At 35.3% G+C, this 286,152-nt stretch overlaps 6 protein-coding genes across 9 annotated transcripts in view; 3 read left to right on the plus strand and 3 right to left on the minus strand.

The window, feature by feature from the left end:
- Positions 1-23,777: 23,777 nt before the first annotated feature.
- Positions 23,778-55,007, minus strand: LOC148956407 (RNA-binding protein 48). The gene is made up of 5 exons (XM_089095219.1): positions 54,817-55,007; positions 31,380-31,576; positions 27,079-27,269; positions 24,562-24,793; positions 23,778-24,288 (listed from the first exon to the last, which is right to left on the minus strand). Exons 2-5 carry the CDS (start codon positions 31,470-31,472, stop codon positions 24,211-24,213), a joined length of 594 nt encoding a protein of 197 aa, XP_088951345.1. The 5' UTR covers positions 31,473-31,576; positions 54,817-55,007; the 3' UTR covers positions 23,778-24,210.
- Positions 55,008-55,114: 107 nt separating this feature from the next.
- Positions 55,115-72,715, plus strand: LOC148956408 (gamma-aminobutyric acid receptor-associated protein). Its single transcript, XM_089095231.1, has 3 exons — positions 55,115-55,278; positions 58,938-59,135; positions 72,462-72,715. Exons 1-3 carry the CDS (start codon positions 55,189-55,191, stop codon positions 72,525-72,527), a joined length of 354 nt encoding a protein of 117 aa, XP_088951357.1. The 5' UTR covers positions 55,115-55,188; the 3' UTR covers positions 72,528-72,715.
- Positions 72,716-90,769: 18,054 nt separating this feature from the next.
- On the minus strand, positions 90,770-121,368 carry LOC148956409 (mitochondrial translation release factor in rescue). Of its 2 annotated transcripts, none has more exons than XM_089095252.1 (3): positions 121,228-121,368; positions 93,171-93,355; positions 90,770-91,032 (listed from the first exon to the last, which is right to left on the minus strand). In XM_089095252.1, the coding sequence occupies exons 2-3, from the start codon at positions 93,313-93,315 to the stop codon at positions 90,815-90,817; spliced, it is 363 nt and encodes a 120-aa protein (XP_088951378.1). In that variant the 5' UTR covers positions 93,316-93,355; positions 121,228-121,368; the 3' UTR covers positions 90,770-90,814. The 2 variants fall into 2 exon arrangements, with proteins under 2 accessions (XP_088951378.1, XP_088951369.1); XM_089095243.1 differs by having other exon boundaries at positions 93,114-93,355.
- A 4,400-nt stretch (positions 121,369-125,768) lies between these two features.
- Pitslre (cyclin dependent kinase 11B pitslre) lies at positions 125,769-206,907 on the minus strand. 2 transcript variants are annotated; one of them, XM_089095266.1, is made up of 16 exons: positions 206,769-206,907; positions 173,570-173,755; positions 170,436-170,565; positions 167,892-168,011; positions 165,137-165,278; positions 161,736-161,903; positions 160,638-160,805; positions 155,553-155,739; positions 153,273-153,587; positions 146,011-146,155; positions 143,528-143,672; positions 137,844-138,073; positions 133,885-134,001; positions 131,191-131,339; positions 128,736-128,925; positions 125,769-125,921 (listed from the first exon to the last, which is right to left on the minus strand). In XM_089095266.1, the coding sequence occupies exons 1-16, from the start codon at positions 206,801-206,803 to the stop codon at positions 125,820-125,822; spliced, it is 2,529 nt and encodes an 842-aa protein (XP_088951392.1). In that variant the 5' UTR covers positions 206,804-206,907; the 3' UTR covers positions 125,769-125,819. The 2 variants fall into 2 exon arrangements, with proteins under 2 accessions (XP_088951392.1, XP_088951401.1); XM_089095275.1 differs by lacking the exon at positions 167,892-168,011.
- A 10,517-nt stretch (positions 206,908-217,424) lies between these two features.
- Positions 217,425-274,520, plus strand: LOC148956411 (ATP-binding cassette sub-family F member 2). Its single transcript, XM_089108007.1, has 11 exons — positions 217,425-217,534; positions 227,836-228,004; positions 229,465-229,671; positions 240,678-240,866; positions 244,987-245,357; positions 251,323-251,418; positions 264,346-264,525; positions 267,139-267,279; positions 269,636-269,827; positions 271,244-271,447; positions 274,270-274,520. Exons 2-11 carry the CDS (start codon positions 227,845-227,847, stop codon positions 274,393-274,395), a joined length of 1,866 nt encoding a protein of 621 aa, XP_088964133.1. The 5' UTR covers positions 217,425-217,534; positions 227,836-227,844; the 3' UTR covers positions 274,396-274,520.
- A 5,001-nt stretch (positions 274,521-279,521) lies between these two features.
- The window catches only part of Mic26-27 (MICOS complex subunit 26/27), a 44,696-nt gene continuing 38,065 nt past the window's right edge, over positions 279,522-286,152 (plus strand). For both annotated transcript variants that reach the window (XM_089095287.1, XM_089095296.1), the window contains exons 1-2: positions 279,522-279,614; positions 286,135-286,152. The exon at positions 286,135-286,152 is cut by the window's right edge and continues 128 nt beyond it. In XM_089095287.1, the coding sequence (XP_088951413.1) occupies positions 279,559-279,614; positions 286,135-286,152 (74 nt within the window). In that variant the 5' untranslated portion in view covers positions 279,522-279,558. The remainder of the gene's footprint in view (positions 279,615-286,134) is intronic.

A 286,152-nucleotide genomic window follows, 5' to 3' on the forward strand; every position in this document is an offset into this window, starting at 1 on the left:
TAAATTTAGTTCCTCCTTCCTGTTTATCCTTGACACAATCACCCACATTAAACTAAAATGTCCCTTTATTCAATTGTAGTTTTTCCTTGTTTTTAAACCACAAATTTCGTTGTACAACATTTTCGTTTGTAATTCAATGTGATTTTTCTTTTCTTGTTTCATGCCATTGTCTTTACCTAAAATAATGACCTGAACAACATAAATTCACAATAGGTGAAAGTGAACAACCTGGACCATCAAATGAGACTAGACCAATACGGGCAGCTAGACCAAAGGGCATTGACAAGTTATCTGGTATAATGAAAATCCAAAATGAAGAGGAAAGCTATATCGTATTTCGAAATGATAGCGATGATGATGGGGTTTGAATTTTTACATGGAAGAGTTCATCAATGCTTAGCCTGCCTTTTTAAAAACACAAAAGTTCGGCAATATGTATTTCATCAAACACTTCGTGGTAAAGAACTCTAAGTAAGGAGCGATGCGGCTCAATAGTAACCAAAACTCTAAAAAACGAATTTGTCTTGCTTTTTCTTTATCGACTCAATTTTATATGTCAAGTTATTTAGGGAAATTATCCGGGGGAAATATTTACCCGGGTTTAAATTGTCCAGATTATCTTGCCGTAGGTGGGGGGATTTTCCACGGGAGAAAATCTCCATGGGGGTGTTTTTCACATGATAAAGTCTCCAAAGGGAATTTTCTGCGGGAGCACCTTTCTACTAGGGGGCAAGGGGGGAGGGGTATTTGTGGGAAGTATTTCCCACGGAGGGGTATTTCCAGCATGATTTTAAAAACCATCAGAAATACAAATCTTTTTCAAATGAAGGTGGGCGAAGAAGAAATTTTCAGCCGAAATCGCCCGCAAAAAATTTTCCGCGGGTGATTTTAAGCTAGAATTGAATTGTCTGGGGGGAAATTTCCTGGTGGGAGGGGGGGTATTTTCTGTTTGAAGAAAAGTTACATGGAGAGATTTACCGTTGGGAAGGAATTTTCCATAGAGGGGGAAACCGGATTTCCCGGCATTATTTAAAAAAGACCAGAAATTAAACTAAGAAATTCAACCGAGCGTGAGAAGTAACATCAAAACATAAAAAGAACAGAAATAATTACGTATATGAGAGGTTTACCTCCTCCTCAATACGTCACTCTTTAAGCTGCTTAATGAAATTGTTAACTAATCATTTTCTTTTAATTTGTGAAGTGGGAAAATGGCTCTAGAATTGCAGTAACGACATTTTCTGAAACTATTTAATAGACGTGCGATTATTTAAACATCTGTTTAGTTAATACCATTTGCTACTACAGTATTGAACAAAATGCAGTTTTTCGTAAGAAATTGATTTTATTTTTTAAATTATTTTTCATAATTACAAAAAGTTTTTAAATGCATCGATTTCCTTTAAAATGAGCTATTAAACAGCTCTCTAGGATATTTCAGTGCCCAGCTAGCCGCGGAGGAAAAGAAAAAAACAGATATCGTCGATTCAGAATATCGTAGTTCCAGCCACTTATTTTGTTGTTCAAGCCAATGGATTTTTCTCGTCATTCAAGCCAAGGAGCTGTAAATTTCCTTCATACGGGTTTAGGACAAGGTGATTTTAATAGTATACTTTGTGTTTCGATCTGACTCCATTTCTAGGAGTTATCGACAACTGTATTTCTTAGTATGGGACGTGGTCATCTCTTACTAGGTTGCTAGCTACCACTGCAACCCGGATTCCATTTTCTCAAGGTTGAAAACCCCTGGGGTGTTCAGAAATAAATATCTAAAAAAAACATTGGGTGAAAGCGTGATATTTTTGTATTAAATAAAAAAAAAAGTTTTTTCCAACTGAAAGTAAAAAGCAATTTTAAAACTTAAAATGAACAGAGGTAATTACGTATATGAGGGCGGTTGCCCCCTCCTCAATAACTCGCTCCTTACGCTAAAGTTTGATTTATTGTTCCAATTATTTAAGAATGATTCCTGAAACACAAGGGTCGCTTAATTAAAATGATAAGCTTTTTTAAGAAATTAAAAAAACTTTTAGCATAAAGAGCGAGGTATTTAGCAGAGAACAACCACCCTCATATACATAATTGTTTCTGTTCGTTTAAAGTTTTAATGTTGCTCTTTACTTACGAAATTTTAATGTTGCTCATTAGGCCAGAATTTATTATTTGCTGATTTGCCATCCTAAGACTTAAAACTAAAGGATGACGCAATAATTATGTTAATGGACAATTTAGACATTTCAGAGGGTATATGCAATGGAACATACTATTGAATTACATAACAACGTAATTAAAGCTAAAATAATTACCTGGGAAAAACTGGAAAAGAAGTTTTTGAGATATCTATGACATCATGCGAAATTATACAAGATGATGAACGAATCCGAACAGCTAAAACAAAAGGCAGGGGAAAACGTCAGAGGTAATGATGAACGAAAATGAAGCACAACAAAATTTGCGGTTAGAAGACATGCGTCAATAAGCGCGTTACAGTTTGTAGCTGCAACCTAGTATTTAACGAACCATGGCCCATAGTAACCAAAAATTAAAAACGCGTTTCAATAAAAGCTGGCTAGTGAGAAAAATTTTGTTAAGATTGATCATATTTTACGATATTAGTGGCGATAGGCAAGGATGAAAAGGAAATTTCTATTTAATTCTCAGTTTTCTGCTACCACAAAAACTTAAGATACAAGCTAAAAAGGGCAACAGTTAAATTTCAAAGGAGATACTACTTATCTTCACATTTCTCTTAGCTAGAAAATTTAAGTCACAGATCCAAAAAAATATCAGTTAAATATTCAAAGATAACTTTCTACTTAACTGAGCTATTATTGGCGAGAAAATTTTGGGAGACACAAATGAAAAAGAACTGAATCCATTTGGATTGATAATTCACAAAAGGTTACATATACGATTCATGACGCATAATCCAAAATGTATTTAAAAAAAATATTAAAACGACTTTCTTCAATGCCTGAACACATCCTTTCTTCCCCTTTCTATTCCTCCGTTCAAGTCATCCTTTCTAGCCCGAAGGGTCTCTCTAGAAAAAAAAACAAAAAAAACAGTGACTTAAAAATTCGAACTTGTATCGTTTTGGACCCCCTCCAAGGAAAAACCGTCCTAAAACCCCTTCACCCTTAAAGGATTGGAACAATGTAGGTGTTTTCTTTCTTAGTAATTAAGAAATGTTCATGCCAAACTCTTTGACTCCAAAGCTATCCGATTTACAGCAGCTCTGACACGACGGCAATAAAAAAGCGATAAAAACATTTATTATAATTTTCAGTGTATTTTGACCTAGCAAGAATTTGAATTAGAAGTTATTTAGATTCATAACACTATCTCTCAGAAAATTTATTGAGCTTAGGAAATCGTCTTTATTATAACCTAACTTTCAATTTAATCCCCTAAATAATGGTTACGCCGTTTCCACTGGCTTATCATTCCCCAAGAAAAGACATGACGGAAAAATTATAGGATTTATAGGACTTTAGAAGATTAGATTCAATTTCCCAAGGGATTTTGTTTCTCCAAGACCGGAAAAGTGAATGGTCCTAACGGTTATGCATACATAAACAGGAAAATTTACAAGCTAGGAGTAAAAACTAAAACAAGAAAAAAGAACACTCCCTCGACATTTGTCTCTGAAAATAATATCTTCATGGTAAATTTTTGGCAGTTCATATTATTGACTTAGGAATAAAGTGAACATACCACTCGATGACTTTTTTTTATGCTCTTTACGAATATAATAATCGCCTCTATCGGAAATTCAAATTTACCCACCCCCAGCCCCCTAATGTGCAAATATATAGGAAAAACCTGAATTGTAACCACACAAAGAAGTTATCAACACTAGTTAAGTTATTGAAAAGTGGTTAAAAACATACAACTACTTTATAAATAAGTTGTTCAAGAGGAACATATTCCAAAAATACTTATTTATAACATTTCAAACCTAATTTATTAGGCAACTCAAATATAAAATGTTGTCCTACCGTTTCAAGTTTTTCGAATTCCCTCGACAAAATTAGCGCTGAATTTTGCGATTCGAAGCTTTACCGTCAACAATTCATGGTATATATTTGCACATTAGGGGGGGGGGGGTGGCTAAATCTAAATTTCCGTAAATTTAAATTATAGAAGCGATTATTATATTCGTAAAGAGCATAAAAAAGATATCGAGTGGTATATTCACTTCATTCCTAAGTCAATAATATGAACTGCCCAAAATTTACCATCTTTTTTTTTGTAAAAGTTGATACAGTATAATTTTCTATAACTTAATAAATCCGATTTTGTTTTGTGGAATTGTCCAGATATGGATACGATATCTGGGTTGAACAGTTTTAAGGTAACGATGCAATTCAACTTAGGCTTTGAGTCAAGGACGGGCACTAACTTTTCGCCTGAATTAGCATCCTTGTTGTGCAAAGGAAGCAAGTACTTTTTCTCACCAGAGGAAATACTGACCTAAGTAATCCGTTAAGAATGTATTATTTCCCTGATTTTTCTTTTTTCTTATAGAGGGGTGTGTGTGTGTATAGACATTAAGAGTAGCCTCCACTCCCCATCATAGATAAAAAAAACTTTTCCCTCATATTTATTGCGAGCTTTTCAAAATTTATTGCAGTGAACATAAAAGAATCCAGTTGTAAAGTATAGAAATAAACTAAATAAAATAATAAATTATCCTGAGAAATGAAGCATTTTCCCTACCTTGCTGCTCTCTGTATGAGTATGTATTTCCTTGTGGTCTCATAGCACACAGTATTAACTAAAGAGGATATGCTACACATTTTGATCTTGATTTACACACTGAAACCGGTAGTTTTACTCATTTGGTATTCCACACGAACGTATTGCTTCATAACTTAACAAAACGTTTTTTTCATATATCCTACATAAGTTTAACCATAAAAAGGAATCTTGGAGAATATAGATTTCCTTTTTAGCAAGAAAAAAAAGAAGATGATGCACGTTCTAGATACTTTTGGGGTATTTCGCACGAACACATTGCTTCGTAACTTAACAAAATGTTTTTTCATATATCCTACATAAATTTTACCCTATAAAAGGAATCTTGGAGAATATAGATTTCCTTTTTAGCAAGAAAGAAAGTAGATGATGCACCTTATAGATACCCTTGGGGTATCTTCTAATACCCACAAGGGTGTCTATTAAATAAAAAGGACATAAACTAAATTAAAAAAAATATGGACCTCCACTGGATCAGAAACTAATCACCATACTAAAATCGAACACAAATTATCTTATATAAATGGGAGGCACCTAAAAATAAATATTTAGAAAACCTTGTTTTTATAATTTAATTAACCATAAACAACAAACACTACCCTGTAGACAGAGGTATAATTTACAGATCCCCATGTCACAGCCTGGGGTGGCCTTCTAGCAACTTGGGTTCTATATTTGTACTTTACAAACTCTCTATAAATGTTCAATTTATTGCTCTTCAGTTTGCACCTAACAATTCAAGTAAAGAACGGGACAATTCATGCAGAATAATTTTGGAACCGTGTAAATCAGGCTAAAAAACGGAAACTTTAAAGCAAAAATAAAACAAAGTCGAACCAGAAAATCCGAAATGTGACCAAATGTTAGCAACAGTACAAGCATTAAAGGCCAGAGCTGCCAAACGTAGCAATCAAAGAGAGGTGTTTTCAAGCTACGAACGCAAGGGCCGTAGGACCCAAAGAGCAGAAAAGGGAAAGATGGGGGGATTCTTGTCGGTAGGACACGTAACAGCAGACATTGTTGTACATCAACAAAACTTATTTCTTGTCAAGAAATTTTAGACCGCTGATTTTTAAAGTTCAGGCACAAGTGGGCTTTAAAGTTTCAGTGTCTGGGGGTTTCTCTCTACATAGGAACACAACTTGTTATTAAAAATCGTAAACCGTTTTAATTTTCAGGATTGGGTGCTATATACGTTTGCAAACTGGTCTACGTTTTATTCGTTCGTAGAACATTTTAGGGTAGGAAAATTTACCTGTATGCAAGTGGTTACGCAACGTTTATAAATAATAATACAACGCAATGAATTAGTATCGCAAGTGTTTTTGAAGCTCTTATTTGGCAATCAGTCGGTAGACATAGATTAACTGTTTTTACAATCAAATACATTGAAAAAAAAATTATGTTTCTATACAAATTAACGTAGCTTTAGCTTGTAAATGTTGCAATGTTAGCAGTAACAACATAGATTGGCTTAGGTTCTATGTTTTGGCGCGGAGTAATACAGCATTATCTTGAATACATAGTGCATTTTAAAATTAGCAAAATTGATTGGGTGTTATGAAATAGGGAATGAAGTTAGTTTTAAGAAGAAACGGCACCTCTCGAGACAACCTTCAAGGAGCGTGTAGTCGTTTTTTGGTGGGGGAGGAGGATTGTCACTACTTGCTCTGAATGCCTCGCCATTTTCAGAGTTCTGAGGGGCTGAATATTAAAACTTCTGGTCGATGGCAAATATACACAACCAAAGCGCTACTTCCGCAACCCTTTGGTTGACGAAGTTGCCCAAAGGCTGTTGCGACTATTAACGTTGCCAATGGGATCTGCCTTTAGCTTAACTTTGTTTATTCGAACCAAATTTTGTCATCAACATTTTCTCCACTTCTTGTGGTTTGGCTGAACTGATGGGTTGAATATAACCCATCCATTCCGTGAGTAATTTCTATAGAAATAACTCACGGAAGGGATGGAGCAATAGTGGTTTTGGTGCCGACTTCGTATGCATGTATTTAATGAGCTGAATTTAAATATGACATTAGTTTTTGGCAAGGAATTTAAATTTCTAAGGTATAGAAATATGATGTAACATTAGACATACTGTTTTAGATGAAAACTAAGTATCATGTGGAAAAAACGGGATCAATTTTAAACCATATTTTTATTTTTGAAGACAATAAACGAAGCGAAAAACTATAGAAGTCATTGTATAAACTGAACTAGATGTACAATCGCATGCTAATTCCAAAAAGATAATAACAAAACTCAAGCTTTCATCTTTTCTGTGATGAGATGAGGCAGCTTTCTTTCTATATATGCAAAGTATTATTCATTCTCATCTACATCCTTTACAAACTGCTTCATTAGACTCAGTTTAATATGCAGAGGAGTGATGATGATTTTCTCTCATGCGACTAAAGGCTCACTAATAATTTTAGCTTGCTCAAGACCTATATTTGCTTCCTGAGGCCACTCCTTTTTCAATCAGTGGTTTTTCTTGTCTCTGCTGTCCCAAAGACAGAAGAGACAAGGAAATTTCACGTAGTCTCTTTTCCGCCCAAGCAAACACAAATCACGTGGCTTTGTAATCAAACAGTTCGTGGTAACAAACTGTAAGTGAGGAGCGATGCGGCTCAATAGTAACTGAAAGTCTAAAAAACGAAATTTCGACAACAATAAGCATATCAAAAGAATTGGCTTATTATACTGATTCCAAATATATGATATTCATTAAATTTAGTGCTACTCATCAAAAGTTACGAGCTAGAGAAAATTCGACTGATTTTCGAAAAAGGGGGAAGCACCCCCTAAAATTCCAGAAATATTAATGAAACGCACCATCAAATTCAGCGTATCCGAGAACCCTGTTGTAGAAGTTTTGAGCTCCCATCTCCAATAATGTGGAATTTTGTATTTTTTGCCTGAAGTAAGATCACGGATGCGTGTTCATTTTTTTTTCAGCGGTGACCGCATTGAAGCAATAATTCTAGAACATCGGGAAAGCGGTCATTTGAACGGAAATTGAAGCAATTCGGATGTAGGCCTACAGATACTTTTCAGGGGTGAGCGTGTTACATGGGAGGATCTTACCACGGAGGGGTGTTTCGTGGGAGTAGGGATTTTTCATGGAGCTGGATTTCCAGACATTATCTAAAAACGATCAGAAATTAATTAAAAAACAACAAGTTTTTTTTCAACTGAAAGTAAGGAGCAACATTAAAACTTAAAACGAACAGAAATCATTACGAATATGAGGGAGGGGGGAAATTTAAGCTGAAGTTTATCTGAACTTTAAAAAAGCTTATTATTCTAATTAAACGGCCTTTGTGTTTCATGAGTCATTCTTAAATAACGGGAACAAAAGTCAAACTTAGCATAGAGAGCGAGGTATTGAGGAGGAGGCAAACACCCTCATATTCGTAATAATTGCCGTTTGTTTTAAGTTGTAATGTTGCTCCTTACTTTCGGTTGAAAAAAAATGTTTTTTTTATTTAATTTCTGATAGATTTTTAAATAATACCGAAAAATCCAGCTCCCCCTCCATGAAAAATACCTATATAATATCCCAAATAGACTCACGCAATGAGACTAATTGAAACTGATACTTATGACTGTGACGCAAGATGGAGAATCACGCTTACATAGTGGATTGGTTCTATATTGCCGGAAGAATATTACAATGAAAATACGGAATGATCGACGTGTGAAAAGAGATAGTCTTTGAGCCGATGGTGGTTGTACTGTGTGCAGTAGGTAAGTTGTCAGGTTCAAATCGCTCAGGCTTTGCTGGTGGAGACTTTAAGTCTTGATGTATTTTCAGTAGATCAAGACTTGCGAACATCAGCGATTTCCATGGGCGCCCATAAAGGGGGGCAAGGGGGCGCCAGCCCCCCTGGCTGAATATCGGTGTCATATATTTGTATTAATTAAAAAAAAACTTTTCCACTGAATAAGTTTTCAAAGAAAAGCAAAGAGCTCTATTAAGCCAAAAATGGGCAGAAATAAAGTCAAATAATCTTACAAGCATAAAACTACAACAAATTACTATCAACAATTAGCCTAAATTAAACTCAAAACAAACAGGAATTACAATAAATAGCATAGTCAAACTCAAAACGAGCAAAAATTAACATTACTAGGGCTGACAACCTCCATGCCTTCTCAAGACCAGAACATAACTTAGGCTTTACTGAAAAGAAAACCCAAAAACAAAAAAATGACCATGGATTGTCACTTTAATATACCTAAACTGATATTTATTCCTTAAAATTCAAAAAGGGTAAACAAAAGTGAGTAAAAAAAGTTTTTTACTTATTTAAATAAAAAAATGAAAACATTTAAACATATTTTGTTTTCAGTAAAACGCAAATTATGTTCTGGTCTTGAGAAGGCATGGGGATTATCAGCCCTACTAATGTTAGTTTTGCTCGTTTTGAGTTTGACTCGGCTATTTATTCTAATTAATTAAAAAAACTTTTTCCACAAATTAAGTTTTTCAAAGAAAAGTAAAGAACTCCATTAAACAAAAAATGAACAAAACTAAAATCAAATAATCTACCAAGTGTGAAACTACCATAAATCAGCATTGATAAATAAATGAAACCGAAAACGAACTGAAATTACAATAAATAACCACGTCCAACTCAAAACGAACAGAAATTAACACAAGTTGGGCACAAAATCCCTACCGTATTCCTTCCCAAGGCCAGAACAAAATTTGCACTTTACTGAAAAATATAAATGTTTTTACTTTTATAACTTTAATAAATCAAATAATATTAACATTTTGGTTACTAAATATCAGTACATGTATATTAAACTGACAATACACTTTATATTAAACTGACAATGACAAATTTTCGTTTAATTGGAACGCCCCCTAAACACTTCCTAGAAATTTCACCTTAATACTCTTGGTGTCAATAGTTACAGTAACTGTAGTTGTAGTACTAAAATTATACACATAGTGCCTTCTGGCTAGTTCAAAACCCCCACAACTTACTCTTGAAGATCTAACTTAATAATATAAGTTCTTCTTGAGATATTACTTTGTTACCTTTTTGAAAGTCCACATGCTCATAGCTTGTTTTAATTTAGTTCAATGTCCACCTAAATATTTCTTATATTTGTTTACTGAAGACATTGTTATATTCTGTTTGGACTATTGGCTACAAAATGGCTATCTCACAATTTCGATCAAATAGTATATCAGAGGGGGGGGCTTTTTTCTCTCTATCAAGCTTGACTCTTAAAATGGAACTATAACTATGCATTTCAAATCAAACGAGCCTCCTCTAAAGTTCACAAGACCACCTCTTCCTAAAAACCTTACATCCCCCCGGAGCATAACTTAAAACGCTTATCCCCACACTCTGGGGGTTTGTGTCAACCCCAAAGACCATGTTATGAGATCTTTGGACTATTTTTTAACAAATGGCTATCTCAAAAGCTCTATCGGATGCATTTGGGGAAAATATGACGTAGGGCTGGGGTATAACTGCCCTCCGATAAATTTAATTCTTAAAATTGACTCTTCAACTTCCGATTTCCAATCCAATGAGCCCCCTCCGAAGTTTATATGACCACCGTTTTCATAAAAACCTTAAAAGCCCTCGGGGCATACCTTACAACCCTTGCCCTGAGGACTTTGAGGGGGTTCTTATCCTCAAAGACATAATTCCTGGACTTTTAAACTACGTTAAACAAAATAACTATTTCGAAATTTTGACTGGAAGTGTTGGGGAAATGATGGGCGTGGGAAGGGGGGATGGTTGCCCTCCAATCACTTTTGACTATTAAAGGGGGCACTAGCCCTCTCAATTACCACCCGACTGAGCCCTTTTCGAAGTTTCTACGACAAAAAATGGCCATCTTAAAATTTCTATCAGATGCGTTTCAGGAAAATGCAACGCGTGTGTGTGTCTGGGGGGGGGGGTATTTCCCTTCTGATCACTTTGACTCTTAAAAAAACACTATAACTAACATTATAACTGGTTGCCCTCCATGAGCTCTTTTTGAAGTTCCTCTGACATCTCTTTCTATAAGAAGTGCCCTGGTCTAAAAAAAAAACAAAAACAATATATTAGGCCCACATCGCTCTTTACTTAGGCAGCGCTATCGCACTGCTCATGATATTTTGTCTTGAGATTTCAATTATACAGTTCTGAAAGTGCCAATTAGACCAGGTAAGTCCCCCCCTAAAATTTAGCCTATGGGTGCCCGTGGCTATTTCATGTGTTAGCAGCAAGGTTGCGAAAAATGTTGGGGTCATGAGAACACTGAAACACTTTTTTCCAAAAAGATATTATAAGATTGCTTTATTTTTCTTTTGTTCACCCACATCTTCTATACCAGTTGTCTTGCGTGGTCAAGTACGTTTTTAACTCACTTTCGTCCCCTTAGAAGTACACAAAATAATGCTCAACGTGTTTTGACTGGAGATAACTTTGATATGCCTGTTTGACGTAGATTTGAGCAGACGTAGCAATAGTAGTAGCATCGAAAGTTTCCACTCAATACCCCCAGTCATTCTCAATATGTTGCTGAGGTGTCTTATTGGCAAATATAAAGACAATACCTTTTGATATAGTTTTAAAGCAACTTCTAGTTTCAAAATATAATGGGCCAATTGCATAATCGTGGGGGGGGGGGGTTGACATGCCCAATACTCCTAAGGACATAGTTGCTGGACCGTTCTATGCTGAACAAAATGGTTTCCTGAAAAATTTGACTGGGTGTGTTTGGAAAATAAATGGGCTTGAGGGAAGGGCTGCTTGCCCTCCAATCTCATTGTACTCTTAAAAAGGACACTAGAACTTTTAATTTTGAATCTAATTAGCTCCTTTAAATGTTCCAGTGAATTTTATAGCTAATATAGAGTGGTGCTGCCACTACGATATGGTATTGCTTATCGTTTAATTGAAACTCCCCCTAAGCGTTCCCTTAAGTTTCATCTTAAATACCCTTAGCGTCATTAGTTACAGTAACTGTAGTAATAGTATTAAAATTATACATATAGTGCCTCCTGGCTAGTTCAAAATCCCCCACAACTTACCCTTAAAGGTCTAAATTAATAATATAAGTTGTTCTTGAGATATTGTTTTGTCAGCTTCTTGAAAGTCCACAAGTTCATAGTTTGTTTTGATTTAGTTCAACATCCGCCTAAATATTACTTAAAAGCTTCATCTTAATAACTTTAGCTTGCGTAGTAGCAATAGTTTCAGCAGGATTAGTTCTAGTATCCGCATAGCACATTTTTCTTCAACATCCCCTTTAATACACGCTGAAAGTTTCAGCTTAATGCCAACAACAGTTCCTGAAGTATTTCTGATACGTCCGCTTGACAATCTGTGTGGGCATAGTGTGTTTCGATTTATTTCCATACAGTTTCTATATATCCCAAAATTTTTCGCCTTAATACCCTTAGTTTTAATAGTCGTAGTAGGAGCAGTAGCAGTAGTAGCCTAAGCTTTAGTGGCAGTAGTAGTAACAGAAGTACTAAGTAGAAGCAATAGCATTACGATGCAAATATTTTCTTTTGGTTAGTTCAACATTGCTCACAACAAACCCCGTTAGTTTCAATTTTACAGACCAAACTCTTCCTAAGATATTGTTGTTACACCCTTTTGACAGCCTGCATACAGACGGCGTGTTTTGATTAATTTAACCTCCCTCCCCCCCCCCCTCAAAATTCTTTGGAAACTTCACAATTATACCTTTAGGTATAGTTGCAATAGTAGTATTGGTATTACTAGTAATAGTATTGATAGCAATAGCAATAGTACTAGAAGGAGCAGTAGTATTAACATATTGCCTTTTGGGTCAGTAGAACATCCCTCTCATCAAGTCTTGGAAGTTTCAATCTAATACAATTAGCCATTGCTATGGAATTGCTGATATGTCCTTTTGATAACGTGTATGTTCATCTACTTCTTGAAATTTTCATCTCAATGCTCTTAGCCTTACAAGTAGTTGCAACAGAAGTAGTAGTAGTAACAGTAGTATTAGCAGAAGTGTACACATATTGCCTTTTGGTCAGATGATCTTCCCCTTTAAGCATTCTCTGCAAGTTCCAGCTTAATACCTAAATCAATTCTTGAGATACACTCTTTTGACAATGTGCATGCACATAGCGTGTTATGATTTAGTTCAAAGTTCCTCTCAATATTGTAGATGGAGTAGTGTGGTAGTAGTTGTAGTAATATTGGTCGCATTCAAATATTGCCTTTTTGATGATCTCCCTTATCATTTCCCAAATTAATACAGTCAGTCGTTCCTGAGTTACGCCCTTTTGACAATCTGTACTATATAAATAACGTCTTTTGATATACTCGCAGTTCAACACCCCCGTTAACATTCTCTGAAAGGCTGACCTGAATACCCTTCGTTTTCTTCGAAATTAAAGTTCAAACATGCAAACCTTTCTAAATAACATATATTATATGTAAACAATGAAAGAAATGCCTAACTTACAGCCCTTGTCCTGAGGACTGTGTGGAGGCTGACATCCCAAAAGACCTAATTGCTGGACCTTTCAACAATGCTGAACAAAATAGTTCTCTTAAAATTTCAATCGGATGTGTTTTGGGGAATTATAGGCTTGGGGGGGGGGGGCTGATTTCTCTCCATTCACTTTTGACTCTAAAAAAGGGCAATAAAACTTACCGACTTCAAATCAAATGAGCTCCATCCCATCCAAAGTTTATATGACCAACCGCTCCATAAAAACCTTATATGTCCCGGGCACAACTTACAACCCTTGTCCATGGGCTCTGAAGGGTTGTGTCCACCCTAAAGACATTGTTATATGGCTTTTGGACTATTGGTAACAAAATGGCTATCTCGCTATTTCAATTGAATGCTTTTCGGGAAAAGAGGATGCCAGGGAGTAGGGGGGGGGGTAGTTGTTCTCCATCACATTTGACTCTTAAAAGAGAACTAGAGCTATACATTTCCAATGAAATGAGCCTTTTCCAAAGTTGACACGACCATCCCTTCCACAAAAACCTCATATGTACCTATGGCATTACTTACAATCTTTACCCCCCCCCCCCAGACTCCTGGGGATTGTGTCAACCCTAAAGGTCTTGCTATATGATCTTTGGACGTTTTTGAACAAATAGCTATCTCGAAATTTCTATCGGATGTAGTTGGGGAAAATACAACGAAGGGGGGGGGGTGGCTGCCCTCCGATCATTTTAATTCTTAATAAGGGCATTAGAACTTCTGATTTCCAATCCGATCAGCCCCCTCCAAAGTTTATATGACCACCCCTTCCATAAAAACCTTACATGCCCTCGGAGCATAACTTACAACCCTTGCACTGAGGGCTGTGGGGGGTTGTCATCATCAAAGACAGTTTCCAGACCTTTCAACTATGCTGAACAAAATGGCTATCTCAAAATTTTATTGGATGTGTTTGGGGAAATGATAGAAGTAGGAGGGGGTTGGTTCCCATTTCAACTATTAAAAAGGGCACTAGCCCTCTTAATTTCCAATCGAATGAGCCCCTTTTGAAGTTTTTACGACAACTCCTTCTATGCGAAGTGCCGTGGTCTAAAAATAAATAAATAAATAGATAGATAAATAATGCATTGTGCCCACATCGCTCTTTACTTAGGCAGCGCTGCCTATGATATGTTTACCCTCAGGCGTGGGAAGCATTACCTCAGGCTGTTTCGACAGTTGATGAGCTTTATGAATTTCGAAGTTAACTAAAAGGTCACTGTTTCTCTACATATAAACTTTAATCCCTGCTGGGTGAATTTTTTCTCTGATGATTGTGATGTCTTTTTTTCAGGAGGGGGACGAGGAGATAGAGATGATGAATGATTTTTTATTGATGCAGTTAGGTCGTTAATATTTATTAGAACTTAAAATTCAATTTATTTATTTTTATTTATTTTATTATTATTTTTGGGAGGAGGAGGTAAGGATGGCTGGCAGTGATTGTGTATGTAGGGTTTTGTAAAGGTTAATGTCTGCCCAAACAAGGTTATAAACTTAGGATTTGTTGTCAATGGTTTTATTTTTTTTAATAAAACCCATTTTTCTTTTTCTTCATCAGTCATTAGGAGAATATTTCAGAATACCCATTTTTTCTAGAAAGCCTTTTATATCATCACAGAATACAAGACTATGTTCTTCATTGAAAAGGGGTAAGAAATCCTCTTCTTTTTTGACGGTATAGTCGGATTTTGCTCCAGTAAATTTTTGTCGTGTAATCTGGAGGCAAACAATTCTAAAGCCTCTTTTGATAGACTGAGGTATCTCACGAGGTCATTCAACTTGTTCTGGCTAAAACGTCGAGGAAACTCCCTAATAACCAGAGTCACCACTGTCACTGATATCAGAAGGCGCATCAAAGAAGCTGTGTTCTTCCTCACTGAGCTCTGGTAGCTTAGAAAATGTTGGTATTGGTAGCTCATCATCGTGAGCAACTGCTCGTCCTGCAGAGGATAAATCAGCACAATACCACTACCTGGGGTTGCTTCAATTTATTCCATTAATATTCACGACGGAAATAACAGTCATTAAAATGGTTTATCGGTTCACTCGAAACCATCAGCACACCAACGTTTGGTGTAAATTTAAAATCAACTGGCGACATATTACACATTAGGAGGAACATTAGTTAATCATTAGTAACCCTGGAATACCAGCACCGGTGAAAAGTAATTACCATTTGTAAAGCAAGCACTAATCGGGTTTCGACTAAAGATTTTCGTGTTTCAATATACACCACATGATAAACAGGCTTAGAACTCCTTGGATTCAGGATTCAATCTACAATAGAAATCCAAAGCCACTATAAAAACGTATATTACGTACTGTATTTTGTTTTAGGACCTTATCTTGTATTTTTTTTACACTTGTAATCAACGAAATCCATTACCCTTAATCAAACCCCAAGTGCGAAATACCTGCTTATCACCTATTGGTTTAGAATATTTTCTGGGCTCACTTACAACCATCCCTGAGTTATCCTCGTGGAAATAATCAAATGAAAGTGGTTCAATATGCTCAAAACCATGAAAATGAGAGACGGATGGGAGACTCAACTCCAGGTCTTTTCTTTTAGGACCTCCAATCATATTATCTAAATGCCCTTATTTTGTCCCCGTGCCGCCTCAACACCCCAGTGCCACTACTGATGGTACTAAGGTATGGTTCAGCGTTCAAAACGAGCCACGATCTCTCATGGACTATTCTGCCACCAATACTCGTAATCTAATGGGCAGCCAGGGTCAGTCCTGAATCCACTAGTGTAAGTCCTCTGGCACCACAATCATCTCTGACAGGCCATGGATCCAATGAGTTCTGCCCTAGCTGATTTCCGACAACCAGTAGAGATACGACAAGTGTACTTTCCGTGGTTTGTATGTGCCCCACTATTTGGCCCAAGGTGTCACTGTAAGGCCCCAGTCATAAAGCCCAAAATTCTTCTTCTAAAACTCTTACGTTCCCTCAGGAAGGATATCTTCAATAATACAGGACGCTTTCCCTCTACCAATACTCTAGTCCAGTGGTTCTCAAACTATAGTACGAGTACCATTTGAGGGTACGAAAAATTTTTAAGGGGTACGCGGTCAGCCAAAAAAAAAAAAAAAAAAAAAAAAAAAAACCTTTAACTTCAGGATTGGCAATTTCATTTATATTTTGGCTACAGTTTACTAAGTATCAGTAACTGGGAAGGGGTACCTAAAATGTTTTGTGGGTAAAAAGGGGTACAGTGTCTAAATAAGTTTGAGAACCACTGCTCTAGTCAATCAAATAATCTATCTGAAACTCTAAAGTAAGAAAAAGAAGTCAAATGTAGAAAGAATAAGGTTACTTATTTTCAACTAAAATCTCACAAATGGACTGTAATCAAATTCGCTTCCAAAGAGTCAAAATTAAAACCACAACGAGCCACAGTTCATGGAGACTGACCAATCCTAACCCTCAAAGGGTGCGACGTGAGGTCATGCGCACCCAGAATGTATGAATTAACCTTCCCTCTTACCCCAAACGAATTTCAGACGTAAACACGTCAGTCGTTTAAAAACTTATTTTTGTTCGGGATGACTCTATATTATATATTAAGCGTAAACGGAAAGCCAGAGATTACAAGTAAATAGAAAAGGGAGGGGGGAGGTGGGAAACAGAGAGACGCAAAATAGGAATAATTGTAACTTGACAAAGGAAACAACAAAAAAAGATATTTATGTGGTAATCAGGGCCAAGGGTCCTAACACCTCCCTCCTAAGATAAATAGCCACTAAACCGGTAGATTGGCTGGAACTTCACGAGCCATGCCAACAAAATAAATCACAACTCTTTATCTCTATTTCCTTGGTCCCCTTCTGTTTCTTTTTGATCTTCCTTCTCCTCAGCGATCCCAGGGCGTGGGTGTCTTTGCCTTTCACAGTAGTGCGGGGTGCAAAAAATTCCGTATCTTCTTTAAACAACCCCACTTCCTCCTTTGTCAGGAATAGCTTCATCGAAGCTACAAAGAAGTACGCCGTTGTCAGTTTCTTTCTGACAGTCGACGAACATGTCGAGGAGAACCTCGTCTGTCAGTTTATATGCAGGAACAAAGGAGGTTGGTGCAGGAAGTAGGGGTTTTACTGGTTCCGCCAGATAGCGTATATCGGTGGCGGGATACCAGATGTCTGCACTGCCGGTATATGGTTGGCTGAGGATTTCTGGATTGTGGCACGCCTTTTTGGAGTGAATTTTGGGGTTTGGATATTTTCTTTTCTCGAAGGTTGTCCTCGTTTTTGAACAGCTCCAGGGGTGGCTAGAGGTTGATTCGGGATATGGTGGGGGCATTTCATAGGATGGTTTGGTGCAAGAGATGGATGGATGTTACGGTGCGGAGGAGAACGACGAGGTGTGAAGTAGGGGCGACCAGGATAAGCTGCCGACCATTGGGGCATCTGGATGAAGTTGCTGTCATGGATAGAGAGGCTTGGATTCTACTAGGGGGATTTTTTTAAGGTTTGGGCCCTGGCTGTACCTTTGCCTCTATGGTGGGATGGCAGTTGGCGTTTTCGAAGGGCTTCTTTCTTCCATACCGAACAGTTGCACCCCTCCACTGACTTTTTTGACCTGATGCATACCTGGTGCACGAACTAAGTCTTTTACCCGACGAAACATTTTATTCACCGCAAGATGGTCACGGTTTCGGTTGAGGTACTCTAGTAGTTAAAATAGCCTCCCCTCCGGTTGTATAATTTTTCAGCAAGCTCCCCCCTGGAATACCGTATATCCCATAATGAGTCCCTCCATCACTATTCGGTCAGGCATTGCCACCGGCCGCTTTTGATGTTCAGTGACCAGTGGAATATGTTCTGGTTTACTCCAGTATTTTATTGAGTGGATGTCCAGAATAGTGATACCTAATAAATGGAATAAAAATATTATTCGTATTTTTTTTCCAGTCGTCCCATTACCCCCTTATTTTCTATAATCGGGACATGCCATCTGCATTACCATTTTCTCTACCTGGTCTAGTTTTTATTTCTAAGTCGTATTCTTGGAGGCAAAAGGCCCACCTTGCCCGGCGTCGGTTATCACGTTTCATTACGTTAAGCCACAGTAATGGGTTATGATATGTTACGATTGTAAACTTTCTTCCATACAGATAATAGTCACGTTTTTAACCGCGTATGCGATTGCCAGATATTCTTTGTCAAGTGTACTGTAATCTACTTTTAGTTTTTTGGAGATAAATATGATTCGATTTTCCCCTTCATTAAATTCCTGGGATAACACTACCACCAGTCCATAATCCGAGCTATCTATTTGTAGAACAAACAGTAACGAGAATTTCGTGTTCCGTAATATTTTATCACTACAGAGGGCGTTTTGTAATGAATCAAACGTCTGTTGTTTATTTCTATCCAGTCTTATAGGGTCTAAGAGTCCCTTTTTCGTTACATCTGTTAGTGGTTTAGCTATTGTTGCAAAGTCCGATTTGATTTTTTGATAATAACCGAGGCCTAAGGCCTCGACCGAGTCCGTTGATTTTGAATTGAAGTTATCAAGTATTTTGCAGTAGGTTGCATAGTTGCATCAAGACATGGCTAATTGTAGACAGAGAAAAGCCAAGACAGATAGTCCAAGTAATTGAGAGGCAAATGTTTAAATGGTCAATATTATATAATTCGCCAGCCCCTGGAATGACCGAACTATTTTCTTCGTAGTAGGGGCCAGCACGTTTTTAATTGCTTCCGTTTACTTTTTTAGTGGTCTAACGGTTTCATTCCCAATTTCGTGACCGATGTAATATGTTTGCGTTTGTACCAATTTACATTTCTCTACATTTAGCGTTAACCCTGCATTCCTAAGCCTTGTTCTAGGTGCAGAGTATGTTCATCAAATGATTTTGCAAAGACTATTATATCATGTAAATATGCTCTCGTTTACGGTAATGGGCTTAAAATATAATCTACTGATAAGTTGTTGGTGCCCCTTTTAGTCGAAAAGGCACATATTTAAATTGATAGAATCCAAATGGTGTGACGTACGCCGTTTTTTCTGTCTTTTAAGGTGTTTTTTACCTGCCAGTAACCTCGTCTTAAATCTAAAATTGATACTAATTTTGAGGTACCTATCGATGCGGTCCCGCCAGAAAGAATAAGCTTACTTCTTTTCAACTAAAATTTCACAAAAGGACTGAAATCAAATTTGCTTCCAAAGGGCCAAAAAAAAAGCCACAGCGAGGCACAGCTCATGGAGACCAACCAATCCTAACCTTCGAAGGCTGCGACGTAAGCCCACGCATCATCCAGAATGTATGAATTAATCCTCCCTTTTACCACAGTCGGATTTCAGACGAGTTTAGTCGTTTAAAAATACATTTCGATTCGGAACGACTCATCCTAACTACGCAGTTTCTATTCAAAGCTAATTAGCCAGCCGACGAGAAATTACCCAAAATATTACGAAAAAAGGGAAAGCTAAGGATTACAAGTAAATAGAAAAAACGGGGGGGTGGGAGTCACAAAAATGGGAATAATTTTAACTTAACATGAGAAACAACATAAAAAGGACATTTATCTGGTAATCAGGGCCAAGGGCCCTAATAATTCCTGAGCTGTTTTGAGTCGATAGAGGTGCAGTACGCAGTGTGTACTTCAACAGTTAAGGGAAACAGAGAGAGAGAGAGAGAGAGAGAGAGAGAGAGAGAGAGAGAGAGAGAGAGAGGGAGGGGGGGAAATAAAAGACCAAAATTCGAAATCTAGCCCTATGTCTGTAATTCGAAACTTCAAAATCCTAAAAACAACAGTCAATTTGTTTGTGATTGAGTGAGCCCTCCCTCGGATTTTCTGCCACCACCAAGTCAGCACTACTGAGTTGACTATGACTTAAAATACACGATTTTTCTAACAGATATGATTTAAAATTTTTACGTTCCAAGGTCTTGCAGCAACGCTTTTAGATATACCGCGATCCATTCCCCTTTTTTTGGTACCTGTCTGCAGCAGGTGCAGTTGTAACCCTCGTTTTGTACTAGTTATTCCGCTGAAATCAACATGATTTTTAAAAATCGTGTTAAATTAGGCGAAAAAAAAAAAAAAATCGCGGTGCCAAAGTTTTTTTAAGCTGATTCACATCATCTCTGGGATTTTGAATCCAAATATGAGATTAATCTTTCTGATTCAGCTATACTTTTTGAAATATTGGACCATCCCAACGATTAAGTTTAATTTTATACAAATCAATATATTAAAGATACAAAATGAAATAACAACTAATCCTGTAATTGTATTTATTTGTAACATGTTTTGGAACAAATTATAAACTAATTCCAATAAAATAATTGACTTAAAAAATGCAGCATAATTGTGTTACTGCGTTAAACATGTAACTAACATAACATGAAATTTTCGTATCTCAGTAATGCAATTACAGCATAAACCCAACAATAATGCCTGTTTCTAACTAGTGCTACGAACTAAAGGTGTCTCTTGCAGCTCAGTCTAGTTAGTTTCAGACAGATCCATTAAGAGGGATAGCCTGGATCTGCCTGGCGGGTAACGGAGTGATACTGTCAGTTATTCGGAGAGTTATTACAGTTTCATTTGATCAAAGCTAACGTAAAGCATGTTTCAAGAACAAGTACCATTTGACTGTACACACAGTATAATATGACGGATGGTAGACAACAGGAGACAAAACCGCTTCGGTCCTTTTTTGGCCCCCTTTTCAGAGGGGCTTCAAAAATGAAATTTTTGTGAACGTTAGATTCCACTTGACCAAGGAACTTACGGCTTCAAATTTCCATTTGTTGAGATAATTATCTGAATATTTGGCCCTTTGAGAACACATTTTTGGCCGTGGGGAATCAATATTTGTGTATTGGAGTCCTCTTGGCCAAAGGATTTGACGATATCAATTTTTAACTAATCAAAAAAAAGAACCATAGGCTGGTTCCGGGTCCCAGTTTTAGGGGACCCTACCCCTCAGCCAATTTTTTATACAGTAAACTCCACTTGAGCCGCAGACTTACGGTTGCAAGCTTCAAACTAATCAGGGATTACAATTTTTTTGAAACATTACCAAGCACCCTAACTTCCCTCCAATAAACGGAAATTTATAGTCCCCTTACCCCTATCAATGATCCTTGAAAGCTTTAAGGCAATTGAAAAAATTGGCCCTTTATTGGCCCAATTTTGAGGATGGCCTTGCCCCAAGACTAAGCTAAACTGTGGGCTAAATTAGGGTCCACTTGACCAGGAATTTAGGTTTTAAGTTTCAAGTAGTTCAAACAAAGTTTGTTGGGCCATTTTGAGGCCCAATTTTCATACGAACCTTTTTTTTTTTTTTGAATGAGGGTTCGATTTGCCTAGGAGGTTACGGATGTAACTTCCAACTTTTTTTGGTGAGAATAATTTTTTTTTCGCTCTAAAAAAAAGAAGATTTTTGACTCAAATTTTAGGAGGGACCTATCCCTAACTACTTTTTTACAATATTTTCCCCATGGTCGAGGGATTTGCAGTTGTACTTTTAAAACTGACCTGATGCAAAAAGTTTCAAATAGATGAAAAAAGAAATTTTAACCATTCTTGGGCCCCATATTTGAGGAGCCCATGCCCCAACTAAAAAAGGATTACTGCCCCACCTTTTTAGCCCCATGTTAAGAGGAGCTAAATTTTCTTTTTAATCTTTCTTATACATTCGGGTCCCCATGGCCCAAGAATTTGAAGACACAAGTTTCAAGTCAAAGAAGAAAACATTTACCCTTTTTGGGGGACCCATATCCCCAGCCTAAAATAACTTTTGTACACTAGGACCCCCTTGGCCAATAGAACTCAAGTTCTAATTTTTTTCTACTTGATCAGAAAAAAAATTTATTGGCTCTTTCTCAGCCCCGTTTTCTAGCGAACCTTTTTTTTTCTTCTATCTTTCGGTCCCTTCAGTCCAAGAAGCTGTGAATTTCATACTGATTAGGGACAAAAATTTGTTGGTCCACTTCCAGCCCCCCGCCCTGTCAACAAAAATATGTGTTATTTGCCCAAGGAACGATTTTTCGAGCCAATTTGAAACTCAAAATCCCGAGGTTCGTTGCCATTTAATTCTTAAAAAAACACTACAACTTTTGATTTCTAGTCGAGTGCAAGGCACCTGGCTCTTTATTTAGGTACTGATGAGCGTAGCCTCTCACTGGGAAAATTGTGGAATCACTACTTCCCCTGAGTTCCCCGAAAATAATATTGGATTAGCTTTCAAAATTCTTCTGTAGGCTGGAGGTGCAGTCTATCAGTAGGCTGGAGACGCAAGGGAGCACTCTATGACAAGAGGGATAAGCTATGTGGCTGTAATGTCAACAGATAATTGCCAGAAAAACTTAAAATATTAAATCATTATAAAATATTAAATCTTCTGTAGGCTGGAGATGAAGGGGAACACTGTACCACACGAGAGATAGGCTCTGTGGTTGCAGTGTCAACAGCTAATTGTCAGAAAAATGTAAAATATTAAATCAGTAGATTGGTAAATATAAACGAATTCTAACATGGTAAAAATTATAAATAGAAATAGTTCTATACGAATTGAATTAACAGTAAAAGTGGACAGTATGGGGTACAAAATATATGAAGATCGTAATATGTATAAGGCCAATACTACCAAGAGCAAAGGTCCATCCACAGTCCCCCTCTCAATACCAAATGGTTTATTTTTCTATCTTGCAAAGTTGCCACAGCTAATTCTTTCTGCCCTATTTTCTCCATCACAAGTTACGTAAAAAAAAAAAAAAAAAAAAAAAAAAAAAAAATTCTTAGCAAAATACGCCAAATTCTTAATTTGACCTTGCTTCGACTACTCTTCATCCACCCATCCTCTTTTAGTGTACCCTGTCCTGAATTTTCAAAAATAATACAAGATTACCAGACAGTTCAAATATTTTAATACAAAATTTTTCGGCTGAGAGGATTTTTGAGAGGAACGATTGTGCTACTAAACAGTTGTGCAAGTTTCTTCGTGTAGGGATTAAACATTGGAAATTAATATTTGGGGGATAGTTTGTTAAGGTTTTTAGGAGTTGAATTTTATTATGGATGGGACTTCTTGGTTAAAAATGTTGACCTTGTTCTGTTTTTTTATTGGTTTGTACTATTTCAAGTTGTATTTTGCTCTCGGGCTTTGTTTGTAGTTGTATTTCGTATGTTGCTATGGTCCGTGGGCGTTTGCAGTAAAATCTTATCTTATAAGATTTATCATAGATTAATTGGAATTTAACCTAATTTACAAGCCGAATTAACTAAAGAAAAGAAAAGTTAAATAAAAAATCGCCGAATTCCAAGCTGAAAATATTATCTTTAGTTGGCTGCCCTGGTAATTCCTTGTGTAAGTAGTATTTTTAGCCTTGTTCAGTTATCTCATATGACACTCACACTATAAAACATTTGCCTGACCTAAAACTCCATTGTTTCAAGGCAGTCGTTTAGATTTTGAAGACTTACTTTATTATAATTTTAGCTTTTATATGAAAAAAAATTCCATATAAATTCCTTATATAGGGAAAAAAATTGAAAAGAAAAGATATATTGCAAAAGTTAATACGACTTAAAGCAACTCCAGTACTTTCACAGAACGCGTAACGAAATTATGTAAATTAAGCACAAGAAGAAAAGTGTAATCACAAATAATGCAATACAACCGTACATAAAGCCAAGCCTCAAGATCGCAAGAAGCATTCAATGAGTCATTTTTACGACATGAGATAGATGACTGAAAGAAGCACTTGGCAAGCGATAAAGCTTTCAGTTTTAAGAATGGGCTATGTCTATTCTGAATCAACAGAAAAACTGTCAAATCGATTTAGGTTGTTCTACTAAGTAAAAAAAAGAAATTCTATCCATGTCAGTTTTGTAGCTTATATCCCTTTTCTCTTACTGCTTCTTCTTTAAGCTTTCTTCTTTACATCCATATGATATGCTTTTGGCAGTGGTTCTTTCCCAGTCAATTCAATGGTTGATTTTCATTATAGCCAATGGGAGCTACAGTTGTCGAGTCTGACAAAATAACACCATGTGGAATCTGAAATAGACGACAATCAGTTGAATGCAATTAATCTTGAAACAAACGTACATGTCACACAAAATAAACAAATCGTAAGTGTGTCCAAACGAATGAAGAAACCTCGAAACATAATCTTTTTTTTTTCTTTTTTTTAAATCTAAAATTTATGACCGCGTTCATAATGTACACATTGCTTAGAAACAAGCTCTGACCTTAAACATTCCTTAGTCCCACAAAGATCCAGAGAAAGAGTAAAAATAAAATAAATAAATAAATAAATAAAAGATAAACCTGCGGTCCAATCAAAGTTGAGCACTCTCCAAGTACTTTCCCATCTTCTTTACTTTTTTCGTTTTGCAAAGAGCTTTCTCCAGGTGATTGTATTGGTTGATAATTTGTCAAAAATTCCATTCTTGTTTGTATTTTTAGTCTTGTTTCTTCAGCTGATTCGAGTTCAGGAGCGTAGCACACGTGCAGTATTCCACCCATAAAATTGAAGTCATCCAGCTTTCTCTTTGCCGTCCTATGAAGAAAAAAAAGGGCTCAAATTGGAACATTTTCCTGAACACAGTAGTTAAGAGCTTTACCTTAGCAGTCACTATCAAAATATAATTTGGGCATGGGAGCCTTACGGATGTATTCACAGACCTTATTTTTGTCATTTCCATTTACATTTCAGTGTCACAGAGGGATTCGCAGATTTAATTAAACACATGCATTTTAGATGATTATTTGCTTTACTAATTTAGTTAGGTGCGGCCATTTTACGTACAAAGAAAAATTATTCATGACCTCGAGGTTGAGATAGAGAATAATAGATAAAATATTCCCTTTTTCAAAATCTCGTTCTTCATTTGAGTAATTTAGGATTTGATGACAGTTTCGCATTAAGGGGGATTTGAGGGGAGTGGCAAATCTACTCTTATTTGAGGTAAGTTATTTTTGTCTTAATCTTGACTTCATTATCATAGCGCAACTCCATAGACGGTTTCAGGTATTACCAATCGATGTTTCAGAAAGCTTTATTAAGCAAATGTAATTATTATACATTTTAAAGGAACGAATCTAAAAGGAAAAAACGCTGAGGATAATAACGGATGTTTTGACATATTAAAACTAAAACTATTGCAATATGAAAATGTATATCGGTATATTTTTTGTCCATAAAATTTGACTAATTTGAGTAAAATTTAACATTTTTTTAATAAAAAAGAAATCTATTCAAAATATATTATGTTTCCAATAAAGTGTAAATATTGCTCTAACCTTTAGAAGAGTTTAAGGGGGGAAGGGGGGACAGCAAAACAAAAATTATAAATGATAATATGTGATCGATTCCAGTTTGTCATCATTGTTCCTCATGATTGCTGGGTTTTTTTTTAAGTTCAGTATCTTTTCTAAACTAATTTATGTAATCAACAGTTCCTAAACTGTTGACTGTAATATTTATACTGTTACAGTCAACAGACTAATTTAAGACCATCGCTTATAATTAATACAATGTGTCTTATTGCGTCTATTTTGCGATATGGGTCTCATATCTGTAATTAACATTCCAACTGGGGACATACTGTGTTTTAAAAGGAATATTAGTTAACCATTAGTAACTTCTAAGCCCTTAAATACCAGCGTTGGTGAAAAAAAAATTTTCATTTGTAAAACAAGCAATTATCGGTTTTGATTTAAAATTTTTCATGTTTCAATATACACCACATAACAAACAAGCTCAGGATCAATCTATGGAAGGAATCGAAAGTCATTATAAAAATGTATACTACATACTCTATTTTGTTTTATGACACTTAACTTGTAACTTGAGATCCTACTTTTGGAGCTCAAATTATACCATCTAAATAATCCCAGAGCTATTTGGCATCAAGAGGCGCAACATGTATGCTCTTAAACAGCCGGTGGAAGGAGTGGGGTTCGAGCCACAACGCCTTGGTTTAGGTACTCCAGTTTCACAGACCAAAGAACTCTTCAGTCTTTTTATTGAGACAAATGGTCGAATTAGATGTGTAAAATATGTATTTTTAGTGTTTGTTCATTATATTACAGTCAACAGACTATTTAAGACCATCCCAAAATGATCCCTTGTAATTTCGAGTCCAAAATGGCGCATTGAAACAACATTTATGAATTTTGAGGGGGATGTGGAAGGAGATTAGACGGCAAGGCCTTGCCATGTTGTTGACCAAAATATGTGCGCAATTCTTATTTCAACAGGGAATAGTTGCGGTGCCTACCGTTCAAGTAAACATTATCTAAAAAATGTAGCTTTAAAAAAAGTCAATTTAGATATTTCTGGTACCATGGAAATACAAACAACTGAAATCTTAAAAAAATCTTATGTTTGTAATTAGCGACTACAAACCCTAAAACGGACAATCAATGTGCTTGTAATTAAGGGAGGTCTCCCTCAATTTTCTACTACGTTCGTTCTCTACAAGCAAAAAAAAAAAAATGCGCATTAGACATTTCGGTCTTTATCGAGACAGCACCATTAAGTGAGCTATTCTTGATATACATATTTGTTTTTACGTTATCTGACGTAATATTTCGACGTTGCAACATCCTGCAGCAATGCCTTAAAATTATGACTATCCCTTTTCTTCTTTTTTTGGCACTAGACACCGGACAGAGTATTTACCAATCCGTTCCCAAATTTTCCCAGGTCTGTAACTTCATTCAAGACTAGTTTTTTGCCTAAATATAGCTCCTTTTTAAATCAGACTAAACCATAGGAATAACTCACAGAAGGGATAATTTTTATGCAGCGAAGAGGCAAAAAAAAGAGCATGAAATTACCTTGAATGCCATATATTCACATACACGACCCTAAAGCATTTAGTGAACTTTTCACTCGGGTAGTTTTTCAGTTCATGGAGGTCAGTGACGTTACCAAATCGACGACAAAGCCTTTTCATATCCTCACGAGAAACCACTATAGGACAGTTGATTATCAGCAAATTCGTGGATTCACTGGCTATTGTGTATACCTGGGGAAAAAGAAAAAAAACTTATAATTCCTCATCTTTCCCTGCTAGATTTTATCATAAAATTTGACACCTTCCATTATATTAAGCCAGCACTGAAATAAACTTTTAAAACATGCTTCTCAAAATGCATGCATCTCAAAATGCATTAAAAAGAAAAATTTCTATTCATTTCCCTGGGAAATGAATCGAAATTTTCCGATTTGCGGAAAATTTTCCCGCTAATCGGAAAATGTTTCTAAGGGTAAAAATGAACATTTGGGGCGTTGATGACGTGTTCTAATTTATCCGAGTATTTTAGATCACAGTATCGTCCAAAATGAACAAAGATAATATCCCAGTGAATATAACGAGTCTCTATATTATGAGTGTCTCACGTTGCATTTGCTAGAGGTCGTGGGCCCAATATCGTGTATTGTCATGGGATCAAAACGTATACAAAATTTGAGTTAAACCAGACAAAAGGAAAAGGATGAAATAGTGGTCAAACAGTTCGCGGTAACGAACTGCAAGTAAATAATGACTCGGCCCAATAGCAGCCAAAACCCTAACAAAAAAAGAAGATAACAATTAATACACCGAAAGAATTGCCTTTTTCTACAGATTCCAAACATATGAAGTTCATTAAGTTTAATGCTACCTATCATAAGCTATGAGATCAAGAAAATATTCTTGATTCCAGGAAGATGTTGAAATTTTCATCCTAGTTCGTCACTTTTAATCCAAGCAAAATGTTAGGACACTTAGTATCAGTTATTGAGTTTAAGCTTTGATTTCCAAATGCTCACAAGAATTACCAAATTTAAGAAAGTCGCAACAATAAGTCACCTGTGGTCAAATGCCCAAAGACTCCTCTTTGATCCCCGCCCAGACTCAAAGCTTCTGCCAAGGTCATTTCTATGGAAATCTCCAAAGAGTTTCTTTTTAAAATAGCTTTCAAGGGTAGTTATCATTTGTGGGATGATCGAATTTTCTAAACCACTGTAGATACGTAAGAACGTTGCAACATCTTGTACCCTGAGGTCATAAGACTGTCAAAGACTCCTCCTTGAACCTCCCAAATTGAAAGCTTTTATTATGACCTGGCCTTTTAATATAACTTGGGCACTGGACCAAGGGCGCCATTGTTACTCGAGCGCAACGTTAGGTGGGGATGTCGATATCGCTTTCGTCACACCAATTCGTTTTAGTGTGAATCTACCTGGTACATATGAATGAATGTTTTCAAAGTAAACCCGTTTCATCAATAGGAAAAAAACGGATTGGACGCATATGTCCGTTTCCCTTTGGACGATAAAACCATGCAAGTGCTGTATCAAGTATAACTCACGAAAATCTTGTTAATTTTGTCAACTTTTTAGCATCCCTGCTTTCAATACAAAAAAATCAGGTACTATCACTTAAATATAATAACTCCCTATGCCCCCCCTCTGGATACCATCTTGATAGGATACCGTCTGTGCTTTAAATAAAAAAAAAATAATTAACTTATTGGCACCCCTGCTTTAAAAAAAATCGAGATATCATTTAAATATTATCATATTTAATACCCCTCTCCCCCCTCTGGATACCACCTAGATAGGATGCCGTCTCTGCTTTAAAAAAAAAAAAAAAATCAACTTTTTGGGATCCCTGCTTTCAATAAATAAAACTTCGAGCTATTATCATTTAAATATAATACCTCTCTACCCCCCCCTCTGGATCCCACCTTGATAAGATACCGTCTCAGTTTTCACTAGAAAAATAATTTACTTAATAATTAACTAGGTCACTATACGGTTCAAACAGCTTAGTGTTCCTTGAAAAAAAATTGAGGGCATGAGTAAAGGGGTACAAAGACAACAACAAAAATGTCGAAATTAATTAGACGTACCTAAAATTTTTCGAAAATTGAGTAATGAACATGCCGTGGTATTCTTTAAGATCCAAGTAATCTTATTAAAAGAGAGCGTACACATAAGCCAAATTACGCCAATAGCCTATGAGACATCACAAAATATCCAAGACAATGAACAAATCCTTATGGGGGGCCCTGGGTCTATCAAAATATTTCATTCCGGTTCAATCTTTAATTCCCCAACCTAGTACATAGCTTAGTCTATAGCTAAATTTTGTCTCAGCCGAAGGTTGTTTTTTTTTTTTTTGTGGTTGTTGTTTTTTGGGGGGGGGGGGGGGGGTAAAAATGTTTCAGAAAGAAGATTGTATTTTCTATCAGGCGTTCAATAATTGAGTACTAAACATTAAGAAAATCTTATCTAAAAACAGCAAAACAAAAATGTGCAAACTTACAATTCAGCTGTAGAAACAATCTGTCGGCTATCAATTTCAAAATCCAACAAAAGGCTGAAGCTGTATAGTAGTGAATGCGTTCTATAATTCTATTCAACTTGAAAATAAAATTCTTGAATACGAATGATGTAAGAAATAGCGAATGGGAAACTGCATTCGAAATGATTTAAACTCATTTCATCAAAACGATACTTTTTTGTCAGCATATGAAGAACTGTGTATATTGCAATATTTGCAATAGCATATTGCATCTGTCTGGTTTCTATGCAAAGTCACAAAAGAGAGGAAAATTAATTAACAAGAGAGCAGTGAAGAATAATGGTATGCAAAGTAATATTTGGCAGGGAAAGTCAATGGTGATAAATTGCTAGGTGTGGCATCATGATTTCTTGATTTTCGGGGATTCGGGGAACCAAATTTTTTCGGGGTACCGCATAGATTTCCGAGAAATACCCAAAAATTCTGAGATAGTGCAAGTTCTGCTTGATTTCTAATCAGGAAAATGGAAATACTAAGCCAAATGATAAAGAAAAGCTCCGACTTTGCGGTTGACGCAATAAAGAATTGCCGCAAAAATAATTTAAAGTCGACCAACCGCCGCCGCCTCTGGCGGCGGCGGCGTGCCTGCGGTGCGCCGGCGGCGTTACGAAACTTCGGCGGCGTTCGACCGGGTCTCTCGTCGGCGGCGTTCGGTCGATCCGCCGGCGCGGCGCCGGGGTCTAAATGAAACGTTGCAAAACGGATAAGAGTCAATGTGTAATATCAACATAAAATTATATTAAGCCTTAGACACAGTTGACAACTACAGAAAAATGGCGACACTCAAAATAACATTAAGACTTCTGGTTATATAGCGGCACAATATGATAAGAACTAAGACGTGGTATCAATACGACACGATATTCAATCTGCGATATAGTCGACAATAACAACAACAAGGAATGGCGGATAAACACAATAACTCACCTCTAGCGATATCGCTCTTTGCAACACAAATGAGCACAGACTATAGGAGGGAAAAGCACACGAAGAAACTTACTAGCAAACAATAGCTATAAGCTCCCATAACATCAGTTGGACTACACTCCGCACAGGGCAAACTACCCTACTGCCCAAAATCTAGTATTTTTACCTCTGATATTAGTTCTTGAAACATTCACTAACTTGGCAGTATCACTAACATATCACTAACTTGGAACAACGTAGTCTCTAACTTGGCAGATTACACAAACCTGGCGAGTTACTGTACTGCCGAAAACCTTATCTTCATCCCTCAGATATTAGCTACAAAATCATAGCAAATTCCATTAGCTTACTTAAAGCGTGTTCTCCAACCCTGAAAAGATTTTTTGAAAATTCTGAGTAGAATGGCCATCCCAAAATTTTGATCAGATATCTTGGGGGCCTACGCGCAGGGGGGGATAGCAAAAAAGGACACGAGAGGGAGCTGATTACCCTCCACTTCTTTTTGACTCTTAAAAGGTGCTTTAGAGCTTTCAGTTTCCAATGGATATAGTTCCCAACCAAGTTTTAACGATCATCACTTCAGTTCAAAGTGGCGGAAAGAAACACAGAGAAGGGACAAAGCACTTTACTTAGGCTGCGCTGCAGTATTGTCTTTAATCAATATCCTCGAGGCATCATCATAATTTTATTTCTACATCAGTAACAGACCACTACTTCAGAAATAGGTTGAAGAGAAAAATAAGTAAGGGCTCAGCCACATCAGGATGTATTTGAGATCAAATGAATGAAATGTAAAAAAAAAATGAATGAAATGTCAGATATAGATAGAAAGAAGAGAATTTAAGAAAAAACATCAACCTTAACAGCTGTAAATTTTTTCCCTTGTCTATAAGGTAGGCGTGTCATACACAATTTCTTTCGCAGATGGTGAGGGTAAGCAGGAATGTCCATATCTGCTGCTGAAATCTTTCAAAAGCTTGTCGCTACACCTTAGACCAAATGTTTATTCCCAGCTTCTGAATTGGCAAGAGTGAGCACTAGGTGATTAAGAGTACCTGGAATAGATTGTTATCGATTAATCACATATGAAAGAAGAGGGCAATCTAATCCTTTCAGATTGGTCTACTTCTTCTTCTTCTATTTAACAGCAGGCGGGCTTTTCAGTAAAACTATTTAGCCCTTTTCCTTCTGCTTCACTCTGTGGGCTACAGAGCTACTGGCTTGATTGCCTCATATTTATTAGATATATTCAGATATCTTTCAGCAGATCTTTCGACTCTAGGAGTTCAAATATAAGATGATAGATGTCGATTTCTATGCTCTGTGTGCAGGTATAGTTGGCTAGGCTCTTGACTGATAGTGGGATTTTGTGGTGTTTGAAGTATTTTAACAGTTTAGAAAGCAAGGTATGTTGTGCAGACGTCAGCATATTACATTCAAATAGGCAATGGTCAATTGTTTCATTATTCATATTACAATGCCTGCAAAGAGGGGACAGGGGAATTGAACCACTTGAATTAGAAATCTTATATGAGAATGCAAGGAAATTTAGTCCATTTGTTCCAGAACAAATTCTATGATAAATTTTAGACAGATACTTATTGGGAAAGGTGGAAAGGATAGGATTAATCTTATTAAAATTAATATCTGATAGCCTCCATCGGTAAATATCTCTAATTTGGATTGGTCTCCCACTTGGCTGGTCAATATTTATAGCATTTTTTGCTATTTCATCAACCTGATGATTACCACTTATGCCAGAGTGGCTTGGAATGTACTGGAAGTAAGTGTTTATACCACTTGAAGCAAGATTATCAATAATACTGAGACAATGATAAGTGTCAATGTCCAACTTATATTGAGGAGCTGAGGCCAGCAACTCAAGGCTTGATAAAGAGTCGGAATAGATGATAATATTATTCAATTTTTCAATCAAAGATTGGTTTTGCTTAAGGTGTTCTAATGCCATGATTATGGCATTTAACTCAGGAGACATTATAGATAAATTATTAAATAATCTCTCGCCCATTGCAATTTTCAGGTGAGGAAGGAAAACACCACTTGCAACCCTCTCATTCACTCCTGACCCATCAACAAATACTTGGAAGTGATTTTTATAGGTAATTGTATTAAGTTCTGCAAATTTTTTTTGAACAAAAGCAATGGGGGTTAAATCTTTATTCCATTTTGAAAAGTCAGTCTTTATTATGGGAACTCACCAAGTCCATGGAGGGGCTGGGGGGACAGTAGGTGCAATAGACTGTGCTGGTACAGGGACCTTCTTTTGAATAGTGGCATACTCATCTGCAATACCTCTATACATGGCTGGATTTCTTAACCAATTATGTAATGTGTGTGAGCTATTTGATTCAATTTTTGTAAGATGTTTTATCAAGAGAAAGCTACGTCTATCTTTTATTGTTGTTAATCCACTCTCCATAAGCAGAAACTTGGTGCTTGTGGGTTTCCTAAGACAAAATATGAGACGTATTATATCATTTTGTGTTGTTTCAATTTTTTGCATCTGGGTCTTTGTCTACAAATACCACTTGTTGCTTTTCCATCGTCTTCTTCTTAAAAGTATTTTATCTATTGAACAATGGCGTCAATTAACCAAAATTTAAGGGGGAGGGGGAGTAGGTATATTTTTAAAATCTTACAAATGTATATTTTTCAGCTTTTTTAATAGAAATACCAAAAAAGGTATTTCTCAATGAAATATCAAATGCCAGAAATCCCAAAAAAGGTATTTTTCGATGAAAATACCCAGTTTAGGGATTTTACAAAATCTAGAAGGGGCACATGCCCCCCGCCTCCAAATTGACCCCGCCGGTATTGCATCTAAAATAATTTAAGTTAAGAAGCATATGACTCACAATAATAAAGACTCTCACTAATACGAAAAATAAAATCACTAACAGGGATAAATCAAAACCCAACATGATTTTTACCCTTATCAAATCTTACCATTGAACAGAGAAAAAAACTGGAAACGATTTCGAACAACCTCCGGATTAACAAAGGAATTTTTACGTAACAGAAAATTCTCTGCTTTTCAGATATGTAGAACATTGTGTTGTATATAACGACACTGGATGTACCTGAGCGTTGGTATCCAAGTTATTAGTGTTTTGTATTACTAGAAGTGTTCAAAAAGTCTTCCACACCACAACTGAACCGTATTGATAACTAATCTTACGTGTCAAAGATAAATTAAGCATTGACACAACTGTGAACTTATGTTCGGAAATGTGAAGTTGAAAAAATTAATCAACAACTAAATTCCAAAAAATCCCATAGGCCTCATTGGTCACAATTGAATAGCATCACATGCAACTAGGTCTAACGGGTAAAGAATTGTACTTTCCACTTCACCTTTGCCTGGGAATTAGACAACTCCAGAAACAAATTAGGTGCACACGAAGAAAAAAGAATTCACTGAAGACTACTTTGTACAAATTTCTGCAACCAAGAAGTTTATAGTATGATTACCCATGAAAAGGTCCTATGCGATATACCAGGGTTACAGATTGCCCGCAAAACAGTCAATTTATTATCATAAACAGCGCAATAGCGCTGCCCAAGTAAAGAGCAGCGGTACTAGTAGGAGCAGTTGTAGGAGTAGTAGTATGCACATGTTGCCTTTTGGTCAGTAGAATATTCCCCTTACGATGGACTAGGAGGTTTTAGCTTGATACGGTAAGGTGTTCCAAAGATATCGCTGATACACCCTTTAAACAATCTGTATAGAGATTTAGTTCAACATTCCCCTCAACATTTTCTATAATTTTCACTTCTATATCCTTAGCCTTGGTAGTACTCGCTACAGAAGTAGTAGTTGTAGTGGCTGTAGTGGTAGCAGTAGTACTAGTGGAAGTAGAAGTCGTATTAGTTGTAGTAGTAGCTGTATTAGTAGTAGTAGCATGCAAATATTACCATTTTGGTCAATTGATCATCCCCTCATCCTTTACTGAAAGTTCCAAATTAATACATTCAATCATCCCTGAGTTACGCCTTTTTGACAACCCGTGTGCACATAACGTGTTCTGGTTTAGTTCAATAGTCCCCTCAACATTCTCTGTAAGGTTGACCTGAATGCCCTTCATCTTTTTGGACAATAAAGGTCAAACATGCCCATTTTTCACAAAAATAAGTATGTAAACAATGGCTGAATTGCATACCACCCTCGGCCTCATTTTGAGGCAAATATTTATGACAATTCAGTCCATTTAAGCCTTTACTTACAAGAACACTCATTTTAGGTTCACCATATATGCAAACAAAGAAGACAAAGGGTGAGCGTCACAGGAACTTTGTGCTGAAGTATCTGACTAACAATAGATATTAGTCATATACTTCAAATTGAGCCACCAAGAAAAGGACTATTTTGAGGCAAATACTTATGACAATTCATTGCATTTAAGGCTTTACTTACAAGAACACTTTTTTTGGCTCACCATATTTATCAACAAAGAAGACCAAGGGTGAGCGTCAAAGGAACTTTGTGTTGAAGTTTCTGACTAACAATACATATTAGTCCCATACTTAAAAATTTAGCCACAAAGAAGAAAAGGATCAATTTGCGGTAAGTATATTTGATAATTCAGTTTATTTAAGCCTTTTCATGTAAGAAAAACTTTTTTTCTAGGCTTACCAAATATACCATTAAAGAAGAAAAAAGGATCAGCATCAAAGGAAGTTTGTTATTAAGCATCTGACTATTAATAAATATTATCCATATACTTCAAAATTGAGCCGCTAAGAAGAAAAGGATCAATTTGAGGTAAACATATTTGATAATACAGTTCATTTAAGCCTTTACTTACAATTTTTTTTCTAGGCTCATCATACATGCCAACAAAGAAGACAAAGGGTGAGCGTCAAAGGAACTTTAAGCTGAAGTATCTGACTAATAATACATATTAGACATAAGCTTCAAAGGAACTTTGTGTTGAAGTACCAGACTAATAATAGATATTAGTCATATACTCAAAATTGAGCAAAAAAAGAAGAAAAGGATCAATTTGAGCTAAGTATATTTGATACAAAGTTCACTTAAGCCTTTAATTACAATAGAATCGTTTTATTCTAGGCTCACCCTATTTGCTGACAAAGAAAACAAAGAAGCTTTGTGTTGAAGTATCTGACTAATAGTATACTTTTGCCATGGACTTCAAAATTGAGCCAGAAAGAAGTAAAAAATTGATTTGAGGTAAATATTTTTGATAATACAGTTCATTTAAGCCTTTACTTAGAAGATTTTTTTCCTAGGCTCACCAGATATGTTGACAAAGAAGACAAAGGATAAGCATCAAAAAACTTTTTGTTGAAGTATCTGACTGATAATACATATTAGTCATATACTTCAAAATTGAGCCAACAAGAAAAGGACCATTTTGAGGCAATTATTTATGACAATTCAGTCCATTTAAGCCTTTACTCACAAGAACACTTTTTTTAGGCTCACTATATATGCCAACAAAGAAGAGAAAGGGTAAAAGTCAAAGAAACTGTGTTGAACTATCTGACCAATAATACATATTAGAAATATACTTCAAAATTGAGCCACCAAGAAAAAGACCATTTTGAGTCAAATATTTATGACAATTCAGTCCATTTAAGGCTTTACTTAAAAGAAAACGTGTTTTAATGCTAACTATATATACCAACAAAGAAGAAAAAGGGTGACTGTCAAAGGAACTTTACGTTGAAGTTTCTGACTAACAATACATATTAGTCCCATACTTAAAAATTTAGCCACAAAGAAGAAAAGGATCAATTTGCGGTAAGTATATTTGATAATTCAGTTTACTTATGCCTTTTCAAGTAAGAAAAGGCTCAATTTTGAAGTATATGACTAATATGTATGATTAATCAGAGGCTCACACGATATGCTAACAAAGAAGACAAAGGATGAGCATCAAAGTATCTTTTAGTTGAAGTATCTGACTAATAATACATATTAGTCATTTTCTTCAAAATTGAGCCACCAAGAGAAGGACCATTTTGAGGCAAATATTTATGACAATTCAGACAATTTAAGCCTTTACTTACAAGAACAATTATTTTAGGCTCACCATATATGCAAAAAAAGAAGACAAAGGGTGAGTATCAAATGAACTTTGTGTTGAAATATCTGTCTAGTAACAGAGATTAATAAAATGCTTAAACTTCAGCAAAAAAGAAGAAAACGATCAATTTGAGGTACATATATTTGATAAAAAAGTTCATTTAAGACTTTACTTACAAGAGAATCGCTTTTTTCTAGGCTCAACCTAGAAGACAAAGGAGGAGTATCAAGGAAGCTTTGTGTTGAAGTATCTGGGTAATAATACATATTTGTTACATACTTCAAAATTAATCCCCAAAGATTAAAGGATCAATTTCAGGTAAGTATCTTTGATAATTAAGTCTATTTAAGCCTTTACTTAGAAAAACTTCTTTTTCTAGATTCACCATATATGCTACCAAAGAAGAAAAGGGATGAGCATCAAAGGAATTTTTTGTTGAAGCATCTGACTAGTAGTACATAAAAATCAAATACTTCAAAATTTATCCTCTAAGATTAAAAGGATCAATTTGAGGTAAACGCGTTTGATAATTAAGTCCATTTAAGCCTTTACTTACAAGAAAACTTTTTTTATAGGCTCACCATATATGCGAAAAAAAGTGACGAAGCATGAACATCAAAGGAACTTCATGTTGAAGTATCTGATTAATAATACATAGTAGTCATATATTTCAAAATTCTGCCACAAAAAAAAGGATAAATTTCAGATGAATATATTTGATAATATAGCTAATTTAAGCCTTTCCTTAAAAGAAAATTATTATTTTTCTAGGTCCACCACATATGCCAACAAAGAAGAGAAAGGATGAACATCAAAGGAACTTTGTGTTAAAGTATCTGATCAATAATATATATTACTCATAGACTTGAAAGTCGAGCCACAAAATACACAGGGATCAATTTGAGTTAAATATGTTTGATAATACAGTTCATTTAAGCCTTTACTTACAAAAAACTTTCTTTCTAGGCTCACTATATATCCTGACAAACAAGACAAAGATTGAGTTACAAAGGAACTTTCGGTTGTAGTATCTGTTTCCTGTCTGAGATAGAAAGAAGAATTCGAAAACTGAAAAAAAAAGTCTTTGTCCTTTGAATATCCCGTTTCCTCTTATCATTGCCTTCAGCGACTTCCTTTCTAAGCCCTTGTCTGTCCTGTTTAACGAGATTGCAGAGTCTCGGCGAATTCCAACAATTGGGAAACAGGGTTTCATAACCCCTTTGTAAAATAAAAACGGAAAGCCTGGTTTTGAAGGCGTTTGTCCGATAGCTCTTACTCCTATTTTCTCAGCACTTTGTAAAGGAATCCTTGCAGATTGGCTAAAGGAAAAAATCCTACCTCTTACTGACTCACCCTATCTAGGCTCACCCCATTTGCTGACAAAGAAAACAAAGAAGCTTTGTGTTGAAGTATCTGACTAATAGTATACTTTAGCCATGGACTTCAAAATTGAGCCAGAAAGAAGTAAAAAATTGATTTGAGGTAAATATTTTTGATAATACAGTTCATTTAAGCCTTTACTTAGAAGATTTTTTCTCTAGGTTCACCAGATATGCTGACAAAGAAGATATAGGATGAGCATCAAAACAACTTTTTGTTGATGCATCAGACTAATGATAAATATTATTCATATACTTCAAAATTGAGCCACCAAGAAAAGGACCATTTTGAGGCAATTATTTATGACAATTCAGTCCATTTAAGCCTTTACTCACAAGAACACTTTTTTTAGGCTCACCATATATGCCAACAAAGAAGAGAAAGGGCAAGAGTCAAAGAAACTGTGTTGAAGTATCTGACCAATAATACATATTAGTCATATACTTCAAAATTGAGCCACCAAGAAAAAGACCATTTTGAGGCAAAAATTTATGACAATTCAGTCCATTTAAGCCTTTACTTAAAAGAAAAGTTTTTTAATGCTAACTATAAATACCAACAAAGAAGAAAAAGGGTGACTGTCAAATTAACTTTACGTTGAAGTATCTGACTTAAAATACATATTAGTCACGTACTTAAAAATTTAGCCACAAAGAAGAAAAGGATCGGATTGCGGTAAGTATATTTGATAATTCAGTTCACTTAAGCCTTTTCATGTGGGGAAACTTTTGTCTAGGCTTACCATATATACCGACAAAGAAGACAAAAGGATGAGCGTCAAAGCACGTTTGTGTTGAAGTATCTGATTAATCATACATATTAGTTATATACTTCAAAATTGAGCCACAAAAAAGAAAAGGATCAATTTGAGGCAAATACTTATGAAAATTCAGGTAAATATTTTTGATAATGCAGTTCATTTAAGTCTTTACTTAGAAGAATGTTTTCTAGGCTCACACGATATGCTAACAAAGAAGACAAATGATGAGCATCAAAGGTACTTTGTGTTGAAATATCTGACTAATAATACATATTAGTCATTTTCTTCAAAATTGAGCCACCAAGAGAAGGACCATTTTGAGGCAAATATTTATGACAATTCAGACAATTTAAGCCTTTACTTACAAGAAAACTTATTTTAGGCTCACCATATATGCAAACAAAGAAGACAAAGGGTGAGTGTCAAAGGAACTTTGTGCTGAAGTATCTGACTAATAATATATATTAGTCATATACTTAAAATTGAGCAAAAAAGAAGAAAAGGATCAACTTGAGGTACATATATTTGATAAAAAAGTTCACTTAAGCCTTTACTTACAAGAGAATCGCTTTTTTCTAGGCTCAACCTATTTGCTGACAAAGAAGACATAGATGCTTTGTGTTGAAGTATCTGACTAACAGTATAGATTTGCCATATACTTCAAATTGAGCCAAAAAGAAGTAAAGGATTGATTTGATGCAAATATTTTTGATAATACAGTTTTTTAAGAAGCCTTTACTTAGAAGAATTTTTTCCTAGGCTCACCAGATATGTTGACAAAGAAGACGAAGGATAAGCATCAAAGGGACTTTGTGTTTATGCCTATGATTATTAATAAATATTAGTCATATACTTCAAAATTGAGCCAGAAAGAAAATGATCAATTTGAGGCAAATATATTTGACAATTCAATCCATTTAAGCATTTATTTACAATAAAAGTTTTTTTAGGCTCCCCATACATGCCGACGAAGAAGACAAAGAGTGAACGTAAAAGGAACTTTGTGTTGAAGTATCTGACTAACAATACATATTAGTCATATACTTGAAATTGAGCCACAAAGAAGAAAAGGATCAATTTGAGGTAAGCATTTTTGATAATACAGTTCATTTCAGCCTTTACTTAAAAAAATTTTCTAGGCTCACACGGTATGCTGACAAAGGAGACAAAGCATGAGCATCAAAGGAACTTTGTGCTACAATATCTGACTAATGAATACATAATAGTCATATACTTCAAAATTGAGCCAAAAAACGTTTTTAAGGCTCGCCATGTATGCCAACAAAGAATACAAAGGGCAAACATAGTGTTCAAGCACCTGACTAACAATGCATACTAGTCATATACTTGAAATCGAGCCACAAAGAAAAACAGGATCAGTTTGAGGCAAATATATTTGATAATACAGTTTATTTAAGCCTTTACTTACAAGAAAATCGAATTTTCTTGTCTCACCATTTGTGCTGACAAATAAGACAAAGGATGATCTCTCAAATGAGCTTTGTTTTGAAGTTTCTGACTAATAGTACATATTAATTATATATACCAAAATTTAGCCTAAAAATGAAAAAGATCAATTTTTGGGAAGTAAATTTGATAATTCAGTCTATTTAAGATTTTACTTACAAGAAAAACTTTTTCTAGGCTCACCATATATGCCAACACAGAAGGCAAAGGCATCAATGGAACTTTGTGTTGAAGTATCTGACTAATAATACATAGTAGTCACACACTTCAAAATTTACCCACTAAGATTAAAGGATCAGTTTGATGACAGTATATTTGATATTAGAGTTCATGTAAGCCTGTACTTACATGAAAGACTTTTTTTTACTAGGTTCACCATATATTTCATCAAAGTGAAAAGAGATGAGCATCAAAGGAATTTTTTGTTAAAGTATCTGACTAGTAGTATATATTAATCATTTACATCAAAATTTAGCACCAAAGATGAAAAAGATCAATTTGAGGTAAGTATATTTAATAATTCAGTCCATTTAAGCCTTTACTTACAAATTTTTTTTTTCTAGGCCTATCAAATACGCCAACACAGAAGACAAAGCAGGAGTATCAAAGAAGCTTTGTGTTGAAGTATCTGAGCAATAATAAATATTTTTTACATACTTCAAAATTAATCTCCAAAGATTAAAGGATCAATTTCAGGTAAGTATCTTTGATAACTAAGTCTATTTAATCCTTTACTTAGAAAAACTTCTTTTCTAGATTTACCATATATGCTACCAAAGAAGAAAAGGGATGAGCGTCAAAGGAATTTTTTGTTGAAGCATCTGACTAGTAGTACATAATAATCAAATACTTCAAAATTTATCCCCTAAGATTAAAAGGATCAATTTTGAGGTAAACGCGTTTGATAATTAAGTCCATTTAAGCCTTTACTTACAAGAAAACTTTTTTTATAGGCTCACCATATATGCGAAAAATAAGTGACAAAGCATGAACATCAAAGGAACTTCATGCTGAAGTATCTGATTAATAATACATAGTAGTCATATATTTCAAAATTCTGCCACAAAGAAAAGGATAAATTTGAGATGAACATATTTGATAATATAGCTAATTTCAGCCTTTCCTTAAAAGAAAATTATTTTTTTCTAGGTCCACCACATATGCCAACAAAGAACACAAAGGATGAACATCAAAGGAACTTTGTGTTAAAGTATCTGATCAATAATATATATTACTCATAGACTTGAAAGTCGAGCCACAAAATACACAGGGATCAATTTGAGGTAAATATGTTTGATAATACAGTTCATTTAAGCCTTTACTTACAAAAAACTTTCTTTCTAGGCTCACTATATATCCTGACAAACAAGACAAAGATTGAGTTACAAAGGAACTTTCGGTTGTAGTATCTGTTTCCTGTCTGAGATAGAAAGAAGAATTCGAAAACTAAAAAAAACAAGGGTTTGTCCTATGAATATTCCGTTTCCTCTTATCATTGCCTTCAGCGACTTCCTTTCTAAGCCCTTGTCTGTCCTGTTTAACGAGATTACCGAGTCTCGGCGAATTCCAACAATTGGGAAACAGGGTTTCATAACCCCTTTGTAAAAGAAAAACGGAAAGCCTGGTTTTGAAGGCGTTTGTCCGATAGCACTTACTCCTATTTTCTCAGCACTTTGTAATGGAATCCTTGCAGATTGACTAAAGGAAAAAATCCTACCACTTACTGACCTGAGGCAATTCGGGAACCTAAAAACCCACTTCTACTTCCCACTAACTTGCTTCTCTTATCGACCACATCCGGAAAATCCTCGAAAAACCTAATTCCTGGCCAAGTTTGATTTCCTTCGACCCTTAACAAAGCATTTGACCTTATTAATCACGATATTTCAACTGAAAAAGTTGTCAGGAAATTCAATACTAATCCTTTAGTGGTAAAATCGCCTACCACCTTCTTAAAAAACAGGTCATTAGTTGTCAAAACCAAAACTGTTGCTCATATCCTCTTCCTGTCCACCATGGCATACTCAAAGTTGCTCTTCTAGGTCCGCCCCTTTTTCCAGTCAGGATTAACAGCCTCGCGAAGGAATTTCCTGACCGATGGAAATGTTTTGATGACCTAACAGTTTTAGAAACTTGCTTCAGAAATTTAATAAGCGACCCCATGACTATCCTCAATGAAATTGGAGGTGAGACCTCGAACTTAGACATGACATTAAACTCCCTTAAGTCAATGAAAATGCCGATTTGTTTTCTCAAATCCTCGCCCTGTTTTCAGAATCCTATCCCTCCGAAATTTCTGTGTCCTCCCTTAAATTATTTGCCGACACAGTTTCTTCAAATTCAAGGTGGGATATCCATCTTAAAGACATTATCCATAGAGATTATGTGTCTATCGCCCTCCTTAAGCTCCAAAATATTTTTGAAATACCCATTACCCATTGAAATTTTGACAAAACAACATTTTACCTTAATTTTCAGTTATCAGTTTCTTTTTGTCTGGCTTTAGTTCTAAAAACGCAATTTCAGTTATTTGAGCAGAATTTTAAGCCATATCAATGTTACAAGTTATGTCATGGGAAGATGTTTTTGAAATACCCATTACCCATTGAAATTTTGACAAAACAACATTTTACCTTAATTTTCAGTTATCAATTTCTTTTTCTCTGGCTTTTGCTCTGAAAATGCAATTTCAGTTATTTGAGCAGAATTTTAAGCCATATCAATGTTTTATTTCTAGAATTTAGGAAATGTATTTGCATATATTTAAAACCTTACAAGTTGGGATTGAGCAAAGTTTTGAAGCTGAAAACTATTTTGTTGTACTTCATTTAAACAGAAGATCTATTTTGCAAGGTTCCATTGCTATAACTCACAGATTTTTAAAGACCATTCAAAGTTTTGGAATCCCTCTTACCACTCACCCCATTCCCCCTTCATACTCTAAAATCTGGCTGTTAATATGAAATTCGAAGGCTTATTTTCCACAGGTGTATTTTTTGTGGGGGGAAAGGGAGGATTTTCCGTGAGGGTGTTTCCCGTGGGGGGGGGGGGTATTTTTCGGGGGGATTTTCGGGCGGGTATTCGCCAAGAACCACAAATTTGATGGTATGAGTTTTATTAAAATCTTTGACTTTTAGGGGTTGTTTCCCCCTTTTACGAAACTCTGACAAATTTTTTAGACAGGCAAATTATCAACCAGATTTTAGAGTATGATTCCGGTGCAACACCTTGCAACGAAATGGTCAGCTTAGATTAGTATAAGCAGGGGCACCACGAGCAGGTTGCTGACCACCGCCCTGCCCTCCCCCTCCCCCTGCTATCAAATCCCCTTGCAGCTAACCTTTCCACCCTCGAAAGAAATTTTTATATAAGTTCCAACATTTTCTACATATTTTAAATCACAGATGTAAAAAAGAAAAGCAGCATTTCTCAACATTATAGGATTAAGCTATTTGAATATGTTTTATGTGGTTACCCAACTCAAAATGTTAAGGGGTTTCCAAAAAAATGATCAAAACGAATATAGATTATTCGGTACTTGTGTATTATAAATAACCCACTGCTATTGACTGTACAAGGAAACCAGACGAACAGGTATTTGTTGGATAAATGGATCGCAAAGCATGATTTCTTATTGCGTTTACAATATTTAAACTGTTGTTTTTTGGGGTTTAGGGAGGGAAAAAGGTACCTAGGTTACGTATTTAATATATGCTATGGTTTACCCCCCACCCCCTAATGTGCAAATATATAGCCCAAACTTGTTTCTAAACTATTATGTTTTCATCCTATTTTGTTTTATTTCATTAGCATTAACCAAACTGTGGGATATTTATATCCCACACACAAGTACCGATTATTCTATAGTTAAATATTTACTTCCGCCCCCTCTCTCCCCCTCCCTATTTACACTTCAATAACGTCTCGTAGCTTCAATAATGAAGATTGCTACACTAAACTATTTGGAAAAAAACATTTGAATCACTTTAAGAACAAATGGGGTTAGATACCGTAAATTGCCAAATTTTCTGTTACAACGTTTTAAAAATTAATTAGTAAATAATAACAATAAAAAACAAGTTAGTTGGGGTTATAAAGCTCCGATATATGTTTCATGAAATGGCGCAATCTCGAGGAGATTGAATATTTTTTTTTGAAATAGTGCTCTGCCAGATATCCTTCCATATGTTCTTCTGCCATATTTGGGTATATTGTCTCAAACTTCACGCCAGTGTCTTTTGATGTTTTGTGTTTGAGCACCTGTTGCAGGGTCTACAAAATTTATGCTGTGGTTGACACATAAATGCTGATAGCCCTGGCTAGCCAGGCAATTGTAGGCCCTCCAACAGTCACTGATAATTGTTGTCCCTGGCAGGATTCGGTTTCGGATGATTCCCAACATGGCACTACTTCTATCCGGCACAGAAACCATGAATGAATTACCGGTTCCTTGCTCTATTCCACCAAATACCCAAGCACCCGCGACAATCCGACCACGATTATATTTACGCTTCCCAAATTTAGCTTCATCTATCTCAACAATGACTCCTTCTCCTCCCATAGGAGCGGAGTTTGAATGACATATGTACATACAAACCTCTCTGGAGAACTGGCTCCAATCCACAGTTTTTTTTACAACAAGTAACATTGTTGATCATGAAATCCTCCCTTAGAGGCGGTATTTGAAGCCAAATCATCAAAAAACGTAAATTTTCTAGCAGAGAAAGGTGTGAACCAGCCATCCAAGTTTTGTCATAGATCCATTTTGAAAATTTACACTTTACCTGAGAATATTCGCGACCACCTCGGATAGGTATAAGCCTAGACTTCTGGCAACGGAACGAATTTCTATATTTTATGCAAATATAGCCACAGTTATCACAATTCCTACTTCTCAATAACATGCCATGGCTATAATACAACTCTAAGACTGCCTCAACAGTAGAAAATTGAATGGTACCACCACAGAAAATTTTTTCACAAAGAATGCATGACATATTCCAATAATTGTCATTTACAGACTAAAGTTATAACTCATACCCTCAGTTACAGATTTCATAATTGTTTCATGATTAAACGGCGGGACTATTTGTATAAAGATAAAAGTGAACTGGGTTATAAATATATTAGAAAGGTAGGTCAATTTAGTATGCGTTTTTACTGCATCTGAAAGAGTCCCTTCTTAACAGATGCAAATTTCCTAGAGTTGAGCCTACATGGTTGACCCAACGATTTGGCTTGTTTAGTCCCAGGTTGCATAAATTTAACTTTGGCAGAAACCGTAATGTTACTGGGTCGGGACTGATGTTTGTTCAAAAAAAACTTAAATGAAAGATTACATTTACTTTATACAAGGATTTTTTTTTTTTTTTAGTTGACAACATTTCCAGATACCTCGCTATTCTTCTGTAATTTTTTAGTGGCCCTGATACCTAGAAATAATTATTTTCTGACTTCAAACTGTCCAAATACTTTACCCCCCGGGAAAATACCCCCCCCATAGAAAAAAGGCTAGAATTTTAAAAAATTTTGAGTTTGGGGCGAAGGGGGATTTCAATAACATCTTCCAATAACATACTTTGGCCTATAAAGTCGATTCTGATGTTTGTAGCACGCTATCGATTAGTGCTTTAGAAATATTTAAAAAGCTTCTAGAGTAGAATTTTAGAAAATTTTAAGTTTGGGGGGAAGAGGGATTTCAAAACATCTTCCCATGATGTAACTTGTCCTCTGAAGTTGATTCTGATGTTTGTAGCGCTCTATGTCTTAGCGCTTTACAAATGTTTAAAAAAGCTTCTAAAGTAAAATTTTCGAAAATTTTGAGTTTGGAGGGAAGGGGGATTTAAAGAACATCGTCACATCATATAATTTGTCCTCTGAATTCCATTCTGATATTTGTAGCGCTCTATGAATTAGTGCTTTAGAAATATTTAAAAAGCTTCTAAAGTAGAATTTTGGAAAATTTAGAGTTTCAAAAACATCTTCCCATGATATAAATTGTCCTGAATTGATGTTTGTAGCATTCTATGTCTTAACGCTTTACAAATATTTAAAAAAGCTTCTAAAGTGGAATTTTGGAAAATTTTGATTTTGGGGCGAAGGGGGATTTAAAAAAAAATTTGAGTTTGGGGGGAAGGGGGAATTATTGTAGAATTAATTTGGCCTATAAAGTCGATTCTGATGTTAGTAGCGCGCTATCTATTAGTGCTTTAGAAATATTTTAAAAGCTTCTAGAGTAGAATTTTGAAAAGTTTGAGTTTGGGGGGAAGGAGGATTTCAAAAACAACTTCCCATGACACTAATTGTCCTCTAAAGTCGATTCTGATGTTTGTAGCGCTGTATCTATTAGTGCTTTAGAAATATTTAAAAAGCTTCTAAAGTAGAACTTTGGAAAATTTTAGGTTTGGGGTAAAGGAGGATTTCAAAAACATCTTCCCATGACATAAATTGTCCTCTAAAGTCGATTCTGATGTTTTTAGCGCTCTATGTCTTAGAGCTTTAGAAATATTTAAAAACGCTTCTAAATTAAAATTTTGGAAAATTGTGATTTTGGGGGGGAGGAGGGTTTCAAGAATATCTTCCCATAACATAACTTTTCCTCTAAAGTTGATTCTGATGTTTTTAGCACTCTATGTCTTAGTGCTTTAGAAATATTTAAAAAAGCTTCTAAAGTAGAATTTTGAGTTTCGGGGGAAGGAGGATTTCAAAAACATTTTTCCATAATATAATTTGTCCTCTGAAGTTGATTCTGATATTTGTAGCGCTCTATCTATTAGTGCTATAGAAATATTTAAAAAGCTTCTAAAGTAAAATTTTGGAAAATTTTGAGATTTCAAAAACATCTTCCCATGATATAAATTGTCCTGAATTGATGTTTGTACCGCTCTATGTCTTAACGCTTTACAAATATTCAAAAAAGCTTCTAAAGTGGAATTTTGGAAAATTTTGAGTTTGGGGCGAAGGGGGATTTCAATAACATCTTCCCATAACATAATTTGGCCTATAAAGTCGATTCTGATGTTTGTAGCGCGCTATCTATTAGTGCTTTAGAAATATTTAAAGAGATTCTACAGTAGAATTTTAGAAATTTTAAGTTTGGGGGGAAGAGGGATTTCAAAACATCTTCCCATGATGTAACTTGTCCTCTGAAGTTGATTCTGATGTTTGTAGCGCTCTGTCTTAGAGCTTAACAAATATTTAAAAAAGCTTCTATAGTATAATTTTTGAAAATTTTGAGTTTCGGGGGAAGGGGGATTTAAAAAACATCTTCCCATAATATAATTTGTCCTCTGAAGTCGATTCTGATATTTGTAGCGCTCTATGAATTAGTGCTATAGAAATATTTAAAAAGCTTCTAAAGTAGAATTTTGGAAAATTTAGAGTTTCAAAAACATCTTCCCATGATATAAATTGTCCTGAATTGATGTTTGTAGCGCTCTATGTCTTAACACTTTACAAATATTTAAAAAAGCTTCTAAAGTGGAATTTTGGAAAATTTTGATTTTGGGGCGAAGGGGGATTTCAAAAAAAAATTTGAGTTTGGGGGGAAGAAGGAATTATTATAGAATTAATTTGGCCTATAAAGTCGATTCTGATGTTAGTAGCGCGCTATCTATTAGTGCTTTAGAAATATTTTAAAAGCTTCTAGAGTATAATTTTGAAAAGTTTGAGTTTGGGGGGAAGGAGGATTTCAAAAACAACTTCCCATGACACTAATTGTCCTCTAAAGTCGATTCTGATGTTTGTAGCGCTGTATCTATTAGTGCTTTAGAAATATTTTAAAAGCTTCTAAAGTAGAATTTTGGAAATTTTTGAGTTTGGGGCAAAGGGGGATTTCAAAAACCTCTTCCCTTGACACAAATTTTCCTCTAAAGTCGATTCTGATGTTTGTAGTGCTCTACGTCTTAGTGATTTACAAATATTTAAAAAAGTCTCTAGAGAAAAATTTTGGAAAATTTTGCGTATGGGGGGAAGGGGGATTTCAACAACATATTCCCATAAAATAATTTGTCATCTAAAGTTGATTCTGATGTTTGTAGCGCTCTATGTCTTAGCGCTTTAGAAATATTTAAAAAATCTTCCAAAGTAAAATTTTGAGTTTCGGGGGAAGGGGGATTTCAAAAACATTTTTCCATAGTGCTATAGAAATATTTAAAAAGCTTCTAAAGTAAAATTTTGAGATTTCAAAAACATCTTCCCATGATATAAATTGTCCTGAATTGATGTTTGTACTGCTCTATGTCTTAACGCTTTACAAATATTCAAAAAAGCTTCTAAAGTGGAATTTTGGAAAATTTTGAGTTTGGGGCGAAGGGGGATTTAAAAAAAATTTTGAGTTTGGGGGGAAGGGGGAATTATTGTACAATTAATTTGGCCTATAAAGTCGATTCTGATGTTAGTAGCGCGCTATCTATTAGTGCTTTAGAAATATTTTAAAAGCTTCTAGAGTAGAATTTTGAAAATTTTGAGTTTGGGGCAAAGGGGGATTTCAAAAACATCTTCCCATAACATAAATTGTCCTCTAAAGTCGATTCTGATGTTTGTAGCGCTGTATCTATTAGTGCTTTATAAATATTTAAAAAGCTTCTAAAGTAGAATTTTGGAAAATTTTGAGTTTGGGGCAAAGGGGGATTTCAAAAACATCTTCCCATAACATAATTTGTCCTCTAAAGTTGATTCTGATGTTTGTAGCGCTCTATGTCTTAGCGCTTTAGAAATATTTAAAAAAGCTTCTAAAGTAAAATTTTGAGTTTGGGGGGAAGCGGGATTTCAATAACATCTTCCCATAATATAATTTGTCCTCTAAATTCGATTCTGATGTTTGTAGCGCTCTATGTCTTAGCGCTTTAGAAATATTTAAAAAAGCTTCAAAAGTAAAATTTTGAGTTTGGGGGGAAGGGGGATTTTAAAAACATCTTACCATGGTATAAATTGTCCCCTAAAGTTGATTCTAAAATTTTCAGCACTCTATGTCTTAGAGCTTTACATATATATAAAAAAAATTCAAAAGTATAATTTTAGAAAATTTTTGGTTTAGGGGGAAGGGGATTTCAAGATCATCTTCCCATAACATAATTTGTCCTCTAAAGTTGATTCTGATGTTTGTAGCGCTCTATGTCTTAGCGCTTTAGAGATATTTAAAAAAGCTTCTAAAGTAAAATTGTGGAAAATTTTGAGTTTGGGGGGAAGGGGGATTTCAAAAACATCTTCCCATGACATAAATTGTCCTCTAAAGTTGATTCTAAAGTTTGTAGCACTCTATGTCTTAGCGCTTTACAAATATTTAAAAAAGCTTCTAAAGTAGAATTTTGAGTTTGGGGGGAAGGGGGATTTCAAAAACATATTCCCATAACATAAATTGTCCTCTGAAGTCAATTCTGATATTTGTAGCGCTCTATCTATTAGTGCTTTAGAAATATTTAAAAAGCTTCTAAAGTAGAAATTTGGACAATTTTGAGTTTGGGGGGAAGGGGGATTTCAAAAACATCTTACCATGACAAACATTGTCCTCTAAAGGCGATTCTGATGTTTGTAGCGCTGTATCTATTAGTGCTTTAGAAATATTTAAAAAGCTTCTAAAGTAGAATTTAGGAAAATTTTGAGTTTGGGGTCAAAAACATCTTCCCATGACATAAATTGTCCTCTAAAGTTGATTCTGATGTTTGTAACCCTCTATGTCTTAGCGCTTTAGAAATAATTAAAAAAGCTTCTAAAGTAAAATTTTGAGTTTGGGAGGAAGGGGGATTTCATGAACATCTTCCCATAACATAATTTGTCCTGTAAAGTCGATTCTGATGTCTGTAGCGCTCTATGTCTTAGCGCTTTACAAATATTTAAAAAAGCTTCTAAAGTAGAATTTTGGAAAATTTTGAGTTTGGGGGGGGGGAGGATTGCAAGATCAGCGTCCCATTACATAAATTTTCCTCTGAAAGTTGACTCTAATGTTTGTAGTGCTCTATGTCTTAGCCCTTTATAAATATTTAAAAAAGCTTTTAAAGTAAAATTTTGAGTTTGGGGGGAAGGGGGATTTCAAAAACATCCTCCCATGACATAAATTGTCCTCTAAAGTCTATTCTGATATTTGTAGCTCTCTATGTCTTAGAGCTTTACATATATTTAAAAAAGCTTCCAAAGTAGAATTTTGAGTTTGGGGGGAAAGGGGATTTCAAAAACATCTTCCCATAACATAATTAGTCCTCTCAAGTCAATTCTGATTTTTGTAGCGATCTATCTATAATTGATTTGGAAAAATTTTAAAAGCTTTTAAATTAAAAGGTTAAACTATTTTAGAGTTTGGGGGGAAGGGGGATTTAAATAAGATCTAACCATAGTAAAAAATGTCATCTAATGTTTAGTCAGATGTATGTAGTGCTTAAACTCTTAGAGCTTTTCAAATATTTAAAAAAGCTTCTACAGTAGAATTTTGGAAAATTTTGAGTTTGGGGGGAAGGGAGATTTCGAGAACATCTTCACTTGCCATTATTTGTCCTCTAAAGTTGATTCTGATGTTTGTAGCGCTCTATGTCTTAGCGCTTTAGAAATATTTAAAAAAGCTTCTACAGTAAAATTTTGAGTTTGGGGGGAAGGGGGATTTCAAAAACATCTTCCCATAACATAGATTATCCTCTAAAGTTGATTCTGATGTTTGTAGCGCTCTATGTCTTAGCGTTTCAGAAATATTTAAAAAAGCTTCTAAAGTAGAATTTTGGAAAACTTTTAGTTTGGGGGAAGGAGGATTGCAAAAACATCTTTCCATGACATAAATTGTCCTCTAAAGTCGATTCTGATGTTTGTAGCGCTCTATCTATTAGTGTTTTAGAAATATTTAAAAAGCTTATAAAGTAGAATTTTGGAAATTTTTGAGTTTGGGGGGAAGGGAGATTTCAAAAACCTCTTCCCGTGATATAACGTGTCCTCTGAAGTCAATTCTGATGTTTTTAGCGCTCTATCTTTTAGTGCTTTAGAAATATTTTAAAAGCTTCTAAAGTAGAATGTTTGAAAATTTTGAGTTTGGGGCAAAGGGGGATTTCAAAAACATCTTCCCATGACATAACTTGTCCTCTAAAGTCGATTCTGATGTTTGTAGCACTCTTTGTCTTACCTAGACCCCAGCACCATGCCGGCGCATCAACCAAACGCCGCCAACGAGAGGCTCAGTTGACTGCTGCTGAAGTGTCACAACATTGCTGGCATGCCACCGGAAGAGGCAGCAGTGTTTGGTTGACTTTGAATTACTTTTGCAGCAATTCTTTATTGCGTCAACCACAAAGTCAAAGCTTTTCTTTTCTCGTGTGGTTTAAGTATTTCGATTTTCCTAATTAGAAATCAAGCAGGTATTGCACTATTCCCAAATTTTCGGGGATTTCCCCAAAAATCTATGTGCCACCCCAAAAAAAAAATTGTTTCCCCAAATCCACGAAAATCATCCAATCATGGTGCCACCCCTAGTGAATTATCACTAGTGACTATCCCTGCCAAATATTACTTTGTATACCATAATTTTTCACTACTCTCTTGTAGGTTAATTTTCATTTCTTGTGTTACTTTGCATACAAACCAGACAGATATAATTGCAATATACATGGTTCTTCATAGGCTGACAAAAGTATTGTCTTTATGAGATTAAGTAATAAAAACAAGTTTTTTTTTTAACTGAAAGTAAGGAGCGACATTAAAACTTAAAACAAAAAGCAATTATACCATATTTGAAAGGGACTGTCCCCGCCTCCACACCTTGCTCGGTACATTACTTTAGCGTAAAGAGCTAGGGATTGAGGAGGGGACAGCTCCTTTCATATACAGAATAATTATTGTTCATTTTAAGTTTTAATGTTGCTCCTTACTTTCAGTTAATAAAACTTGTTTTTTATTTAATTTCTGAACATTTTTCAACTAATGCTGGTTTGATTTTGGCTCACAGTGCATGAAAAATTAAAACACAATTGACATATTAGTTTTGGCAGATTTATTCCGGTTATGAAGGGTCGCCCCTCCTCAATACCTTGCTCTTTATGCTAAAGCTGTTAGCACTTTTAAAAAAGCCTCCTATTCTAATTAAAAAGCCCCTGTTTTTCAATTTTAGTAAACAGTCTAACTTTAGCACAAATAATAAGGTATTGAGGAGGGGCAACCCTTGATATATGGCATAATTTATGTTTTTTTTTTGAATAATGCTGCTAAATCTGGCTCACCCTCTATGAATTATACCTCTTGCCCTCACGGAACTCCTCCATGGAAATTTTATCCAAAGTAAAGTGCACCTCCCTTGTCAAATTCCCTCCAGACAATTCTTTCCTTGCTGAGAATCCCCCCTCTCTGTAAAATTGCTAGGGGACAATTCACCCTGAAAAATTCTCCTTAGCATTTTCTCATTGGAATAAGACTTTAATCTATATATTAGTTTCTTGGTCACTCCAGAAATATCCCCTTCTGTGGAAATTATTCCCAGAAAACAAAACGCACAGAAAAAAGCCCCTGGAACATCTCCATATAAAAAATTTGGCAAAGAGAATGTAAAACAATTAAAAAGAATTTCATATAGTAATTCTGTTAATACCCCCCCAGTGTAACATTTCCCCTAGAATATTCACTCATCTGAAATTTCCCTCCCAAAGGAAAATTCTCCCCTTAGAAATCCACCCCAAGCACAACTTCCCCCCTGGCTAAGGTGCATCTTGCACTTTTAAATGTTTTATGGAGAGTCTGTAACTACACAAAGTCTATCCTAGTGTTTCAATAAACTCAACAGAAACTTTATGAGCGTGTGGACCTATAAAAATAAAAACATCTTCTTATAACATAATTTGTCCTCTAAAAACAATTTGGATTTTCTTACTGGTCTATCTCTTGTCAAATCCTTTCCCTAATTAATAAAGTTTAAACAGCTTATCAACACAGAGTTGTCTTCTACTCCATGGCACCTACATGCTACCCTTAAAGGGGTTATGATAAGCAAAGTTGTGACATCACAAATGGGTTCCATAAGCAGGTCAGCTAGATAGTAAACAAGTTTAAAAGGATGAATGTTAAATGAAAATAGGATTTTGGAATATATTTTAATGAACAAGGTTAAAAGCTGAAGTTGTGTAAGGTAAGCAGTGATTTATAATTATGATAGTAATATAGGATGAAATGTGAGCTAAAACAACTAGTAATGTGCAGTAATTTACCATTATATAGAGGGGGGGAGGAGTGGATAAGAAAGGAAAAAGGAGTGCAACACTCCTTACCCCCCCCCCCCCTCCAAAAAAAGTTACATAGTGTCAGAAAGCCAGGGCTAGACAAAATAAACATCACACACACAGGAGGAAAATGCAAAAAAATAAATAAACAGTCAAACAATTTGAAAAAAAATGTTGCCAAAAAAATTATTACTACTTATTTAGGTAGTAAAAGAGTAATATTTTTGAGGTAGATATGGTGCTTAGGTAGGATTCTTTTTATTACTACTTATTTAGGTAGTAAAAGAGTAATATTTTTGAGGTAGATATGGTGCTTAGGTAGGATTCTTTTTAAGAACTTGATGCAAAGTCAAATGATTATGATCTATTCATACAGTCAGAGCAAGATAAATTTGGATTTTATTTGAATTCAAAGATTTGAAGAGACAAAAGGTGAAGTACATCTAAGTGCCCTAGGAAGAGCTATGTTCCTTGTGGAGCTCAATAAAATTGAAAAAGATGCTCATGAAAAAATACAGAGTAATTTAAGGTCAAACAAGGGGTTTTTTGCTGAAGAATTTGTTTCTATTATTGATTGTAACTGATAAAGATGCTGATAAGGAACATGTCAATACAGTATAGTCAAAATGAAACTATATTCTTTTAGGTGATTCAAAGTAGGTACTTCAAAGTACCTTCCCGGGACATACCTTGGTAAATATATACCAAATCATATTATTGAGTTAGGAATAAAGTGAATACATCATTTGATGCCTTTTTTATGCTCTTTACAAATATAATAATCATTTCTAACAGAAATGAATTTCAGCCCCCTGCCCCTATGTATGCCAATTCAGGGTATATATTTCTACATTAGGGGAGGGGGGCAAATTTTGTTTCTGATGTAAATAGGAGGTAAGTTTAAACTTTACCCCCCCCCTAATGTAGAAATATCTACCCTTAATTGTCATATAGAGGGGAGGGGGGCTAAAAACCTTCTGCGCTTGAAATGATAATTAGGCCCTACATTCGTAATCAATCTAAAAAAAGGCATAGAATGGTGTATTAAATTTAGTTATGAAGTAATTGTATTATTTGGTAGATATTTACCCATACCTTGGCATGTAGATCCATCCCTGAAAGTTTCATTTTCCTAACCCAACCCCTTTCCAAGATAGCCAAAAGTAACTAAAGTAGAATTTTACCCAAAGCTTTACAACAAAGTCTGTCTTCTGTGGTTGTGGGATAGGCTACTTTAGAAGCAACTCTCTGCTTTTTGTTTTCTTCTTCTCTTCTCTCCATGCCAACCAGGGTTGTCCACACCCCTTAGTTACTCAAGCAGTTGGTAATATCTAAACATATCCACCTCAATAATATTGATAGCCTATAGCCTATTAATAAGGGAAATGTATCCTGACTCAAAAGTTACTGCCAGATAAAAAATAAGACAGACTAACCCAATTGCAATAGTGAAGGTGGTCATAGGGCCTTATTGGCTCAATAAGCAAGTACAATAACTCAAAAGTATCCCACAGATAAGACCACCACAAACTTATTGGGCATTATAATTCACTTCAAGAATCCTAATGATGATGCAGAAGAAAAATTTCTGGATTTAGTTTTTCTTGGAATAGAGTATGGCAGAAAAGCCACGTTTCACCGTTTATTTAAAATTTGAGGGTTTGACTTTGATACTTCACGCGCGGAGTGCCATCTCAAAGATATAATAACACGTTTGTTTAGGAAGAATTAAGGTACGACGCATCAAAGGATACTGTTTGATAGGATTTACATTGCATCAAATTTTGCAGACATTATTATCTATTGAAATGAGGTGGCAATATAAGGAAGAACACCCCTTCGAAAAAAGAAGACAAGAAGGAGAGAAAATCCGTCGCAAGTATCCAGATAGAGTACCTGTAAGCCATAGGCTATTTGTTTTGTGTTGCCTTTGCTAGGTTATCAAAATTGAGTGGACTAATAGGTAGTCTATAGAGCAGAAATCAGTTAGCCTAAGAAAGAACTTTTAGATTCTCCATTTAATGTTCAGTCCCAATGTAATAATCACAATCTGATTCCAGCTTCCCCTTCTCTCCCCTGGTGGTAGGCCTATCAGTTCACTAAAATGTAAAAGAAGATGGGGGGACAATTGGTGCGTTTTCTGTGGAAAACCTAATATAGTAGTCTAGTTTAATAATGTAAGGAAATAGGGCAGTATCCCCAGTGCTTGGACAGAGTGTAACCTCAAATGCTTGGACTGGAATGTATCTTCTCTGAACATGGAGTTTAGGTCCCCCTTAGATTTTGACAAATATCCTTTTTGGTAGGGTGAGATACCTAGTATTTTGGGTCAATATATATCAAATCATATAATTGAGTTTCAAATAAAGTGAATACACCATTTGATGCCTTTTTTTATGCTGATCACGAATATAATAAGCATTTCTATCGGAAATGTATTTCCGATAGCCTCCCCCCTAGATAGGATTTACCTCACACACCCCTGACTGTGCCTGTTTGGGGTGGGAGACGGGAATACATTTCTAAGTTAATTGCCTATTATATTTGAAAACATAATAAAAAAAAGGCATCGAAAGCTGTATTAACTATATTCATAGATAAAAAAAATTATCTGGTGGATATTGACCGTATTTTGGAAGCTAACAGCAATGTTGAGCAGTTCACGTAAATGACATATGTATATGGTAATTGATTCACTTGCAAGTTCAATTTTAAGCCCTTTACAGACCCTCAAAGATGAGGTAAATTTGCATATGACACAATAATTTAGCTAGGATGAAAGTGAAAATGTCATTTGATGCCTTTTTTATGCTCTTTCATTATACAATAATTGCTTCTGTTGCAAATTGCATCTTGATCCCTTAAAGGGGCCCCAAAGGTATTTTATATTAATTATGAAAGAGCATAAAAAACACATCAAATGATGTTTTGCTTTCATCCTAACTAAATTATATGGCCCACTGCTAATTTAGCTTGAACTAACCCCAGTCCACTGTAACACCATGTGCTACAGTACAAGCTTTGTGAAATATTGCAATGATCTCTAGTGTTTGTATTGTTTTATTTTATCCTGACAAAGTTTTATCAGACAATTTTATTCTCATTCTCAAGTGTTTTTTATCCTTTAGGTTATTTATCCTAACAAAGTTTTGTCAGACAACTTTATTTTGCCAATTATGACTAAGAGACATCATATTTGGGCTTTGCCCACAAGAGCTATGTCTTGTTTTTGAATTAAATGAATTTGAACTTTACACCCCCATAATATGCAAATATATACCCTGAATTGGAAGTTACCCAGAATTGTTGACAGCAAAGTTTCAAATTGCAAAATTCAGCTTTATTTTTGTCAATGGCATTTGAAAAACTTGAAACAGTAGGAAAATGGTTTGAATTGAGTTGCCTAATAAATGAAGTTTGAATTGCAATAAATAAGTATTTTTGGATTATATTACTCTTGAACAACTTATTTATAAAGTACTGATATGTTTCAATAATCACTTTTCAATAACTTAACTAGTGTTGATAACTTCTTTGTGTGGTCACAAAATGAAATACCTTTAGGGCCCCTTTAAGGGCTCAAGATGCAAATTTGCAACAGAAGCAATTATTGTATTATGAAAGAGCATAAAAAAGGCATCAAATGGTCAACAAGAGATGTAACAACACCTCTTTTAACTTGTGGGGGGTGATTGGATTTAAAATGTAGATATCTGTTATTTTGTGTGGGTTTTGATATTGATAAACTGGATTTTACAATCTACAGAAAACCCACACAAAATAATAGATATCTACATTTAAATCCAATCACCCCACACAAGTTAAAAGAGGTGTTGTTACATCTCTTGTTGATCATGCCCTAAACATTTGCTCTGAATCTCACATCACAGATGAACTAAGTTTTATTAGAGACATATTTTTGGAAAGGGTTATCCTGTTGGCTTTATTAACAATACAATTAGCCAAAGATTGGCAAGACACTCCCATAAAATTAAGGGTCTTTTGCAATGTGAAGTTTCTGTCAAGCTCTCAAATATAATTTACCTTCCATATATTCCAAAAGTCACTACAAGTTTAAAAAAAGTTTGTCCACAAAATAATTTTTATGTTGTATTTACAAATGATTTTAAAATCATGAGTTTCTTAAATTCTGGTAAAGATATAACCCCAGTTACTCGCCAAAGAGGGGTTTATCAAATACCATGTGTCTGTGGCCATTTTTATGTTGGTAGAACCCATCAAAATTTAGAAAAACACCTACAACAACACAAAGATGACATAACTAAAGCTTTAAATTCTAATAGTCAAATATTTCCTTTGATTCTGCTTTAAGCAGTCACATATATGATAACCCTAGTCATAAAATGCTTTTTGATGAAACTTGCCTTATTAGCAATGATTTTGGCATAAAACAGGTTGTTCGAGAGGCAATTGAAATTAAAATCATAACAAATAGTAATATTTCTTTAAATAGAGATTTGGGGGAATATTCACTTAATGCCCTAGACACAAATTTAATTAAAAATGATTTAACTAATTATATTAAAAAAGCAGTAAATAACTCCACTCAACCTGTTACGAATAGACCATCTAGGCTGGCTGCCAAGAAGGCGAGATTAGCTTTAAAAGCTTGTCTGTAAGTATTTTAATTCCATTTGAATGAATTGTTCTCTGTCCACTTTGTTTGGAGTACCAGTCCTGGTTGAACTTCCTTGAAGTAATGATATTAGGGCTTTTTTAAAACATTCTCAAAAAAATCTTTCAGTTTTAACGACCGAATTTTAATTTAAGTTTCTTTTATATTGTTTTTACTCTCTTCGTTTGTTTTGCTGATGACAGCCCTTGGATATAGGGTCAAAATATTCATTTAAAGTTGCGTTCCACTGTCTTGTATAAAAATTTCCCTGTTGTTCTACTTATTGTTTATCAAACTTATCAAAAATATATAAGTGAACTGGCAATAGTCCCCACAAGGCTCCATGGATGGCAAATTCAGGGGTGGATAAGAAAGGAAAAAGGAGTGCAACACTCCTTACCCCCCCCTCCAAAAAAAGTTACATAGTGTCAGAAAGCCAGGGCTAGACAAAATAAACATCACACACACAGGAGGAAAATGCAAAAAAATAAATAAACAGTCAAACAATTTGAAAAAAAATGTTGCCAAAAAAATTATTACTACTTATTTAGGTAGTAAAAGAGTAATATTTTTGAGGTAGATATGGTGCTTAGGTAGGATTCTTTTTAAGAACTTGATGCAAAGTCAAATGATTATGATCTATTCATACAGTCAGAGCAAGATAAATTTGGATTTTATTTGAATTCAAAGATTTGAAGAGACAAAAGGTGAAGTACATCTAAGTGCCCTAGGAAGAGCTATGTTCCTTGTGGAGCTCAATAAAATTGAAAAAGATGCTCATGAAAAAATACAGAGTAATTTAAGGTCAAACAAGGGGTTTTTTGCTGAAGAATTTGTTTCTATTATTGATTGTAACTGATAAAGATGCTGATAAGGAACATGTCAATACAGTATAGTCAAAATGAAACTATATTCTTTTAGGTGATTGTTGAAAAGGCACCAAAGGCTAGGATTGGTGATTTGGACAAGAAAAAGTATCTTGTTCCTTCTGACCTGACAATTGGACAATTCTACTTTTTGATTAGGAAGCGTATTCATCTAAGACCAGAAGATGCTTTGTTCTTTTTTGTCAACAATGTGATTCCTCCTACTAGTGCTACCATGGGAGCTCTTTACCAGGTACAATAAATTTGCCAGCTTCTTTGATGCAGTAGAATATTTTGAAAGTTACTATAAACTGCTGCATTAATTCTTCCACTAATTATAATTCCTTAAATTACAGTTTTTTACGAATTTTCTCAAATCATAGTTGATTATCTGTTTAGAATGTTCCATACATTATGTATTGTCTATTGTTTCTTTACCCACCACCTTGATGTAGTTGTGTTGAATATAACAAAAGATTTTTTCTAGAATATCTTAATGCAGCTGTAGGTCTTAAGAGTTCACTTACACATTTCTTCTTAATCTATGTCCACATTTGAGCTTAGAGTTACTAGTTAACAGGCCCATGCATAGATGTGCATATGCATATAATTCTTTGGAAGATAGATGGGGATTTAAAAATTTGTGCTTTGGGGGAAGAACAAAATAAATGTATTGTTTAGACCATTATTCTTCAAGTTTCCTTTGGGGGGGGGGCCTTTGGACCACTTTAAATTTGTCTTGAAAGAGAACCTTAAAGCGTTTTCAGGGGGGGGTATTGGTCCTGTTGATCCCCTACCAGGAGGACTGTTCTGAAAATTAATTTCTGGTTTGAAAACCTACCTCCTGCTGTTTGTCTCGCCTCTTTAACTAGAAAAAATGTTGTTATCTTGCTTTTCTTCCCTCAGCATTGATTTTCATACATCTAGCTTATTTTTAAGTGGACACTGGCAAATGTACTTAAAAACACATACTGTTGGTTTGACATACCAGGTGCATAAAGATAAAACCAGAATTTTTGCATAGGAAATATTTGTCTATTGTATGGACAAAATAAAAATGTTTAAAGCAAATATGAATAAATAAGCCTCTCCATTCTTGAGCCATCTTGTCCTTTTTAGAGTATTTTTTTTAAGTATTCGTGGGAAAAAAGGATGCATGGTTAGCAAAACCTGCACAAAATTTAGAGCTGGATTTTTGTTCTTAAAGCTGTCACTCTTCTTTCTAACCAGAAATTAGCTGTTCTGATTGGTTCTGCAGAAAAGCTAAAGGAGTGACTAAGCTCCATTTGTCCAAACTTCTATGCCCACCACCTCACTCCTAATGAACCATTCCTCATTTGGCAAGTTCAGGGCATTTTTCTACAGTCTTAATTTGTCCATCCTTCTGTGTCCCCCACCCCTCACCTAATGAAGTGTGCCCCATTCAGCAAGTTCAGGGCATTTTCTTGCACTTTCTCACTGTAGATACACAGTTAGTGAGAACAATTGAAAACATTGCGAGCTTCTTTAACTTGTATTTATCCCTTGCCCCTCATGAAGCAGTACTGGTTGAAGAAGTTACATTTTTTTTCATAATGGGAGTACACACTTAGAAAAGAAAAACTGCTCCACAGATCAGAGCAATTTCCAAGCAACCACAAATAACAGACAAAATTCAGCCCAGAAGACTGCAATACTGTGACCAAATAGGTTCCATGAGACAATGATAATTTCCCTACAATGTTTGGTATTGGACTCCTCCAGGTCTTAGGAGGAGTGGCAGACAACCAAATGCGCTAGGTCGTCTTGAAAAGGAAGCAAGAGTCTTGCAGCCAGCCCTCGGTGAGCTATGGAGATTGGGCCAAGATTGTCCAACATGAAAGTCAACCATAGCTGCATTATATGCCTCCATGCGTGGGATGAATTAATTCTAAGTCGTGCACAAAACATTCCAACCAGTCCAATAGGCTTGTAGAAGCTGCTGAAGCAGAGAGAACTAAAGAATGGCTGGTATATCCAACAATAAAAAGAGTGGAGACTTCAGCCCTGAAAAGGGCAACAAGCCCCAGATAGTCTCTTAAATTGACTGATTCTGCCATACTCTATTCCAAGAAAAACTAAATCCAGAAATTTTTCTTTTACATCATCATTAGGATTCTTGAAGTGGATTATAATGCACAATAACTTTGTGGTTGTCTTATCTGTGGGATACTTTTGAGTTATTGTACTTGCTTATTGGAAAAAATGCACAATAACTTTGTGGTTGTCTTATCTGTGGGATACTTTTGAGTTATTGTACTTGCTTATTGAGCCCATAAGGCCCTATGACCACCTTCACTATTGCACTTGGGTTGGTCTGTCTTATTTTTAATCTGGCTGGAGTAACTAGGGGGTGTGGACAGCCCTGTTTGGCATGGAGAGAAGAGAAGAAGAAAATAAAAAGAGCAGAGAGTTGCTTCTAAAGTCTATAACAACCACAGAAAATCGAGCTCTGATTTGTGAAGAGCAGAATCCTCAAGCTTTCCTTGTCAAGCTTTCTTGCAACAAATATCCACTGAGAAATCAAAACCACTTGTTTATCCCAGAACAACTCCAGAGCTCAAAGTTGAAGGAAACGAAGAGAAATTGAATCCTGAGGACCTGAAGGATGGTGGACACTGCCCCATAAAAATCTCATGAGTGATTACTGCAACTAGGTAAAGAGTGAACCATGGCCCATAGTAACTGGAAGTTTCAAAACGCGTTTTGGAAAAAATTGTAAATTGAAGCTAATTCAGGAATGGTAACTTTTATTTCAGTTAAAAGCTTATTGTGAAAACTAATTTATGGGAATTTCAAAAGAACCAAAAATCCATCAAAAAATGTGCCAGTTCAAAGTGGAAGTTGCACCATTAGAGCCAATATGGTCAAAATCCTGTATAAGGGAATTAAAATTACCTACTGTAGTGCTAGATGTCTGTCCTTTGATTTATTTATTTTTTTTCAAGGGTGATGGTACCATGCCAGTGGTTGTAAAATATTGGGAGGGGGTTCATTTGAAAGGAGATCACTATATATAGTGCCCTTTTAAAGCTCCCCTAAATGGGGGCTCTTTGTGTAGAAGAATGTGTCTTCCTTATTTTTTTCCAGGCAAATTCTCATGAAATAGGTGGTTGTAGAAACTTAGAAAAGTGCTTTGTCAATAAAAAAATAGAATTCTTGTAGTCCTTTTCTAAAAGTTGAAAGTGATTGGATCAAAATAAGAACCATTTTTTCTACTTAGGTTGACAAACTTTGTTTTGCTGTCCATAGAGTACAAACTAACTGACAAAATCTATTTTGAGGTTGTTATTGAATAATTTGCTCCCCCCCCCCCCTAAAAGCTAGGAAAATGAAGTTTTAGACTATTTAAAGCTGAATATCAATCTAGTTTTAAATAAACAGTTTACTTATTTGCATAATTATGTTTTCAAATTAATAGTATGAACTCCAGGTTTGGGACTCACTGTATGTGGGACCGCAGTTTCAGGGTGTACTCTCCATAATTAGCCTTATTTACTGCTAAGATATTGAGGCTTTTGTGTTGGTAAGCCAAATACATTGGAAGAATTTGAAATTTACAAACACCTAACCGCAGTTCCCAAGTGCATACTTAACAAGCACCTACACTTCAAATCCCACAGTTTTTTTTTTTTTTTTTTGATAGATTAATTCATACCAATTCACTTAGCCCATCCCCCCGCCCTGCAACTAAACTGAACTGAAAATAATAGCCTTCCCTTGTCCAAAACACTGTTCAAATGTTGATCCCTCCATGCCAAGCCACGCCAAATCGACCATGCCAAATCGACCCCTCCAATTGCAACTGTCAAGAGAGAAGAAGACGCTAGTAGCTGACGATGGAGAACATGTCTCTGAAACCATGGTCCCACAAACTGTGTATTGTGTAAATAATTGTTCCATTCTGTTTTATCATGTTTGGAAAAACAAACCTATAGTTGAATAGTGTTAATGTTGTCCCCATCATTTTCTAAAATAGGCTGCTTCAAGGTATGGAAAGGGGTGGGTATTCATTAGACTTGGAAAGCAAGTGGCACTTATAGTCTGCCCTGAGCGGCAACCATCCTAGTTAACCCATTGCTACCAACACATCTGTTTTCACTTCAGCTAGAGCAAACCTATGAGCTAACTTTAACTTGCTACTTAGTTCTGCATTTCATTCTGGTATTTACTCAATCTACACCTGTTCCCCTGTTCTTCCATCAGTTTTAATGTGCTTCTTTGTTGTAACATAGTCTTTGAAATTGTTAGTTTTCTCCTTTAATGTCCACAAACAAAAATTGCAGTGGGACTTCAGAGGATAATTATTGGTCTCACTACAAATCACGGATCTCTGGATCACTTCCCCTTTGCTGAGAACTTGTTTTCCATTTTCCGGGTGAGGTAGGTTCTTATCCTTAGAACCATTTGGTGAGCTTTGACTGTCATTATTTTTCCCAACTGGATAGCATTTTAGGCCCCTTTTTTCTTGAAAAGATGAGAAAAAACATTGCGTTCCAACATCCTCTCTCAGAATTGCTGGTGGGTGCTTCCAATATAAAAACAGGCACAAGAACAAGTGATCCTATAGACACCACTACTCAGAATGGGGCTGGTTTTATCTTTGCCACAGTTGAAAAAAGTCTGTATTCTATTTGGATTTTTGGATATAATGTTCAGGTTATATCTTTTAAAAAAAAATCTTTGCCTAAAAATGGAATGCTTTCAATTGGAGATTTTGTGTGATTGTTTCTACAGTTTGTTTTATTTTTCTACTTTTGCACTGGGGATGACCTAGTAGATGTCTCGGCCAAATTATATGTGCACTGTTTTTTTTTTTTTTTTTTTTTTTTTTTTCACTGACTGCAACATTCTTATTTTTTATTTTTTTCTTCTTCCCTACAGATATATTCTCTTATCTTGTTATCCTTAGCCATTGTGGTCTCAGAAATCATTTACTGTTTCTCTTGGTCACTGTCGTCTCAGTTCTATCATATGAAATACACAATCGCAAATAATCATTCTCCTCAGAATTCATACGTAAACATGAGCCATCTTTAATTCTTCTCACTTTTGGTTTTTCAGCATTTTGAGCTATAGTTTCTTCAATAGAATTATCTGGACTTTTTTGTCTTCATGCAACTTGCAGTATCTTCGTTTTCAGGACATGAATTTCTGTTATGTTTTTTCTTTTTGTCTTAATAGCTGATTTTAGCTTTCTTGAAAAACTTATAGTATGGTGCTAGCTCAACACCTTTTGTTCACTGTCGACCAGTTTTAAAGTAAAAGATTCAAGATAGATTTAAGAACTCAACAAGAACAATATTGGGCTATACACTGCTGATGTTCTTTATTGTCTTAAACTCTTAACAGCCCGAAGTATTTTGTTGTAGGCTTATGGGATGTGATTTCGTATCTTTTTCTGTTAGATTCTGTAGCATAGGTTTTACAAGAGAAACTACAAGAATTAAAATGAAACTACACATAAAGATTACACATTGATTTGGAAATCCTGTCAAATGATTACAGCAAAAACATTAAATTATTAGGCTTATGCCTACAAAAACAAGTTGCTGTGATTACCTCCCTCCAGATTTTTTATTGTCTTCAATACAAAGCAGACAAATATGGGTTTGTAAGAGCCAGCAAATAAGCTTTGCTGCGTTATGCAACAATTCTAATCATAGGCAGCGCAATAGCGCTGCCTAAGTAAAGAACAATGTTGGTACAGTGTATAATTTTTTTTTTTTTGGTTTTAGACCAGGGTTCACTCGATTGGAAATTGGAGGAGCTAGTGCCCTTTTTAATAGTCGAAAGTGATTGGAGGGCAACTAGCCCCCCCCCTCCCCCCCCCCACTCGTCCATCGTTCCCCAAAACATATCCAATCAAAATTTAGATACAGCCATTTTGTTCAGCGTAGTTGATTTCCAGATAGAAAATATGTTTTTGAGGAGGTCACTCTCCCAATCCCATCAGGGCAAGGGTTTTAAGTTATGCCCTGGGGGTATATAAGAACGATGTTGGCACAATGTATTATTTATTTTTTTTTTTCTTTAGAGCAGGGCACTTCGTATCGAAGAATTTGCCGTAGAAACTTCGAAAAGGGCTCATTCAATTAGAAATTTGGGTGGTTTGTGCCCTTTTTAATAGTCAAAAGTGATTGGAAGGCAACTAACACCCGTTCCACGCCCACCATTTCCCGAAAAACATCCAATCACAACTTTGAGATAGCCATTTTGTTCAGCATAGTTGATTTCCAGATAGAAATTATATTTTGAGCAGGACACTCCCCCACAGCCCTCAGGGTATGGGTTGTAAGTTATGCCCTGGGGCATATAAGGTTTTTATAGAAAGCATTGGCGTAAACACTTCAAAAAAGGCTTATTCGATTGGAAGATGAAATAACTAGTGCCAGTTTTAATAGTTGAAAGTTATTGGAGGGCAACTAACCCCCCTCTCATGTACACTCTTTCCCCTAAAACGTCCAATCAAATTTTTGAGATAGCCATTTTGTTCAATATAGTTGAAAGGTCTGAAAATTAGGTCTTTGAGGGTGACACCCCCCCCTCCCACAGCCCTCAGGGCAAGCGGTGTAAGTTATGCCCTAAGGGCATATAAGGTTTTTGTAGAAAGCGTTGTCGCAGAAATTTTAAAAAAGGCTCATTCGAATTGACATTCAAAGATCTACTGCCCTTTTTAGTAGTCGAAATGGTTTAGAAGGCAACGGACCCCACTCTCACGTCTACTTTTTCGCCCAAACCATCCAGTAAAAATTTTGAGATAGATATTTTATTCTATGTAGTTGTAAATTCTGGAAATTAGGGTCTTTAATGGTGACAACCCCCATAACCCTCAGGACAAAGGTTGTAAGTTATGCCCCGGGAGCGTATACGGTTTTTTATAGAACACTTTGCGGTCATAGAAACTTCAAAAAGGGCTCATTCGATTGGAAACTGAAATGGCTAGTTCCCCTTTTAATAGGTGAAAGTGATTGGAAGGCAACTAACACCCTTTTTACGCCCACAATTTCCCAAACAATATCCAATCAAAATTTTGAGATAGCCATTTTGTTCCATGCAGTTTAAAGTTCAGGAAATTATACTTTTGGTTAGAACATTCCCATCACAGTCTTCAGTGCAAGGGTTATAAGTTACGCCCTGGGGGCATATAAGTTTTTTGTCGTAAAAACTTGAAAAAGGGCTCATTCGATAGGAAATTCAAAGGGCTAGTGCCCTTTTTAATAGTCTAGAAAGTCATTTGAGGGCAACTAACCCCCCCTCTCACGCCCAACTTTTCCCCCAACACATCTAATCAAAATTTTTAGATAACCATTTCAACCTATTTGAAAGTTTTGGAAATTAGGTCTTTAAGGATGACAACCCCTCCACCCCCACAGTTCTCAGGGCAAGGCTCGTAAGTTATGCCCCGGGGGCATATAAGGTTTTTTATAGAAAGCGATGTTGTAGAAACTTCAAAAAGGGCTCATTCAATTGGAAATTGAATGGGCGAGTGCCCTTTGAATAGTCGAAAGTGATTGAAGGGCAACTAACCCCCTTCTCACGCCCACCATTTCCCCAAACACATTCAATAAAAATTTTGAGATGTCCATTTTGTTCAACGTAGTGGAAAGGTCTGGAAAATAGGTCTTTTAGGATAATAAACTCATCAGAGCCCTCAGTGCAAGGGTTGTAAGTTATGCCCTGGGGGCATATATGGTTTATATTGAAAGTTGTTGTAGAAATTTCAAAAGAGGCTCATTTGATTGGAAATTATCATTTCCCCTTCAGATAATTTTCAATAATATAACAAGAACAGGATATTTTCCAAAGAATGGAAGAAAAGGTTTATTACCCCCATTCCAAAGAAAGGAGCAGCTAATGATTTCTCTGGTGTCCGGCCGATCACAGTTTCATCAGTTTTTAGCAGAATATACGAAAGCTTTGTTGCCGCATGGCTGAAAAAATATCTTTTGAAAGTAACTGATCGAATGCAATTTGGTAACATCCCTAAGTGTTCGACAGTTCATTACCTCGTTGATTTAATTGATTCTATTTTAAAACACCTGGATGAACCTGGAAAATGGATAAATTTAATTGCAATTGATTTCAGAAAAGCATTTGACCTTGTTGATCACAAAATCCTTTTAGAAAAAATGGCGGAAAAAATATACCCAGCTTTATTATTAAAATCATCAAGAGCTTCTTAACAAATAGAGAGCAAACTGTGAAGTATAAAGACCAATTTTCCACTTCTCAGCCAGTTTTTTGTGGAATTCCACAAGGAACTGTGATCAGGCTGCTGGGCTTCCTCCTCATGATAAATGAAATTGCTGTTGAGCTGGAGGACAGATGGAAACATGTTGACGACTTGTCCTTAACGGAAATCGTATCTAAGGATTTGAAGAGCAATGCTGCTGGTTTCATCGACCAAGTTACCTCAGAGGCGGCTGAACTAAACATGGTCGTGAATAAAGACAAATGCACGGTCACTTAAAATTTTACCAAATCAAAATAGCGTAAGTGTATCCAAGCTATCAAAGAAAGTAAACAGATTTTTTTGCGAATGGTATAAAATTTTCCATTTCAGGTCAACTAGAGGAGGTATGAAATTAAATTAAACACTACTATTTGTGTCCAGATTTTTAAAAGGGTGTATGTTGTTAAAAATTGCTGAAAATTTTTCTCCAGCATACAATTAGCAGGCCAAACTATAAATTCTTAAAAAACGAAAAAATTTAAAGTAATATTTTTTATCCTCTGAAAAGACTAGGGGAGAAACCGTACATTTTGAGGATTTTGACCCCTAAAAAGCGTATTTCTAAAGATATAAACTTCCTTTTTACATAAATAGATAGCTCAATTACTCACTTTTCTTGGTGATTTTTTTTCAATGACATCCATCAAGTTGTTTCTTGGTGAGACCCAAAAATGTGTGACCTCTTCAAGTGTCCAAAGTCACCCCAACCAGGGGGTGACTTCGGACACACATGGGACATTTCCGTACATTCATTAATTAATGATTGTAATTATTGATTCAGATACTATTAACATTTAATTCAGATAATATGGAAGTTAAATGTAACATTTAAATTTATTTTATGGGAAATTGGGCCAAATCACAGTCAAATACAAGAGCTTTGGCTGTTCGCCCAGTTCCTCCTACTGATACCGGTGCGGGAAGCTTCATAATAATGTCTTGAAAGTCAGTTTCTGCACAATCTCTACATTCAGGGAAGATGAACTTCCTACCAGAGTTGCGCAGGTAGTTTATTTTAGCTACTCTGCCACTTATTTCTTCAATTTCACCAACATAGTAAACAGCAGAGTTTTGCTTCTTTCCAACCATAAACCTCACAAGCACAAAATTTCCACAAGATCTGTCTCAAACTCACTGATACTTTCACAATGTACAGACTCGTCATCTGACTCGTCATTGAGCTGTATATCTATGTTTGAAATGCTGTCTCTAGTTTTGTCAGCAATGAGTGAAACCTTTGACTTTTTTAGCGACTTTTTCTTTTTATTAGTAAGCCTTAGCTCAGTCTCGGCTTCTAGTGCTCTCTTTTCTGGCGTTTCTGTCAGAATTCTACTTCTGCCTTTTTTACGGTTTTTGCGCGGACCCACTTGCATTTTTGCCTGTTGATATGGTCTGATGCTTCCAGGAGTTACTGCCGTAGGGAAGTTTGACTGCTGTTGACCCATCATGACAGGAGATGAATCACAAAATAAATCAGGGTGAGGATCATCCATATTCGAAGTTTCTGGGGCATTCTGTTCAGCTGGATCTGGGCGGTTTATCACCTCAGCTGGCAGAAAATCGACTTCTGTGAACACATTTGGATTTAAAGGCCAAATTCCTGCCTTCTCAAAACCAACTGTGATGTTTTGAGGATTTAGCTTTTCCAGAAAGGGATACACGCACAATTTCGCTATTTCATGTATTGAAATTCTCTGACCAGGGTTTAATTGCATCCAATTGTCAAATGAATCCCTGATTGCATGCTTCAATGGTGCATACACTGAAACATCAAGGGGTTGGAGACGATGGGAGCATTGGGGAGGAAAAGTTAGGAGGTGGATGTCGTTATCTTTACACAAGGAAACTAATTCTACTGAAATATGGCTTTCATGATTGTCAAACAGAGTCTTTTTTGCTGGGTTTGACCTCTTTTAGAAAGTGTTCGATGGAACAAAGGAAATTGTCCAAAGTCATCAATCCACTGCGATGGGCTAAGCCAATGCGTCCTGGTTGTCCATCTTGATACATCCTTTTTGGAGCTCTGACTCTTGGAAAAACAAACACTTGTGGAATTGTCTGACCAATTGCAGATACAAAGCATAGCATTGTGGTATTTTCCCCTCTTTCTGCTGACACAGTCTGTGCCACCTGTTTTACTCCCCTTTTAGCAATCACCTTTGGGGCCTAAACAACTGTGGGTACTCCTGTTTTATCACAGTTCCAAATTTGACCAGGAGGAAAATGATACTTGCAATATAACGCCTGAAGATTTCTAAAGAAGACACCAATTACAACGGCGTTAAAGCCTGCAGCACGACCCTGGCCTGTATTTTTGGGTTTTCTGATGGACAAACTGGCGTTCCGCTTGATGAAACCTCTTAGCCAATCCACTCCTGCTCTCTCTTTCAGTTTGCAGCTTGATAGGAATTTTATCTTCAATGTTATTGTCTATTGGCAGGCTAACTTTCTTGTTGCATAGGGAGTCAGCCCATGGTAAAGCAGTGAGCATTTTTCGAGGTATGCAGCAAGCTCTTTTTTTTGGAAGTAAAAACAAACTTAGTGCTCTTCTGAACAATGTCATTGTCAAAATTGCTACCAATAGCACCACTCTGCTCGAGATGTTGCATTTTTGCCTTGTATCGTTTCATGGCATCCGCAAGGGTACTCTTCATCAGGGAAAATTCTTCTGCGGTTGCTCGGAAAGACAACTTCCCATGTATAAATTGAATAACAGCACGCCTGACTAATTCTGGATCAGGAGGACCACTCCCTTTTCGAATGTAGTTGCGAACCATCTGTAAAATAAAATTATAATCGTCAGAACCTCAAGAGAACAACATGGAAATTAACACAGGACACGCCATGCTTTAAGGTGTGCTTTGAGGCATAGAATGGAAAGATGCCTGCAGGCAGTGTAATGTTTAGTCTAACATTATAATACAAAACATTAAACAAAAAAACTTTAAAAAACCACATCAAACATTTGTTTATGTTCATTTTTGTTACGTCTCTATAAGTCGGACAAATATTTCGGGGGTTTCAAACCCTCTACCCTCTTGGATACAGCCTTAGACTCTACTGTTTATCTTTCTGATATAAGTAGGCATTATATAAATGTTTATTATTCAACATAATAGTAAATCATTTAATAATAAGTATTATTTTTAAATATGATGGGTGAAAATGAATTGAACTGATCTACATAGCTGTGAAGGTGGACTGTAAATCTAAGCTTATATAAATGTCACATGACTCCTTTTGTATTATCACTGTCTATTTATAAGTTCAAATCACATATATTATAAAAACTAAACATTATAATATATAAGACAATAATCCATTGAATGTATAAAATTCAGAGTATGTATTTTAAACAAGGAGGGGTGGGGGGGGGGGTAAGGTTTATTGGTAAACCAGTTAGAAAGTATGGAAGAATATTCGATTAAGATTAGCTTGAATATTTTTGCCATAAACAGTGACATGCCGAGACTATTTTAAACGTATATACAGTCAAAAGTACACCTTAATTTCAGACAGAAATTAAAGGTTAAGCTTAGCCAAATCATAGAAAATGCTGTCCAATCTTGGACACAGGGTCTTAAAGTTGGAACAAAGTATCTAAATAACAGGCAGACTTAATTTTGGACAACTTTGATTCAAGACAAAGATTGTTACACAGAGTAGTTGCGTTTCAATAGGCTAGGCTGTAAGGCAAGGGGTTACTTTTGTCTAAGTGTAAATGTTGAAAACAAAGTTTGATAGTCAAAACAAATCACTTTAGTTTCTCTATAAGACAACAGGAATACGGTCAATTTTACCAATATTCTGCTTCCAGCCACATATAGTTCCATTTTCCAACTTATGAAAGACTTCCGTCAGTACGGGGCGAAACCGGACACCACGAAAAGTGTCCGGAATCGCCCCCCAAAAAGTGTCTGGAGTTACCCCATGTTGACGCCATTTTGAAAAAAAAAATTCGTAGATAACGGCCTGATATTTACTGATGAAAATTACCATGCAAATAGCAGGGGTATACCTTGTCTGATCCTGCTAACTCACGGCTCAAGAGCTGCGAGAAAATATTTCACAAAGACTACATGTGTCAGGATTTCCAGCAACCATATAAAAACTTCCTTACCTCTTTTCTCGGTTGTCTCTTTTCTCCAAAATTTAAAACGTGCGCCAAATGTGCGTTACATGAAGAGCATCTAGCGGGAATTTTTTGAAAGGATTAGCTCAAAAACTTTAGACGACAGGTCAAACGTACGGAGTCGCCCCCGTACGGTATCGCCCCTCTCCCCTATGACAATATAAAATGAACAGAAATTAATTAAAAAAAACTTTTCCCACAAAATAAGTTTTTCAAAGAAAAGTAAAGAATTCCATTAAACAAAAAATGAGCAAAAATAAAATCAAAAAATCTACCAAGCGTGAAACTACCACAAATCAGCCTCGATAAATAAATGAAACCCAAAACGAACAGAAATTACAATAAATAACCGAGTCAAACTCAAAACCAGCAGCAATTAACATAAGTTGGGCTCAAAACCCCTATGCCTTCCCAAGGCCAGAACATAATTTGCACTTTACTGAATAAAATACAAATGAATGTGCATTGTCAGTTTAATATGCATATACTGATATTTAGTAATCAAAATGTTAATATTATTTGATTTATTAAAGTTATGAAAGTAAAAACATTTATATTTTTACATTAGATTATTTTTAACATTAGATTATTTTATTTTATTTTTGCTAATTTTTGTTTAATGGAGTTCTTTACTTTTCTTTGAAAACTTATTTTGTGGAAAAAGTTTTTTTTAATTAATTTAACAAATATTTGCGTGGCAAAACAGGCTTCCGAGAGAAAAAGAAGAAGAAAATACACTTTTTAGGAATAGATCTTGCCTATCAAAGGTCACACAAGTTCAATTTTCAATCGCTTGACAGGTTATCCTAAACTTCTTCATCTACTCTAAGTATGAAATCTATTAAACTTGATGGAAACTAACAGTTTTTTTTTTTTTTAACTTTCGTCGTTAAAAATTCGCTCAGCCTATGAATCAATTTATTTTTTAAAAACCTTACTGCATTTTAGCACACTAAACTTTTTTAAAATCCATGTTATAGTTACAACAAACAAATAAAGTTTAAATTGTGTGTGTCAAGGCTGGGCCAATCGTTGCCTTTAGAAAATGATTCAGGTTTACAGACTTTCACAAAACATACATATTCATTTGTGCCCTTTCTTCACTCACTCTCCTTTTCTTTTCTTCTACCCTATCTTTCTCTGTCTCTTTAGTTTTTTCTATGCTTGTAGTGTAACATTCTGTTCTGTTCCAGGATTATCATGAAGAGGACTTCTTCTTGTACATTGCCTACAGTGATGAGAGTGTTTATGGTCAGTAAATGTAATGGTTATTTCTTTTCTTTCTTTTATTTTTATCCGTTTTGAAATGAGTGAGAATGTCTTACAGGTAAAAGTGAAATATACTTATATATATATACATATACATCAGACTTGTGTACGGTTTTATTTTCGTTTTTCTTTTTTTGTTAATAGCGTTTGAGAATAAATGTGCATTTAGCGGCTTGAAGATTTATTCCTTTTTTGTTGGTTTCACTCTTTTATTGATTTTCTTAATACTAAAGAAAGTGCAAGAAAAGAGACTATTTTACTACCGTATCAGATTGTTTTGTGAGAATATTCTCAATATAATTTTAAATTTCCTTTTTCTTGGTTTTAGCAGCTTTTCTCCCAAATATGTACTGTAACTTAGTTTAGTAAGTACGCATTTTTTTTTTTATTTGTTACCATTTTTCGTCTATAGTAACCATGGGAAACTGCTCAATTCCACGGAACGAATATTCTAAATAATTCGTTATTAAGAAATTACAACAACAGACAAAGCATAATTGCAGGGGTGTTTCATGTATTCTAGTCAACACGGAAAAACTGAAAGTAGAGACGCTGGGAACATACTAGGATCTAGCAAAATACATAACTCTATATAAAGAATATAAAGTGATTGTAGTGCAACCAGCCATGCTTCCACGCCCTTTTAGCTGTTCTCCCCCCAAATACATCCAATAAAACTTTTGAGGTAGTCATTTTGTTCAAAATAGAAGAGGCTCAGTAACTGCCTCCTGGGATGAAATGACCCCCCCCCCCCACATCACTTGGGGCAAGGGCTGTAACTTATCCAAGCTGCCCGCTGTTTGCATATAAGTTCTATTACTGGGAGAGGAAGAATTTTTGATCCTGGGTCTCCAAAAAGGCTAAAGATATTATATTAGAAATTTCAGAGCGTTGAACTAAATCAAAGCAGACTTTTTGCATATAAGCTGTACAAATGGTATATCAGCATAAATGGCTGAGGGTATTGAGTTGACATTTTCAAGAAAAGCTTAGGATAATGTTGAACTAACCAAAAGACACTATGAAAATCCAGGTTATCAAAAGAGCATATCTACAATGCCTCAGGAATGATTATGAGCATTAAGCTGAAAGTTTCAGCTTAATACCTTTCATAGAAAGACAGTGTGGTCTGGCAAAAGGATACCTAGTTTAAGGTATTATGTCTTTCAGGGACATTTTGAGGGGGGTGTAAAACTAAATCAAACGACACTCTGGCCATCCAAGTTGTTAAATAGGACTTATTTGCAATATCTTAGGACCGGCCGAGGGCATTGAGTTGAAACTTCTTGGGAATGCTGAAGGGAATATTGAACTAAATCAAAAGACAATAGGCGCATCCAGGGTGCACCTACAATATCTAAGGAATTCCCAAGGCTACTAAACAGCAACTTTCAATTCGTATTAAAGGGCTTGTTTAGCTAAAGGACAAGGCACTGTATGCATAATGTTTCCAAAATGGCGCATATGCAGTATAACAGAAACAGCTAAGGGCATTAGGTAGAAACTTTCAGGGGATGTTGAATTAAATCAAAGGACACTTTGTGCATCCAGATTGGCAAAAGAGCATTACCGCAATATCTCAGACACACCTAAAGTTATTAAGTTGAAACTTTCAGGGATGTTGAACTAAATCAGAGACACTTTGCACATCCAGATTGTCAAAAAGATGTATCTGCAGTATCTCAGGATTCGCTAAGGATATTAAGTTGAAACCTTAGGTGAATACCGTGAAGGGTATTGAATTGAATATAAAGATACTATGTGAATCCAGGGGATCGAAAGGACGTATCTGCAACATTCCAAAAACAAGTAAGGGTATTAAATGGAATTTTCAGGGTATGTTGAGGTGGGACGCTGAGCTACATCAAAAAACAGTATGTGTATCCGGGTTATCAAAAGGGCGTATATGGAATATTTCAGAAATTGTTGAGGATATCAATAAATATCTTCCAGAGAACGTTCGTCTATGGTGTTAAGTTGAAACTTCTGGCAAGTGTTGAAGGTGTTGTTGAACTAAATCAGTATGTGTATTCAGGTTGTCAAAATGGCTTATCTGCAATACCTCAGGTATGGCTAATGGTGTAAATTGACGGCTTGGGGAACCCAGCGGAATATTGGAAGGGGAGATCAAGCAGATTCTAAATTTTGATTTGGGGGACCTCATCAAGGATAAAAATATCTGAAAAGCGTGTTTCTAGTGATTTCTAGTGTGAAATTTTCTTTTTCATTTTGACATACATGAAGTTTCAGGTCAAGAAGACACCTCAATTCAAGTTTCAGAAGAAAGTGAACCTCAAATGGAAACAAATGTGGTGGCATTGATTATTGGAGGGGGGCATCCCCAGAGACATAGTTACTGAACCTTTCAACTATGCTGAACAAATTGGCTATCTCAAATTTTGATTGGATGTGTTACGGGAGGGTGCTGCTTGGCCTGCAATCCATTTTGACTCCTAAAAAGGGCACTAGAACTTTTATTTTGCAATCGAATTAGCTTCTTTAAAAGTTTCTATGATAGCGCTGTGCTGCCTATTAATATTGCTCATATGCCGTTTTCAAAACCTGCATACATGTTGTTTTGTTTTTTTTAAATTGAAACTCCCCCAAAACATTCCCTGAAGGTCTCGCCTTAATACTTAGCCTCATTAGTTACATCAATCGTGGTAGTCGTATTAGTAGTATACACATAGTAGCCTTAGCTTTAGTAGTAGTAGTATTCAAACATTGCCTTTTGGTTAGTTCAACATCCCCCACAACAAGCCCTGTAAGAAAAAAAACTTCTTTTTTAATTCAATTATCTAGTAGATGACAAGGATCCGTGTATTTGCACTGAGTTTTGATTAATGGTTAATTCTCCCTGGTTTGGTTTGTTTTTGTAGCTTTTTTGGACCGAAAAACCTCTTCCTAGCTAAGTTATTGTATTTTGGACTGCCTCTCTATAGTAGCATGATATTTGTTGGTATGAATATTTAACGAATCGGAGGTAATTGGCTTGACACTTCTTCTGCAGGATTTCAACTCTTGTTGATAGAAGAGCATCGCCCAGCGTAGAAAATCAAGTTGTGACCAAAATGGGCCCAGGATTTCACAAAGCCGCGATTCCTATTGGAGGTCTGGGGGACTTCTTGTTGTCCGCGTCTAAACCGGCTTATATGCATGGTCTAGACTTTAGATTCCTATCCTACGCTGGTTCTGGGACCGGTTTGTTTTTGTAGCTTTTTTGGACCGAAAAACCTCTTCCTAGCTAAGTTATTGTATTTTGGACTGCCTCTCTATAGTAACATGATATTTGTTGGTATGAATATTTAACGAATCGGAGGTAATTGGCTTGACACTTCTTCTGCAGGATTTCAACTCTTGTTGATAGAAGAGCATCGCCCAGCGTAGAAAATCAAGTTGTGACCAAAATGGGCCCAGGATTTCACAAAGCCGCCATTCCTATTGGAGGTCTGGGGGACTTCTTGTTGTCCGCGTCTAAACCGGATTATATGCATGGTCTAGACTTTAGATTCCTATCCTACGCTGGTTCTGGGACCATTACTTTCCCTGAGACCATAATAATTTTAGTGATTTAAAGAAAATGAAAATTGGAACTTGGAATATTGCAATGTAAAAAAAAAAAAAAATCATATTTATATTTTGACTGACAAATTCAGACACTTTGAACTGGACTTGTTGTGAGTTTGATAAACTTATATCCCAAGGATAGGTAACATGAAATTAGGTGGTACAGAATTTATTTACCCAGACAGGAAGGATGGGGTGCATAGGCAGAGAGTAGGCCTCATGATGAATAAGGAAATTGCTAAGTCCTGTTTAGGTTGGGAAGGTATTAATAATAGAATGCTAGTTGCTCATTTTATGACTGTAAAGTGCAAGACATCAGTAATAATAGTATATTACCCTGCAGAACCCACTGATGGAGATAGTAGTGACACGGATAAATTTTGCTTACGGCTACAGGAACAAAGGCAGGGTCCAAGGTGGAAATATGGTATTTTTACAAGGGGATTTTAATGCCCAGATTGGTAGAAATATGGATAGATGATATCCTATTCTAGGTAAATTTGGTGTAGGAAAAGAAACAGTAACGGTTACAGACTGCTGCAATTTTGTAGGTAGCACAATCTAGTTATAACCAATAGAGTATTTGGTCATAAAATGGCCCATAAGTTAACAATATATTCACATAATGGTAAGACGCTTAACCTTATTGCTTATGTTCTGGTAAACCGAAGACTTACAGGATCGATGCAAGATAGTAGGATACATAGGAGTGCTGTTATTGATGTTAAAAGTAAAGGTCACCATCTAGTAGTGTCTCTTTTTGACTATATCCAGTTAAAATTCTTTGACCCAGTTTCTCTCAGAGGTCAATATGTTAAGATGTCCTGAGTGTCGAATAAAATTTACAGAAAATTCAGTACAATGCAGTAGTTACAAGTGCCACTTTCATGCTGGACGTGACAAACTTGCAGGCATCTAGATATTAGAGTGAAAAAGTGTCTGGCTATGCTTCGATTACATTTCAAAACAAGAACCATCTGTAAGTAGTCTCAGTCTTTCCTCACCTTCTACTTTGGTATTGTCACCACAACTTACTCCAAGATCTAGAAGACGGATGTCAACTGATGCTTTATAGACATATTGAAAGACAATAGGCTTACCCCTAAATCCATACAGTCAGTTGTCAGTCGCCAGTCCAAGTCCGATACTGCTTGTTAAACTGATTATTTAGCTCTATTAGCTTCTCCTAGAAGTAAAGCTGAAATTGAAGCCCCAAATATGCGTCAGACAACCCCCCCCCCCTCCAGTTCATACTAAAGATGCTTTTTGCCAGTCAGACCTTACAAACACTGAAGCGGAATTCAGTAAACCAAGTGCCACAACACAGACAGACTGTGACTCCAGCCCACCCTGCTGCAGGGTTGCCAAAACTTTTAGGGACAAAAGTGTCCAAATCAGACTCAAAAAAGGACACTTTTAGTGTCCTTCATACTGCTCGGTCTGTTACCTGCATGAGATCTGCAGGTATTTCCAGCTTTGACATTAACACTACCTATAAATTAAGTTTAGTGCTAGTTCAATTTGAAGAGATGGCAGAAAAAAATTCGTCATGAGAATGTCAACAGAGTGAAATGTTATATCGATTATCGATACCGCTACCTATCTTAGTCGAAAAGGAAAGAACCAACCATAGAGATTTATTTTCACTTCGGGATTTTCATAAGTTATGCGAAAAAGATACAAGTCTTTGATCTTCGGTAGCTATTAAGAAACTTTGTGTGCGACAAGGTACGAACGGATGTAGCAACGAAATTTCTATTTTGACCTATATGGTTTTAAAGTTAAACTAAAGACGTCAATCACCTTAACCACTCAGCCAACTGGTTGTTCAAGTGGTTAAAATCGTTTAACAGCTCCTCTATCTTGCCGTTTTCTGAGCATTTAGAAGCAGGGTTGCCATCGTCAGTAGGATTTTACTAGATCTAGTAAAATAAAAAAACTAAATTAGTAAATCTAAATTTACTAAATTAGTAAATCTAAAAGATCTAGTAAATTTCCCGAAATCTAGCAAAAAGTCATGATTTGTAGGAAACAAAACTTTTTTTATTTTCCATGAATTCAGTAAAACAATTAGGCTCCATTCATTACAAAATCTGATTTCGATTATATTAGATATTATGGCGACTATTGCTCTCATTTTGCGATTTCGCGTCAACCCTAGCGCCTAAAAACCTTTACCTTTTTCTAGGCTTCTTATTGACACTCGCTTTGAAAGGCAAACTACTTAAAATCAGGACTGGTATGCCGGCGTAATTTGTTTTCAGAAAATTTTCCCCGACTATCATAATAGCTGTGACGTTTGTTAGTTAGCTTTGTCCCTTTAAAGACGCTGTTGCAAACCAACTTCTTCCTTACTTGCCTAAATTCTTTCTGACTCTCTGTAGCTTTCCCTATTCAATTGTTGGAGCAAAGAGACAGTTCTTAATTTTATCTGTTATCAAAACCAAAAGCCTGAATAGGTTAAATGTCTCGAGTGTTTCGTCTCTGATGAAAGCAAAGCAACTTGTTCTTAGGTCGTCAAGTGGAGTACATGACTGGGTAATCCCCAGCGATTTGACTTGGGCTATCAAGAAATGGAAACAAGTAGACCCCTTCAGTCAGAATTCAACACTAGTGGATACTTTAAATTCGGATGAGGCCGAGTACGATTAAAGCCTTTTAAGGGCGACTTTTTTTTAATTGTGACTACATGTTTTCCTTCTTACTTTTCAATTTGTATGATTTGTCTGATATGAAGACTATTGACACAGTGATATTTTTCTAAACTAATTATTGTATGTTATATAAGTTTTCTTGGCAACCCTAGTCCAATTTGAGGCGTACTTTTTAATTTAAATAATTCTACAACTAAACCGGTAGCCTATTACGTCATTTCCATTTTGAAATGATATAGATTTTTTTTGTTTTTGATTTCCTTGAATACGAACGAGAGAGGACCCAGAAAAATTCAGTTAAAAAAAAATCCAAAATTAGTTTCTTTAAAATGTGCCAGAAATCTTTGTAAGCAGCTTATCCCTTATTTAAAGACCAGCCCAATTAGTGTTTTAAAACTGGCAAATTTCCTCTTAAAAATGCAAAATTGAAGGGTTTTGATTTCAAACCTAAAAACAGAAACTGGAGGACCAATTTCAAAAGTCGTCACTTTCAAACACACCTCAGAAACTCGTCTGAATTGCTTTGTGAATATGAGTTGTAGCTGTTTTTCTTCGTTGATTGTTTTTCAATTTTTTAAATATACCTACAATTATTTCAATATAACTGAATTTTATGACCTGAAGACCATTGACAAATTAAAGCCGGGCTTCATCAGCTGGATTTCCAGAATCCGAGATTCCCGACTATTTTTTGACGTCTTGGATACACCACATCTGGAATATGACGCCTATCCAGTTGTACATCCAAATAATAATAATAAAAAAGGATTTTTGAACTTATAGGTTTCCGGAATTTTCAACCATACTAAGAAAACGAAGGAAAAAAGGAAAAGAGAAAAAGAACAAGAAAAAGGAAAAAAAGATTATGTAAATCCTATCGATTATCCCCTTATAGTAAAAATCGATGCTTGATGGTACGCGTGCGGCGGTAGTCGCGCGCGGAAAATTTTTTTTTTAATATTTAGTAAAAACAGATACGATATAGTAATTTTTTCCTCTGAGATTTAGTAAATTCTCGCAGGCCAGGGTGGCGACCCTGTTTAGAAGTAGCCCTGAGTAAAATGAGGTTTTCGAGAACTAAAAAGTGAGAAGCCGATTGAAATAAATTCGCTTGATTTATACTCGATAGAAACTGGCGACCAGCGTTTGACAAAAAATCACAGCTGAAAGTATAGAATATAAAACAGAAACATTCGCTAGTGGTTATAAATTGATCCGCAACACAGCTTTTCTGCGAAACTCCTTTCTTTCTATGACAACAGTGTATTAATAGCCATGTGCACACGGCTACACGCCACAGGGATTCACGCGAAACACGCCAGCAGGGAATGGCCATTCACTTCTTCTTCCCAGGCTTCTCAGCGGTTTTGGTGACTTTACCACCAGCAGTAAGTGGGTTCTAGAAGTTGACCATCTTGATGACAAACGTTAACCATAGTACAGAAGAAAAAGAGGGATTTGATAGTTCTAGCATAACATATTGTTTAAGACTTTTGGTCCTATTCCTCTTTAGTTGATAAATAATCTTCGCACCGCACCCAAAAGCATCGAAGAAAAATCCCCAAAACGTTGCTAAAGCGTAAAAGTAAAGTACATATTAAAAACAGTCGTATTTATAAAAAAAAATGAAGAAAATAAAGACATTTGGTTTTTGATTTGGAAAAATGTCCTTTTTCTCAAAAAGCTGCCTTTTTTGACCCAATAGTGTCCCTCAGAGTGAAAAAGTGCCCAAAAGGCACTAAAAGTGTCCATGTGTCATCCCACCCTGTTGCTTTCCCCGTACCTCCCTCCCATTGTTCAGTACCACATTTCAGTCTAACATCATTAAAAAAATAAATGGAGAGTATTATTATCGAAATATATAACTATTGTGCTTCAAATTGTTTCCAAATTTATGATACTGAGAAATTCAACAAGACTACAATATACGTTGATCTAGAGACAAATTTTGCAATGAATAAATCTGACAAATTAATTAGTGATACAAACAAAAATCTAAATGATATTCATGGAGTCATTATTAAGGAATCAAGGAAGTGCAACGAACAAAATTTCAATGAGACACGTTTTGATAAGAGTGGGTCCCTAGAAACCAAAAGACAAAGCTATGTATTTAAAGGATTATATTTTTCCGGTCACGCAACTGGAAATGCAGCCATTGACCCAATTTATAATAAAAGTGAAGTAAAGGCAAACATTAAACCGATGGAGAAAATGATTAGTGTTAATAGCTGTGTTTACAAATATTCCAGTAATTTTGGCGACGTTAGCGACAATTCCGAAGCAAGGAATGTTGCTTGTAAATTTCATCTGAATAATAAGTGTAATAGAAGCTTTTTTGCAGGTTTGTCCATTCGTGTATACATTTTTTAAATTCAGGTTCCTGTCAAAACCCGAACTGTAATCTTCCCCACCTTAGACCCTGCTAAAAATGTAACAGTGGAGTGTGTTTTAGTCTTAAGTATTCATTCTTACACATCCGTAAATCTCCCTCGCATCAGAGGCCCCGTTTTTTAGCCCCGATTTCTCCCCAAAAATACCGAAAAAAAAACACCACTTTTTTCTCTACCAACGCCGAATTCTCCATGCCAAACTATAGTTCCTCCCTTCAAAGACTTTCGACGTCAGTCACTAACCTATGTTTCATCCCTCGCAAACAAAGACCACTCTTTAGGTCAAGCCTCCTCCCATGCACAGCCTCTGTCAACAAATCAAACCCACCCTTTCAAACATATCCCTTCCCTCTCTATGTCCCCCCTAGTCACCCCTCCCCACTTTATCCCCAAGGAACACACTACTCCCCCATATACCTCCCGACCCTCATCACCAAGGGCGGATCCAGGATTTTTTTTCGGGGGAGGTTTTACTAATTTTTGACTTTTTCGGGGGGGGGGGTTACTAATTTTTGACTCAGTTTTCGACTAATTTTATTGATTTTTACCTAGGTTTTACTAATTTTCGACTTATTTTCGACTCGGTCAAAAATTTTTTTTTGTGGGGGGGGGGGCTACAAACCGGGGAACACCCCACCCTCCCGTGGATACGGCCTTGCTCATCACACAAGAATTACCCAGGTGTGAATTATTTGGAAGCAAATACAAATTGTCATAGTGTTCCACTTTTCCCACCCCCCAAAACTGTCCCACCCTTACAGAAAACAACAATCCAGACTCCACTACCCACAACAACCCACCTTCAAAATAATAAATATAGATCATATGAAAAATATTGCGACGCTTCACGATATAATTTCCCAAAAATTTATCTAAGTAATGCCGAAAACTTGAATTTCGACAAGCTTAAGGAAGTAAGCGTAGCTGCAGGACTATTGGATCTAGACGTTATTTCCATCATGGAGGTGCATAACCAAAATCCATCTTTACTAAATTCAAATGGCTACCATAAATTTATCAAATTAAGGCCCCATGACCATCCTCTGGGAAAAAAGGGGGCGGTGTTCTGCTGTTCATTCGAGAATATTTATGCCCGAGACCAATTCCTACACCAGATTTTAACGAGTTTGAAGAAATTATTTGAATATGTATTAGACCAAAGGTTTTGCCCCGTCCATTAAATATTATTCTGGTTGGACTTTTCTATTTCGCTCCCAATCAAAACAGAATTTCAAAGAAAAACTAAATGGCAGCATTGATCAAAATCAACTAAAATATCCTTATACCGGAATCTTTTTATTAGGGGACAAAAATGATTTATCATTAGACTAAACTTGCCGTAATTTTAATCTCAAGCAAATGGTAGATTTCCCAAAGACGAAGGGAGGCACCCAACTAGATCTTATTTACACTAATATAAAACAATACTATAAAAAACCAACTCTGCTTCCTGCACTTGGTCTTAGCTACCATTATTCAATTAAAATTATCCCAAATTTTGAGGCCAAACTCAATTATAAGATTGCCGAAATTTGCTCCAGACCAGTAACAGATAAAGGGTTATTAGAATTTGGAAATTGGATAACAAGCGACACTTGGACTGAAATTTTAAATGTATATGATGTTACTGACAAAGTCTTACAGCTTCACGGACTCCTAACTAAACACTACATTGGATCTTTCCCGGAAAAAAAAACCAAAAATTGTTCCACCGACAAACCGTTCTTCAATCATAACCTTAAAAATAATTCTGGAAAAAATTAAATGCCTTAAAGAAGGAAAAATTCTAGAGGCCAACAAATTAAGGAAAAATTTAAAAAAGCAACTTCGTAGGGCTGCATCAAATTTCTACAAGAACAAAATAAATCACTTACGCAGTACCAATCCAAAAAAAATAGTGTGAGGAAATAAAACTTATTTGTGGCAAAGAACCTAAACAACTAAACTTTAACCTAAATGAGCCTCCTATAAAAACCGCGAACGACTTAAACCGCCACCCTGATTTGACTTTCCAACGTTATGTACCGCTGAATCCGGAAAGAATTCCTTCCCAAACCTCTTAAAATAATTTACCAATAATCACAAAATCTGAGATTACAAAAAAAATAAAAAAAAAAAAAAACAGTATCTGCCCTGTAGATATTCTAATCGCAATTGTAAAAGCTTTATCCAATGAAATCTCAGAGCCACTGGTAGATATTTTAAAAAAGGTAACAAAAACAGGCGAATTCCTGGTACTTTGGAAACAAGGCTATGTAACTCCAGTTCCAAAAAAAGGTGCCGTGGTTGATTTTGACTAAATTAGACCAATAACATTAACACCACTTTTTTCAAAGCTGTATGAATCATTTTTATCTGACTGGCTCAGGGTCTCAATTGCAGAACGTATTGAAATCCGACAATTTGGAAACGTCCCACTATCTAATACATATGTATGAAACAATACTGAAAAACCTAGAGACATCAAATACCTAGGCTAAGCTCATCTCAGTTGACCTAGAAAAGGCTTTCGATTATGTTGACCATAATGTTTTAGTTGATAAACTTTCCCACGAATTCCAAATCGACCCCTCTCTGGTAAAAATCATCTCATCATTTTTAAGCCAACGATCTCAAGTGGTCAAATACATGAATGCTTATTCAGAACCTCTACCCGTCTATAAGGGAATACTTCAAGGTAGTATAACTGGACCCATCTTTTTCAGCGTTATGGTAAACAATTTGGCAGAAGATATCCCCTTACGATGAAAATTTTGGATGATATGACTCTACTAGATGTCACCAAGATAAATATAAAAAGTAGTCCACTAAAAATCCTTGAATATGTTGTAACGGCTGACCTCAAAAATAAAATGCATGTAACCCATTGAAATATACAATCTTAACAATCAATTTTCTAAGCACAACCCCTTCATTTACATCTATTATTCCAAGTGAACTTATGACACAAAAAATAAAACTTCTAGGGGTAACTTTAACTTCCAATCTTAAATGGGAAGCCCATATTTCAAACATAACCAAGTAAGCCAATATTTCCATAGCTTTCCTTAAGCAATTGGCAAAATATCAATGCCTGACTTCTCATATTTTGAAATTTTACATATATTTCGTTCGCCCAACCCTCAAATACGCTTGCCCTCCATAGCACTTCTCAATAAGTAAAAATAAAAGCATAAGGTTGTACTCCGCTCAGAAAAGAGCTTTAAAAATAATCGCACGGGAACGGAAGTTGCCTTACTCCTACTTCTTACAAATGCTTAAAATCAAAACCCTGGAGAATAGACGACATAATCTGTGCCTCCGTTTTGATGATAATGCGAAAACCAACATCCAAAATGAAGACATTTTCCCGGTATCCCATAATCCAGAACGGAAGCCTCTCCGGAGAGAGGCAAAAAATCCCATCTCTATTCTAGAACCTGTAAAAACTAAAAAAAAAAGATATTTAGACAGCTTTATACCAACCTTCACTAAAATCCTTAACACCTCCAATACCTCTTAATGAATCCTTTATTTTAACTCTTTTGACACTCTTTTTTTATAACTTTTTTTATTGTATGCCATTATATGACAAAATTTTTACCTTTAATGTAAGACCTGTTTGATATGACATTATTGTAGTCACTTTAATATTTCCCTTAATTGTTTAATTTCTATTTGTTTATATGTTGTCTGTTTATATTTCTTAATGTTTTGTTGTCCCTTAGCCTAATCTCATTGAAGTGCTTGTGATGGTTATTGTTTACTTCATTTTTTTTACACGAACTTATATTCGGCGATATATCGCTTGTGAAAAGTTTTAAAATAAAGCATTATTCTATTCTACTTTCCAGGAACAGTTGAATACTAATCTGGATTGTCTAGAATCTGACAATGCAGAAGATTGACGTAATAATTTTAGGAAACTAGTTTGTGAAGTCGCTGATGGTGCCTTAGGGAGGAAAGTTAGAAACGCATTTAGGAATGTTAGTGAAAATAATTTGTGTTTAGTAGAGAGGAGGAGTTGGTACAAGATTATTTGAGATTATTAACATAAGTTGGGCTCAAAACCCTTATGCCTGCCCAAGGCCAGAACAAAATATGCACTTTACTGAAAAAAATATAAATGTTTTTACTTTTATAACTTTAATAAATCAAATAATATTAACATTTTGGTTACGAAATATCAATATATGTATATTAAACTGACAATACAAATATCATTTCTATTTTTTTCAGTAAAGTGCAAATTATGTTCTGGCTTTGGGAAAGCATAAGGGTTTTGAGCCCAATTTATGCTAATTTCTGCTCGTTTTGAGTTTGACTCGGTTATTTATTGTAATTTCTGTTCGTTTTGGGTTTTATTTATTTATCAATGCTGATTTGTGGAAGTTTCACGCTTGGTAGATTATTTGATTTTATTTTTGCTCATTTTTTGTTTAATGGAGTTCTTTAATTTTTTCTGAATAACTTATTTTGTGGAAAAAGTTTTTTTAATTAATTTCTGTTCGTTTTATATTGACAGTCTTTTCAGGGAAAAAGAAAATAATACTTTAAATCTTTTCATTTTTTTAAGACTTTATACTTTGGCCTGCTATTTATATGCTGGAGAAAAATTTTCAGCAATTTTTAACAACATACACCCCTTTAAAAATCTGGATACAAAAAGCAGTGTTCAATTTACTTTCATAACTCCTCTAGATGACCTGAAATGGAAAACTTGACACCATTTGCAAAAAAATCTGTTTACTTTCTGTGATAGCTTGGATACACTTTCGCTATTTTGATTTGGTTAAATTTTAGGAGCAGAAGTAGCCCCAAAAGTTTGGACATAATACCCTCAGTCGTTCTTGGGATACTGCTGAGATGCCTTATTGGGAAATAGCATTAACACACTGCATTTTGATTTAATCTCAAGGTAACATTTAGTTTTTAAACATAATGGGCAAATGGGAGGGTGGGCGTGGGAGGGGGATTAGTTGCCCTCCAATCACTTTCAACTATAAAAAGGGCATTAGCCCTTTCTGTTTTCAATCAAATGAACCCTTTTCGAAGTTCCTATGACAACTCCTTCGATACGAAGTGATACATTGTACCCACATCGATCTTTACTATAAAAATGTCAAGCCTTCCAATCACTTTCGACTATTAAAAAGGGCACTAGGCCTTTCGATTTCCAATCGAATGAGCCCTTTTTGAAACGACAGCGCTTTATAAACACCTTATATGCCCCCAGGGCATAAATTACAACCCTTACCCTAAGGGTTGTTAGGGTGGTTGTCATCCTCTAAGACCTAATTTCCAGAACATAAGGGTTGTTAGGGTGGTTGTCATCCTCTAAGACCTAATTTCCAGAACTTTCAACTACGTTAAACAAAATGGCTATCTCAAAATTTTGATTGGAAGTGTTTGGGGAAATGGTGGGCGTGAAGGGGCCTTAGTCACTCTCCAATCACTTTCAACCTATTAAAATGGCACTAGCCCTTTCAATTTCCAATCAAATGAGCCCTTTTGAAGTTTCTACGACAACGCTTTCAATAAAAACCTTATATACCCCCAGGGCATAACTTACAGCCCTTTCCCTGAGGGCTATGGGACCCTTGTCATTCTTTAAGACCTAATTTCCAAAACTTTCAACTACGTCGAATAGAATGGCTATCTAAATATTTTGATTGGATGTTTTTGGCGAAAAAGTGGGCCTGAGAGGGTGGTTAGTTGCCTTCATATCACTTTCGACTATTAAAAAGGGCACTAGCACTTTGAATTTTCAATCGAATGAGCCCTTTTTCAAGTTTCTACGACAAAGATTTCAATAAAAACCTTATATGCCCCCAGGGCATAACTTATACCCCTTGCCCTGAGGGCTATGGGACCCTTGTCGTCTTTAAAGACCTAATTTCCAAAACTTTCAACTACGTTGAATAACATGGCTGTCTAAATATTTTGATTGGATGTTTTTGGCGAAAAAGTGGGCCTGAGAGGGTGGTTAGTTGCCCTCATATCACTTTTGACTATTAAAAAGGACACTAGCCCTTTGAATTTTCAATCGAATGAGCCCTTTTTCAAGTTTCTACGACAACGCTTTCTTTAAAAACCTTATATGCACCCAAGGCATAACCTGTAACCCTTGCCCTGAAGATTGTGTGGGGAGTTTCCTGCTCAAAGATGTAATTGCCTGAATTTTCAACTGCGTTTAGCAAATTGGCTATCTCAAAATTTTGGTTGTATGTGTTTGGGGAACTGGTGGGTGTGGAAGGGGTGTTAGTTGCCCTCCAATCATTTTCGACTATTAAAAAGGGCACTATCTATTTCAATTTTCGATTGAATGAGCGCTTTTTGAAGTTTTTCCGACAACGATTTCTTTAAGAATCTTACATGCCCCCCGGGTATAGCTTTCCACCCTTGCCCGGAGGGCTTGGGGGGGGGGGTTGTCATCCTGAAAGACCTAATTTCCAGAACTTAAAACTACGTTGAATAGAATGGCTATTTAAACATTTTTATTGGATGTCTCTTGGGAAAAGGTGGGCGTGATAGGGGGGTTAGTTGCCATCCAATCACTTTTGACTATTAAAAAGGGCACCAGCCCTTTGAATTTCCGATTGAATGATTCTTTTTTGAAGTTTCTACGATAAAGCCTTCTATAAAAACCGTACATGTCCCCAGGGTATAACTTACGACCCCTGCCCTGATGGGTGTGGGGAAGTGTCTTCCTCAACACCATATTTCTCTCTGGAAATTGACTACGTTGACTTACATGGCTGTTTCAAAATTTTAATTGGATGTGCTTAGGGAAAAGATGCGCGTAATAGGGGGGGTTAGTTTACCTCAAATCACTTTTGACTTTTATAAAGGGCATTAGCCCTTTGAATTTCCAATTGAATGAGCCCTTTTTCAAGTTTATACGACAAAGATTTCAATTTCTTATATACCCCCAGGGCATAACTTATAATCCTTGCCCTGAAGACTGTGGGGGGTGTCCTGCTCAAAGGTATAATTTCCTGAACTTTAAACTGCGTGGAACAAAACGGCTATCAAAAATTTTTACTGGATATGTTTTGAGAAATGGTTGCCGAAAAAGGGGTGTTAGTCGCCTTTCTCTCCCCTGCGGCAGTTAAACAGGAAATTGGCGCCTTAAGCTTCCGACTAAACGTGTTCTTTTTAACCTCTTTAAAGCGACACGTTCTATGAAAACCTCAAATGCCCCCTGAACGTAGCGTTCCATCCGTGCTCTTAGGGATGTGGGGGGGTTGTCATTCCCAAAAACGCAATTTCCAGATCTTAAAACTACGTCTAATAAAATGGCTATCTCAAAATTTGTATTCGATGTGTTTTGGGAAAAGGTGGGCGTGAGAGGGGGGTTAGTTGCCCTCCAATCACTTTCGACTATTAAATAGGGCACTAGCCCTTTGAATTTTCGGTTGAATGAGCCTTTTTTGAAGTTTTTACGACAACGCTTTCAATAAAAACCGTATATGCCCCCAGGGCATAACTCACAACCCTTGCCCTGAGGGCTGTGGGGGAGTGCCCTCCTCAAAAACATATTTTCTATCTGGAAATCAACTACGCTGAACAAAATGGTTATCTCAAAATTTTGATTGAATGTGTTTCGGGAAATGGTGGGCGTGGAAGGGGTGTTAGTTGCCTTCCAGTCACTTTCGACTATTAAAAAGTGAGTGTGGTAATTATAGAAGCATTAGCTTGGTTTCTGTAGGAAACAAATTACTTAGTATGATTATACTTTCCAGACTTGAGATGCTTCAGATAGTTTTAAGAGAGGAACAGTGTGGTTTTCGGAAGGGGAGAGAATGTGTCAACCAAATTTTCACTCTTAAATTAATAATTGAGATGTCTCTGAGTCATCGAACCCCTTTATTCATCAGTTTTATAGATTGTGATATGAACGATCGAATTAATACAGACGAGCAAAAACAAGTTTTGAAACAGCAGGTTTCTGTTAGGCCAGTCCTTTCGGAAATCATGTGACCACTGAGAGACCCACCAGGGTAGTGAAACCTGTTTTAGTTTATACAACTCTTTGACCAGGAGTAGGCACTACACTGAAACTGTCTAGCGCCAAAATGTGCCATTTTACTACTGGGAAGTTTTAAAACCTTAAAAATGAGCACCAATAACCTGGGCGAGTTTAAAAAAAACGACTGGTGTGACTTAAGTAAAGGCAGAGATGTGTATCCCCCCCTTTCGGGCCACCCCGACATTTCAAAATTTAAAAGGCTGAGAAGCCTTAAAAGGGTACAAATTATGATCACCATGGTTGAAAATCCGTAACTGGAAATTTGCAACTCCCTGCCTTGTAATATCACCCCCCATACCTCTTAGTAAGTGGACAATTAAAAACACGCCTTGAAAAGCAAATTACCCCCCCCCCCCCCAAAAAAAAAATCATTAGAGTTGTTTATGCAATAACAACGGTCGTCTATGTTTGTCTTAACAGTAATAGTTAATCATGAAAAACAATTTTTCGGGGATTCTGAAAAATAGCTTGACACGCTGATACCTCTTTTTTGTTCTTTTTATTTCTCCAGCAATAGTGGAGCGTTGAAAAATTGTGGAAAGTTGTCTAAGAGCTCATTTGGAAGCCAATGCGTTCATGTATATGCTGAGCTTAAATTTTTCTTGACAACGCTTAAATTTTTCTTGACAGCGCTTAAATTTTTCGCGAAACATATTGTGAATTGCTAATACTGGATATCCAAAATTCAACAATGTAATATACAATGGATGAGAAGCCTTTGAGGGAATGTGAATCATAACTTAAGCCGAAATAATTCTTGACGAACGGAAAAGACTCATATAATTGCGGACCACTGAACTTAATTAGCTAATATTGCCAAGCAGAAAACTTTAATAGAAACCCCTCAAAATATTAATCATATGCAAAAATTCTTTAGTTAAAGAAATATAATGAAGGCCATGAAGTAACATATCTTGGTGCAGACTCAATTGATGATGCAAATGGTAAACATAGCCAACATTCCCTTCTTACATTTCTAAATGAACAAGCTACTTCACAATGCCACTACATATGCTATATTTAAAAATAGATTGTTTTAAGTACAAAGACCGTTGAAATAAAAGCATTTTTTTTCCGTGGCATATAGATTTGGCATATGCAATAACCAATAGATTTGGCTATTGCTCAATTTGGAACAGGTAAGGGGAAAAAGAAATTGTGTTCCTAAAATAGATTTAGGCCCAATTAATACAGAGCTACCCATTATTCTCAGATGAAGACAGTTTCTAGTTAAACTGACTTTGCAATGACAATTAACAAGTCATGATGTTGGGATTGTTTTATTGATTGTTAGTTTCTCTTTTTTCTCCCAAGTTCAATTTTATACTTAGTTTACTCATTTAAAATGCTGTAGACGGCTGTTACATATATAGCCGAAATACTCATTCGACAATTTACTGATTTTAAAACTTCATCATTGGATGATACTCTTTATGTTTTTATATGGTTGGTATATATTTTCCAGACCCAGTTTTAGCATTCGAGAGCTAAATCTGGCTATTTCTTGACTAAGTCGTGCTTGAAGTGGTGTCAAAATCAAAATTTTTGGTCGATAGATCAAGCTCAGTTGATACAAAGATCCTGATGTGCTTTTTGTTTTCTGAAGACTGAATTTGACGTTTATTCTACAAGGATACAATAGCTTAGGTCTGTCATGACTCTTCTCTTTCTTTCCACTGTTTTTTCAAGTCCCTTAGCTTTTCGTTCTTTCGTTTTACTTCGTTTGACTTTTTCCTTAAGATTTTTTCCTTCTGCGACTCCACACTCAATTCGCCGTTCATTACATTATCTAATTTCGTCAGTAGTAATTCCCGGGCAGTTTGTCGATTCTTCTCAAGTGAACGCGTTTGATGGCACTTCACAATCAAACCTAAAGAAAATAAGAATGTAATCCAATACAGCAAAATAGTTCATTGCGTCATATAAATTCACCTCTACAGAGAATGTTTAAGAGCAAGGTCTTTAACATAGATACGGAGAAACAAGGTGGATGTGAACCATGACGGACCCGGGGAAACACATTTCTTGTCCATCTTAACCAGAGATAGCCTTTTTTCGTGCTTAAGTTGCACACTCAACCCAGGAAATCGAATGCCCTGAAGACACCTGTGGCTATTATATTTTCATAGTATGCTATGCCAAGAGATTAATGATTATTGGCAGTCAGCTATAGAGTTAGTAACAAAATAATTTTTAATTGACACATGTCTGACCACTTAGAAGCTAAATGAGTACGAGTACAAATGATTATGAGCACCAGGACAGGATAATGTCACACATCGAAATATTTCATAATCCATCAAATTTTTATTGAGGCCTTGGGATATCTTAAAAATCCTTTTGCGAGTCTCAGCGTTGGCTGACCGTCTCAAAGACTGTCTTCGTTAATTACCGAATTCTCCCAGGGGACTAGCTATCATTGAAGGCTGCCGAGGCAATGGATGCAACTTTTTCTCAATGAGAAGTGTACCATCAATTCCTAGAATTTCGCAACTTTTAATTTTAAAATATCCCTCCGCTTTACTAGGTTGCAGCTACTGTTTTGCCCGTACTGTTTAAGCCGTCAGACCTTTTTGAAGTTGTGTTCCGTTAATCACCATCTGGGAAGAGAGGGTGAATGCATCTCTATCTTAGTCTTTAATAATGTTCCCCCCTTACCACTTGTGAAGAAAGCAGGGTCATTTGGATTCAAGTTGGAGAAAAAGTTTTTCCAAGACTTCAATAAAATGAATTCAATTATCAAGCTTGCAACACTGACTTTTTGTCCAATGTTTTCTCTTTCAAATTCTTTACATTTCCATGTATAATATTCCTGTTTCAGATTTTGGCATTCATTTGTGCTGTTGATTGTTTGTTGACATTTTTCGCACAGTAAACAATCTACCTATTTACATATAAAGCTAACGATTCATCACTAAAAGAAAACAACCATTTAATCTTATTATTTACGATCTAACGAAAGTGCTTCCTGAATTTCTACAATCTTTTATTTAATATGACAAGTTAGGAAAAAAACAAGGGACAAAAATAAATGGGAAGAAAGATTTCTGATGAAATACTGCTGCACATATCCTTTACATTAGGTAATAGCATGAGACCATTTTTATATTTCTTTTTTATGATTATCATTAGAAACTGAAGCATCCTTATTTTCTTTTATATATAGTATTTATGGATGGTTCAATTAGAAAAGAAGCATCTTTATATGTTTTCTTCTTTAGAACCTTTATTAAAAAAAATTGACATAATTAAATCATCACAGCCTTTATTTTAGCCTGGTGAAATTTAGAAATGGTGATTGGGCAGTAATGGAGGGGGATGTAGGGGTTGTAAAAGTTTGTGGAGTAGGAATTTATACTCCTAGGTAGGATTCACAGTCTAAATACTTGAGAGATCTAACTTTATCAAATGCTTATGACCTCCACCTACTTTTCGTTTCCAAAATGGAGTTTTGTTTCGTTTCCAAAATGGAGTCTTTTCGAAAAACTTGCGTGTAATTGCAAGTGAAAATGGCATAAATGCAAATCAAATCTGGGACGGAGAATCCTCTATCTTTCAAAATCTGCCACTGCCTAGTGACGTTTCTTGCTACTAGAATTCAAAATATAAATTCCTATTTTTGACCCAATCATGGTTTACTACTCCAATTGCTCATAAATAAATGAGCAAGTTATTCTCTCTTCACCCCTGAATGATTGTTCACTCCTGAGATATTGAATAAGCTTGAAACCCCTGCAATTTTCTTTAATATATAAATAGCAGATAGATCTAGGTAAGATGTACTATATATGGCAACAAAGGGCGAAGATTTTAAGCCAGTTAGAAATGTGGGAAAAATTCATATCAACAATTGAATCTAGAAAGAAAATTCCAGTTATGAACAAACACAAAATCTAAATTGCATTGAAACCTCAAAAGATAATTTTGAAAATTAAAGGACACCATTTTTACCACTGGGAACATGTTTGACAATGCAACAATTGGAAGTCTTATTCACAGCTTGCCCACCTGGACCGTTGCCTCTCACAAATCGCTCTTCAAGATCTTTCTCGTCTATTTCTGGAACACGAGTGTAGTCAATCAAGGATTTCCAATGAACTTCTCTTCTTACTAAGCTACTTCTTATGTACAATAGGTTTATGAAGGAAATCATTTCAGACAAAACTCTTGTTCTCAAGAAGTTTTACGCCTTTCTGAAAAAAAATAATACATTGAATATGTAAGCAATGAAAACAAACAGCTTTGTCTTGAGTTAAATATTTGGAATGGCTTCCCACCAAATGCCGTTTATTGATCTTTCTGTAATTTATTCAACAAGTATATTTGTCCTTGAACTGGTGGCATATTCTAAATTCCAAAGCATATTTCCACAGGTGAGGACAGAGAGGGATCAAAAACAGAGAGGGGAAGTGCAATATATTGGCAAATATTTTAAATTTTTCCATAAAGTGTCCTTGAGTAATCCAGGGATAGTATCCCCTTCCCTTCCTCTGTGTGTAGGTACATCAATAGCAATAGGCTACTCATGTTCTCATGAAAATTTAATGTTTCTAGCTTTAAAAGTTCAGCTGTTTATACATTTACACATTACAGGCTATATTGTATAAAACTTTCTGTTGAACCAGAGAAAAGTGTCTTTCTGGACAGGACAGCATAAGTAGGAAAAAACACCAAGTCATGGGATGGATGGGCTAGAATGGCCATACAACTGACATTCAATATTGCACAGCCCATAGTCTAGATATACCTAAAATTACACAATTGAAGACGGAGATACAGGGCTAAAACTATAGCAAACATAAACTGGAATTTGCTGACCTATTATGGGTTTTTGCATCACAAGATTATAATCAACAAAGAAATATATTATTTAGGGCTGTATGGGACTGTTGATGGCGTGTGTGTGTGCATTGTTGGGGCAACGACTATTATATTCAAAGTGAGCGTAAAATGGGAACCTAACAGCAATACTTTTATTTCATTTGCATGTTTTCTTCAGAAGAGCCACTAAACTGCAATTATATCCTAAAAAGTAGTGCGTGTATTTATAGTGGTAGTCCGGGAGCCACTAAAGCGTATCTCGTTTATTTCTGAGTTGAGGTGGTCAGAAAGACACAGTCAGTTTGACAATAGTTTCCGACTATATTGACCACGCTGAATCCGAATATGGATGGAGGCAAAGTTGTAGATCACGGCTTGACCTTGTAAAAGCAAAAAAAAAAACACCCTTTTTAGGGTTATAAAACGTGTACAGATTCTTTATTTTTTTTCTAAGGTTGTACCACTACGATTTAGTGGTGCCACATCTCAATTTGGTCCTAATATGGTCTTCTCATAGAATATGTTAAATTTTTTCCGATATCTTGTATAGCCCAGGAGCTATAGGCTAATATTTATCAATTTTCCCTGAAAATCTCAAAATTTAAAGGTTCATTTTCAAGTAAACCATGTATCTTGGCCCTTTGTATAATTTTTTTGTTTTTCATTCTTTTCCAGAATTTACCTTTTGTATTTAGGTTCACATTGCCGTAAAGTTCAAAGCTTAAATTGTTCGGTGAAGCCGTGTAGAATTTTTTGAAAAATTACAGGCCAAAAAATATATACAAAAATACCTTTTTCCAAAATGATGATGTGACACATCTTTTATGCTAGAATTTAATACCCAATCCGAATATGAACTTTACTTTTCAACCAAATATCAACTCTTTTTTTTTGTCTGAATTCAAAATGTATTTACAATGATGACTGATTTTCAGTTTATCTGCTGATAAGACTTCGCAGCCCAATCTTAACTTCGTTTTTTATAGGCTAATTACTTATTTGTAGGCCTAATAAATTTTTTTGATTAATGTTATTGCAGGACATGTTTTTATGTTAAATTTTGACGCCGAGTCCAACGGTAGTGTTAACTTGGGCATCGTGTTTCAACTTTAGTTGCTATCTGCTATTTAATTTGCTAAAATTCGGATTTTCTTGCAAATATAGTTGTAAATCTAGATTATAATGAACCTACAAAGCTTTGCAAAGTAGTAAACGGACACGGAAGAACCATGCTCGACAGAAGCTGAAAGCTTAAATCTGTAACATGATTAAAGAGTGTTTATTGTTTTAAGTACTGTAAGTAAAGCTACTGGTAAAGCCTGTCAAAATACAATTCCCGCACATCCCAACGGTTTTCCTCAAACATACAAAAAAAAATCCAGCTAATCCTCCTCCGAATCGTCGCTGTCGGCACTACATCGCCCGCCACATGCGCAAAGAATGTCGCATGGCTTTATCCCCAAACAAGGGCACTTTTTACCACACAGTTTTAGAGTAACAAAAGATTGAAGCCTTGTTGACAGATGGAGGCCAGGGGGTCAGCGCTGAAGTCACTGGGCTGACTCCTAAAATGTCGTGATGGGTCCAGCCAAACTCAAGTGGGCTGAAGATATAGGGCTTAGGAATCACAGCCTGAAGAATAATGCTCCACTGAACGTGACATACGAAAGAACCATCTGCTGCGGGTAAGCTGTTCAAGTTCTTTTTTCTGTGAAATAAATGAATTCGGAGGTCATTGAGAGAATCAAATTCGGACTGTTTTTTGCTATATACCGATACAGTCCATTTCCTACAGATACGCACGATTTCGGGCTCGTACATAATGATTTTTTTTATATCACTCCTCACTTTATGTGTAAGATCAGCAATTGATTGAATGGGCTGTGATTTAACAGCAGATGTAGCAAATGATTTTTTGCCATTCGAGAAGAAAAAACTGACCGCATCACATCCACCAATGCAATGTAGCAGCCCTATTGACTCTACAACAGCCCACGATGTTCTATTCACAATTTTATGGATCGGAAAGACTTTGTCACGGAACTGAACGTAGAGCTCGGGTTCATAGTCTGGGTCACACCTACAGAGGAGTATTTTGCGATAGTTCTGTAATAACAGGACAACAATGTCAGTGGCATTTGCTTCAATAATTACTTGGGTACATCCATTTCTGTAGCATTCGGCAACATGGAGAGCAACTTGCGTGTCTGCTTCTTCATGTGTGCTGCACAAGTTCGCTTCGTAGTCCGAGTTCGGATCTATAGTCATTTTGGATGGGACCAGTTTTAGCACCTTAATTCTATCACTGAATCCACCAGAGAGGTAAATGGTAAATCTTGATTCAGAAAGAGAGACATGGCTCCACAATTCAAAAATACATTCGATAAGTCTTGCCTTACTCTCTGACTGCATAAGCAAAATATCCCTGTATTCTAGCACCATGCTCTTCGTAATGATAAAACTCTTCGTCACTGTATTTCCTCTCCGCTCATGACATCCACTACTGTCTTTTAGAACAATAGGATTCCCGAAAATGTTTACAAGGCCGAAAACTCCGCCATACAGATCAGCTACAATATGCAGCTCGGTTGTAGATTTTGGGAGTCGATTTAAGAGCCTTGCAACGATTCGTATCGAAAATACCTCAACGGTTTCGGTTTTGTCTGGCACTTGCGACCGGATTAACGGCATGAAAACCACCACCACACCTGTTCCCGTGACCGTGTTAATCGGAACTTCGCTAGGCCAACTTTCTGAACTTGCAGAGGTGCGAATGAACTCGAGAAAACTTGACTTCGTACCCGATCGAAGTTTAATACGTTCACTAGCTACTGCTTTAAATATTGCTGGGGCGTAGGGAAAAGTTCGTGTGGCAAAAGTTACTTAGCATCTCAAGCGTAGATCCTTGGCTAGTGCCAACAGTAACCAAAATCATTTTAACAGCTTCCAACTCAGCATAAACGCTGCTACCGGTCTTGGTCGTTGAACGTTTGGCCTGTTTTGTATCGCAATCCATAGTCTTTACTTGAACCTTGGAAAAAAGGTTGGGTTTTCCATCGAAGTATGCTTCTAATGCTTTTAAACCACTAGCACGTGCACTCAGGAGGCTCTTTGAAACTGCTTCATCAGCGACTTGATTTGAAATGATATTCACCAATGATTCCTCATCACATGTAAAGGGATCAATGGGGTCTTCGACAACAGAGACCACATTACCGGCAAGGTTTTCTTGGCGCTTCTCACAGGTTCCATTTCTGCTTCCTTCACCATCAAATTCACTCATGCTTTCCATTCCAGCAAGTCAATAAAGGGCAGAGGAAACCTCAGCAAAGAATGGTGTGGTGATAGTCCACTTGGAAACTGCCATTGACTTCAGTGTGATTCCCTTTATTCCTCCCTTTTGTTTTGATTCAAGGTTGAGTGTGGATTCCAGTGCATGATCCGGGGAAACACAATTCATCTTGCAATTTTTCCGCTTCACGTTGAATAGTCCTTAGAAAAAGATATCATGCAAGCTAGGTGGTAAGGTTTTCATGTCATTCAAATACTGGAGTAGGCATGTAGTATACTTATAATGCCCCGCAGCTGTCAAATACGGCAACATGAGGGTTAAACCAACAATATGACCTTCCCAGTATCCCGCACGCTCTGCAATCAGGAAATGGAGAAGAGTCAGCACAAGAGTCATATGCTCCATCCACAGCTTCGTTGTAAGGTTTTTGTCACGCGACTTGTTGAACTGGTTCATCAAAGGCTTCATAGATTCCAGGTGTTTGTCTAGGTTGTCAAAGGAGCCTCCGCAATTCATGAACGCAGACATTAAATCTGACAGCTCATTAAAAGTACTTGCTTCTTTGTCTGATGTAATACTGTTCAAGAGCATTCCAATATACTCAACACAAGGCCTCTACTACGATGATGTGAGCCTCCATACACCTGTAATACGGTTTTCCAGTCATAGCTTTTTTAGCAGTTCCAGAGAGTAAGATGCCAGCCTTACTAAAGATCCTCAAGCCCTGAGCCTTTCATGAGGTACCCAATCACACCAAGGAAGTTCATACACAGATGCAATCCACCCATTCTTGATATAACTCTTGAACAGTATTACATTGAATCAGACAAAGAAGCAAGTTACAGACAAAGTAAGCAAGAAGCTACAGGCTTTACCTGTAGCTTTACTTACAGTACTTAAAATAATTAACACTCTTTAATCATGTTACAGGTTTAAGCTTACAGCTTCTGTCGAGCATGGTTCTTCCGTGTCTGTTTGCTACCTTGCAAAGCTTCGTAGGTTGATTGTAATCTGGATTTACAACTATATTTATAAGAAAATCAGAGTTGATAGCCAATCAAATAGCATATAGCAACTAAAGTTTAAACACAATGACCAAGTTAACACAACCGTTGGACTCGGCGTCAAAATTTGGCATAAAAACATGTCCTGCAATACCATTAATAAAAAAAAATTAGGTCTACAAATAAGTAATTAGCCTATAACAAACGAAGTTAAGATTGGGCTACGAAGTCTTATCAGCAGATAAACTGAAAATCAGTCCGCATTGTAAATACATTTTTAATTAAACAAAAAAAAAGTTGATATTTGGTTGAAAAGTAAAGTTCATATTCGGATTGGGCGTTAAATGCTAGTATAAAAGATGTGTCACATCATCATTTTGGAAAAATGAATTTTTGCATATATTTTTTGGCCTATACTTTTTCAAAAAATTCTACACGGCTTAACAGAACAGTTTAAGCTTTGAACTTTACGCAATATGAACCTAAATACGAAAGGTAAATTCTGGAAAAGAATGAAAAACACAAAAATTATAGAAAGGTCCGAGATACGTGGTTTAGTTGAACATGAACATTTGAATTTTGAGATTTTCGGGGAAAATTAATAAATATTAGCCTAAAGCTCCTGGGCTATACAAGATATCGGAAAAAATTTAACATATTCTATGAGAAGACCATATTAGGACTAAATTGCGATGTCGCACCACTAAATCGTAGTGGTACAACATTAGAAAAAAAAATAAAGAGTCTGTACACGTTTTATAGGCCTAAAAAGGGTGTTTTTTTGCTTTTACAAGGTCAAGCCGTGATCTCCAGCTTTGCCACCACCCATATTCGGATTCAGCGTGGTCGATAGTCAGAAACTATTGTCAAACTGAATATGTCTTTCTGACCACCTAGTTGTCACATTATAGTGGTCTGGCTTCCGGACTATGGGCTGTATATTTGTCCATCAGGGAGGGGTATGGGTTAAGTGAAGTTGTGTTTGATGCATGTTTGTAAGGATGGTCTATTTGAACATAATTCAGAAAGTTTGATTTTTCAGGTGACAGAAAAGATGCGTTTGAATAACGTGACTCAGAAAAATGAAATACAAACACTAAAGGCTACTATATTTAGTAGTATAAATACCACATTTAGTATTCATTTTTTTTTTCTATTGACCTAAGAAGCCGCAGTATATTCAAGGTAGTATCGATCAATATTTCAGTTTTGTCAAAGAATGATTTATTTAAATATCTAATTACAGAAGCACGTAGATGCAGCAATTTCCTTTAAAATGAGCCCTTAAAAAATCGTTCCAATGCCCCGCTTAGTAGCAGATAAAAAAAAAAAAAAAAACGGACACAGCAGTGCTACCTATCCCAAAAAGTGATTTTCCTTGTTGATCAAGTCTGAGGGCTCTTCATGTATGGGGTTTTTGGCCATGACAATTACAATTGCGTACTTTTTGGTTTGATCCGACGCCAATTTTAGGGGATATTGGGCTATTTTTCGAAGTTCATACTTCTCAATAATAATTTGATGTTTAAAAAGTCATAAGAAGACCATACCATTTTTCACGTTTAAAGTAAACATAATATTTTTAATTAGTTTCATTTTTATGTTCCTGGCCTCGCCCAGGCCATTCAGCGTGTCCCCAGGTGGCGATAGGGGAAAGCTCTATAGATAGGTAGGGTACCTTCATTGGAGGAACGGACCAAGGGGGGATCTTGTCACTGGGGGTCCATAATAGAAACTGGGGCACTCTTACCCGGGGTCATAAATACAGGCGGAGGAGGAAGAAGGCCCCTCAAATGTACACTCAAAAGAGCCCACTGGTTTATCCACAAGTCCCATGAGTTGCAAACCTTCTCCCAGTAATGGGTTAAATTGCATGGTGATGCAGAACACGATCGCGGGAGGATTCTTTATAGGAGGACAACTGTGGCAGGGCGTAAGATCCAGACCTATGGACAACAGCCTCTGCAAAGGGCTACCTCAACCTTTTTGGGGTACCTGCAATACTGGGGACCTTGTGTTCAACTCTATTCCCATTTGAAGAGTAGCACCCCTCAAGGAAATTACAGCCTAGTAAACGACACAGCATTCGCACGGGATTCCGGCTAATGGACAATTCTTCTGGGCTTGGTATGTTTTGATGGGCATCTGTGGGCTGGGAAACCTCTTCCTAGCTAATTTATGTATTATGGGCTGCCTCCCCGTAGTAGCATAATATTTGTAGGCCTGAATATATAATGAGTCGGAGGTAATAGGCATGAGACTGTCTGTGCAGGATTTCGACTCTTGTTGATAGAAGAGCATCGCCAAGTGCTGAAAACCATGTTGTGACCAAGATGGGCCCAGGATTGCACAAAGCCTCCATTCATGGATATCCCATGGACTTCTTGCTGTCCTGTTCTAAGCCGGCAGCAACACTTTGGTATAGATTTGATAAGATATGTAACTCCCGTCTTGCCATGGTTTTTGGGGCCATTGTTTTCCTGGGGCGGAAATGATTTCAATGATTTAAAACATGAAAATTGGAACTTGGAATGTTAAAACGTTAATAAATGACCATCGTATCGACATTTTGACTGACGAATTCAGACGATTCGAACTGGATTTATTAGGAGTTTCAGAAACTCTTATCCCAAGGGTAGGAAGCATGAAATTAGGTGATATAGAATTTGTTTACTAAGGCAGGAAGGATGGGGTACATAGACAGGGAGTAGAGCTCATGATGAATAAGGAAGCTGATAAGTCTCGTTTAGGCTGGGAAGGTATTAATAATAAAATACTAATTGCTCATTTTATGACTAGAAAGTTCAGGGTATCAGTCATAATAGTATATGCCTCTATAGAACCGACTGACGGAGATACTAGTGACTCTGATGAATTTTACTCACAGTTACAGGAGCAAATAGACAGGGTCCCAAGTAAAAATATGATGGTATTACTGGGAGATTTTAACGCCCAGGTCGGTAAAAATAGGGATAGATTGTATCCTAGCCTAGGTAAATTTAGTAGAAAAATAAAACAGTAATGGATACAGACTTTTGCAATTTTGTAGGTATATCAATCTAGTTATAACCAATACGGTGTTTAATCATAAAATGGCTCATAAGTTAACATGGTATTCACGTGATGGTATGACAGCGAATCTTATTGATTATGTTATAGTAAACCGAATACTGGCAGGATCAATACAAGATATTAGGGTATATAGGAGTGCTGTTATTGATGTTAAAAGTAAAGATCATCATCTAGTAGTGTCAAGGGTTAATTTAATGCTGAAATTTCGGAGGGGTAACTATCTCCCGAGAATTTATGGTGTTGGTAGACTCCAAGATGAGAATTTGAGAGAAACTTTCCAGGAACAGTTGAATACTAAACTTTAGAGTTTAAAAATTGATTTTGTGGAAGATGGTTGGAATAATTTTATAAAAATAATTTGGGAAATTGCTGAAGGTGTATTAGGGAAGAAAGCTAGAACTGCAGCTAAGAATATTAGTGAAAAAGCTTTATGTTTAATAGAAAGGAGAAAGGACTTGTACGAGAATTATCTGAGTGATAGATCGTATGAAAACAAAAGAAACGTAAAGAAAGTGGAGAAAGCATTAAAATATGAACTAAGGAGGTGTGAGGTGGAGGCCATGGATACAAGTGCTAAAAATACCGAATATACAGTTAGATAACAAAATAATCAAATCTTGAACCAACTTGTCCATAAATAGAGAGGGATGGGTCAATCCAGATCCGGCCCAGTAAAGATAGGAATGGGGCTACACTTTGTAGTAGGGAAAAAACTGAAGAAAAATGGGCCGAACATTTTGAGAATTTGCTTAACCGAGATAGAGTTGCAGGAAAAATATAGAGGAAAATGAAAAAGTTTGTGATACCTTGGATGTGAAGGAAGATTTGTTCTGTGAGGAGGAATTAGCAACAGTACTAAAAGGATTAAAGAATAATAAGTCTCCAGGTGCTGATAGAGGGGTAAATGAGTTTCTTAAATATGGTGGCTCTGAGGTTAGAAATAAGTTACTGAAGATTATGAATATGATTTTTGAAAAAGGAAAAGTACCTAACGATTTTGGGAAAACCTTTATTAAGCCACTTTATAAGAAAGGTGATGAAAGTGAGTGTGGTAATTGTCGAGGCATTAGTCTGGTCTCTGTAGGTAGTAAATTACTTAGTAATATGATACTTTTTAGACTGAGAGATGCCGTAGACAAAGTTTTAAGAGAAGAGCAGTGCAGTTATAGAAATGGTAGAAGATGTGTCGACCAAATTTTCACTCTTAGGCTAATAATTGAGAAGTGCCTGAGTTGTCAAACACCTTTGGTCATCAGTTTTATAGATTATGAGCAAGCGTTCGATTATGTTGATAGAAGAGCTTTAATACAGGTTTTATCCTTGTTTGGTATACCAGACAAATACATTACAGTGATTAGTGTTATTTACGAGAATAACACTGCCGCGGTTAAGGTAGGAAATGAGGTTAGCAGCTGGTTTTGTATTAAATCAGGAGTTAAGCAGGGTTGTGTTCTATCCCCCTTTATATGGATAATTTTGATGGACTTTGTCTTGAGGAACACAGGAAAGGCAATGGGAGACCACGGAATCAAATGGGGAGGAAAAAGTCTCCTGAACTTAGATTATGCTGATGATTTAAGCATCCTAGATGAAAGTGTGAGCAAAATGAATGAAGTTTTAGAGGTTTTGCGAGTTCAGGGTGCTAGAATTTGTTTGAAATTTAATGTTAGGAAGACTAAGTCACTAAGGCTAGGAATAAGAAGATGAAAAGGTGACGTTGGTAATGAAAAGATTGATCAGGTGGGCAGCTTCATTTACCTTGGTAGTGTTATTAGAAAAGATGGTGGGAGCAGTGAAGATGTTAAAAGTAGAATAGCCTAGGCTCAGGGTGTTTTTTCACAGTTGAAAAAAGTTTGGAAGAATAGAAAGATAAGTCTGCAAACCAAGATTAAAATATTAGAAGCTACAGTGATGACAGTGGTCAAATATGGCTCTGAAGCATGGACGCTCCGAAAAGCGGATGAAGATTTGCTAGATGTTTTCCATAGAAATTGCTTAAAGGTTGTTCTGAGTACCCGGCTGACCGGCAGTATTTCAAACAATAGGCTGTATAAAAAATGTGGTTAAATACCGCTCACTAAGGCTATAATAAAGGAAAGGTTGAGGTGGCTAGGACACGTTGTGTAGAAGAAGGATGGCATACGGCCGAAGAGCGTTCTTTTCGACCAATAGTCTGGGACTAAAAGGCAAGCAGGCCGTCCTCGTCTTGGCTGGGAGGACGTCATAAGGAAAGAATTAAAGGAAATAGGAACTTCATGGGCGGGTGTAAAAAGGGAGGCTTTGAATAGATTTGGGTGGAGGAGGAGCGTGCGTAGCTGTGTTGGCCTCGGGCAGCTTGGTGCTGCGGTGAGTTGTTAGTAGTAGCCGTAGTAGTATCTTTAAAACTGATCTTTCGGGAGGGGAGGTCAATATTTCTTTACTAGGCTACATTCCATTAAAATTACATCCCAATCAGGGGAAAGAATCTAGAATTGAAAATTTTTAGGGGCCTTATCTTGAGAGGAATGTAAAACTTAAGTGAAAGTGGGCTTTTCCTGGTTAGATGTATAGTTGGATTCTAACAATCTGTCAAAAAGTGCATTTCTAAGATAAATCCCATTTCCTTGATGACTATATTAATTTTGAATATTTGCTATAATTCTTAGAAGTTGACCGACTAAAAATGAGCAGTGCTGTCAAATGTCCTGATGTGTATCTGCATGTTGTGCTGAATATAAGCTATCAATTTAGATTACTTGTATCAGTTCGAATTCTGTGTCTGTCCTCGTCACATATACATTTATTGTATTATATGTATAAATAAACATTTTATACTCTAAACATAAACTTTATGATGGTTAGAGACTCTAGACATCCTCCACCGGTCGAACTCAGATAATAGGCCAACGCTACCATAAGACCCCAAATGGAAGAAGTCACACTTTACAAAGTAGTACACGACTTTACAGAGAAGTAGGCAATTCACAGAAACGTGATCAAACTTTACAAAGTGGTGCAGCGGTTTTTGCCGGAGAGGATTACAGTTCTTACCATTTCAATCCGCGGTTGTTACATATCAAGATAACATTTTCGTTTGAGCCACATTACCTACATTGTCGTCGTAAGTTTCTTAACCTTCCAATTTTTGTAAAATTCATCTTTGTCAACTGTATTGGTGGCGTAGAGACTATCTGCTGAAAACCGTTTCGGCTCGTGCACAATTGTGTTATTGATATGTGCTAAAAAAAAAACTTCATCGCTTGACGTCGGAAGTTGAGAATTGTTGCTGTTTGCATCGTCAAAGATTCCGGATTCCAGCTCCAGTTCCAGGTACCAACTTCAGTTCCACGTTTCCGCTCCACATTCCAGTTTATGAAAAAAAAGCGAAGAACGTCGAAGGACAATTTACGAAAGTAAGTCATGCATTTTAAGTTCGCACGCGAGTAGGAAATCTGTTAGGAGTGTTGAATAAAGATTTTGTCTTGTTTTTACTGCTTCGACTTAATTAATTTGTTTTACTTATATTTTTTTCTTTCTTTTTTAAAATGAGCGCACTTCCAATTTTAAATCCTTCAGATCCTGAATTCGATAGAGATATTGCTTCATCCTTTTTGAAGGAAATAGGAAGTAAAGGTTTAAATATCCCTTTGAATTTTGATTCTTCGAGTCGGGATTATAATCCCACTTCAATCGTAAAATTTTTGACTATTGTGGGTAATTTAATGGCCAACAAAAGTGCCACTGTGAGAAGTAGTGTAAATATAGGAGATAATTCTGAGGATGATATAACCGATACACCTATTGAGGGTAAGAGCAACAAGGAGAATTTGAATCAAAGAGTAATTGGGCCAGTAATGGATCCCCTGGGAAATATCCCTGTTCTTGAAAATGCAAAATTTATAAAACCTTTTTTTTTAGCCAATTGAGAAGAGTGAAAACGCTGCTTGACTGGTCAGACTCGCAGGTGAAAGATGCAGTACCACTTAGAGTAACAGGGCCACTACTTAATTTTTTTGAGGATAGAGATTCCTCAAATACTTGAAATTTAGAGGAACTTGAAAAAGAAATGACGCAGGCATATTTACCAGGAAACACAGCTGGAAAGAAATTCAAAGATTTAGCTGAATTGAAGCAATCATCCAATGAAACAGTGTATCAGTTTTATAAGAGGGTGGAGATTGCCACAAAATCGTATCGATCGGGGTATGGCGGTTTACTAGGTTTTTCTGACAGTATAGGCCTGGATTTTTTTTTATTGAAGGCTCGAGACTAAATATTAAGAGATATTTATTAAACACCAGGATGATTATAATTCCCTCTCAAGACCGTATAAGGTAGTGTAGCGTTTTAAAACTATTGAAAACGCAATTGGTGAACAAAACCAGGAATTTTTTTCAGCAACCATAGATGTTAAATTTCGTTGGACAGGACAGAATGAAGGACTCTGTCAGAACTGGCCAGACGTAAAACGTGACCAGGGGGATAGGTAATTTTTTTTTAGTATAGGATGTAGGGGTCATATTAGGAATTTAGGCAGACATTTTAGGACAAAAAAAAATTATGACGAGAAATTGAGAATTTACTTTAAGGCACTGATCTAGAGAGGTGTAGTGTCAAGAGAAATGAAGAACTTATTATAAGGCACTGATTTAGAGAGGTGCAGTGTCGATGGAGATGAGGCTGCTGAAGGGACAAACTACGGTTGACCGAGGGAAAAGATGACTGATAATTCATTAGGCACTGACGTAGTGAGGCGTTGTGTCGAGAGATGAGGCTGGTGAAGGGGCAGACTGTGGTCGATCGAAGGACCATGTGTTGTTAACGGGTTCAGAGGATCCTTGGAAAGGAAGGTCTGAGCTGTTAACCGGTTCAGAAGATCCTGGGAAAGGAAGGTCTGAGCTCCCATGGGTGAAGAGAGAGGTAGGCGGTGGAGTACCGAACCTCAAAAGCCCTGCAGGTTTCGTGCCATGGACATTAAGAGATGACAGGGCGGAAAAGAGTTCCGTGCCAGTGAAAATAATAGACGAAAGGGCGTAAATGAGTTCCGTGCCAGGGAAAATAATAGATAATAATTTTGCGTCTTGGCTATTAAATATTTTTGACGGCCTGTTTCTAAAGGAAAGTATTCTTTATTGTTATCCGCTAGGAGACGTTGGCAAGGACAAAGGGATCCCTAGAACAGCTAAATTTAGTCTTGCCAAGTGTCCTAGAAGATTCGGCAATAAAACTGGCTCATGATCACTTACTCATTGGTGGTCACATGTCTATGGAGAAGACATTGACCGAGTGAGCCATGTCTTTATATTTGATAGAATGAGTGCAAAAGTTCGAGAGTATTGCGAAAACTGTAATTCGTGCTTGCGTAGAAATAAAATGCATCAGAATATCAAACCTACGTTAGGAAAAAATGAAGAGCCAAAATACCCGTTCCGTGTTTTCGGTAGACTCTGCTGGTCCCATGGGGGCACATTACATGGACCTACTGAAAACGGAAATTTTCATATTTTAGTTGGGGTTGACCATTTTCAAATTTTGTATCCTGAAAGCTATGCCAAAGATAACAGCAGAAGCTATGTGTAACTTTCTTTGCGAGTCAGTGATAGCATACTTTGGTCTTTTTGAAGAATTTGATCACTGCTTCCCGCCAGTCTTTCCGTTCGAATCTCATTTCATAGATGTGTGCAAAATTGAAAATTAGACATCATTTTCGTCAAGTTATAATCCTCAATGGAATGGGTTATATGACAATCGTATGGAAGTAACAAAATCCGTATTAAAAGATTATTATCAGGTAGATTATTATTAAATTTTGGTAGGCAGCCTCTTTCATTTTTGGATATTCAACTTTCATTGCCTTCAATTGATTATTTTGATAATTTTGAGGATTATATGGTTAATTTAGTTAGAAATTTTTTCACGATTTACAGGATTTGTGATGAACAAATAGGAAAACAGAAAATAAAAATGCTGTAGAATTACCAGTTTTGCGAGAAGGGACTTAGTTTATGTCCAAGATAAAGCTCAGAATCCAAGGGAAATCAAGAGTTTAAAGCTTAAATTTCGTGGACTTTATATAATTTTAAAAATTTTAAAAAAGATTCCCTATTCTTGGTACAAGAACTTTCAGGGACGTCTGTAAGAAGAACAGTAAACGGTTGTCTGATAAAGCCTGTAAAGGATTCAGAAACTTTCTTACGTTTGAATCCTATTTTTCAGGAAAAAATTGATATGATCAAAAAACCTAATATTGTCACTAGTAAATTAAAATCTAATGACGAAGAGAAAAGCAGCAACGGTTATAGCTTACGTCAACGTCCGAGTGAGAAACGTTTGGCAGTTCAAAGTTGTCTTGAGCAACCAGTAATGACAAATAAATCAATATCGGAGGAATCAAAAATTGTAGAATTGGAGTTAGAGAATCGATTTAACATCATCTGTATACCAGCTTCCAGTGGAGACTACAGCAGTAACTTCAGAAGTAATGGAGGATAGTTTCGTTTCTAGCGTACAACAGGAGGTTCAAATAGAGCCTAGTCTAGTTAGTTTAGAAGTAGATAAAGGGGATATAGAGGTTAAAGTAGGCTCGAGTGGAGAGTCAAGTAGTTTTAAGAGAAGCAATAGAAAAACAAGTAATAAGCCTCCAGGTTATTATAGAGAGTATTAAAACAATTATATAGAGATAAGTAGAGTAAGGTGATTATAGAGATTAGTAAGGGAATGGTATGTTATTGCAGTATATACGGTGTTGGCAATTGATGTCGGAGTTAAAATGAAGATGTAGATAGATTTTATGGTGATTAACTGGACAGGAGAAATGCTTTCTTTGAAATAGATAAAAAAAAACAGAAAGATAAAAATGACAAGCGAAAGCTGTGTGGCAACTTTTCTCAAATGATGTATTTACGTCATTTCATTATCTTACAAATAGTAAAAGAACCGAATAATTAGTGAAAAAAAAGAATTACAGCTTTGGTAAAAGAAAAGAAAAGTAAAGTAAAGGAAAATCTCATTTTGTTTCTGTTGAAGATTATCATTTTTGTTTAAGTGTTCTGTTCAAACTTAAGTTATTTTAAAAGATATTCTGACGATGTGCAAATTTTTCTATTAGGTGTACCTATGCGAATTTTATGTGAACTCAGCGTGACAATATAAAGTGATGTGAAAGTGCCAATTGGGAAAATATTTTCTTGTGTCTTGTTTTCCAGTTTTAGTGCCAGTATTTTATTTTATGTTCTTATTAAGTGTACCTTTACTTGAGGATAGAAAATCATTTTTTTGTGAAAAATTTTTTTTGAAAACTCCGGGGAAAAATCTGTAAACTTTAAGTGAAAGTTGGCTTTTCCGGGTTAGATGTATAATAGTTCTAAAAATCTGTCAAAAAGTCCATTTCCTAAATACGGCCCATTTCCTTGATGACTATATTAATTCTGAATACTTGCTATAATTCCTAGAAGTTGACAGACTAAAATAGAGCAGTGCTATCAAATGTCCTGATGTGTATCTGCATGTTGTGCTGAATATAAGCTATCAATTTAGATTACTTGAATCAGTTCGAATTCTGTATCTGTCCTCGTCACATGTACATTTACTGTATTATATGTATAAATAAACATTGTATACTCTAAACATAAACTTTGTGATGGTTAGAGACTTTAGATATCCTCCATCGGTTGAACCCAGATAATAGGCCAACGCTACCATAAGACTCTAAAGAGAAGAAGTCACACTTTACAAATTAGTACACAACTTTACAGAGAAGTAGACAATTCACAGAGAGGTGATCAAACTTTACAGGAAATTACTTTTCCTGTAGCCAGGCTGAAACTTCCATCTGGTGAGCTTTCTAGTCTAGGACTACCCAATAGTAAAATAAGATTTTTTTCAGAGGTATAAAGCAAAAACCAAAGTTTTGCAGATTTAGGAAAAATTCTGCTGCAAAAAAAAACTAAAAGTAATTTACGAAATTTTACTCATGACGGTCTTGCTGAAAACTAGTTTTTGAAATTTTAGTTGCAAACGTCTGCTGAATGAAAAACGTCTGCTGAATGAAAAAAGACGGAAGACATTAGTGACAAACAAACTTTCTACAGAAATCGTAGAAGTGAAATAACAGAACAAATTTGGTTGCGCCCTCATTCCAAACTAACATCTGGAATGCTGGTGTCAGACACGGACGGATTCAGGGGGCGGGGCGAGCCTGAGCCCCTAAGATTATTTCTGACGCCTTCGTTCCGTTTTTTTGCTCTTTTTTAAAACTAACTTGTCACTTTAGTCAATTATTGGCACCCATGTCATATCCCCCCCCAAAGATTTTGCTTTATATCCACCTTTGGTATCAGACGTGGTAAGCTTTGGCACCAAGAGACGATATGCATGGTTCTTGTACATCGTCTTTAAACAATGGCTTCAATTTTCAAGAGCAAGAAGGCTGTATCTTAAATATGGGGATGGGGCAGAAGTTTCCACGATGGGTATTGTAAAGCTCTGGTCAAGGATTTTCGACCATGATCATCCTAGTGGTGCACTTTTCACTTCAATCGACAATCGTTTTGCAACCGAGTTTTAAGCTCGTTTTTCGAAATTTCACAGTAGTGTGAACTACGCTAAATTTCCTTCTTTATAAATTTACAGGAAAACTTGTCCCGAAAGTTATTGTTTACTCTATACGTTTAGAAACAGAATGTTTTATATCTCTAGTATAAGAACTTGGGAACAGTACATAATTTTCTATACAAATATTCATGAATTTTATAAGCCTTTAAGTTAAACTATCTTTATTTGAAGTCAAATTTATGTTTTTCCCACTAGTATCTGAATTTTGGTAACATTCTCTAGTGAAACAGAAATCAGATAAAAAAATAATCCACTGATTTAGGGTAAGATCTTCAGTACTCAGACTGTGTATAATCTTGGACATACATTTTGACTAAAATGTATATTTCCTAAACATAGGCGGCAGGTTCCTAATCTTGGACAAGATGTATACAGTTTAAGATATTTGCTAGCATATCTTAAATACAGACAACAACTAATAACTGATACTTGTTCAGATGATAGCTAACCCAGTCCAACTATAGATGGGCGGTTGACTGCAATCTTCAAAAACTTTTTTTGACATTGAAAGTTAGATAAAAGTTGCCCTTAGGCTACAGTCAAACTTATTTAAATACAATAATTTTTTCACAGCCCTTTGTTTGTGATTATGTAATACCCATTTATAATAAACTGTATCGATCCTTTATGAAAAAAGACGCCGTATATGCAGAATATCGCAGTTCAAGCAACTTATGTTGTTTTTCAAGCCAATAGATTTTCCTTGTTATTCGAGCCAAAGGATGGTAAGTTTCCATTACAGGGCTTTTGGACAAGGCAGTTCTAATACTACACTTCTTGTTTTACGAGTTGACACTATTTTTAGGTATTATGGGCTATTGTATTGTTTAGAATGGGACGTGATCGTCTCTTACTAGGTTGCAACCCGGATTCCAGTGCCAGGCTATCTGAGGAGGAAAAAAAGAAAGAAAAAAGAAGAAAAAAAAATATGCCGTATATTCAGAATATCGTGATTTCAGCCCCTTTTCTTGATTTGCAAGCCAATATATTTCCCTTGTAGTTCAAGCCAAGGGACGGTAAGTTTCCTATATATGGGTTTTGGACAAGGCGGTTCTAATACTGTAGTTATTATTTTGATCTGACTCTTTTTATAGGAGTTATGGGGTATTTAGTATTGGACGTGATCATCTCTTACTTGGTTACTAGCTACTGCTGCAACCTGGATTTTGGACGTGATCGTCTCTTACTAGATTGCAAGTTACCGCTGCAACCCGTATTTTCTTTCGTTCACTTGAGACCCTATCTTTTCTTTGTTTAACGTTATACCCATAAAATCACGCGCTGAGTAGTTCCAACCTATCAAAAAAGCTAATTTTAAAATTTTCAGGTATTTTTCTAGTTTGAATTAAAAAATTTAAATTGTTGCTAGGACACCATAAATATTTTTGCAGTTTACATATTAACTTTCGCAATCAATGAAATAAAATTATTTTATTTCAAATTCTCAAGAATTACTCTAATTTCAATTCATCAATAAGATGTTTTTTTAAAACCCTAAAGGAATATGCAAGATGATGTTGATAACATTTACTACTACAGTATTAAAAAACAGAGAAAATTGTTAATACTCGTCTTGCATCTCATGGTTTTGAATCTGATTGATGCAGGTTTCAACAAAAAATTCATTGAGAATTTTTTTACTGTTTGGCATTATCAGTGCATTAACAATTGTATTAATATTTGCCATAGCATGTATATTTATGATAACAAAGCTAGGGCTATCAATATGGTTGATAAAAGAAATTTTAGGCTGTCAAATTTTTGTAGTCCCTTTAAGCATTTCCATTATATTGTTATTTTTTAAATCATCGGGTTTGACCACTAAGCGTGATATGTCAAGGCTGTTGATTTTCTTAGAAGATCCCAGTGGGCTTGCTCTTTCCTATGCCTTTCGCCACGTATGATTTGGAAGCCAAAATTAATAGAGCATATTATAACGCAATAATTACAAAATAACATAGTACAAATTAGCCAGTTTTGCAGAATTTTGGGTTGCTGTGGTTTCACTAATTTTAATCAAATTGCCAGGACCCAATAATATACAGACAATTAAAAGAAATCGTAGAAGTGATAGCTGACCCCCTCACGAGGATCTTCCAGACATCAATTACCTCTAAAGAGCTACCAGCAGACTGGAAAGCAGCCAACATAACACCAGTATTCAAAAAAGGCAATCACACCAAGCCTGAAAATTATCAACCTATTAGCCTAACTTCAGCTGTTGTTAAGATGCTTGATCACCTAGTCAGTGATTCACTTCTTGAACATTTAACCACCAACAAGATCTTATCACCTAGGCAGGTGATATGCATTACCTAAGCATTATGGATTCCAGTTAGGAAAATCAATTGAAACGAACCTATGGAATCATCCAAAGTAATTAAAAATCTGATCAACCAATGACATCCAGTCAATCTACTGCTGCTTGACCTAGCCAATGCCTTCAACAGGGTACCCCATAGTTGACTGCTCTCCAAATTATCTGCTACTGGCATCAATTGAGCCATAATAGACTGGCTAATGAATTTCCTTACCAACTACAAACAGAAACTCCGTATATTAGAGATGGGTGGTCAGCCAATCTACTCTGATGAGGCCATAGTAATGAGTGGGGTAACATAGAGAACTATACTAGGCCCAACCCTTTTCTTGTTGTACATCAACAACACTTTCAATCGTGTGGATAATAACATGCATTTGTTTGCTGATGATGCCAAAATTTTTGGCATTGCAAACAAACACAACATAAAGAGGCTACAGGATTGGACTCAAGACTGACTTCTCCAATTTAATACAACCAAATGCTGTATCACCTTGAACCCAACAACAAAATGGCTACCTACTCATTTTTCAATCCCATCACCAAAATAAGGGAGCAACTAGAGAATAGAGAAGAAAAAAGGGAACTTGGTGTCACTGTCAACAGCAACTTGTGGTTCCACAGCCATGTTCAGCATGTTGATCCTAAGCAAATTCTACCCTTCGCCTATTGAAACAGACCATCAGTAGCCAAGAGGCAACAATATTCATAAGACTGTATAAGCTCTTGTTAGACCCAATCTTGATTTTGGCATGTACCTTGCTGGTCCCTCTTATGGGCAAGATGTAAGGCTCACCAAAAATGTTCAGGGGCAAGCAACAAAGTACATGAAAAGCCTAAAATCTGCTTCATATGAGGGCTGCCTGAAGTGACTTAAGCTACCTACCTTCGTCTACAGACGCATACATAGCAATATGCATGCATTCTTGTTCCTGATATTACAGTAAAATTGTAAGTAGCACACAGAAAGCTTTCAAATACTACTTGTATCCCTATTTCTCTGCCTTTTCAGGTTTTTTCAGTTGTAATCTGTTTTTATTTTTTGTTTGTTACTTTGTTTTTTACTGTTGTTAAGAGTGGGGTAAAAAATAAATAATAAGAAGAATATACTCCAATTTTGTGACCATTCTGTATGTTTTTTTTGTTTTTTTTTTGGTGGTGATAGCAGTATTCTTGATGAAAGTGATCTATTGCTGGTTTCTTAAATTTCTGCTGTATTTTTTTCTAATCTTTCTCTAACAGTAATATCAATTTTGATATATTCAGTAACAGATATTATTCAAACATTTCAATTATTATGTTCTAAATTATTAAATGACACTCCATTAAGTCTTGGTCCATTCAACCATCTTAGTCACCTTTTTTGTAAATAGTTTAATGTTCTTGTGTTTCTGTGTCTTGAATTTTTTTTTTTCTTTATTTACTTTACTCTTTAAACTTTTTAAGTTTTCATGTATCATGTAGTTAGTCAAATCGGCACTTCCAATGCTGTATAATAGAAATCTCAAAACAAAATATAAAATATAAGGCAGCATCATTCAGGCAGGGGGGGCTGGAGCCCCCCATATGGGTGCCCATGAATGTGCTGAGTTATCATCACATTACTTGTTTTGAAAAAAGGAATTGTTTAATAAGAATTGCAGGGAATAATGTATTTTCTTCTTTTTGTTTGTTATAAACCACAAGTGTCATCTTTGTATATGATGTGGGTTAAAAATCAATTATTATTATTATTAATATGATGCCAACTTACAAACTTCAAAGGGAAAACTCTTCCGTCTTCTTTAGCAGCCATAGTACTAGCCATCATCACACTAGAGGACACTCCAAGAAGCTTCCAAAGTTAAACTCCCAATCAAGAATCTGTCAAATGTACTTCTCAAGAAGAGTCATAAACCACTGGAATCAATTGAAGGACTCAACTGTCAGAACTCCCTCCATCCAGTCTTTCAAATACCAACTTGACAAGGATTGGGAGAAGAGGCAGTGGAGATTTGACTGGAAGCCATCAATTCAAGAGCACTACAGGTCTGGAGGACCTTAAAGCTCTCAAATGGATCAAGGTGATGTATTTATTTAACAACAAACACAGCCTTTGTGCAAGAATCAATATGATTTACCCAAAACGGTTGACATGGGGTGAATCAAGTGAAAAAAACATGCATATAACATCATTTAAATCCACTATAATAAGAAAGAAATAAAGAAAAAATATAAATAAATAAAAGATTTAAAATAATAATAATACAGGGAAAGCAACTACATACCATGTCTATATTGTCGGGTTACACTCACCAGCCAACAAACAATTATAATTTAATTAAAATTGAGTCAAATCAAATCTCCTCCACAACTATTGTCTAGATGTATTGTAATAGCAGTATTGACTATTCCTTTCCAACTGTTGAGGTAATGCTAATTGGATGATAGCAGCTAAATTCATCTCTACTGAGACTTTTATATATGAGTGTAATGTGGGCATTCTTCCCATCCCACCAGATAAGTCTAGTGTCAAGAGATATCTAGAACAGTATGGTAAGAGAATAGTGATGGATTACATACTCTCTATAGATTTATATTGTGAGAGGGGGAGGGGAGTCTGGAAGATGGGCATCATCAGCAGCAGTGGAGATGGAGAAAACTGTTTGTTCAGCATGTTAGCTATTGCTGCTGGGCCACAGATTTTAGAACCATCTTTAACAGTCGAGTGCAGCCAATGCATTTTTCCAAAAAGTTTTGAGTTTAACATTGTTGCAGCTGTTATGGACTCTATATATCTTAATTAGTTTCCCAATATAAATAAAAAGTTCAGGGCTCTCAATTATTTTTGGTACTGTTTATGCTTGGCATAATGGATGTTCTAATGAATATTTGTATAAAACTGCTAGTAAATTGTTTTTCCATTCCTTGCCATTTTTATTTCCCTTGTAATATAAGGGAGTTTTTAATTGTCTTGTCTATTTGATAAACATCTTATTATCCATGGCTTTTAAGAAAAAAGTTTTCACTGTGAGCCATGAATTTTTTGCCTCTAAATTGTTGATATAGAACTTGACTTCTACAAAGTTGTATTGTGCCATTCCAGTTGAATTAGACAATAATTTATCTGCAAATGATTGGTGAATTCTGATTTTTTGAGGATATAGTCTAAAACTACATTGTTTTTTGCTTATGTAAACCATGACTGAGTTTATCTATGATTAGATATTTTGTTTTAACATTAGGATCCTTTGTTCAAAATTGGGTAGAAATTTCCAAGATTAAGCTCAGGCCTAATACACATGACCATGATCAGGTTCAATACTTAAATATCAGTACCTTCAGAACAGTTAGAATTGTAAGAAAAACGTTTAACACAGAATTGATGTAAAACAATCCAGTGTGGTATAACAGAGATTTTACAGTGATTTAACTGTTGAAGTGATGATTAGCTGTCATAATACTTTGTGTCTTAAAGCTTGCTTGCATTACTCATCACTAGCCTAGGTCTAGTAGGTTCATTAAATAAAAAACAACAAGTTTTTTCAACTGAAAGTAAGGAGCAATATTAAAATTTAAAACAAACAAAAATTATTATGTAAACAAGGGGGACTGCCCCCTCCTCAACACCTTGCTCTTTATCCTAAAGTTTTTCAACATTAAAAAAAAAAGTTACTTACTATTCTAATTAAATGACCCTTGTGTTTCAGGAGTCATTTTTAAAGAATTGAACCACATCCATGGAAAAATCCCCCTCCAACAGAAATATCCTCTGGGCAATTCAATCCTGGTGAAAATTTACCCTAGACAATTACCCTTAACAGCTCCATACGTAAAACTGATTCAGTAAAGAGAAAGCAAGACATATAAAGAAATTTTTCATAGGAATTCTGGCAAATTCCCCCAGTATACAATTTCCCCTGAAAAGCTCACCCCCTAGAAAATTCCCTCCCCATGGAAAGTCTACCCAATATATGCATACTTTCCAAAATACTAATACTGTACAAATACTATATGTACACAATGGGCAAATTTCATAACTTAAAGACCTCTCCCCAGGGGCTATGGGGGGTCATATTATCTCCAAAAACATAGTTATTAGACCTTTCAGCTATGCTAAACAAAACAGTGATCTCAGAATTTTTATCAGACAACTTCATGGAAAAAAGTGATGTGAGAGGGGGGCCTAGTTGCCTTCCAAGTTTTTTGGTCACTTAGAAAGGGCACTAGAACTTCTAATTTCCATTAGAGTGAGCCCTCTCCTAATTTTCTAGGCCCACTGGGTCTATACAATTACCTCTGGAGACAAAAAATAAATAAATAAACATGTAATCATGATCTTTTTTTTGACAAAAAGTACAAAATTCCACATTTTTGCGGATAGGAGCTTGAAACCTTTACAGTGGGGATCTCTGATATGCTGAATCTGATGGTGTGATTTTCATTAAGATGCTATGAATTTCAGGGGGTTTTCCCTCCTTTTTTTGAAAATCAGGCAAATTTTCTCAGGCTTGTAACCTTTGATGGGTATACCTAAACATAACAAAACTTACATATTTAAACTCAGCATAAAAATCCAATTCTTTTGATTTATATATATATATATATATATATATATATATATATATATATATATATATATATATATATATATATGAAAACTTGTACCTTAATCTATTTTTGTACATAATTTCTGTGAATATTGAGGCACTTGTCATAACATGGCACCAGATTTTGAATACCCTCCTCATAAAATTCTGCCACCTGACTTGTTAACCACTGTATCACAACTGTTTTGACTTTGTTATCATCTTGAAGATGCTGACCACCCAGGTGTTTCTTCAAGTGCAGGAACAAATGGTAGTCACTTGGCGCCAGATCAGGGCTGTATGGAGGATGATCCATGGGCGCCCATAAGGGGGGGGGGGAATATTTGTATTAATTAAAAAAAACTTTCCAGAATAAGTTTAAAAAAAAGTAAAGAGCTCTATTAAGCCAAAAATGGTCAGATATAAAGTCAAATAATCTTTCCAGCATAAAACTACAACAAATCACTATCAACAATTAAATGAAACTCAAAACAAACAGAAATTATAATAAATAGCTGAGTCAAACTCAAAACAAACAAAAATTAACATTATCAGGGCTGACAACCCCCAAGCCTTCTCAAGATCAGAACATAACTTAGGCTTTACTGAAAAAAAAAATGACCGTGGATTATCAGTTTAATATACCTATACTGATATTTATTCCTTAAAATAAAAAATGGGTTAAAAAAAGTGAGTAAAAACTTTTTTACTTATTTAAGTAAAAAAGTGAAAATATTTAAACATATTGTTTTCAGTAAAGTGCAAATTATGTTCTGGTCTTGGGAAGGCATGGGGGTTATCAGCCCTACTAATGTTAATTTTTGCTCGTTTCAAGTATGACTTGGCTATTTATTCCAATACCGTATCTGTTCATTTTGAGTTTTATTTATTTATTGATAGTGATTTGTGGTAGTTTTATGCTTGGATGATTACTTGACTTCATTTCCGCCCATTTTTTGCTTAATGGAGCTCTTTACTTTTCTTTGAAAAGCTAGTTTTGTGGAAAAAGTTTTTTTTAGATGAATTTCTGTTTGTTTTTTATTGACAAAGTCTTTTCATGAAAAAAATTTTTTATTTTATATCTTTTCCATTTTTTTCTATAAGAATCCATAGTTTGGCATAATTGTGGGGGTTTGACATGCCCAATATCCCTAAAGACATAGTTGCTAGACTGTTCTACTATGCTGAACAAAATAGTTGTCTCAAAATTTTGACCAAATGTGCTTGGGAAATAAATTGGCTTGAGAGATGAGCCATCCATTCTCTTTTTACTCTTAGAAAGGACCCCAGAACTTTTAATTTTGAATTGAATTAGCTTCTTTAAATATTTCAATGATATTTCTAGCTATAATAGAGTAGTGCTGCCTATGATATTATATGCCTTTTTGAAAACCTACATGTATACAGTTTTTTTTTTTCATTTAATTGGAATGCCCCCTAAACACTTCCTAGAAGTTTCACCATAATACTCTCAGTGTCATTAGTTACAGTAACTGTAGTTGTAGTAGATAATTTTGGAGACCACACTGCCTTTCCATGACGATAAAAAAAAAGTTTAAATTAGGGATATCCTTTTTAATAGACAGTGTATAGAAATTCACAAAAATACCAGATATTTCGGTCACATATACAGTGACTATTCTGAACTTTTATTTTGTAGTTGTAGTACTAAAAGTATACACATAGTGCCTTCTGCTTAGTTCAAAATCCCCCACAATTTACTCTTAAAGATCTAACTTAATATCAAATAACTAAATAATAATCAATAATAACTTAGTAATCAAATATTTCCTATATTTGATTACTGAAGACATTGTTATGTTCTCTTTGGACTATTGGCTACAAAATGACTATCTCAAAATTTTGATCGAATGTGTTTGGGGAAAAGATGATATCAGGGAGAGTGGGGGCTATTTTCTCTCCATCACGCTTGACTCTTAAAATGGAACTAGAACTATGCATTTCTAATCAAATGAGCCCCATCTAAGGTTCACAAGACCACCTCTTCATAAGAGCCTTACATCCCCCAGTGCATAACTTAAAACACTTATCCCCATGCTTTGGGGGGGAGGGGGGGGGTGTCGCCCCCAAAGGCCATGTTATGAGATCTTTGGACTATCTTTGAGCAAATGGCTATCTTAAAATTTCTATTAAATGCAATTGGGAGAAAATATGACGTGGGGGGCGGGTATAGCTGCCCTCCAATAAATTTGACTCTTAAAAATGGCTCTTCAACTTCTGATTTCCAATCCAATTAGCCACCTCTGAAGTTTACATGACCACTTTTTCTATACATGCCTTATATGCCCCAAGGGCGTAGCTTATAACCCTTGACCTGAGGGCTGTATGGGGGGGTGGGTTATCTTCAAAGACGTAATTTCTGGACCTTTCAACTATACTGAACAAAATGACTGTGTCAAAAATAGTGATTGAATATGTTTGGGGAAATGATCGGTGTATGGGGGGGGGGAGGGGGGCTGGTTGACCTCCAATCACCTTTGACTGTTAAAAAGGCCAGTAGAACTTCTGATTACCAATCAAATGAGTCCCCTCTGAGGTTTATATGAACACCCTTTCTATAAAAAACTTGATACCCCCACAGGGCATAATTAACAACACTTGCTCGGAGGGTTGTGGGGGGGGGGCTGTTATTTTCAAAGTCATAATTTCCAGACCTTTAAACTACACCAAACAAAATGACTATCTAAAATTTTGATTGGATGTGTTTGGGGAAGTGATTGACATGGGCAAGGGGGAGCTGGTTGCCCTCCATGAGCTGTTTTGAAATTCCTATGACATTTCTTTCTATAAGAAGTACCCTTGTCGAAAAAAATATATTGTGCCCACATCACTCTTTACTTAGGCAGTGCTATCATGCTGCCTATAATATTTTTTCTTGAGATTTTGATTATACAGCCCTGGAAGTGCCAATTAGACCAGGTAAGCACCCCCCCCCTAAAATTCAGCCTATGGGTGCCCATGGGATGATCTAGAGTTTTCCCTTTAAAAGATTTGATGAGATCTTTGGTCTGATTAGCCACATGTAGATAAGCATTGTCATGCCCATCTACCAAACAATACCCTTACTCAACTTGCCATGTCTTTTGTTCTGGATTGCATGATGCAGATTGTTCAATGTCTCACAATAAGATGCTGCATTAATTGTCTCACTACAAGGCAGAAACTCCACTAGCAATACTCCTTTTTTGTGACAAAAAACTGTGCACATGATTTTCTGGGCTTAAACTTCACGTTTTTGGGTGATGATGAATGTTGTCATTTAATGGATTGTTGAAATTGTATTTCATGGATGATGAAGTTGTAAAGTGTCTGTTTTCTCTCAAATTTTCTTTTACTTTCTGCACCAAATCTTCACTAAACACCAAAGGACACCCACTTTGTTCTTCATCATGCACATTTGTGCAGCCATCTTTAAATACTCTCACCCATTTCCTTACAATTCCATCACTCATAATGTTTTGTCCATAAACTTCACAGATCTCATGATGAATATTGATTGGTTTTATGCCTTTAGCAATAAGAAATTGTATAACAGCCCACACTTCACAATTGGCAGGACTCAGGATTGTTGGAGGCATCTTAAACATTCAGTAAACAATGTATACAATGGAGAATCAGACTGTAATGGCATCAGTGCATAGACAAGTGATGTAGGTAACCAGCATGCATGTGCAGAATGCCAACCTTAGCACTGTGATGGTGGAATTGCAAAATGGTACTTACTTAAAAACATGCCTTGTATAGGCCTATATAGGCTATTGGTATCAAAATTCTGTTTTTTAGAGCTTTGGTTACAATTGATCCAGTTTGCTGCTTACTTACAGTTTGTCCAAGTGTGGGCAATGTCCAAGAGTAAGAGAGGGGCTTAGACAGAATTGTGATGATAGAAGCCATTTTATTTGGGAAGATTGTTGGGTCAATGTATACCAAATCATATTATTGAGTTTCAAATAAAGTGAATACACCATTTGATGCCTTTTTTTATGCTGATTACAAATATAATAAGCATTTCTATTATAAATTAATTCCCTCCTCCCCCCCTATATCGAAGACACGAACACCACACCTTAATTGGCCGTTATAGAGGGGGGGACTGTAACTCCGTGCTGTCAGAGATGATTTTTCTATTTGTACTCAGCACAAAAAAAGGCATCGAATGGTGTATTCACTTTAGTCCTAACTCAATAATATGATTTGGTATATATTGACCAATTGTTGAATAGGGAGTCAAAAGAGATTTTTCTTTTGTAGGCTAATTAGTTTTGGATCAGAAAAATAATCTTACAACAATATTGAACATTATCAATAGTAACACAATGAATTAATTTCAGAATACAAAGAAAACTAAAGTGAATAGTAGCCTAATTTGGAATACCTGATAGGCTAAAGTGATTTCTTTTTCAGTAGTAAGGTGCTTTCCTTTGGCAAATTCCTTGGATATCCTTTTATAAAAAAACTTTTGATCCGTGAATGTGAGACTTCTACCATATATTAGAATAGCGCGATAAAGTTGAAAAATTTCTTTCCTGGAAGGTACCACCATATCAATAGGTTTTCAATTGCACATGCTTTGTAATTTCAAAAAGTATTCTATTTTTAGTGTTGCTGACAAAGCGATACTTCTTGTTTACTCCTTTAAGGGCTAGGCACAAACAGCTGATTTCGGGGACCAATTTCAGCAAGGATGTATTCCACGTCGAGTGATTCTAATTAATGATGCTAAGAGGAGGGGCTTAGAGACGTTTATCGGTGATTAATCATCATTAATTACGATTAATTTACAGTAATCTTTAAATACGATTAATTACATGCCTGAAGCTCTAAAGCCCTAGTACATTCCTTGTCTAGAATTTCATTAATGATGATTAATCACCGAAAAACGTCACTAAGCCCCGTCTCTTAGCATCATTAATTTAAATCACTCGACGTGGAATACACCTTTGCTGAAATCGGTTCCCGAAATCAGCTACGTGTGCCTAGCCCTTAAAGTACAAAAAGGTCACGCAAAAACACACAGAAAACCAAGTAAAAAGTTCAACCTTAGCCGCGTTTTCAGGCTCAGCGGCTTCGAACACGGGTTGTTCTTGTATAGTTTCAAGTTTTTCGTCTAGTTTCAGCGGGTTCGAAGTTTCAACCCCGTGTTTGATGCACTGATGCACAACGCTTGATGCACTAGACGAGAACAACCCGCGTTTGAAGACGGGTTGTTCACGGCTCAGCGGGTTGTTCTCGTCTAGTGCATCAAGCGTTGTGCATCAGTGCATCTAGTGCATCAAACACGGGGTTGAAACTTCGAACCCGCTGAAACTAGACGAAAAACTAGAAACTTGAAACTAGACGAGAACAACCCGTGTTCGAACCCGCTGAGCCTGAAAACGCGGCTCTTCATCGTTCTTTATTTGTCTTCTTAAACAAAGATCGCCGAAATCGACCAAAGATAAAAAAAAAAACTATGAAAAAATGATACTATTTTAGTGGTTAGCCTCTCCAGAAAGAAATATGGTAATTAAAACAATTCTTAATTCATAATATGCTTCAAATCTATACAGATATTCCTGGTGCTTTCACTCTCACTCACTTGCTCCCATAATATATACTCCATAGGTAAACTCTTTTTTTCTATGAATTGAATTTTTACACATTCAATGCTTTTAATAAAAATACTTCTTTCAAAAATTCAAATTGGAATATTTCTCTTTTTTTGCATACAGTTTTATTGTCTTCTTGTGGTTTTGTTGACATTAACCACTTACAGCTGTCCTTAGCAGACACTCCTTAACAAAAGCTATTCTAGATGACCTCATCTTGAAAGTCACTGAAATGATCACTCTGTCAGTGGTGTCAATCCAAGATAATATAGCAACGGGGGGGGGGGGGGATAAATATAATATTTAAAATCTAGGAGGATAAATATGTTATTTCAATGGAAAATACCAAAAAACGCACTTTCAAAGGATAAATGTCCCTTCAGATTGACGCCAGTAGACCTTATATTTCATAAAGTATTGCTATATGATTATTAAACCCCTCTAGTCAAGGCCGTACTCAGGATTTTTTTTGGAGGGGTTTTTACTCAAAGATTTTTTTTCGGGGGGGGGGGGGATTACACAAAAAAAACTCAAAAAACTCATACAAAATTTGTTTATATCCATTTTTGTGGATTATAGGACCTAGAATCAATTTTCTTAGTTAATTTCGGAAAACATTTTTCATATCTCTATAGAGTCAAAGCTTAAACCATGATCGCTTCAAACAGCCTCAGGAAGTCCATAGTAAGCAATAATATTTCCCCAGAGAAATTTTATTGTTTTCTATATTCACAGCGGGTATGCCCTTCAATACTATGCCTTTCAATACAATAATTAAAAATTGTATTTATAAGCAAATATTCACAATCAAAATTTTAAACTAAACCCGCCTCCTTGTACTTGCCGACGATCTTGAGCTCCAGTGCCAGCACTAACAAAAAATCTTCCAATCACATCGTCGTCGTTATCCTGAAAATCATATTATTGAGTTTCAAATAAAGTGAATACACCATTTGATGCCTTTTTTTATGCTGATTACAAATATAATAAGCATTTACCTCAGAAATTAATTTCAGCCCCCCCCCCTATATCGACTATACCTAACATACCCCGTACAGGGCATGTATAGGGGGGGGGGGCGGAAATTCATTTATGAGAGAAATGCTGGTTATATTTATAATAAGCACAAAAAAAGGCATCGAATGGTGTATTCACTTTAGTCCTAACTCAATAATATGATTTGGTATATATTGACCAATTGTTGAATAGGGAGTCAAAAGAGATTTTTCTTTTGTAGGCTAATTAGTTTTGGATCAGAAAAATAATCTTACAACAATATTGAACATTATCAATAGTAACACAATGAATTAATTTCAGAATACAAAGAAAACTAAAGTGAATAGTAGCCTAATTTGGAATACCTGATAGGCTAAAGTGATTTCTTTTTCAGTAGTAAGGTGCTTTCCTTTGGCAAATTCCTTGGATATCCTTTTATAAAAAAACTTTTGATCCGTGAATGTGAGACTTCTACCATATATTAGAATAGCGCGATAAAGTTGAAAAATTTCTTTCCTGGAAGGTACCACCATATCAATAGGTTTTCAATTGCACATGCTTTGTAATTTCAAAAAGTATTCTATTTTTAGTGTTGCTGACAAAGCGATACTTCTTGTTTACTCCTTTAAGGGCTAGGCACAAACAGCTGATTTCGGGGACCAATTTCAGCAAGGATGTATTCCACGTCGAGTGATTCTAATTAATGATGCTAAGAGGAGGGGCTTAGAGACGTTTATCGGTGATTAATCATCATTAATTACGATTAATTTACAGTAATCTTTAAATACGATTAATTACATGCCTGAAGCTCTAAAGCCCTAGTACATTCCTTGTCTAGAATTTCATTAATGATGATTAATCACCGAAAAACGTCACTAAGCCCCGTCTCTTAGCATCATTAATTTAAATCACTCGACGTGGAATACACCTTTGCTGAAATCGGTTCCCGAAATCAGCTACGTGTGCCTAGCCCTTAAAGTACAAAAAGGTCACGCAAAAACACACAGAAAACCAAGTAAAAAGTTCAACCTTAGCCGCGTTTTCAGGCTCAGCGGGTTCCAACACGGGTTGTTCTTGTCTAGTTTTAAGTTTTTCGTCTAGTTTCAGCGGGTTCGAAGTTTCAACCCCGTGTTTGATGCACTGATGCACAACGCTTGATGCACTAAACGAGAACAACCCGTGTTCGAAGACGGGTTGTTCACGGCTCTGCGGGTTGTTCTCGTTTAGTGCATCAAGCGTTGTGCATCAGTGCATCTAGTGCATCAAACACGGGGTTGAAACTTCGAACCCGCTGAAACTAGACGAAAAACTAGAAACTTGAAACTAGACGAGAACAACCCGTGTTCGAACCCGCTGAGCCTGAAAACGCGGCTCTTCATCGTTCTTTATTTGTCTTCTTAAACAAAGATCGCCGAAATCGACCAAAGATAAAAAAAAAACTATGAAAAAATGATACTATTTTAGTGGTTAGCCTCTCCAGAAAGAAATATGGTAATTAAAACAATTCTTAATTCATAATATGCTTCAAATCTATACAGATATTCCTGGTGCTTTCACTCTCACTCACTTGCTCCCATAATATATACTCCATAGGTAAACTCTTTTTTTCTATGAATTGAATTTTTACACATTCAATGCTTTTAATAAAAATACTTCTTTCAAAAATTCAAATTGGAATATTTCTCTTTTTTTGCATACAGTTTTATTGTCTTCTTGTGGTTTTGTTGACATTAACCACTTACAGCTGTCCTTAGCAGACACTCCTTAACAAAAGCTATTCTAGATGACCTCATCTTGAAAGTCACTGAAATGATCACTCTGTCAGTGGTGTCAATCCAAGATAATATAGCAACGGGGGGGGGGGGGGATAAATATAATATTTAAAATCTAGGAGGATAAATATGTTATTTCAATGGAAAATACCAAAAAACGCACTTTCAAAGGATAAATGTCCCTTCAGATTGACGCCAGTAGACCTTATATTTCATAAAGTATTGCTATATGATTATTAAACCCCTCTAGTCAAGGCCGTACTCAGGATTTTTTTTGGAGGGGTTTTTACTCAAAGATTGTTTTTCGGGGGGGGGGGGATTACACAAAAAAAACTCAAAAAACGCATAAAAAATTTGTTTATATCCAGTTTTGTGGATTATAGGACCTAGAATCAATTTTCTTAGTTAATTTCGGAAAACATTTTTCATATCTCTATAGAGTCAAAGCTTAAACCATGATCGCTTCAAACAGCCTCAGGAAGTCCATAGTAAGCAATAATATTTCCCCAGAGAAATTTTATTGTTTTCTATATTCACAGCGGGTATGCCCTTCAATACTATGCCTTTCAATACAATAATTAAAAATTGTATTTATAAGCAAATATTCACAATCAAAATTTTAAACTAAACCCGCCTCCTTGTACTTGCCGACGATCTTGAGCTCCAGTGCCAGCACTAACAAAAAATCTTCCAATCACATCGTCGTCGTTATCCTGAAAAACAATTAAGGTTGGAATAAAGAGCACTAAAGAGCTGCATGAAGAAGAAGGAAAAAGAAGTTTGTATTGTTGTTTATTTTACCAACTCTTACAGGTTGAATATAAACAGAGCTAGTATTCAAATCGCATGAAATGCTTTTAAAAACTGTATTTGGCCATTCACCTATTTTTTGTTGTCTTTTTCTAATGTTAGCTTCCAAAGAATATTTATCACTTGAAAAAAAAGTGTTTTTTGTTCTTTCAACCTCAACTCATTAAAAAAGAAAGAAAATAGATTCGATAATAATATGTCAAATGGTCAAAAACTTGCATTTTATAAATAATTATATATTCCCGTCTTCATTCTCGTCAAGATATGTGGTCCAAGCTGCGCTGAATCTATACAAAACAAACAAATAAGCAGCAAGGTATTTTGAGAAGGCTTTTTGAAATGATTCAATCGAAACAACTACAGATTATTTTTTGTATTGCCCTTGCTACTGTCAAATGGGCTATACCAAATTTAAGTTATTAAGTTCGAATAAGGTGAATGATGTGGCCCTAGTCTTAGAAATGAAATAATTATCAAAGGTGTGATCGGTAACCATATACAACAAAACTAAATTATCCAGAGGAATTTTTGTAAGATACAGTAACGGTCAAACTAGGGACGTACCCAAGGGGGGCCTTGAGCCCCAGACCGTAACTCCAAACTGTAAGATTTTACATAGCGTGTTCTGATTCTAGAGGCCGATAAATCCAGTTATTGGGTCCAGGTCACAGACAAAATGCATGCAATGGAGTTCAATTGAAATAATTATATGGTACTAATCAGTTTGGTGCTTTTGCTCGTCTATCCTCAGTTTCTCAGGCTTCTAGCATGCATGAACGTTATCATACATAGCCTAGAGGCCATGGGCGTAGGGTGGGGGGGGCTGCGGGGGAAACTGCCCCCCCCCCCCCTAGACCTTCAAATTTACATTAAATATGGCTGAAAAAGCAGTTGATAAAACTCCATCAAACTATCGACTGCCCCCCCCCCTAGACAATATCTGCCCCCCCCCCTAGACAATATGCTGCCTACGCCCATGCTAGAGGCATTAGTGTTGGGCGATATTTTGATTAAACGATATGCCGATATTTTTACTGTCGATATTCGATAATCGATATATCGATTTCGATATTTTCTGATAAGTTTTTTGCTCAGATTAACTTTAGGGTTTGACAAAATTCAATAACGAAATTTGGAATTAAAGAGTATTTTGAACCTTTTTTTTCCAAATTATTAATAAAACAAATAAACTTCCATTACATGAATGAACATTACAAAAACCCTGATTTGGAATTACTCGGGCTCAGGATAAAGAAAAATAAGCTCATGGCTATTTTTGGATATTCAAATCAACAACATGTCAATATTTTCCCCTGAGAATTGGTTCAGCCATTCAGTGAATAAGTAAAAAAAAGTATATTTTTTCAACTGAAAGCAAGGAACAACATTAAAACTTAAAAGAGCATAAATTTTCCCGTATATAAGGGGAAAACCCCTCTCAATACCTCGCTCTTCACGCCAAAGTTTCTTTTTGTATTTCAAAAATCTACTGACTCAAATTATACGGCTCTTGTATTTCAGGAGTTGTTTTAAAATAATTGGGACAAAAAGTTAAAATTAGAGTAAAGAGTGATGTGTTGGGGAGGGGGATCCACCTTCATATACGGGATAATTTCTGATTGTTTTAATGCTGCTCATTACTTGTAGTTGAAAAATTAGTTTTTTATTTAATTTCTGATCGTTTTTCAAATAACGCCGGAAAATAAACATTTTCTCTCTATGGACAATCTCCCCCCAAGAAAATTCCTCATTGGAAAGTTTCTCCCGCGTAAGATCCTCCTTCCTCCAGATAATTCTATCCCTGCTAAAATTTCCCCAAAAAAAAAAAACTTCTTGCGGACAATACCATCAGGAAAATTATTTTTAGCCTATTTTGTTTGAAAAAAAAAGACTTGTTTTCCTTGTAATTTCTAATCTTTTGTCAAATCATGCCGGAAATTCTCCATTCATGGAATTTTTTTCTGGAATTTCTACCCTCTTAACGTCTCAACGGAAGGTTTCTCCCGCGTGAAGTTCCCCCAAGAAGAATATCTCCTGTGGAAAATCAACCCCCCCCACGGCAATATCTACCTGACAACTTCAACCCCTTTGAAAATTTTACCGGGCTATTTCCTGGGAAGAACTTCAAATGTGTAATTGGCAAAAGAAAGTAGGTAAAATTAAATTAATTTCATATAAGAATTCCAATAAATACCTCTGATTATAGTTTCCCTTTGAAAGTTCATCCCTGGAAACTCCCCCCCCACGGTAAATTCTCACGTTGGACCCCCCCCCCCCCAGACACACACATAAAACCGCAGAAATCAACCCTAGTTGTTATGTTTTTATAGTAGCTAACCTCATTTCCTTAGTATTATATCCATCTACAATTTTTGATACTAAAAAAATATAATATAAAAAAAAAAAAAAAAAAAAAAAATCAAAGCACTTGACGATTTGAACTAGACTACCACTCAAATTTTATTTTGATTACGTTCTACGCTTCTTTACAACGGGATCTAAGTACTATTGCAAGATTTGCTGTTTAAGTCTCCAAGAGGACAAAAGTAGACTGATTTAAGAATTTTTCATGTTGTTGACATATTTAAACCTTGTTATCATATTTATATAATAGATACTTCCATTCCAAATCTAACATCATGTTTAGTATTATATTTATCCTCAGTTTTCAGCTATCGGGGCGAAAAATCAAATGTTTGTGTTAAGACGTTTCTTACCAGATTTTTGTATTCCAGCCCTCCAGAGGGCGGCTTAGGGCTGGCTGCCCTTTTGGGACCTCCCATTTCACTTTTTGCAGGCCATGTAGGAAACATTTCTTTTGAAATAGGCAAGGGACTCTCTTGGAAGAAACGATGCTTCATCGCTGCTTCTGCAGTTATCCTTTTGACTGGGTCATATGTTAGCAACCTAAAAAAAAAGCAGTAATTCTCAGAGGAAAACCAAATAAAGAAAGAAAGTGGCAAAAAAAAAAAAAAACAACAACAAAACGAATAATAACAACAACAAACAAATCTATACAAATAGATACAAATCTGCTACAGAGATACAAAGATGTTCTTGCAACCCTATACAAACTTTGAAACTCACCAAAAATATTTTAGGTTGGCGGTCGGCCCCTGCTTTTGCCCTACATATGGATGCTTGAATGAAAATCTTGTTCATTTTGTATCCGAGTGTGAAGAGCTGTTTGAGCTGCGGAATGATAGTTTTGGACGAGTGTTTGGGAGTGAATGCTGGTTTATTGAGAGGATGTCTGAGAGGAAAGCGTGGGCTATTAGGATTAAAAATAGGAAATTACATCCGAGGGGATTGTTTGTTAAGGTTTGTTAGCAGTTGAATTTTACTATGGTTGTTGTTTGGTCGGTTAAATTTTTGACTTTGCTGTGCGTTTTTCGTTTTTTTTTTTGTTGGTTTGTACTATTTAAAGTTGTATTTAATTCCTCAAGCTTTGTTTGTAGGCTGTATTTTGTGTTGCTATGGTCCGGAAGCTTTTTGAAATAAATCTTATCTTATTGTTAGTTTATTCTAATAGATAAATATATTTAAGAATTTTCCATCTATAAAAGGACGAACTGCAGCTTATTGGGCACCGAAGCAAATAATCAATTTAACAATTTTCAATAAGCACTTTTGATCACAGTTCAAGAACAGGAATTGCTTATTGAACACCAAAAGATCACAAAAATCAATTGCAATAAGCTTATTGAACGCGGGATATAGTTCAAGATGTAACCATAATTAAGAATTTGGTTTAAGGACAAGGAATTGAGAGCGCATTTTTTTTTTTTTTAGAAAATCTCAAATAAAGTACATAGAATCCAAAGCTTTTGCGTTTTATCAAGGAAAATCAAGAACAAAACGAAGAAACACCATACAGCGAATGTCTCATAAACATATAACACCACTATCTATAATAAGACATCAGACATGGAAGTAACCTGAGGATAGTTTCCTGACGAACACAATACTCAGTCAGTAAAGAAAACAAGCAAAAATGGGGTTTTTAAAGGTCAAATGAAAATACTGACAAAACACGACAAAGCGAACATTTCGAGGGGACAAACGCCTCTCTTCTTCAGCGCGAAACGTTCAAATTTGATGGCTGTTCAAATTTTAGGATTTTTTTTTTGTAAATCGCGGTGAATGACCCGCTTTTATGGTTGTTAGGTATTTAGTTTTAATTCTTATAATTTCTGGCTTTTATTGAATTTTATTCACCTTTGAATTTTTTGTTTTTTTCATTGTTTTTTTTTTCACATTCACATTGACTTTCCACGTTTTATTTTGTTGGTTTTTTCTTCGGCACTCTCATTAAATATATTTTTTCGTTTTGCACTGAAGAAGAGAGGCATTTGCCCCCTCGAAATGTTCATTTTGTTGTGTTTTGTCAGTACTTTCATTTGGCATTGAAAAACCCTATTTTTGCTCGTTTTCCTTTCTTGTTATGTCAGGCCAATGTGGTTTGAGAACTACTTACTCAGTCAGTTGTTATTCTGCTTATTCGGTCTTATCATATTCGTTTTTTGTCTGTTTGGTTATTATCTATTCAGTCTCATTATAATTTAAACGACGTCTTTGACACAATCATCTATGTGAAAATAAGACCTCAAATGAACCGAATCCGTAATGATCCATCTCATGAAGATAAATATTTTTGTTAAAAGCTCAAAACATAGTAATTCGGTTCTCAGATATGGTGACTGAGATTGTGATGAATTCATCTTAATCATTTTTAAACTTTTTTCTTTTAAAGATCCTGTAAATTTTCTTATTCTAGTGACTTCCGAGAGATAACTTCAAAATCAATGTTCAATAAGTATTTAGAATTATTTGAAATGCTGACTCTTAGACGTTTTAAACTTCAACCTTCTATTTTTAAGAACTTCAATTACTATGAATAAGGTTTTCTCTGCATTAACCTGTAATTTGTGATTATTATTTTGAAACCAAACGGTTAATTTAATTACACAGAGCATGAATACCTTATTCTTTAGGTAGTATGAGAATTGGACCAACATTAAAAAAAGTTGGGAGACATCATCTATCATGAAGTTTAACAGCGATAAATTTAAAAATTATAAAATGAAGCATTGATGAGCAACTAGGTTGGAAAACTGAAAAAAAAAAAAAAACAGTTTACGTATGCAAAGAAAATAAAAACAGAAGGCATACTTGACCAACAGGTCTAATCCTGATTCTCCAATGAGCTTTAGATAACGCTGTCGAAGGTTTCCGGGAGGATGATCCGGAAATGACATTTTGGTAATGGCAGGGAGCTTCGAATAGCCTTTCCATATTTCCTCATTTGGTGTACCAAGTTCCTAAGAAAAAATTACTTATTCCAAAATTCAAAGAATTAATGAAATGAAACACTTTAGATAAACCGCAAGGAAACAATCACGGTTCAAATCAAGCAAACTTCCAAATTTATTCAGCCGTTCCAAAAGGGCGGTAACAGGATTAGTAGTCCAATTTTTTTACTCTTACTCTAGAGTTACTGCCCCAAGATCTGAGGCTAAGAAGATACTAACAATACAAAATAAAACAAGATTGAATGTCTCTTTTGTCCCATGCCCATTATATGGGTCAGAAGAGAGATAATGACAGAACATGCAGAGAAGCAAAGTACTGTATAAGCGGACAAGCAATAAACGGTTACGCGACAGAAAACTGCTAAAAAGGAATAAACAGCTATAAGAAGCATTTTCTGCCAAATGCTGAATAAAAGCAGAACGACTTGACTAGCTTTTGTGCAATCGGGAAGCCCAGATAGGCAATTCTACTAAAAGTTTTACAAACATGATTAATGAGCCAAACAGAAACGGTAGAGGATGTTGGAACAAATAAATGGATTTAAGGGTCAATCACAAGCATTTCACTTTTACTCTTATTAAGTGTTAGACCAGACTTGAGGATACGAATTGTCAAGCCAAGAAGAATTTTCTTGAATACGAAAAAATAACAATTTCTATAACATGTATGTTATTAATATACGTAACTCATATGGTTTATAAAAATAAAAAAGCTTAAATTTTGCTTATTTTTAGTTAACTAGAATCGTCTGAATGGGAAGGAGATGTTCAGATCTGTGGCCACAGGAATATTGAGATTCCTTATACACCGAGACTATATCCAGCATACGTGCCTCGTTGTAGCTGTGGAAATTTTTACGTATATTAAACCAATCCTTAAGTGTGATCAAGATATATCAGATAAAACTAATTTAAAAAATATTACCAGACAAATGAAAAAAAGTTTAGTGTAACTTCATTGATGAAATAGAGAAAGGCAGCTTTCTTAAAATAAGCTAAGCAAAAGAAAACTATCTTGAAAAAATTATTCCCAAACTGAACTGTTCCCAAATGGGAACTCGACCCTTTCTATTTAATGGATGGAAAACAGGATTTTTATGTTTTGAAGCTGCTGCACTCTGTGAGCGAATCATTTATAATAAAAAGCCACACACACCATTTCTTTATTTTTCACAGAAAGGACACAGTATGCAAATAAAACATATTTAAGATAGAGTATACAAGGTAATTAATTATAAATATAATTATCCGTTTCTGATATCAAAGCCCAAAATAACCAACGATACCGTTAGCTTTAGATTTTTTTTTTGCCCTTATAATTTGTCAGTTGTATTTGACGATTTTCTTTTTTCGAAGCATTTAACCCCTTTCTAACAAAGGGGATAGGGACATTTTAATTTTAAGTCTCCAGTTCCTTTCTACTTTCTACTTAAATGGCATAAACTTGATGGTCAAGTGGTAAAATTCTATTTTTTTTTTCTTTTCAAAAGAAAATGAGGTCCAGAGACTGCTTGTAGGCTGCAGATGTTTACAACCTGAAAATTGACGCTTAAAAAAAAACAAAAAAACAAAAAAAAACATACAAACGAGTTTCATCCAGATGGAGAGAAATTTATCCGGATTGCAAAAAAAGAAGAAGATAGGCTATGTAACCTATAAACATAAATCCCTGGGAGAATAAAAACCATTATCCAGAAAGGTTAATCAAGCGTATTTTAGGGTTAGTAAATAAATTTTACAAAATTAAAACAACCAAAACTTTCACAGTTGTTCCGATGCTAAATAAATCAAGACTACAAAACAAGCAACATAGAAAAAGAAGACATTTTCTTAATTTGGATTTTAATGTAAAACCGTCCTGCAAAAATCAGTCCCGGATCTCTCAGCATGAAACTTAGTCAAATGGACTCCTGAAAAACACATTCAGGTGTTGGTGAGCCAGGTCATTTTTTTTTTTTTTTTGATCAGTGAATTTTCTTTATGGTATAAAAGTTCGTTTTTAGAGAGTATCCTTACAAACGTAAAAAAATAAGAATGAACTGGATATTTTGACATTAGAGTCTGAAAAAATATAGGATCCTCAAACTGGCCTATGAGAGGCTCATAACATAGGAAAAGGTTACTAATGAACCAAACCAGGGTGTAAGCCAAGATTTTATCTTATGTATCGTGCAAATTTAACTAAAGACTGGACATCGTTCTAATGTTTAGTAAGTTATTATGGCGTCTCACTTAAAAGACAAGATCAATAGAATCCCAATCTGCACTCCTAAGCCTAAAATTCACATATCAAGGAACCATGCCCTGTTGCAATCAACATTTTAATGAAGTCATCTAAAACAGCCAATGAAGAAACATCTCATTTCGTTAGTAAATCTGGACTATTTCAAAGCGAAAAACATGGTTTTCTCTTTGGAGACATGGTTGTTTGATTTACTGACATTTATATGAGTATGGATACTTAAGTATATATATATACATCAAATCTCATTTCATCTTATTTCGGGAAGCTATACAAGACACACTTTCTTACTGTTGAGTATACTAAATTTACCTTAAATATTTTCCCGATCTCATCAACTTCTGACTTTCCTGGGAACATAGGCTCCATTTGAATCAGCTCGCCAAAAATGCACCCTGTAGACCAAACGTCTACCGCGGTAGAGTATAACTGGAAAAGAACACTAGTCAAAACATTTGACACTTTAATATTTACAACCAAAATAGGCAAAAACTAAAGCAAGACCTTGAAAAAGAAACCTTAATTAAAAATGCAATATAACAAAGAGTGGGTGAGTGAATAAGAGTGCACGTGAGATAGAGAGAGAAAGAAAGAGAGGGCAGTGGAGAGGAAGGAGGGGCACAGAGCCAAATATTACTAGGATATCAGACAAATTTCTTTTTTTTCCTTTTGTTCAAACATTCCAATTTAGTTACCAATCAACAGCATGGACATGGTGCCCAATTCATAAGAGATCAGTAATGACTGGGTAATGCGGTATCTGAATTCAAACCAGTTTTATCTTTACATAGACATACGTAATTTGGCTAGTTAAGGATTTATGTATTTTGTAGGAACCCAGGCTGAGTCTATAAATTCTAGGATTCTGGCTAAACAGATAAAACTACCTTATCATTTTCAGTCTTGCCTTTACTTTTCAGCTAAAAAAGCCAGGGAGACCTTATCTTATAAATGACTGCACGATATGACTAGCACGATACCTAGGAAGATATATATAATATTATATATATATATATATATATATATATATATATATATATATATATATATATATATATATATATATATATATATATATATATATATATATATATATATATATATATATGCATATATATACATGTATATATATATATATATATATATATATATATATATATATATATACATGTATATATATGCAAATATATATATATTCGACCTTTTTTGATCTACTATTTATATGATCTACTATAATATATATATATACATATATATATATATATATATATATATATATATATATATATATATATATATATATATATATATATATATATATATTATAGTAGATATGCAAATATATATATATATATTCAACCTTTTTGATCTACTATTTATATGATCTACTATAATATATATATATATATATATATATATATATATATATATATATATATATATATATATATATATATATATATCATGTATATATATGCAAATATATATATATTCGACCTTTTTGATCTACTATTTATATGATCTACTATAATATATATATATATATATATATATATATATATATATATATATATATATATATATATATATATATATATATATATATATATATATATATATATATATATATATATATATATAGTAGATATGCAAATATATATATATATATTCAACCTTTTTGATCTACTATTTATATGATCTACATAATATATATATATATATATATATATATATATATATATATATATATATATATATATATATATATATATACATGTATATATATGCAAATATATATATATTCGACCTTTTTGATCTACTATTTATATGATCTACTATAATATATATATATATATATATATATATATATATATATATATATATATATATATATATATATATATATATATATATATATATATAAAGTTCCAAAATATTTATAAATTTACACTAATGCGTTAGTATAAGGCAATGAAACTTACACTTCTAACAAATATGAAATTTTACTCAAGCCAAAATTTAAGGTTTCCTACAGGCGACAATCAAGTCAAGAAATTTCAAGTTTCAATGACTTAGAGCGGGAAAGGTCATTGATAGAAAGAATCGGTTTTCTATTCGTGACATTTTTTCCATTTCCCTACTACTACTACAACTTTTAACATACTCACTTCAGTACACAACCACTTGAGGCCAAAACAGCTGCAAAAGCTCCTCCTCCATCTCGATTTATTCAGCTTCCCTCTTTACCCCCTCCCAAGAAGTTCCGATGTCCTCTAAATCCTTTCTTGCAACCAGTTCTAACCCGATTCGGGACGGCCTGCTTTTCGTTTGGTCTTATATGGATGCCTGAAAAGGTCAATCTTTGGCTATCTGTTATCCTTCATTGACAAAACGTGTCCTAGCCACCTTAACCCTTCTATAATTACAGTCATGGAAAGCGGGATAGAACGACATTATTCTTTCCAAAACTGTCATTCCAAAGGATTCCTAAAGAGATCCATAGCCAATTCCTCTGGAAAATATATAACAAATCATCATCCGACTTCCGAAGCGCCCATGTTTCAGACCCATACTTGACTACTGTTGTCACTGTAGCTTAATATATTCTAATCTTGGTTCTCACACACTTATCCTCTTATTCTTCCAAACATTTTTCCACTGTGAAAAAACACTATGGGCCTTGGCTATTCTACTTGTGACATCTTCACTATGTCCATCGTCTTCTATATCCACACATCTCCACTAAAAATACTATCTAGGCAAATAAAGCTATCCAATTGATCAATCTTCTAGCTACCCAACATCACGTCTTCACTTTCATTTATTCCTAGTCTAAGCGACTTAGACTTCTTGACATTAATTTTCGAACCTATTCTTGCAGTCTCAACCTTCAAATTCTTATAAACATCAGTCATTTTTATAAAACTTTCTTCTACAATACTCAAATCATAGGCATAAACTAATTCTTAGATGGTTTTACCTTCCCATTCAATTCCATGCTCTCCAACAATCTTTGCCGTGTTCCTTAGGAGAAAGTCCATATAAATGGGGATAAAGCGCAATGCTACTCAGCTCCTGATTCAACAGGAAACCTGCTACTAACCTATTTTCTTACTTTAACCGCAGCAATGTTGTTCTCATGCATAGGATTAATCACTTTAATATAATTATCTGTATACTATACAAGGATACGACCTTTACTAAAGCTCTTCTATCGGCTGAATCAAACGCTTGTACATAATCTATAAAAGTGAGGACTAAAGGAGTCTGATGACTCAGGCATTTCTCTATTACTAATCTAAGAGCATGCTGTCTTCGTAACCTCTCCCCTTCCTAAAACAGCACTTTTCTTCCCTTAAAACTTTAACTACAGGATCTCACTGTAACTAAACAGGAATACCATTCCTGCTAAAAAAGGCATTTCTCTATTACTAATCTAAGAGCATGCTGTCTTCGTAACCTCTCCCCTTCCTAAAACAGCACTTTTCTTCCCTTAAAACTTTAACTACAGGATCTCACTGTAACTAAACAGGAATACCATTCCTGCTAAAAAAGGCATTTCTCTATTACTAATCTAAGAGCATGCTGTCTTCGTAACCTCTCCCCTTCCTAAAACAGCACTTTTCTTCCCTTAAAACTTTAACTACAGGATCTCACTGTAACTAAACAGGAATACCATTCCTGCTAAAAAAGGCATTTCTCTATTACTAATCTAAGAGCATGCTGTCTTCGTAACCTCTCCCCTTCCTAAAACAGCACTTTTCTTCCCTTAAAACTTTAACTACAGGATCTCACTGTAACTAAACAGGAATACCATTCCCTGCTAAAAAAGGCATTTCTCTATTACTAATCTAAGAGCATGCTGTCTTCGTAACCTCTCCCTTCCTAAAACAGCACTTTTCTTCCCTTAAAACTTTAACTACAGGATCTCACTGTAACTAAACAGGAATACCATTCCTGCTAAAAAGGCATTTCTCTATTACTAATCTAAGAGCATGCTGTCTTCGTAACCTCTCCCCTTCCTAAAACAGCACTTTTCTTCCCTTAAAACTTTAACTACAGGATCTCACTGTAACTAAACAGGAATACCATTCCTGCTAAAAAAACAACAAAAAAACAATACTCCGCCTATAGTTAAGGTAACTTCTCTTGCACAACATTAAAAGAATTAAGAAGCAGGAAAAGGCTCCCCTTTTACTTTGGATTACACAACAAATATCCATAAAGAAAAACTTCGCAAAATGCATTATTTTTACTTTGATTTCATTTACCTTAGTACCAAGCAGAAGCTCTGGGGAACGATACCACAAAGTCACGACGATAGACGTATAAGGTTTTAAAGGAGATCCATATTCTCTGGCCAGGCCGAAGTCACCGATTTTGAGTTCGCCACGATGACTTAGAAGAAGGTTGGAGGTTTTCAAATCACGATGAATGATCCAATTATCATGTAAATGGGCCACACCAGCCAAAAGCTGTAGAACAAGACATTTTACTTCTCCTGTAAAGAAAAATTAGCATTGGTTTCCCCTTTAACTACAGCTAACATTTATCAACGGTCTAAAATACGGTACGACTCAAGTGGTACGACTTCGTCTCAAACACCCGATTGCTGACACTAACGGATCAGACCCCCAACTCTCGTCAGCTCGCCATAAGAACTCTACGGTGGTTTGGCCACTTAATTCGCATACCAGAGGAAGCACCCGCCAGCATACTTTTTAATTTTGATCCCCCTCAACATGGCTGGAAGTGCCCCCATGGAAGACACCGGTTCAGATGGCGGGACAGCCTTATCCAGTACTTCTCCATGATCGGTACTGATCTCCATGAGTCAGTCACGCTTGCGCAAGACCGTTCGGAGTGGAGGCAAATAATCTCATCTCTCTCTACGCTGGACCACTAGCAGGAGCCTTAAGTCAAGTAAGTCCAAAATACGGCCAAAATCCGATCCTACGAGAGATCTATAAAAAAAATATGCGCCAAATTTTCATCATTTCGAGTCAGCCTTGTAGCAATAACTTAGTTAAGAGTAATGTGTCTCTCATGCATTTTTGCTCCGACCACTTTGTATACAGACGAAAGATCGTAAAAACTTGAAGAAGGGGCTCAACCAACCAGAAATAAAAAATTATAGAGTCAATTTTACGGGACAAACTTGCTAAGAAGGCATTATGTACCTTTTTTTCCTTCCGACCACTACTGTACAACCCCCTCCCCCTCAAACGAATAGTATTTTATCAAAATACTGAGACACCCAATTCATTAAAAATAGTCAAAAGGTTCATAAATGTACCTCCTCAGGTCCATACATCACCAGGAAAAGAATCCCGAAGTATTTAATGGTCACTTCTACACAGATATATTTCAGTAAGAAAATAAGTGCCTGTGCTGCACCTCGTTTAATCAAAACCAACAAATTCACGTTCAATAAATAAAATAATGTCTCCCGGATGTTGCTAAAAGTTTTTTCGTGTCTACTCTGTATAATATTGATTGAAAAAATTTTTTTTTTAGAAAAGTAGTTTTTCAAAGAAAAGCAGAGAGCTACGTTAAACCTAAGACGAGCAGAAGTCAAATAGTGATTGAAGCGTAAAACGAACATAAAATATAAATAAATAATAAAATGTTTCTTAGAAACCTAAAAGAAAATCACAATAAATATTCAAATCAAACCTAAAAAGAATGGAAACTACTACAAACAGAAGTAAGGCTAACGCCCCCAATCCCAACTTAAGAACCAGAAAGTCATTTATGCTTTACTGAAAACAATTTTTATTTCAGGATGTGTGTTTTTATTTGTCACAATATAACAAAAAAAAATCACTGATAAGAACTGATAAGATATTCATTCATGAAAGTCTCAGCAGTTTTGGATTTATTAAGGTTATGGAAGGAAAAAACGCTTAAAATGCATTTTGTATTCAGTAAAGCGAAAATGATGTTCTGGTCCTTTTCTTTTTGGAGAAAAGTTTTTCTTAAATCAATATCTGTTCGGTTTTAATTGGCACAGTTTTTTTTTATTGGTTATCAAAAGAAATATTTGTCGAGATTTTTCAGTTTTTCTCCTTGAGAATCAAGGTCTTGGCTGACTATTTATATTTTGGATAGAATTTTGCAACAAATTTTAGTAACAATTGTACCATAGAACTTTGTATAAATGGGTATGTGTCATATCGTTCAAATAAATAAATTGAAAACCTGCATTATCTTTGGGTTTATATGGGGTTGAAGCCATTCAGACCACCATCCTCCTATTCAGAACCGTATCCAAGATATTTTATCGGAGGGGGGGGGGGGTAAAAAGATTTTTTGGGGGGAGGAGGTATAAAAAAAACTTTAAGAAACGCAGCAAAAATTTGTTTATATTCATTTTTGTTACGTTTCTTACGAGTCAGACACAGTTTTCGGAGGGGGGGTTCAACCCCCCCTTGGATACGACCTTGCTCCTGTTACAACATTGAGTGTACACAAATATTAATCGATTATTCCTTTGAACATGCATTAAAAATTTCAGCTTAATTCCCGTTGCCGTTCCCGAGATATTGCAGATACAACCCTTTGACAACCTTGACAACTCCCCTTCAACATGCCCTAAAATTTTCAACCTAATGAACTTTCTATTTTCAATAAATGAGCCCCCTCTTAAGTTTCTACGACAACTCCTTCCATACAAAATGCTCTGGAAAAAAATTAATAAAAAAAACACATTGATTCCTTATCGCTCTTTACTTAGGCAGCGCTATTGCGTTGCCTATGATTAGAAGGGATGGTCTTACAGAATTTGGGGGAGGGGGGAGGCTCAATTGATTAAAAATTGCAAGTTCTTTACCTTTTTCAAGAACAGGAGGTAATTGGATGACCTTCAGCCTCCTCCCGTTTCTTTTTATCCCGAGGCATCCCCGTAACGACTCACCAAATCAAACGAAAATTCTGAGATTTTGATAAAACAACGAAAAAAAAGGCCAGACCTCGGCATTTAAACAAAAGAAATAATTTTGGCCCCAAAATGTTCAGAATATTTGCTTAAAAACATATCCAAAATCGGTAAATATCGGTAAAATTACATCACTTAGTACCCCATTTCCACCCAAGCAAGGTCAGAGGAGGATAAAAAATCAGAATCTTAACTTGAGCAGCATGCGGTGGACTGAAAGGTCATTTCCTATTTATTGAGGTCTGGGAGGACCGAAAATGACATTAGAACTAAAAAATTCCGTCACTTAGTACCCCATTTCTGCTCTAGGCAAGGTCAGAAGGGGTAAAAATACCATTTGTGGTATTATAATACTTAATTGAAAAAAAAACAAACATAACTGGAATGTCGTTTCCTATTAATTTAAGTAGGGGGTGACCAAAAACGACATCAGAATAGGAAACCTTCACTTAGTATCCTATTTCCCCATTTTTTCCAATTATATACTATTAAAAAATATTTTATGGAGTACATCACAAAAGCCGGGGATTCCCCAAACTAAGAAACTTTGAAGCCTGCTAATACCTAAACTATAAAGGCAAGCGGAAAAATTTCTTAGGGAAAGTCTCTTGGAGTGTTGGCACGCAGTACACATCTCATCAATTTCGACACTTCTCTAGCAAGCAACTACTGAGGTTACAAATCTTTGGCAATCCACCCCAGGGAAATAATTTTCCAGTCCCACATTTTGTCTACCACGGATACCTTGCGACTCAGCCCAAAGCTGCTCCTTGATAGGTTGGCAGTTTCCTTGTGATTGAATCTCATTATAATTAGACTAAATTATTAGAGTAAGAATTAAATACCCAGTGAATAACAAGATGATCGCACCATTATTTCGAGAAAAAAATAATTTTCTTTGTTAGAAACTTCAAAGATTCAAATGGACATCCTTAAGTAAAAGACAATCAATTAAAAAAACATACTTAATTTTGCTTAATACAATTTCTTTATTGATGATCTAGACATGCATTTTTTTGTTTATACTAACAGTTAGAACAAGATAAGGCACGAAAAGATTCTTTTAATAAAATCATGGAATAAGATACGTCTTTATTTGACGATGTTTATAGCACGAGGGTCATGATGGCCTTAGCCCAGTAGAAGACCCAAAATCATGCAGATTTCAATCCGTTTGATATATCGTCCTCTAGATCCGTACCGGTTTCTTTAATAAAAATATGAAAAAGTGATTGCAAGAAAGAGGTTGATCGAAAATTTCGACTGAACACTCAAATATTACCTAAAACTCAAGTTGCAATCCAACATTTCCATTTTACGCAGAAAAGCTAAAAAAAAACATTTTACAATATATTCCTAAATAAAACTCGGTCGATTACCAAGTTTAGACAGAAAACTAATTTAAACAGAAACTATTCAAAAAAAATCTAGGAAAAGTAAGAGCGATGTTAAGACCTAAAACGAGCAGAAGCAAAGTAAACCTTAAAACGAACAGAAATTAGATTAAATTAATAAATGAAACCTAATAAGAACGGATACTAGAATAACTAATCTAGCAAAACTAAAAGCTAACAAAAATAAAAGCTACCATAAATAAGAATGGGAATGCAAGCCAATTTACTGACAAGAAACAAACCACTTCTTAAATTAAATGCATTTTTAGGTTTCAATTTTGTTTATTTCATTCAAAATTATAGAAAGTGAAACTGAACAAAACTTATATAAATATTAGGTATTTTGTAGTTCGCTGAAGCTATTTTTTGAATTGGTAAATAAATAATTGATTCGTCACCGGATTTTCTATGCATTTGACCGAAAATGATTTAAAAGGAAGAGCATAGGGATTCAAGATTTTTTTTTTGCATGTTAAGAAAATGAAACTAAATTGACTATTACAAAGTGATATATGCAATTCAATAATTCCTGAGAGTTGGAGCATTATTTAGTTTTTTATTGTTATAATGAAAATAGAACTGTGCAAAAAAATATATTTTGTTTCATCTTCAGTACAAGACAAGAGACACTAACCTTTAAAGGAACTGAGAGTGCAGTAGCTCCATTTTTATTTGTGGTCAGGTATGTTCGTTTTAAGGGAGTATTCCACTTAATTGCGATCCATTTTTAGCTTTATTTGTTCATTTATGGTGATTCCGTTCAGTGTTAAGTTGAAATTGGGTATTCATTTTAATTCATATTGATTGTAAGGTTCTATTTATTATTTCACAGTATTTTCTGTTTGTATTTGATTTATCATATGACTTTGTTTCTATTTGCTGCACGTTTTAATACCGCTTTTGATTTTCTTTGAAAAAACAATTTTTTTAGGTAAGCAGATAAGCTAAATTAGCCATAATCGAAGAAAATGACATTTTAGCTCTTCTCTAATAAGACTTGAGCATTCGATAAGAAAATAAAAAGCTACCCAAAAACAAGGAAATCTTCATTGTCATTTCTGTTATGAAAACCCAAGAGATATTAAAGGGAAGATAATAGACGAGAGTGTATATGTACATGAGTACAAAAAGACAAGTAAATGACGGGAATGAGGACATTATTCCGAAAAAATAAGTCACATGTGGTTTCTAATTGACTATATAGCCTACCACTTCAGTACCACCATGTTGGAAAGTCGTATTAATTCACTTTAGTTCTCAAATCATATTGATTGAAAATCCTTGTGTGATTCCAGTTCAAAGAGGAAGTAACATGCTTAGTTTGCTAAAATTCTGACAGGGAGAGGGGAAGGTGATCGAGGGGAAGTTTCATCAATCGATGTACCAAATACCTTTAACTGTTATTCTTACTAATTTCACTTTTTCCTAATAAATAGCTTACTCGCTAAACCTAACAGGGCTTTGATTTATACAGTAAATATAGCAATTTATCGATTAAATTGGTGATTTAGCACTCAAAACAGCCAAACGGAGAAGTATCTTTAAAGTACAGTGGGGATAGTAGAACCTAAAAATGGCGGAAATACTTCCGAAAGATTGAAAACTATTGTATCGAATAACTTACCCAGAGTAAAAAATTGCTTTTTAGATTTCATGGTTTCCATTAAGGCTTTAATATCATGCTCAACATAATCCATTACTAAAAATATTTTGTCCATGTTGCTTCCTACTACTATCTCCCGAACGGTAACTATATTCGGATGTTGAGCCTGTAACAGAAAAAAAAAATCTTTAAGCAAAAAAGCTTTAAACAAACAATTTTCAAGGTTCAAGATTTTTGTTTAATACACAAAAAGACAAACACAAGTAGTCAAACAAAGCCACCAAGGAGCTACGCTCATAACGAAAGTTACCTATTATCAGAAAAAATTATCAATCAGCAAAATAAACCCATAAAAATAATAGGAACAAGGGAATAGAAAAACACAATCACAAGACATGGCAACTTACGGCAGGAGAGGGACAAAGGGGCCCTCTAACCCAACGCAGTAAATTTACAACACGATAAAAACAACCCGTTATCAATGATAAATAATACGTTTTTTATTAAAAGAGAGCGGCATTTTAGTTTCTTAAATATAGTCGTTAGTTTAAGCTTATTTGCTAAAAGAGGGATTTGAAATCACATTGAAAAACTCAACCCCCAAAGAGCTGGATGTTTTTGCCATTGCGATATAGTTTTACGTTTCCCATTATTTTTTTTTTCTGCTCTTTTCTTATTCAAATTCCCGACTCGTCCCCAAAAGGACAATGATTTTCCTAAGATCTTATAACTCGTTATGGTTTATATTCCCAGTTTCCCCAGCTAGAATTTGAACCGAAAGGACAAGCTACTTATTCATTGGATTCAGTAGCTTCAGATCTATCTATTAGCTGGTCCAGAATTATGATTTTACCTACGAATTTTTCACACAGAATAATCTAAACTTGCTAGTTTTCACATTTTTACATGTTCCCAAGTATTCTCCAGCGTACTCTTTCGTCGAAAATAAAATGTAAATCTAACATAATACGGTAGATGCATAGCACTGACTGTCCGCGATCGAGTGATGGCAAATTGTTATCTCGTGTTAAACACGAAAATCGTAGAACAAAAGAAAAACATTTACATAGGAAATACCAATACCAAATAAACTTACAGGTAAAAGTCCTTGTGCCTACAGTCCTTAAATATATAAAAATCAGCAAAAATTATCAAAGCCCTTTGATATAAGTTGAGATAATAATATTTATTTCAAAAAGCTTCTCATTCCAAAATTTTGTCAGCCTTTTATTTCATTAAATAAAAACACAAGTTTTTTTTAACTGAAAGTAAGGAGCGACATTAAAAGTTAAAAAGAACAGAAATTATTCCGTATATGAAAGGGGCTGTCCTCTCCTCAACGCCTCGCTCTTTACGCTAAAGTTTTCTACTGTATTAAAAAATAAGGTTGTGACACAGAGTCAAGCTTTAGCATAAAAAGCGAGGCGTTGAAGAGGGGACAGTTTTTTTTGTACTCTCATCAGAGCTATTTATTCTAATTAACAGCCTTTGTGATTAAGGGGTCATTCGTAAGCCATTGGAACAAAATTTGAACTTTAGTGCCAAGAGCGAGGTAATGAATAGGGGGCAAACCCAATCATATATGTAATAATTTCTATTTGTTTTATGTTTTAATGTTGCTCATTACTTTCAGTTAAAAAAATTGTTTTTTTATTTAATTTCTGATCTTTTTTTTAATAATGCTGGGAAATCCGGCGCCCCTTCAGAGCAATGTCCCTTCCCCCATGGAAAGATCCTCCAGCGTAAACCCCAACCCACCCCCCCCAACTATCAGAAACAATCCCCCCTGAAAAATTCTGTATACTTCCCAATAACCAATACCATATCCTCAAAGACATAATTATTGTATTTTTCGACCATGCTGAACAAAATGGCTTTCTCAAAATTTTGATCGGGTGACTTTGGTAAAAAAAATGAACGTGGGAGGGGGCCTAGTTGCCCTCCATTTTTGGTCACTTAAATAGGGCACTAGAGCTTTAAATTTCCGTTCGAATGAGCCCCCCCCGTGATTTTCTAGGACCACGGGGTCGATACGATAACACCTGAAAAAAAAAAAAAAAGAGCAACAAGCAAACAAATAAACACGCATCCGCGATCTTTCTCCGGGCAAAAATTACAAAATTCCACATTTTTGCAGATATAAGCTTGAAACTTCTATAGTAGGTTTCTCTGATACGCTGAATCTGATGGTCTGATTTTCATTAAAGTTCTATGACTTTTAGGTGGTGTTTCGCCCTTTTTTCGAAAACAAAGCAAATTCTCTCAGGCGCATAACTTTGGATGGGTAAGACTAAACTTGACGAAACTTATATATTTGAAATCAGCATAAAAATCTGATTCTTTTGATGCATCTATTGGTTTCAAAATTCCGTTTTTTAGAGTTTCGGTTACTATTGAGCCGGGTCGCTCCTTACTTACAGTTCGTTACCACGAACTGTTTGATTAGATGTATATAAATATATACTATATATATACATAAATCCACATTAAGAAATCGAACATACCTTTAAGAGTGTCGATATTTCTCTTAATGATGTGATTGGGAAGCCTTCTTTTTCTCGTTCCATTTTAAGGCGTTTCAGCGCAACAGTCTCATTAGTTCGCTTATCCCTAGCTCTATATACAACACCATACGTGCCTTCTTCAATCCTAAGAAACAGAATAAAAATGAATAAAAATTAAATAGAAATAAAAAACAATGCAACTAAAGAAAATATATATATATATATATATATATATATATATATATATATATATATATATATATATATATATATATATATATATATATATATATATATATATATATACATATCAATTATAATTTTAGAAAAGCTAACTATCAAGTAGGGTTGAAATTACAGCTAAGAATCAGACTAAATGGTTAATTATGTCAGGTTTGGAAATCGGAATAATTGGGATTTTTAAGAATCGAAGTTTCCCAGCTTCTTAAGAGGATTGCATTACTGTTTTATTCGACAGAAAGAAAGAACCTAGGGATCCGCATCTTTTCTCAGGATGTCATCTAGCCACAAAATGCTAGAATTTGGGAGGAGCCCCTTTCTCCCATTACAGCTACACACGTAAAGTAAAGCTACGGACGTTCAAGAACGATCAGTAAAGCTACGCACGTTCCGTAGTCTATTCAACTCCACTTCCCGCTACCTCCAATGAAATTCCAACTTCCTTTAGATATTTTCTTGTAGCCTCTTCACACTCGATTTAGGAAAAATTGTTAACACTTGGAATTTCAAAAAGCGAATTTCTTGGGGAAATATCATCCTTCACCCGTAAAACGCAACCTAACCGTTTGACAAGTTTCTGATTTGATATTCAGCCACTCCAATGAGTATTCAATAGCTATCCTTAGAAAATTCCTTTGAAAATCACAAGCAAATCCTCCGTAGCTTTTCGAAATATAACTGTTTCAAAGTCATGCTTAGCAACAATTTCTAAGACTACACAGTCTTTCCGTATTTTACGGAAACAATGTTTTCTTCAACGAGACCTCTTTACTATAGCTATTAATGCACAACAAACCAAAACTAACAGTAAAATATTAAAAAACCAGGATACTTTGGGACCATCTCCGTTTTTTTTTCAATGATAAAAAAAAATTCTTTTTTACATTCAAAATAAATTCTTCACAAAAGCCAAAAAATAAATATGGCCATATAAGCGGCGACAAAGTAACAAAACAGTTGAATTATAATTAATGATAACTGAATTATGGAACAAACCTTCCCTACGTAGAATCCTGATAGCAGCTCTAACACTATACTTTACAAGCTAAAAACCGAAATCACTGAAAAATAAAATCCCTTGTCAAAAGATCACATGAAGCTAGTTTTAAATAAAGGAGTTCTAGTCTTAAACGATAAATTGTACAATTATTAAACACTACAATTCCTAAACATAGGTAATTATCTGGGATCATTCAAAACTAGCCTGGACTAGTGATCTCTACTTTTAATTAATTTAAAGTTTTTTTGGGGGGATTTTCAAAAAAAATATGAAAATTCAGAAAAATTTGACGGCATATAAATTTGTATACATCTTAAAAAGGTTGAGCTGGGACTACTCACAGGGAGCGATTGGGAAGTCATCTTTCATTTTGAATTCTTTCGAAGTCAACGCTAAAGCCTATATATTTCCAAAAAGCAACCTTATAACCAGCTAGAAGAAAAACTACCGCCAAAAAGAGAACCAATTAATGCCTATAGGTTCAAAAAACGTCTCTCAAAAATAAAAAAGTTCGAAAAGAAAAAAACACGTTCAAAACGCATGGTTCTGGGTAATTAATACAGTCGGATTTTTGCGTTTCACATATACGAGGTAATATGTTCCATCAGTAGACTAACGAGGAAAATTAAGTTCCAAAACATTTATAATTAAAGAAATTATCCACCCCCCCCCAATCAACCAAGCATTGATATTACATTTTTAGTTAAGCTTGGTCCCTGATGGTGCTATTTCAAATCTCCATTGCCAATGTCAGTATTTAAATTCTTTTTTTCGTTTTTTTTTTCTTTTCTATTATTTCTATAAAACTGTGGATTGGACACTTTAGTCGATATGAGTGACTGCAAAAACAATAATATGGTGAGAGGAATTGAAATAATCTTCAGCTAACACTTATAAAGCCAGATATTGTTTTTTGCTCTGGAAAATTATTTCCAATTTTTAGGTAATTACGCCAAAATGAGTTTCTGAGAATTAAGTAAAATTAAAGTAATATTTCATTAAGAATATTTAGATAGAGAATAATTGTAAAAAAAAAAAAAAAAAAACATTTCACGTTGAGAAGATATGACTAATGAAATTATAACAAAACAGAAACAAAAGTACAATTCAATTTGTATCTTGTTTAAGTCAAAAGCTAAACAGAGGATTAAAAAAGCATAGCCTCCGTTTAATTTAATTGAATTAGTTTCACAATAAGCTCATTTTTAAGTCTATTTCCTGTTCTTCCACAATTCTTGGTTTAATTAATTTTTCTTTCGATAGTTTTATACAGCACAGTTTTTATTTTCAATAAAAATTAACTCATTCTTCATAATATGCGAACTATTTGTAAGCTGGTGTCAAACCCCTATCTAAAAATGAAATAAATACCCCGCTTTTAAGTTCAATGGGATGATTTGACTGGGTTATTATTTGTTAGTTTCCGATAATAACAATAAAATTCTAATTGACTTTAACATACTTTAAATTTAAATTAAGAAAACAAGCTACTTCCAGCTGGGGAGCAAATTGATCCTTTTGAAAAAATTGAGATACATTTTCAGACCTTTAACGAAAAAAAAAAAAAAATATTGTATGTTCATTACAATAACTCTAAGCTAACCTGAGCACTTCAATATGAAAAAAAAGAAGAAAAAATAATGCTGCAAAAACAGCAACAACAAAATCCAAAGTAGCAAGAACTATTTCAAGGCAAATACAAAAAGCTAATAGAAAACGTCTATAATGAATAAAATACATTTTATTTTATAAAATGAATATACAACCAATTTTGAATACAAAATAATAATGAATATAAAATAAAATGAATAAAGTTTTATTCAACGAATAAAATGCTGCACAAAGGATCCACGATACCTTTCCCTTTGAGATCCGATCTTACTTCAACCACTTCTTGCTCTTTAATTAACCTCGATTGATTCAATCTAAGTTATACGTAGCATTTTCTTTTTTTTTATAAACCGATCATTTCATTTTGTTAGAATCTCGCAACAGAAGACTTGTTTCGGACTTATCCATTTACATAGATTTAGCAAGAATGGCATATAATTTTCAGCTGTAGATCTGTCCACAGTTGTGCATTATCACAGCTCTTAAAGTTTTTAAACCCGGATTTGTTTTACTTTTTTTCTTAAATATGGTATACAATCCCTTTCCTGATAAACTTGCTTTATCATTTTAGAAATTTGAGCTAGGAGAATGAAACGTTCTAAGATTTTCATGATTTAATATTTGAACAGAGTTCTGAAAGTCTCGATCACCTTCTTCTACTAATTTATTAAAAAAGAAATCAAAGAAAGTTTGTCAAAGAACCAATTGTTTGCAATACTGTTTTATCTTTTCTACCATTGGGAGGGGGTGCGGGAAGGGGGCTGTCAGGCTATCATTTAAAACAACCTGGAGAAGACAGCAGGCTGTCTGGACCATTCTGATTTGAAGTTGTCAAGTATTTTGCGCAATAGGTTGCATCGGTTGCATCAAGACTGGGCTGGGTAATTGTAGACAGAGAAAAGCCAAGACAGATAGTCCAAGTAATTGAGAGGCAAATGTTTAAATGGCTGGGGCACGGGTAAATGGCAGGAGTATGAATGACTCTCTTATTGGACACATACTTTTCAGGGTAGTTTTTGGAAAAGCGTGCCTGCCTAGAGTCTTAGGCATGCTGATCAAGAATATAAAAAAAAGGCAACCAAGGCACACCCACCCACGGTTTTAAAAAGATTGAAAAAGAATTTAAAATTGACATAGGGCCATAAATGTGCTTGAGACAATAGGCAAAAATATCTTATAAAGCCATCTTTATATTGCAAATAGTACCTATTCGTTGCCTAAGCTCAGCTCCACATTCTGAAAAAAATTTGAATTTGTCACAAATTTTTTTTAATTTTTGGGTCATTTGCCTGAGACTCTGGGCGGCTGGGTGCCCCTGTAAGTTGTCCTAAACTCCTCTCTCAATTTACCACTTGTTCACGGATGCCCAGCGTCTCCAATCCCTTTCCCAATAGTATCTATTCATTGTCTCAGCTCAGTTTAGAAAATCTGAGCCAATTTCCACTTTTTCAAGTTTAGGGTCACTTGCCTGAGACTCTGGGCAGGTGAGGTGGGCACCTCCAAAAATTGTCCCAACTTCCACTCTCGCCTTAGAACTTATTCACGGATACTTAAAACCATCAACGGTTAGACTGTTGCGCTAGCGGTAACCATGCCATGCTTTACACACATACCAACAATATATTTTTTTTTTTTTTTCCATTTTCACATGGGGTCCCAATCTAGCTCATGTCCATCGCTTAGCATTCAGGCCGTGACAAATAAAGCCCAGATAGTCGGACCCCACAAATTTTTGAAATTTTTGGGTCACTTGCCCGAGACTCTGGGCGGGTGGGCACCCCCAAATATTGTCCCAAATTCCTCTCTCAATTTAGCACTTGTTCACGGATGCCCAGCGTCTCCAATCACTTTCCCAATAGTATCTATTCATTGTCTCAGCTCAGTTTAGAAAATCTGAGCCAATTTCTACTTTTTCAAGTTTAGGGTCACTTGCCTGAAACTCTGGGCAGGTGACGTGGGCACCTCCAAAAATTGTCCCAACTTCCACTCTCGCCTTAGAACTTATTCACGGATACCTAAAACCGTCAACGGTTAGACTGTTGCCCTAGCGGTAACCATGCCATGCTCTACACACATACCAACAATGTATTTTTTTTTTCTTTTTCCATTTTCACATGGGGTCCCAATCTAGCTCATGTCCATCGCTTAGCATTCAGGCCTTGACAAATAAAGCCCAGATAGTCGGACCCCAACGCTCCAATCTGAACACTGACTAAGACCCCAATTCTGAGCTAGTGAATTTCAACCATTCATGCTGGTGGACTAAGACCCCAATTCTTAGCTATATTACCCGCCTTAACCCCTTTCGTTATACTGAAACAAGTTTTTTTTTTGTCAGAGAAATACGATATTTTGCTTAAGATATTATATATTTTTGCAGTGAAAATGTTGATTGTCTTCCAGTGGCGACCGCGTTAGTTGTTTACCAGGTTTATCTTTTGTTATGAATTTGATTCATATACGGTATAATTTTTGTTCGTTTTAAGTTTTAATGTCGCTCCTTACTTTCAGTTAAAATTTTTTTTTTTTTTTTTATTTGATTTATGAACGTTTTTGAATTTATGCAGGTTTTGAAATTAGCTAACCGTATATTAATAATTAAAACGAAATTTGCATATTAATTTTACTTCTTTTTGGATAAATGGCTTTCTCAAAATTTTGATCGTACGAATTTGAGAAAAAAGGACGGGGGAGGGTGCCTAGTTGCCCTCCAATTTTTTGGTTACTTAAAAAGGGCACTAGAACTTTTAGTTTTTTTGCGAACGTTTTTATTAGTAATAAATATACGAAACTTACAAATTAACTTACATATCGAACTTCTATATTCGTATATCTTTATTACGTATATGAGGGGGTTCACCCCCTAGTCAAAAACTCGCTCTTTATGCTGAAGTTCGAATTTTGTTAAAATAAACAGGCATCCGTGATCTTTCTTCTGGCAAAATACAAATTTGCACATTTTGCAGATATGAGCTTGAAACATATGTAATAGGATTTTCTGATACCCTGAATCTGATTGTGTGATTTTCATGAAGATTCTTTCACTTGTAGTGGGCGTTTTCTCCCTTTTTTCAAAAATCAGGTTAATTTTCTCAGGCTCGTAGCCTTTGATGACTAATACTAAACTTAATGAAATTTATATATTTAGAATTAGCATTATAAGCCCATTCTTTTGATATATTTATTGACATCAAAATTCCGTTTTTGAGAGTTTCGATTACTATTGAGCCGTATCGCTTGTTTTTTCTTAATTACGCATATGTTATTGCGTATATGAGGGGGTTCGCCCCCTAGTCATACGTCCCTCTTTACAATGAAGTTCGAATTTTGTTCGAACCACAAACCCCTGAATCACAAAGGCCGTTTAATTAGAATAGATAGCTCTTTTGAAAGTACTTAAAAAAACTTTAGCGTAAAGAGTGAGGTATTGACTAGGGGACGAACCCCCTCATATACGTAATAATTCCTGTTCGTTTTAAGTTTTAATGCTGCTCCTTACTTTCAGTTGAAAAAACTTGTTTTAGTTACATTTCTGATCTTTTTTTTTAAAATAATGCTGGGAAATCCGGCGCCCTCTTCATAGAAATGTCCCTCCTCCCAAGAAAACATCCTCCATGGAAAGATCCTCCCGCGTAACCCCCTCCTCCGACCCCCCCCCCCAGAAAAAAATCACTCCTGAAAACGTCTGTATACTTCCTGATAACCAATAATATATGTAAACAATGGGCAAAGTTCATAACTTGCAGCCCTTCCCCCGGGAACCGTGGGGGGATTGAGTCATCCTCAAAGACATATTTATTAGGTTTTTGACTATGCGGAACAAAATGGCTATCTCAAAATTTTGATTGGATGACTTCAGAAAAAAAAATGAGCGTGGGAGGGTGCCAAGTTGCCTTCCAAATTTTTCGGTCACTTAAAAAGGGTACTAGAACTTTCAATTTCCATTCGAATGAGCCCTCTCACGATATTCTAGGACTACTGGATCGATAGGATCAGCCCTGGGGGAAAAAACAAATAAACACGCATTTGTGATCTTTCTTCTGGCAAAAATACAAAATTCCACATTTTTGCATATAGGAGCTTGAAACATCTACAGTAGGGTTTTCTGATGTACTAAATCTGATAGTTTGATTTTCATTAAGATTCTATCACTTTTAGGGGATGTTTTCCCCTTTTTTCGAAAATGAGGCAAATTTTTCAGGCTCTCAACTTTTGATGGGTAAGACTAAACTTGATGAAACTTATATATTTAAAATCAGCATAAAAATCGAATTCTTTTGATGCATTTACTGGTATCAAAATTCCGTTTTTTTTCAGAGTTTTGGTTACTATTGAGCCGGGTCGCTCCTTACTTACATTTCGTTACCACGAACTGTTTGACTATGTACAAAGTATATGAAAGAAATCTTACTTATTTAGACACTGAAATTCTTCAACACTCCGACAGCCCATAATAGCAGGAAAATAGGGACGTAATTCTTCCTTCAGAGGAACAGGTGAGACAGGCGGTGTAAGTCGGTCAAGTTCTTCAGCTTCTTCTAGGTGAAGAGGAGACTCATCTTCGACAGGAACAGGTGACATTGGCTCCAAATTTTCTACTTCTTCCTTGACTTTTTGCTTTGGAGATTTATCCTGTTCTTCTTTTATTGGAGGACTTCTTTCTTCTTTCCTCCTTGGACTCTTCTCTATTTTTGCTATCTTAGGACTTATTTCATCCCGTTGATGTCTAGAAAATAAACTTGTTTTTTCTTAAATACAATTATTGAACAGACAAATAATACAAACTAAAATACAGTATGTCCAAACAAAATATAAAACATTGTATTAAAAGTTTAGGAAGTGGCAGAGAGATGCAGAGCAAGATACATAATTTCAAAAACTTCAAATCCTCACTTTTAACTTAAGAAATATTTATTCTGACTTTCAAGGAAAACAATTTCCATAAAAATTTAACCCAAAAGATGCTTTCTATCGAAGAAAAAACAAAATTCAAGACATAAGGAAACATTCATCAATTGCTTCTACCTTAGGCTCATAGAGAGAACCTCAGCCAAGATCCCAAAAAAAGTAGTAATATTACAGCAATTAGAGTAATATTACAAAAAACGATCGTTGATAACGTTATTAACTTAAAAAGTTATTAACTAAACTCACAGTTGCAATGCAATATTGCAAAATAATAATAGATCCAAAAGTGAGTTAGACTCCTTATTGTCGACAAGAATTAGCTCTGTAAAACGAAAAAAAATCAAATAAGTAAATGAAAAAACAGTAATTAAAACTGGAACCGCTGTCTATAATATCACTAAATATCACCAAATGGTGCTAGCTGATTATCCCACCGCTGCCACCAAATATTAGAGTGGTAAGCCGTCTGCCACCAAACATTGTAATGGTACCAACGCTGGCACCAGATATTGGAGGGAAATGGTGCTGCACCACTTGTTTGGAAGGGAAAGCCTCGCTAGCGCCGAATATTATAATGGAAAGACTCACAGTCCCCACTACTGTACCGTAAATATAGAGTATGTTAATAAACTAGTACGGTATACCCTGCTCCAGGGTATGATAACGTGATCGAACGATCAAACGGCCAAACTCTAGGACAGCGGTGCACCCAACCCGGGTCACCACTAAAATCTCTAGCTGTATCCTTGGAGGGTAAATGGACTGTAACCCCTGTCAATTTAATAAATGACAGTATGTCTCTTAAACTCTGTTCCTACCCTGTCTGGGTTCATGGAAAAATAGTCTACACGGTTGTAGAAAATAGCTTAATTGTATTCTTCCAAAAGGGCACAAAACACATATATCAACTGTGAAAAAACCGACTCCCTAAACAGGGTCTAAAAGTAGAATAACTACTAAAACACTAGCTCTATACAACGAAATTTGCATAGGGGTGGACCTTAGAATTGCCCCAACCAATCAGCTAAACCAAAGTTCAAACCCCAGTCTTCTTTTGAATAATATTATCTTTCAGTACCCCAGACCCAGAAGAAATAAATGGCACTTATCTTGAATGCTTACTTATTGCAAAAGAATATAGCTTAGTAATGAGCGTTTAACTTATGATTGAAAATTATCCTATAGGCAAATGTAATTGAAAAGAAAAGGAAAAGGGGTGAAACCTGAACGATGAACCTTTAGTTAAAATGAGGATAGCAGAGGCTATGGACATGTCCAAAGAACGTATTTGATACATCTTGAACCAAGATTTAAGCAAGTTCAAAATGCCCGAAAGTTGGGGGCCGCATTTACTTATGTTAGACCAAAACTATTTTCGAAGGAAAATTTCCAACGCTCCGTTGCCGCAGCTCAGGCGCTATATATAAATCAGAATTTCGGTGCAGAAAATCGGCCACTTTTGATAAAAATAAAAATCACTTTCACCAAGACAATTTACCGTCTCACACCTCAGGGATTGCGACAGCAAAAATCCATGAATTACGGTTTGAACTGCTTGATCACACTCCTTACTCACCAGATCTAGCCTCGATCGACTGTTTTTTTTTGCAGTCTGCGCTCGGAGGACAGAATTTTGTCAAGAGAAGAGGCCATCATCTTCGTAAACCACAATTTTTCAGAGAAAGACGCCGAGAACTATGTTGGATAAGTTAAAGAGATGGCATTTTTATTGGGTCAGAAACTTTTCAGAACACCCTCGTAAGCAAATGAAATGAAAATTTACCTTTTACTATCTCGTTTTGCATGAGTTTGATCTCCTTTCCTATGTTTTTTAGTAGAGTTTGATTCCCTTTTTTCGACTCCTCTTCCGATTTTCTTCTCTTCTTCGTTGATAATATCTATTCTCTTTTTCTGAATAACTTTTTCTTCTTCACTGCTAATTTCTTCGGATTCTTCTGACTCTTCTGAATCTGACGATGTGGAATCGAAAACAATATTAATAAAGGGAACATAAATTGAGATTCCACTAATGACTTCATTGTAAATTATGGAACAAATTCCTTGACGTATATTACATATAGAGAAAAACATCAAACATTGAGATCCATCACAAAAACTGTTAATTAACCAAGAGAATCCTGTTAGATTAGAAGACTGGGACTTTATTCAAGGAAAATATCACACACAAAAAAATGATAATACGCGAGAATCGTCTAACCACTATGGGTTTATGTGGACGCATTATGACCTCAGAGATTGACTACTGACTACTATTTCTTCATGCGTGAATTTTTATAACGAATCTAGGAATGTATACACTGAATTCAATGTGTAAAGTTAATATTTACTAAGGGCAACTTTACATCTTGAAAAGATGAAACATCTATCTCTTTTACTGAAAATGAAACTTTACTTAATTTTTTTTTATTAATTTGCCACGAGGTCACAGCTTTTCTTCGTCAAATTCTGCTCTCCCAACCGTGAAGTTTGAAGAAGATCCAAACTCTAATAAGACTAATTTTACAAGCCTACAAAAAAAAAACAGGCTGAGTTGACCTAAATTGCAAAATAAATACATTTGGAAGGCCGAAAAGTTCTTGTTTTATCCGTAAGTTCCTGGGCCTAGGAAACCATACTACACAACAAAGAGGTTGGGGACATGGGTCACCGCAAACAGGGTCCAAATATTTTTATTTTGGATTGACTTGAAACTTATATTTGTTAAGTCTAGGGCAAGAGGAATCTGAAGTAGAGAAAAATATTGGTTCACACAAAACGGGAATTGAAAAGGGCCAAAAAAACTTATTGTTTCCAAACAATTTAGAGCTTGTATCTATAAGTTCTGGGCCAAGGAGACCCTAATACAGAAAAAGATTGCGGACCCGTACCCCCAAATTTGGGCCATAAAGCGTTTTTGGGGATCAGCTTGAAACTTAAATCTTTATTTCGTTGGACCGATGCGACCTGAACGCACAAGAGATTAGGACAAGGGCACGGTTCCACAGAAAAAGGTACCCAATAATGTCTTGAACAACGTTTCTGATCGACTTGAAGTTTCAAGAGATGAGTATTTGAAACTTTTATCTGTAAGTCCCTGACCCAAGCACACACCGGCAAACAAAAAGAAGTGACAAAATAAATAAAAATAAGTTCACCGGACAATAAAACTCAAAAGATGGCCAATTTTTTTTTTCATATCTCCCAAGGCTTGAAAAGTAAATATATAGGTCCCCAATTCAAGGGGAGCCTAATTTAAAAAAAAAAAAAAAAATTGGCTTAGGGAACGGGCCCCTGCATGGGCCAGAACTCTTTATATATTGGTTTGAAGCTTAAATCCGAAGTCCTTGTGCTAATGAAACCCTTGATGCACTAGAAAATCAGAAAAATACTGGTTTGCCCGAAAATGGGGCCTGAAAAAGTGTCAAAGCCTTTATTTTCAAATGACTTGAGAGCTACATCCGTAAGTCCCAGGACCTAATGAATTATGATCTACAAACAGTTTTTTAGGTTGAGGCACAAGTCCTCCGGAAACGGGGCCACAAAATTTTAAGTTCGACATTCATTAATTAATCTTAATTTCTGTTTATTTAAAGTTTGACTTGTCATATCAGTTCATACTTCTACGTTTAGGTTTTAATACCGATCTTGACATTTCTTTGAAAAACTATTTTTTGGAGAACATTTTTTAAAACTAATGTCATAAAAAAAAGAACACATCAAAACTATAACAGGTCTATCAGATACAAAAAAAAATAAATAAAGAAAAACAAACAGAGGATGTGCCATCTCCCTCTCGGACAAGTTTGAATGCTAATTTTTCCAGAATGAATTCCTTATATTAAGTTCAACTGAAGTTTTTGCTCAGCTGGACAGTTAATTCTAACGTGCTTGTTATTTGTATCATACATGGCCTTGAGTGCATGAAAATAAAATCTTGATAAAAATGCATTCTACCTAAGGTTATATTGTTATGAGGATTTCAAGTTTTATTCTAATAATTTTTCAAGTATGGTCAAAAAAGATTTAATACACATAATTTTAACAGCTTTTATCACTGTATTCCACGACGGCCCACGAAAACTGAATTGCAAAAACGTTTTTTTACGATACTACATGTTAAGCAAATTTTAGTTTGTACCTAGAATAATCATAAAATTTCTTTAATCTGAATGAAGAGTTCTATCTGAACTTTAACTAGTTGAACTACTTTAACTAACAAACTTTAACTAAGCTGAACTTTAATTAGTTCAACTGGACGCGCCAAAATACAAAATTCCTTTTCTTGGAAGTATTCCCAAATATCAATTCAACTCAACACATTTAATTCATCTATTCTTTCTTATTGATAATGAACCTTTTTTTTTAATATGTTTGATTGCCATTTCTGAAACAAATGAATGTTGAAATAAACTTAAGAAGCTAAATATTCAATATTAAAAGATTTCAGTATTATTGTTTTTTGGAAAAAAACAAACAAACAAACAACGAATTCATCATCTTGAACAGAATAGAAAACAGCAATTGTTCAGAGTGGTTTAAAGTGATAACGAATATGTCAATAACCTAATACTACTTCAAGTAAAAATACAATCGATTCAATGGCGTACAGAGTCGCCATAAAACGTCAGTCTTAACAATTCAACACCAAATGAAGTCATACACGACAGTTAAATATCCGTTTCTGCAAATCCGGCCACTAAAAAAAAAATAAAAAAATTATTGGGTTAAAGTGTAGAAAGCATCAAGATGGATTGGTTAAAATTGGATTTCAAAACATTATGAAACTTTTTAGATTTGGATAGAGGTTCTGTCAGTACCAGTTGAAAAAGAAGTTACATAATAGGCCCACAACAAGCCAAGCTTCTTGGGCCAAATAATTTTTCTTTACGTATGTAATAGAGTTTAGTATTAATGAAATGATTGATAACTCTGTGCTCCTATTTAAAGATAGATGCACAGGCTACGGGTCTAAGCAGTCTCCATAGAAGAACATCAACACAAGGGTATTTGACAGGAGGAGGCAGAGGATGGCAATCCCTCAGTATTTCGTGTAATGTCTGTATGTTTTAGAGTTTTACTTTCGGATGAAGTCTCTGTTATTGTTTGAGAGACGAAGTTTCTTGTTTAAGTTTAAATGAAGTTTATGGATACTTGATTCTTTTCTTTTTTCTCACCAAATATTGCTTTTTAGCTTAATTGTCTTGATTCTCTAATTACTGTCATATGCAGAAATATTTATTTATCGTCGTTTTTAAAGATAATTATAGAAAACTATAGAAAAACGACACATTTTATATATTTGTGCAGAAAATGAGCAGTAACATTTCCCAAAAACATTTTTCATAAGCCATTCAAAAGGTCTGAGCTATTCGTGTATTTATAGTAATTATAAAATTTTAATTAATAACTCGAAGCTAAGTTGCATCATGCAGCAGAAGTTCCTACGTAAAAGTGATTCAACATTACTTCTTATTAAGATCATGGCAAAAATCTTGTTTTAATACCTAGAAAGTTTAACGCTTAGGAATTCACAGGTAAACTGTTCAGAAATCCTAAACGTAGGAATCCACGTCAAACACCCCCTCCCCCATAACCAATTTTTTTTTTACCTTAATCAGTCAACGTTTAATGGAGCTGAGGTTGGCAGCTCGATTTTTGCACCATGTAAAATTTGAAAAAACTTGAAATTCAGCGGGTTTCTTATATGAACTATGCCTAAAACATCATTGCTATGGACTTAAAGTCCACCACTGCCAACTTATCACCTTTTTTAGCAGGCAGCACTGGAGGTACTACCAACATTACCTTCTCGATATCCCATATAAAAACATTTAAAAGTTCCATTTATTATGTCAGAAAATTTTCAATAGATTTTTCCCCAAATGATGAATTGCAAAAAACTAATGATTATAAAAGGGAAATCAAGAAGCACAGTAGAGAGTAAAAGAAAAAAAAAAACCTGGAAACCTAAGAGCGGTTTTTGAATCTTCCACCTACTCGCTTATCGATTAAATTAGTATGCAAGATTAGCATAGGTCAGTTCCTGCAGTAAACTATCATAAATTTATTTTGAATGTAAAAAAGAATTCTCTTTTATTATTGAAAAAAAGGAGATGGTCTCAAAGTATCCTGATTTTTTCATATTTTACTGTTAGTTTTGGTTTGTTGTGTATCAGTATCTATAGTAAAGAGGTCTCGTAACAGAAAACATTGTTTCCATAAAATAGGGAAAGACTATGCAGTCTTAGAAATTATTGCTAAGCATGACTTTGAAACAGTTGTATTTCGAAAAGTTACGGAGGATATGCTTGGGATTTCCAAAGGAATTTTTTTAAGGATAGCTTTTGAATACTCATTGGAGTGGCTGAATATCAGAAAAGAAACTGGTCAAACGGTTAGGTTGCGCTTTACGGATGAAGGATGAAATTTCCCCAAGAATTTTGCTTTTTTGGAAATCCGAGTGTTAACAAGCGTTCCTGAATCAGGTGTGAAGAGGCTACAAGAAAATATCTAAAGAAAGTGGGAACATCATTGGAGGTAGCGGAGAGTGGAGTTGAATAGACTAGGAACGTGCGTAGCTTTACCAAGCGTTCTTGAACGTGCGAAGCTTTACTTTACGTGTGTAGCTGCAATGGGAGGAAGGGGCTCCTCCCAAGTTCTAGCATTTTGTGGCTAGATGACATCCTGAGAAAATATGCGGATCCCTAGGTTCTTTCTTTTTGTCGAATAAAACAGTAATGCAATCCTCCTAAGAAGCGGGGAAACTTCGATTCTTGAAAATCCCAATTGTTTCGATTACCTAACCTGAAGAAATTTGACAAACAAATTTGACATTTTTTAAAATGATACAGCTATTAAGCGTGCATACCTGTTTCAGAATCCTCATCAGTTGACGTAGTCTCCTCACTTCGGCTAGAAGATTCTTCTTCTGACGTACTTGCTGCTGATGAGCTACTCTCCTCTTCGCTAGAATCCTCCTCAATACTAGTTTCACTTCTCTTTCTTCGCTTTTTTGTTTTCTTTACATGACTCGATCCTTTGAAACAAAGACATTATGCTGCTATATATTAAAGGGAAGAAACTTTGACAAAGATTTGTATATCACAATATTGATACTAGTGTGTAATTCGAGAGCGCAAACAATTATTATAAGTTAGCTAACCAAGATACAAGATCTGCTGTTTCCCCAGGGGGAGGAGGGAGGGGGGTTCCTAAAAAATGGGTCAAAGAATATCCAAACAAACCTTACACGTAAAGAACACTTTTTCTACGCCTGATCCCTAGCAGAGAAAAATTCTCCGGTTACCAGACTTGTGCGTACTACAACGATCATGAGAAAATTATTAGCAACCTTCGTGAAATACTAAAACACAAATTTTCAGTAAAAATGTTCGAACTGCAAAGAGCTCCTAGGTCATAATATGTCCTTTTTTGGGAGGGAGGGGGTTGAGTGTTGGTGTTCCCCTCTGTGTGCTGAAGGGATTATTTGAAGATAATACCGAGATTGTAATTTAAAGGTTTTAAGTATACCAGTTAAAGTATACGCCGTATACAATTTACATTGACGTATTCGGGTTTTTTTTTCACTTCTTCAAGATCTTCTTTTCTTTATTCTACAATCACATTAAATTTTAAAAGCAACAGCGCAAGAAAATTTTGAAAATCTGCATTATACTGGTAAGACACAAGAAGATCTGTGAAATTTGTGTAATAATAATCGCGTCTTGGATAGTTTGTACAATTCGGTATACTTATGCATCACATAGAAGCAGCAACAATCAACATTAACCACATTACCTATAAAAGGTTTATTGTTTTATCAATAAACTGCTATTTAATTTATTTTTACTATTACTGACAATTAAAATTATTTTTATGAGGGGGGGCGTACGTCTAGGGTTGACCAAGGAGGGGGGAAGGACTGAAAATTTCGAGAATATAATTTATATATACATAAAAGACTCACGCTTATTCTTTTTGGCAAAACGCTGCTTCTCCCTTTCATCTCGCTCTTTTTCACGTTCCTTTTCTCGTTCTCTTTCCCTTTCCTTTTCTCGTTCCTTCTGCCTTTCTTTTTCTTTCTCTTGCTCACGCCTTGCATCAATTTCTTTCTGCATTTTTTCACGTTCCATTGCTTAAAGGAGAGACAAATAAAAGATTTAAAAAAGTAATAATAAACAAAATTACAGGAATACGATCCTAATATTTCCAATAAAGATTTTTTCTCCGTGAAACAGGCATGGATATTTACATATTCATCGATCATTATTTAGAAAGCAGTTCTAAAGTTCTTCGTTACAGAAATACCTTCCCATTTTTCCTTTACCCCCTACATAATTGATATGTTAAATAAATTAATATCCTGCCCCCCCCCCCCCTTCCTTTTACCATCCATTGCGTAAAGCCTATTTTACTAATTTTGGGCATTTTATTTTTATAGTTTACTTTTACTAAATTCCTTAAAGATGTTTATGACATATTTTACCAAGAAAAAACTTATACTAATAGCTTCCCTCTTCCTTGTTATTTATACCATTTCTCGCTTACCCCCTCTTTGTGTTTCAATCCCCTAGCTCAATTTCTTCATAGATTCTACTGTTTTTAACAGTATTTAATCTTTTTGATATGTTGACTTATGTTTTATCTTTTTTTTTTTTCTCTTTTTTCACCAGTTTTATCCTGCTTGTTATTTTTAGCTGTGTTTGTTTTTAAGCCTGGCTCTGAGATGCAAATTTGGGCCATCTGGGCTTCTGATAGCCACTCTTTCGAAATAAATCCCATCTTATCTATCCTCCAGGTACATTAATACTTAAAAGGAACATAAAATGGAGCATCGAATACCAAGTCTTCAGCCCTTACATCTTTTAGTTAGTTAATTTCTTAAAAATATTTTTTGAAGTAAATGGACTTAAATTAATATCTTTTTTCGTTTTCTAATCTTAAGGAAACTCAAGCTCAACGCGCTTTTGCTGAAAAAGGAAGACAAATGGCAATAATACAGCGAAGTTTCAATCATCTTAAATCAAATTAATAAAAAAAACTGAAAGTACAAAATAACGTCACGATATACACAGAAATGAAAATCGAATGATTATAAGGTCTAACGAAAATACATCAAAACAAGGTGCAGATAGAAGCATCAGAACTTCAAGCCAATTTATGTATCTTTATCCGCACTTCCTTTTTTCTTTCATTACTCTCATTTAGATTTTTATAAAATATGATCTTTGAATAGACAAGCCAACTGCTCTTTGGTTTTTAACTTTTAAGGAACCTAACAATCTGGGATTTATTTCCTGCCAATAAAGCTTTATAGCTCCAGCTGGTTTTCCTCCTAGATGGCAATCAGGTACTGACAAGTCATCAGTTGAGCTTTACCGAGCTGTGGGTGGCATCTCTAAGCAAGGAATCATCCCTGGTTCAAAGCAAGAAGAGTAACCTTTAATAAGCCTTTTTCACATGCTGACCACAGGTACCGATCTCCTGATTCAATGCCTTCGGCCGGGAGTGAAATGCGCGGTTGGGGGCAAATCATCCGACGCTTCCCGTAGCAAGAAGAGTAGAGGTCCCTAAATTCCACGTCATCATTGGAGAGGTAGTATAATATATCTTCAGTTCCAGATCCCAGAAGACCAAAATCCCAGAAATCTCATTTGAAGAGGGGTGGAATACATCCATTCCAAAGAGGGTACAACTTCGAAAGAAGTACTAAAATTAGCAGAGCTATGTGGAAATCAGAAGGGTGCGGTATTAACTTAAAGACAACTCCCTTTCCATTGCATAGATGCCTCGCATCAACGGAAAAAGAAAATTCAGAAGCGATTGCTAACAGTAAGGGGTTCGCAGCAGCTGACGTGGGGTGGAGCCTAATCCAATTAGTTTTCAAGAAATTTCCTTGAATTGTATAGAAAGAGAATTGGACTCACAATATATAAAACGCTGGAGAGGAATCTACACAGACGCTGCTTACAAAATAACTAAAAAATTTAAGAATTAAAACTTCCTGCCAATCAAAACTAAACAGCATAGAAACTAATGCATTGGCCAATAATGAATCTAAATCTCTTCTGTTTCAAAACGCTGGCACAAATGGTGAACCTTATTAGTAAGACGCTGACTTTGTGTTAGTTCTGCGAAATGCAGCTTGTGCAGTATAATATAGTTCTAAGTTACCACTATAGGACTTGCAGGGCCGGATTCATCATGTGACAATCGTTTCTGTTTTTGTCATAAATAAACTGTGGTATGACCCAGAATGGGTAGATACTATCGCATGACCATCGTCATTACCCCAGACACAGCAGCATTGACTCTCATTCTAGGCCGTTTTTTTTTTCATTTCATTACATTTGGAAAAAAGAAGGATTTGTGGCTAATTTAAGGACAGCAATAAGCCTCTCCACTCTGTCCTTTGCAAGGTAATTTTTATTTGTTACGATTAAAGATGTCCTTTTAGCGTCCATCAACACCGACAATTTAACCCATAACTGAGAGAAGGTTTGTGACTGGTGGGACACGTCCATACGCTGATGAGCCCTGCCTAGAGAATATCAGACTCCTTCTTACTGCTTCATTGGAATACATGACCCCTAAGCCTAGCTGCTCCAGTAATTTTTAACAAACTCACACACCGGGTCGTCCCTTGGTCCCCAATCAGGAGTTACTCCGCAAGTATGCAAGATATTCTTCTATCCGCCATCTGGGAACATTCTGAGTGGCTTTAAGGAGGTCCTTAGTGAGGCCTCAGTAGAACTGAATACTTAGTGACACTTCAATACATGGAGTACAACTTTCTTCGATACGTTATTTCTGTTTCCAATACATCGGCAATATTAATTATTTCCCGCCAAGAGTACGAAGTGAAGAAGTGAGAGGCATCATAACCAGCAGGAAGAATTTCATTTATCTGTAAAAAAGCGTTACCTTAACTCTTCCCGGCCAAATGTTGCACCAATCTCAATTAACAATCATCACTGATGTAATCATGTGGGCCACTTTCCACATGAAAGTAGCCAGGTATGTCAGAGAAAACCTTTAACAAGCATTCAAGTTGAACCTGGAGCCGCGGGACAATTTTCACAGGTTGAGACACTGGGAGAGGGACTGGCAAAGGATCCCAAAAATAGTAGCCAAAGACAGAGTATACGGTTCCCGTAAAAAGTTAAAGTCGCAATTTTAACAATTATGTTTATTGTAAAATTTGAAACACTTTCCATAAAGGTTCCACATTGCACTTGAGATAACTTCCTTAAAGACACCAGACTGAATTTGAAATACCTTAACTAAGTATTCCAAAATTAAATGTTTGAATTTCAAATACCTGATATATTCAATGACACTAAAGAACCTTACAACTAGGGCAATTACCTGCTGCTAGTAACCTTTTCCTTCGCTTATCCTGTTCCATCTTCTCATTTTCTGATTCCATATCTACATCCATTATCTCGACTTCAGGTCTCTCCTTTTGTTTCTCTCTAAATTTTTCATTCTTATCTTTTTCTTTCGGTGCCTATAATAGTGCAAGTGTATTAGCAAAAAAAAAAAGAAAAAGAAAGAAAAAAAATCAAAAAAAGGAAAATTCATCGAATTCTTCTTGCAAAAGTTTGACTCTGAGTTCTTATATTTTCTAAAAAGCTTTGAACGGGCGATAGGTTTACTAAAAGCAGTTCAAATCAAACTATTTTTCTACTTAAGAATAGTTTTAACATCAAGGTAGACATCAACGACTGGCATGAAATAGTAGACTTGAGATAGCACCTGATGTGCCTCTGGGCTTCCCTGTAGCCCCACATTGCATCAGGTCTAAACTTGAAGATGGTCATTCTAATAAAAACAGTCAAAAAGACCTCCCCGATTACCTTTCTCCCAACTACAAACTTTACAGACATAGGCATGGTATGCCTCTTGAATCATGGTCATTCAGGGACTGTTTAGGGAATAGTCATAAATGACTAGACGTAATTACTGAATATAATTAAGAAAGCAACATGACTGCCCCAAATCAAAAGACAGTAATTACACAAAAGGCGTTCGATCATTTCCACCGAAGTTGACGCCTAAAAGTTTCCGAACATGTTGATTACAAAACTGAGCCCCAAATCAAAATACGTTAATTATGCATTTCAAAATTCTGTTTGATTTCTAGCAAAGATGGTAGTTAAGATTTGCGAACTAGAAAATCCCAATTCTGTCACTAGTGTAGGAATATACAAAAAAAAGTAAAATTAAAGATGTTGAGTAGTCTATATATTGCACAAATAGTTTGTGTTCTACATATAAATTGGCAGTTAGCTAACTGAGTACAAATCTGAGGGTCATAATGCTATTTAAGTTCAAAGTTAAAAAAAAAATTAAATAAATACTTCACAAATAGCGTGTGATTTCCACCATAATAATAATTTAAGAGTACCTAAGCTTGTTGAATACAAATGTGAAGCTAATACTGCACCAACGATATTCGAAATGAAAACTTATTAAGTATGTCTAAACGGTGCTTCGCTTCCATTAATTGTTATTTTAAGATTCTGTGCTTGATTATAACAAATCCAAGACTAAGCATTACAGCACAGAAGTCCGCAATCAAAATACGCTACATACATATTTTAAAGATACTAAACTTGTAACGTCTTCTTGAAATAACAGTCAAACAAATGTTTTCAATCTGCTTCTTAAAGGGCCCCCTCCAACATACCATGTACTCCCAGCTTCACGTCACTCGACTCATAATCATTCTGAGATTATTAAGGAGTACCTGAGACGATTTAGTATTACCAGTCAAATATCACTAAGATTACAGGGCGACTGTCCCCAATCAAAACACGTAAGTACATATTTAAAAAATTACAGGATTAATACAGGAAAACTACAGGATGACTGTCCCTAATCAAAACACTTATGTACATATTTAGAAAATGCTGGTTGATTTCCACTCAAGCTAATATCAAAGTTTTAAGCCTGCTGATTACAAATGTAAGGTTACATACTGCATATCGATTATTGTATACTGCAATCCATGGTTCAAGTTAAGAGATGTTAAGTACAAATTTTGCAAGCAGTGGGCATCTTATACCTTATCAAAACCAAGATTATGAAAATAAAAACTAGATCTTTGAGCAAACACGAGTAAAAACAAAATCAGATAACAGGTCGAACTTAAAAACTAGCAGAAATTATAATGAATAGAGAACAAAAACTCAGATGGATAATAGAGTCAAACTTAAAAAGAACAGAAATTATCACAGATGAAATTTGGGCTGTCCTCAGTACTATGCTAAACGATAGTACCATAAGCATTGAACAGGAAAATGTTTAAACAGTGTTTTTGTATAATAAATGCATTTGTGTGGAATCTCGTTATCGATATTTTTTTTTCGTTTCTATTTAATTCAAAAATATAGAAAATTGATAGCTAAATCAAATTAAAAACCAACAATTGGTAATTTTGAATTTATCTGTTTAGTTTTCAACACAGCTAAAATGATTATTTCGTTGTTTAGAAGTATTAAGAGAGACGAATGCACGACTCTCATCTGAGGTAATAAGGTTTCAGTCTTTTATTTATTGCATTTGCTGTATACTATATTTCCAACATAATTTTTTTCAAAGTTTGATTTATTATTTGATTTAATTTCTACTCGTTTTTGTTTTGATATTGAGATACTATTTTCTGTGGGATTTTTTTATTAAATTGAATTACATGCAAGACACATGTAAAGCTCTTAATAAGATTGTATATGATAAAGATGCACGGAAAAAGCAAAATAACTGCAGCTTGAAAAAAATTAGGTATGCAACGCCACTGAATTAGAAACGAGCAAACAAAATAGAAATTTGACATGTCTTATTTAAATACTAGTCTTATTTCTCATCAGAGCAATAATGATCTTTTTTTTCCTTAAAAGTTATGCTTTTTTCCCTAGAAATAGCATACATAGTGAATCTATCTAGTATGAGGATCAGAAATTATTATAAATATTAAAAATCCTCAAGCGAGAGTATTTCTTAATGGATTTAATGAAAAGCTTTGAGCAGCATATAGGTTTGAGAAAACGACATATTTCCCCAAAAACATATTTTGAATTTCACAGATTTGCAGTAAGTTTGATAGCAACGATTCACTTACTACAGGAGATGCAATTCCTTCTTTAATTTTTATTTTATCACTCTTTTCTCGGCCAAAGTCTTCTTTTTCTCTTTTATCTTTATCCGTCTCGTAGTGCCGCCGATTTTTATCAATAATTCCCTGCAAGAAAGTTACTTTTAATTCAAATTCTATAAATAAACTCACCAACAGATTAATAATTCTTGTGGAAATGATTATTTTACAGTAAAAGTCCAACACGATCTTACGACTAAAATAAAAGTTTCCCAGCAGAAAAATTTTTTAATACGCCTTTGTGAGAAACAGTATACCGGCCCAAAATCAATTTCTCTAGCAGGGTTTCTTCAGGACAACAAAACAGATCAATGTATTAAAAAAACACTTATCCAGGCTCGCGAGATTTTCAAAAAAAAAAAAAACCATAATATTCACAATGCCCATTTTGAGTCAATGTTGAAAGCAAAACAACAATTAGAATTTAATTAAACATAAAAAAAATACTGTATACAGGCACCTCGCCAGAGGTCAGGATTGAAGTAGACAACCTTGCCCTCATAAAAATTTCAACATAATGAACACTTTATCTTTGGCGTTGAGAAATAAGCAGGAGCCCCTCCCTCCCCCCAAAAAAAAAAACACATGCAGACTTATATGTATAGTACCACGGGACAGAGCGTCGCTTGGTAAAAACAAAGGCAGTTTTTTAAGAGATTAAATTCCATTTAAATTTATGTATAAAACCTTTTTGCATATTTATACCAACAAATTATTCTATAGGCCCGCCATCGACAACCACATTAAACAGTAATGTGCCTTTTAAATTATTTAGCTCCGGCACTCATCTTCAGCAAAATTTATTATAACTATTCCCAGTATTTGAGACGTCATTCATACACAATATGCTAGAAAAATTCGACAGGTAAAAAAACATTCCAACAAAAAATTCGAATACTATAAGAGTTGAGCCTGCAATCTTCGGATTAAAAGCTTAACGCGCTATATTCTGCGCTAATGAGGCTTGTAAACACTATTAAGGAAGCAGAATGATAAGAAACGCATATGAATGTGACATCATTCATATGAAGAATGTCTAAATTGTTTTTCCACACTGGTAAATAAACATTGTCGAAGTTACAATTGTTCTAAAAAAAAATGCCGTCAAAACAACCTAATGGTATGAATTTTCCCAAATTCGTAACCTATCGAGATCGTTTTCCCCATCAAGTCCTCCTCTAGTATCCTATGGCAGTTAGTTCGATAAAATTATCCCTGAAAAAAGAAGAAGCAGACAGATAAACACGCCTCCATAACCTTCTCAAAAATATACAAAATTTGGGATCATTGTAGAAAATCCGATAATAGCTTAAACATATGTCTAAGATAAGGCTTAGAACAACTGAACTGGAGCTCTCTGATATGCTGGGCGATAAAGATTGCTCTCCTTCTTTGTCGTGTGAACCCCCTTTCCCTACAACTTCCTAAATCTCCTTAGACTTGTAACTTTTGGCAAGGAATTTCAAATTTACGAACTTAACGTAATTGGAATCACTATAAAAAAAACAACAGATTCTTATAATATACATGTTTTTATCATAAATCCCTTTTCTTAATGTTGGAGTTGCATTGCACTTTACTCATAGCTGATAACCTCAAACTGCTTGATACAACCATCTTAAACTAACACAACTCGGGAGCAAAACAGTACTACTACGATTACACTGATCTTATTCGAAAACTAAGTTCAAAGAGACTTAACAAAAGTCGCAGCAAGTTTCTAAATCAACAAGCATCTAAAATAATGCCTACTTCTTCAATTTTCAAACTATATTTTTTCTTCTATTCAATGAAAAAGAAAAGGCAATTTGTTTGAGCAAGCTGCCTTTTTTGTGTCAGGTATAACAACTTGCATGCTGATAGGAAGGTGCTTTTGGGCTCACTACACACGAAGTTTGTGTTTCTGACTTCATTTAGTCCTAGAGGTAGGGCCAATATGAGACTGGACGTCAACGGCGTAGGACTAAATACCTTAACCTGAACTTTTTCTCTTTTTTAGCAAACTTGACATTACCCAGATTTTTAGTTATACTCTGGAGAAAAACAAAGGAGGCTTAGGATTTACTTAATCCTGAAAAAAAAAAAAAAAACTGAAACCTTGGCGAGAATTATTGATGTAAAAACTGGAATATATATATATATATATATATATATATATATATATATATATATATATATATATATATATATATATATATATATATATATATATTTTAGTGCAATATTTGATATGAAACTCAGCGCAATATTTAATATGATTCTTTGGCATATGTGGTTCTTCCTTAAAATTTTCTTTGTGCAAAAAACGTGAACATAATCTTTAATCATTTGTTTCCTCCCTGCACAGGATATTACTAAAACAAAAGTTTTTTCAGACCATTTGACCAACTAGGACAGTATCTGGACAACATGAATTTAGCTTTAGTGTTTTGCTCTTACAAAGCCAACAGGAAATGAACTATCTAAAAAAGTATGCATTTCTTTGTTTCAAGAACTACGAAAAGCCGTTACCTTGTCTTTGTCTCGACCATCCTGTTTCACTCTGTTCAGCTTAACTCTCAAATCTTCCACCTCTTTTTTCCTTGGTTCTTCTTTTGTTCTTACATGATCTCTTTCCCGTCGCGATTCTGTACTATGGTGCCTAACAGAACAGAAGGTGACATCAAAACAAAGATTAAGCAAGTCCAAATTTCAAACAATGCCACTGAAACCAAAAAACCTTAAACATATTCCATTTATTTTATTTTAATATAGTAGCTATTTAATTTACATCTTTATAACATGCAATTCACTTTTATATGTGGTACCAAGGGCGTATCCAGGGGGAGGGTTAGGGGTTTTGAACCCTACCCGAAATGTTTGTCCGACTCGTAAAAACGTAACAAAAATTCATTTAAACAAATTTTGACGTTTTCTTAACCCCCCTGGATCTGTATGACACTATTTTATTTCGGTTAATTTTTTTTTTATATAGATCCAAACTTGTTTCACTCACCAACTGGTCTACCCTCAGATTTTCTCTAGGACGAATGACTTAATTTTCGGCTGTTTTTTCCTTGATATTGCTAGGTTACGCAAGAATGGGCTGCAACGGAAATATGTTTTTCTTGCAAATTTCCATAGATGAAACAATTCTTTCTCTTTTCGGAATTTATTTTCAGCTATTTATTAACTAGAAAAGCATAAATGCACTGAATTTCCAGTACATAATCATAAAAAAGAAAACTTATTCTAACAGTACACTTTTTTTCACCCCCTATTAGGAGAAATAATTGACATAGAGCATGCATGCATGCAAGCATGTTTAAAAACTGATCAAGCTTTTGAATTCTTTTTGCTATGTCCTCTCTTTACTTTGAAAAAGGATTAAAGAGGATAAAAAAAAGATTATTTAGTCGTTCCCATCTAGATAGTTTAATGTCCCATTGGCCAACAAGAAGAGCCTAGAATTCCCACTAACCAGAGTGGTAGTACACTGGATCCCATACTACCAACCTTTCTGACTATTACCTCCCTCCCCGTTCCCTCGGTCCACTACAAAGCTGCGATCGCTTCATCATTCTGTGGCAAGCGAAAACTGCCTTCCCCAGACTAAAGAAGAAGAAGTTTACAACTCAACCTATGACTAAGGAGTCTATCTGTTCTTTCGGGAGATGGATAGGAACCTTCGACTTTGTTTGACAAGCAGAAATTTTCTACTCCTGCAGAAATATCATGAACACTTCCCCATTAAAACAGTTGTGGTAAGCAACAGCAACAAGCCTTGGATAACTAAGGAATTTAAAACTCTAATAATAACCCGCTGCAAGCTGCACGCGAGTGGTCAAGCCGTTGCGAGGAAACTTCATAACCACATCGCGAGAGTTAACAGGGTGGTACAGAAAGAATACGTTCGCGATAGCGTCACCACTTCTGACGACGACCCCTGAAAATGATACTCCCGGGTCAAGCGGCTATCTGGTAAGACTTTTAGCAGTGATCTGAAGGTACAAAAAGACAATGGAACTTTTCTATCGTCAGCCGAAGTGAACACATTCTTCTCCAATATATATGACTTACTCATCACTCACTGAAACAGATGTCGAAAGTCTCACAGCTGACCTTTCGGACTACCAGTTTGCTGAGATACCTGAATATGCAGTTTGTAGGGAACTCCAGAAGTTAAAAAGGAAATGTACTTTATAATCCAGAGAACTGCCAGTCAAACCTCTAATTTAATATGCAGCAATCCTGGCTAAGCCTTTGGCGTCCGTAAAAAATCAGTGCTTCAGAGATCAAATCTTCCCTCAAGCATAAAATTTAGCATATGTCCGGGTTATACCTAAAGCGAAGGACCCAAAATCATGTGAACAACTACACCCAATTTCAATAACTCTGAATCTCGCCAAGGTCAGCGAATCTTTAATATACCATGAACTCCTGACGCAAATCAATCCTTCCCTAGACCCTTTCCAGTATGGCTGTCTGAAAGGAAGCAGCCCTACCCATTACCTTGTGCGTCTCTATCACCTGATAACTGAAAGGCTAGATAAGGGAATCCACCATATCACTGCTGTACAAAACCTGAAGCAAGTGGGGACTAGAAAACAGACTCGATAGTCGATTTCCTTAGAAGCTGTCACCAGTGTGTCTATGCGCTTTTTGCCGGAGATCTCAATTGTGAATGGGCTGAAATAACACGTGGTGCTCCTCAAGGTACCAAGCTAGTTGCCTAACCGTTCTTGGCTGTGATCAACTACGTCTTCGTTGACTTTGATGAATGGCTTAAATATGTCAATGATCTGTCCGTCTTGCTCAAATTTCTCGTGCATAAATCCCAAGCAATTCCCAGTTCCAAGGTGAATTGAAAGACAGTTTGACTGATCTGTGCAGGTGTAATGGACTTCAAATTAAAGCCAATAAAAGAAAAGTAATGTGTTCAAATCAGCTTAAAAGGGACGTAGCTTGTCCTGAGCCCTGCTTTCCTACCATATCAACTGTAAATATTCTTGGTGTGAATTTCAGTACTGAATGTTCATTCAGCTACCATGTTTTTAACCTTATGAAAAAGGGCAACTATAATTTGCAATCACTGACTACACTCCGACGACTAGGTTTCCCAGTGAATCAGCTACGACTAGCGTATACCTACTATATATGTCCCTTGCTAGAATACGCGTGCACTGTATGGGATCACAGGTGCTAAACATTGACTACTTAAGTGACGATCTCGAGGCTGTTCAAAAACGGGTGACAAAAATCAAAAATCATACTGGGCCCCAAATATGACACATACACAACTGCAACTTTAACGTTGAAAATACCGACGCTGAGAGAACGGAAATTCCATCTCATGTGCAAATTTGGACAGACGCTCTTTAGTAGTAAAAAAAAACACAGTACGTTGTTGCCTCCTCTTATTGCCCCTAAAGCCAATACTCGACACACGAACAAGTTCGAGCCAGTAAGATGCAGAACGATTCACTTCAGCAGTTCTTTTATTCCGTTTATACAAATGTCATTAATAATGCTTAGCTTTTTTCTTTTCTTTCCTGTGTTGTAAGAGATAGTATGATTTAGTTGAGGCTTCTGCCAATACTGCGAAAGCTGTTTTAAATAAATGAATCGCGAATCTTTAAAATTGAGCAAAAACAAAAATCACTTGCCTACTTTGGCTGCGACTTTCCTCCCTTCGCAGATCTGAATATTTATCTGAATGGTGTCGTTTTGTATCATGATAACTGTGCGTCTTCTCTGATAATTTCTTCTTTGGAATCTTCTTGCCAGCTTGTTTTTGGGGAGGTTTTATGTCTAATGCTTCACTAGTATCGTCTTCTTCACTTGAACTCAAACTGGAAAACAGCAATATACAATAGAAAGCAGAGATTCAAAAATTGGAAACAAAATAATAATTCCTAGAAAGTGAGTAGAGATAAACGTTGGCTAACATAACATAATTGTCATGGAAATTGTTTGAAATGACAAAACAAACTGGAGTTTGGACTTTGGCAAAACTACCAAAGCAAATTGATATTGCATGGAGGAAAATAACAGTAATATTTACTGAAAGTCTATACAAACTTGAAATTTTTTACTGAGACATTAAAACAAAGTATTAATGCAAATGCAAACAATAGATATTGCCCAGTTTTCCCTTGTGGAAGAATTTCTAAAGGAGTTTGGAACAATTACAAAGCAATTATAACGATTTAAACACAAATATATTACTACTAACCTTGTTACCCAAAAATGAGCTATAACGGATAGCAAAGATCCGTCACTGTTTTTCAGGCAAAAAAAAAAGGCGCAACAGACTTTAAAACTATTTTCTGCAACTGAAAAGATTAAAAACCCAACACTCCAGAGTACAACACAAAGGGCAAAGAAGGGAATTTCGTTCAACAGCTTGTCACTAAGATTTATCATTCAAGAAATCTCGAAAAACCGTTGAACTTATGAAAAGTGGTGACAATTAGGGGAGAGTGGAGCAGGGGGCATGCGCCCCCTATAACTTAAAAAAATGCCCTTTTTAGGGTATTTTTATTGGGAAATAACTTTTTTTGGTATTTTGATTGACGAAACGGAAGAGAGATAAATCTGCTCCGCCCCTAAGCTTTCATAAAAGGACACTACTGCTTATGTAGAGGCTTGCAAGTGTATTGAAAATGATTTTCAGTCTGAGTCCCTAGGGTTGTTCAAAACGCAAAGGGCAGCCAATGCAGCAGTTTCTGTTGCATGACTAGCATGATGAATGATGTGGTGTTGAAGCCAATCTTAGAGCCCAGAGGTAAATACTTGTAAGAAGGACTCAAGTCTCCCAACCAAACTGTCTGACTTCTGTGTTGTGTGCTATAAGAAAAATTTCCTCATTTAACGAGACAAATACTTTCATGATGAGGGAATGGAGATGTTCAAATGTTTGGAACGTGTGAGAAATGCTGACTTCAGTTACAACTGTCCCAAGAAAGAGACTGTCAACATTGTTGAAAAAAGATATGTTTTCACTGGATCACTTATTCGAAAAGGGCATGGCTTCTTCCAAATTACAGGGCACTGTAAAGTCATAGTCATACAAAAAATTTAAGTTCTAGCCTCTGGTTTTCCTGGATTTTTCTGCAAGTCCTGTTTTTCCTGTTTTTTTTTTTTTTTTTTTTTTTTTTTTTTTTTTATAAATGATCTTAGTCTAGTTTTCTATGTTTTTTCTTAATCTTTTCCAATACAAGTGACCTTTTTTACGTTGGATCTAAGAGGAAAAAAAACTCTGTAAATAAGTGGCTGTTCAAACTTACCCAAAGCATGGCCAACTATGGACAAAAAGTTGAACAAATATGAACTTACATGAACAGTACAAAATATTAAATCATTGTTCAAAGTTGAATGAAGTGTGTGTAACTTTAAACACGATTTTCAAAAAAAAAATTATGGCAACTTGGAAAAGGATAGATACAGTCTGCAACATTTACCCTCTTGAGCAGTCAGAAATAAATAAAGAAATATTATTTTGGGTTGTAAACATTACCATTTACAAAGTTATAACCAAATAAAGGAGAAAAAAAGGTACTTTTAGTTCAAAGTAACCCTGTTTGACGGCATACACTTTTTTGATAATTCTAAATTGATTTGCTATCTTGAAATCTTCACTTAGTAGCTTTTTGACCCTTTTGGGCCAAAATTGATGTTTTGCATCACAGAATGAGAGCAAACAAAACTTAACTGTGGCACAATCTTTTTTGGTAGTTAAAAAGGGCACTATAATATTCAATCTCTGTTAGAAGAAGCCTATTTTTTTAATAAACAACAAGGTATTACTTCAAAGGTCCCTTTGATGGCTCAAAATAAAATTTCTAAAGGCAATGATTAGTATATTTGGGAAGAACAAATAGACACATCCAGTGTGTTCACATTCTACCTTGCTAAGTAATGAAAATAATTCTAAATTTTACTGTTATTTAAAAAAAAGAAATATACTACCCAGCTGACCTCAATTCTATTGCAATCAGATGTTTTCGACAGGTCAAGAATACAACTACCCAATAAGAATTTTTGACCCAACAAGCAATGAAGTAGAAATACAGGTAGATGCCTCAAAGTCTGGTCTGGGAGCAACTCTTCTCCAAAAAGGAAACACCATTGCCTCTGCCTCAAGGTCACTGAATACCGCTGAACAAAATTATTCACCAATCGAAACAGAGATGTAAGCTATATTACAAGAGTGCAAACACTACCACCTGTACCTTTACAGACGAATTTTCCCTTTTATACTGGATCACAAGCCCATTGAGTAAGTCTTGACTCATCCAACTGCAAAATATCGCCAATGTTACAGAGAATGATCTTAGAAATCTAACCATATGATTTCTGTATCACTTTTTGACCAGGCAAGGATATCACTTTTGCAGACACTTTATCCCATTTGCACATCACAGGAGACAAGCCTCTGCTCAAAAATAAAACTGGATCTTATGTTCATGCAATCATGAGCATACTACCTATCAGTAATGAGAAGTTACTCCAAATAAGAAACAAGACAATATCTGACCAGAGGATGTGTGTGTAACTGAATCACTGTGTAACTGAACCCCTGTAACAGTAGAGATGGGGGTGCCAGTCCCACGCCCACACCAATTATGGGCATAGAGTCATTAGGGAGAACACGTGGTTAATGGGGTCAATGACCTAAATTTCCAAGGTCGATGTTGTTGTTGTTGTAAGTGCACGCTCTCAGCGAATGTCAAGGTCGATGTTGTTGTTGTTGTTTTTGGCACGCTCTCAGCGAATGTTATGAGTTTCCCGGAAACAGTTAGATCACGTGTTTCCTTCTCAGCCAATCAGAGGGCTGGTTACATAGTAGCGGCGGCGTGAATATAAAGAAAGGATTTTTGCTATAGTTTTATTAGTCTGTGAATAGAATTCAAGGAGTGAAAAGAAGAACAGTTTGACTTTACTCATTTGGATATATATTTGTGATCGCGATGAGTGGAATGTTTACCCTATTAGAAGTTGATAGTGGAGTTGATGATAATAGTACAAGAGCACCAAACATTGCGGTGGAAATCACGAAAGGATCACGTATTTATCTGGACTGGGATGCAGTATATGCAAGATATGTGATATCCTTGAGCAAATTTAAAATGGAGGATCAATTAGGTTTTGCCGCTAAAGTTGTTATAGCACATGTGAATAGACTTCAATGTGCTTTAAGTGCATTGGTGAAACATATTGAAGACAATAAACAGTATCGTTAATTGTACATGCTCTGTATTATTGATGTTGTTGTAATTATTCAATAAAATTGTTTCGAAATCGAAAATTTCCTCTTTCTTTTCTGGTTAGGGCTAACGAATCAGGGTCAGTCTAGAGTCAGCAGTCAGAGTGAAAGGACCGAAAAATGAATAGATTTGAGAAAGAGAGAATTAGATCAAATCTAGTGTTTATGGAAAAACATTTGATTTTGGATGATGATTTTCTCGAGTTATCTCTTAAACGCAGGATATTCTCTTGTCAGGGAACATTTGACAATATAATGAGGAGTGATTCCCCCCCATTGGACTATTGTATGAAACTCTTAAATTGTGACTCAAATGCTTATAGTCAATTTATTGATATATTAATTGAAACAAAGCAGAATCATATTGTGGATATACTTTTGAAAATATTGCCAATGGATTCAATGTAGATGGCTCCCCCCATCATTCGAAAGAGCTAACGGCACAGATCTACTCCTCTCTCCCCCATTTCGATCTCATTGAATTTATCGAGCGGAGAGGATCAGTATCGCTTTAGCCGCGAGAGAGTTGACATTGGTAATCAAAAAATGTTTTCTATACTCACCTTATGCGTGTAAACTATTGGTAGTTACACTCGATACGAGAATTGTACAATTATAGATGACTATAACAACAAATCCAGATTATGTAATCCTTGTAAATTACAGAGAGGCTATGCAGTACAAATTATAGGATGTAATTCTTGTCTTGAGGATGTGTGTGACTCTCACCCTAGAGGGCACCTGTGCTCCAATTGTCACTATGATAAATGTGATCAGTGGGAGAATACTTACCCCGCTATGATTGGAAAGAATCCCAAACGTGATTTTAGTTTATTTATACGAGATTGGTCTCGTCGTGGATTTAAATTATTCTGGGAAGAGGAATCTGGTCTACGATTCAACTGTTTGGGTAACAAGACAATCTGGTTTCTACGTCATCGTTGAGATGACACCACCTACTGTGACTATAAACCAAGTGATTTTTATTTGGCAGTTACCGAATGTGATTCACCATTTGAAAACATTGTATGTGATATTGCTTCAAATAGACAGATTGAAACTCGTGAATTTCATAATATGAATACAAATAGTATCATTGACTATACAAAGAGATATGACAAGAGTGAAGTTACATTGTACTGTAGAAAATCTGACCCTGACTTTGTAGTCAATCAAGATCAATATACAGTGAATCCAGATGATTTACCAGCATTAGTGGTTCGCGACAGTTGCCTATACATAGAAGATGTAGAAATCTAAAGTGAATATTTAAAGACATTGTTGTATATATATATATGCATTTTATTAATAAAAAAAGTCACAAGCATTTTTTAAGCCCTTTACTCTTAGGACACTAAAATCAATACCATATAGGTCTGAGTTCGGTTGCGAAAACACACAAAAGTTAGAAGAAATGCAAAATGTTTCGTTATTACCTCTGCAATACGTCTAAAAATGAAAAATTCATACACATTTTCTACTAGCTAATTGTAAGTGTTTTAAATATGAGCCATTCTATTGCAAAAACACACAAAACTTAGAAAAAATGCAAAATGTTCCTTTATTACCTCTGCATTATGGCTAAAAATGAAGAATTCATACACATTTTCAACTAGCTAAGGGTAAGTGTTTTAAATATGAGCCATTCTTTTGCGAAAACACACAAAAGTTAGAAAAAATACAAAATATTCCTTTATTACCTCTGCAATACGGGTAAAAATGAAGAATTCATACACATTTTCAACTAGCTAAGGGTTAGTGTTTTAAATATGAACCATTCTGTTGCGAAAACACACAAAAGTTTGAAAAAATGCAAAATGTTCCTTTATTACCTCTGCAATACGGCTAAAAATGTAGAATTCATACACATTTTCAACTAGCTAAGGGTAAATGTTTTAAATATGATACATTCTATTTCTTAAACACACAAAAGTTTGAAAATATGAATTATGGTAAATTTGTTAAAACTAATTTCTTAATTATATTTATTTTTATTTAACCTTATATTAGTTCTAAAGGTTAAATTATTTATTTATGTGACTATATATTGCGTCAACACACAAAAGTTTGATAAAATGAATAATATTCCGTTTTTACCTCTGCAAAACGGCTAAAAATGAAGAATTCATACACATTTTCAACTAGCTAAGGGTAAGTGTTTTAAATATGAGCCATTTTGTTGCGAAAACACACAAAAGTTAGAAAAAATACAAAATATTCCTTTATTACCTCTGCAATACGGTTAAAAATGAAGAATTCATACACATTTTCAACTAGCTAAGGGTGTGTGTTTTAAATATGAGCCATTCTGTTGCGAAAACACACAACAGTTAGAATATATTCTTTCCATTTTGTTTGTACCTCTTAATCACGGCTCAAACTTAAGAATTCATACACATTTTCTACTAGCTAAAGGGTAAATGTTTTAAGTAGGAGCCATTCTATTGCATAAACACTTAAATGTTTGAATAAATGCAAAATATTCCATTATTAACTATGCAAAACGGCTCAAAATGAAGAATTCATACACATTTTCAACTAGCTAAGGGTAATCGATTTAAAAAAGAGATATTCGCTTGAGAAAACACACAAAACTTAGAAAAAATGCAAAATATTCCTTTATTACCTCTGAAAAACGGTGAAAAATGAAGAATTCATACACATTTTCAACTAGCTAAGGGTAAGTGTTTTAAATATGAGCCATTCTGTTGCGAAAACACACAAAAGTTAGAAAAAATACAAAATATTCCTTTATTACCTCTGCAAAACGGCTAAAAATGAAGAATTCATACACATTTTCAACTAGCTAAGGGTAAGTGTTTTAAATATGAGCCATTCTGTTGCGAAAACACACAAAAGTTAGAAAAAATACAAAATATTCCTTTATTACCTCTGCAAAACGGCTAAAAATGAAGAATTCATACACATTTTCAACAAGCTAAGGGTAAGTGTTTTAAATATGAGCCACTATATTGCGAAAACACAAAAGTTAGAAAAAATGCAAAATGTTCCTTTTTTACCTCTGCAATACGGCTAAAAATGAAGAATTCATACACATTTTAAACTAGCTAATGGTAAGTGTTTTAAATATGAGCCATTATATTGAGAAAACACACAAAAGTTAGAAAAAATACAAAATATTCCTTTATTACCTCTGCAAAAAGGCTAAAAATGAAGAATTCATACACATTTTCAACTAGCTAAGGGTAAGTGTTTTAAATATGAGCCATTCTGTTGCGAAAACACACAAAAGTTAGAAAAAATACAAAATATTCCTTTATTACCTATGCAAAACGGCTAAAAATGAAGAATTCATACACATTTTCAACTAGCTAAGGGTAAGTGTTTTAAATATGAGCCATTCTGGAGCGAAAACACACAAAAGTTAGAGTAAATTCAGAATGTTTCCTTATTACCTCTTCAAAAAGACTGAAAATGAAGAATTCATATACATTTTCAACTAGATACGGTTAAGAGTCTTAAATATGAGCCATTCTGATGCTAAAACACACAAAAGTTAGAAAAAATACAAAATAATCCTTTATTACATCTGAAATACGGCTAAAAATAAAAAATTCATACACATTTTCAACTAGCTAAGTGTGAGTGTTTTAAATATGAGCCATTCTGTTGCGAAAACACACAAAAGTTAGAAAAAATACAAAATGATCCTTTATTACCTCTGCAAAACGGCTAAAAATGATGAATTCATACACATTTTCAACTAGCTAAGGGTAAGTGTTTTAAATATGAGCCATTCTGTTGCAAAAACACACAAAAGTTAGAAAAAATTCAAAATATTCCTTTATTACCTCAGCAATACGGGTAAAAATGAAGAATTCATACAAATATTAAACTAGCTAAGGGTTAGTTATTTAAATATGATAAATTCTGTTTATAAAACAAACAAAAGTTATAAAAATAACTAAATAGTCAATAATTAAATATTCAATACTTGTAAAAATTAATAATTCATACACATTTTCAACTAGCTAAGGGTAAGTGTTTTAAATATGAGCCATTCTGTTGCGAAAACACAAAATAGTTAGAAAAAATACAAAATTTTCCTTTATTAACTCTGAAATAAGGCTAAAAATGAATAATTAATACACATTTTAAACTAGCTAAGGGTAAGTGTTTTAAATATGAGCCATTCTGTTGCGAAAACACACAAAAGTTAGAAAAATACAAAATATTCCTTTATTACCTCTGCAAAATGGCTAAAAATGAAGAATTCATACACATTTTCAACTAGCTAAGGGTAAGTGTTTTAAATATGAGCCATTCTGTTGCGAAAACACACAAAAGTTAGAAAAAATACAAAATATTCCTTTATGACCTCTGCAATACGGGTAAAAATGAAGAATTCATACACATTTTCAAATAGCTTAGGTTAATTTTTTTAAATCTTAGAAATAATTTTGATAAAAAAAAAAAAAGATATAAAAAAAACAAAATGATCCTATATTAAATCGGAAACACTGGTAAAAATGAATAATACATAAACATTTTCAACTAGCTAAGGGTAAGTGTTTTAAATCTGAGCAATTCTGTTGCGAAAACACACAAAAGTTAGAAAAAATACAAAATATTCCTTTATTACCTCTGCAAAACGGCTAAAAATGAAGAATTCATACACATTTTCAACTAGCTAAGGGTAAGTTTTTTAAATATGAGCCATTCTGTTGCGAAAACACACAAAAGTTAGAAAAATACAAAATATTCCTTTATTACCTCTGCAAAATGGCTAAAAATGAAGAATTCATAAAGATTTTCAACTATCTAATGGTTAATGTTTTAAATATTAGCCATTCTATTGAGTAAACAAACAAAAGTTAGAAAAAATGCAAAATGTTACTTTATTACATCTGCAATACGGCTAAAAATTAAGAATTCATACACATTTTCAACTAGCTAAGTGTAAATTTTTTATATATGAGACATTCTTTTTCTAAAACACACCACATTTAGAAAAAATGCAAAATGTTCCTTTATTACCTCTGCAATACGGCTAAAAATGAAGGATTCATACACATTTTCAACTATCTAAGGGTAAATGTTTTAAATATGAGCCATTCTATTGCAAAAACACACAAAAGTTAGAAAAAATGCAAAATGTTCCTTTAATACCTCTGCAAAACGGCTAAAAATGAAGAATTCATACACATTTTCAACTAGCTAAGGGTAAGTGTTTTAAATATGAGCCATTCTGTTGCGAAAACAAACAAAAGTTAGAAAAAATACAAAATATTCCTTTATTACCTCTGCAAAATGGTTAAAAATGAAGAATTCATACACATTTTCAGTACCAAGTCCTGACCCCCTAATTGAAGGATATGAATTAGAACCATGGGAACGTAATTTCGTCGTATTTTGCTTATTTTCGTTAGAAAAAACACTGAAAAACCATATTAAGAGCTATATTTATGAGTCTTTCACTGAAAATTCCTTTTTCATATCACGTCCTGACCCCCCTAATTGAAGGATATGAATTAGAACCATGGGAACGTAATTTCCTCGTATTTTTTATTTCCAACAAGAGGACACTCTTCAAGTAAAAGTAAAGAGCTACCAGACTAAACCAAAGATATGATGAAATAATAACGAATAATTGTTCAAACTTAAATTTTCTGTATTACGGGAATAGTTTATTTTCGAACCATTATATCTACCAAAGGTTCAATACCTGAGTTAAACTAAGAGGTTTCAATTTCAGCAAAAAATTGTCATATTTTGCTTATTTTCGTTGGAAAACACACTGAAAAGACATATTATTGAACTCACATCAAACATTGCCGGGCTTGCATTTGAAGAACCTTCCATTATTTTCTATCTTGTCCTCTATTTCAGCATATACTGACTTTTAAAGCTTTTCAAAGCTCTTAAATATACTAACCTAACGGGTATTTATTTACGAAATCGTGCAAACTGTTGATTTAGAACAATAATTACCTTTCTATATATCAATTAACACTCACTAGAATTGCCACTTTTCACTCGCGAAGAATGGTTTCAAAACAATACTTCTTACATCGAATAGACTAATTGTGTCAAACGAGACATCTTCAATTCAGATTAATTAATTGTTACGTTTGATTTTGTTTTGGACATAGGAAAGCATCAATCGGAAGTGAAAATTTCTGTAAAACTATCAAAGATTGATCAACTCTATGATTTCACACTTCTTGTGTAATCAGAAAGAAAAAAGAAGAAAAATTGATATAAAAGATATTTTAAAATATGCCCCAAAATCAGAGCTATTACAACTTAAATGACACGAGGGGAGGGGGACTCAGATTTAAGAATATCCTGGTTATATCATTTTATATTTTCTAAGTACTCACAGAAGGACTCGTCACAGAAACATTGAAAAGGACTCATTTGATTGGGAATTAAAGTGACTAGCACTCAATTCACAGGAGGGGGGCGTGAAAATTTCTAGGAACCCCCTCAACAAAATGTTCGGTGTATGGCTAGGTTAGTTTATTTTAGGTTAGGTTTATTTAGTGTAGACGAGCTTAACCTACGTACGGCCCCCCCCACCCCCGGGGGCCCTGGGGACTGTAAGCCTACCACGGGTGGGCCCCCCACCCCCAAGGTTAGGTTACCTAACATTTCAAGGTGACCCCCCAACCCCGGGCCACGGGACCGAAAGCCTGACACGGGTAGGACCCTCACCACCAAGGTCAGGTTAGGTTAGATTAGGTTGTTACCTAACATTTCTAGGTTAACTTACATCAGGTTAACTGGCGCGCCACTTAACCTGATGTAAGTTAACCTAGAAAAGTTATGTAACTTAACCTAATCTAACCAAACCTGACCTTGGTGGTGTGGGTCCTACCCGTGGCCGGCTGTCGGTCCCGTGGCCCCGGGGGGGGGGGGGGGTCACCTTGAAATTTTCGGTAACCTAAACGGGTGGGGGGGGGTCCCACCCGGGGGAGGCGTTCAGGCCCCGGGGCCCCCGGGGGTGGGGGGGGCGTACGTAGGCTAAGCTAGTCTAACCTAAATTAACCTAACCTAACATAATCTAACCTAACCTAACCATACACCTAACTTTTTGTTGAAATAAAAAACCTTAACAAAAGAGGCTGCCGTTAATTAACCTAACCTAACATAATCTAACCTAACCTAACCATACACCTAACTTTTTGTCTGTCTCTAACCTAATTCAAGGGATTTCAAGAGCGATGGTTGAGGCGGTGGGGGAGGGGGCTACGTAGGCTAAGCTAGTCTAACCTAAATTAACCTAACCTAACATAATCTAACCTAGTCTAACCATACACCTAACTTTTTGTTTGTCTCGAACCTAATTCAAAGAATTTCAAGACCAATGGTTGAGGTGGTTGGGGGGCTCCACTCCTAAGAACTTGTCTTTCTCGCATGTAAGCAAAGCTAGTCTATCCTAAATTAACCTAACCTTACATAATATAACCTAGCCTAACCATACACATAATTTTTGGTATGTCTCTAACCTAATCTAATCTAACCTAAGTGATGTATACGTAGGTAAATATTTAAATATGTTGAAAATACGTTCCTAGAAATTTTCACGCCCCCTCCTGTGAATTGAGTGCTAGTCACTTTAATTCCCAATCAAATGAGTCCTTTTCAATGTTTCCGTGACGAGTTCTTCTGTGAGTACTTAGAAAATATAAAATTATATATCCAGGATAGTCTTAACCCTGAGTCCCCCTCCCCTCGCGTCATTTAAGTTGTAATATCTATGATTTTGGGGCATATTTCAAAATATCCTTTATCAATTTTTCTTCTTTTTTCTTTCTGATTACATAAGAGGTGTGAAATCATAGAGTTGATCAATCTTTGATAGTTTTACAGAAATTCTCACTTCCCATTGATGCTCTCCTATGTCCAAAACAAAATCGAACGTAACAATTAATTAATCTGCATTGAAGATGTCTCGTTTGACACATTTAGTCTATGCAATGTAAGAAGTATTGTTTTGAAACCATTCTCCGCGAGTGAAAAGTGGCAATTCTAGTGACTGTTAATTGATATATAGAAAGGTAATTATTGTTCTAAATCAACAGTTTGCATAATTTCGTAAATAAATAACCGTTAGTATAGTATATATAAGGGCTTTGAAAGGCTTTAAAATTCAACATATATTGAAAAAGAGGACAAGATAGAAAATAATGGAAGGTTCTTCAAATACAAACCTGGCAATGTTTGATGTGAGTCCAATAATATGTCTTTTCAGTGTTTTTTCTAACGAAAATAAGCAAAATATGACGAAATTACGTTCCCAACCTCTTAGTTTAACTCAGGTATTGAACCTTTGGTAGATATAATGGTTCGAAAATAAACTATTCCCGTAATACAGAAAATTTAAGTTTGAACAATTATTCGTTATTATTTCATCATATCTTTGGTTTAGTCTGGTAGCTCTTTACTTTTACTCGAAATGTGTCCTTTTGTGGGAAATGTAAAAAACGATGAAATTATATTTCCCTGGTTCTAATTCATATCCTTCAATTAGGGGGGTCAGGACTTGGTATTAAAAAGGAGTATTAAGTCAAAGACTCATAAATATATCTCTTAATATGGTTTTTCAGTTTTTTTTATAGCGAAAATAAGAAAAATACGACGAAATTACGTTCCCATGGTTCTAATTCATATCCTTCAATTAGGGGGTCAGGACTTGGTACTGAAAATGTGTATGAATTTTTCATTTTTAGCCATTTTGCAGAGGTAATAAAGGAATATTTTGTATTTTTTCTAAATTTTGTGTGTTTTCGCAACATAATGGCTCATATTTAAGACACTAAAAAAAACAAATATTAATTAAAGTATTAACAAATAATTTTTTGCATAATTTCATATTTAATATATTATTATTTCGCATTTCTTCTAACTGTTGCGTGGATATGCTATAGAATGGATCATCTATTAAATATTGACCCTTTAGCTAGTTGAAGATATGTACGAATTATTCATTTTTAGAAGCCATGCAGTGGTAATAAAGGAACGTTTTTCATTTTTTCTAACTTTGTGTGTTTTCGCAATAGAATAGCTCATATTTAAAAAATTTACCCTTAGCTAGTTGAAAATTTGTATGATTCTTCATTTTTACCCGTATTGCAGAGGTAATAAAGGAACATTTTGTATTTTTTCGAACTTTAGTGTGTTTTCGCAAAAAAATGGCTCATATTTAAAAAACTTACCCTTAGCTAGTTGAAAATGTGTATGAATTCTTCATTTTTAGTCATTTTGCAGACGTAATAAAGGAACATTTTTTATTTTTTTAAACTTTTGTGTGTTTTCGCAACAGAGTGGCTCATATTTAAAACACTTACCCTTAGCTAGTTGAAATTGGTTATGACTAATTCATTTTTACACGAATTTATTATTTATTAACTTATTTTATTTATTAATAACGTTCAATTTTGGTAATAATCAACCTACTTTCTAATATTTCAAACTTTTAAAATAATATATTTGAAAACGTGTATTAATTATTAATTTTTAACAGTATTTAAGAGTTCATAAACGAATATTTTTATTTTTTTCTAACTTTTGTTTGTTTTCGCAACAGAATGGCTCATATTTAAAACACTTACCCTTAGCTAGTTGAAAATGTGTATGAATTCTTCATTTTTACCCGTATTGCAGAGGTAATAAAGGAATATTTTGTATTTTTTCTTACTTTTGTGTGTTTTCGCAACAGAATGGCTCATATTTAAAACACTTACCCTTAGCTAGTTGAAAATGTGTATGAATTCTTCATTTTTAGCCGTTTTGCAGAGGTAATAAAGGAATATTTTGTATTTTTTATAACTTTTGTGTGTTTTCTCAAGAGAATGGTTCATATTTAAAACACTTACCCTTAGCTAGTTGAAAATGTGTATGAATTCTTCATTTTTAGCCGTTTTGAAGAGGTAATAATGGATTATTTTTTCTTTTTTCTAACGTATTTGTGTTTTCTCTACAGAATTGCTCAGCTTTTATAAAATTACACATAGCTAGTTGAAAATGTGTATGAATTTTTCATTTTTAGCCGTATTGAAGAGGTAATAAAGGAACATTTTGTATTTTTTCTAACTTTTGTGTGTTTTCGCAATAGAATGGCTCATATTTAAAACATTTACCCTTAGCTAGTTGAAAATTTGTATGAATTCTTCATTTTTAGCCGTATTGCAGAGGTAATAAAGGAACATTTTGCATTTTTTCTTACTTTTGTGTTTTTTCGCAATAGAATGGCTCATTTTTACAAAATTTACCCTTAGCTAGTTGAAAATGTTTTTGCATTATTCATTTTTAGTCTTATTGCAGAGTTATTTAATTAATTTTTTTTATTTTTTCTAACTTTTGTGTGTTTTCGCAACAGAATGGCTCATATTAAAAACACTTACCCTTAGCTAGTTGAAAATGTGTATGAATTCTTAATTTTTAGCCGTATTGCAGAGGTAATAAAGGAAAATTATGTATTTTTTCTAACTTTTGTGTGTTTTCACAACAGAATGGCTCATATTTAAAACACTTACCCTAAGCTAGTTGAAAATGTGTATGAATTCTTCATTTTTATCCGTTTTTCATAGGTAATAAAGGAATATTTTGTATTTTTTCTAACTTTTGTGTGTTTTCTCAATAGATTGGCTCATGTTTAACACATTTACCCTTAGCTAGTTGAAAATGTGTTTTAATTCTTCATTTTCATACTTATTTCATAGGTAAAAACGGTTCTGTGTGCATTTTTTATTTCTTTTTTGAGATTACTCAATATTTTGTTTCTTATTTAATTCTTATACCCTTTAGCTAGTTGAAAATTTGTATGAATTATTTTTTTTTAGACGTAATGCAGAGTTTATAAAGTAACATTTTGCATTTTTTCTAACTTTTGTGTTTTCGCAATAGAATGGCTCATATTTAAAACATTTACCCTTTAGCTAGTTGAAAATGTGTACTAATTCTTCATTTTTACCTGTATTGCAGATGTAATAAAGGAACATTTTGCACTTTTTCTAACTTTTGTGTGTTTACGCAATAGAATGGCTCATATTTAAAACATTTACCCTTAGAAAGATGAAAATTTGTCAGACTTCGACATGTTAATCCGTATTGCATAGTTATTAATGGAACATTTTGCATTTTTTCTAACTTTTGTGTGTTTTCGCAATAGAATGGCTCATATTTAAAACATTTACCCTTTAGCTAGTTGAAAATGTGTATGAATTCTTCATTTTTTGACGTATTGCAGAGGAAATAAATGAATATATTTTAGATTTTCTAACATGTTCGTTTTTTAGAAACATAAATTATAAGATATAATAAACTAAAAATAATATTGATTTTATTATGTATGAATTATTAATTTTTAGCCATATTGAAGAGGTAATAAACGAATATTTTGTATTTTTTCTAAATTTTGTTTGTTTTCGCAACAGAATGGCTCATATTTAAAACACTTACCCTTAGCTAGTTGAAAATGTGTATGAATTCTTCATTTTTACCCGTATTGCAGATGTAATAAAGGAATATTTTGTATTTTTTCTAACTTTTGTGTGTTCTCGCAACAGAATGGGTCATATTTAAAACACTTACCCTTAGCTAGTTGAAAAAGTGTATGAATTTTTCATTTTTAGACATAATGCACAGGTAATAAAGGAACATTTTGTACTTTTTCTAAGTTTTGTGTGTTTTCGCAACATAATGGCTCATATTTGAAACACTTACCCTTAGCTAGTTGAAAATGTGTATGAATTCTTCATTTTTACACATATTGCAGAGGTAATAAAGGACTATTTTGTATTTTTTCTAACTTTTGTGTGTTTTCGCAACAGAACTCAGACCTATATAGTATTGATTTCAGTGCCCTAAGAGAAAAGTGCTTTAAAAATGTTTGTGAATTTGTTTATTAATAAAATGCATATATATATACAACAATGTCTTTAAATCTTCACTTTAGATTTCTTCTTCTTCAATGTATAGGCAACTGTCGTGAACCACTAATGCTGGTAAATCATTTGGATTCACTGTATATTGATCTTGATTGACTGCAAAGTCAGGGTCATATTTTCTACAGTACAATGTAACTTCACTCTTGTCAGATCTCTTTGTATAGTCAATTATACTATTTGCATTCATATTATGAAATTCACGAGTTTCAATCTGTCTATTTGAGGCAATGTCACATACAATGTTTTCAAATGATGAGTCACATTCGGTAACTGTCAAATAAAAATCTCTTAGTTTATAATCATAGTAGGTAGTGTCATCACAACGATGACGTAGAAACCAAATTATCTTGTTACCCCAATAGTTGAATCGTAGACCAGATTCCTTCTCCAAAAATAATTTAAATCCACTAAGATACAAATCTCGTAGAAATAAACTAAAATAACGTTTAGTATTCTTTCCAATCATATCTGGGTAAGTATTCTCCCACTGATCATATTTATCATAGTGACAATTGGAGAACAGGTGCCCTCTAGGGTGAGAGTCACACACCTCTTCAAGAGATGAATTACATCCTTTAATTTGTACTGCATAGCCTCTATGTAATTTACAAGGATTACATAATTTACACTTTTCACTATAGTCATCAATAATTGTACAATTCTCACATTGATTCCAACTGCCAAGAGTATACATACAAAATGGAATTAAATAGAACATTTGTCGGTGACTGATGTTAATTAACTCATGACTAAAATGAAACTAATCCTGTCCTTTTGATAAATTCAACGAGATTGAAATGGGGGAGAGAGGAGTACATTTGTAACGCTACTTCTTTTGAATGAGGGGGGGAGACATATGCGTTGAATCATGTGGTAATGTTGTCAAAAGTATAACCACAATATGATTCTGCTTTGTTCCAATTAATATATCAATTAATTGACTATAAGCATTTGAATCACATTATAAAAGTTTTATACACGAGTCCAATGGGGGGAATCACTCCTCATTATATTGTCAAGTGTTCCCTGTCAAGAGGATATCCTGCGTTTAAGAGATAACTCGAGAAAATCATCATCGAAAATCAAATGTATTTCCATAAACACTAGATTTGATCTAATTCTCTCTTTCTCAAATTTATTCATTTTTCAGTCCTTTCACTCCGACTGCTGACTTTAGACTGACCCTGATTCGTTAGCCCTAACCAGAAAAGAAAGGAAACATTTTCGATTTCGAAACAATTTTATTGAATAATTACAACAACATCAATAATACAGAGCATGTACAATTAACGATACTGTTTATTGTCTTCAATATGTTTCACCAATGCACTTAAAGCACTTTGAAGTCTATTGACATGTGCTATATCAACTTTAGCGACAAAACATAATTGATCATCCATTTTAAATTTGCTCAAGGATATCACATATCTTGCATATACTGCATCCCATTCCAGACAAAGATGTGATCCTTTCGTGATTTTCACCGCAATGTTTGGTGCTCTTGTACTATTATCATCAACTCCACTATCAACTTCTAATAGGGTAAACATTCCACTCATCGCCATCACAAATATATATATCCAAATGAGTAAAGTCAAACTGTTCTTCTTCTCACTCCTTGAATTCTATTCACAGACTAATAAAACTATAGCAAAAATCCTTTCTTTATATTCACTCCGCCGCTACTATGTAAACAAGCCCTCTGATTGGCTGAGATGGAAAAACGTGATCTAACTGTTTCCAGAAAACTCATAACATTCGCTGAGAGCGTGCCAAAAACAACAACAACAACCTTGACATTGACATTCGCTGAGAGCGTGCACTTACAACAACAACAACATCGACCTTGGAAATTTAGGTCATTGACCCCATTAACCACGTGTTCTCCCTAATGACTCTATGCCCATAATTGGTGTGGGCGTGGGACTGGCACCCCCATCTCTACTTGTAACTGAACCACCGTGTAACTGAACCCCCGTATAACTAAACCCCCGTGTAACTGAGCCCTCGTGTAACTGAACCACCTGGCAACTGAACCCTATCTAACTAAACTCCCATGCAACTCAACCCCCATGTAACTAAACCCTCATGGAACTGAACCCCCGTAGAACTGAACCACCGTGCTACTGAACCACCGTGCACCCGAACCACCGTGTAACTGAACCATCGTGCAACTGAACCACCTTGCAACTGAACCCTCGTGTAACTGAACCATCGTGCAACTGAACCCACTGAACTCAGATTTTCAGTTTTCTAAATATATGAGGCAATATCATTGGGTCAGACACAAATTAGACTTTTTACATGTTCTACCTTGTTGGAATTGTTTGTTTCTTAAAGTTATGATATAAACGCCTGTCAAAAGTATTCACAAAAAAGCTTTGTTTTATTTTTGCAAAAGAAAAAGAAGATCCGATGTCACAAACCATTAAAGCTGATTTACTCTGTTTTTCAGATGAATCAGACCTTTCTCGACGCTAAGTAATAAACAAATGTGTTGAAAAAATTTGATCTTTGTGAATCTAGATAACGCATTTTCATCAGGTGTCCTTGAGGAGAATACAGCTGAAAAGGATATGGGAGGGGGACTGGTTGAACTCCAGCCTTTTTTTCAACATTCCTTCAACTTGCCCTGAAAGTTTGAACTTCATATCCTCAGGTTTATACCCTTATCTGTTCTCGACCCATTACAGATACAATGTCTTTTAAAACTGGATGCACATTATACCTCTTGATTTAGTTGAAGATGCTCCTAAATATTTTCCAAACAATGTGACGGCTGATACCATCAACCATTGTACATGTTCCTGGTATTTCATTTTCCCAACCAATAAAGGAATAAATGCTTTTTATTTTGATCGGTTGCATTTGGGGGGGAAAATGTCGGTTGAGAGGAAAAGGCTGATTGTCCTCTGATTACCTTTGATTCTTCAAAATTGAACTTGAACTTTCAATTTTCAATTGAATGAGCCTCCTTGAAAGTTTTTACGACCATCCCTTCTATAAAAACCTTAAAATTTAACAATTGCTAACTTGCAATAACATACAGGTTATTGCATTAGTGCACTAATGATGGCATTAAAGAACTGAAAAGCTGACTTATACGAACTGAATTCATCTCGCTGACAGTGGCGCCATCTATTTTGTAATTTGGAGTTTAATTGGAGATGGCGTTCCAGAGCGCTCAAATAGCAGCCTGAGCGTCGTACAAGTATAGCTTTATTTGTGAATTTTCTCATGGTTTCTTTTCTGCTGTGGTGGTATGAATAATCGAAAATTTGACTGTCATAGTTTCCATTAGTGCAATAACGATGGCATTAAAGTACGGAAAAGCTGATTTATACGAACTGAATTCATCTCGTCTGACAGTGGCGCCATTTATTTTCATTAACTTAAGGCTCTTTCGACTGTTGAGAAAGCCGCCAGATGTCAATCCAAGTCAACAGCGATCCAAGCGTAGCCACAGAGGGAAAAGAGGAGGCCAAAGAAATAAAAATTGTGCTATCCCTGTTCTCGTTTCTAACAACAGAGCGAGGTCTCTCAGTACAGCAAGGGAACGTATTCTGACAGTAGTTAACTGCATCCCTCCTAGTGAAATCCCTCCTTCGCTTCGTCCGTGGTACGCTGACCCAGTATCGTCACTGTCAAGTACCCCACCTCCCCTAACACCTGAGTTTTTCTTGTCGAAGTGCAGACTCCCCAATATCCTAGTATGTAATGCCCGATCACTAAACAATAAAACCGACGAACTTGAAGTAGTTCTCAAACAGACGAGTTCCCCCATTGCTGTTATCACAGAATGTTGGGATATTAACGATGAAACCGGGCATATCAAGGGGTACAAGTGTTTTTTTAATACGAGACGCGACCGAGGGATTAACCGACGAGGCGGTGGGGTCGGACTGTACTTTCGGGAAGACTTACCTTGTAAATTACTAAGTCAGCCCAGTGAATCATGCCATGAAGTAATTTGGGTCGAATGCAAACCAAAGCGCCTATCAAAGCGATATTCGTGCTTGGTTGTAGCTGCAGTTTACTACCCCGAAAGTGCAAAGAACAGAAAAGAACTGATCCAGTATATCCAAAACTGCACTGATGACCTACGCCGCAAACACGCAGCGCCTGCTTTTGTAATCGCTGGTGATTTCAATCAGACTAATAAGGCATGGGTCTCCAGCATGCTTGACCTCAAGCAAGTTGTCTCAATCCCTACTCACGTCAGTGGTAGTATATTAGATCTTATTTTCACGAACATTCCCGATTATTACGAAGTACCCTTCTCTCTCGGTCCGTTGCATAACTCTGACCATAACACACTTCTTTGGAAGGCCAAAGTTGGCCTTCCAGCACCACGTAAAGTAAAAATTACCACTCGACCTATGACTAAAGAGGCAATTCGTTCTTTTGGACAGTGGATTGGGACGTTTGACTTTGATGAGATTTGCTCTATAACAGATATCGACCAGAAAGTTGATACTTTCAACTCTTTGCTGTCATGTAAATATCACGAACATTTCCCTGAGAAAAAAATAACTGTTAGTGATACTGACAAACCTTGGGTAACACCCGATCTAAAGAAGCTTATCTTAACTCGCTGCCAGTTACATCGCAGTGGGGATATTGTTCAAGCAAACAAACTTCGTAACCGCATTGTTAAACTGTTACGAGCAGCGCAGAAAAGGTACGTTCATGACAAAGTCTCGCCTCTCCTTCAAGGTGAGCCCCGTAGGTGGCACTCTGAAGTCAAGCGTCTTACCGGTAAACGTACCACCAGTGAAATTAAGATACAGAAAGACGACAAAACGCTGATAAAATCAGCCGAAGTGAACGCCTTTTTCACTTCAATCTGTACTACTCACCCGTCCTTCACCGAAGCCGAAATCGAAGCCCTCATCGCTGACGTCTCTGAAGATACAATCGTTGAAGTATCCGAGTTCGCGGTGTATAAAGAACTTCAAAAGTTAAAAAGCAACTGTGCTTCTTACCCAGGAGAATTGCCAGTTAAACTTTTAAGAGAATATTCTATGTTTTTAGCAAAACCACTCTCATCAGTGATCAATCAGTCGTTCAAGGAGCACAAATTCCCGAGTGCTTGGAAAAAAGCCTACGTCCGCGTCGTACCTAAAGTCAAAGACCCGAAGTCCTGCAATCAGCTTCGTCCGATTTCTATTACGCCTAATATGGCTAAAGTGACTGAATCTTTTATTTATAGAGAGCTCCTAGCCCAAGTTCAGCCAGCCCTAGATCCGTTTCAGTACGGCTGCTTGAAAGGGAGTAGTACGACGCATTATCTAGTACGTCTCTACCACCTGATTACCGAGTGGTTGGACAAAGTCAGTAGCCTCGTTGACCTGCATTTAGTCGACTATCGTAAGGCTTTTGACTTGATCCGCCACTATACAGCAGCAAATAACCTCAAAAAGATGGGCGCTAGGAAGCATATTTTGCTCTTAGTTGTTGACTTCCTGCGTAACCGCTGTCAGTGTGTCTATGCTCTCTTCCCTAGTGACTTAAACTCTGAGTGGGCTGAACTAACGTGTGGCGCACCACAAGGCACTAAGCTGGCAGCTCTTTTGTTTTTAGCGGTAATTAACTACATTATCCTCGAGTTTGAAGACAGATTCAAATACGTGGACGATCTCTCCCTACTTCTGAAATATCTTGCTGAAAAGTCAGACGTGTATCCCCAGTTCAGCAGTGAGATCAGGAACTCCTTTCTCGAGGCGTGTAGCATTAATGACCTCCAGCTTAATATGAATAAAACAAAAGTCATGAGGTTTAATCCGCTTAAGCGTGACCTCTCATGCCCGGTTCCTTGGTACCCTACTACCTCAACCTCAGTGATTCTCGGGGTTACTTTCAGTGACGACTGTTCATTTAGCGCGCACATCGCCGGTCTGGTGAAAAAAGGTAGTTGCGCATTACAGTCGCTAAATAACATTCGCAGACTGGGTTTCACACAAAGTAACCTGAATAAGGTTTAAGTCACGTATTTGCGCCCAAACCTTGAATATGCGTGTCCTGTGTGGGGCCCACAGGCTCATAATATTGAACACCTAAGTGAAGATCTGGAAGCCATTCAAAAACGGGCAGTGAAAGTGATACTAGGCCCGAAATACAACTCTTATGAGGCTGCCCTTAGTACCTTACGACTGCCAACGTTGCGTGATAGGCGCTTACAGTTAATGTGCAATTTTGGGCAGTCCCTTCTTTCGTCCCTTAAACACCGTTCGTTGCTTCCCCCACCTGCACCTATCACCGCCAACACCCGCCATAAAAATCAACTAGTGCCGCCAAAGTGTCGAACAACCCGTCACAGCAATTCTTTCGTGCCTTTTTTTGTCAGTTTTTTAAACCGCCAGTGACCAGTTTTATGCAATGTACTAAACAGCGCCATTTAGTCGGGGCTTCGGCCACGATAGTTGTTTATAAATAAATGAGTCTATGAGTCTATGAGTCTATGTATCATCAATTTTTTTTGGAACAGCTTAGCGTATCACGATGAAACTTCTGAGGAATCTACCTGCTACTACTACTATTAATACTACTGCTACTACTGTTGCTACTACTAATAATTCAACACTATTATTACTATTACTGTTCCTACTACGACATCTGCTACCATTAAACTAGAACTATTAAGGCTACGCATATCAAGTTGAAAATTTGACAGAATAGGGTATTTGAGGTGGAACTTTATCTAAATCAAAAGACACTATGTGCATGCAGATTTTCAAAATGGAGTATCTCAATAAGGGACTTGTGTATTAAGTTGGAACTTTCAGAGTGCTTAAAGGGAAAGTCAATTCACCAAAAGGAAATATGTGCACGCTCAGGGCTGGATTTACCACTAGGTCCCTAGGCCCGGACCTAGGGGCCATATTGCCAGGGGAGCAATAAATTATCACTGAGTAATTTTTTCCTGACAAAAACTGGACTGATGTGATTTATCGTTGCCAGGTGCACTCTGCCACCACGCTGCCTATTCATAGAAAAGTAACTTTAAAACAACACAGGAATTCCATGGTCACTTATAAACTGTCAGATGTCTCCCAAGAATGTTAGCTGAGAGTTCGGTATCACCTCTCTGTTTTATTACTTTTGGCTCATCAGTTGCGTTCTGTTCATTGCCTCCACCATCCCTGAATTTTTAGGAATAACCCCGAAAATCTTGCAAAAACGGAGCGGCAAAAACGCTTGGTTCTTAATCGTCAAAGCTTTAAATCCGGCCCTGTGCACGCTACTGCTAATGCTATTACTATTTTAATTACATTTACTACTACTGCTACTACAACAACTTCTACTACTACTAGCTCGACTGCTACTTCTATTGCAACCACTTGTAAGCTAAAAGTATTAAAATGAAAATTAAGCAACTACATGAACATATAGGTTATCAAAAAAATATATCGGCAATGGGATAGCAACAGCTACTTGTATTAAGTTGAAACTTCTAGAACTTGATGAGAGGAATCTTCAGCTGACCAAAAGGCAATATGTTAATACTACTGCTGCTACTAGTACTGGTGCTTTTACTAATAATACTACTACTAATACTATTACTGGGACTACCATTACAGCTGTACCTAACGGTAATGAACGACGTGAAGGTGGAATTTTCAGGGAATATTGAGGGTGGAGGGTAAACTGAATCACATCACGCCATCTGTATACAGGTTGCCAAAGGGCGCATCAGCAATATCCTAGGGACAGTTTGGTGTGTTGAAGAAAATAAAAGGTGCTATGTGCATACTGCTGCTAATTCTACTACTGCTAATGCGCAAGCTAAGGGCATTAAGGTGAATTTGTCAAGGAGTATTTTGGCGGATATTGAACTGAATCAAATTGACTATGATTATGCACATTCTCGAAAGGGTTACACAGCAATATCTCAAGAACGGCTTCCATTAATAAGTTAGACCTTTCAGGATAAGTTGTGGGTGGGGGACTTCGAACTAGCCAGAAGGCCCCATGTATATGCTACTAATATTAATTGGCAACTAGCCCCCCCACACCCCCTTTTCCCCAAATGCATCCAATAAAAATTTTGAGATAGGCAATTTGTTAGAAATAGTCCAAACACCAGATAATAAAAATTCCGAGGTTGACACAAACCCCTTTTTTCACTTCAATATTGTTCCTTTGACACCAGTTTTGATACTTTGATGAACATTTGATTTTTTTTTTAAGTTTGATTTTGAAATGAGGAATTTTTAAAAACTTGAAACTTTTTGCAATCAAAAGCAAACAAAAATTAATTAAAAAAAACTTTCCGAAAAATAAGTTTTTCAAAGAAAAGTAAAGACCATTTTAGACTTAAGCTCAGCAGATACAAATACCTTTTAAAATTCAAACTCAAAACGACCAGAAATTACTATTAAAGAATAAATGAAACCCAAAACGTACAGAAATTAAATAAACAATCATAGCAAAAACCATACAACAAGTAATAATATGAATGAATAAATAGATCTTGAATCGAGTAATGCTTAGATTGAATATTAAAATCAAGCTTAAAATGAAAAAAAAAATTTCATATTGAAGTATAAATGAAACTTAAAACAAACAGAAATTACATAAACAATCAATGCAAACAAACATACAATAGATATTAATGTAAATTAATAAATAAATCTGAAAACGAGCGAAAGTTAAATCAAATATGAAAACCAAGCTTGAAACGAACAAAAATCACTATAAACAAGAAATTGGGTATCACCTCCTTCTCTCACTGTAAAAGTTTAAAACCTACTGCGTCATTGGTTCTTTTCTGAAAACGATTTGTGTGTTGGATAGTCTTGGAAAGTATAAATAAAAAGAAATTTGAAATTTGAGGTACGATGATATTCATTTTCGAAAGATCCATCAGTTCAAGAATTTATTTCACTGTAATTTTATTTTTATTTTCAATGCTGTAGGAACTGGAGAAGAAAATATTTGTAATATAATTCGTTTTCAGTTAAGCGCCAAAGATGCAGTAGGCTTTTGGTTTTTATTTACAGTTAAGGAAAAAGGCAGTGTCCAAACACTTGTTTGTAGTGAAGCTATATTCGTCCTGAACAACTTGAAAAAAAGAGCTAATAAATTAAACTGAATATTTGATCTATAATGATATTAATTGCTGAAAGCTCATCAGTTCAAAATGTTACTATAATTTTATTGTTTATTTTCAATATTAAGTACAAAAGAAAATATTTGTCATTAAATTGGTTTTCAGTAAAGCGCCAATGACGCAGTAGGTTTTAGACTTTTACAGTGAGAGAAGGTGATACCCAATTTCTTGTTTTTAGTGATTTTTGTTCGTTTCTAGCTTGATTTGCATATTCAATTTACGTTTCATTCGGTTTAACATTTATTTATTCATTTAGATTAAAATTTATTGTATGTTTGTTTGCATTGATTGTTTATTAAATTTCTGTTCGTTTTAAGTATCCTTTGTGCTTCAATAGCAAAATGTTTTGTTTAATTTTAAGCTTGATTTTCATATTCAATCTAAGCATTACTCGCTTTAAGATCTATTTATTTATTTCTATTATTACTTGTTGTATTTTATATCTTATGGTTGTCTACTTAATTTCTATTCATGTTGGGTTTCATTCAGTCTTTGAAAGTTTTTTCCGGTCGTGTTGAGTTTTAATTTTAAAAGGTATTTGTATATGCTGAGCATAATTTTAAAGTGGTCTTAACTATTTTTTGAAAAACTTATTTTTCGGAAAGCTTTTTTTTTTAATTAATAGCTAGATATATTCTTGAAATTTTTAAAGGAGCTGATTCGGTATAAAGTTAAAAGTCGTAGGGCTGTTCTAGAGCTATATAAAAATTTGCTTCAATCCCACTTTTTAGGGCTATAAAGATGGAAAGTAAATGAGGGCTAGGACACGTGTTGCGGTTGAAAGATTGCTAAAGAGTGTCCTAGTTTGCCAACCATCAAGGCCCAAACGAGGTTCTTGTCCATTATTCAGAAAACACCAAGAATTTGGATATGCAAGATCAGACAGTAACCAGTCTGTATTAGGAGACAATTAACTTAGGCTCACGGGAAAAACTACGGTATATTTTTCGTTATTCATATTATTGACTTAAGTAAACACACCACTTAATGCCTTTTTTTATGCTCTTTCGAAATATAATAATCATTTTTGTTGGAAATGAATTTTACCCCCACCTTTATATATACCAATTCAGGGCATATATTTGCACATTAGGGGGTGGGGGTAAATTTTATTTCTGATGTAAATGAGAGGTAAGTTTAAACTTTCCCCCCACCCCCCTTAATGTGCAAATATATAGCCTACCCTGAATTGGTATATATTGGGGTGGGGGAGTAAAATTCATTTCCGACAAAAATTATTATTATATCTGGAAAGAGCATAAAAAAAGGCATTGAGTGGTATGTGTACTTTATTTGTAAGTCAATAATATGAATAACGAAAAATTTACCAAAACTCTGTTGTAGTTTTGTTTTGATTAAATATTTAATATATAGAGTTGGTATTTTGGTTAGGTTAGGTTACATTTTGCATGCACCGCCGTTATATTTAACCGCACACCCCTAATATGAAAATATATTGCCCAAACTATATATATCCTATCTCTCCCCCACGCGTTTCACTTTTTTCAACCCGTATATCTGTAAATTGAATCAACTTGGGGGTTTTCTGAATAATGGATAAGTACCCCAAACGAAAACCATGTTATCACCTAATGAAGTTGACAGATGTCATAAGGAAATATTTAAAGGAAATAAGAACTTCTTGGGAAGGTTTTAAAAGCAAAGCTCTCCATTGATTGTAATGGAGGAGGAGCATGTGTAGCTGTGTAAAGATTCTAACTTGTGTTTTACCCAATGTAAGTACAGTGGTTGAGTTGCACGAGGGTTCAGTTACACAAGGATTCAGTTGCACGATGGTTCAGATGCGCGGTGGTTCACTTGCACGGGGGTTCAGTTACACGGTGGTTCAGTTACAGGGGTTCAGTTACTTGGGGTTCAGTTACAATGGAACCGACCAGAGCCTTTTAGTGCTGTTACAGATCATCCAAAATAGCTGGCCAGAGAGTCGTGACCAAGTCCCTTTAAACGTAATCAGTTTTTGGCATTGGTCATCCTTAAAGACAATTAACTGCTTATACTCACTAGCCTGCAAAGTGATATCTTAAGAAACCTAAATGCTTCACACTTAGGAATGAAAAAAAAAACAAAGCTCAGACCCAGATCAGTTGTTTACTGGCATAGAATGACAAAAGATATAGAGAACCATGTCCAAAACTTCACTGCTTGTGCCAAGTTTGCAAAATCAAACCAAAAAGAGCCCCTCAACCCATTTGCAATTCCCAGCTTACCATGGACAGAGATTGACCTTGATGTGTTTTTACAAATAAAAAAAAACTTTCTGAAAAAGAAGTTTTTCAAAGAAAAGTAAAGGCCATATTAAATTTAAGATCAGCAGATATAAAAATCTAAAATAACTCATACTCAAAACAACCAGAAATTACTATTAAAGAATATATGAAACCGAAAACAAACAGAGATTAATTAAACAACCATAGCAAACAAACATACAAATGGTACCATATAAGTGAATAAATAAATCTTAAAACAAGTAAAAGTTAAATTGAATATGCACATCAAGCTTAAAAGAAACAAAAAATATTTAACAATTAAAGAATAAATAAAACCCAAAACAAACAGAAATTAAACAAACAATCATAGCGCAGTATCCCAAGAACGATTGAGGGTATTATGTTCAAACTTTTGGGGCTACTTCTGCTCCTAAAATTTAACCAAATCAAAATATTGTAGGCAAACAATCAAAATAATCAAAGAAAGTAAACAGATTTTTTTTGCAAATGGTATCAAATTTTCTATTTCAGGTCAACTAGAGAAGGTATGAAATTAAATTAAACATTAGGCCTACTATTTGTGTCTAGATTTTTAAAAGGGTGTATGTTGTTAAAAGTTGCTGAAAAATTTTCTCCGGCATACAAATAGCAGGCCAAACTATAAAGTCTGAAAAAAACGAAGATTTAAAGTATTATTTTCTTTTTCCCTGAAAAAGACTATGCCAATATAAAACAAACAGAAATTAATTTAAAAAAAAATTTCCACAATATAAGTTTTTCAAAGAAAAGTCCAGAAATCCAAACTGAAAACGAGCAGAAATTAACAAGAGAAGGGCTCAAAACCCCTATGCCTCCCCAAGGCCAGAACATAATTTGCACTTGACTGAAAAAAATACAAATGAATGAGCATTGTCAGTTTAATATACATAAACTGATATTTATGAATCAAACTGTTAATATTATTTGATTTATTAAAGTTATAAAAGTAAAAACATTTATATTTTTTTCAGTAAAGTGCAAATTATGTTCTGTCCTTGGAAAGGCGTAGGGGTTTTGAGCCCTAATCATGTTAATTTCTGCTCGTATTGAGTTTGACTCGGTTATTTATTGTAATTTCTGTTCGTTTTGGGTTTCATGTATTTATCGATGCTGATTTGTGGTAGTTTCACGCTTGGTAGATTATTTGACTTTATTTTTGCCCATTTTTGGTTTAATGGGGTTATTTACTTTTCTTTGAAAAACTTATTTTGTGGAAAAAGTTTTTTTAATTAATTGACTTAAAAAGTTCACTAGCTGTTCTTGAATTTTGTAATAATGCGTTGAATAAAGGTGGTACAATTTTCTTCAAAATTGCAGGTTAAAGCAAGTTATCAGTCCATTGACTTAAAAAGTTCACTAACTGTTCTTGAACTCTGTAATACTGTGTTGACTATTCTTCTAATTAAAAATGAAATGCTCCTGCATTTATAGCTGATTAATTTACCTTCTTATTTTTCTAATAGCAAATATTGCTGATTCTAAAGTTGGTCTGTCATCTCCATATATACGACGTTGGTATTTTTTCCAAGTCTACACTGCCTTTTCTATGACAAAACAAATAAGTGTTCCAAATAGGGACAGGTCCTTTATTAGACAGTGAAAAAAAATACATACAAAGGCTCTAGATATTTCAATGACACAGTCGGTCATCATCATCAATGGAGTTACTAACGTATCAAAATTAAAACAAATTACATTTCTACTGAACAAAATCATCACTTCAAGGTCAAAACAAGTTAGTGGTCCATTGACTTAAAAAGTTCACTAACTTTTTAAGTCAATGGTCAAAGCAAGGTCACTTGATTTGACCTTGAAGTGATTATTTTGTTCAGTATAAATATAGGTTATTTTAATTTTGATATGTTAGTATCTCATTAATTTTGATTTATTTGTCTCAATGTTTATCCTCTTATATTTCAACACCTAGAATCAAAGATTTACTGAATGAAATCTGAGCAGATTCAATAAAAATAAGAAGCAACCAACTCAGTAGCTCTGTTCAGCTCACAGAGTGAAGCAAAAGGAAAAGGGCTGAATAGTCTCGGCTGAAAAGCACTGCCTGATGAAATAGAAGGGGGAGGCTGCCCCCTGCCTCCCCCTCCATATGCCCATGTCAGCTGACGAAAATATATTACAATCAAAACAAACTGGTCCATCCTATAAGAACCATAGGGCAGAGGTACCTTGTAACAATGACTTTGAAAAGCCGAATTTTCTATTTTGTTAAACTTATATAGTATTTTTTCCACCCACAATTCTAGGCTTTATGTCAACTTCTAATCCCACATCTTGTATGATGTCCAGGAAGTTTCAAAATACCCTGGGCTTCCACTATTTTTTCATTTTTTCTGATCTGCATGTTCTCTTTCTTCAAATTTAAAAATTAGGATTATTAAATTATTTTTCTTTGATTAGACTATTTAATTTATTTGATTCTACTTATTACATTTCTCTTCGTTGTTAATAGGACACTGAAACATCATAGAGAGCTCTTTAAGGCCTTATTTAAAAGATAATTTTTATATTATCTTATATCACAAGTTGATTAAACAAACACTTACTAGCCAATCATATGGAATCTTCTTGAAGTTATACAAGGCAATTGTGAGAACAGTTCCTGAATTTGGAACCTGCCTTGCTGTGTTTTTTTTTTCTTTTATAGAAGTGATAAGCAGCTGATTGAAGGGGTGCAAAGGAGAGCTACCAAGTGCATCTCTGGACTTGGCAAAAAACAATACAGTGAAAGGCTATATACCCTAAAATTTTAATCTTTGACCTTCTGGCACAAGCACACTGATCACTTATAATTGTTGAACCCAGCCTTGAATATCTCTGGATAAGAAGGAGTAGCACTTTTCTGGGCAATATTTAATGCCAGGAGTCCTTTTGAAGTAATCCCATAGAACATTTTGGAAACTACTTTAAAACAATCAAAAATACTTACTTACTGTATTCCTTAAAATTGCTTTGCTTTATCTTCCCTTACCTCTGATAGATAAATATATAGCCCACCTTATATTAACTTAAATTACATATTGGAGCAATCTAAGGGTTTCTCCTTGTAGTTCTAGAGCTGATGATTTGAGTTTTAATTAAAATTAACTGAAAATTAAGGTAAACTGTTGTATTGTCTAAACAGACCTGTGATGTAGAAAAAATTTCAGGACCCTCTAGAGGGAGAAGGAGTGAAGGTAGGTAGGCTACTTCAAAATACCTCCCCAGGACATACTTTAGCATGTAAACCCATCCCTGAAAGTTTTGTTTTCCAAACCTGACCCCTTTTCGCAATACTGAATTTGGAGAGAGCATAAAAGACATCAAGGGACATCATATTCACTTTTTCCTACCATTTTTTCCCAAAGACTGGAAGCTGACCCATGTCACCCCAATATTCAAGAAAGGTGACCGCACCAAAGCCATAAACTACAGACCCATCAGTCTGACCTCAGCGGTGGCAAAAACCCTTGAGTGGATTGTTAATGCTGATATTTTGACACATCTCTGTAATAATAATATACTTTCCCCCAACCAGCACGGATTTCTGCCAGGAAAATTGGTTGAGACCAATCTCCTTGAGACATACAGCACCATAACAGATCACCTGGAGAAAGGAATCCCTGTGGACCTGATTTTACTGGACCTAGCCAAGGCTTTTGACAAGGTACCACACAACTGTCTCAGATTGAAACTTTCAGCAGCAGGTACCCACTCGGACGTGGTCGATTGGGTCATGGACTTTCTGACTGGTCAGAGTCAGCAGGCTCGACTCTTCACAACTAATGGCAACAAGGTCTTCTCCAAACCATGTGATGTTGTAAGCAGAGTCCCCCAAGGTACTGTTTTGGGCCCTACCCTATTCCTTATATACATCAACAATATGATGAATGGAACAGAAAACAACATCACTCTCTATGCCAACAACTCCCAGCTGTTTGGGCCTGCAAACCAACAAAGTCTACAGCGTGACCTTCATAAAATCCAAACGTGGGCACAAGACTGGCTACTTGAATTCAACACATCGAAGTGCAGTGTCCTTCACTTTGGAAACAACAACCCCGTCACCAGTACAACATGTCCAATCCCAATTCACTGGCTAGCTTAGTACTAAAGACAGAGAAAGAGAGTCCCGAAGAAAGAGATCTAGGAGTGCTGATAGATGAACAACTGAAGTTCCACGGCCACTAGCAACAAGCAGTTTCAAAAGAAAATTCAAGCCTTGGTCTCCTCAAACGCACTATAACCAGCCGCTCCCGTACAGTCTTTCTAAGGCTCTATAAGGCTATAGTTAGACCTGTTTTGGATTTTGGTACATGTCTCACCTCCCCTTCTTATAAGAATGATACAAGTCTAATTGAAGGAGTTCAAAGACATGCCACAAAGTGCATAGCTGGCCTACAAGATCTCCAGTACAACAAGAGACTGGAACGCATGCAGCTGCCAACACTCGTCTTCAGACGCCGCCGTGGTGATATGATGCTGACCTACAAGTATAACGCACAACCAAATAACCCCCTCTTTACCAAACATTCAAGTCAGCACCATACAAGAGGACACTCACATAAGCTGTCAAAATGTTTTGTCATAACACGAACGCGGCAACACTTCTTCTCTGAGGGTGTTGTCAACGATTGGAATAGCCTTCAAGCTGAAACAGCAACTGCACCTATGGCTGTATCCTTCAAGTCCAGACTTGACAAGGAATGGAATAACAAGCCATGGAAATATGAGTGGGACTGTCCGTCCCACTCAACTACTGACTGATGCCAACTTTATCATAATGAGTGTCTTGCTAGGAGGCTGATGCCGCTTGTCATACCCAACCATCTCGCATACTTGATTTGAAGTTGCTGTTGTGCGGCGGTGTCAGCTCTATACCACTGAGAATGGTCTTTAGGGGCCATACCTACCTTGTGGCCACCGCTACCGAGTGGGCTTAAATTGCATAGTCAGTAAATTTTTACCAAATCATATTATTGACTTATGAATAAAGTAAACATACCACTTGCTGCCTTTTTTTATGCTCTTTCCAAATATAATAATCATTTTTGTTGGAAATGAATTTTATCCCCACCCCTATATATACCAATTCAGGGTATAGGTAAAATTCTACGTTAGCTACTTTTGACTATCTTGGAAAGGAGTTTGGTTAGGAAAATGAAACTTTCAGGGATAGATCTACAGGCTAAAGTATGTCCCGGGAAGGTATTTTGAAGTACCTACCTCCACTCCTTCTCCCTCTTAAGGGTCCTGACCTTTGATGACCTTTAAAAATCTGTGTGTTATAAAAGTAAAACCTTGTAATATAGATCTTCTGCTTAAAATGAAGTCCAACAAAATTGTTTTCAGCTTCACAACTTTGCTCAATCCTGATTTATAGAGTTTTAAAATATGCAAATATATTTCCTAAATTTTGAAAATTAACATTGCTATGGCTTAAAATACTACTCAAATAACAGGAATTGCATTTTCAGAACTAAAGCCAGAGAAAAAGAATCTTATAACTGAAAATCCCCACCTCCACTCCTTCTCCCTCTAGACGGTCCTGACCTTTGATGCCCTTTAAAAATATGTGAGTTATAGAAGTGAAACCTAGCAAAATAGATCTTCTGCTTAAATGAAGTACAACAAAATTGTTTTCAGCTTCACAACTTTGCTCAATCCCAATTTATAAGGCTTTAAAGATATGCAAATAAATTTCCTAAATTTTGGAAATAAACTATTTATATCTCTTAAAATTCTGATCAAATATTTGAAATTGCATTTTCAGAGCTAAAGCCAGAGAAAAAGAAACTGATAACTGAAAATTAAGGTAAAATGTTGTTTTGTCAAAATTTCAATGGGTATAGACCTGTCATGTAGGCAAATTTCATGACCCTTTAGAGGGAGAAGGAGTGGAGGTAGGTACTTCAAAATACCTTCCCGGGACATACTTTAGCCTGTAGACCCATCCCTGAAAGTCTCATTTTCTTAACCTAACCCCTTCCCAAGATAGCCAAAAGTAGCTAAAGTAGAATTTTACCCATATTTGCACATTAGGGGGGTGAGGTATATTTTATTTCTGATGTAAATGGGAGGTAAGTATATACTTTACCCTACCCCCCTAATGTGCAAATGTATAGGCCTACCCTGAATTGTTATATATAAGGGTGGGGGTAAAATTCATTTCTGACAAAAATGATTATTGTATTTGGAAAAAGCCTACAAAAAGGCATTGAGTGGTATGTTTACTTTATTTGTAAGTCAATAGCCTAATATGATTTGGTATAAATTTACCAAATAGCCTAGTCTAGGTTACAAACTCACCTAACTTCCTCTGGAACAGAATCTCTATCTGACATCGTTTATCTATGATTTTAATATCTGACATCAGTATTTATCTCAAAGACAGGTCATACCCAAATATTTAAAAATATACAATGGCCATTCTTCAGCAACTATTAGCTTCAGGGTTGCGACTCAGAAGGTTTTTTTCGGTGCCACTTTGGGTGGCAAAATAGTGTCAATTTTGTATAAAAAGTGTCATTTTCCAAAAATTTGCCGCTCGCGACGCTTAGCGTCGCTTGCTCTCATATCAACAAGCTTTTCAAATTGAAAATATTGGCCAATCCGCTTGGGATCACCCCGCGTGGTTTCCCACATCTTTAAATTCTCCAACATGAAATGTCAGATCTAATGCCATTTATAAACTGTAAAAAAGAAATTTTGATTTTACTTTGTCGGTGCTGATTTCCGGCTTTGCGCAGCACTTCCACTCTTGTCAACTTTCTAGCCCCCCTCCTAGAAAGCCGCTAAAACGCAAATGGTGCTTACTGTATAAAATGAGAAGTTGTCCCATAGAGTACTTTCTTCTCTTTTTTTCTGAGCAGTCTTTGTTCATAGCGTGAAAAAGGAACAGAAAAAGAAAAGAGGAATTTTTTCTTTTGAGAAAACGGAAAAAAAGGGACAGTAATACTCGTCTACATTCAGAGTTTTTCAACCAGTTTTTCCATAAAATGGACTATCTGGATTATTACAGTGCATTCAGGTGCTTGAAACTTTTCTTTTCTCCGAAAATGCTGAAGAGAATGCCACGAACATAGATCGTAGCTATTGATGAACCTATGATAAACACAACTAATAGTGGTTCAGACACTAACTCTTCCAAATAATTTATTTCTCAAAAACTAATGGAAAAACAATAAGACACCTATATCGTCTAAACTGTTTGTCACAACCTGAATAGAATAAGTTTCACGAGAACTATCGCCACTCCCAGTAAATTTTTCTTTATGATGTCTCCAGGGACTAGGGCATGGGTACAGTCAACAATGATTTTAAGTATCAATATGAAAGCCCCTTTATAATAAAAAACGAGCAGTTAGAGTATCAGCGTGATACTCTAAATGCATCAAAATTACATTTACAATAAAAAATTAGTGGAATGAAATAACTAAAATGAGGACGTGCGTCCAAATTCATTTTATTTATTGATGTACTACTTCTTACTTAAATTTTTAAGTAAGAAAAAAAGTGAAACTAGATTGTGATTTTGCTAATGATTGCATAGGATATAAGATAATGGAAGTTTTGGTATCAATTTTGTCTTTAGTATGATGGTTGTGTATTTTTATTCATTTATCCATTGCCAAGAGTTCAAAGAAAAAATATGAAAAATATGAACGGAAATGGTAGAGCGCATTTTTGCGTCACTGGCCCAGTCACTGAATTAAATAAAAAAAACAAGTTTTTTTAACTGAAAGTAAGGAACGACGTTGAAACTTAAAACGAACAGAAATTATTCCGTATATGAAGGGGGCTGTCCCCTCCTCAACGCCTCGCTCTTTACGCTAAAGTTTTTTTATTGTTTAAAAAAATAGAGTTGTGAGAAAGTCAAACTTTAGCGTAAAGAGCGAGGCGGTGAGGAGGGGACAGCCCCCGTCATATCCGGAAGACTTTCGGTTCGTTTTAAGTTTTAACGTCGTTCCTTACTTTCAGTTAAAAAAACTTTTTTTTTATTTAATTTTTGAACGTGTTGGAATTAATGCAGGTTTTGATTTTGGCTCACCGTACATGAATAATTAAAACAAAATTTGCATATTATATTTGGTTAAATGGCTGTCTCGAAACTTGTTTAATTTTATTTACGAACGTTTTTATTAGTAATAAATATACGTAACTTAGAATTAACTTACGTAACGAACTTCTATATTCATAAATTTTTAACACGTATATTAGGGGGTTCGCCCCCTAGTCAATACCCGGCTCTTTAAACTATAGTTCGAATTTTTTTTCCAGTTCTTTAAAAATGACCTCTTAATCACAATCAGTTGATCAGTTGAAAAACTTGTTTTTTTTTTATTTAATTACTTATCTTTTTCTTTAATAATTCTGGGAAATCCGGCGCCCCCTTCAGAGCAATGTCCCGTCCCCCATGAAAACTTCCTTCATGGAAAGATCCTTCCATATAGCCCCCGACCCTCTCCTTCCCCCACCTACCAGAAAAAATCTCCTCTGAAAAAGTCTGTATACTTCCCAATAACCAATACTATATGTTAACATTGAGTAAAGTTCATAATTTTCAGCCCTCCCCCTGGGGACTTTGGGGGATCAAGTCATCCTAAAAGACATTTTTATCATATTTTCGACAATGCTGAACAAAATGGCTATCTCAAAATTTTGATCAGATGACTGGGAAAAAAATGAGCGTGGTAGGGGGCCTAATTGCCCTCGATTTTTTTTGGTCACTTAAAAATGGCACTAGAACTTGTAATTTTCGGTCCAATGAGCCCTACCATGATATTCTAGGACCACTGGGTCAATACGATCCCCCCTGGGGAAAAAAAAAAATAACAAAAAAACAAACAAACAAAAAAACAAATAAACACGCATCCGTGATCTTTCTTCTGGCAAAAATTGCAAAAATCCACATTTTTCTACATAGGAGCTTGAAACCTCCACAGTAGGGTTTTCTGATACGCTGAATATGGTGGTGTGATTTTCATTAAGGTTCTATAACTTTTAGGGGGTCTTTCCCCCTTGTTTCGAAAATCAGCCAAATTTTCTCTGGCGCGTAACTTTTGATGGGTAGCTTTAAACTTGATGAAAGTTATATATTTGAAATCAGCATTGAAATTTGATTCTTTTGATATATCTATTGGTATCAAAAACCCGTTTTCTAGAGTTTCGGTTGCCATTGAGCCGGGTCGCTCCTTACTTACAGTTCGTTACCACGAACTGTTTGAGAGGTCACTAGATATTCTTTTGGGACACCAGTGAGCTCAGTGGATGTTTTTGCGTTGCTGAGTCGTTGTGTCATATCACCAATGAGCTTTTTAGTAACTGGGCTTCAAGAGCTCCAGTCACGGAAATAGATGAAAAGACACGTAAAGTTAAGCAGTCACTGGCCCAGTGACTGGTTAACATAGTAACAGCTATTAACATAGTGGCGCAAAAATACACTCTTAGCTTTTCTTGCTCTTTTCTTCTTTGAATTGTAGTCAACCCTCAACTAATAAAACATAAAAATTGAATTCGGACTCACTCAAGAATTGCAAACCGCTTGACTGACTTATCGTCTATGAGCCTACAAATTATTGCAACAAGACAAAATAGTTGAACTAAACAACTGAAAAGAATTGAAGGCTTCTCCACCACATTGCAGTTAAATGTCTGTCTCTGTCCTCTTCATTGGCAAGTATTTCGTATTGAAGATCACTGGGTGATCTTCGCTCATCAGTGATAAGAATAAGAATACACAAATTTCTCATACACAGATAGAGACAAACACGTTTACGTTTTTCACCGCACAGTAAGATTCTTGCATCCAATAATTGCTGAGCGCGGAGTTAAGATAAGAATCTTAACTGACAGAAAAAGGATATCGATGCATATCTACATTGACAGTTTTCCTTTCGGTTTTTTGTCTGAAATTTTTTTTTTAAATAGTGCTACTTAGCAAAAAAATGCCACTTTTGCTAAAAAGTGTCTTAATAGTGTCAGGTGTCCCGAAAAGTGCCATTTAAAAAAAAGGGTCAAAAGTGACACTAAAGTGTCACAGGTTGCAACCCTGACTGGCTTTACAGGGAAACTGACAGCATAAAACTGTTATTTCTTCTTAAGATGTATTGGGTCAAAGCCCATACTATCCTTTGCTTCCAATCAACTTTTTCAAGGGCTGCACAGACGTAGCCGAAATCAGCCCTAATATTTCCACCTTGAAGCAGCGTCGGTTTTCCGACTGTTTCTGAACTATGACAGCCATGACAATGACAGTTGTCAGGTTTGTCTCCAAAAATGTAGGTATTTCGAAAGGTTAAAGAGTTTTGCTTGATGTTTTTCAAAAGAAAGCTCAAAAGCCGCGTCTCCGTTCGGCGTTTTCTGGAAAACAGGGATGGAAAACTGGGTTGTGTAGACTGCTACTGTTTCCATTTTTCCATGTCTGGGTACGGCACAAAAAGATGCCAAAAGTGAGCCGGCATGCCAAAAATCAGGATGTGAGGCGGGTTGTTCCATTTTATGGGAGCCTTTATCATGCAATAAATTTGAAAATAAAACCACGGAACTTACAAAGTAAGACAAAAAAGCTTGTAAAAACTTTCAGAAATGGTCGAATGAAGAAACTTTCTTATCAATTGAAGTTTGAAAGGACAAGACCCATGGAAACTCTGTTCATTCTAAGAAAAACCGTGAAACTCAGATTCACTTTTTCTTTGAACAACATTATTCCACCTGTCATGAGACTGGGGGAAAACCCTAACTTTTTTAGTATAGAGGCTCTTCTGTATCTCTTTTTGTAATTTTAAGAGTTCATTTGCAAAAAAAGGCTTCCAGTTCTGCTTTTTTGTTCCTTTTAAATTTCAACAGAACAGCCATACAGGGGTATCATTTTAGGGGGGGGGGCCAAAGGGGCAGTTTCTCCCCCAATAATGTGGAGAAAAAGTTATGGTATATCCCATGCCCCTTGACTATCCGGACATGGATCCTTCTTGCCTCCCCAATAAAAATGCAGGAGATTCGCCTTTGCAGCCATAGCAGAGTATATTAGGAAAAATGAATCATTTGAAGCTTAATTTTGGGCCAAAGCCATCATAAGTATACTGCACTGCTACATTTGGATTTTTTTTTATTTGTTGCAATTTTTACCTGTATAGACTGCTACATGCATCCTAGATTTTCGCCCCAGCTTTCCAGAAAGCACCGAATGTAGACGCGCTTATAGAAATATTTTGACTCAGTCTTTTGACTGGCCGTATATCTGGTATTTGCAACTATTACAGGAAATTTATGGTCCCGTCCCTCTTTCTAGGACTAAACTCAAATAAAGTCAAATACTTAGGTGATAATGTTACGGATACAAGTGGATACCCATCCTTCTTGCAGTAAAGAACATCGAGAATGCTCTTTAATGTGACGGGAAGAGGTCACAAAAGAAACTTTAGAATAGTTTTGAACTTCATGGATGAAGCAAGGAGTAAGATTTGAACTGATTGGGTTGGATTAGGAATGTGTCTAGCTACTGTAGCTTAAGACGGTTTTGTTTTGCAATTACTTGTTTTTAGTAGTAGTACTAATATTATCAACGACTGGTCGCAACTAAGTACTCTACTCTAAACTATGTGATCGCACTACATTATTTTAAATCGTTTGCATAGTCCTTTGTAAGAAGACTAATTTTTGTAGCTTCAAGTGAATTAGTTTGGTTGACTTTGGCTTGTTGAAGCAGTATAACATCCACAACTAGACCAATTTCTAAGATTCTAGTGACAAAATCGGTACTTGCGCATTAATCGGTACACATTTGAAAAATGAAGTTTGGTTTATCATAATAAAATACACAGAAATATGATGTAAATACAATAATTTAGTAACAAAATTATGAAAACTACAACAAAGAATTATGGTAGGGGCTGCACTGAACGCATTATATGAAATACCAAACCTATCCTAACCCAAATAAAATACAATCTCCATATATTACATATTTAATCAAAATATACTTACAACGTAGATTTCAACTGAACCTGAGCTAATTTTCTTCAGATACTGCAGGTCAAAAGCCGGTTTATGTCTTATCTGTAGATCCACATTCTCGACCGTGTACCTTATAATGCACAAGTGCCATAAAATCATAGATAGGTATCAATTGAACTTCTTTTTCGAAAACCATGTTGGCTTTTGCTAACCAGGTGATTTCTTTTCGAGAAAGGGATATCAGTGCTTTGTGTATGACACCCTCAAGTGCTTTAAACACAACCGAATCGAGACTTATAGTCTGATAATTACTAACAAGATCCCTTCTCCCTTTCTTGTGTATTGGCTTAATATTAGCCAGCTTTAAATCATTTGGAAGTAAGGGACATCCCAAACATCGTTGCGATCGATTTGATAATGTTTTCAGCTATTTCTTTTAGCAGTGTCGGGCGTAGGCTGTCTGATTTTGCAGATCTATTAGTATCAAACCTTTTAAGCCTATTTTTGACACCCTTATTACATATAAATAGCATGGCCATTTGTTCTTGGATTAATTGCTCTGGATAGTATCTGAAGCTATTTTTTACTATCTTCTCTCAATAGGTTCGGGATATCTCGTCTGGAAGGGTTAACTGCTAAATAATGGCACCAAAGCATCTCTGGGTTTAGTTCAGAGTCAGCTACAATTACCTCTTGATGGTCCCTCACATCCTTCCAAGTCCAATTTATTATTTTGTCTCTATGTTTCTTAAGCCTGTCAGGGTGGTTACTACGTTACATTTTACATACTTGGCCCATTCTCTTTTCTTTTTTTCATTTGTTCTTTTTACTTCTTTTGGTAGGTATGGTAGCTTTCTAAGTGGTAAAGACCAATATTCGCGGGTGTTTTTATTTTCAGCAGCTAAAACAGTTACCTTAAATGTTTCCGAGCTTTTCTAAATGTTCCAACTTACAACCACATCATACCATTTGACCTTGGATAGGTCCTGCGTTATCTATTCATAACCTGTGAAAAATTTCTTTATCCCATTTCCCATCTTGTTATTTATCTAGATACCAGTGACGATGCAGATATGGTCACTACTATCAAAAGCAGGATGGTAAGACATAGAGAGAACTCATTAAGGATGTTGGGTCATCAAGTCAAGTCAAGTAGCAATCAAATGAGGTTCAGGATCATGTCAAGTAGGGAAGGTTGATGTTGGTGCCTAAATCGTGTTGGATGGTCTATAATCTATATCAGCAGGTTACCAGCGAAGAAATTTGTAGTGAAAGAGGATGAACTACTTTTAAAGGGGCACCCTCTCCCTTCAATCCAATCAACGTCAGGCATTTTAAAATCTCCAAACATTAAAACTGTTGAGCCCTCATGGGAACTAGTTTTAGATAAGAAATCAGATATGGGTATGGATAGCTGTGAAATGAACGTATCAGGGGCGGATGAATCTTTGGTAAACTACACGTATTATTAACGATTCAGATTGGATTTGGACTTTCAAACAAATATTTTTGACCCAAATATTAGTGGATTAAATAAGAGGGTAACTCACGGTTTTAGCTTTCAGTGTAGTTCTGCAGTATATTACAACCCGTCTACGACATTCAAGGTTATCCAAATCACTACATAAGTTGAAACCGGGAATTTGAATGTGAGATTCTTCTCGGTTATGCACCGAGTTTTTTGGGCATATTTTACAAACACAAATAATATCAACATTAACGTCACAACAGGAAACTTTCAGCTCAGCAAGTTTTGGAGAAATTTGCTATCTGCTTTTGCAACCTAATTTGAACATTTTGCTATTTGAGGTAATTTCACTGTTACTACCAGAATCGACACTTAAAAAAACGTCATTGGTCTGTTCCAATGATTCAGCAGTGTCATAGCTTGTTGAATCTGTTGAACTTTTAGTGCGCTCTTGCTCCCTATTTACGCTATTGACATTTCTTTGTTCCTTATTTAGAGCTCCATCTGCTGTGATTGCACAGGAACTGGGTGTTCTGAGGGCTAAAATTTCTTTTATGGCAATGACGTTGTTTTCTGATTTTTAGGTGCAACCCGCCTATAGCAGCACCACTTTTTATCTCTTCCACTAATTCATTTTTTTGCAGTCCAATTTAGAGGTGTTTCTGCATAAAAGACATGGCACCTTTTTTAGTGCGATTAATTAAAAACAAAACTTTCCGAAAAATAAGTTTCTCAAAGAAAAGTAAAGGCCATTTTAAACTTAAGCTCAACAGATACAAATTGATTTTAAAATTCAAACTCAAAACGACCAGAAATTACTATTAAAGAATAAATGAAACACAAAACGAACAAAAATTAAATAAACAATCATAGCAAAAACATACAACAAGTAATAATATAAATGAATAAATAGATCTTAAAGCCAATAATGCTTAGACTGAACATGAAAATCAAGCTTCAAACGGAAAAAAATATTTTTCTATTGAAGTATAAATGAAACTTAAAACGAACAGAAGTTAAATAAACAATCAATGCAAACAAAAATACAATAGATATTAATGTAAATTAATAAATAAATCTTAAAACAAGTGAAACTTAAATAGAATATGCAAATCAAGCTTGAAACTAACAAAAATCACTCCAAACAAGAGGTTGGGTATGACCTCCTTCTCTCACTGTAAAAGTCTGAAACCTACTACGTCATTGGCGCTTTGCTGAAAACCAATTTTATGACAAATTTTTTCTTTTGTACTTAATATTGAAAATAAACATTAAAATTATAGTAACACTTTCATACAAAACATTACCTTATTAAAGTCTTGGGGTTGGGGGCAAAGTAGTTGGCATAAAAAAGGAAACTTTAGCGTAGACAGTAGGAGAGGGGGGAGGGTGAGGTCTTTGAGCTATTTAAAAAAATCTATCTCAAAGTTCTTATCGTTAGGATTTGATGAAAAAGGAGCTTGCAGGGGGGGGGGGGGGCTAGGTGCCCTCAAAAATATTTTTACAATAAAAAATTGAAAAAGAAATTTCAATTTCGAATAAAATGATCCATCTTTGAAGTTAATACGAGCATCCCTTCCATAAGACTCATATATGCCCCCAGAGCCCAATTTACAACGCCTGCCCCTGGTGGGTTGTGTCCACACCGGAATTTTTGTTATTTGATCTTTGAACAATTTTTAACCAAATAGCTATTTTAAAATTTTTATCGGATGCATTTAGGAAAAAAGGATTTGGGGGGGGAAGCTGGTTACCCTTCGATATCTTTTGATGCTTAAAAAGTGAACTAGAACTTTCAATTTCCAATCAAAAGATCCCTCTCTGAAGTTTATAGGAACATCCCTCCCATAAGAACCATATATGCCACATGGCATAATTTATAACCTTTGTCCATGAAGACTGTGGGGGGAATGCTCAAACATATAATTTCCAGAACTTTCAACTACGTTGAACAAAATGGCTGTATCTAAATTTTGATTGGATGTGTTTGGGGAAATGATGGGCGTGGAAGGGGTGTCAATTGCCTTAGAATCACTTTCAACTAATAAAAAGGGAACTGGTCATTTAAATTTCTAATTGAATGAGCCCCTTCTGAAGTTTCTACGACAACGTTGTCTATACAAAACCTTATATGCCCCCAGGGCATAACTTACAACCCTTGCCCTGAGGGCTGTGGGGGAGTTGTCATCCTCAAAGACCTAATTTCCAGAACTTAAAACTACGTTTAATAAAATGACTGTCTCAAAATTTTGATTGGATGTGTTTGGGGAAAATGTGGGCGTGAGAGGGGGGTTAGTTGCCCTCAAATCACTTTTGATTATTAAAAAGGGCACTAGCCCTTTGAATATGAGCTCTTTTTTAAGTTTCGACGACAACGCCTTCTGTAAAAACCTTATATGTCCCTAGGGTATAACTTAAAACCCTTGCCTTGAGGGTTGTGAGGGAGTGTCCTCCTCGAAAATATATTTTCTATCTGGAAATCAACTACGCTGAAAAAAATGGCTATTTCAAAATTTTGATTGGATGTGTTTGGGGGAATGATGGGCGTGGGGCGGGGGGCTAGTTGCCCTCCAATCACTTTCGACTATTAAAAAGAGCACTAGAACTCTCGATTTCCAACAAAAAGAGTCCCCTTTGAAGTTTCTACGACGACCCCTTCCATATGAAGTGCCTCTGGAAAAAAAAATTAATAATAAATAATAAAACATTGAAGCCGTATGGCCTTTACTATAGGTAACGATACAGCGCGCCTCTGATAGAGCTTAAGATGTGTTTGGTTTACCTTATCGCAACCGATTGTAAGTAATTGTGTCACTGATATCCAATCAAAACCAATCCCTTTCAAAGAAAACTATTTTCATTGTATGTAAGCGACAAAAATCACTGCAGTCAATTGCAATAAGCTCTATTGACCACCAGGGAGGCTTTTCAATAAATTCGTCATTTACTAGGTTCCAACCGCTGCTGCAACCACGAACAGGCCTCACTGTTCAAATTGTACATGCAGCGCTGATCCTCAAAGCCTCGTTTTCAGGCACAGAATTCGAACACGGGTTGCTATCAAGTTCTTCATCAACCGTTTTTAGGGTTGCGGGTTCAATACGAATCCGCGTCTAAGCGTTTTCAGCTCCGGGGTTGTCCCCGTGTTTGAACCCGGGTTTCTGGAATCTGGAACCCGCAGAAATACTAGGTTCAATTTCAGGTTCTGCATTCATTGGCGATAAATTCAAAAATGGCTAACCATTCTGAATCCACGGCCCATGAAGTTTGCCCATTGGGATCCCAGACAGTTGATTTCAAATTGAAAATCAAGTATTTTGCAGTAGGCATCAAGACATGGCTGATTGTAGAAAAAGCCAAGACAGATAATCCAAATAATTGAGAGGGGAATTCTATTCTTCAGCATCAAGCGTTTTCAACTACGAAGTTTCAACCCCGTGTTTTTCTCGAGAACAGCTTTGTGAAAACGCTTGATGCACTAGAGGAGAACAACCCGTGTTCGAATCCGCTGAGCCTGGAAACGAGGCTCAATTTCGTAACATCCTTTCCAAGATTGCCGATAACGGCAAGTTCCAGCACCGTTTACTTGCTATGTTGAAGAAGGTGATCGAGGAGTAGCCGACTGAAATCTGGAAATAAATCGTTTTAAAAAGTTAGTATTAGGCCTATTAATGTCACTCCCTAAAAAAAAACATTCTGCTTTAATTGCTGTCTAGCCCATTTAAATACAGATTACTAGTAGCCTATACAGTTAGGTAGGCTGAATACAGAGCAGTCCATAGGTTATTTCTGAACAGCCCATAATAGCCTATGTATTTTCCATATGTTTATTGGTTCTCAACTTTGTCACTGTTGATTCAATTTATAAGAGGAACACTAACAGAGGTATATAAGATGTAGGCCAACCTAAAGTAAGAGAAAAAGGCATCATCTCTGAGGGTTTTTAAAAGGCTTAAAGTTGAATTTGCAACAAAAGCAAGTAGGCCTATTATATTCCAAAAGAGCATTAAAAAAATGGTATGTTCACCGCTTTATTTGTAGGTCAAACAAAAATATAGACTGCTCCATATTTACCTAGCCTGTAGTCAGGCCTACTCAAAAGGAAACACTAGAAATTCTAAAAACAACTTCAAAAAATATGTAACACCTAGGCCTACATAGGCCTAAATCACTACCAACAGGGCTTCACTTACCCCACCCCTGTAATGTACTAATAGCCTATAGAGCCCAAAATATGGGATTTTGTTAATATATAATTGGGCTGTACATAAGCCTAACAATTTGGGCTAGCATTTAGCCTAGCTTAAGTTATAATATCCTTGAATTTTTGATTATGTTGCTCTTTTGATCAAATAGGCTATAATTTGGACTATATATCTGCACATTAAGAGGGGGGGCAGTGAAATACTTTCAGGAATGATATAGCAGAAGACAAGTCAGTGACAAGATTTTGAGAAATTGATACTTTTGCTATGCACATTCTCAAATCAAGTACTGGCCTGACAAGGGCCTTGTACAACCTCACTGAAACATAAGGACACCTACTGGAAATAGTTTTTTTCAAGACTGCATCAATAGAGTTTGCCTGAGACATGGCCTTCTTGCAGTTTGAATAGAATTTACACAATCTCAGGATTGCTTTCTTCATCCACACTTTGCAGCTTGTATATGTGATTTCACAATTCTTTTATGAATGAATTGTTCCACTGGAGTTTGCTGACTCTGAAACAGTAGCTGCTCCCAATGCTAATGCCCTCAAATTCAGAGCTGACCATGGTGGCAGAGTTATCTTGGAAGACTGAGCAGAATGCAGTCATTGTCATTGCTCAAAAGTGCCAACAAAGAATCTACCTCAATTGCTGGACATTGCAGTTTAGGTTGTTCTTAGAGTCTTCTAATGTTTCCTTTTGAGTAGGCTAAACTATAGACTAATACCAAATCCGATTGTTCTGCTCCACAACACTTAACTTAGATTAAATCTTTCAAAGATTGAATTTGTCTTTGACTTATATAGGCTATGGTATCAAGCTTTAAATGTGTTCAAGATAAGGGTCTATAGTACTTATGTGAAATACCCCCTACCTAATATTCTTCATCTCAGTAGAACCTAAGTAAAAGCCTTTTTTTGTTGATTTTTTTTTTACAAACAAATTTGAGATATATATTTTCACATTAGGGGGTAGGGGAAAAGTACCTCTTTAGTTTCTATAACTTGGTTAATAAAGTATTATATCTTCATCATATTTTTATATTTCATTTGGATCAAGTGTCAGAGAAAAAGACCCACTATACTTTAACCTCATGCCCCCCTAACATGGAATATATAGCCCAAGTTTGTTTCTAAAGTATTATTCTCTAATTTTAGTTAGGTATATTTTGTTAGGATTGAGCATCAGAGAAAAATATATGAAGAATATTAGGTAAGGGGTATTTCATAGAAGTACCAGGTCTACTATTGACTATTAATGCATTTAGCATTGTTTTTAGTTAAAATACTCAAGGTAGGCTTATTCTTAATAAGAAAATCTAGACAAATTCAATAGTGAAACAATCTAATATCTAGGTGGTATATTGGAGATTTTACTGTGATTTAAGTGTTGACATGGTGGTTAGCTCTCCAAATACTGGGTATCTTACCCTTTAGCCCTAGGCTATATTCAAAAGTTTGGACCAATTTTTGATGTTAAGATAACCTGATTTTGCAGTAAATATATACTTGGTTCCATTACTGACATAGAGGCAAAGTGAATATACTACTAAGTACCTTTTATAGGCTCTTTAAATATATAATTGCGTGAGTTATATGGTTCTATTGTTGTGCAGCTTTTAATGCTTAGTTTTCTGGTGAATGTTTTCCTTGACCTGTCAAAACCATTAGATCTATGCTGGATTTTATAGAATTTCAGATATGTTAAAAATTGAATATTTGCACAAATCCACATCTTGGGACTATATTGGGATCACCAGGGCAGAGGGGGAGGGGCTTGCATTTGCAAATGAAATGACTGTTATATTTGGAAAGAGCATTAAAAAAAATTGAGGAGTACATTCACCTTATCCCTTTGTCAGTAATGGAATCTTGTATATATTTACCAATTTTACTAACTAAAATATGAGCCTGCCAATTAATTTGCCTTTTTGTGCTTTATCTTAATTCACTTGCTTAAACAAAATTAAGGTCCATGTTAGATCTGTTCTGCTCTGTGCTGATGATGGCAAAATATAAACAGCAGTAGGTGTTGAATGGGGCAGTCAGTCCCACTCAGATTTCTATGTCTTGCTGTTCTATTCTCTGTCAAGTTTGAACTTGAAGGACACAAACACGGGTGAAGTCACCATTTCTACTTAGAGGCTTCTCTTGTCATTGACACCATGCTCAGAGAAGAAATGTTGAGTTGCCATGTTTATGTATTGATAGGATGTTTCAGCAGCTTTTGTGAGTGGCCTCTTGTATGGTGCTGATTTTAATGCTTTGTAGAGAGGTGTTATTTAATTGTGCATGATATTTATAGGTCAAAATCATGTCTCCATGTCAGCATCTGAAAATGAGTATTGTCAGGAGAGGGGGGGTCTTGGGCCCCCTCTAAATACACCACTGCTGGGAGTGTGTTTGTATTGGGATCTTGTATAAAGTTCAGGACAAATTGTCCTGGAAAATAGCCTTGGCATAGCACATGTTTCACAAAATAGTCTGTTCACCACAACAGCATTCAGGTAAAACTGGTATATAGCACAAGTTTCACAAAATGGTTTGTTTACCTTAACTCCATTCAGGTGAAATTGGTGTTACATCAGCCTTGTGCAATATTGTGTCCATTCTAAAGAAAATTCTTTTTTTTTTTTTTTTTGAGCTCAGACTTTCCAAGTTTCTATGCTGTGTCTCTAGAATGGTTTGACATGCCTTGAAAGTGAAAATTTACCTATTGCTCAATGTTTATGGGGGTTACTGACTTTAGGACCCCAGTATACCCTTGAATTTCTAGAGGCTGATCTTTGGGATCAAGGACTCAGGCTATAGAACTATTAGTCCCAAAAGTCGACCTGTAGCAGTGGCAAGTTTAGAGAGGGGATCAAGGGGGCCGGGCCCCCAAAATTCACAAAGATTTTTTTTAAGAGTTTAATGTCTTGCTCTCAGCAGTCCCCTTAATTTTTTGTTGTATACTTCAATAATAGATTTGTAGTGCTGCATAGTAATAAAATTTCTCCCCTTTACAGATCTTTTATATTTCTCTCTAGGCCTACACTTTTAAGATTCCTGTCATGTCCTTAGCCAAGACCTGTCATTCCATCACTTTGTTTGAGTCTCTAGCAAATCTCACTTCATACTTATTGTGATTATGTCTGATCAGGTTGAAAGCTCTATAAGCTTTGTTGTTAGTATTTGATTAGGCATGAGTCAGTGACATTTAAAAAGGAAGCACAATATATATTGAAAGGCATCTTAATGGCAAAACAAAACAGTCTACAATCTCTTCATCATTTTTTTTTTTTCAAAAACATTGCATGTAGTTGATGAAGATGGTGCTTTGGCTCCTACTGTTCCAGTTGTTGAGGCAAGGATAGAAGTTATTCAGATAATCACATTCCTGGTAAAACCATTCCAGTCAAAGGGATTATTAATGAATGATCTTTTTTTATGGCAGCTTTATACACCATTTTCCTTTTTTCATGTTTTTAAATGCCAAGAAAGATCAAACATAAAGAATGAAATGGATTAGCCCAATAACAGCATTGCATTGACACTAATAGTCCAGGTCAGTTTTCTATTGGGTGTAGATCTACACCTTTGCCAACATTGTTGGCCAACATGAAAACCCCAACAACAGTTTAAATACCTTATTCCACTTCAAATTCTAATAGAATACTTTACTTGTAAATCCTAACATAAGTAATACAATAGCTTTTGTCAATATGTCAGAGAAATAAGAAAATCCTATAACTTTTTTTTAGGTATAAAGCAGCAGTCATATGTTGATAACTCTATCAGAGAAGCTACACTGCATAGTGGAGTAGTTTGTTTGACAGTTTTTAATTACTTAGTAATTTTAGGAAATAAATATATTGATTGTCTAAATAGTCATTTTTCCTCAAATTCAAAACACATAGAAAAGGGAGGATTTTTAATTTCTTGGGAAAGATGGGGTGAAATGAAGATAGATACAAGAACTAGAGCTGCAGTGGCTGCTTCATAATTACCAACTTTCTTATCTCATAACCCAAACTAAAAAAAACCGCTTGCACAATTGTTGCTAATTTTAGCCAACAATATGTGCTGTAAAATGCTTGTTGAGTAAGAGAAGAGGATTGTTGATGAACCAAGGTAGCCAAGAACAGATTGTTGGATAACCATAGTTGTGTCTTTTGTCTCCAATCTTCTGAGGTCTTGGTTCATTTTCCAATTTTTTAAAACCAAGCCCTTCCTGCTCAGGCCCACAAAAAAAGGGGAATGGCAGCTCTGTTGTCAGTTCTCCTATCTCCTTGTAAAAAATCAAATAAAACTGAAGTATGGCTGACTGTTGTCTAGCCATGAAGGTTACAAGAATTGAAAACCAATTTGGGAATTTGAGCTCATGAAATACAATTAAATTTCAGTAAAACATAAGAATAGGAATTAGGTCATTTTTTTTGGTCTTGGTCTGAGGAAAAAAGGCACCAGAACTCCTGTGTTAAAAAAACAGTCAAATTGGTAGAAAGGGAAGATAACTTAGGAGGAAGGCCTGTGACCATGATTGATAAAAAATGGAAATAATTTTCTTTAACAGAACCACAGAAAACACCTATTGGTCACTGAAATGGAAAATATTCAATTCAATGTTTCAATTTCTGAAAAATATGCTTTAAAGAAGCAGAAAGGATGCTTTAGTTACAAAATTTGTGAATTAAACCAGCTTTTCAAGTTAACTTGCCCAAGACATTAGAATAACTTCTAAACCAAACCATTAATAATTTATTTCATGAAATAGACCAACACTCAGAAGACACCTCAGTCATTGTGCCCATAATAACCTCGCTTGACATTAGTCTGGAGTCATTTGACAAACCATGACCAGATTTCTGAGACTTGAGAGTTGGACTTATTGTGTAGGCTCTGAATACCTCACTCTTTACACTTAATTTTTTCTTAGAACATCTAAAAAAGCTTATTGTTCTAATTAAACATACCTTGTGTTTCAGGAATCATTCTTAAAGAATTGAGACACAAAATTAAACTTTAGCATAAAGAGCAAGGTATTGCAGGGGGGGGGGGGGCAGCCCCCTCATATACATAATAATTTCTGTTCATTTTAAGTTTTGATATTGCTCCTTACTTTCAGTTGAGAAAAAACTGTTTTTTTTTTTTTATTTAATTTCTGATTGTTCTTAATAATCCTGGGAAATCCGATTCCCCCTCCATTGAAAATTCCTTCTCCCTACATAAAATCCCTCCATGGAAAGTTAATCCCATGTAAAATACCTCTCCCCTCCCCCCTGCTAGAAAATTCCTCCCAGAGAATTCCATTCTAGCTGAAAATTCCCCTGAAAAATTTCTTGCTGGACATTCTGGGTGAAAAATTTTTCTTAGTGCACTTTCATTTGAAAAGATTGTTTTTAAAGTCATGCCTGAAATCCCTCCATGGACAAATTTTCCTGCAAATATCCCACCCCTAGTAGAAATTTGTTCCCACAGAAAATTCTCTCTGGAGAATTTATCCTATGGAAAACTTTCCCACAGTGAATTTGTCCTGTGACCCCCCCCCCCCACGGAAAGATGCTCTAGACAACTCCAACACAGTAAAAAAATTCCCCCTGACAATTCCCCTTAACATTTCCACATGCAAAATTGAGTTGGCAAAGAGGAAGTAAGAATAATAAAAAGAAATTTGTGTAGGAATTCTGGAAAATTCCCCCAGTATAAAATTTCCCCTGGAGAGTTCACTCCCCAGAAAGTTCTCCCTTGGAAACTTCCCTCCACATGGAAAATTCTCCCTGTGAAAAATCCCCCCATCTGATAATTTACCCCCCCGCCCACCTGAAAAATATATGCATACTTCCCAATAACAAATGCTATGTGTAAACTTTGCGCCAATTTTATAACTTAAGAATCTTTTCCTAGGGGCTTTGGGGGATTATGTTATGCCCAAAGGCATAGTTATTATAGTCTCAACTATACTGAACAAAATGGCTATCTCAAAATCTTGATTGGATGACTTTGAGGAAACAAGGGGGGGGGTGGGTGGGTGGGAGGGCGGCTAGTTGCCCTCCACTCTTTTTGGTCACTTAAAAAGGGCACTAGAACTTTTAATACCTGTTTGAATGAGCCCTTTCCTGATATTCTAGGACTATTGGTTTGATAAGATCAACCTCAGGGAAAAAAAACAAAAAAAAACGAACAAACAAATAAAAAAGATGATGAAAATGTCCTTGACATTTGTAATTGGTTATCTAGAGCATCAAAAGAAAAACGTAAGATCCTAAAATTCTTGATATACTCACCCTGTGAAAGTTCAACAATAAGCAACATCTGGCACTACAGGCAACCTCTGCCTGGCCCTCTTCCACTCAGCCGTTCTTCCATAAGGACCATTCCAAGCCTCCTTCCTATGCTGTTGTTTTAAAAAATTGCCTGTCCAATCTTTCATCTCCACTATTAAGGAAAGATTTTATTGATAAAATATGTCCTGAAGCTGCAAATGATATTTCAGAGATGAAACGTTCTTCATCAGAATGGAAAATCGTTGTAAAAAGTAAACCTGCTGCCTCCTCAATTGCTGACCAGATGAAAAAGCTCCAAACTGGCCTTTTAGCCTCTATTAAATCTCCCGCCTTCATTGGTGTAATAAAAGGCATACCAACAGAAATGAATGAAAAAGATCTAGAGAAAATTATTCCAAAGTGTGTCAAAGCTTTGCAGTTTGGCAAGTCCTGTGTATACAAGATTTACTTTGAAAAGGGTAGTGATCTCAATTCCTTTCTAAAAAATTCTGTGAAGATGGGCTATGAGAAGTTAGCTATCGAGAATTTCATATTCATACCTAGATGGTGTTTCAGATGCCATCAACAAGGACGTTTTGCTACTGATTGTAAGAATGCAGCAACTGTACTCTTGCTGTGGTTCCACAGAGCACTCTTCCACAAGGGATAATCCATGTGTTTGGAATGTGTTTTGTGTTACATGTAAAGAGTCTAATCACGCCTGTTACAGTATGAAATGCCCTAGCAATGCTCAAACCAATAAACGGGCAGCTAAGTAGATAAATGGATATTCATTTTCTCTCTTGGAACATTAATGGTGGTCTTATAAACAAAAGACCTATTCTTGAGAATATACTTTATAATCATGATATTCTGTGTTTGCATGAACATTTCCTGACCAACCACAGCCTTGGTTTGCTTGACATTAGTGCCAACTTCAAGACTTTTTTGGTTCCAGCTAAACATAGTGCTTCTTTTAAAGGCAGAGCTTCTGGTGGTATTGCTACTTATGTAGCATCAAATCTTAATTCTAGTGTTTTCTTTTCTAGTGATAATTTTTGGCTGTTCGAGTAGATGAGTCCATAGTAATAAATGTGTATTTACCCACAGATTACAAAGATGAAGATTCAGAGAGAGATTTCGCATTAGCAGCTAGTAAACTTAGCTCTTGTTTTTGTAATGTCCTTAAACTGAAAATCCCATGCTTGATTGTAGGTGATTTTAATTGTGATTTAAATTGCAGGTTGTCTTCAGCTTATATCCATGCTTCTTTACTATTAGGAATATTTGGTGAGGATTTTAAAGTTCAACAGAAATCTGCTCAGTTTACTTACATTCATTCTTCCTCTTGCACATCTAACCTTGACTATGTTGTCATATAACCTTGACATACTTTGTGTTGAGGTAATTTCTAAAATTTCTAAGTTTCAGACCACCTTCCTATTGCTTCTAGTTTTAAACGAGAAGCTTCTCAGATTCCAGTGTTACAGGCTCATATTTTTCATTGGCTTAAGTGGTATACTTGTTACAATTGGAAAAAAAATCAACACATATCAGTTCATCAAAACTCCAGATAGCATCCTAAACGAGATCCAGGTTCCATTTCACCTTCTGCAAAAGTCTTCAAATAAAGACATTAATGAAGTAGGATTAACTCTTGATATCTACTGTACAGAAATCTGCCATGCACTTTTGTGTGCTGAAAAAAGGGCAATTCCTCTTAAAAAAAATCCGTGTTGGTAACCAAGTTCCTGGGTGGTCAGGAAATCTAGTGCTGTCTGAAGCTTGTGACCGTGCAAAGTTTTGGTACAAATTATGTAGAGATTGCCTAGCCCCTGTCAAGGAATAGTCAATGAAATGAGAAAAGTGTAAAAAAAATATTTTGCTAAGGAACTTGCCCTTCATTGATCTAAAATGCAGACTCTTTATTCCAAGAAGGTCAGGAATTCACCTGATCTATTGTGGAAGCTATTACCTTGTACTATCTCTTCCAATTTGCCCGACCCAAATGACATTCCTTTACCCGAATGGATATCCCATTTTTCAAATGAATTTTCTGAGCCTGATCCTGTTTTAGAGTCACAATTTTTGTGACAGGCTTTACAACTTCATTGATGAATCTCCTGACCTTGATTTTGTTGTTACTTGTGATGCTGTCATAAAAGCCATATCCCAACCCAAAAAGAAAACTTCTTGTGGTACAGATAAGGTGAGCACTCCTTGTAGCAAGACCTTGTGTAAAAATAATAATAAATAAAAAAAAAAATAAAAAAATCCGTGTTTCCCTGAGACTATCCTCCTTAATGAGCTAACTGTCTGGCAAGCTAAATGGATGTCTATAGGCGAGTCTCATCATGCCAATAAGTTTTCTGAAACTCTTAGTGTGTGTGACAACTGCTTTTTTTCAACTGTTGCTTTCACTCTTGATTGTATTCTACCTTTTACCATGATATCTGCAGAACATTCATTTAGCACCCCAAAACAGCTTAAAACATACTTCCAAAATCAAATAGGAGGAGGCAGGTTGAATGGTCTTGCACACATGTCTATCTGTTGCAGTGTCCATGTTGATATTGACGATTTTTTGAGGGACCTCGAGCGGAAATCAAGACAGATTAAAAATACAAGAAGTTTTTTACAGTGCTTATGTTGATCTGTATATGATTCAAAGATTAGCAAGTTAAGAGCTCTTCAGTTTGGTTTATTGGACTCGTTATTTTATCTTTTTTAGTAGAATAGTAAAAAATAAGCTAAAATAGGGGATTAACACAGTAATATACTTGGTTGCTGGTAAGTTTCTGGACTTCTGGTCGCTTTTAGCTGGTGCCCCCCTCCCTTCCCGGAATGGAAATCCTAGATATGCCACCGCCTTTAGGGTCCTAATGGTATATATTTGGAATATCAAACTTAATAGTGTGTTGCCAATATCTAGTCAAAATGACGAGTATAACTTTCTTTATAAAATAATTTCTGTCAAATAAGAAAACTTAACATGTTATCTAGAACCATTCCAAAGATAGAAAAATCTTGAAAAAAAAGGAGAAAATTGTATATAAATTTTCTTTGAATGTCAGTATATGCTGTTAAATTCAATAACATAAGAGACTGCAAAGGTAACCCTCTAATTTGTTTTGATGTGGAATATTCTGGGTGGGGAAATATCTAACTTTTTCTTTCTTTTCTTGCTGGCTTTATGCTTTAAAGAGTTGTGAATCTTTGTTAAAAACTCGAGTTGTTTTGATATTTTTTTTATTTCCATTTTCTAATTGATATACAGTTTCAACCAATGAATAGTCTGCATGGAGAGGGTAATAGAAGACCCTCCCTTCCTCTGCAAGGACCCATAAAAAAACAACACAGGAGATACATTACAGTTTGGACATTTTTCCATGAAGTTTGTCTTTTGTATGGTTATTTAACATCATCTTTACTTCCAGAAAAAACTCCCTGGTGACCTCTCTTTGTTATAAATTATCGTTAGAAATTTCTAATTTATTACAGGCTCTAAAAATGCCATCAGATTCAAAGAAAAAGAGGGAATTGAAAAAGAAAGAAGCAGCCAAGAGCAAGGTCATTAAGAAAATTGTTACAGAGGGCCTTCCAAATGGTTCTGAAAAGCCAATGAACGGTCATGATGAAAACAATGAAGACATTAATATAGAAGCTGAAGGTACGTCTTATAAATTTCTTGACTGTTTCTAAGAATTAACTTGAAAAAACATGTTTCCAAAAGAAGTTTTTCAATGAAAACGAGGAGAAATACAGTCGTATAATATGTAAAACTACAACTGACCAGAAATTAATGTAAATTAAGCATCTGCATATTAATATAGATCAGTAATTCATAATATTTTATATTAATAATATTAAATGAAAATTCTGTTAGGTTAGGTATTAATAAAGGTTCAATAAAGTAATATTAATATAAACTGACATAAAACAAATTATCAGATCAAACTTAAAAATAGTAAATATTACCATGGACCAATAGATGAAATATAAAACCTACAGAAAAAATGAATAGACGTTAAACAAACAGAATTTGCTGCAGTTCACAGTAGGCCTAGTGCCTCTTTAAACTATCTGATGGACAGAATGTCATTCATGCTTTACTGAAGGTGATTTGTGATCTGAAAAGTGTTTGTAATTTGTCAGTTAATCAATGTCATAAACTTTAATTTTCAAGAAAACAACAACGAAAAATGAAATAACAATGCTGATCAAGGCTAAAAATATGAGCTACAACAATTTCAAAGTGGGACCTGAGACCCCCCTACTTACCCCTCCCTCGCCTCTAAAAGACAAAATATTTCATTTTCAGATGCCAAAAATAAGGTTTTTGCAAACCATAATTGTTTTCCATTTTGTTTCTGTGTATTGGGGTTCCCTTTATCTATTGGCTTGTGGATATACATTTTGAATTTCACATTGTTTACTTGTTTTGAAAAAGGTTTTTATTTCCAACCCTTAGTCCTTTTTTTTACGTTATGATTCCCTTGGCCTTGAAACTTATGGATGTAGATTTTAATCGATTTGAAAAGCAATATTTTTTGGCTATACCAATACATTATCTTTTTTCAATTTTTTTCTGTGAACTTTTTGTGCCTCATGGAGTGACACGTATAAGCTTGAAGCCTATCAGAAAAAAGTTTTTTAGGTCTTATGTTGAGAAGCCCATGCTTGCTGCCTGTATCTTTTTTGTTCACTAGGGTCCCCTTGACCCTCGGACTTAATGGTGTAAGTTTACTTACACAGACTTAGAATACTGAGATCCCCATGCCCTAGGGAATTATTAACAATTTTCAACCTGGTTGGAAAATAAAATTTCAAGGCACCAAACTCTTAAGTTCTCACTGATTTGGATATATTGAGGTCACATATTGAATTCGTGTTAAAAATTTCTTGGGAGGTGTCTGAAAACTTTAAAAAGAAAGTTCCTACCTATGAACAACACCTTTTCCTGAAGTTGTCAACTGCACAAGCATCAAGTCCTTTTTGATAGGTAGATTTTGTCAATCTTGATTATAAATCTCGCCAACTGATGTTATTAATATTTACTCTGCAGTGTATTCTGTTTTCAAATTGTTTTGCTTTTTTATGTTATTATCATGTTTTTGTATTTCTTTTCAGAGGAACTTTGCCAGAAGTTGGAGCAAGAAGCTAGAATAGCAGCTGAAGCTAGAGCTGTTACTGGTGTGCTTGGTCTCCATCCGAAAAGTAGAGACATCAAGATAGACAATTGCTCTATTACATTTCATGGTTGTGAGCTACTTCAAGATACAACATTAGAGTTGAATTGTGGTAGAAGATATGGTCTTGTTGGTGCAAACGGGTGTGGTAAGACTTTTTTATCACTAATGAAATTGCACTGAAATGCTTTTGAAAAGTTTGTCTATTGCCTGCGTTTCCTACCGCTGGGTGAAGAGGCTCGCATTGTCTGCGGTTAGAAGACAAGCGACAATTAGAATCAATATATACAAGCCTGCCGCGTAGCCGTGCTGGGCCCGGCCTTGAAATCGGCCACAATAGTTGTTTTTCCTTAAAACTTGTATATTGACATTTCTGGCCACAAACGATCTAAATAGGTCGCAACTTTAAGGAAAAAATTATATTTTTCCCAGGGTGGGTGTATCGAACCTATGGTGACGCCATGATATCAAGAAGAGACCGCGGTTAGAACACAAGCGACAACGAGAATCAATATTTACAAGCCTGCGGCGTAGCTGCCGGGCTCCCCATATATCTTAACTCTTTTAACGAGCAATAATTGTATATTTATTTATATATATATTTTTTCTCGAAAACGGTCCCATATTTTTTTTTCTAAAATTGGTATCCTGGGATTTTCTGGCCTGAAAAAAATGATTTATTTAGTTCACGGGTTTGAGAAAATTCGTTAAGAGCCTTAATTTTAGGGAAAACAATCATGTGAGTGACGTCATCTTTACGAACACATTTCATGAGAATAAATTACATCATTTCCTCCCTAGGAGTGATCGTATTGTTTTTAGTATCTGTGATGCAGGTAACATTACAAAAGGAACATACCTAAATGTAAAATACCAAGTGTAGTGAGTCTATTTACAAAATGTGTTTTAAGCAGTTCAGTAATGCCTAGAGGACAAATGAATAACCTAGAGCATTAAATGTAACAAAATACATCTGAGCAGCTAAGGTAAAATGCATAGAAAAAATGTCTGAAGCAATGACAAACGAAAATGAAGAACAAAGAAATGTATGGTTAGTATGCTTGCGACAACGGCTATTACGACGAGTCAAAATTGAAAGTGAAAATAAAATAAATATCCGGTTAGAAGATAAGCAACAATGAGAATTAAAACAAGTCAAAACAAAACTGAACAACGAAGGAATATGCGGTTGCAAGACATGCGACAACGAGGAGCAGAATGAATTAAAAATGGAAGTATAGAAAAAAGAAATATGCGGAAAAAAGGCATACAACAGCGAGAATAAAGAAATACGTGGTTAAAAGATAAGCGGCAGCAAGGACTACAAGTGACAGCGAGAATCAGAACGTATCAAAAATGAAAGTGATAAGTCATTGGGACCATTCACTGTTATGCATATTCCCTGTGGAGCCCTTCATTTTCCCGACGAAAGAGTAGCAAACAAAGATGATTCATTTAGAGGTTGCTACTTACAACGAGAATCAATATATACAAGCGTGCCGAGTGCCGAGGCTCGTCCTCGAAATCGTCTGCATAGTGATTTTTCCTAAAACTGGCATATTGACATTTCTGGCCGCAAAAACGATCTAAATAGGTCACAACTTTAAGGAAGAATTTGTATTGTTTCCCAGGGTGGTTGTATCGAACTTATTCTGGCGCCATGACATCAAGAAGAAGCTCACAGTGTCTGTGGTTAGAAGACCAGCGACATTGAGAACCAATATATGCGAGCCTGCCGTGTAGCTGTGCCGAGGCCTGGGCCATGTCATCAAAAAGAGTCTCACGTTGTCTGTGGTTAGAAGACAAGCGACAATGAGAATCAATATATACTAGCCTTCTGCGTAGCCGTGTCGTGCCAGGCCCTGGCCTCAAAATTGACTACATGGTTGTTTTTTTTCTTAAAAGTGGCATATTGACTTAGACCACAAACGATCTAAATAGCTCACAAATTTGAGGAAGAATTGATATTTTCAAAGGGTGGTTGTATCGAACCTATGGTAACGCTGTTATATCAAGAAGAGGCTGCGGTTAAACGACAAGTAACTACTAGAACCAGTATATACCAGTATATCCAAAATCTGGTTAATGTATGACATTCACTGGTGAATGTTCGAAATTGCTTTTGCTCTGCTTGGATCCAATTAGCTTTACGAGTCAGCTTTTTTTGTCTTATGCAAGCTATGATGGTAAAAGTTAGGTTAGATTATGTTAGTTTAGGTCAAATTTGGTTATGAATATCTGAAATGGGTTAAAAACCTAAGTTAACTAAACCTAATCTAACATAACCTGTCATCATCAAACCTTGAATTAAATTGTAAAAGTTGACTGGCAACGCTGACCAAAACGCAGAACAAAAGGTATTTCGGACGTTCCCCGGTGAATTTTGACATTCACGAATATCGAACATTCACGGTAACACGCACACACACACACACACACACACACATATATATATATATATATATATATATATATATATATATATATATATATATATATATATATATATATATATATATATATATATATATATATATATATATATATATATATATATATATATATATATATATATATATATATATTTAGGCTTCTATATATATAGATTCTTACTGTCGCTTGTCTTCTAAACGCAGACAATTTGAGCCTTTTCTTGATGTCATAACCTCCAAATGGACCTTAAATTAGAAGTGGTGCATTTATGAAATTACATTATTTTTTTTTATTGGACCTTTAACTTTTGCCTCGACTTGTCTTTTGTCATTGAGAAAGACATATCGCTGAACCTTTGTTTCTTTCAATTGTTCAGGTGTTGGGACAAAATTTTTCTTTTCCTTCCAACGATTTATCTAGTCCAGGATTTTGATTTACAAAGGTATGGAAGGCATTGACGACCACCTTTGTCTCTTTTAATTGTTCAGGTGGTGGGAAAAAAACTTCTTCTTTTGCCTTGGCTTGTTTTTTGTGATTATGAAAGACGTATCGCCGAACCTTTTGTTTCTTTTAATTGTTCAGGTGGTGGGACACAAAACTTCTTTTTCTTCCTGCGATTTATCCTGTTCATATTTTTGATTTTCAAAAGTATGCTAGGTATTGATGACCTTATCCATGACAAAATCCAAAACAAAATCATCATCGCTATAATTTTCAATTTATTTGGTTTGTTGAAACTCGGCTTGGACCTTAAATAAGAATTCGTGCCTTTGTAAAATTAAATTTCTTTTATTGGACCTTTAACTTTTGCCTCGGCTTGTCTTTTGTCATTATGAAACACATATCGCCGAACCTTTGTTTTTTTCAATTATTTAGGTGGTGGGGCAATAACTTCTTTTTCTTCGAGCGGCTCATTTTGTCCAAGTTTTTGATTTTACAAAGTATGGAAGGTATTGACGACTAACTTTGTTTATTTTAATTGTTCATGTGGTGGGACAAAAACTTCTTTTTCTTCCAACGATTTATCCAGTCCATATTTTTGATTTTCAAAGGTATGATTGGTATTGATGAACTCATCCATGTTTCAATTTGTACTCATCCTCTATCATTTTCAATTTGTTTGGTTCGTTACACCTCGGCTTATCTTTCGTCATTGTAAAACACATTTCGCCGAACTTTTATTTTATTTTATTTATTTTTTTTTTACAAAGGTATGGTTGGCATTGATGGCCTTATCCATGTCAAATCCCAAACCCAATCATCATCGCTATTACTTTTAATTTTAACACGTTTTGATTCTCGCTGTCCTGGTATATTTTCATTGAATTGCTGCTGCTCATTTTCATTTTTGACTCCCTCACTTGTTCTGTGTCGTATATCTTCTAGCCGCGTGTGTATTTGTCTTTCATTTTCTTTTTTAACACGCTCTAATTGTCGTTTTCGCATATCTTCTAACAGCCCATGTCTTTGCTCTTCATTTTCATTTTGATACATTTTTGGATTTTGATTACTTCAGACAATTTAACAATGGTCTTTGCTTTAGCTGTCCGTATTGGTTTTGTCGCAATTGATGGTCCAGGTTGTTAAATTTCACATCTTATCACGTTTGATAATTTTGGTGTGGATCCCAAAGAATCATCATTTATAGTTTGTTTTTTTTTTTAAGAAGAAGAAGAAGAAGAAATGCCATACTTTTAAAATTGGTGGTCATAAAGTGTTTTTAAGATTCAACGCAGCAGCAACTCTATAAGAAAATTAAAATAAATTTTCTTGTGAATTATTATCGCTTCTAATCAGCAGTTATACCAAACCAATCTTGCTCAACTCATCCTCAGGGCTATACTGTGGTGTTCTCCCCCCCCCCCATAGTATAGTGCAGACGGTTTGATATCATTATATTTTCCCTTCTTGCTTTAGTTTTGTTTTTTTGTGTTTAAAGATTTTTCCAATAGGCAATGTTTAGAAGTCCTCCAAAAAAAAAAAATGTCCCCCCAGATCCCAAATCAAATTCCAGTGAATGTGCCATAGTAAAAGATACCCATCTTGGCTGGTCAAGCACACTTTCTCAAAGTTCAAATGATAGCTCCAATTCAGAGAATAGGACAATGATAACTGTAGGGGCTAATGTAACCATAAATGATGATAATGGGTTTCAAGAAGTCCTCTCTAGAAGCTCTAAAAAAAGGAAAAAAATATTCCCAGTCAAAATCATTTCCCCTCTTTCCGCCCAAGATCCTCCCTCCAAAAACTTAGGAATTTACCATAAAATTACTCCTTCTACCCCCTTTGAAATAAAAATGATCACTGCAATAAGAGTTGCAATTTTTAAATTGCTAAAATGAATGTTCTCTCTTAATATTAACCGTGATGGATCTCTGCTAATAGCTGTAGAAGATCAGAAATCAGCAGATACAATAATTAACCTAAAATCCCTTCTGAATACCCAAATTATTGCATCTAATTGGAACCCAAAACAATCACCAACAAAAATAGTAGTTTATAATGTTCCCCCAGAGATATCTACTCAGGAGTTAAAAGAAGGGCTCTCAGATAGGGCTGGAAACGCAATCCCAGTTGAGGATGTTACCCAACTTGGCAAACCTAGCTCTAATGGCCTAAAAACTAGTAGATCCTTCTTATTCACACTGAAGGAAAAAATTAATATCCCAGAAAAATTATTCCTATTTGGGCAAATCAAACCCCACAAGGAATACAAACCTAAGCCTATCCAGTGTCAGAAGTGTCTCAAACTGGGACACACAACAAACAAATGCAATGAAATTCTCCGAGAGTGTAGTAATTGTAAAGCTTTCCATCCTAAAGAGTTGACAACTTGCAACAACACTCAGCTTACATGCATCAATTGCAAAGGCCCACATGAATCTACAAATAAATCATTATGCCCTGCATACAAGAAAAGAGCTCTAACACTCCAAATATCAACAGAGAAGGCCATCCCATACCCCTTTGCAGCAATGGAAGCAAATGCTGCCCAACAATACCAAATAAAGCTTGTAATGAAACCAACCAAAACCCCCCAGTCAAACGCCCCCAATGCATCTAGCACCCCATATAAAACACCATCTTCTAAGCCCCCTAGCTCAAATCCCTATCAGAAGGAATCACCAAGTCAACAAGCCTCCTTGTCCTGTGAGAGGAGGTCAGCCTGGCCCCCCTCCCAAGAAAAAACAAACCAGAAACACTACCAGGAATTAACCTGTTAACCGACAAACAGGATGCACAACCAAAAATGCAATCCCCAAATATATGCTTATTCATTCTGAACTGTAATGCAGTTCATTCCATGAACATACATCAACTACAGAAAATAAAAATCATTGCAGAATTGGCAAAAATCTACATCCCAGATGATATGCTCATTCAAGCAAAAAAAGATCTTGGTTTACTTTTAACAAAGCTGATCATTGATACAGAGCCACATGAAGAATAAAACAACAACACAACATATATCAATACTCCAATGGAAAGTAAGATCACTCACAGAAAATAAGCTAAATGAACTAATATCTTTTATGAATAATAATTCCATTAATATCGCTTGCCTCCAGGAAACTCATTTAACCCAAAATCAACAAATTAAGTCTCTGGGATATACTATCCTCAGAAAGGATAGATCTTCAGAGAGAAAAGGAGGTGGGGTAGCTTTATTAGTTAAAAATAATATAAAATTTTGTGGCATCAATTTTCCAGATTTTGCAAATGATGTTGACGCAATTGGTAGCAGTGTTTGGCGGAATAATTTAAAAACCTACATAATAAGCTTTTATAACCCTAATGGCCAAACTACAGATGCCAAGGATTTCTTTAATTATATAAATAATTCTAATATGTTAAAAAATATTATTATTTGTGGAGATTTCAATGCCCATAGCCTTTTGTGGGGGAACAAACCAGCAAATAAAGCTGGTAAATTCATTGAGCATATGACTTCAAATAATAATGGATTAGCTGTTGCTACCCCTCCAAACCTGAATACATATTTCAACCCCAAAAGTGGCAGATTCTCCACAATTGACCTACAAATTGTTTCATTAAATTTTTTGAATAAAATTTACATAAATAAAATTTATAGTCTATGTACTGACCACTTTGCTATAGTTTGCTTCCTAAATGAACCTGCTGAAACTATATCTCATACCTCCAAATATATCAACACTAAAGCAAATTGGTCTATGTTCCAAAATAAGCTAAATGATGAAATTACAAGTTTCGCCCAAATTTCATGCATTTCTAACACAACAGTTGACACACATGCTGAAGCCTTGACATCTTTACTAATAAATACAGCTAATCATGCTATCCCCAGGACAACACCTAAGAAAACTTTCCCTAAACAAATTCCTAAAGCATGGTCGACAAATGAGTGCCTAAATAAATGGAGAATTAAAAAGGCAGCTAGGACAGAATTCATAAAAAAAAAACATCACCTACTACATATTTAAAAAAATTACAAGCAGAATCTAATCTAAAAAGGACTATAATAGATGCTAAATATAAATACTGGAATAATTTTGCAAATAATCTCTCCAGAGAAACGCATGAGCCAATTATACACAAAGTTATAAGCCACATCTGTGGGAAAAAGACTTCCCCCAACCCACTCCTGTATGAGCTTATACATAATAATACCCATTATGACAATGATAATGAAAAAGCTAACCTATTTGCAACTTTTTTTGTTAATAAGCTAACATCAAATAATCAAAGCAAACTGTCCCCAATTCCTATGAACCCAAGTTACCAACCACGCCCAGGATCCAAGTACATAACTAATCCATTTTCAATACAGGAAATGAATAATGCAATACATCATATTAAGATCAAAACTAGCGGCAGCTATGACAATATACACCTTACATGGATAAAGAATATCACACCTTCATACAAACAAGAACTGCTAAATTGTTATAATCACGATTGGGCTTCTTCTATTTTCCCCAATATATGGAAATTTTCCTCCTTCCTACCGATCCTATAGAAAAATAAACCCAAAGATAACCATGAGTCTTATAGGCCCATAATGATTACTCCTGTGATGGGGAAAATAATGGAGAAAATGATCTATCACAGACTCCTCTGGTTTGTTGGAAAAAATAATATGATCCCTCACACTCAAACTGGATTCAGGAAACACCACTCCTCAACAGATGCTATCATTTTGCTAACAAATGCAACAAATGAATCTTTCTCAAAATTAATGTCCTAGTTGCAGCTTTCCTAGATTTTGAAGGGGCATATGACAATGTGAACCACCAAATCCTCTTAAACAAACTTGCAAACCTTGGAGTACCCCCTAAGCTAGTATCTTTTATTAAATCCTTCATAGAAGTGCTAAGTTTCATTGTTTGTGTTTGTTCAGCCTCTTCACCCCAAAAGACAATAACCAAAGGCCTACCTCAGGGAGCAGTCCTCAGTTGCCTCTTATTTGCCCTATATCTCTGGGACATGAACCTACCCCACACGAATCTACAATATGCTGATGATCTGGTGCTATGGTCATCTGGCAACACCTTTCAGATAGCACAGTCAAATCTGCAAAAGTCACTTTTCCAGTTTGAAAAATTCTCTCAACATTCAGATTTACCCATTGCACCCACTAAGTCAAAAATAATCTAATTTCACCGGAAGCGAAACCATGTTAATGCAAAACTAACTCTAAATAAAACAACTATTCCAGAAGATAATCATATTAATTACCTAGGTCTCATGCTTGACCAAAAACTTAATTTCCACCTCCACATTTCAAACACAATAAAAAAATGCTACAGAAAAACAAATATACTAAAAAGACTTCTTTTCACACTCTCAGACTATAATGAGAAAACCTTACTCCAGTTTTATAAGTCACGTATAAGACCCCAGCTTGACTATGGGCTCATCTTATTTGTTGCATGAGCAAATAGACAGAAGCAAAAAATTGAAACATTACAAAAGGATATAATACGTCTCATATTTGGTCTTAGGAAACCCACAAGCGCCAAGTTTCTGCTTATGAAGAGTGGATTAACAACAAAAAGGGAGAGACGTAGCTTTCTCTTGACAAAACATCTTACAAAAATTGAATCAAATAGCTCACACACACTACATAATTGGTTAAGAAATCCAGCTATGTATAGAGGCATTGCAGATGAGTATGCCAATATTCAGAAGAAGTTCCCCATACCAGCAAAGTCTATTGCACCTACTTTCCCCCGATCCCCCCCCTGGAATTGGTCAAGTCCCATAATAAATACTGATTTCTCAAAGTGGAATAAAGATTTAACCCCCATTGCTTTTGTCCAGAAAAAATTTGCAGAAATTAATACTATTACCTATAAAAATCACTTCCAAATATTTGTTGATGGGTCAAAAATGAATGAGAAGGTTGCAAGTGGTGTTTTCCTTCCTCACCTGAAAATTGCAATGGGCGAGAGATTATATAATAATTTATCTATAATGTCTGCTGAGTTAAATGCCGTAATCATGGCATTAGAACACCTTAAGGAAAACCAACCTTTGATTGCAAATTCAAATAATATTATCATATATTCCGACTTTCTATCAAGCCTTGAGTTGCTGGCCTCAGCTCCTCAATATAAGTTGGACATTGACACTTATCATTGTCTCAGAATTATTGATAATCTTGCTTCAAGTGGCATAAAAACTTATTTTCAGTACATTCCTAGCCACTCTGGCATAAGTGGTAATCATCAGGTTGATGAAATAGCAAAAAATGCTATAAATAATGACCAGCCAAGTGGGAGACCAATCCCAATTAGAGATATTTACCGATGGAGGCTATCAGATATTAATTTTAATAAGATTAATCCTATCTTTTCCCCCTTTCCTAATAAGAATCTTTCTAAAATTTATCATAGAATTCGTTCTGGAACAAATGGACTAAATTTCCTTGCATTCTCATATAAGTCTTCTAATTCAAGTGGTTCAATTCCCCTGTCTCCTCTTTGCAGGCATTGTAATATGAATAACGAAACAATTGACCATTGCCCATTTGAATGTAATATGCTGACGTCTGCACAACATACCTTGCTTTGTAAACTGTTAAAATGCTTCAAACACCACAAAATCTCACTATCAGCCAAGAGCCTAGCCAACTATACCTGCACACAGAGCGCAGAAATCGATATCTATCATCTTATATTTGAACTCCTTGAGTCAAAAGATCTACTGAAAGATATCTGACAATATCTAAGAAATAAGAGAGGACCAAGCCAGTAGCTCTGTAGCCCACAGAGTGAAGCAAAAAGAAAAGGGCTAAATAGTATTAACTGAATAGCCCGCCTGCTGTGAATTAGAAGAAGAAGAAGAAGGTGGTCCTTTCTGTTAGCGATTTTTAAAATCTTTTTACCACTAGTTTGAGGAAGGGAAAACTTTCGAAGATTTGCACATGTATGTTTTCCTTTTATACCCGTTTTGATACCAAGAAATGAATAGCCTTCTCATTTTTTACTGGACTGGCCCATAAGGCTCATGGTCCACAGCGACCCGACCGACAATATCTGCGTAAGCAAAGAAGAAAAGTCAAAAGAGTAAGTCGAATTAATTCAACCCTTCTTCCTACAGAAAAGAGCGAGGAAACGGGTCAATAGAAAATGAGAAGTGTCATTTTTAAAGTCGAAATTTTGTCACATTTTTCAAGTGGAGTCAGATATTTGTTGGATTTCGGACCGGTACTGTGTTGGAAAATAGTCAGATTTTCTGTGGTAGGGTGTCGGAATTTTATATGATTTTTAAACAGACTGAACGGAGATCTGAGCCACGTTTGAACGCTTTCTGGATTTAACTTTATGTTGAACGCCAGAAGCTTCCAGGCGTTTTTGTTTCATGGCTTTTTAATAGCAGTAACACCAGAAGAGAAAACGCTTGAGCTTACAACGCCAGAAAAAATAGCGGGAAATTAAACAAAATGGAACATCAAGTCATGCTAACATTTATTTTTGAGCAGTTGAATAGACTTTGGGTGGTTGATAACTTACCAGCTCCATCTGAAATGTTCATTTGGTAGAAGAAAGCTCTGAGGATACTCAGGACAAACTTTTGCTGGCATTTGAAGGTGAACCTGTAGCCAGAACATCCCCACTCTACCAGAGCCTGCACAATACTTGAGCAGACTCGCTTCGTTCGCAAGTTCAGTTGGGGGATTTCCCCGATTAGAAAGCAATTTCCAAATATAACCATCATTCTCGTCGCGAATTCCTTTAATTTCCTCCAGTAATTAAGAAAATTACTTAATATTTACTTATAAAACGCAATATTGTTTTCAAGTGTTACAAGCCCTAAAGGGACCCAAAACTATCAAGGATCGATATGTTAGTGTGACTGTCGGGACACTAACTAGAGTAATAAGTTAGTGTTTTTCTGTTTACGAATCTCGGTGGAGGAAAATCTGAATATTCGACCGGGGGATTTGAAATTGTGAAAAGGGAAAGTCAATGGTGGGGAAAAAAAACTACAGGTCCGGATATCTATTTTAAAGATGTCTGAAACTGTATCCTATACATGTAACAGCAAACCTAGGTTTTTTTATAGCTTGAAGACTTGGTCACTGTTGGACTGCCTGAGCAGCTTCTATGGTAAAAAGAATGGGACTGCTTGAGCCTCTGCTATGGTAAAAAGTATAATAGACTGTTAGGACAGCAGCGACGAGGCAGTCTTTATAAAAAAAGGGGTATGTATTTCGGTAACCTTCTTCTATTTTAGGTAAGTCCACGCTACTTTCGTCAATAGGGAACCGTGAAGTTCCTATTCCAGAGATGATAGATATTTTTCATTTAACTCGAGAAGCTCCTGCATCAGATAAAACAGCTCTACAGTGCGTTATGGAGGTCGATCAGGAACGAGTACGCCTTGAAAAATTAGCCGAGGAGCTTGCTCATTGTGAAGACGACGGTGAGTACTTTGAAAAGATTCTTTAAGGCCTTTTTGTCTATTCTGGTATTTTGGAAATTATGCTGTAAATAAATAGAGATCCTTTGGTTAAAATTCTTATTTTAAGAATTCCTTCTCAACCCGGATTCTTAGTCTCGTTAGTCGTTCTTATCAAATAATCAACATCGATCTTACCCTTGACCACTGGAATTGCTGTGTTACATTTTTTTTATAAACAAAAGGTTTGCCAATAAAGCCTATCTTTGATGATAAGTCTTCGTTCAGATCTAAGATATCACAAACCTTTTATTTTGCTCTATATCACGTGGACAGCTTCACTTACCTTGGTAGTATTATTAGAAAAGATGGTGGATGCAATGATGGTGTTAAAAGAAGAAAAGCCAAGGCTCATGGTGTTTTTTTCACAGTTGAAAATTTGGAAGAAAAGGACAACAAGTCTGCCAATTAAGATTAGAATATTGGAAGCTACAGTGATGCCAGTGGTCAAATATGGTTCTGAAACATGGGCGCTCCGAAAAACTGAGGTAGATTTGCTAGATGTTTTCCAGAGAAATTGCCTACGGATCGTTTTGGGTACCCGCCTGACTCACTGTATTTCAAACAGTAGGCTGCAGTGGTGTCCCGAGGGGGGGGGCATGTCACCCCCCCCCAAGGTTTTTGGCAGTCGGTAAAAATTTCGCCGAAGGCGAAAATTTCGGCAGAAATTTTGCAAAATCGGCTGAAATTTTGCAAAATTCTTGATTCATACAGAAAATTCGGTATAAATCTGGTTGTGATTCGGTAAAATTTACGAAGATCGCCCCCCGAACAAAACGAGCCTTGGGACACCCCTGGTAGGCTATATGAACAGTGTGGTTCAATCCCGCTTTCTAGGGCTATAATGAGAGAAAGGTTGATGTGGCTAGAGTACCATCTGCAGATGAAGGATGACAGATTACCGAAGATCGTCCTTTTTGGCCAACCGCCTGGGGCTAAACGGAAAGCAGGTCGTCCTCGTCTAAGATGGGAGGTCATCATAAAGAAAGATTTTAAGGAAATGGGAACTTCGTAGGATGGTGTAAAGAGGGAGGCTTTGAGTAGATTAGGATGGAGGAGAAGCGTGCGTAGCTGTGTTGGCCTCAGGCGGCTTGGTGCTGCGGTGAGTTAGTAGTAGTAGTAGTATATGTGAAATAAAAGAAAAGAAAATAACTTATTCAAATGAAAGCCGAGCAATTGAAATGAATATAAAATGATTCTGTTTATGAGGGGCCGCTCCTGCTTCTTAAATTCGACTTCTTTTTCTCAATTCTTCAAGAATGAATGCTCTAACACGAGAGCAAGTTGACGAAAAGTTAAAAATTTTCTATCACGATGCTTCAAGGATGAAACACCTTTTTATTCAAATTCAGTGCGAGTGTTTTATAGGTTATTAGTAAAAAAAAAGAAAAAAATTGCAATCACCGACAGCCTGTATTTGTTGCAGTGTGATATACTCACTTGATAGCACTGTTCAAACTTTAACAAAAAGAGAGGAAGGGGGAACGTTGAGTTGGTGTGTAGCTCCCTCACATATAGGATAATTAATATATGTTTTATGTTTTGAAGGCGATGTTTGCTTACATTTGAAGAAAATATGTTTTATGTTTCTTGTTTTTAATATTAACGTTTAATTTGTATCCTATATATGAGAGAGCTACCGCTCCCTCATCCTCACTCTTTTCGCCGAAGTGTATCTTACAAATCAAAAACACCCCAAGGATTTATTTCATGTCTTAGATGGCAAGTATATTCTTCATTGAACATAAGTATTGATTCTAGTGTAAAGATCGCAGGGTTTGGGGCTGTTGAGCCTCTCTTACATGTAGTATAATTTTTTAGTGAATCAGTACACATCTTTTGTAAATCTTTAATGGAATGAAAACTTCATTTTTATGATACAAATCAAACAATTCATGGTAACGAACTGTAAGCAAAAAGCGACTCAGCCAAATAGTAACCAAAACTGTAAAAAACTAAGTTTTAATAACAATATTTACATCACAAGAATTGGCTTTTTATGCTGTTTAAATGAAAAAAAATAAGTTTTTTTTAACTGAAAGTAAGGAGCAACATTAAAACTTAAAACGAACTGAAATTATTTCGTATATAAAAGGGGCTGGCCCCTCCTCAACGCCTCGCGCTTTACGCTAAAGTTTTTTATTGTTTTAAAAAATAGAGTTGTGAGAAAGAGTCTAAGTTTAGCGTAAAGAGCGAGGCGTAGAGGAAGGGACAGTCCCTTTCATATACGGAATAATTTCTGTTCGTTTTAAGTTTTAATGTAGCTCCTTACTTTCAGTTAAAAAAACTTATTTTTTTTTATTTAATTTTTGAACGTTTTTGAATTAATGGAGATTTTGATTTGGTTCACCGTACATGAATAATAAAAAAAAATTGCATATTAATTTTACTTTTATTTGGTTAAATGACTTTATCGAAAGTTGTTTAATTTTATTTACGAACATTTTTATTAGTAATAAATATACGCTACTTACAAATTAACATACATAATGAACTTCAATATTCATATATTTTTAATACGTATATTAGGGGGTTCGCCCCCTTGTCAATACCTCGCTCTTTACGCTAAAGTTCGAATTTTGTTCCAATTCATTAAAAATGACCGCTTAATCACAAAGGCCGTTAATTAGAATAAATAGCTCTTATGAAAGTACTGAAAATCTTTGGCTTAAAGAGCGAGGTATTGACTAGGTGGCAAAGCCAATCATATACTTAATAATTTCTGTTCCTTTTAAGTTTTGATGTGGCTCCTTTCTTTCAGTTGAAAAACTTGTTTATTTTTTATTTAATTTCTGTTCGTTTTTTAAATAATGTTGGGAAATCCGGCGCCCTCTTCGTAGCAATGTCCCTTCCCCCATGGAAATATCCTCCCACATAACCCCCAACCCCCCCCCCCCCACTCCCAGAAAAAAATCACCCTTGAAAATGTCTGTATACTCCCCAATAACAATAACCAATACTATATGTAAACATTGGGTAAAGTTCATAATTTGCAGCCCTTCCCTCGGGACTATGAGGGATTAAGTCATCCTCAAAGACAAATTTATTACATTTTTAGACCATGCTGAACAAAATGACTATCTAAAATTTTGATCTGGTGATTTTGGGGGAAAATTTGCGTTGGAGAGGGGCTAGATGCCCTCCAGTCTTTTTGGTCACCTAAAAAGGGCACTAGAACTTTTAATTTCCGTTCGAACAAGCCCTCCCACGATATTCTAGGACCACTGGGTCGATACGATCACCCCTGGAAAAAAAAATAATAATAAAGACATCCGTGATCTTTCTTCTGGCAAAAAATACAAAATTCCACATTTTTGTAGATAGGAACTGGAAATCCCTGCAGTAGGGTTCTCTGATACGCTGAATCTGATGGTGTGATTTTCATTAAGGTTCTAAAGCTTTTGGGGGGTTTTCCCCCCTTTTTTCGAAAATCAGCCAAGTTTTCTCAGGCGCGTAACTTTTGATAGGTAGGACTAATCCCGTTTTTTAAAGTTTTGGTCAGTGTTGAGCCGGGTCGCTCCTTACTTACAGTTCGTTACCACGAACTGTTTGATTCCAAAAGTATAAAATTCATCGAGTTTAATGGTATTTATCAATAGGTATGACCCTAAGAGGACTTGACTGGTTTTCGAAAAAGGGGGAAACACCCCCGGAAATTCTAGCGATTTTAATGAAAATCACGCCATCATATTCAGCATATCGAAGAACACTACTGTTTTTTTTTTTTTTTTTTCTTTGTTTTGTTTTTTTGTCAGAAAAAAGAACACAGACGCGTGTTTATTTATTTTTATTTGTTTTATTCTTTTACCCAGGGGTGATCGTATCGAACCAGTTGTCCTAAAAGATCGGAAGAGGGCTCATTCAAAAGTTGTGCCCTTTTTAAGTAACCAAAATGACTTTTTACTTTTTACTTGCCGTTAGTTACATGCACCATGAATTGTTCTAAATTTATATCTATATAAATTTTTAATCGTTTTGTATTTAATATTCAATTTTTTATATTTATTATAATACTAGTTATAATGTTAATACTTAGAACTATAATATAACAATGATGGTAATTTCTATTATCGTTTTTTTCTAGAATCCCAAGAGGAGCTTATGGATGTTTACGACCGTTTGGATGAAATAAGTGCTGACACAGCTTTAGCTCGTGCTTCTAACATCCTTCATGGTCTCGGCTTTGACAAGCATATGCAAAACAAAAAGACCAGGGATTTCTCTGGGGGTTGGCGTATGAGGATTGCCCTTGCACGCGCTCTTTTTGTAAAACCCCATTTATTACTTCTTGATGAGCCGACAAATCATTTGGATCTAGATGCTTGTGTCTGGCTAGAAGAAGAATTGAAGACGTACAAACGAATTCTTGTCATAGTTTCTCATTCACAAGATTTTATGAATGGAGTTTGTACCAATATTATGCACTTCGATAAAAGACGGCTTAAATACTACACAGTAAGTAGTCATATTTTGAATAATCTATCATGTATATTTGTATATCGATTTATTGTACATTAGGCTTATATTGTGACCTTTTATCTTCCCCACCCTGTGGTTTGGTGTTTTCAATTGACTTGATAAAACTAGCCGTCTTATTGCTTCAAGGCCTATTCTGATGTTAAATAAGTGTTCGTTCTGTAAGTTCTTAGTTTGCCTGTCGACGTTGCTCAAGACAAAATACTAAATTGTAGCAACAAAACTATTTTTGTATGAAAATTTTGATAGTTAGCTAGTAATAACGCTACTAAATATTTATTATGCAATTATAGTAATAATGTTATAGTAATAATATTATAGTAATTACAGATTATGCGAGAAAGTATCTGTGGGATTATGGGTGCACGGACAATGAGGCTGACATCACCTTTTGCAAAGCCTCTAATTTCCATGTAAAATTTCTATAGAATATTACTCGATATTTTGTTTCTTACGCCCCATTGATTTTTTCCTTTACCTATAAGGTAGACCCCCCCCCTCTCCGCTAGAAAATCCCGTGAGCGTTCAATGTTAGAAATCCAACATTTCTTATGGATGTGGGGGGACTTTTCCCATGTAGCGCTGTATTTATTAAGCGAGAAAGTTAATTCATTTTATATTTTTTTAAATGCAGCACTTTAACATTGATTTAAAAAAAAATAAACTGACTAACTTAGGTCATCATAGCTACCTGCAAATGAAAGGGTATGGTTAACTAGAGGAGCGTTTGCTCTCAGATATTTCTTTGTTTGCAGCAAAATGGTTTCCTATAAAACGCCTTCATCCTTTGACATCAAATACTAGAAGACCTTTGAGGCAAAGGGGGATAAGACTTGTTCAGTATACCCCCTTTGGCTCTGCTACTCAAGGTACTAACATGCCTATCTTCAGAATCTTAGTACAATCGTCCGATTCAGGTTGCCATGGCTACCTGCAAATAAAGGGTCGCTGCTAATTAATGGGAACTTATTTTGGATATTACTTCCCACGGAAGCGTAAATAAAACTGAACTCAGTGAAGCAATAATCAAACGGGTGAAAGCCAATGTAGTCTTTGAACTTATTTACTTAGGAGAACCTTTTTTGTTTACCTCATTTTATCAATAGTTTAGCAGAGAGATTTGTGTGAAGCCAGATTCAAGAATACTTATTTTTAATACTTTCACGATTTAAATTATTTAGTGTTATAATCTGAAATTACAGACAATACACCCTAATATCCATCAGAATGGAATTATATAGTAGTTCTATTCTGATACACACTGGTGATCCCAATAAAAATTAAAAGAAATGTGAAATAATAGCGTTATTGCACAATATAATTAAATTAACGGCACTAATATTCGTAGAATTAACGTCGAAAATGGATTCTGTTCCCTTTAAATTCGTGTTTTAGCTCGCTTGCGTTGAAACAAACAACGCTCGCTTGCGTTGGTTAAAATAAAGGGAGAAAAAGTGAAATATTAGTTTCCAGAACAGCTGATTGGTAATCGACCGCGTGCAAATGGAATTGTAGGAAAACGTGTACCGTAGTACTACATGTTAACGAGGATAAACAATGGCACTATTATAAAATTTCGTTGCGTTCTAGCTGAAGCAGTAAGAAATTACTAGTGTTGCGGAGCCGCACTATTGCTTTCATAGCTTATTTTTGTGAGCAATGGTAACGTTAACGTGGTAAGAGTAAGATATAGAAATTTGGAACTTCTGCTATATAGAAAGAATGAAACAGAAGAAGAGTTTCCCTGATGTTTGCAAAACCCAGGGATTTTAATTTTTTAAGTTCTGTGTGGTGCAGTCCAATCCTTGAGGAGGGGAGACGTCCCTAACTTATCAGTACCAGGGCATCTACCAGAGTAGGATGTCAAATATCAACCAAACCTGTTGGGAAATAATAGTTGGTTAGTTTATATAATTTTGCTGTTTGGGGGGTTCAAACTTTCTAAAGGGTGGAAGACGTCTTATTCTTTTCATCGTAACATCTAGAAAAATGGATTTCCAGATAGAAATAAAAGCTGTTGGGAAGTAAGTGCTAGTGTCTATATGGGCGCTTTGGTTTTCTCTGCCGATCTCACGTCTGTGGATGAAAAGGGTTGTATATTCTTCTAATCAGGACATCTACCGGGACAGATTGTAGGGCTTCAACAGAATTTTGTGAAAAGTGAAAGCTGGTTTCCATGTTGTCCCTTTTCGTAGTGTAAACACGATCTGACCACTCTAGGGGAAAATATCCTTAGATTCCTTTCATCAGGGCTCCTACCAGAATATGCTGTTTAATTTTAACCAAACATGAGAGAGGTAATAGCTGAAGTTCTAGTTTTGTTGTTGGGGAATCTGGGACCAATCTGAGCTCTTTTGGGAAGGGGGCTGTTTGGGGCTCCTAAATTCTAATTATCAGATTATCTTCCAAAAGTTTCTGAGGAATGTCCGCCAAACTTCGTTAGAAATATCAGTCAATGTCTTAGTTGTGCAATTTTGGAGTCTTGGGCTGAGTTGATCTCTTCGGGGAGAATTAAGAGGGGCATTTTAAATTAAGGTAGTAAAGCATACCTACCAGGAAAAGGATGTTAGATCCCGACCAAAATTGGTGGAGAGTAAGAAGTAGGCATCTGATTATGCGTTTTTATAGTGTGCACCTAATCTGAATTTGGTTTTTGGGCAGGGCTGGTTGTAGTATAAAATTATCTTCAGCAGCCTCATCACTGAGTAACATGCTGGTGAAGTTTATTCAACAAAATCCAGCCGACAGTTATAATTTCGGTGTTATCTGTCCATGCTCAATTGCATCTATGTGAGGAAAAGACTACATTCTTATCATCTGCATCCAGATGACAGGCCTAAGATCTAAATTAAGTTAGGGATTACTGCTAGCCTTTAAAAGAAAATCTATAATTACCGTGAAAATCGTCGATAATTTGAACCACTCCTGCACACAGGAGAGAGGGGGAACAACACAGCGATGATTGACCCCGACACTCCCTTCCATCTACTGGAAAAATCGGGAAAGCTTCTGCTATCAAGCCAACTCTCCCTCTCTTGTTTTTTAACTCCAAACCCAGGGATACCCGAAATAAAAGGCTGGCCACAACCTCCTTGGCCCTTACTCATTGCAATAAAGTTGGATTTCTTTTGCATAAAAAAACTTTGTGAAGAAGGTCTCATTTGAAGTATTTGCTTTTCGAAACAGAACATGATTTTCGCAAATAAATACATAATTTTCGCTTATGCACTGCACGCTTCGTCCTATATGCAACCACATATCCGTATATTATTTTTAATGAAGGGGTCCAGAGGATAAATCCCGAACCTTCTGAATGTTCATTTAATTCATCTGATGCACCTTTCATCGTAAGTGTGAAAATGTAGCCATAGACTGCAAATTTAGGGCTTAGGTGCATCTCCTCGCATAAAAGATTTTGGTGGCTTCCACCATGATGGCTGGTTTTCAGCTATGTACTACTCCATAGCCGCTAGTATTATTGGATTAACTGTTTGTGATAATGATTAATTTTGTATTTGCTAAACGCATGTTTTCTAAACGTGACTAATGGCATGCGCCACGCCAGTATTCTGAGATTGAGGGGCCAAATAAATACCAAGGCCTTATCCAGGGGGGGGGGGTAACAGGTTTGAACCCCCTGCAATTTTTATTTGAATCTTAAAAAAGTGACAAAACAGCATATAAACATGTTTTTGATGCGTTTTGCAATTATTTTTTTTTGTAGACACCTCCCTCCCGCCCCTCTCGAAAAAAATCCTGGATGCTCCCTTGATAAATACCCTTTCAATAGTTCTCAAAGTTTTCGCCCGATAACATTTCGATCCTATTTGAGTCAAAATACATTTATACTGGGAATCAGCACTTTCCTGTCGTATGATCTCTTTTGTCAGTTCAAAAGAACACTGGACCTTCAAAATGGTTTTGCGAATGATGCCTCGTTCTATTATCTACGACTTTTGGTCTGATACCTTCTCCCTGGAGAAAAAACATGCATGACCATCTGCCTTTGGAAAAATAGAAAATTTTCTATTTTTTCGATATGAGCTTTATGGTTCTCATATATGCTGAATTTTATTGCATAGCTTTAATCAAGATATGCCCTTTTTTGGGGGTGGCTAGCCCTTTTTTCTAATACCCTAATTGCTGCTGTTGAGTGAATTTAAAATTATTGAATTCTGCGTGTTTCGAATCAGCATGAACTCGGTATTATTCGTATATCAAAGCTTCGAGAATGATAATCATTCCTGAAAAAGCATTCGCCTTCAAATATTTCTTAGGGAGAGGTTGGAAATATAAAAACTGTGATCTTTTTGGATCATTCTTTTAATTGTGTTCAAGGGGAGTTCTTTGAACAAGTCGTTTTTATAGGAATTTCTCCTCTGCCTCTCCTTTTTTGTGCAGGTAAACCATATGCATGTGATCTTTGTGGCCCACAAAATATGTCTGCGATATAAAGGGAGCTGTCACCATGCAATACTCTAATTACAGACTTAGTCTACAAATATTCATCAGAATGAAGGGAGATGTTTAAAAAAAAGCAAAGTTGGGCATAAAAATATAGTTTTTGAGGCTTCAGGTACCTCCCCCCCCCCTCTAGCCAACGGAGGATCAACAAACCATGCTCCATAATAGCTGATACACAATTAAATGCTACTGCTAATAATTTTATGAAGCCTCAAGTGAATCGACTCAGTTAATTTTGTATTGAATGAGTGTATCTGTAGGAACGAATAAGCACCTACGCAAGGGGATTCCCTCTGAAGCTGGGAAGCTGAATATAAAACTTTTAGATAATCCTAAATTGACTGGCTACCTCAAAATTCCCACTTGTTAGCATTTTAGCTAACTTTCAGGCCGAAATAGTTGTCTTGTGGCGCAAAATTGCAGAAATCGCAACTCTGCCGTGGTACAACCTCTTTTGTTACTTAAATAGGACACTAGAACATTGATTTTACGTTTGAATGAGCTCTCTCCCAGTGCTCTGAGACTATTGGCTCAATACGATTATCCGTGGGAAATAAGTAAACAAGCCTCCATGACCATCCTTCTTGAAGAAAATAAATAATTTTGCATTCCTGTAAATAGGGGTTTGAAACATCTGCAGTTGCGTTCTCTCGTATGCTGAATCCTACGGTATAACTAATTTTTGTCTAGATTGCTCTCCTTTTTGGGAGTGTTTTTCTCCCTTTCAGAAATTAGTCAAATGTCCTCAGGCTAAAAATTTTTAATAGGAATTTTACTGTTTGGAATCACCATTAAAATTCGATTGTTTTGATGCATATACAGCTATCAAGATTCTTTTTTTAGAGTTTTGGTTACTATTAGCGCAAGTTCTGCGTTAATTACAGTTCGCATCCTTGAACTGTTTGATTCCAATGTTTTATCCAGAATTTTTCAATTTTTTTTCCATTTTAGAGTGTTTTTGAATATTTCCAATTAGAGAGGTGATCTCCGGATCTACGGCTGTGTGTATTCTATAAGTTAAATTCTGCTTTTAAACGGTATTAGTTATAGACCCTGTAAATTTTCTCAATTAAGCAACTTAACTAAATGGAAAATAATTGAATCAGGTGGTTAATTTTTTTTTTATGGTAAATTATTCACACAATGTCATGTATTATTAAGTCTTTGCTGGGGTCGCAGGTGTTTTGTATTTTTTGGTAAGATTTCTAGCAAATGATAGTTTTGGTTTATGCATAGGTTTTACATAGTTTGGCTCAAAATGACCATACTCCACAGAGCTGAAAAGTTGAGGGAATATTAGACTCAACAAACACGTAATGTGGCTATGTATATTAGTTAGTAAATATTTCTTCCTTGGGGCAGGGGTCGTTTGCATCTAGTTTATTATATAAAAGCGTGACTTTGACCTGGTCTCTCTCATAAATGTGATAGTAATTTAGTCAATTACACCAAGACATTTCCTTATTACATGTATTTTTAGGGTAATTACGACGCCTTTGTTAGAACTCGACTTGAGCTTCTAGAAAACCAAATGAAACAATATAACTGGGAGCAGGATCAAATTGCGCATATGAAGGTAAGCTCTTGTTTTTAATTCCTATTTTTAGGAATATTCCTCAAATAAGTATAATTCTTACACAAATATTGTTTCATTTTTGTTTTATTGTTTTCATTTTTTTTTATTTTTCATTAGTGATCATTGCTTTCACCAGTATTATCTTCAGTCGTAAATCTTGTTGTTTCTGTCCTCAAAAAAAAAAAAAATTATCTTTAGTTCCTCAGTTTCTAAAATCAGTTAATAAAAAAGAGAAAATAATTTGACTTCAAACCAGTCCTTTTATTTATTTTTGTCAGAATAGGACTGTAACACATCTTCTTTATGTCTTGTCTTTTGTATTATATTTTCACGATTATACTTGTTAGTAGTTAGTATTATAATTCAGTGCGTAATAAAATATTTACGCCTACTCATATGAACATCTACCCTACCCTTTCCCTCCCTGGAAAGATAGTAGCATTGAAAATCCTCGTTTTTTGTAATTCTAATTAAACAAAAATAACTAATAAGCAGTTATTCAAATAGGAACGTATTTCAGTAGAATTGGACACTTTTAATACAAATGTGAAAATAGGCAAACGTAAAAATTTGTAGGAAATTATTGACAAAAATTTTGCGATTTGGACATTAAGGCCCCCCTCCCTCTCCGCACTACCCTCTCCTTATGAAGTTGGGTTTCAAAATCATATCTAAATAGCGGATATCTCTCTTTCAGAGTATGCTGAGTGGGATGTTGAAGAGTGGCCGGAGGGACACCAGCCCCACCCCCCACCCTTTTGAGATGCCATCACCCCTCAACACTAATAGAAATTTGAAAAGCTATTTTGTTCAAAATATTAGTAAGTCCTTGCAAAAATGTCTCTGGGGATGCCATTCCCCACAGCCCCCGGGGCAAGGAAAATAAAATATGCCCAATTCTTACACGCAGGGTATATCATTGGAAAGGAAGGAGGATATTTGATTCTGGGCGTATTTGAAAACGCTAAGGATATTGAGGTGAAATCTCAGGGAATATTGAAGGGCATGTAGAAATAAATCAAAAGTCACTATGTGAATCCAGATTATCAAAAAGGTGTGTCTGCAAATCTTAGGAACGGGGAAAGGTATTAACTTGAAACCCCTGGGGCTATTACAACTGCGGCTGCTATTATGACTGCAAGTGCGACTACACCTACTTGTAACTGATGCTGCGACTTAGATCACTTGCGACGGGGACTACTTGCGACTTTGAGTACGACTGCTTGCGATTTTGACTACGACTACTTGCAACTGTGATTGCAACTACTTGCGACTGTCACTACTTGCAACTGTGATTCTAACTACTTGTGAATGCGACTGTAATTATTGAAAGATATTTTGGACAAAATCTTATGTGTGATGGTTGTCGTAAGGGCGTGTCAGCAATGTACCAGGGACTGCTGATGTTATTTTGTTGAAACTTTCAGGGCATGTCGGGGGGGGGGGATGTTTGACAGTAATGAGGCCCCATCCTCAACAATGATCGAAATGTCGAAAAAAAAACATTTTGTTCAAAACAGTCATCAGATCTAATAACTATGCCTCTAGGGGTGGCAAGGCCTCCACAGCCCACGGGGCAAGTGTCGTAGATTTTGCAATTTGCCCATTGTTTACACGCAGAATTTTTCATTAGAAAAGGAGGAATGTCTAATCCCATGTTTGTCTGAAAAAGCTAAGGGTGTTCAGGTGAAACTTCAAAAAATGTTGAGGGGTATGCTGAATTAAATCAAAAGACACTATATGTATCTTGGCTATCAAAAGGGGGAATCAGCTATGGCTAAGCGTATTAACTGAAGGATATTAAGGGCAATGGCTAAGGGTATTGTGGCTACTTGCGACAGCGACAACTTATAACTGTTACAAATTGCAACTGTGACTACTTTCAGGAAATATTGAACACAATCAAAACATCCTGTGTGCATGCTGATTGTCAAAAAGGCGCATCATCAAAATCTATGCAACAGAGGAGAGTATAAAGTTGCCTCTGGGGATGCCATGCCCCCCTCCCTAGCCCCCAGGGAAGATTTTGTCAATTCTACAATCTGCCCACTATTTACATACAGGATTTATCAATGGGAAGAGGGGGGGGGGGCAATTTGATCGTGGGTGTGTTAAAAAAGTCCAAAGGTTTTAAGGTGAAACTTCAAGGAATGTCGAGGGGGAATTAAATGAAATCAAAAGATACTATGTGCATTCAGGTTAAGAAAAGGGCGTAGCAACATCATAGGGGTAGCTAAGGGTATTAATTGAAACTTTCAGGACCACTATTGCTACTACTGCTGTCACTGCAATTGCGTCTAATTGAGACAATTAGACAAGCACCTAATTGACAGATCTAATTGACAAGCACAATCGAAAGTATCGGAATGTCTCACTAATTTGAGAGCTTGTGACTGCGGCCAGTGTAACATCTATCACAAGAACACGGAATGTTATAAACTCCATTATATATATATATATATTTATATATATATATATATATATATATATATATATATATATATATATATATATATATATATATATATATTTATATTTATATTTATATTTATTTTATTTATTTATTTATTATCCGTCAAAAAAAGGTACAAAAGACGGAGTATCACTAAAAAAGAAAAAACACACAAAAAACAAATTACAACACATTCCACATAATCGAACAAATAACAAAGACGAGAAACAAAAACTCAATTATACGCTTTACTGCAGGTACGTAAGAATTTTTACTTTTTAAACTCCCAAGTACTGAAGAAACATAAGCAATATGATTGATAAGTTCAATTCAACAAACCTAACCTACAGCAAAATACTTGATAACTTTAATTCAAAATCAACGGACTCAATCAACTAGTCTAAATATGACAAGAGACGGTAAAAAGACTAAATATGACAAGAGATGTGCAAATAAAATTAAATGGACAGCGATTTACTGCCTTAGCAAACGGTACCAAGGGTGGGAAGAGACTTTCTCGTTGTACCGTTTAATTTGTTGAATTATAGCTGCCGTTGGGTCCGCAATTTTAAAATTCTTAACAAGGTGTGAATTTCTTGTCCACGGCGGGAGCCGCAACAAGAACTTCGCATACATAAAAAACGGAGATCTGAGCTTTCTTTTCTCTGGCTCGGGAAAAATTCGCCAAAACGGGCTTAGATACAGGAAATGGGGAAGGGATGCTGCGTTATGAAGTCGAGCCAGAATTAAACGGTTGAAACGGATTTTAGATGAAACTACTCTACTGTAAGTAAAAGCCAGGCGTTTACGGAGATGATCAATAAGAAGGGAGCGGGTAGTTTTTAGATCCTTTCCAATTGGTAAACCAAGGTAAATAATTTTCGAGACAGGGGCTACAGACAGGGGATATATATATATATATATATATATATATATATATATATATATATATATATATATATATATATATATATATATATATATATATATATATATATATATATATATATATATATATATATATATATATATATATGCTCGTATATATGTCCCTTGATAAAGACTGCGACTATTGAGACTTTGACTATGATTACTTGCAAATGTGACTATTTGCACTTTCGAGTACGACTACTTGCGACTCGGACTGTGACTACTTGTGACTACGACTGTTTGTGACTGAAACTGCGACTACTTGTGGTTGCAACTGGGACCACTTGTGACTTAGACTATTTGCGAATGTAACTACACGGAGCAGTGAATACTAGCTACTGTATTCATTGCTCCTTTTTTAGATTAATTAATAAAAACTTTCCGAAAAATAAGTTTTTCAAAGAAAAGTAAAGGTCATTTTAAACTTAAGCTCAACAGATACAAATACCTTTTAAAATTCAAACTCAAAACGACCAGAAATTGCTATTAAAGAATAAATGGAGCCCAAAACGAACAGAAATTAAATAAACAATCATAGCAAAAACATACTACAAATAATAAGTTTTAAAAAATTCCTTATTTCAAAATCAAACATAAAAAAAAATCAAATATTCATCAAAGTAAAAAAAAAAGTTTGTGTCAACCTTGGAGTTTTTGTTATCTGATGTTAGAACTATTTTTAACAAAATTGCTATCTCAAAATTTTTATCGGATGGGTTTGGGGAAAAAGGGCGTGTGGGGACTAATTAAGCTTCGGTCTCTTTTGACTCTTTAAAAGTGAACTAGAACTTTCTATTTTCAATCAAACGAGCCCTCTCTGAAGTTTATACCAGTATCCCTTCTATAAGAACCACATATATACCCAAACTATAAATTGCAACGCCTGTTTCTGGGCCCTGGGGGGCTCTGTCGACCCTGGAGTCTTAATATCTGATGGTTAAACCATTTTTAACAAAAAGGTCACCTCATATTTTAATTAGACGGGCTAATTCATCCGTCTGAAATGAAATAAAACATGATTTGAACATTTTTTATCGACTGCTTTATTAGTCTTTTTTTAACAGACTGTCATACGCCAATGCTTAATATTTTTATTGATTCATTAATTTTAAATAAATTATTTTTTTTCAAATGATTAATTAGTTACAAAACGAACTATATTGAACTTACTATCTTTGTATAACATGTCGACCCTGGAGTTTTTGTTATCTGACCCTTGATTTTTTTTAATAAAAAGACTTCCTCAAAATTCTTATCTGATGTATTTGAGGAAAAAGGGCGTGGGGGAGGGGCTAGTTGCCCTTTGATCACTTTTGACTCTTAAAAACTGAACTAGAACTTCAAATTTACAATCAAATGAGCCCTCTCTGAAGTTTATATGAGAATTTCTTCCAAAACAGCTATATATGCCCCCGGGTATAACTTATGATTAATTAGTTATAAAACGAATTATATTACAAGTATTATGTTTGCACAACATGTGTCGACCCCGGAGTTTCGTTATCTGATCTTTGAACTTTTTTTTTTAACAAAATAGCTTTAACAATAGCTCAAAATTTTTATCTGATGTATTTTGTGGAAAAAGGGCGTGAGGGGGGGGAGGTTAGTTGGCCTTTGATCACTTTTGACTCTTAAAAGCTGGACTAGAATTTCCAATCAAATGAGCCCTCTCTGAAGTTTATACGAGAATCCCTTCCTGCCCCCGGGCCCTGGGGGGGTTTGTCGACACTAGAGTCATGTTATTTAACCTTTCAACTATTTTTAACAAAATGGTATTTTTAACCCTTGCATATAAAGCACCTCTGGGGGGAAAATAATAAAAAAATATTGAAGTTATATAAGATTTATTCATTCATTTATGTTTGCACAGGTTATCTTTCTGTTTGTAAGATAGTTAATTTTAATTTCTGTTCGTTCGGGGTTTCTTTTATTCTTTAACAGTAATTTCTGGTCTTTTTGAGTTTTAACTATAATAGGAATTAATTTCTGTTGGTCCTGAATTCAATATGGCTCTTTAATTTTATCATGAAACATATTTTTATGCAAGTTTTTTGTTAATTAATAATAAGAAAACATTGAAGCCTTACGGCCTTTGCTATAAACAACTTAATTACATGCCTCTGATAAATCAAACGTGATTTTTTCACGCAACAATGAATGGATCGACAAAATAGCTTCAAAGGACAGTAGTTAGGCTATTTCATTTTTTGACACATAAAGAAGAGGATCGTTTTGATATCACCATTTTTCGGATTTTTTGTGCCACAATAATTTAGCATTTTTCGCAAAGTATGTATTTTAACCTTATTTTAAGTATGGTTGTAATTTTAAGTATTTTAGCATTTTCAGTTTGAGAGAATTTCTGGAAGCAATTAGGTAGAAAATTCTTTATCTAGTTGCTATTAGTGTATTTTGATGTGTCTTAACGTCCCTTCTAAATTTCTTGAAATTTTTAACTTTCTTCCCATACAAAACTTTACCTTATTAAAGTCTTTGGGGTGGGGGCAGCGTAGTTGGCATAAAGAAGAAAACTTTAGCGTAGATAGTAGGAGACGGGGGAGGGGGAGGTCTTTGAACTATTTAAAAGAAAAATCTATATCAAAGTTCATATCGGATGGGTTTGAGGAAAAAAGGGCGTGGATGGGGGGGGGGCTAGGTGCCCTCCAATCTCTTTTGACTCTTAAAAAGTGAACTAGAACTCTCAATTTCCAATCAAATGATTTCTATTTGAAGTTAATACGAGCTTCCCTTCCATAAGACCCATATATGCCCCCAGGGAATAACTTACAACGCCTGTCCCCGGGCCTTGGTGGGTTGTGTCAACACCGTAATTTTTGTTATATGATCTTTGAACTATTTTTAGCAAATAGCCATCTTAAAATTTTTATTGGTTGCATTTGGAAAAAAAGAGTTTGGGGGGGGAGCTAACGACAGTCCAATACCTTTTGAAGCATAAAAATTTAGTTTGAGATAGCTGGTTCTAGTCAATAAGTCCCTCTCTGTAGTTTATACGAGCATTCCTTCCATAAGAGGCAAACAAGTCCCCAGAGGACGACAAGTTAACCTTGCCCTTGAAAGCGATTGAAGAAACATTCAGATCAAACAGAAAGATTAATAAATTACAATTGCGTTGAACAAAATGGGTGCATAAAACTGTTGACTGTATGTGTCTGAGAAAACGGGGGGGCTAACGGGGTTGCCTTAGAATCGCTTTAGACTATTAAGAAGAGAATTAGCCATTTAAATTTCTAATCAAATGAGCCCTTTCTGAAGTTTCTACGAATTCAAATTCAAATTAATTTATTTAGCATAAAAAAATACAAACAAATTTACAGCGGCCATCTACAAAAACCCGAAGGTTTGTTTACGATGGCTGCAAATCCATTATTATTAAGCTCTACATCCTCATAAAAACTATCTCTTTACGGGGAAAAAATCAGCACTTGAACTAAATCAACATAAATAACATCTCCTACTCTAAAAGGATTACACTCTAGAAATCGCAAGTGAGAAATATCACATATCATCCTTAAAACATCCACTCAAAAAAAAAAAAAAAAAAAAAAAATGAGATACATCTAACTAAATCAACTATTACAAAATCAATAAGTATCAGCTGGGCTATAGAGCCGACTCCGTGCGCTTTGGCTGGGTAATTTCGCGAAAATGCGACCATTATCTGTCCAAACAATTTTCATACCAAACATTAATCAAATTCAAAAATCTAATCATTCAGATTATTATAACCCAAAAGGTAACGCTTCAATCTACTCTTGAGCTGGCTTACATTATCAAATTGTCTAATAGCATCCGGGAGGGAATTCCACACCCCCGGTCCCGCAAAACGAGGCAGAAATGCAGCACGTTGAGTATTCCGGAGCTCTGATGCAAGGTCATTCGCATTTCTAGTCTCATAACAGTGATAAGATGAGTTAGCTTTAAAAATTTCCCAAAATACCTCCGGTGAACACTTATTCAAACATTGATAAATAAAAATTGCTAACCGGTAATCCTGTAACTGATAAATATTTATAATTTTCAAACTTGTAAAGCAATTCAACGTGCTATTTTCAAACTGAATATAATTACCTTACATACGAACTATTTTATTTTGTAAAATTTGGACCTTTCTAAAACTTGAAATAAAACTACTAGTCCATAGCATGCGACCATACGAAAAATATGGGCTAATAATAGGATAATATAGAAAAAGTAAAACATTTGACGGTAGTTGATTTTTCAGTATTCTTATCTCCCCCAACCCTCTTGAAATCTTAACTGCCACAAGATCACAATGTGAATTCGAATTTAAATTAAGCTCAAGACTAAAGCCCAAATATCTAACAATATTTAAATTCTTTAAAAATTCACCGTTAAAAACAATACTATTATCTAAAACACGTGAAACTCCATTTCTACAAAATCTCATGAAATTTTTTTTTGAAATATTCACTGCCAAATAACTAGAATTTATAAAACTTATCAATTCGGCGAGAGTCCTATTTGTCTTCTCAATTAATTGGTTCAGACAAGTAGCTGTAATCGTAAACACCGTGTCATCAGCAAAAGACGTTATAAGTGCATCTGATATATAAAAACGCATGGTATCAACATAAATTAGATTAAGAAGAGGGCCAAGCACTGAACCCTGAGGCACACCAGAATCAACGATAAAAGTTTTTGAAATAGAATTTTTAATAGAGACTCGAATAATACGCTGGTTAAGATAAGATTCAAACCATTTCAGAATAACCCCTTGGATCCCTAAACGGCTTAGCCTATTTAATAAAATTTTATGAACCACCTTGTCAAAAGCCTTTCTAAAGTCTATAAATACTGAAAGTACCACTACACTTTTTTTGAGAGCACCATTAATGAAATCTGTTAGGTGCTGGACTGCATGTATTGCAGAGTGTTTTTTCCTGAAACCAAACAAGATATCATTATGAAAACCGTAATCAGTAAGAGGGTTATAAAGCCGCCGGTGCATCCCTTTTTCATGAAGCTTAGCAAATAAGGACCATACTTAAATCGGCCCCCAATTAAAAGGCTCGGGCTTTGCACCGCTGTTGTGAAGCGGACTAACTTTAGCTTCTTTCAGCCGAGAAGGAAATTCACCTTTCTTCAAAGAAAGGTTAATCAAATAAACAATACAAGGCAACAAATATACCATAACATGCTTGAACGCTTTCAGATTAATTCCATCATTCCCTGGAGAACTTGATTTTACAAATCCTATTATCTGTTTTAATTCTTCAACGTTCGTTTCATCTGCAGACATTTCCAATCCAACTCCCCTTTCATCACTAAACGTCTCATTAATTTCATCATTTTCATCGTATGCATTCTCACTTGTTGATTCACCAATCTTAGAAAAATATTCACTAAAGAAATCAGCCACCTCTTCATTTCCATCAACAAATTTACCATCAAAGATCAGACTAGGAGGAATATCGGTCTGTTTCTTCTTATTTACGATTTTATTTATAATATTCCAAGTCGTTTTCGTATTGCCTTTGTTTTCCTTAAATTTCTCTCCATAATATTCGCGGATGCATGACCGCCTTAGCCGATTTACTTTATTACGGATTTGTTTAAATTCAGTTAGATCTTGACTATGGTTACTATTTAAGTAACTCAAATACAAAGTATTTCTCCTTCTAATTAAGTCGAGTAGCTCCATAGTTACCCAAGGTTTGTGGGGTTCCTTTTTTCTCACCTTTATGCTCTTTACTGGGCAACTTCTCTCAAATATTGGGTACAATATGTGCTTGAACTTATCGAATCCCACGGAAACACTTTTAGAGTCTTCATAAACTGGTTTCCATGACAAGATACTTGGTACCTCTCTAAACTTCTGTAGTTTTTCTTTTTTAGTTGTCATCTTTTAACATTTGTCCTGTTCTGCTTTATCGCATATTGATATAAAGTCACTGCTACTATAGGAAAGTGATCGTAAGCCTCACTTACTTTAACGTCAGCATAACAGCTATGTAATACCCGGGATGGTACAAAAATATTGTCAATAAGTGTAGCTGACTGCTCTATAACACGAGTCGGAATCCCAACTAATGGATAAAAATCATAACTGGAGAAAAGGTTTAAAAAATCTAAATTATCATTATATAAACTTAGAAGATCAAAATTAAAACCCCCCATGCAAATGCATTCCAGATTACTCAATTCTACTGCATCCATTAAACTACTAAAACCATTTTCAAACTCCTCCCAAACTGTGCTCGGCGGTTTATAAACCTCAGTAATCAATATATCTTTTCCACCAACTTCCAGCTCAAGAGTAAGAGATTCCACCCTACCTTCTATCCAAACTGATTAGTCTTCCCTTATTTTAGCCACAAAATGGTCCTTAACCAAAAATTCCAAATCTCCACGTCCCATTCTCTCTCTATTCCTTACAATAAGCCTGTATCCTGGAAAATTATATAACGACAGAACATGCTCAGAAGTTAAAAAAGTTTCACAAAGGCCAATTACATCAAATTTACTATTCACATTATCAATTAACTGGAGAATTTCATAATACGTTGAAGTTACATGGCAATTCCAATGACAGAGGCAAAACGACAACGTTGTCTATACAAAATCTTATATGCCCACAGGGCATAACTTACAACCCTTGCCCTGAGGGCTGTGGGGGAGTTGTCATCCTCAAAAACCTAAATTCCAGAACTTAAAACTACGCTTAATAAAATGAATGTCTCAAATTTTTGATTGGATGTGTTTGGCGAAAAGGTGGGTGTGACAGGGGGGTTAGTTGCCCTCAAATCACTTTCGACTATTAAAAAGGGCACTAGCCCTTTGAATTTCCTATCGAATCAGCTTTTTTTAAAGTTTCTACGACAAAGCCTTCTATATAAACCTTATATGGCCCCAGGGCATAAATTACAACCCTTGCCTTGAGGGTTGTGGGGGAGTGACCTCCACTAAAACATATTTTATATCTGGAAATCAACTACGCTGAACAAAATGGCTATCTCAAAATTTTAATTGGATGTGTTTGGGGGAATGAAGGGCGGGGGGGGGCTAGTTGCCCTCCAATCACTTTTGACTATTGAAATGGGCACTAGCCCTTTGAATTTCCAATCGTATGAGCCTGTTTTGAAGTTTCTATGACAACGCCTTCTATAAAAAACCTTATATGCCCCCAGGGCATAACTTAAAACCCTTGCCTTGAGGGTTGTGGAGGAGTGTCCTATTAAAAAATATATTACTATGGGCAAAACAACTCCGTTGAGCAAAATGCCAAATTCACCATTTGTATGGGAGGGTGTGGGGAGAAGGCTGGGCGCGGGGGGGGGGCTAGTTGCCCACCAATCACTTTTGACTATTAAAAAGGGCACTAGAGCTCTCGATTTCCAATTGAATGAGCCCCCTTTGAAGTTTCTACGACGAACCCTTCCATATGAAGTGCTTCTGGGGGAAAAAATAATAATAATAATAATAAATAATAAAACATTGGAGCCGTATGGCCTTTACTATAGGCAACGCTACAGCGTTGCCTCTGACTAGAACTTTTTGGGTTTGCGACAACTTGCGACCGTGACTGTCTGCGACTCTGACTACTTCCGATTGCGACTTCCTGCAACTGCGACAGCTTATGACTGTGACTACAATTACTTGCGACTTCGGATACGAATGCAACTTAACTGCTACTTGCGACTGTGACTATCTGCAATTGCGACTGCGAGTGCGACAACTTACGACCGCGAATGCGACAATTCATGACTGCAACTACTGCTACTTGAGACTGCGACTACTACTTCTAGTACTGCTACTATTACTGCGATTGTGACCATGATTTCAAATACCATTGTAAGTTCTACTATTACAACTTGAAGTGTTGGACTGATTCAAAAGAGTTTAGCTGCATCTTGGTTGTCAAAATTACATAGTGCATCAAGGTTGTCAAAAGGGCTTATCTGCAATATTCCAAGAATTACTAAGGTTATTAAGTTGCAAATTTAAGGGAATTTTCTGGGCGACGTTGCACTAAATGAGAAGACACTAACCGCATCCAAGTTTTCAAGAAGTATATCTGAGCGTGTCTGTATTGATCTCGGGAACGGCTGCGGGTATTAAGTTGAAACTTTCATGGAATGCTAAGGGGGATTTTAAACAAAATCAAAAGACACTCTGCATCCAGGAAACTCTGCATTTGAAAACGGTATATCTTCAATATTTCAGGAATAGATGAGGAAGGGTATCAGGCTGAAACCTTATGTTCGTTTGACAAAAAAGGGAAAATACAAGAAAAAATGTAATTAAAAATAACTAATATAATAAGGGTGATTTTCACCAGTGGAAAAAAAAAACAAAGTGGAAGAACATAAACGGATATTCCACCAAGACGTCCTCAATGCTAAAAAAAACTACAAAAAAGCTATTCTTGTGAATTTAGCATTAACAAAGCAGAATAAACATTCATAAAAAAAAGCAAGAAAACGTAAGTTATTTCTAGCCAGTGGAAAAAAAAACTGAGCCAAAATACAAAAGTAAATATTTCCGCAAGGACCTCCGCCAAGTCGTCTGTTACTTACTCCAAATTTATGACACAAGTTATGACAAACAAGAGTTTCACCACTGCTGTCCTCCCCCTCCCCTAGCCGTAATAGTTTTATAGTTCAATGTGTTATTTGCGCTTTACTGAAAACAAAACATATTATAAAAAAAATTTCATGTTTATAGCGCTGAAAAATTAAAAGATTACAGTGAAATAAAATCTTGGTTCGCTGAAACTTCCAGGAATTAATATTATAGTATATTAAATATTCATTTTATTTTCATTTATTCTTTACAGTGATCTTTTCCAGTGATCCAATGATTCTTTTAGTGATTTATTTTTATTTTTTGTCAATGTTTTGAAGAATTAAACTACACTATTCAAAATACATGTAGTTTTCAGTAAAATGCAAATGTTGCAATATACTTTAGAACTATTGCTGTTGTGGACGGGGAAGAGGGCAGTAGTCAAACTCCTGCTTGCAGTAATTTTTATTCTTTGTAAGTTTGACTTCAACATTCAAATAAAATTTTTACGCGTTTTTCGACTTCTTTTTATTCATCTGTACCAGTATCTGTTATCTTTAGACTGACATGATCCTTTTTTCTGTTTGTTTTGGGTTTGATTTATTCTTTTTTAGTAATTTCTGGTCGTTTTAAGTGTGAATTATTATAGGATTTATTTCTGCTGTTCTTAAGTTTTATATGGCTCTTTTTTTTGAAAAACTTCTTTTCGGTATGGTTTTTTTTTTTTTTTTTTTTTTTTTTTTTTTTTTTTTTGTGCAACATTTGTGCAAAGTTAGCTCATAAGAATATCTAGGAAATTTGTTAATGCTAATAACGCCATTATTGTCTTCTAATAAATGTGTTCCAAGGACGAGAATATGAGCTCTGTAGTTCCCCAATATGGTTAACCTAAGGTAATGATCTTACAGTTATGATGTTACAGATTTTGGTAAATAGGGTAATATAATTATCATCAATAAAAGTTAAAAATATCATTGATTGAGTTTGTGTACTTTCAGAATTACATTGCTCGGTTTGGTCACGGCTCTGCCAAGTTAGCGCGACAGGCTCAGAGTAAAGAGAAAACTCTTGCCAAAATGGTTGCTGGTGGGTTAACCGAAAAAGTTTTAGGTGATAAGACGGTGTCTTTTGATTTTCCGTCCTGTGGCAGCATTCCACCGCCTGTCATTATGGTTCAGGTAAGCTATAATTCTGCATATTTATAATTGTTTTGTTTTATAATTATGGAATTCTAGGTATGACCAATACAAAGGGTCTGGATTTTTTTTCTAGATATATTTTGAAATGATATACGCTTTATGGGTACATTCTGGTATGCATAATATTTTTTATTCAGTGAAAAACGAATATAGCGATCTGTTTTATAAATAGATTAAAAATTTTGATTATGCTAACAAAAAAAAAAGAAAAACAAAATCCTGAAAAATGGGTCTCAGCTCAGTAAAAATAAAAGTAAAAAGTACAAGATAAAAGAGCAGCAGAACAAAATGTGTTTATAACACAAGGAAGAAAGAAACAATCGTGAGTTTTTCTCCTGTATGAAAAAAGCATTTTAGTTATGATTGAACTAAATACAAAAAGTGGAAACAAAAATAAGAAGAGAACATGAAAAACTGAGAACAAAAAATCATTAAATTCAAAAGTAAAAACCAAATCAAAATAGGATTGTTACTCTTGAAATGATCTAGAGAGTAACAAAACATACAGTTTGAGCTACTTCCTTCAAATTCAGAAAGTAGCTGAAATTAAAATAATGCATTAGAGTTAATAAAAATATATAAAATAAAGTCAATAGAAATATTAAAAAATGAAAAATGATCCTCTTGTTGGTTTTTAATTTTGTTTTTCTTTAAGCAATTGAATTTACTCTGTTTGTGTAGGGATTTTGTATAGCCAAGCTACGTATTTTAACTAAACGTTCGTTTCTCACTTTCTATCATAAATTGAGTCAGCAATTACTTTTCAAGTAAGTATTTTTTTATTTTTTTTTTTTTTTGTTTTTTTTTTTTTTTTTTTTATGGCTCTCCATACCCATTGTGCAAAATTGCCAGGCATTTGAAATAACCGAAGCGTCCTTAAATTATACTAAAAATGCTGGGGTGATCAGAAATATGTTCAGCCAAAGCACAATCGAAAGTATCGGAATGTCTCACTAATTTGAGAGCTTGTGACTGCGGCCAGTGTAATATCTATCACAAGAACACGGAATGTTATAAACTACATTATATATATATATATATATATATATATATATATATATATATATATATATATATATATATATATATATATATATATATATATATATATATTTATTTATTTATTTATTTATTACCCGTCACAAAAAGGTACAAAAGACGGAGTATCACCAAAAAAGAAAACACACACAAAAAACAAATTACAACAAATTACACATAATCGAACAAATAACAAAGACGAGAAACAAAAACTCAATTATACGCTTTACTGCAGGTACGTAAGAATTTTTACTTTTTAAACTCCCAAGTACTGAAGAAACATAAGCAATATGATTGATAACTTCAATTCAACTAACCTAACCTACAGCAAAATACTTGATAACTTCAATTCAACATCAACGGACTCAATCAACTAGTCAAAATATGACAAGAGACGGTAAAAAGACTAAATATGACAAGAGATGTGCAAATAAAATTAAATGGACAGCGATTTACTGCCTTAGCAAACGGTACCAAGGGTGGGAAGAGACTTTCTCGTTGTACAGTTTCATTTGTTCAATTGTAGCTGCCGTTGAGTCCGCAATTTTAAAATTTTTAGCAAGGTGTGAATTTCTTGTCCACGGCGGGAGCCGCAACAAGAACTTCGCATACTTAAAAAACACGGATCTGAGCTTTCTTTTCTCTGGCTCGGGAAAAATTCGCCAAAATGGGCTTAGATACAGGAAATGGGGAAGGGATACTGCGTTATAAAGTCGAGCCAGAATTAAACGGTTGAAACGGATTTTAGATGAGACTACTCTACTGTAAGCAAAAGCCAGGCGTTTACGGAGATGATCAATAAGAAGGGAGCGGGTAGTTTTTAGATCCTTTCCAATTGGTATATATATATATATATATATATATATATATATATATATATATATATATATATATATATATATATATATATATGTATATATATACACGGAGATGATCAATAAGAAGGGAGCGGGTAGTTTTTAGATCCTTTCCAATTGGTAAACCAAGGTAAATAATTTTCGAGACAGGGGCTACAGACAGGGGATATATATATATATATATATATATATATATATATATATATATATATATATATATATATATATATATATATATATATATATATATATATATATATATATATATATATATATATATATATATATACATATATATATACTCGTATATATGTCCCTTGATAAAGCGCTTCGGAACCAACACACTCTGAAGAACAAAGGCTTAGATCAGAAGCTTGCTAGCCGAGTGATATAGTGTTTCCCATTATTTAAACCTCAGTTGGCTTAGCTTTACGGTGGATTAGTAGTCTTAGTAGCACTGTAGTTCTTTTTTGCTGCAAGTTATGTTCGGCCGACAAAAAAAATGAAATTTTTCTTCCATCAAATGAGTTCCTCTCTACGAATCTTCTAGTAACGATAATAGTTGCTTGTAATTTTACGATGGCCTTTGCTCATCACCTTCCCCTCCGACTTAGCTGACACGTTAAGACACTTCGAATTTGAAAGCCACAGGTTTTGTAGAACTATCACTAATTCATAACATTTTGTTTCATTTTAGAATGTTAGCTTCCGCTATAGTGATTCAACACCTTGGATTTACAAGAACTTGGATTTCGGTATTGATTTAGATACGAGACTTGCCCTTGTTGGTCCTAATGGAGCTGGAAAAAGTACTCTCCTTAAACTGATCTATGGTGATGTAAGCATAATTGATTTATTCTATGTTTTACCTCCATATAAAATGTTGTTCTGAGTTAACATGTAAATATAATCTTAATCTTCCAAAGACAACGTAACCACTTCGACTTAAAAAAGCTAAAACTCAAGATGAAAAGGAATCGTTGCATAAAATTGGATAAGGGATTACTCCAGTTATTTCCTGCACTTCTTGCTTCGGACATTTTTGTGAATTGGAAAAAGATATCACGAAATTAAAAAAAAAAAATATATACGTTCAAGGTATGGGCTGAGATAGGGAATTCAGATGATAGCTGACTCCTTATTTAGATTCTGTTTATTACTTTTAATCTCCAATTTTTAACGAATAAAAAAAACGCTGTTGATACCTTGGAAAAGAATAAAGTACAATGCTAGAGTGGATGCTTGGAAAATAAGCTCAAGAATTGATATATATTCCCAACAAATGCAATTTCTTCATCTAAAAATCCTTATTTGGTGAAATAATTATCAGGGCAAGACTTAGATGGCTGGAGCATGTCTTAAGATTTGCCCTAGTTTTAGCTATTTCCCAAGATTTTTCTTGCTTCTGAATCGATGTAGTTAATAAAAAAGCAAGTTTTGGAATAGATTAGGGCATGAAAGTGATCTAACTTGGTTACTGTGCGTGATGCTTGATGCATTTTCCTACGGGCTTAGTGCGATTTTAATAAACATTGACCAATGTTTATTGTATTGGGATTTTTTCTTTCTTAAAGTTATATAATCAGATGTTCCTTTGGAAAAAATCTCTATAGCATTGCACAAATTTTCTTCATGTGTCACAATTGAAGAGAAAATCGCAGATGGGCTTTTAGTTAATTAAAAACTATCTAATAGTCAGAATGAAAATATTTAGTGTCTAAAAAAAATTAAATAAGTATTTAATCACTTATAGCGGATAAAATACAAATTAATAATTCTCCTGACATTCGTTTTTCGCCAATGTTTTTGTTTTCAACGCTTTTCATATACTTGTTATGTACATAGTAAAATAGCCCACAATTTCATACCATACTCAGAATAGTACACAGACAACCAAAATATTGAAAGTTTTTGTATAAATAAGCTATCTTATTAGTCGTTATCTGAATCTCGTACTTTTTTTCTGTGCATTACTCATAGTTTGCATTCTTAATTTTTCTTTTAATTATCTGTGCATTACCACTTTAGTGCATTTTAATTACTAGAATTATTCTATGTCAGTAGCTGCTTACTCTGACCGTCGCGTGAATGAACGTTTGCCAGAATTACCTTGATTGAGTCAACTCCCATTATTTAGAGGTTTTTTTCACTAGCTTTAAGGTTATTTTTTTAAATTTTAAATGATTTAGAGGTGCTCGAAGAATGAAGGGGTATTTGAGTCTTTTTTTAGGTACCTTTAATTTTACTCTTAATCTGTTAGTTTGTTTCAGTATTTGATTTTGAATTGTCAGACTCTTGTTTTTTTCTTTCGTTTTTTCTTACCGTTGGTACCGTAATGGTTTCATTGTTACTACTATTATTTAATTAATGTCATGTCAGTGCTTTTATTTCATAACCAGCCAAAAAGCCCGTCATAAAACAGACATAAAAAAAAACATATTCTCTCTTGTGAGCATCGGAAATTAACTGACTCTGATTGTAGAATGGATAAATGTCCGCTTCGGGTACGTTACCCTTTGTATGTCCCATGATTGTTTTCTGATTACCGATTGGCTCGGAGTTGAGGACACTGAACAAATATCAATATTAAGACTTACTTTGGATTTAGTGCTTCTGCATTTAAATCTTCACTGTTTTTAAAACTTTGCCTCTTTTACGCTATATCACCATATTGTAAATGAATTTTAACCTGTATAGTTGATGTCAGGTTATACTAGCACATGAAGAATTTACAGGCCTTTTGTCTTTTGCCTTTAATCTGTCAAAAAATATCAAATTCAAGCGTACAGCTCACTAGAAGAATAACCTCAATTGTGCTGGATTGTGTTTTGTGGAAAGTATTATTTTGCCTGTCCAAGATGTCTTGTTGTAGAAAAATTACTACACGTTTCTCGAAATTCTGGAGCGAAAACAAGGTCAATTCCTATGCTACTTTATAAAATATATTCAATTTTGCCTACGCTTGATAAGGCTACCCGGATTCCCTTAAAAAAAAAAGTGTGATTTTTCTTTAGAATTGGATAGCTTGTCTGACGCTGAGAGTGGAAGCCCTTTTTATATATAGTGGAATATTATATATATGTGTATATATATATATATATATATATATATATATATATATATATATATATATATATATATATATATTTTATATAGTGGAAGCCCTTCATTTGTTATTGAAATGATTATTTTAGCTTATCCCTACAACTGGTATGATTAGACGAAATACGCATCTTAAGATGGCTCGCTATCATCAACATCTTCATGAGCTCCTAGATTTAGACCTCTCTCCCTTAGAATACATGATGAAAACTTTCCCTGATGTCAAGGAAAAAGAAGATATGCGTAAAATCATTGGACGATATGGACTTTCTGGAAAACAACAAGTAATTATATGTTTGCTTTTTTTTCTGTTAATCGAAATAACATTTGCAAAGTGGAAAAGAATGAAAGTTGGTATTTTTATTAATAAGGTTTGTAAAAAAAAATTAATAAATAAAACATTCAAATGATCCTTAAGATATTTCCCTCTAGTGGCCTGGGATCGTGCAAGATAATTCATATTGAAGCTCTTTTATATATTTTGAGCAGTGATCTGCATACAACCAACATAAACATCTATTGATACCGGAATTTTGAATAGTGTAACAATATCAGCATACGTAAAGAATGCCTAATTAGTAGGGGCTCCTAAGCTGTTTTTTTTTCTGTCATAACACAAATTATTAACTAACAATTCACTAATAACAGGCAACAAAAAATTGTCAGAGAGTTTCCCGAAATTTAAGACCAACAAAGGTGGATAACTATATATGCAGTATACGTTGACAGAAAGTCCAAGACAGCTAAAATTTCCTACGACTAGCAAATTCTTTTGTTTGTTCCCTACAAATATATTCAGAGATAGACAATACTACTAGGCTATGCTGAATTGTTTTTTTAACCTTGCTTACTCATCTTTAATTTCCCATCCAATTAATTTGTTTCTGAGAATAATTGAATAGTCACTTTAGTTAGCTAACTCTTCTTCTATGAGGTAGCAAACTATTGTAGAGCATACACAAGTTTCTAGTGTTTGAAAAGACTTCTCTAGCTCTATGCCTATTTATTAAGCTTGAAAGATTATGCAAATTTATAGTTTGATCCTGCAAATTTTTACTTGTAAAATTTTTGGCTCAGAGCCTGGCTAGTCCTAAGAGAAGCCATTCGAAGACTAGTAAATCTGGTGTTTTTCCTATTAGTTTTCTAGCTGAGATGAGTGATAACATTAGATGTGCCTTTCAAGATTCCAAATATACTAATAACTACTATTGCAAATGAGTCTGAGCCTCCCCCCTCCTTCTGGGACTGAATATATGCAAAAGTTTACTGATTTTAGGAGGTTTGAAGTTTTTGTGCTGATGGTTGTTTTATATGGTGGTAATATTTCCTACTGCGGTTTTACTTGCATATCCTGTTAAATTGTTGCCTTAAAAGTCCTCTGTGGAAAACATGAAATTCCGATTGTTCATGCTCATTGTGTCCTGAAATTTAGATAAGATTAGCCATAGCAGCCATAGAAAAATTATTATTAAATTTTTATCATTTTTTTCTCATCTATTCAAACTTTCTTCCTTCAAAAAATTTAGCTTAACTGAGTTTTTATCGTTTTTCCAATGACTGGCCCTGTTGAACCAGCATATGTTTCAAAGTCTTTTAAATTAATCTTTTTTTACTTACTAATTTTATTTTGCTTTGGTAAGTCTTTACTTAGTGTTGTTTTTAAGTTTTGAAGTAACCGAAATAAAAATGCTCCTACCTAGGTGTGCCCAATGAGACAATTGAGTGACGGTCAAAGATGTAGAGTAGTATTTGCCTGGTTAGCCTGGCAGGTACCTCATATGTTGCTCCTTGATGAACCTACGAATCACTTGGATATGGAGACTATTGATGCTTTGGCTGAGGCTATTGCAGCATTTGAAGGAGGAATGATGCTTGTTTCCCATGACTTCAGGCTCATTAATCAGGTACGTTGACGATTTAAAACTGAATTGTGTGTGATGGACCTTATTCCAGATCAGCAAAATCAGGCGGATTACTTCTTATTGGGCTTGCTGTCCTCACTGCATATATAGATTCAATATTAATTTGCGCAAAAAACACTTGTTTTTATCTAAAAGTTTAAAAACCAACCTATCTGCTGTAAAAATTAACGTTTGAAATTAACTTTGCTTTGCGCCTTTGACTGAAATTAGTTATGACTGGGATTGTGACTATATACGATTGTTACTGCAACTACTTGCAACCACAATACTAGAAATTGCAAGCACCTGTAACTGGGACTGCGACTACTAGTGAATGTGACCACTTGCGATCGGGATTATAGCTACTTGCGATTGTGACTGCAACTATTTGCAATTGCGACTATTTTTAATCATAGCTGCGACTATTTGCGACTAGAGCTGTGACTACTTGCGACTCCGCCTACTTGTGAATGGGACTGCAAGTACTAGTGACTGTGATTACTCGCGACTGTGACTGCAACTACTTTTGGATTTAACTGTGACTGGGACTGTGACTGCTAAGGCTGCTTCTACTGCTATGACTACTGGTACAACTACTACTGTTACTACTACAACTGTTAAGCGAAATCTAAAGATTTCAAGACCACTCAGGTTTACAAATTGATGCAATATCTCAGTAACAGAATAGGATATTAAGTTGAAACTTTCAGGGAAAGCTAAGGAGGATGTAAAACTAAATCAAAAGACATCCAGATTGTCAAATGGGCGTCTGTACAAAACTTGTACTGGAGAAAACCCTCCTAATAAATCAATAAACCAAAAAAAAAAAAAAAGAAAAAAAAAAAAAAGTAATAATAACAATAATTAGACCTCAACTTACCGGACCCGAAAACCACCGAACTGATTTGGAATTTTCAGGGCATAAAAATGGGCATGATGAATCTAAACCAAAAGACAATACGTGTATCCAAGGCATATATCTTAATATCTTAAGAATGTTTAAGGGTGTTAAGTTGAAATTTCCAAGGTATTTTTACCCGAAAACCACCGAACTGATTTGGAATTTTCAGGGCATAAAAATGGGCATGATTAACTAAACCAAAAGACAATACGTGTATCCAAGGCATATATCTTAATATCTTAAGAATGTTTAAGGGTGTTAAGTTGAAATTTCCAAGGTATTTTTAGCTGAATCAAAGACACTATGTGCATCCAGATGATCAAAAGGACATTAATGCAATATGTCAGGAATTATTCATTCAAGGTTATCAAAAGCGTTTTTCTGCGATATCTTAGTAACTTCTAAGGGAATTAAGTCAAAAATTTCAAGTCATGTTGAGGGGGATGAAAGGCTGACATTTGTCTATATTTAGGGCTATAACATGATATTGGTCAGAATGGCTTCAGTCCTATAGAAGCCCAAAGATTATGCATATTTACGATTCATTTATTAGAATAATATGCCACGTATCCATCCATCCAAAGTTTTTTTCTAATACAACTATTATCAAAATCTGTTGAAATCTTTTTTTTTTTACTGTATAAATGGCAAACCGAAATTTTGATTCTTAAGGAGAAAAAAAAACTTTAAAATATTCCTTTTATTATCCAATAAAAAAAACTGTGTCAACTAAAAATAAATAGAAATTAATTAAAAAACTTTTCGCAAAAGAAGTTTTTCAATGAAAAGTAAAGAGCTACTTTAAGTCAAACACGATCAGAAACATAGTATAATAGTAATTCAAATATAAAACAAAGATAAATCATTATCGGTAAATAAGGGAAACCCCAAACGAACAGGAACAGAGAACTACAATAAACAGGGGTAAGGCTAACGCCTCCTATGCCTTGTAAAGACCATAACGTCTTTTGTATTTTACTGAAAGCAAAATACATTTTGAATGTTTTTTTCTTTTATAACGTTAATAAATACAAAGCTGCCAAGATTTCGGGAACAAATATCAATATATATTAAACTGTCAATCTGCATTCATTGGTTCTTTTCAGCAATCTTTGTTAATATTTTTCTCTTTCTTCTGCTCATTTTGGGCTTAATGTAGCTCTTTACTTTTCTTTGAAAAACTTGCGTTATGGAATTTTTTTTAATTGATGCACAAGAAGATCAGAAGGTTGTTATATGTGCGAAAATGAGGGGAAAACTTATCTTCATACAATTTCTCATCGTTAATCTTAAGAAAATGTGCGGGCTTGCTCGGAAATATGTCTAATTACGCCTGTTAAAGTCAAATTGGGTGAGAACTATTTTGCTATGATAAACCTTGATATATTTTGCACAGTGATATAGGTGACCCCATAACGGTGGTTTTTGCTTAGTGAAACATGAAAGTTATATTAGTTTTGAATAGTGCTTAGCGAATTAAGTTTATCTGATAAAAGTTTGCCCAATATATATTATTCCTAGTTTAACTTGTAAATTTACTAAAAAGAAGCTTGAATTAATAATTAAAACAGGGAAAAATAACCTTCAAGAATTAACAAAAAAGTGCATTCACAAAAGAAAGCACAAGGTGCATTAGTTATCGGGATATTTCTGCGTATGAAGATAAAAATTTATGGAGATTAAATACAGCAGTGTAACAGGAATGTGTCTTTGGGATCCAAAAATAACCGATTATAAATTCTTTATATCTGTTTAAATTTTTGATTACACTCGGAGAATAACTGTGTTTTTGAATCTCTTATGCTTTTAAAAGCTGTTCATTGTTTTTATATCAAACAAGCTGGAAACTTTTTTCACTAGTGTTAGGATTTTCTTTTCGAATAATCTTTCTAAGGGTTAAATTTAACTTTATTTTAAATTGTAGGTAGCTGAAGAAATCTGGGTCTGTGAGAAAGAAACTGTCACAAAATGGCAGGGAGATATCATTTCATACAAAGAACATCTTAGAAGCAAGGTCCTCAAAGAAAAGGAAAAGGCAGCTAAATTTTGACACTAGAACTGATTTTCTCTCCGGCCTTTCAAGTCAAGATGGTATGCACACTACCGCTGTGATAATAGATCTTTACCAAGAGATTTGAAAAGTGCAAATTCTAAATAAATTTGAGCCTCGCATGACTTGATTTGTTCTTGAAATTTAGGATATAACGGATTTATTTCTTCTTCTAATTCACAGCAGGCGGGCTATTCAGTTGGTACTATTTAGCCCTCTTCTTTTTGCTTCTCTCTGTGGGCTACAGAGCTACTGTCTTGGTTGTCTCTTATTTATTAGATATTCTCAGATATCTTTCAGTAGATCTCTTGACTCAAGGAGTTCAAATATAAGATGACAGATATCGATTTCTGTGCTCTGTGTGCAGGTATAGTTGACTAAGCTCTTGGCTGATAGTGAGATTTTGTGGTGATTGAAGTATTTTAACAGTTTACAAAGCAAGGTATGTTTTGCAGACATCAGCATATTACATTCAAATAGGCAATGGTCAATTGTTTCATTATTCATATTACAATGCCTGCAAAGAGGGGACAGGGACTTGAACCACTTGAATTAGAAAACTTATATGAGAATGCAAGGAAATTTAATCCATTTGTTCCAGAATGAATTCTATGATAGATTTTAGAAAGATACTTATTGGGAAAGGGGGAGAGGATATGATTAATCTTATTAAAATTAATATCTGATAGCCTCCATCGGAAAATATCTCTAATTAGGATTGGTGTCCCACTTTGCTGGTTAATATTTATAGCATTTTTAGCTATTTCATCAACCTGATGATTACCAGTTATGCCAGAGTGGCTAGGAATATACTGAAAATAATTTTTTATGCAACTTGAAGCAAGATTATCAATAATACTGAGACAATGATAAGCGTCAATGTTCAACTTATATTGAGGAGCTGAGGCCAGCAACTCAAGGCTTGATAGAGAGTCGGAATAGATGATAATATTACTCGAATTTGCAATCAAAGGTTGGTTTTGCTTACGGTGTTCTAATGCCATGATTATGGCATTTAACTCAGCAGACATTATAGATAAATTATTAAATAATCTCTCACCCATTGCAATTTTCAGGTGAGGAAGGAAAACACCACTTGCAACCTTCTCATTCATTTTTGACCCATCAATAAATATTTGGAAGTGATTTTTACAGGTAATTGTATTAAGTTCTGCAAATTTTTTTGTGGACAAAAGCAATGGGGGTTAAATCTTTATTCTATTTTGAAAATTCAGTATTTATTATGGGAAATGACCAATTTCATGGAGGGGATTGGGAGAAAGTAGGTGCAATAGAATTCGCAGGTACAGGGAACTTCTTTTGAATATTGGCATACTCATCTGCAATACCTCTATACATAGCTGGATTTCTTAACCAATTATGTAATGTGTGTGAGCTATTTGATTCAATTTTTGTAAGATGTTTTGTCAAGAGAAATCTACGCCTCTCCCTTACTGTTGCTAATCCACTCTCCATAAGCAGAAACTTGGTGCTTGTGGGTTTCCTAAGACCATATATGAGACGTATTATATCATTTTGTGTTGTTTCAATTTTCTGCATCAGGGTCCTTGCACAAGCACCATAAACAATGAGCCCATAATCAATATGGGGTCGTATATGTGATTTATAAAATTGGAGTAAAGTTTTCTCATTACAACCCCCGGGTGTGGAAAAAAGTCTTTTTATTATATTTGCTTTTCTATAGTACCTTTTTTATTGTGTTTGTAATGTGAAGGGGGAAGTTAAGTCTTTGGTTTAGTATGAGACCTAGGTAATTAATATGATTATCTTCTGGAATAGTTATTATATTTAGAGTTACTTTTGCATTAAAATAGTTTCGCTTCAGGTGAAATTGAATTATTTTTGACTTGGTGGGTGCAATGGGTAAATCTGAATGTTGAGAGAATTTTCGAACTGGAAAAGTGACTTTTGCAGATTTGACTGTGCTATCTGAAAGGTGTTGCCAGATGACCATAGCACCAGATCATCAGCATATTGTAGATTCGTGTGGGGTAGGTTCATATCCCAGACATATAGGGCAAATAGGAGGCAACTGAGGACTGCTCCCTGAGGTAGGCCTTTGGTTATTGTCTTTTGGGGTGAAGAGGCTGAACAAACACAAACGATGAAACTTTGCACTTCTATGAAGGATTTAATAAAAGATACTAGCTTGAGGGGTACTCCAAGGTTTGCAAGTTTGTTTAAAAGGAGTTGGTGGTTCACATTGTCACATGCCCCTTCAAAATCTAGGAAAGCTCCAACTAGGACATTATTTTTTGAGAAAGTTTCATTTATTGCATTTGTTAGCAAAATGAAAGCATCTGTTAAGGAGTGGTGTTTCTTGAATCCAGTTTGAGTGTGTGGGATCATATTATTTTTTTCAACAAACCAGAGGAGTCTTTGATATATCATTTTCTCCATTATTTTCCCCATCACAGGTATAATCATTATGGGCCTATAAGACTCAGAGTTATCTTTTGGTTTATTTTTCTTTAGGATTGGTATGAGGGACGAACATTTCCATATATTGGGGAACCTAGAAGATGCCCAAGCATGATAATAACAATTTAGCAGTTCTTGTTTGTATGAAGGTGTGAGATTCTTTATCCATGTAGGGTGTATATTGTAATAACTTGTTGCTAGTTTTGGTCCTAATATGATGAATTTGATTATTCAATTAATGGATTGAAAATGGGTGAGTTATGTACTCGGTTCCTGGGAGTGGTTGGTAACTTGGGTTCATAGGAATTGTGGACAGTTTGCTTTGATTATTTGATGTTAGCTTATTAACAAAAAGTGTTGTAAATAGATTAGCTTTACCATTATCATTATCATAATGGGTATTATTATGTATAATCTCATACAGGAGTGGGTTGGGGGAAGTCTTTTTCCCACAGATGTGGCTAATGACTTTATGTATAATTGGCTCATGTGTTTCTCTGGAGAGACTATTTGCAAAATTATTCCAGTAGTTATATTTAGCATCTATTATAGTCCTTTTTAGATTAGATTCTGCTTGTAATTTTTTTTAAGTATGTAATAGGTGATGGTTTTTTTATGAATTCTGTCCTAGCTGCCTTTTTTATCCTCCATTTATTTAGGCACTCATTTGTCCACCATGCCTTAGGAATTTGTTTAGGGAATGTTTTCTTAGGTGTTGTCTTGGGGATAGCATGATTAGCTGTATTTACTAGTGAAGATGTCAAGGCTTCAGCATGTGTGTCAACTGTTGTGTTAGAAAAGCATGAACTTTGGGTGAAACTTGTAATTTCATCATTTAGCTTATTTTGGAACATAGACCAATTTGCTTTAGTGTTCATATATTTGGAGGTATGAGATAAAGTTTCAGCAGGTTCATTTAGGGAGCAAACTATAGCAAAGTGGTCATTTTTACATGAAAATAAATTTGTTTTCTTGTTCTTCATTGCGTTGCATCTTGAGTAAATATATCGTAAATTATGGGGATATTCATGACAAGCTGTGTTCTATGACAGATGTTCTTATGGCAGAAAAAAGTGTCACTTGGGAATATCCAACGGATAGCAAAGCTGGCTTGTAAGACTGTCTAGTGAAAATTATGCTCAATACTGACTAAAAAATCAAATTTTTCGAAATTTTATTACACTAATATTATCCAAAACAATTTATCTCAACAAACTGACATTAGCGATTTTGTCTCAGTTATGATCCTGTAAGGTTTTCAAAAACAATTTTATCCGTGAAGTTGCTGATTGAAAAAGTAGAGAACACAGGGAAAACTTGATGTATCATTTAAACTCTAAAGAGTTTAATAATTTAACTTTGGTTCTGAAGGCAACTAGCTAGAAGCACTTACCGCTTTCGGATGGGACTCATATTCCTAGTTTACCTAATTCTTGTCTTCACGCGAATATTGTTTTGACAGCTTTCTCCTAGATGCAAACATCGAAGGGGAAGCTGACTTGGGCAGCCAGAGCTAGTGAAAACACCTTTATAGCTAGTGTAGAAGTCAAACCAGCAGCAGTGTTGTCAATATGATAGTGATCCTGTCTTGTCATGCGTTTTAAAGTTATAGGATTTAATAACTTTGACAATTTTCCTGTCTTGTCTCAATGTATAGCTTTTTTCCTTCGAGAATTTTAGAAAGACCTGCCTTAGATTAAAGATCTGAAGCGTACAGCTAAATTTTCTGAACTCCCTTGGTCTATGCTCCAACTGCGTGGTTAGTCTTGTATTTTTTCATTTGTGTAACAAATGAAGTAATGATTTTGATAAGGCTCTAAAGAAAAAACTGGTACATTTGAAGTGGCTATTGGTAGCTCTAAAAGCTGTTTCCACTGGCAGGGCAGTTGGTCGACTTTTTCTGATAAAGGGATAATGACGACATGTGCTATTAGATTCATCGTCTCATTTGTAGTTTTTAATTGAACTTCTTGTGGGCTTTTTAAACCAGAGAGCATTTTATTTGTCAGTAAACAAGAAAATTCACATTATAGGCTTACAGACATCGGCAGAAATTCAAACAAAATCTTCCTAATTCTCAGAACCAGTATGTGTTCTGGTAGTTTACCTTTTCCATAGAGCACTACATCAGCTGCGAAATGTGATACGAATATTGGGTAAGCGTGGTTTTCATTACGTTTACAATATTTAAACTGTTTTTTTTTTTTGGGGGGGGGGGGGGGGGGAAGACCTAGGTGAGGTTAGGCTATGTATCTAATATATGCTATGCTTTACCCCCCCCCCCCTAATGAGCAAATATATAGCCCAAATTTGTTTCTAAACTATTATCCTATTTTATTATATTTCATTAGCATTAACCAAACTTGACTTTTTTTGTGGGTACCATATTATATATAAGTACCGAATATTGTTTGCAGTGATTAGTGTAGTGAGACTTTGAGCCATGGTAATTAACCTTAATTAAACTTAAAAAAAATTCAGCATCCTGCGAGTTTGACTAGATTCACTTTATATTCATAATAAAGTGTCAAAAAGTCATCTAAAGTACTATCAGATCTCAAAGACAAGCGTTTAGAATAGCTGGGTGCTATTAGGCCAGCAAGCCTATAATTATAAGATTTGGGATCGAAATCTGACAAGTTAGAACAGAAATTTTGATTACAAACATCGATCTTGAGGAAGCAAAATATTTAAAACATCAAAACCAGACTAGAAAACAAAATGATTCTTCCTGTCAAAGATCTACCGATATATGAAGAACCAGAAGAGATTTATAAGTACTATTTTTTTTTCCACAATAGGAAGGATATTATTTTTTCAAGTAATGTACTTTTGAAGCATCATGCCAAGAAAGTATTCAGTGAAAACTAGGCTATGGCCTGCAACAGATCATAGCCTAGCCTTGACCAACCAGTCAAAAGCCAGGACAGAATTTATTTAGCCTAGGTAAAGCTGCAATGATGATCCAATAATGCAAACAAGGTAACTGTACACTTGCAAACAGAGATAATGTTTCTTCTTAAATAGAATTTGAGTAATAGCCTATAGGCTAGGCTATTTACAGGGTTGCAGTTTTGTCCCTGGGATAAATTCTGATACAAGTAAAGACTATTAGCTCTTTGACATAGCCTATAAAACATATTAATTTTGACTTGATGCGTCAAGTGGTTCTGAAGAGGCTACAGATACACCACTTTGATGACATGGCAGCCTTTAGTTCCTTTTGATCTGCCTTGCAACTTAATTCTGCATAGATTATAAGTCCCAAGCAAGCTTATAGTCTAAAAGTGTTTTGGTAGATCAGAAAAAATTGTTTTAGCTGCTTTCTGCTCCACCAACATAAATTTATAAAAAATACTTATAAATAAGTATTTTTGGAATATTTTACTCTTGAACAACTTGTTTATAAACTAGTTATATGTTTTTAACCATTTTTAGATAACTTAACTAGTGTTGATAACTTCTTTGTGTGGTTACAATTCAGGGTATATAGCCTATTTGCACATTAGGGGGTAGGGGTGGGTAAATTTGAATTTTGGATAGAAGCAATCATTATATTATTAAAGAGTATAAAAAAAGACATAAACTGGTATACTCATTTTATTCATAGGTCAGTAATATGAACTGCAAAAAATTTACCCCTTGATACTTGTAGTATCTATTGGTTTACCTCTCTCCCTTCACAAATCTTAATTTGATATCTTCTTGATCTTGCCCACAACACTCCCTGAAAGATTTATTTTTATCTCCCAAGCCATTCCCAAGATATTGCAAATAAATACATTCTAAGACCACACTGGCTACACATGACATGAGAAACCAAGAGAGGAAAGGATATAGTAAAAAAAAAAATCAAATTGGTTAGAAAATGAGGATTTTGTCAGTCAGTGGCAAATTAACAAGCAAATATTTTGACAAGGAGCTCTGCCAAGTTGTCTTCAGTGCTAAAAGAAAACAACAAAATCTAACCTTTCAAAGTGAACTTGACAAGAAGAGAAAAGATACTGAATCAAAAACCAGCCAGAAATCAATGAAAGATAATTCACCAATTTGATTCAACAAATATTCATTACTTTGCAATAGGTTTTACCTGTGTGGAATTTCGATATTAATTAGATATGCGGACAGGTTGTCTTAAATTAGACTGGGTAAAAATATTGATTGAGTCTTTTAATATTAAGTTGATAAAAAATGGGCTAAAGGAAATATCTCATGTGTCTCTATTTATAGCCAAATTTCTGTTTATATGTTTTTGATCTCAATTTCCTCTTTAAAAGATTGCAATAGGCCAATCTGCAGTAGTATTAATATTGATTGAGTCTTTTAATATTAAGTTGTTATAAATTGGGCCAAAGGAAATATCTCCTGTTTCTCTATTTATAGCTAAATTTCTGTTTATATATTTTGATCTCAATTTCCTCTTTAAAAGATTGCAGTAGGCCATTTACTATAGGGCTAGATATTAAGGTTGCCTCTTCAAAAAGAACTAAATGTCCAGGATTTTCAAAAATTATGCAGGGCCAAAGCTGAATCAAAGTTGTCATTTTTATTTTCTAATCTCAGGGCTTACCTATTGAAATTTTGTGTTCATGCAATCATTTCTCTAGTTGTTGATGGGTCCTACCAGTGTAAAATTTCCCACATAAACATGCAACTCTGTAGACACCACTACCCAGTATAGGGTCAGTTTTATCCTTTTTTGAGTTAAAGAAACATTCAACTTTTTGTTCAGTTCTGAAAGAAACAGAGAGATTATATTGTTTTTTAATTTCTCCAAGTTTGTTGCTGAATTTTGAGATGTATAAAAAAGTGGCAAAAGTTTTGTTCTCAATTGCCAGAGTAACTGAATCAAGGGGGACAGGCTGTCTATTTTCCTGTTTTATCTTTTTTAATTGTCTATCTATGATATTTTTAATAAGGTTAATTGGATAGCCATTTCAGAATAGAATATCTTTAAGATAATTTAATTCAGAATTTACATGATTATTTGAACAGATTTTTAGAAATCTGTCAACTAAAGAGATTATTACCCCTCTTTTCACAGAAAGAGGGTGATTTGACAAGAATTATAGATACCAATCATTATGGGTCGGCTTTCTATATAGAAAATTCAAGGCTAGGAGTATTTTTTGTAAGTAAAACATCCAAGAAAGGGAGCTTTCCTGAATCTTCCAGTTCTATTGTGAATTGAAGATTTGAATCAAAAGAGTTCAAATGTGCCAAAAATCTGTTACAGAGCCCTTTCCATGTTCACAAAAAGAAAGAATATCATCAACAAAGCAAAACCAAAGATAGTGTTTTAAGTGGAAACTATTCAAAGCAGTTTGTTCTATGAAATCCATGTAAGAATTTGCCAAATAAGGAGACAAAACAGTGCCCATGGGTAGGCCAATGATTTGAAGGAAAAAGTTTTGTCTTGGAACTTAAAAAACAAAGAGAACTTGTTGCAAAGACAAACAAGCATCATTATTTTGTCAATTTCCAAGGTTTTGTATTCTGACCAAGCAAAATTTTCCTCTAATTTTCTTTGCAAGGCCTGCTCACATTTATGGACATTGCTTGAAGTGTACATGAAAACTAGATAAGATAGTATTTTCTGTCATACTTTGATTTTTTAACTTGTCAACAAGATCTGTGGAATTTTTTGTGTAAAATTCCTGTGTGCTTAAAAGAGGTTTAAAAATAGTGGATAAGAACTTCCCTACACCTGTAGATGGAGAACTATAACATGCTAAAATAGGATGTAACAGAATAATATTTTTGCCCAGTCTAGTTTAAGACAACCTGTCTGCATATCTAATAAAAACTGAAATTGCAGACAGGCAAAATCTATTGCAAAGCAATTAATACTTGTTCAATCAAATTGGTGAATTCTCTTTCATTGATTTCTGGCTGGTCTTTTTATTCAGTATCTTTTCTCTTCTTGTCAAGTTCACTTCAAAAGGTTAGATTTTGTTGTTTTCTTTTAGCACTGAAGACAACTTGGCAGAGCTCCTTGTCAAAATATTTGCTTGTTCTTTGTCTTCATATTTTGCAACTGGCTGGCAAAATCCATGTTTTCTCATGTTTTGATTTTATGTCTTCTTTTATTATATCCTTTCATCTCATGGTTCCTTACACTATTGCAAATGATTTGAAACTGCTTGTGAAAATTGAATATTTTTGGTTTACTCAGGTATGCATGTTGTTCCTAAAGTATGCTGTGATCTGTAAGACCTAGTTTATTAAACAACTAAAAACCAAACTGGGTGCCTTATCTGATTAATCCTGGCTCTGAACAATGGAGAATTTGCATAATTAAGAACCATTACCCCTGGCCCTATGATGATTACTGTGGAGGCCTTCTCATCAGACCTTTCAATGCTCCTGAAAAAAATATCTCTCTCAAGATTTTGATCCAGCCTCATAAGGGTTAGAAGAGCAAAACTAAGTAAAGAGCAGCTGAGAGAGGCTGGTTGCCACTAATCACTTAGGTTCAAAAAGGCCATTAGAATGTGCAGTTTCCAGTTGAGTGAGCCCCCTTTCAAGTTTCTGCAACCGTCCTTTCATATTAGAAAAGAAACAAAGTTTTAAAAAGAAAATTTGTTAGTACTTTTGTGATCTTTTGTTGAGACCCTATTTGGGAGAACAAAAATTTGCTTTCTATTTTCCCTTCTGCAAGGATGTAGCTTATGGTTCAACTGGGAAGAAATTGTTTAGGTCCATTTGTTTTTTGTTTTTTTTTTGGCGGGGGGCGTGCCTTGGAAAACTTTGCACATTAGGTTCCTGTTGGGCCTATTTAATTGTGGTTGTAAGGGTCAAAATAATCAAGGACAAAATGTTTTTGGTCCATTTGCACCTCTCCTCCCTCCCACAAGTTAAATGGTTGATCCTTTTAACCCAGAGAAAACATTCTAGAGGTGCACCAATTGAGAGGGAAGCAGTCTCTAGATTGTGGAAATACTTTTTTGTCAGTAATTGCATAAAAATAGGAAATGCTCCCTCCCCCCTAGATTTTGAAAAATCTATTAATTGGATCTCTGTAAATAAAAAACCTTGCCCCTTACATTTTCAGGAATTAGTGCTTCTGGAACAATCCCTGAAAGCTTTATAAACAATTTACATTATTAACAGCTCTTGGCTAGGAGTTGTGGGGCTCATGCACCAGAGGTATATTTCTTTGAGGTTTTAATTATTTTGAACGTAATAGATATCTCAAAATTTGGATTGGATGTTTTAGGAAGTTGTGGGGGGGGGGGGAGGTAGCAAAAAGGACACAGAAGGATGTTGGTATCTTCAGTTACTTTTGACTCTTAAAAAAGGTGCTATATATTCCAGACTACTATCAAGTGAGTCATCTCTGAAGTTTCTAGAACCACCCTTTCTATATTTGATATGATTGTGGTTAAATGACTCCACCATCAGCTTGTATATGATTGATATCCACCATAGTTGATATGGTTCCATGCTTGATTCTGCAGAACTTTCGTTTGATATGTTTGTAATTCTCCACTGTAGGCCTCTTTTTGTTTCTCTATCCATTGAAGGCTACAAACAGCATTGAAGGGTGAACATCACAACATAGCAAGGAATTTGAGTACATTTGCAGGATTGCTTAACCCCCTCTTTGTTATGTTGTTTTATTGTTGGTTGCCTGAATATTGTTTGCTGATTTGATCCCAGCAAAACTGGGGCTAGGAACACCAAGACAAAACTGGCAAACCAAACATCAAAAGTAGTCATGTCAAAAATTTTGAGACAAAGCATATCCATTGCAAATATCTTTACTGTAGCTTCAAATTATGTGAACAAGAAAGACTGCCATGCTTTGACTAGAATTCACAACAGCTTAGACGAGTAAGTGTTTTATCCAATATAGTTTTTTTTGTATTTCATAGCTGCATATTTTTTATACTAAAGTAAATCAGCTAATTCCTATGTTAACTGAATTACAGAATGTTTTGACAAAAGTACAGCATGACATTGCCTAGTAAATCCCAAAAATGGAAACATCATTGAGTAAAATGAAATAAAAAATGAATGGCTGCCATGCAACATCTAACCTGACAGGTGGGGATAGAGAAATTGTAATATAAGAGCAAATAATTTAAAAACTGAACCAGAATCAATTCTCCCACACAAAGACACAAGTGTAGAAATGGTTACAATCTGCATGAGAGGGATAATGCCCCTAAACATTTTAAAGGAAAGAGTACCATTTGCAATTTACTGGAAACAAAATATATTTAAACGTTTTGTCTTTTATAATGTTCATAGATCAAAATTTCTTAGAATTCCAGGAATGAATATCATAATATATTAAACATTCAATCTACTTTCATTATATTCTTCTGGTAGTCTTTGTTATTATGGTCGTTTTCTTTCTTTATTTGTTGATTTTGTTGACAAAAGAAAACAAATTACAAGAAAAAAAACTGTTTTCAGTAAAGTGCAAATGATTTTGTTTTATTTAGAATTCTTAGGGGTGTCAGCTCTATTCTTGTTTGTGAAAATTTTTATTCATTTTAAGTTTGACTTTAAACAATATTTATTGTTGTTTTGGGTCTTCTTATTTATTGATAGTTATTTCTGTTAGTTTTAAGTCTGAAGTACTATTCGACTTTATTTTTACTGCTCTTTAGCTTAATGCAGCTCTTAATTTTTCTCTAAAAATTTCCTTTTTGAACGAGCTATTTAAAATTAATCAGGGGCGTAGTTTAAAAGATGACATGTATGTAATTTAGTAGTCTTTTTTTCAGGGAAGGGGGATAATATTCCTTAAAGGAGGATTTTCTGATGAATGAGTTATGCTATTTCCTTTGCAATATTCTTTTAAACTTTTAAGGAAGAAGGTGACACTAGAATTTTCCCATTAGTAATGAGTCTGTCAATACAAACTTATTATTCTTTTTTATTGGAAAATTGCAGGGTCAGCTAGGGGCTTTAATGTTTTTGTATAGTTGTTTTATTGGCAAAAATCTGTTTTTAATAGATTATTTTTCAAATTTTTGAGAGTGAATTGGGACATAAGTGCCAAAACAGAAATCCGTATGTATTTACATACAACCCAGAATGGTCCCTTTAAAGCATGATTACAACCTTTCTAGTGTACAAAACTTAATGGAACATTGGTCTATAAACAAAGAAAGAGCACCCTAGGAATCATGAATCTGAAACCTCTAACATTCAGTTTTGTAGGGATGTGAAATTTAATTGGTATGTCACTGTTAAATAAAATAATAACTTTTTGTTTGCTATTATGTGATCTCTGTGTTCTTTCTTATTATTTAGTAAGTTATCATATATAATTTTGATTAGTTATGAATACATCACAAC

Source organism: Artemia sp. Qi Xiang Cuo, chromosome 1 (genome assembly GCF_049724085.1).
Source record: "Artemia sp. Qi Xiang Cuo chromosome 1, ASM4972408v1, whole genome shotgun sequence".
NCBI lineage: Eukaryota > Metazoa > Arthropoda > Branchiopoda > Anostraca > Artemiidae > Artemia > Artemia sp. Qi Xiang Cuo.

What these genes read in the sequence shown, in the direction of transcription:
- LOC148956407 (XM_089095219.1), bottom strand. Translation starts at nt 31,472, where the DNA reads ATGGACATTCCTGCTTACCCTCACCATCTGCGAAAGAAATTGTGTATG. An exon ending in GTGAATATATGGCATTCAAG is followed by an intron (nt 24,794 to 27,078) that starts GTAATTTCATGC and finishes TTTTCTTCATAG; the next exon opens with GACGGCAAAGAGAAAGCTGG. An exon ending in CAACTTTGATTGGACCGCAG is followed by an intron (nt 24,289 to 24,561) that starts GTTTATCTTTTA and finishes CGTCTATTTCAG; the next exon opens with ATTCCACATGGTGTTATTTT.
- LOC148956408 (XM_089095231.1), top strand. Translation starts at nt 55,189, where the DNA reads ATGAGGTGGCAATATAAGGAAGAACACCCCTTCGAAAAAAGAAGACAA. An exon ending in AGTATCCAGATAGAGTACCT is followed by an intron (nt 55,279 to 58,937) that starts GTAAGCCATAGG and finishes ATATTCTTTTAG; the next exon opens with GTGATTGTTGAAAAGGCACC. An exon ending in CCATGGGAGCTCTTTACCAG is followed by an intron (nt 59,136 to 72,461) that starts GTACAATAAATT and finishes GTTCTGTTCCAG; the next exon opens with GATTATCATGAAGAGGACTT.
- LOC148956409 (XM_089095243.1), bottom strand. Translation starts at nt 93,315, where the DNA reads ATGATTTCCTTCATAAACCTATTGTACATAAGAAGTAGCTTAGTAAGA. An exon ending in TGTCAAACATGTTCCCAGTG is followed by an intron (nt 91,033 to 93,113) that starts GTAAAAATGGTG and finishes TATTTTCTTTAG; the next exon opens with GTTTGATTGTGAAGTGCCAT.
- Pitslre (XM_089095266.1), bottom strand. Translation starts at nt 206,803, where the DNA reads ATGTCAGATAGAGATTCTGTTCCAGAGGAAGTTAG. An exon ending in TCTGTTCCAGAGGAAGTTAG is followed by an intron (nt 173,756 to 206,768) that starts GTGAGTTTGTAA and finishes GCTGTTTTCCAG; the next exon opens with TTTGAGTTCAAGTGAAGAAG. An exon ending in AAAGCAATTTTTTACTCTGG is followed by an intron (nt 138,074 to 143,527) that starts GTAAGTTATTCG and finishes TTTTCTTTACAG; the next exon opens with GAGAAGTAAAATGTCTTGTT.
- LOC148956411 (XM_089108007.1), top strand. Translation starts at nt 227,845, where the DNA reads ATGCCATCAGATTCAAAGAAAAAGAGGGAATTGAAAAAGAAAGAAGCA. An exon ending in GACGGCTTAAATACTACACA is followed by an intron (nt 245,358 to 251,322) that starts GTAAGTAGTCAT and finishes ATGTATTTTTAG; the next exon opens with GGTAATTACGACGCCTTTGT. An exon ending in CGCCTGTCATTATGGTTCAG is followed by an intron (nt 264,526 to 267,138) that starts GTAAGCTATAAT and finishes GTTTCATTTTAG; the next exon opens with AATGTTAGCTTCCGCTATAG.